The sequence below is a fragment of the Elephas maximus genome, chromosome 1, assembly GCF_024166365.1.
Source record: "Elephas maximus indicus isolate mEleMax1 chromosome 1, mEleMax1 primary haplotype, whole genome shotgun sequence".
NCBI lineage: Eukaryota > Metazoa > Chordata > Mammalia > Proboscidea > Elephantidae > Elephas > Elephas maximus.
In genome coordinates, this window is record NC_064819.1 from 120,971,906 (window position 1) to 121,260,263 (window position 288,358).

General features: G+C 37.8%; 1 protein-coding gene across 2 annotated transcripts; it reads right to left on the bottom strand.

Moving 5' to 3' along the window:
• Window positions 1-14,056: 14,056 nt before the first annotated feature.
• HMGCLL1 (3-hydroxymethyl-3-methylglutaryl-CoA lyase like 1) lies at window positions 14,057-231,318 on the bottom strand. Of its 2 annotated transcripts, XM_049894612.1 has the most exons (9): window positions 231,096-231,318; window positions 146,171-146,251; window positions 145,834-145,941; window positions 115,038-115,133; window positions 112,760-112,908; window positions 82,996-83,059; window positions 79,560-79,748; window positions 22,852-22,977; window positions 14,057-14,939 (listed from the first exon to the last, which is right to left on the bottom strand). In XM_049894612.1, exons 1-9 carry the CDS (start codon window positions 231,201-231,203, stop codon window positions 14,838-14,840), a joined length of 1,023 nt encoding a protein of 340 aa, XP_049750569.1. In that variant the 5' UTR covers window positions 231,204-231,318; the 3' UTR covers window positions 14,057-14,837. The 2 variants fall into 2 exon arrangements, with proteins under 2 accessions (XP_049750569.1, XP_049750577.1); XM_049894620.1 differs by lacking the exons at window positions 145,834-145,941; window positions 146,171-146,251; window positions 231,096-231,318 and adding an exon at window positions 145,602-145,797.
• Between the last annotated feature and the right edge of the window lie 57,040 nt (window positions 231,319-288,358).

Sequence of the window (288,358 nt, forward strand, 5' to 3'; positions counted from 1 at the left end):
TTCCTGTTGCTATAATGCTGGAAGCTATGCCACCGGTATTTTAAAGTTTAACAGCAGGGTCACCCACAGTGGACGGGTTTCAGCAGGGATTCCAGACTAAGACAGACTAGGAAGAAAGGCCTAGCAATCTACTTCTGGAAACTGTCAATTAAAATCCTATGGATCACAACAGAATATTGTCTGATACAGTGTTGGAAAATGAGCCCCCTAGGTTAGAAGGCAGTTAAAATACACAGTGGTCTCAACAATGGTCTCAAGTATACCAATGGTTGTGAAGATGGCACAGGACTGGGCAATATTTTGTTCTGTTATATACGGGTCACCATGAGTGGGACCCAACTCAAAGCAACTAACAACAATATCCTATTTGACCAATCGCTAATTCCAATACTTTTCCACTTCCAATCACTGTAGGGTTGTTGAATAGGCAGCTTTACAGTTTGCTGGGACCCACTTTTTTTTTTTTTTAATGCGAAAATGCTCCTTCTTTCCCACTGTTATCCTCCAGCATGATTTCTTATGGCATCATTGAGAGTGTAAGAGGGAAACATCATTAATTCAACAAATATTCAGACACTGTTACGTACCAGTTTTTATGCTGGACCTGGATGTGAGGTACAAAGGCCCTGCACTCATGGAGTTGAAAGTCAAGTAGGGATGACCTAAGTTAAATAAATACGTAAATAACTTTGCAAATTAATATTAACCATGGAAGTATTAAAGTTATTTTTCCAGTACATCCAATTTGCACTCTCTTTACTTGGTATCCTGAATTAGAAAAGCAGCATCCAAATTCAATCACTCAAACTCTAAAACTGTGATTAATTTACACTATATAAAGTAGGAACCCTGGTGGCGCAGTGGTTAAGAGCTCAGCTGCTAACCAAAAGATCAGCAGTTCAAATTCACCAGCTGCTCCTTGAAAACCCCATGGGGCAGTTCTGCTATCTGGTATGACCTACAGGGTCCCTACGAGTCGGAATCGATTCAATGGCAACGAGTTTGTTTTTTTTAATATAATACATATATTTGTTAGCCTTGATGATAACTATTCATGTAGAACAATTATACAGTAAGGATTGGGAAATAGTTTCATCAGAATTGAAAACTTATACCTTGAAATTTATAATTTTTCAGTGCTTAAAACAGTTTCTTTTTTTATAGTATCTTCATGAAATTTGAATAATATTCTATTTGATTCTTAATAAAGTATAAAATAAGATTCAAAAATAACTTCAAATATACTTTCAAGAGTAATATATTTTATATAGAGATCTATTTCTAAAATACATTTCTTTTATTTATTTTTATGAGACATAAGAATATGTTGCTAAAGACTTCTTTTGAAGTCTATCTATGAAAATAAATAAAAAGTACTGGACATTTACTTCAAAAAAAAGCCCTAAAGTTTCTGATTTCCAGAATATGACCATGTATTATGATGTCCTTGAACATCTTGAGGCACATAGCTTAGTATAAATGTAACAGGCCCTCAAACAGGTGGATAACATAATTTTCATTTTCCTAATGTATACCAGAATCTAAATTGCATTTTACCTTCGTTTGAAATCCAACCATTCAATTATGGTAAACGGAGTTGAAGGGAAGTTTATCTTAAGACTTATGTAATCTTCGCCCCTTGTGTATCACGATATTTGGGGAATATATTTTCTGGGAATAACATATGGTGGAACAATCTTTCAGGTTACCTGCTTTGACCCTGATTTTGCATCATGAGGGGAAAATGTGCTTCCAATTAAAATTGTCCTGGGGGATGCTATTCTTTATGAATTCTGGGTGAAAATAGCTAAGGAGTCTGGTTTGTGTCTGACAGCTGGTGCAAAGTACCTTGAATCAATAAAACTCTTATTAATTCTATCCTAAATACTTGCTATTCGTTCACACCAACAAGATTCTACAAAGAACTATAGATTTGGAAACCTCTAATACAGGTTATCATCCAGAATAGTAACCAATATTCCTGAAAGAGGCCTAAATGACATCAAATAAATAATTTTAAAAGATCACATCAAATAAATAAGTAAATAATTGCACATGAGCCATGTGTGGGCTGTTTTAGGTGCATTGAAGGTCATAAAAAAGTTTAAAGAGTCCTCTAAATGATATTTCTCGAAAATGAAATACAAACATGAGATAGCTTAATAAGAAGACTGTTAATTTAAGGCTAGGTATACCAGGGCTTACAGAAGTTCTTCTCAATTATATAAATTCACTTTCTTTGGAAAATGATTAACCATGCAAACTATCTCTGAATTAAGTCCTGCATAATGCTAAGCCTATTAAACATTTCTGTAGATTCAAGTAAAATTCATTGTTATTGTTGTTGTTAGGTGGCGTCGAGTGGGTTCAGATTCATAGTACCCTATGTACAACAGAGAGAAACACTGCCCAGTCCTGCACCATCCTCACAATTGTTGTTATGCTTAAGCCCATTGTTGTAGCCACCCGGTCAATCCATCTAGTTGAGGGTCTTTTTCATTTTCATTGACCCTCTACTTTACCAAGCATGATGCCTTTTTGCAGGGACTGATCCCTCCTGTTAACACGTCCAAAGTATGCGAGACATAGTCTCACCATCCTTGCTTCAAAGGAGCATTCTGGCTGTACTTTTTCCAATAGAGATTTGTTCATTCTTTGGCAGTCCGCGGAATATTCAGTATTCTCTTCAACACCACAATTCAAAGGCGTCAATTCTTCTTCAGTCTTCCTTATTCATCATCCAGCTTTTACATGCTTATAAGGGGACTGAAAACACCATGGTTTGGGTCAGACACACCTTCATCTTCAAGGTGACATCTTAGATTGTTAACACTTTAAAGAGGTCTTTTGCAGCAGATTGGCCCAATGCAATGTGTCTTTTGATTTCTTGACTGCTGCTTCCATGGCTGTTGATTGTGGATCCGAGTAAAATGAAATCCTTGACAACTTCAGTCTTTTCTCCGTTTATCATGATGTTGCTTATTGGTCCAGCTGTGAGGATTTTTTGTTTTCTTTATGTTGAGGAGTAATCCATACTAAAGGCTGTGGTCTTTGATCTGCATCAGTAAGTGCTTCAAGTCCTCTTCACTTTCAGCAAGCGAGGTTGTGTCATCTGCATAACGCGGGTTGTTAATGAGTCTTCCTCCAATCCTGATGCCTCCTTCTTCTTCATATAGTCTAGCTTCTAGAATTATTTGTTCAGCATACAGATTGAATAATTATGGTGAAAGGATACAACCCTGACTTACACCTTTCCTGGTTTTAAAACACACAGTATCCCCCTGTTCTATTCAAATGACTGCCTCTTGATCCATCTACAGGTTCATCATGAGTACAATTAAGTGTTCTGGAATTCCCATTCTTTGAAATCTTATCCATAATTTGTTATGATCCACATAGTCCAATGTCATTGCATAGTCAATAAAACATACGTAAACATCTTTCTGGTATTGTTTGCTTTTCAGCCAGGATCCATTCTGACATCAGCAATGATATCCCTGGTTCCAAGTCCCCCGCTAAATCTGGCCTGAATTTCTGGCAGTTCCTTGTCAATATACTGCTGCAGCCACTTTCGAATGATCTTCAGTAAAATTTTACTTGGCTATGATATTTATGACATAGTTCTATAATTTTCACATTGAGCTGAATCCCCTTTCTTGGGAATAGGCATAAATATGGATCTCTTCCAGTTGGTTGGCCAGTAAGCTGTCTTCCAAATTTCTTGGCATAACCAAGTGAGCACTTCTATCACAGCATTTGTTTGTTGAAACATCTCAATTGGTATTCCATCAATTCCTGGAGCCTTGTTTTTCACCAGTGTCTTCAATGCAGCTTGGAACGCTTTCTTCAGTACCATCGGTTCCCGATCATATGCTCCCTCCTGAAATGGTCGAATGTTGGTCAATTCTTTCTGGTATAGTAACTTTGTGTATTCCTTCTATCTTCTTTTGATGCTTCCTGTGACATTTAATACTTTCCCTGTAGAGTTCAGTGTTACAACTCAAGGCTTGAATTTTTTCTTCAGTTCTTTCAGCTTGAGAAATGCTGAGCGTGTTCTTCCCTTTTGGTTTTCTATTTCCAGCTCTTTGCACATGCCATTATAATACTTTACTTTGTCATCTCAATCCCCCCTTTGAAATCTTCTGTTCAGCTCTTTTACTTCATCATTCCTTCTGTTCACTTCAGCCACTGGATGCTCGAGAGCAAGTTTCAAAGTCTCTTCTGACATCCATTTTGGTCTTTTCTTTCCTGTCTTTCTTCATGTATGATGTCTTTGATGTCATTCCACACTCCTATTGTCTTTGGTCATTAGTGTTCAATGTGTCAAATCTATTCTTGAGATGGTTTCTAAGTTCAGGTGGGATATGCTCAAGGTTGTACTTCAGCTCTCATGGACTTGTTCTAATTTTCTTCAGCTTCAACTTGAACTTGCATATGAGCAATTGATGGTCTGTTCCACTGTCAGTCCCTGACCTTTTCTGACTGATGATATTAAGCTTTTCCATTTTGTCTTTTCACAGATGTAGTCAATTTGATTCCTATGTATTCCATCTGGCGAAGTCCACATGTTGTTGAAAAAGGTATTTCAAATTTTTTCATGCCATCTCCAGCATTGTTTCTATCACCAAGGCCATATTTTCCAACTGCCAATCCTTCTTCTTTGTTTCCAAATTTCACATTGCAATCATCAGTAATTATCAGTGCATCCTGATTGCATGTTTGATCAATTTCAGACTGAAGAAGTTGGTAAACATATTCAGTTTATGGTTGGTGCATAAATGTGAATAATAGTCATATTAACTAGTCTTCCTTGTAGGCTTTCGGATATTATCCTATCACTGACAGCTTTGTACTTCAAGATAGATCTAGAAATGCTCTTTTTGACCATGAATGCCATGCTATTCCTTTTCAAGTTGTCATTCAAGTTGGACAATCATATACTATATGATTATCCAATCAAAATGGCCAATACCAGTCCATTTCAGCTCACTAATGCATAGGATATCCATGCTTATGCATTTCATTTTATTTTTGATGATTTCCAATTTTCTCAGATTCGTACTTTGTACATTCCAGGTTCTGATTATTAATGGATATTTGCAGCTGTTTCTTCTCATTTTGAGTCGTGCCACATCAGCAAATGAAGTCCTGAAAGCTTGACTCTATCCACGTCATTAAGGTCGACTCTATCTTGAGGAGGCAGCTCTTTCCCACTCATCTTTTGAGTGCCTTCCAACCAGAGGAGCTCATCTTCTGGCACTACATAAAATTGATTAGAGAGTGATTTTTTTGTCTGGGTTTTTTTTTTTTTTTTTACTCTTTCCTCAATCATGCATAGTCTTTTCATAATCCTCCATATTTAATTTATCATCCAGCACCAAGAAGGATAGCACAAAGTCACGTTAATTATTCAGTACCTCATGTAGAATCTCCTTATACTTTTCCACTTAAGCACCATCAAATAATTGGTTATCAATAGCATGGGCTGACCTAGATCTAGGGCTCAGAATAGAAACTTGCCTGGAAGTCCCTGTCAAGAATATCACTTGCACTTTAGGCCTACTCAATCACATCTATTCCTGTCCCCTGTGCATCTATACCTGTCATCCCAAACAGTGAGCTCCTCATTTGCAATAAGGTAACTTCCTCAATATTAAAGTGTAATCTTGATAAAGGCAGGTACTACATCTATCTTGTTCATTATTGCAGTCCCACAGTTTAGTAAACTTTTTATTTCATATATGTGCTTAATAAACATTTGTTAAACAAATGAACAAATTAACTATTACAAAGCTAATAGAAAACTAAGACTCTGATTTTCATTTTCAATTCACTTACAGGAGAACCTATAATTTTATTCATAGCTTATTAACTTGTATGTGAGACAATCCTAGCAAAAGTGATTCAAACGTTAAATGCATCTTGGCTATTTACTACTACTCTGCTGGGCTTCTTCATTTGGGGGGACTCAAAATAGTAAGCAAAATGAAAAACACCAAGAGGCAATTTAAGATTAAGAGCTCCCCAAAATTAGAAAAATGAAGACACTGTTTCCCCAAACAAAACAGCCTCAGGTCACTGAGAGAAGGCTTATGTTTGACCTGTACAACTCAACAGCAACAAAGACTGTGACTCAATGGAGTTTATAATAATATCCTCAAGTTATCAAGATGGAAAAACTATGTCAATTCAATGATTCATTCAACAAATGTATATGAGATGTGACAACATGTCAGACAACGTGGAAGGTACTGGGGATACACAGGTAAATATAATGGAGCTCAATCTAGTGATATACACTGATGCATAGCAACTAATCATACAGCAAAGTGATCAGGTATGATCAAATTGACATGTAAATGTGCTGGATGGGTAGCAGCTACCCAGAGGGAGAGGAGAAGGACATCTGAGGCCATGAAACAGCATGAGGAAAGATGTCTGGGAGTGGTAATTAGTCCAGAGGGCATTTGAGCATAGGCTGTGAGGGAATAACAGGAAATGATGCTAATTCGCTTATTATTAGGTAAATACGATCTATTTGCTCCCTAGTTTACAAGCTCTCATAACACACAAGTCTACTGCTAATATCCTCTTCAGGATCCACATAACTGGAACTGGGTACCTGTGATGTTTTGGTCTACCTTGCCAATGACAGAGGTCTTAAAGAACCAGGTGAAGAAAGAAGAGTTCAGATGAAACAGTCACCAGAGGTTTAGGGCATTTTCTCTCCCTTATGGGTATAAAAAAAAAAAAAATTTGTATAAGCCCTTCCATAAGCCAAATAAGCTTGATACTATGATTCAGTTTGGTCAGAGGAGAGATAACTTCCATGAAGTCAAAAATAGTCCTCTTCAGAACCTGGAAGGCATTATGCTGAGTGAAATTAGTCAGTTGCAAAAGGACAAATATTGTATAAGACCACTATTATAAGAACTTGAGAAATAGTTTAAACTGAGAAGAACACACTCTTTTGTGGTTACGAGAGGGGGAGGGAGGGAGGGTGAGAGAGGGGCATTCACTAATTAGATAGTAGATAAGAACTACTTTAGGTGAAGGGAAAGACAGCACACAATACAGGGGAGGTCAGCACAATTGGACTAAACCAAAAGCAAAGACTTTTCCTGAATAAACTGAATGCTTCGAAGGCCAGCATAGCAGGGGCAGGGTTTTGGGGACCATGGTTTCAGGGGACATTTAAGTCAATTGGCATAATAAAACCTATTACGAAAACATTCTGCATCCCACTTTGAAGATGCATCAATTGGTCCTAACCCACCTGGATCAAAGGAGAATGAAGAACACCAAGGACACAAGGTGATTATGAGCCCGAGAGACAGACAGGGCCACATGAACTAGAGACTACATCATACTGAGACCAGAAGAACTAGATGGTCCCCGGCTACAACTGATGACTGCCCTGACAGGGAACACAACAGAGAACCCCTGAGGGAGCAGGAAAGCAGTGGGATACAGACCCCAAATTCTCATAAAAAGACCACACTTAATGGTCTGACTGAGACTAGAAGGACCCCTGTGGTCATAGCCCCCAGACTTTCTGTGGGCCCAGGACAGGAACCATTCCCGAAGCCAACTCTTTAGACATGGATTGGACTGGACAATGGGTTGGAGAGGGATGCTGGTGAGGAGTGAGCTTCTTAGATCAGGTGGACACTTGAGGCTATGTTGGCATCTCCTGCCTGGAGGGGAGATGGGAGGGTGGAGGGGGTTAGAAGCTGGCGAAATGGGCACGAAAAGAGAGAGTGGAGGGAGAGAGCGGGCTGTCTCATTAGGGGGAGAGTAATTGGGAGTACGTAGCAAGGTGTATATGGGTTTTTGTGTGAGAGACTGCCTTGATCTGTAAGCTTTCACTTAAAGCACAATAAAAATTATACAAAAAAAAAAAAAGATGTAAAAAATAGTCCTCTTCAACTAACCACACAATTTCATAATGAAATCATGTAGAACAAGAAGTACATGGAAGCCTGCCTAGTCAGATGGCCAGCCAAATAAGCACTGGCAACTCATGTGGCAGCAGATACTAAAATCCAACTGCTTGTTTGTTCAGCCGCCAAAGGAGTGGGGCAAATTCTCAATGCTCATGAAATTTCTGGCTTCAGGTGACGCAGGATATGGAGACATAGCCCCTTATGATGCTCCTTAGATAAGTTTACTCTGAAAAAGTACCATAAATTCCTACAGCAAACCATGCTAATATGAAATAGAGAAAATAATTAGCTCAGAATGCAGCCTAATAAGGAAAGCACTGAACTCGTAAGCCAAATTAAACAATGTGGTTAAACAACTCATAAGGGAGAAGTTCCACTCTAGGGCAGTGTTATAGAAAGAGATAATAAGATGATGATAGTTAGCACTTACTGACCACTTATTATGTGCCAGGGACTTTGCCAAATGCTTATAAGCATTGTTTCATGAAAACCTTACATCAGCTGTATAAATTGAGCTGTTATTATCTGAGTTTTACAGGTAAAGGAAGTGAGGTTTAAAGATATTAGGTAGGTTGACCGAGCTGGCACAGTTATTGAGTAATAAAGTCAAAACTGAAAACCAGGCTTCCCAACTCCAGAGTCTAAGATCATCAGATGGTGCCAAAGAAGACTGAGGAATATACATTCAGTCCATCCTTTGGGCAAAGCTGATGATAATTCCTCTTCCCTGGATGATGCATTATTTTAAATACCCCTTTATGGCTATCCCTGTGCTCCCTATTGGTCACTTTAATTTGGTTTTACCCTTATAATAAGCTTGAGAGATGACATATGTAGAAACTTGGTGAGATTTTGTCTCAGACCAATGCCTGCTGGAGAAATCTTGATGATGAACCTGTTCACATGTCCCTTGTATCTTAATGGAGCTGGAAACTGAGTCCAGAGGAGAATGTGGCAGAGGATATTGAGACTTATTTTCATTCTCTGCTTTTCCCTTGTAAATTCTATTCACGTGGAAATTTGTGAAATGATCTGCCAGTCCTGGGCCACGTGAGCGTTAGCTTGAAGTGATGCTTTGTCGTTGTGAGCAGTGGGCATGCACTGAACTGAGTCTTGTCCATTTTTCTCCTCAGCCAGTTACAAGCACAGTACACCATTGGTTTGGAAGGGAATTGGCCATAAAGCAGAGATTTGCAAACTTTAGCCTGCCCCAAGACCACCTGGGGGACCTTTAAAGACACAGATTGTTAGGTCTCAACCCACAGTTTCTGATTCAGTAGCTCTGGATTGGGGCCCGAAAATTTGCGTTTCTAATAAATTCCATTATCATAATAAATTCCAGGTGATGCTGATGCTGCTGGTACTGGGACCACACTTTCAGAATCAACCACTGCTCTTGAGGAAAGATTCTCAATTCTGGCTGCACATGAGAATTGGTTGGCACACGTTTTTTTAAATGCTAATGGTTGAGGCCTCATTCCAGAAACTCTGGGGGAATAAAGTTGAGTCATCAGCATTTTTAAGTCTCCCCTCTTGCTCTAAAATGCAGTCTGGATCGAGACCATAGAGAGTAGGTTTGTGTGTTACTGTTGTTATTGTCATCACGTGCCTAAAATTATATCTATTCTAAGATTTAATTCTGAAAACCTACAGATAAGAACTACTTTAAGGGATACGCAAATCGATGAGGCCTTTATATCTAATCATTATGAAGTTTCTTATATCTTTTAATTCTTTAGATGCCATCTGATATAACAGGCCTGCTTTCCTTGATGACATGTCACAGTGGATTGTTGAATAGGCAGTGTACTTCTGGTTCCTTGAATAGACAAGTTCCAGAAATTCTACATAAAAAAAACTGAGTTTTACTGGCCATAAATGTGTTTTAAAAAAAAAAAAAACACATACATACATAAATGTGTTATGTATGTATTTTGTGTGTGCGTGTGTGTGTGTGTATGTGTATGTGTGTATGTAAGAAAAATACAGAGAAATAGAAAAGAAGTCCGTGCATTGTTTAATGATCATAGCATAGCTGCTAAATTGTTCACTGTCGCTAGTGCCTTTCCTGGGCAGCTGGCAAGTTTTTGTTGTTGTCAGTATGGTTGACTTTGTACCAAGTCCAATGGTTTCACTTTGGTTTGATTCATTTTTAAGAGAGTATATGATTCTCTAACTATTTTTATTTTTTCTAACATTTCTTAACAAGCTCTGTGGTGCATGCATCCATCTGTTCCTTAATCATTCAACATGTATTTTAAAAACCTTTAACGAGCATTAACTCCGAAACTGTCATGAAACAAGTAAACCCTAAAGAATCATTCGGGGCTTATGAAATTAAATACATATATGAGAAAAAGCCGATGGAAGCAGTCAAGAAATCAAATGACATATTGCATTGGGCAAATCCGCTGCAAAAGACCCCTTTAAAGTGTTAAAAAGCAAATATGTCATTTTGAGGACTAAGGTGCACCTGACCTAAGCCATGGCATTTTCAGTTGGCTCATATGCATGCTGAAATAGGACAATAAATAAGGAAGACCAAAGAACTGACACCTTTGAATTATTGTGTTGGTGAAGAATATTGAATATACCATGGACAGCTAGAATGTCTTAGAAGTCCCGCCAGAATGCTTCTGAGAAGAGAGGATGGCAAGACTTCATCTCATGTATTTTGAACATGTTAGCAGGAGGAAGCAGTCCCTTCAGAAGGATATCATGCTTGGTAAGGTAGAGGGTCAGCAAAAAAGAGGAAGACCCTCGAGGAGATGGATTAACACAGCGGCTACAACGATGGGCTCAAGCATAACGATTGTAAGGATGGTGCAGGACTGGGCAGTTCTGTTGTACATAAGGTCACTATGAGAGGAACCAACTCAGGGACACCTAACAATGACAACAATGCGAAAAAAAAATTTTTTTCAGGTGGAATGTGTTACCATCCTTAAATTCTCAAATGTTTGGATAAAGCCTATTTCTATTTTTATCTTCCTCCCAAATAACATTTATCGGACAGCTACTGTGTCAGGCCTTAGCACTATGCTCTGGACATTGAGGAGGTAAAAGTGAAAAAGATAACATCATCACTTTCACCCGCTATTCTGGTGGGGAAAGAAAATATCAACTAAATAAACAAGAAAATGAGTAAAATTAAATGAGTTGATCTGAGATAGAGTAACTGAGAACCTACTTTAGACTAAGTTGTTTGGGAAGTCTCACTCAAGTGATATTTATGCTGAGAACTGAAAGACAAGGAGCCAGTTATGCCCAAGTTGAGGGAAAGAGCATTACAGCACAGAAAGTAACCAAGGCAAAGGCCCTAAGATGGGTCTGAGCCTGTCTTGTAGCAGGGAGAGAAAGAAGGCAAGTGGGCTAGAGTACAATGCATGGAGAAGTGGGATGCAAGGAATTTTGAATATGTGGAGCTTCAGAGGTAGTATCAAATAGTCAAGTGCTTAGCAAACTTCAATGTGCAGATTAATCATACGCGGAGAAGGAGGGATCTTGTTAAAAATATGGATTCCGATGCAATATAGATCTGGGGTGGAGTCCAAGGCTGTGCATTTCTCCAAAGCTCCCAGGTCATGCCGACTCTGCGGGTCCTGGACCACATTTTGAGCAGTGAGGATGTGGGTAATTTAACTTTTAGGCCAGCCTCACTCAAGCACAAAACCTGTATATTCTAGTCCATAAACACAATTTGCAAAGGACCCTTGGTATTCAAAGCAATTCTTTATTTGCCTTGCTATTATTTTAATCAGATCCCTGGCTGGTTCCCAGCACTTTGTTTTATCTCTCCTTTACAATTGTGGTAGGGATGCTATTTGTGGCTTATTTATTCAATGCAATTTCTTCATAGATAATCCTGTGACTCATATTTGGAGTTAATCACTTCAGAGATACAGGATATAAGATGTACATATATAGAAATGAATATGTAAGCCCAGCTAGTGGGAGAATTAATTGTTATAGGGATCATGAATAAATACCATATAAAGGGCATTCTGGATTTTCTCAGAAAGCTGTAGCCAGCAACCATTTATTTGCTTTGTGAACTTCATGAATGCAGAATTTAGAACATTTCTGGTTTTCGGAGAACTCTTAAAGTGTTTGGCTATAATAGGTTAGCAACACATACATATATATATACTGGAACACAGAAAGGATATTTTCCTTAACTTAAATGAGATGTTATAAAAGATTAGTTTGACTTTTATTTCAATAAAAATCATAATTGCTTTGCCATTCCTAAGTCCTCTTGCCAAGGCTAATCCTGGCATCTATATATGTGTGCATGGGTTGTTTGGGTGGGTCCTGCAAAGATTCCAAGGTTTCCCGGTTAGTTAAAATGTAGCTTTGGACGGATTCTGCCTATGGAATTCAGGCAGTTTTATGCGATTATGCGACTTTCTTTTCAAACCAGAAAAGCAGCTTTCTTTAACCTAGCAGAGGGGTTTAGGCTGTTCCAAGCAGAGGAAGGATATTAAATACCTAAAATGCAAACTGTCTTGTGGTAAGCGTGACTGGATGGTATGAGAGTATTTTTGCAAATGAATCGGTAGACTGGCCTGGATGCCATGTAAGCATGTACTAGACAGCACCTGGGGTTTCTGACTACTTGCTCTGCCTTCTGAAGAGTCCATGGTCTTTATTTGAAAACAGAAACTTTTTCCCCTTAACTTTTTCTCTAACCAGTTTATATCAACAGATGCTGTCTTAGTTATCCAGTGCTGCTGTAACAGAAATATCACAAGTGGATGGCTTGGAAGAAATTTATTTTCTCACTGTTTTAGAAGGCTGGAAGTCCAAATTCAGGGCACCGACTTAGGGGAGGCTGCTCACTCTTTCTCTCCCTGCTGTACGGCAAAATCCTCCTTGCAGCTTCTCTAGTCAGGTGGTTCCTTGTTTCCACAGTGATCTCCATGTGGTATCTATCTTTCCCTCTTTGGTGTTTGTGCCTAATCTGCTTTTCTTTATATCTCAGAAGTGGTTAGGTTTAAGACACACCCTACGCCGATATGGCCTCAGTAATATAACAAAGAAGCCCTATTCTTAAGTGGGATTACCCCACAGGACAGGGGTTAGGATACCAACACACACTTCTGGGGGACACGATTCAGTCCATAACAGATGCTTTTCCAAATATCTCAAAATTAAGAATTCCACAGCTCAGTAAGATATAGGAAGAGCCAGCCTCGTCAGAAGGATTGGTACATATCCTGCCATGTCTGCACACTTACAGCAAGTGTCCCGTTATTGTACCAGTGTGCAGGGGTGTGTAATTTGTGAAGAGAGATACACAAGGGAGAAGTGTCTGAGGCAGATCCACAATGGCTGTTCGGTTGTTTGCTCCCTGCACTGGCCCTGCCTACCCACACGAACTCTGAATACAAAGAACTACACTCAGTGCTCTGGAAGACATGCTTGCTATCACGGCTCCTGCCTCAACACTGCTTCAGGATCTGATGAGTTGGCCTTCTCCATGGGAATTTATTCAGTTTTTGTTAATTCTGTTATGATCCTCTTGTGAGTCTTCTCTTATTATTGTGTATCTTTAAAGTTAACTTTGTTGTAATCAGCGCTTTCCCTTATTTTCTTGAATTCCTTTTTACTTCAGCGGGATTAATGAATATTTAATAGAAAGTCCACAATGCTCACTTCCAAATTTCAAGTTATGTGCAAATTTATTCAAAGATAAAGTCACCCCGTATTGTTGGAGAAGTCTACATAAATAATAGAACTGACATGTCAGACCACATGTAATTACACTTGTCCCCACATGATTTGCATAGGTTACAGAAAACTTGCTCTTAACACAGTCCTCCTGCTACTCCTCTCAATCGCTGATATATCAATTTCTACTCTTTCTGGCAGCGCTTCCCAGTACAATAGATACAATTTCAGACACTTTGACTTTCAAAATAGATGGGAAAAAGTCAACCAAAAGAAAAAACGGAGTGATCAAATCAGAGTATTCTGAATCATTGGAAAATACCTTATTTCATTAATTAAAAATTATCTTAATATTCCTAGGATCACAATGATATTTCCTTAGGCAATTTGGAAATGATCTGAAAATTATACAAGTGGATTATGGCACATGTGTCCATTTATTCTCATTACTGCAATTTAGGTATCAGGATACAAATCATATATTTCTCCACAGTTGAGTAACACCATACTGGTTTTTTAACTGTAACTGATGAAAGGGAAAGTATGGTAAACTTGATGCATGTAACAAACATGGGAGGTCGCAATATGTTTTTCAGGATATGGCATATTGCCATTGACCACAGCCTCTTGGAACAAGATAAAGTCACTGAAATAGTTAACAGATGTTAGCCATACTCCAAATATAAAAAAGTTCTATTGCTAAAAATTATGTAGGGTCAGATGGAGATTTGGCTCTTGGTCCATAACTTCACTGCCTTGGTGAATGGAAAGTTGAAATCCAGAGGCATAACGCATAATATCGAGGCCACACACTGCACACTACGCGGGAGCCCATAAACTACTGACAATAGGTACACTGTGCTAAGCCAGCTTGATTATTAACACGGTATCTGATACTTAGGAAAATCTGAAGTCAATTTTCACGTCTACTAAATTAAAAAGTGATTTCTATAAAAGCAAAAAAGTAGACTTTTTTCCAAATTCAAAAGCATGTCTACAAATTTTATTATTTATCCTCAGCTTGCAGTGTACCTGAATACTGGTATTGCTTTCCTCTGACTTCACAATCTATCCAGCAATATGCATTTAAAAAGTATTTCTTTTTTCCACTCTTGTCTATTACTTCACATTTCAGAACCAGTTGACAGTAATGGCTTTCAGATGAATCTGTGTAGTTGAAATGGATCTTCCCAACCTTAAGTCACAAATTCGTTCAAGTCAAGCATTGAAGGAGGCTTGTGCTACTTTTGAGTTTGTGGTTTTATTCACTGCTTTGCAAATAAAGTCACCAGCTTCCATCACCTTGTAAAGATTCACTCCCTGGTGAGGGAAAGAAGGATACCAGGAGGAAAGGAAGATTAGGGAGAATAAAGACAAAACAGGTTCCTTTTAATTTTTTTAGCAGTTAGCCATTTTAAAACTACTAAACAAAATGTTTTCCATTATAGACTTTAGAGCAACATTTATCTTCATGAATCATGCAGCCAGCATTTTAGATTTTTCTGCATTATTAAAACGTATCTTGAACCTTACCTTTGTATTAAGCCATGGAATAGCCATGTCTGAAAAATTCAGTGTAATGCAGGCTGGTTCGAACCACCAACCTTTAGGTCAGCAGCTGATTGCAAACCATCTGCAGCACCCAGGCTCTTACCTAAACTCAAGGAAGGATGCTAAAGAACTAGAAACAGTATACAAAATATCAGTGAAGGACAATTAACATGCTAATGGTCTGCACGAATGTATAGATAAGAACTGGTTTAGGAAAAAAAAAATATTTACTGTGCAAAGAAATAAACTTGATAAAGTCATACAGAATGCTCAAAGGGAGAACACATATGTGTTTCTTATGTTCAGAAACACTATTGTGACGTAATATTGAAGGAGGTAGTTGTAGGTCAACTAAAATGAAGGGCTGAGTATTTAGTACACATCTGGAACATGTTTGCCTGAGTGGTTGTATCGCCTGAAAGCATAAATAGGATCAACAATGGCTTAGGTAAATCCATGGATGACAGATCTGAAGTTGGATATGAAGGCCAAGTTCAGAGCATACTCCTCATATCTTAGGCTTGGTGTAACTTGGTATAATGGAAGGTCACCATCGAGGTCCCCGTCCAGCACCTCTGCTGTCACTGGTAGAGGCAGAGTATTAGGTGGATTAAGCAGAGATTTGCCCCATGTAGCATTTCATAAACTCTTACATCCTGCCTCAGCATGGACCAGAATCACTGTGGGCTTACAGATGAACAGACTTAGTAGCCCTTGCTATCAAGAGATAGTTTTTAATGTTTATATAAATTTGCCTTTTTTTAAATAGACAAGTATACATATTCATAACAATGACCATAATTTTAGAAATTAAAGACATTTAAACACAACCAATTACTCTCTCTAGAAGCTTTTAGAGCACTGTCTTCTTTGGCATTTACTGCTCTCTCTTCATTTAAGAATGACCAAGGAAAATATTTTGTAAACTCACACCTGTAAATGATTTTCATTATTTCTTTTGATTATAAAATTGTTTTCAGGGTACTAGCAAATTCTTTGATTTGTGAAATTTGGTTTTGTCACTGAAATGGCCTCAGATGAAGTATTTATTAGGCATATTGAGTGTAGTATTCTTAATCCAATGATATTTAAATTTTATAAATAATTAGCTACATGTATCTTTCAAATAATTAAAACCCAGATTCAAATATGAATTAGCACCAAGCAAAATATCATATGAGGATTTCAGTCTTCAGTACTTTTCATTTTTCCAAGAATTCAATTTATAATAACTATGCAGTAGATTTTGCAAAAATCGTACAAAAGAAGAATTTAGCTTTGGCCTTTTTATAACATTTTATTCAAATAGTAGATACCATTCTGAAACCACACTGCATTTATGCTTCAGTCATTTATCAGGTGCTTAAATATGTCTCCTGATGTATGGTAGATTCTGGGATTTTTAGAACCTCAAGTAGAATATGGTTCCTTTTCTCAGGGATCTTATGGTCAAGCAGACAACATAGACCCATGAATAGAAAATCTTGAGCTGTAGTTAAATCCACTGGTAGAGATATGCCCAGGTGATCATGGAGGCAGATCTGCAAAACAGTCAATCCAGTGAGGAAACGAGAGTAGAGAGGAGTATGTCAGGGATGGTCATGAGTCTTATATAGAGAGTATGAGTCATTGAGATGAAAGCGGATGGGAAGGACATCGCAGGTAGAGAGAAGAGCAGTACAAGGCATGTGAGAAATACCATGGTACATATAGGAAATGATGGACAGAAGCAACCAAGAAAGGATAAATCGAACAGATTATGTGATTAGGCACAGCCTTCCTTTTCAGGAAATGAGAATCCACTGATGGGTGCTCAAGCAAAAGTGTAACATATTCATATTTGCATTACACATAAAATCTTCTGATGGTAGTGTGGAGGATGAATTTAAAGGCAATTCTGGAGTCTGACAGACCAGCGTGAAAGTTCGATGCCTAGGAAAGAGATAAGGGCTGTGTTAATGTAGTCATAGTAAGGACGGTGTTATGGATTGAATTATGTCTCCCCAAAATATGTGCAGCAAATCCTTACCTCTATGTCTGTGGTTATAATCCATTTAGGAATGGGTTGTCTTTGTTATGTTAATGAGGCAAGATTAGTGTAGGGTGTATCTTGAGTCAATCTCTTTTGAGATACAAAGGAGATTAAACAAGCAAGCAGAGGGAAAATGGGGTGAGATAGATGCCAAGACACATGGAGATCTCCAAGGAACTAGGACAGAAGCTGAAGAGACAAGGACCGTCCTCCAGAGCAGACAAAGAGAGAAAGGATCTCCCTAGAGCCAGTGCTCTGAATTAGGGCTTCTAGCCTCCTAAACTCAAAGTTCTGATTGTTAAAGCTACCCAATTTTGGTATTTCTGTTTGAAAGTCAAGTCAGTGGCTCTTAGTAATTGACTGAACAAGGGACTCAGACTGACATTGAATTCTACAGAGACTTGTTAGTTTGGGTAATTGGTTGAGTTGTAGTTAATACTCAATGTAACAATCCTCCCTGAATTGTGAAATTCTTAGGAAAGGGGACAAGGCTTATTTGTATTTGCACCACAAGTTATGGAACATGGCCTGGCAAAAATTAAGTACCAACTGTCAGTTGAGTTCAGTAATTTAAATCTTCAAGAGAGAATCTGTATCTCTTCAGTGTCTGTCATGGCCATGCACTTCTAAAATAATTAACCTACTTTGTAAATTAAATAATGCTTATTCTTCACCAGAGAAGATAGGCAATAGCTTTTGGCGTTTAAAAACCAAAAACCAAATATGTTGCCATAGAGTTGATTCAGACTCATAGCGACCCCATAGAGCAGAGTAGAAGAGGCCCATAAGGTTTCCAAGGATTAGCTGGTGGATTTGAACTGCAGACATTTTGGTTAGCAGCCTGAGCTCTTAACCACTATGCCAACAGGGTTCCTTTGGTGTTAGATGTTGTTGTCAGGTGCCATCGAGTCCCTTCTGACTCATAGCAACCCTATGCACAACAGAATGAAACACTGCCCTGTCCTGCACCATCCTCACAGTTGTTGCTATGCTTAAGCCCATTGTTGCAGCTACTGTGTCAATCCATCTTGCTGAAGGTTTTCCACCTTTTTGCTGACCCTCTACTTTACCAAGCATGATAATGTCCTTCTCCAGGGATGGATCCCTCCTGATAATATGTCCAAAGTATGTGAGACATAGTCTCCCTATCCTTGCTTCTAAGGAGCATTCCGGTTGTACTTTTTCCAAGACAGATTTGTTCATTCTTTTGACAATCCATGGTATATTTAATACTCTTCTCCAACACCACAATTCAAAGGCATCAATTCATCATTAGTCTTCCTTATTCATTGTCCAGCTTTCACATGCATGTAAGGTGATTGAAAACACCATGGCTTAGGTCAGGTACCTTAGTCCTCAAAGTGACATCTTTGCTTTTCAATGGTTTAAAGAAGTCTTTTGGAGAAGATTTGCCCAATACAATGCGTCTTTTCATTTCCTGACTGCTGCTTCCACAGGTGTTGATGGTGGATCCAGGTAAAAGGAAATCCTTCACAATCTCAATCTTTTCTCTGTTTATCATGATGTTGCTTATTGGTCCAGTTGTGAGGATTTTTGTTTTCTTTATGCTGAGGGGTAATCCTTACTGAAGGCTGTGGTCTTTGATCTTCATCAGTAAGCGCTTCCAGTCCTCTTCACTTACAGCAAGCAAGGTTGTGTCATCTGCATAACACAGGTTGTCAATGAGTCTTCCTCCAATCCTGCAGCCCTGTTCTTCTTTATGTAGTCAAGCTTCTTGGATTACTTGCTCAGCATACAGATTGAACAGGTATGGTGAAAGGACACAACACTGACGCACAACTTTCCTGGCCTTAAACCATCCAGTATCCACTTGTTCTGTTCAAACAACTGCCTCTTGATCCATGTACAGGTTCCTCATGACCACAATTAGCCCACTGCCACTGCACAATTAAGTGTTCTGGAATTCCCACTTTTGCAATGTTATCCATAATTTTTTTATGATCCACACAGTTGAATGCCTTTGCATAGTCAACTAAACACAGGTAAGCATCTTTCTGGTATTCTCTGCTTTCATCCAGGATCCATCTGAAATCAGCAATGATATCCCTGGTTCCATGTCTGTTCTAAATCTTGCATGAATTTCTGGCAGTTCCTTGTCAATATACTGTTGAAGCTGCTTTTGAATGATCTTCAGCAAAATTTTGCTTGCATGTGATATTAATAATATTGTTCAATTATTTCCACATTCAGTTGGATCACCTTTCATGGAAATAGGCATAAATATGGATCTCTTCCAGTCAGTTGGCTAGGTAGCTGTCTTACAAATTTCTTGGCATAGACAAGTAAGCACTTCCAGCACTGCATCCATTTGTTGAAACATCTCAATTGGTGTTCCTTCGATTCCCGGAGCCTTGTTTTTTGTCAATGTCTTCAGTGCAGCTTAGACTTCTTCTTTCAGTACCATCTGCTCCTGATCATATGCTACCTCCTGAAATGGCTGCACATCAACCAATTCTTTTTGGCAAAGTGACTCTGTGTATTCTTTTCATACTTCCTGCATCATTTAATATTTTCCCCATAGAATCCTTCAGTATTGCAACTCAAGGCTTGAATTTTTTCTTCAGTTCTCTCAGCTTGAGAAATGCCAAGCATGTGTTCTTCTCTTTTGGGTTTCTATCTCCAGGTCTTTGCATATGTCATCATAATACTTTGTCTTCTTGAGCTGCCCTTTGAAATCTTCTGTTCAGCTCTTTTACGTCACCATTTTTTCCTTTTGCTTTAGCTACTCGACATTCAAGAGCAAGTTTCAGAGTTTCTTCTGGCATTCATTTAGGTCTTTTCTTTCTCTCCTGTCTTTTTAACGACCTCTTGCTTTCTTCATGTGTGATGTCCTTGATGTCATTCCACAACTTGTCTGGTCTTCAGTCATTACTGTTCAACATGTCAAATCTATTCTTGAGATGGTGTCTAAATTCAGGTGGGATATACTCAAGGTTATACTTTGGCTCTTATGGGCTTGTTCTAATTTTCTTCAGTTTCAACTAAAACTTACAAATGAGTAATTCACAGTCTGATCCACAGTCAGCCCCGGCCTTGTTCTGACTGATGATATGGAGCTTTTCCATTGTCTCTTTCCACAGATGTAGTTGATTTGATTCCTGTGTATTCCATCCGGCAAGGTCCACGTGTATAGTCGCTGTTTATGTTGGTGAGAAATGGTATTCGCAATGAAGAAGTTGTTGATCTTGCAAAATTCGATCATGCATTCTCTAGCATTGTTTCTATCACCAAGATCATATTTTCCAAATACAGATCCTTCTTTGTTTCCAACTTTCATATTCCAATCGCCAGTAATTATCAATGCATCCCAATTGCCTGTTTGATCAATTTCAGACTGCAGAAGTTGGTAAAAATTCTCAATTTCTTTACCTTTGGCCTTAATGTTTGGTGTGTAAATTTGAATAATAGTCGTGTTAGATGGTCACCCTTGTAGGTTTACGGATATTATCCTATTGTTGATGGCATTGTACTTCAAGATAGATGTTGAAATGTTCTTTTTGACGAATGCAATGCCATTCTTCAAGTTGTCATTCCAGGCATAGTAGACCATATGATTGCCCAGTTCAAAATGACCAATACCAGTCACTTTCAGTTCAATAATGCCTAGGATATCGAAGTTTATGCATTCCATTTCATTTTTGAAGATTTCCAATTTTTCTAGATTCATACTTCATACTGTCCACATTGTAATTATTAATGGATATTTGCAGCTGTTTCTTCTCATTTTGAGTAGTGGCACATCAACAAATGGAAGTTCCAAAAGCTTGACTCCATCCACATCATTAACATCGACTCTACTTTGAGAAGGCAGCTCTTCCCCAGTCGTATTTTGGGTGCCTTCCAACCTGAGGGGCTCATCTTTGGGCAATATATCAGACGATGTTCCTCTGCTACTCATAAGATTTTTCAATGGCTAATTCTTTTTAGCAGTAGAGTGCCAGGTCCTTCTTCCTAGTCTGTCTTAGTCTGGAAGCTCAGCTGAAACCTGTCCACCATGTGTACCCTGGTGGTATTTGAATACCAGTGGCATAGCTTCCAGCATCATAGCAACAAGCAAGCCCCCATAGTATGACAAACTGACAGACATGTGTGGGCTTTGGTGTTTAATGAAAGTGAAATAATCCTTTTCAATAAACATTTATTGAGCATCTCTATTAAGTTCAAATCCATCAGCTGCTCCATGGGAGAAAAGACTGGTGATCTGCTTCTACAAAGATTTCAGCCTAGGAAACTCTATAGGGTAGTTCTACTCTGTCATATAGGGTCGTTATGAGTCAGAATCAGCTTGATGGCACACAACACACAACACACTCAACACACACACACAGATCAAAAAAGCACCAAATATGAGTAAGCTTTAATAGTTGCCTTCTGGCTGCAGGGGAAACTAGACACATAAACAAGATAATTATACAACCCCATGATAGGTTCAGTGGTAGAGATAGGTAAGAGAGCATGGGAACACTGAGGAGCAGCATCTAACTAACTGGAACTGGGAGATAGGGAGGGAGATGCTAGAAGATTTTTTGAGGATAGTGATATTTCACTTGCCAAGTGAAATCAAGCATGAGGAATAAGGTCATTCGATGTGATGGTGAAAGCGTGACCAAGGGGTGGAGGTGAGGAATACAATGCTACAGAAATGGGGACGACAGGCAAGTTTGGTGAAGCATGAGCACCAATGTAAGTAGAGTAAAACAGAAGGAGAGAGGGGAGAGGTCGAGAGTGAAATTTTATTTTGTAGTATAGATGATGCTTTTACCTTTCAGAAAATATTTTGAATGTCTAATAATTTGTGGAAGAAGCTCTGGTGGCCCAATAGCAAAGCTCTAGGTTGCTAACTGAAAGGCTGATGGTTTGAACCATAGGAGAAAGATCTGGCGATCTGTTCCTTAAAGATCATAGCCTAGAAAACCCTATGGGGTGGTTCTCCTTTGTCACACAGGGCTGCTACGAGTCAGAATCAACTCGAGGGCACCAAACAACAACGATCATCTATGGATAGTTTGTCTTTTATTTATTTTCTTCTTAAACAATAAGCTTCCCTACACAATAACAAGTTATGTCTACAAGCATGTTACAAAACAAGGTGCTGTTTTTTTTTTTTATTATAGACCACATGGCTTTTCAGGTACTACTTATAAAGAGACTAGTATTTATGCTGTCTAATGTCTCACATGGTAAAGTATGAGTAAGTGCAGCTCTTCCACTGACCATTTCAAAAGTGTCCTTGTATCACTTTCATAAGCCCTAGTTGTCATTTTGAGAAAATCAAGATCTCAGTCTTCTCCAAATCAAACGAAAAACAAAACTCCAAAAATCAACAATCACAACAGCAATGACCCAAGCTCTAGCATGTGAAGTTAGATACAATACGAAGAAGCACTTTGGAGGCCATGAAGCACTATAAAAATGTTAAATGGCAGCATTAATGATAATTGAGTTATAGTAACAAGTTAGTTTATAAAGCCTCCCAAGGATTTCTATTGTATTTTCCCACTGTGCATTTTAGCAAATGGCAAAATTTCAGTAAACCTTTGACCTAAAAATCACTTCCCAAACCTTTCGAAGCATTCCAATTTGAACTGCAAGGAACCATGAATATTAAAATTCAGTAAAGTAACTTACTGTATTGAGCCCCAGGCCATTAAGCATATATATCAAATCCTCAGTGGCAACATTCCCAGAAGCACCTTTTGCATAAGGGCAACCACCTAATCCAGATACAGCAGAGTCTACCACGTTAATCCCCATCTGGAAAACAAACCAAAACACTTTAGGCTAGTGTATTTATGGCATGTAAATTGTTGAATTTCTATTTAACCTGTGGTTAAGAGCAAAAAAGCAAAATCTAAACCCATTATTCAAACATATTTACTTACTCATCAACTGCCGGCTAGCATGGTCCTTGTCTTAGATTGCAAAGAGCTGTTGTCTCTTATGTTAAGAGAAACTTTGCTAACATAAAAAACAACAGATATTTGGAATTTAAGAATTAAATTGGAATTAGAATAACCTTAGATCAAAATAAAATGGGGTGATTCATTGATACTAGTAGGGTTTGTAGGTAGTGGAGTACAAGACAAACTCACTTGCAGGCTTTACATATTCTCCAACCAGTTCCCTAGGATTATCCTGAAAGTATTACATAAACAACATGAGGTGTCCTCAACACTGCAACTCAGGTTCAAGGTGCCTTGGAAGACTAGTGGGTGTGGGGGCTGGGGAGTCACTGTGTTTAAAATAGGGTTCTATGGGCACAATTCACTCATTCAATTCGTTTCCTCTTTATTGAGTCATTACTTTGCACACAAAACTCTGCTACTTTAGGAGAAGTGAAGAGACAGTGAAAAGGCAAGGCACCTACCACTAACAATAGCGCTAACTCACATTTACTGGGTTGGATACTATTAACGGTTTTAGAGTATTAATTTACAATTCTCACAAAAACCCATTATGTGGATACTCATACCATACCCAAATCACAAATGAGGAAACCTAAGTACAGAGGAGTCAAATGATTGCCCAAGGTTACTATTTGGTAGGTGGTGTCCCTCTGACTCTAGGGAATTCACGCTGTAGCCCTTGGAAACGGGCAAATTGGTTCATGATTATATGCTTGGGGATATCAGCGATGGGGGAGATGTGTGTGCTGAAGGAGTAGATTTTAGAGCAAATAGCTGAGAATCAGAATAAATAAATGCAAGACTCTGAATTTCTTAGTTAACATCATTTTCGAACTAATTGATCTCCCCAGGGTTCAAAACTGCATAGCTAATATGCAGACATACCTGAAAAAGGCAGACACAATCTGGGTAAGGCTAGCTGGAAAATGGTCTTTTCCTCTTTCCTAGTATCAAAGTAGCTCTAGACAGGGATTCTCTTTCAGTAACATCTGTTTACAAATATCTTGAACCAATGCTATGAAGAATATGTGGGTTTAATGTTTAAATAAGCATATCTAAGAACCAAACCAAACCCGCTGCTGTGGAGTCGATTCTGACTCATGGCAACCCCATGTGCGTCAGAGTGAAATTGTGCTCCAAAGGGTTTTCGATGGCTTATTTTTTGGAAGCAGATCACCAGGTCTTTCTTCCCAGGAGCCTCTGGGTGGACTCTAACCTCCAATCTTTCAGTTAGCAGCCAAGCACATTAACTGTTGGTACCACCCAGGCATTTCAAGTAAATTTAAAGAGAGTTTATTCAAGTACACATTACCTGTGAAGGAGAATATTAGGTATTAGTTCCTTTTAAAGTCCTTCATTTAGAAAAGAAAAAAAAGACAGTACTTCTTTAATATTTCTTTTTATACAAAACAGTTGCTATCCAAAAGGTTGACAGTTCAAATCCACCAACCACTCCTTGGAAACCCTATGGGGCAGTTCTACTCTGTCCTATAGGGTCGCTATGAGTCTGAATCAACTCGACAGCAATTTTTTTTTAATTAAATTGTAGTTATCTTCCCCAGAAATAAAGTTCTACTCAATGGATAGTGTTACGCATATACTATTAAAAAAAAAAACAAAACCCTATAGTAACCCTACAGGACAAAATATAACTGCCCCATAGGATTTCCTACGGGAACGGCTAGTGGATTCAAACTGCCAACCTTTTGGTTAGTGGCAGAGCCCTTAACCACTACACCGCCAGGGTGCCATGTACTAATTATATGTTCTTAATCCTAACACAAGCTGTTATGGAAGTTTCTAGTTGTTGTCTTGTAAGAAAATAAATTTTAATATATATGTTTCTTTTACATCTACTTCCTTATTCTATTAAAATGATGTAAACAAAGTCTTAACAACTCACTAAGATAACGCCTTCTCTTCGTTAGTTCTATAGGATACATAGGGTGAATTATTTGTACCCTACCACTGAAATCATTGTATTATAGCAAATGGCATTACATTTACTATAACCCGATCATATATTTGAAGAAAATTGTTGGGCTATTTAGCTTATCATATAAGAGATTTTCTGCATTAAAAGATTGCTCTTAGATACTTCCTATTCCCCCTCTCCGAACACAAGCCCTGCTTTCATGTTCCTGATGTGTGTGTAAGTACTGAAGTGCAAGCTTTCATTACACCGTGTTGCAAACACAAAGCATGTTTTTTGAAGAAAAGTACACCTTAATATGAGTAACCACAAGGTGGCAATGTAGTGCCAAAATCTGCCAAGTTAAAGCTTGCATTTACAATCCAACTGTGTGACAGCTGAAGAAAATGACAAACACAAATACATAGCTTTTTATTAGTGAAATAAATACGTTTCTTGCTTTTAAAATTAGGAAACTTTTATTAATGGTGTATAGGTTCTGGGTTAGCACAAGAAACTGTGGTTCAATGCAGTCAGTATATTTTTGTTTATTCTTCTTTTGACACTAACATGTTTATTTTTTTTTATGTGACAAGTCATAGTCCTGTGTACCTCTTGGAGTTTAGTTAGCATTAGAAATCAAAATTCCTCCATGTTTTGTTTTTCACTGAAAAGTAGCTTACTAAGATCAAAGAAGAAATTCTCTCTAGCGCTTAGAGAACAAATGCTTCCTTGAAGATAAAACAAACCCAGAGCTCAAATGATCAAGGTGTTCTTGGCTACTGCTTTTCTCAAAACTCAAGATTAATGCTATCAACCCAGTGGGCCAAGACATGATAAACCTGGTGAGGTTGGTACACCCACTTGAGCTTTTCAAATATATGTTTGGACTTACAGAGTTGAGGAAAATGGCCACTGGTGTTTTGTTTTTTTTCCATCAGTGGCCACTTTTTCTGGAAAATGGTAAATTGGCTGGCTGTAGCTATATCATGACTGTATTGTTTCTGTACTACCATCTTAAGTGAACCTCAAGGAGTATTGATTTTGTGTAGTGCTTCGATGCTCAGGTTATGCCAATATGCCAACTGAAGGAAAAGTATCATTTCAACTTTTTTGGCACTAGAAGTCCTTATCCTCCAAATGAACATGACATGTACAATAAGAAAAGGAGTGAAAAAAGATCATTTTGCAAAAATTACAATCTGCTATGTATTGACAATATCAAAATATCAAATGAAATTTAAGATTTCAAGTACTGTGGTTACTAAAGTCTTAAGTAACACACAGAATTTTTGCAAGGTTGTTTTTTTAAATGTCTACCTTTTTTTACCCTTTAAGATCAAATTTTGTTTTCAAATTTTTTAATAATATTTCATTAATTTAAAATTAAAAAAAAGTCAGATAGTATGGAATTACCCACTTTTGCATTTAATATTCGGGGTGGGGGGAGGAGGCAAAGGTAGAATAAAATATAGAAAATAAAATATGCTAATTTTCCCAAAATATTTCTTCTTAACTTGTTCCTTATAGCCAATATTTCCTCCAGCAAATGATGACAATTACCTGTATGTGGGGTTCTACTTCCTGTCCAGGGGAAGGCTAGACATCACTAATGGATAACAAAATTGCAATAAGCCTAGATCTTGCCTTGAGATGCTTCTCAATCAGCACTCTAAATAGCTACTATATATTGAGCTATGGTAGACCTGAGAATCATATTTGCCATTCTTCTGCATTATAGGCATAATGTCACACTATGTGAGGCACAGGTTATGAATATTTAGCATACATGAATAAAGCCCAGTATTTTAATAAATTGAAATATATACCAAATTGCTATGTAATTAATGACAGGCATAAGCTACTGTGATTATTAACGCTTTTATATAACACCTCCCATCTTTCAGGTTTCCCTACATGGTTTGTTCCTACTTGCCTTAGGACACTGAATGAGATAAATTATATTTTTACCTTTAGTTGGTGCATTTCAAATTGAGATAGCAATGGGAATGTCTACATAGAAAGGGGTAAGAAAATGGGTGAACAGATAAGGAAATTCTAAATTTCACTGAGAAAAAAAAAATCAATAGGTAACATATGTCAAATGCAAGTGCTTGACTACTAGCTGAAAGTTTGCTGGTTCAAGTCCACTCTGAGGCACCTCGGAAGACAGGCCTGGCAACTTGCTTTGGAAACATCGCAGGCTTGGACACCCTATGGAACGGTTCTACTCTGGACACATGGGGTTGTTGTGAGTCGGAATCAACTCAATGGCAACAAATAATAACTATTATGTCATATACTTTACATATGATTAAGCCTCAGAACATTGTGAAGCGGTAGTAATATATGCCCATTTTACTGATGGTGAGTGACTAGATTTCTCCTTGGAAACATCTCAGGTGTTAGAATATATCCAGCTCCAGTCACCACTGTGGCTCCTACCTGCCTGTTGCAGTGTTTCTTGTAATGAAATCATCTGAGTACCAGGATTGTCTGTCGTCACAGCTAAAAATGCAGACTTCTGTGCTCTACTCCAAAATCTGATTTTTTTTTTTCTTGTAGAGCCCAACTATATGCATTGTTTCAAACTCAAAGATGACTTTTATGGACAAAAAAGTTTGAAAGTCTCTTATTTTAACTACTCGTCTGTGGCAGATAGTGCTAGCGCTTCACCAAAAATGTTTCTTCTTCTTCCAGGACTCTCAGCTAGATCATATTACCAAGGTGTCCTTGTGGTTAGATTTGACCATGTGAATGTATGTTAGCCAGTGACTTTGAGCAAAGTGGTGTAGGCCATTTCTAGAACAAGTCTTTTCAGAAACTATGTGCCTCCTTCCTTTGAATGGAAACCCTGGAGGCGTAGTGGTTAAGTGCTACCAGCTGCTAACCAAAGGGTCAGCAGTTCAAAATGCCAGGCGCTCCTTGGAAACTCTACTCTGTCCTATAGCGTTGCTATGAGTCGGAATTGACTCCACGGCACTGGGTTTGGTTTTTTGTTTCCTTTGAATAGCCAAACGCAGATGACAATCAGGCCTTAGGGAATGATGAGTCACAATATGAGAGAATCCTGGGTCCCTAAATGACCACCTGGAGGAGACATGCCCACTGAGGAACATGTGCACTCGAATGCTAAGTGAGAAACAAACATTCGTGTGTTTGAGCCATTATTCATTGTAGGCTATTCACTGTCATAGCAGTGTAGACAATTGTAACTAATATACCATCTAATATGGTTGGATTAAAATCTACCACCTTACTAGCTCTTTTCTATTTGTTCCATCTGTTCTTTGTTTTGTTTTTCCTCTTCTGCTTTCTCTTTTGTTAACTGAACATTTTTAATGATTCCATTTTATTTGTATACCTCCTATTTAAATTAATTGTTGCCCTGAGGTTTATGATTATTGTTGTTGTTGTTGCTATGCATCTTTAATTAATATAATCTACTTTTTTTTTTTTTTTACTTTTAAATAATACTATACCATGTCTCATGAAGGTAAGGACCATACATGCATATATTCTCAATTCCTTCTATTCATCTTTGAGCTATTATTTCCCTACCTTTTACTCTTACATAGCATGAGCCCATGATACATGGCCTCTCCTTTTGCATCAGGTGGACAGTTATCATTTAAAGGAATAAAAATAAAGACAAAAAACTGGATTATACCTTAATTTCTTCCATTTCTGAGTTTTTGGAAGAAACTTGTCTAGAATAAGGAGAGCAGAGATTCAAATTCTAGCTTTTGGTGAACACCCACTTTTTGGAGGTAAGAGGAAGAAGATGAGTTCATGAAAGAGACAAGCAGTTCAGGAGGAAGGAAGTTCAATGTCACAAGCCACGGTGGAAAGAATTTCTCTACACACTTATACCACAGTGTTGAATGCTGCAGAGTGTTTTAAAAAAACGACAGTTGAGAAACTCCTTTGAGCTTATGCCATTGAAAAATTTCCAGAGTCATTTCAACAGAGTGGCAGGACAGGAGAGGGCTCTCAATAGATATAAACACAAATAGAGAGCATACAACCTAACACTTAAGGGGTCAGTTTCAGCAGACAGACTTCCGTTTGAACATGCTTTGCCATCTGTTAACTGTGTGATCCTGATGCTTCCTCTTTACCTCTCTGTTCCTTCAACTATAAAATAAGTATAAGAGTACCTATTTACAGGCTTGCTGAAGGTTCAAAGAGAGCATTCATGGAAAACACTTACCATGGGACTTGGCAGAGACAGCACTCACATAAGGCTGGCTTTAAAAAGAATGCGTTAAGGATATAGAACCAGATGGAGGAGATGTAGTGATGAAATGGAGAGTTGTAGCAGAAGTTGGAAAGGTATGCAAATAAAAAGGTATGGGAAACATGTGAGACATGTAAGTTGGAGGCCATAAAGGACAGGACTAATTGAATAGAAGTAAAGGATGATGCCAAACACAGAGGAGAAAATTAACAGAAAAATGAACTTACAGAGGTGGGAATGGGTTATGATTAGGGCAGAAACAGGGAGTGAGCCTGAAGATTAATAGAGAGAACTTTCCTTTGAGGTAGGGTGAAAGGAGGTGACAGTCAGAGGTGCAGAGATATTTTAAAGAACAAAGATACTGAATTTCTGCAGAAAATAACCTGCCGATCTTCTCAGAAACATAGTAATTGAGTGCATCTACGGAGGGTCCTGGGCCCTGGTGCTACAGTGGTTAAGCATTTGGCTGCTAACCAAAAGGTCAGCAATTCAAACCCACCAGCTACTCCTTAGAAACCCTATGGGACCATTCTACTGTGTCCTATAGGGTCATTATGAGTCAGAATGGACTCACTGGCAACAGGTTTGTTTTTGGGGGGGATGGAGGGCCCAGTAAATACCTGATCCTCTCTTTTCTGGCTCCCTAACTTGTGCTTCTCTGAGACCCAGATCTCACGTCACACTTCAGTGCGCATACAAGGAGAGATGGATGGAAATAATGTCAGTGAGGATGGGGGGGGTGGGGGTGGGCAAATCAATAACACTATGTAAAAAATATCTAAGAGTAGAGGTCACCATTTATTTTAATAGGAATATACCAATAACAGATTTTTAGCACTAGATAATTTAGTATAAATCACTTGTACAATTGATCAATTGATCTAGAAGTTCCAGAGCTCTTAGCACATTTGCCCAAAAGCACATAGATAGTTAGGTACAGAGATGGATTCAAAACTTAGGCCTTCTTGTTTCTGGAATTTCACTGATAGGAGGTAAATAATTCCCAGTTCCATATTGGGTGTTACTGGGAAGCCTATCTAATATTGTGAAAATAAAACTAAATGTTAAGCAAAAAAAGGAATCTGGAAAAAAAAGTTAAAAACACAATGGTATGGGCAAAGACTGAATAATGATATCAATAGTCACAAATCACAGAGGTCTTATAAAATGTGAAAATCAAATTACTGAATAAAATAAAACCAACAAACAACACACTTCAGTTTCATGAGGGCAAGAACCTCACTTTATCTCACTCTTAGTATATGGCACAGTGCTTAGAGCATAAAAAGTTATTATTCAAATATTTTTGAAAGAATAATTGAAAAAAACAGTGTTCATAGAACCATAATTTATACAATATCAAGACCTGGTTGCAGGTATGACTATGGAGTGTCAGAAATGAACCCGATACAACTACATTCAAGACATCACACTACATACTAAGGATACAAAATTAAATGAAACATTTTAGTGGATCATCACCTATTTTATCTTCTTAAATCTCCTTCTCTGGGAAGTGGCTTCTCATAGAGTTTTAGAAATTGTTTGTTTATTTGTTTGTATGCTGAGTAAAAAAAAAAAATGCTGAGTAACTCTGTATTAATCCTAACTGCAACTGACTATACTTGAATTGGGTCAATCACAATCCCCTCCCATAGAATTTGGACAGAGACAAAGACAGATCTATCCTTGTATGAGAAGAGATATATAGTGTATAAGCTACAATAGATTTTTTTTTTTTTGCCATGAGCGAGGCGAAGTAGAGAAATTTGATCCATAGTAAATTTTTTTTTTTTTAAAAGGGAAAATGAAGCACAGCTGAATCAAAGAAACACTACCCGAATTTTTGACAGCTTTTCAGTCCTTCCTGAGGTCCAACTTCATTCCTTTCCCCACTTGGTTTTTTAACTAACACCCCATTGTGCTTGTGGCTGCCATGAAGTCAGGCTAACCTGAAGGCAGCTAACAACAGCAACAAGTGGAGGATGATCCATTAACTGGATTGGATATAGAATCAACTTTAGTGAAAGGCTAAAAAAAAAGTTGCTTTCTTAAAAAATCATTATAGACATAGAAAACTTGATGTTTAACACATGATGTTTCTCCAAGCATCCCTGATTGTTCAAAACGAATTCATTTTTATGTTTCATTGTATACCCATTTCCACTTGCTCATCTGTGTCTGGGGTGATTTCATGGCTCTGGTAATGCTCAAATTCATGGTTAACATTCTTGTAACCTGAAGCACTGGTCTCCATTGAGCAGTAAAATAATTCAGAAAGATATGACAAGTGTTTGGTGTTTTCTGGGTCCCTGAGAATGGCCCAAGGCTCCCCTTCTTTGCGGAGCACCAGAGGTGAGACGGGAGAGATGGGTGATAGAGAGTCCAGATAAGTTTATGGGAACCCTGAAGCAGAGGCGACAAGTCCTGGCTTCAGAAGGTGTAGACTGGAAGGATTACAAGGCTCTTGTAAGATGTACATCCAGCTGGCTGGGATGCCAAGGCAGCAATGTCTAAGTGAAATCCCTTGGCAAGTGGGGCTTAAGGCAGTCTTACAAATAGGGTGCTCCAGCCTATCACAGAAAGCATCTATCAGTTTTCCACTTTCCCATGAAGGGCTGAGAGAGTGCTAGTAGGCATGAAGGGTCTAGGACCTTGACCAGAAAGGTGCAGAGAGTATGAGCCATCAACTACAGACTATGGCTAGGGTCCTATCTTAAAGGCAGAGACTGAACGAGTGGGAGAACTGCATCTCCAGGGAGTCAAGAGAGCGCTAAGGATGTCATCAGACCAGGTGACCCCCCCCACCAATGCCAGGATAATACTGAAGTCCCCCTCAATCTCAGCTCATTCACAAGAAGAGGAAGAGATGGGGGAGAAACTTCAGACCCTGTGCTTTGATTGAAAAGTGACTGGGATAATTCATACATGTATTCAGCCATTTATTATTAGTAGACACATGTTTGGAGGCATTTAAACTGCAAGATTCATTAGACTGCACATTGTCATATACTTACATGCATATAGCATACTATTATGTACAGTAAAAAGTACAAAATATTTGATAATATTACTCCATTGTATGAGTATACCAGTGATCATGAAAACGGCACAGGATCAGCCAATGTTTCATTCTGTTACACATAGGTGACTAGGAGTCAGAGGCAATTCGATGGCAACTAACAACAACAACACTCTTGTGGTTCAGTCCAGATAGCTCAAGTTCAACTATAAATGACATTTACCAAGGGCCCTGCTAACTCTGCAGCTGCCACCGATCAAAATATCAAACAAGAAGATATTTATGGTAAGAATGATATTAATGTTTCTAAACAGGGAGCACAATTCGAAAGAAGAGACAAGGCTAAGTACACATGAAGTCAGAATGGGTTTTTCTGCAACCAAAAACAGTCCACTTGAAGTCAATTATTCAAAGAAGTTAGGAAAGCAAAAGTAGGTATAATTGCAGTTAAACATATAGGAGATGAAGCAGTTTTGGAGCAAGCCAACATATCTGGAAAGCATGATAAAATCAATTGTTGAGGCAGTTGTGGGTCTCTATCTTATAAAAAAGTTGCAGATAGAAAATAGTTGTAGTGGCACTGGGGTGGGAACATAGTTAAAGATTATTTTGTCATCCAGAAAGTACACATATTCTGTATGATTCCAGAGGAAAATAGAGGGAGATTTTGGTTGATTATGAGGGATCATTCTCTAGCCATTTACTGCTGCCCAAACTTAAATGGGTTGGCACTCACAATAATGGCCTCCCTTCCACTGGATGTATTCAAAGGCAATCTAGCAGTTGTAGAAGGAATCCCTGCTCTTATTGAAGCCATGGAGCTTTGATGGCCTCCAGAGTTTCATTTACTTCTAAGCCTTTCTACAAATGCATATAGAATTTAGCTTGCTCAATCATGTGTACTTTTGTCATAATGTTCTAAACATAGCCAAAGTGAAAATAAAATGTTGAGGGTTTCTGCTATTGTAATTTGGGACAGCACCATTACTTGTGGCTGATACTGTCCTTGGCATCAGAATTGTTGAGAGGCAAATTCTAAGCCAGGACATAGAGGCTTCTTGGGAAATCCACACGCACATAAACCTCCAGGTGCAGACAACTAGGATGTTCAGTGCTAATAACTAAGAAAAAGGCACATAAAACATAATTTTAAAATAAATATACTTGTTGAAGATTAATATTATGGCAAGGCTGCCAAATACAACTAGGCTTGCCAAAGCTTCAATGCGATCTTCAACATACTGCAGTATTTTTTTTTAACCTTCATACTTTCAAGCACTTAAAATTCAATGCCATCCTTAGTTAAGAATCAAAATAAATAGCCAGAGAAGATATTTGTATCTGAGTCAAATTCGAGTGCTGTTTACCTCAATGGATAGATAATTTTCAGAGGAGAAAAAAGTCAACAATTGGAAGTACAGGAAAATACATCAAATATTAATCATGGACAGAATTAGATTGATATAGTCAAAATACCTGGGCAAGAATACAAGTTAGGCTTCTCAATTTTCACAATCAAATGTGACAGGTGTCACCTATTCCTCTGATTTCGAAGAACATATTCCTATGGTAGTCAAGTGTCTATTTTCTCAGAGAGCTCTTCCTTGTTGGTCTCTTCTCTGCATTTTATCATACCGGACTGATCACTGCAGATTGCATTCCCCAAGTTCCTATCATCTGGGTCCTGCTAGGTTCCACCAACAGAAGGTTCTGATGGTAGGGAGAAACAAGAATAGACTAGAGGAGCCCCAGAGGTCATGGTCCCCGGACCCTCTGTTAGCCCAAGACTGGAACCATTCTCGAAGCCGACTTTTCAAACAGGGATTGGGCTGGACTAAAAGACAGTAAATGATACTGGTGAGAAGCTGGCTGAATGGACACAGGGAATACAGGGTGGAGAGGAAGAGTGTGCTGTCTCATTAGGGGAGAGCAGCTAGGAGTGCATAGCAAGGTGTGTGTAAGTTTTTGTATGAGAGACCGACTTGATTTGTAAATTTTCACTTAAATCACAATACTAAAAAAAAATTGAGGTGCCCAGGGTGCAATTTTTCAAAAGACATTTACTCTAAAGGCTGTGGAAGTGTAGGGTCAGTGCCTGAGAATGAGTGTTCCTTAAATTTTATGCTATAAACACCTGGTTTGCCTAACCCTAATTCAGGCCCTGCTAATCTCCAGATTGCCTCTTTGTTGCCTGTTTTGTTTTAGAGTTCTCCCATCATCTGTATAACCAATTCCCTATATTCAATTCCTTCTATGTCTCCTGTTATAGTTGGACCTTGAAAATCCCAGTATCCTCTCCAAGAAGTTTAATTTTTAATTGTCTTCTATCTAGAACTTGTCAAAGTCACACTGAGAGAAGTGATATTTAAGGAAGCACTTCAAGGAAAATATACATCTTGTAAGTACTTGAATTCTATCCTTATATCAATTTAGTTCCTCGGAAAAGCCTATACCTGGATCTCATTAACCCAGACAGCTACAGAGATGGCTTTTCTCAATCCATTTTAAGGCTATTCTCTTAGCAGTTATTTACAGACATTAAAAAATAAAATAAATAAAAGTCTTTTTATTTTCTCCCCACATTTACCTTAAAAAAATGCTTACTGGAGTCATTATTCATTAATTTTACTATATTGTATCCTGTAGTAATCAGGATGATTAAGCTGAAATATTTTAGCCAAAAAAAAGGGGGATGGGTGGATTTATTGGTTCACTTAACTGAACTTTGGAAAGAGTTCAGTGGAGCTAATCTTGGTAAAAACTGGAACCAGGGACTACAATACTATCAGCTCTCTCTGTCTGTCTCTTACTCTCTCTTTCCTTTTTCTTTCTCTCATCATTTCTTTTCTCTGTGTGTTGGCTTTATTTTTTCATGCATGTTATGCCCCAAAGTCACAGGGTTTTATGTAAGAAGAGAATTCTTTTTCATAAACTCCAGCAAGAAACCTCCTGAGGAAGGAATCTCTATTGCCTTAACTTGAGTCACATGTCCACCCCTGAACTAGTTATTGAAACCAGGGTACTAGAGGACAAAGAGTGCCTGAGCTGAGGCCATGAGCCCACCTTCATAGCTAGGAGTTGGTATGTATGTGTGCGTGCATGCGTGCTTTCGAGGAATGGTACTGCAATTTCTAGGTCCTCACAAGAACAACATGGTTGGAGTGGTGGAGAAATAGTTTCCTAGAGGAAGGGAGATGTTCTTTTAAGCCATTTAAAGTTCGATACCAGACAAAAAATTATTTCTTTAAGTCTTTGTTTTTAGGAAACTTAAAAAATGTTTAATGCTCAGTGGTGGTAAGTGTTTATCCTATCATTGAATAGTTATTTATTGAGTTTCTACATTGTTCTGGGTGCTAGTCATACATCAGTTGAAAATAAAGCATATAAAATCTGTACTTTCATGGAACCAACTTTCTAATGGGAGGAGAAAAACTATACATAGATAGTTACATATATATACACAAACATATATATATATATCACTTATGAGAGTCAGGAAAAAAGATAATAATGCAGGAAAGCAACTGACAAACTAATAAGGTCAGGACAAGTGCCCTGAGAAGGGACGATGCTTGGTGTGTTTAAAGAGCAGTAAGGAGGCCAGTGTGACTGGAGCAGAGGGAGCCAGGGAGATAGTGTTGGAAAAGAAGATCAGATACATAGCAGGGCCAGATCTTGTGGGCTTGTATATTTTAATCAGGTCAGTATCATTAACGTATCAGTTTGCAGTCTTGATCACAATTTTTTCCAGTAATATAAATTAGAATAGAAAAATATCATTGTTCACTGCAATCTCTTTTACATCAAAAAATGCTTTGTTGTTTGATAGTTGACAACAATTTGAATAAATAAGCTAAAGCTTACTAGGGGGCATGTTACAAGCCAAAGTTCATATGAAACTCAACAAATTAATTAAGGTCAGGTTATGCTTTCCTGCCAATTAAAATATGTTTACTTAAACTATCCTCTAGTTGATTACATGAGATTTTTGTTTCATACTGGATGGTACAATATGAATTTCATAACTGTCTATTAGTAGAATAAGTTCTAATTTTACAGTATGACCTCTTCTGTAAAAATTACTATGGAATGATAGCTCTTAGAACACTCAGTTTTATGGAAAGAGTAAATCAAGCAATCATCCAATATTTACTAATTATTCACTATGTATAAGATTTAGCATGTCAATATATTTAAGACAAAGTCTTTGACTCTAAAGACTTATACTCTAGTAAGAAATATGTGATGTATATATGAGAACTTAAAAAAGGGAGATTGTGAGAAGTGCTACTTCAGATCTATTAATACATGGATTGTGAAGAGTTCAAGGGGGAAGCATATTATTTCAGGCTGGGTTAAATAAGGCAGGTGTCATGGAAGAAATGACATGTGAATTTGGCCTTACCGAGTAGAAGTATCCCACGGACAGCGGCTTTAAAAAGAACTAAAAATAACACCAATGACTAAACTTGTTAATAACAGTTTCCTGTTTACTGACTTTTGACATGAGCCCTGACATAATAATGCTGGATCCCTCCTCCTCCACAGCATAATTTGGGAACAGTATCCTAAAATATTTGTTCAATATTTATTAAAATATATTTAAGTGGCTTTTATGTACAAGTCACTGTAGGGAATATAAATACATGTTAAGATACAATATTATAAATAATTCTAGCAGCTAAAAAGAATGGATTTATATGTAGACACATATACACACATAGATACATAGAGTGACATGTATATCTATATCTAAGTATCTCTGTGTGTATCTTTTGGCTATATTACATAGAAACTTCTTAATTTAGAATTCTCACTGTCAGAGAGAGAATCTTCTTTACAACTAAGGTTTATAGAACATCTGTAAGCTCTAGTGAATTTCTTAATACAAGTATGTCTGTAATTGCTAAATATTTCAAGCTGGTACCTAATCTTGTATCGATTAGTCACATTATCTCACATGCCCAGGAGGAATTTATATCAAAGTTTGTGAGCCATCTAACAAACGCACACAGGCCTCTGTAATATACAGCCATACTGTAGACATTTTACAGAGGTGGAACTCTCCCAGGCAGCATTTCTCACTAAGTGTAACAGAAATCCAAAACTTTCCACAAAATGAAACAATATATTATAGATACATAAAAAGCAGTTATTTATTACAATTAACAGAAAATTGGTATTTTCAGGTTGGTATGCAGCTCTAAGCTCCACATTTTCACTTTGCTAGTGGCAAATGACAAACAATTGAAATACACAGAAAGCATTAAAGTTTAATTTTAACCATGGTTTTGACCCTTTTCAACTACCACTCTTGATAAGCACTACTTAAAAGCAGACAAAGCCTGATGGAACAGAGTAGTGGTGGATTTGTTTGGATTTTTGCTGTTCATTAATGGCATACTCAACTTTGAAAAAATCACTTTACTTCTTGGGGTTCCAGTTTCCTCATTTGGAAAGTAAGGAATTGAATTAGCTCCTTTGGAGTTCTAACTTTTAATGTCTATAAGAATATTCTTAAAAAAAAAAAAGGAAAGGAAGAATAGAGTTCATTGCTCTCCTAATTAGAAATGAAATGAGAGATATTTAAGAGCTCTCTATAAAATTTTTAAAAAATGGCCTTCAAGGTACCAATATTTTTACCCATCGAATATTTCATATCATACATTTATAGCACAGAGTCTTGCACATGGTAAACAAGCTGTTTATAAATGTTTGTTGATTAAGGGCACATAAAGAAACTAGCATGTTTACTGTTAGAATTTTCTCAGGACAAAAGAAAAAAAAAAGCCTCTTCTAAATCACAGTTTTAAATGTTTTCTAAGAACAGATTCCTCATAGGTCCTAAGGAAGTTATATATACTTTTGCTAGAAAAAAAATTCACATACATAGACACAAACTCAAATTTGTATGTATCAGTCTTATCCATGGACAACATTTTTCTAAAAGAAATATCCTGAATTCACTTAACTGCAGTCTTTATTCACAAGGGGAAGAATTCTATTCTTATTTATGAGCACTGTAACCCATGTAGAGTCCCTGGGTGGAGCAAACAGCTAGGATTTCAGCTACTAACCAAGAGAGTGGCAGTAAGAATCCACCCAGAGGTGCATCAGAATAAAGGCCTTGTGATTTGCTTCCAAAAGATCACAGCCATTGAAAGCCCTAAGAGGCAGCTCTACTCTGAAACACACGGGGTTATCAAGAGTTAGAATCAACTCAATGGCAGCTGATTTGTTTGCTGTTGTTGGTTTTGGTAGTCCATGTATCTCAACAATTTTGTATTAGTGATTATCTTCTAACCAAATTTCTGAAATTTAGTATGAACGTAAGTTTTGACATGATTTTTTTTTTACTTATTTTTACAGCACCAGCAACATTTAAACATTCATCTGCCCAAGTAAAGTAGGAAATCTCAATGAGACATAAAGTATAAGATGTAATACTGTCTCATAGGAAACAACTTTAATGTGTGTTATTAAAAGATTTTTGCCCTTACGGTACTGCTACAGGATTTTGAACCAGCATCACTTAAAAATCTATGCTCTGAAAATAAAAATACTGAAAAACAAACAACAAAAAAATACAACCCAATTTTGGGTCTACTCGGTGGTGTTTTGTTGACAACCAGTGTCATCTGGACATTCTTAGTTTTTTTTTGAGAGTAAATGGTTTTTTTTGAGGGTCAAAAGGAGAAACACGTGGAGTTCGTTCTTCAGCCTTCTGAAACCTTCAGCTGTGAGGGCCACATGTATGTAGAGTATTCTGGAAGTTAAAAACATCACATCGGAATTCTCTAAATAACATAATACTATAAGAATACTACTGCTATCAGAATGGCTTGGTTAGCGTTCCAATACCTGCTATTCGGTCTGGGGTGGAGAGGGTACACTCAAATATACAAAGATGTTGCTAATTTTGAAATACAGTAAGAGTTTGGTAGAACACTTGCCACATGGTAAGAACAAAAATGTAATTAATTTATTCTTTCATGTTGCTTTCACTAGTAAAGTCATTTACTAAAAACTGTCTTGGTATTTCATTTAAAATTAAAATGGCCCTTCAAACAAGAGAAAGTAACCAGTAACTTCATCAGAACTTTAAAAAACAGCACCAAACAAATCTACAAAGTAATAGTATATATTTTAAATGTGGGTACAACTGATTTGATTATTTGGACTGAAATACATGGAGGAAGTACTTGACATAATCAATCAAAATTTAGTCACTTTAGCTGCTCCAAATTACACAGCTGTGCACAACTACCAAGAAGCACATTACTAGTGGAAACATCACTTCTGATTTTAGGTGGGGGAAGTTAAATAGTGGCAAAAAGAAATAATATGATTTGCACCGACTCATTACTAATACGGTAGAAGGAACATATAATTCATTATTCTCATATGAATGACATCCCTGCCAAATACAGAAATTTAAGACCATGCGGTCTTTTGGTCCCATTAGATCTACCACATATACATGTGATTATGGGGCCTTCGAGGCATCCTAAAAAAGTAAAGAGAGAGAGAAAAAATATATATATGTGAAAAGGAAGACTGCATTGCTTCCTTATGCTTATTTTTTTAAAGCATGAGTTACTTTTTGTTTCAAATGCTGCAATCTGCTCTCTTGGGACCTTGCCTTCCTCAAAACACTCACCTTTATCTGTTGGAGCTATATACAAAATCATTTCCTCCCTTCCTACACTGACAATGTATGGTCACCTCTTCAATCTCTACGTTTGCTCTGTTTCTCAACTATACCACATTCTAGCTTTCACCCTCTTCAATCTGGAGGTCATTTTTTTTAATGACCTCCAGAGCTTCCCTCTTTCCTCACGTATCTGCCTTCAAATGCTGTATCTGTAATAACAATTGCATGATTTCAATTTCATGTAGAGATTCAAGTTTCATAATATAATCCATCTATATTGTGCCAACAGGACCTTCTAAAGTCTTCACAGTGATCTAAACTTGAGCATGCGAATCATCAGTGGGAATGCCATTTTTACTTGTGCTTGCAGAAGCTGCCATAAAACGGTCTAAGAATTATTTGGAACACCACCTATCATTCAACTGCTCATGCAGTCTTCCTATATTGTAGTCATGACTCAGACATCTGAGCTTTCTAGATCTTATATTGTTGCTATACATTTCGGCCAATAGGAGTACTTAGCTTAGGAGTACTTAACTGCAGAATATATAGACATAACACTGACTTCGTCGCAATTCAAAGCACTGTTTATGAAAAGGAAAATTGTGCATGGAAGATACAATATGTGTGGTCAAAATTCATATAGAAATAATGTTTGGTTTGGGGCATATAGAGTCCATAGAATCTTTTACTGGAGAAGAGAAAATGAATATGGGAAAAAGTGGCCCTTACAATGTGAAAGATTGTACAAATCTTTTAAGATAAATTAAAAAGGGAGGAGTAATAATTCATAATTATCTTGTTATATATATTTATGCCTTGGTTTCATTGCTTTAGAAGTCTTTATTAAAGAGAACATTACAGAAGAGTTACACTTCTAGAATACGCAAAGTTTCAAAGAGCTCCTGACAATAAAATATATTCTCACATTAGTGTTTTCAAAATGTAACCATGAAACAGAAATTTTGGTATGAGACATTAGCGCAACTGCAGACTTTCAAGTACCACAAACAAAATATCTACTTTTGGTTTTTTATAAATCTACTAACCCCTGGGCTCCTTTCCAGATGGAATCATCCCTGAGCTTTGTCTTTCGTTTGGTTCTGTTCTGATTGAGCTGTCTCTTCTTCTACTCCACATATCCCTGCTTTCCTGAGAGAACACTTGGGATAGACTTACAGGATAAGTTATTTCTAAGTTCTTTTGAAAGCTTTTAGCTTCACCTCCAGGGCAATACTCTGCATGTACAGAATCATAAAAAGGAAAGAATACGACCCAGGTGGAAATCTGGAACCACACATGGCTTTACACTGAAATATTTTATTTTCTTTTGATTTTAGCTTGTTCCAGTCTTCATCTTTTTGGGTAAAACTTAAATTTTAAATTGATTATGAGGCTCTGATACAATTATCTAGTGTCAAAATGTCTGCCAGGTACACATCTCTAGGGACAGTGACTGAACTATATGAACTATTAAATTACAAGAAAATTTAATTCTCTTATTTTGCTAATGTATAATATCAATTTAAAAAGTAATTAAATGTTTCTACAACATTAGATGTTCATGCATATGCTTGTTTAAAAAAAGTTCACAAGATTATTATAGATAAAAATTTATACTCCTAGTAGAGATCAAATAAAAAAGGACAGAAACAAAAGATATGAAAGCCCTATCCTACTGACATAATAATGACTGATGACATAATTTGTTTTAACTTAATTGATTTTAATTTTTTGAATATAGGAAAACATTTCTACTACAAGTTGTTATCCCTATGTGTAACAACTTAAAGGATATCTTTTAATAAATATAACCTACTACAATGGGCAATTGATAGTTTGGCACTCTGTCCTGAATGTTACTAAAATCCATACAGATTAACAACATAGGCAAGATAAAAAACTACAGAAAGTTTTCCCTGCATGGCTATTCTCAGGAACCCCCCAAATTAATTTTTTCTTCAAAGAGTTAACTAAGTCCATTTCATTTTAAATATGGTAAAAACATTTCTATAGAAAATTTCTTCATTTCCTAGTACTGCTGTAATAAAAATATCACAAGTGGGCATCTTTAAAGAATAAAAATTAATTTCCTCACAGTCCTGGAGGCTGAAAGTCCAAATCAGGGCCTCAAGTATGTTGATAGGTTCCTTCTTTGTAGGTAGTATCCAGCATTCCTTGGTTCCTTGGCTTGTAGACAACCCTCATATATCATCTATCTTGTGTGTATGCGTGTGTGTGTGTGTGTGTGTGTCTTCGTCTAATCTGCTCTTTTTATAACTCAGAAGTGATTAGATTTAGAACCCACGGTATACGGTTGCTATGAGTAGGAATCAACTCAAGTGCAGCGGGTTTGGTTTTGGTATTAGGTATGATCTAATTAACATAACAACAAAAACTATTTCCAAGCATGATTACCTCCACAGATATAGGGGTTGGGATTCCAGTACACATTTGTTGGGGTGGGGGAGCACAATTAAATCCATAACAAAGGGTATACTTTGAAAATTTATATAGCAGGAAAGCTAATGCTGATTTCTAAATCTCAGCCTATAGTAAAGTCAAAAGGCATTCTAACATGTTTGGGTCCTCACCCCCATTTGGGACTCCAGTAGGCTTTAAAAAAAAAAAAAAAAAAAAAAACAGGTTAAACCAAATTTCTTCCAGTATGAGGCTTCAACACTTAGGGCACAGGCCTTCCCCTACCTTCCCACCTTTTAAAATGAAATGTTGCTTGTCATTAACAAATGTTGCTGTAAGGTCGCCTAGGATTCAGGATAGAGCCAGTCCTGGAGGCTGCTTTATAATAAATAAGTCTTTCAACCTGATAAAACCAATCTGCCCATGTTGTTTTAAAACTTTTCTTGTTTACTTTTTGTCTTTTGCTCCTCTATTTAAATTACAGACTGGGTTATCAAGTTCGATGAACAAGTTCTCAGGATTTTGTTTGAGGTAATATTTTCATAAATCAATACTGGGACAATTGACATCTTGAAAGGATGAAGTCCATTTTAAGTGAAAAGTATATATCTAGCCATTTATTCTGTCTTTGGCTTTCCTTTAGTAATGTTTTGTAATTTTGATATAAATGTTTTACATCAAATGTTTTACCATGTATTTGGTTTCTACCAGTACTGCACTGGGCAAAACTGCTGCAAAAGATCTCTTTTAAACGTTAAAAAGAGATGTGCACCTGACCCAAGCCATGGTGTTTTTAATCGACTCATATGCATGTGAAAGGAGGACAATGAATAAGGAAGACTGAAGAAGAACTGACGCCTTTGAATTATGGCAAAGAATATTGAATATAGCAGGTACTGCCAGAAGAATGAACAAATCTGTCTTGAAAGAAGTGCAACCACAATGCTCATTGGAAGCAAAGATGGCAAGACTATATTTCACATATTTTGGACATGTTACAGGAAGAATCAGTCCCTGGAGAAGGACGTCATGCTTGGTAGAGAGTAAGCAAAAAGGGGAAGACCCTCAATGAAATGGATTGACACAGTGGCTGCAACAATGGTCTCAAGTGTAACAATGATTGAGAATGGCGCAGGACTGGGTAGTGTTTCATTATGTTGTACATAGGGTCACTATGAGTCAGAACCGACTTGACGGCAGCTAACAGCAATGTATGTACACACAGATAACAAATACTCATTTTTTTTTTATTTTTATTGTGCTTTAAGTGAAAGCTTACAAACCAAGTCAGTCTCTCATACAAAAACTTATATACACTTTGCTGTATACTCCTAGTTGTCCTCCTTCTAATGAGATAGTACACTCTTTCCCTCCACTCTCTATTTTCATGTCCATTCAGCCAGCTTCTGCCCCCTTCTGCCCTCTCATCTCTTCTCCAGACAGGAGCTTCTCAAAGTCTCATGTGTCTACTTGATCCAAGGAGCTCATTCTTCACCAGTATCATTTTCTATCCCATTGTCCAGTCCAATCCCTGTGTGAAGTGTTGGCTTTGGGAATGGTTCCTGTCTTGGGCTAACAGAAGGTCTGGGGGCCCTGACCACCGGGGTCTTCTAGTCTCAGTCAAACCATTAAGTCTGGCCTTTTTATGAGAATTTGAGGTCTGCATCCCACTGATCTCCTGATCCCTCAGGAGTTCTCTATTGTGTTCCCTGTCAGGTCAGTCATTGGTTGTAGCCAGGCACCATCTAGTTCTTCTGGTCTCAGGCTGATGCAGTCCCTCGTTTATGTGGCCCTTTCTGTCTCTTGGGCTCATAATTACCTTGTGTCTTTAGTGTTCTTCATTCTCCTTTGCTCCAGGTGGATTGAGACCAATTGATGCATCTTTAAGACCCTAGATGCCACTCTCCAAAGTGGGATGCAGAATGTTTTCTTAATAGATTTTATTATGCCAGTTGACTTAGGTGTCCCCTGAAGCCATGGTCCCCAAACCCCCACCCCTGCTATGCTGGCCTTCAAAGTGTTCAGTTTATTCAGGAAATTCTCTGTTTTTGGTTTAGTCCAGTTGTGCCAAACTCTCCTGTATTGTGTGTTGTCTTTCCTTTCACTTAAATAGTTGTTATCTACTATCTAATTAGTGAAAACCCCTCTCCTTCCCTCCCTCCCTGCTCTCATAATCATCAAAGAATATTTTCTTCTCTGTTTAAACTATTTCTTGAGGTCTTATAATAGTGGTCTCATACAATATTTGTCCTTTTGCAACTCGCTAATTTCACCCAGCATAATGCCTTCCAGATTCCTCCATGTTATGAAATGTTCCATGGATTCATCATTGTTCTTTATTGATGTGTAGTATTCCTTTGTGTGAATATACCATAATTTATCCATTCATCTGCTGATGGGCACCTTGGTTGCTTCCATGTTTTTGCTATTGCAAACAATGCTGCAATGAACATGGGTGTGCACATATCTGTTTGTGTAAAGGTTCTTATTTCTCTAGGATATATTCCAAGGAATGGGATTGCTGGATGGTATGGTAGTTCTATTTCTAGCTTTTTAAGGAAGCACCAAATTGATTTCCAAAGTGGGTGTACCATTTTACATTCCCACCAGCAGTGTATAAGTGTTCCTGTCTCTCCACAACCTCTCCAGCATTTATTATTTTGTGCTTTTTGGATTAATGCCAGCCTTGTTGCTGTAAGATGGAATCTCATTGTAGTTTTGATTTGCATTTCTCTAATGGCTAATGATCGTGAGCATTTCCTCGTGTATGTGTTAGTTAACTGAATGTCTTCTTTAATGAAGTGCCTGTTCATATCCTTTGCCCATTTTTTAATTGGGTTATTTGTCTTTTTGTACTTGAGTTTTTGCACTATCATGTAGATTTTAGAGATCAGACACTGATTGGAAATGTCATAGCTAAATTTTTTTTCCCAGTCTGTAGGTAATCTTTTTACTCTTTTGGTGAAGTCTTTGGATAAGCATAGGTGTTTGATTTTTAGGAGCTCCCAGTTATCTAGTTTCTCTTCTGCATTGTTAGTAATGTTTTGTATACTGTTTACGCCATGTATTAGGCCTCCTAGCATTGTCCCTATTTTTTCTTCCATGATCTTTATCATTTTAGATTTTATATTTAGGTCTTTGATCCATTTTGAGTTAGTTTTTGTGCATGGTGTGAAGTATGGGCCTTGTTTCATTTTTTTGCAGATGGATATCCAGTTATGCCAGGACCATTTGTTAAAGAGACTGTCTTTTCTCCATTTAATGGACTTTGAGCCTTTGTCAAATATCAGCTGCTCATATGTGGATGGATTTATGTCTGGATTTTGAATTCTGTTCCACTGGTCTATGTGTCTGTTTGTTGGATCAATACCAGGCTGTTTTGACTACTGTGGTGGTATAACAGGTTCTAAAATCAGGTAGAGTGAGGCCTCCAACTTTGTTCTTCTTTTTCAGTAATGCTTTACTTATCTGGGGTCCCCTTCCTTTCCATATTAAGTTAGTGATTTGTTTCTCCATCTCATTAAAAAATGTCGTTGGAATTTGGATCAGAATTGCATTGTATCTATAGATGATTTTTGATAGAACGGACATTTTTACAATGTTAAGTCTTCCTATCCATGAGCAAGGTATGTTTTTCCAATTATGTAGGTCTCTTTTGGTTTCTTGCAGGAGTGTCTTGTAGTTTTCTTTGTACTGGTCTTTTACGTCTCTGGTATGATTTATTCCTAAGTATTTTATCTTCTTGGGGGCTACTGGAAATGGTATTGATTTGGTGATTTCCTCTTCAATGGTCTTTTTGTCGGTGTAGAGGAATCCAACTAATTTTATAACAAACACTCTTATTACCATATGATATGATTATCTATATAAAATCCCAGGGAATAGGCAACAGTATCATATGAAAATATACAACTTTTTTATTCCTCATTATTATTTATCAATTCTGTCTCTTATTTTATTACAATGACTAAAACTTCCAGCGCAATATAGATGCGATGATAGACGTCTTTGTTTTATTCTCTTTTTAGTGGGACTGTTTCTAAAAATACATCAACAGGTATGATATTCATTGTAGGTTTTTCATACGTACACTTCATGAGATTGAGAAAGGTCCCATCTACTCTTAGTTTAAAAAGATTTTATCATATAAAAAAAAAAGATTTTATCATGCAAGAGTATTTGTCAGTTTTTTTTTTTTTTTTTAAGAAACTCACTGTGGCTGTCTCCTCTAATCTGTTAATGTTCTGTCAATCTGATGTTGAATTAATTTTGCATTCCCAAGGTAAACCTTACTTAAATCTCATTGCCATCGAGTCCATTCGGACTCAAAGCGACCCTATAGGACAGTGTAGAACTGCCCCAGAGGGTTTCCAAGAAGCAGCTGGTAGATTTGAACTGCCAATCTTTTGGTTAGCAACTGTAGCACTTAACCACTGCAAGCACCACCATGGCTCCAAAACCTTACTTGGTCATGCTTTATTTATTCTTATTTTCTAACAGTTTAAAATTTGTATTGTTAAAACTATCCTTTATTTAAGTTTTTTGTTTGTTAGGGTTGTTTTTCCATTTGCATGTTTGCCATCTAAATTTTAGGTCTGTCTGACACCAAAACCATTGCATTTAACCTCTATTCCATTCTGCCATTAGTAATGGAAGTGAATAATCTACTTAAAACATATCAAGCACAATCCAGAAATACCTTTCCAGGAAGTGCTTTGGTCATCTGCTACTGGTATAATAGAAATACCTCAAGTGTATGGCTTTATCAAAGAGAAATTTATTTTCTCACAGTCTAGTAGGTAACAAGTCCAAATTTAGGGTGTCGATTCCAGGGGAAGGCTTTCTCTCTCTGTAGGCTCCGGAAGAAGGTCCTTGTACTCAATCTTCCCTTGGTCAAGAAGCTTCTCAGGCACAGGGACCCCAGATCCAGAGGACATGCTCTGCTCCTGGTGCTGCTTTCTTGTTTGTATGAGGTTCCCAACTCTCTGCTTGCATCCCTTTCCTTTTTATCTCTTGAGAAATAAAAGGTGGTGCAGGCTACACCCCATGGAAAATCCTTTTACATTGGATCAGGGATGTGGCCTGAGCAAGGATGTTACATCCCACCCTAATCCTCTTTAACCACAGTCAGAGATTGTAATTTATAATACATAGGAAAATCACAAAATGGAGGACAGCCACACGTAGCCTAACCAAGTTGACACATATTTTTGGGGGACACAATTCAATCCATTACAGGAAGTATTTCTAACTTGTGACTTACCAGATGAACAGGGTTGTCCAGAAGCAGAGAGGATGCTATGGATTGAATTGTGTCCTCTTAAAATATGTGTGGGAATCCTAACCCCTATACCTCTGAATATAATCCTATTTAGGTATATGGTTTTCTCTTTATTAAGTCAATGAAGTGTACGGTGTATCCTAAACCTAATCTCTTCTGAATTATAAAAAAGAACTGATTAGGCAGAGAAAGAATCACAAATGGGGGTAGGGGAGAGGTAGATGCCATGTGAAGATGGCCAAAACCAAACCTGTTGCTGTAGAGTTGATTCCAACTCATAGCGACCCTATAGGACAGAGTAGAACTGCCCCATTGAGTTTCCTTGGAGTGCCTAGTGGATTGGAACTGCTGACCTCTTGGTTAGCAGCTGTAGCACTTAACCACTATGCAACCAGGGTCTCCAGGAACCCAGAAATTAGGCTACAGAAGCTGAGACAAAGATCTCCCCCTCAAGAGGTGACAAACAGCCTTCCTCTATACCGGTGCCCTGAATTCAGACTTCTAGACTCCTGAACTGTGAGAAAATAAATTTCTCTTCTTTAAAGTCACCTGCTTGTGGTATTTCTGTTACAGCAGCGCTAGGTAACTAAGACACATAAAACAGCAAGTGTGAAGGCCCCCAGTCTAGAGGCCATTGGGAGTAAGAAGCAGTGTGAGGAGAGATGAGACTGCAGTTGCAGGCTGAGGGCTGCCTAAGAAGGTTTGGAATCTCTTCTGAGAACTTGATATTAAGGATACAGAAGGGTCAGTAAAGGCTTTAAGCAGACTTTCAGTCTCTATGTCTAACAACATGCATTGTAAGATTACAATGGATTCAGGTTTAATGATCTTGGAATTGTTGGAATGGCCTGATAACATCTCACAGATACATGTGTACATACACAGAGAGATTATAAATTTACAGGACAACCAGTCAAGTCTAATGCTTAGCAAAGAATAAAGCCTTGTAGAAGGTGCTCCATAACTTGTAATTCCTGTGAGGAATACAGAAAAGTTCTCTCATAATGTGAGGCTACTGAACTGAATTAAAATGCCTATTTTTTAGACTCAGCATTTAGAGAAGAAGCCAACCTTCCAGTCCCAAAGCAGAACGATTGAGTGGTATTCCTGATTCTGGTATGAAGGCTAGACTGACTGACAGCTACAGAATAGAGCCAATAGGGAAGAGTGAGAAAAGTTAACACTTAACAGTGCCTAATATGTTCCTGGCATTCATTTTATCCTCACAATGGCAGACAAGTAGATACTACTGTATTTTTAAGCAAATAACACACACCTTTTACGTTTGTTTGCCAAAAGCTCCCTCCCCCCTCGACGTATTTTCAAAAGTGTGCCATGCTAAGTTTCTTTTCCAGAAACATGTAAAAAGAAAAAAAAAAAATGGCATAGCAGAGTTTACAAAAATACCTTGCAGGGGGAGGGAGCAGCTGGCAAACATATGTAGAAAGTATGTGCTATATGAGTAAAAATACAGTATTAAATATTCAAAATTTACAGGTGAGGAAACATGGGGTATATAAAAGTTTTGTAATTTGTTCAAGATCACAGAGTCAAAATGTGAACCTGGACATTTTGGCTTCAGAGGCCATGATTTTAACCACTATGCTAAATTCTTCCTTCCAGGATAGAATCAGAGAAAAACATCATGATATGGTGTTCAAGAAGCAACTGCTGTGCTCTTCTTCAACTTCTTTATTTATGTATTTATTTACCTATTTGCATACAAATTTTGACTAGAGACCACAAAGGGTGTTTGGGAACAGGGAAAGCAACTCTCTTGAGTAAAAAAAAGTAGCATGTATTTAATGGGAGATTATGTAGAACTATATTTATTTAGGAAACTCTGGTGGCATAGTGGTTAAGAGCTATGGCTGTTAACCAAAAGGTCAGTAGTTCAAATCCATCAGGCACTCCTTGGAAACCTTATGGGAAGTTCTACTCTGTCCTATAGGGTCTCTATGAGTCAGAATCGACTCGACAGGAATGGGTTTTTTTGTTTTTTGTTTTTTTTTTTGGGTTTGCAGTATTTCCTTTACTTGCTAATTCCTTTTCTGGGTTTCAATCTAGAGCTTCTGAGATCGTATTTTGAAATTGAGACAAATATATTTAAGTTGCAAATGGGAATTCAGTAGAAGTAAAAAAGTATAGACACTTGTTAAAAAGACAAATTAAAAAATAAAAACAAACAAAAAAACCCTCAAACAGCTGCTTGAAACACAGCAATGTGCTACATGAAGTAGGATGCATGAGGCAGACTGAACCAGCATGGAAGCTAAAGTGAAGAATACCAAGAAGCCCAAATCATGGATATCCTTTACAACAGTTATCCACATTGTGGATATGCAAGACAGAGACTCACCTTCTACAATTAGTTGATATGGAAACCAGTCAGTCCTCCCTCCCTTCCTTTCTCCTGTTCTCTCTTTCTTCCTTTGTGATAGGCCATAATATGGTAGGTACGATTTTTGTTTCATGTACAGATATGCAAATCCTAATATAATTATGCAGTAACCACAAAAGTCATTAATTGATCAAACTGTATCTATATCTATATACCAAAGGAATTGTTTATATTGTTATTGCTTTATTTCCTTTATTATTTGAAACATTTAATGCAATGGCAGAGAGTGAGGGAAAGAGAGAGAGGGATCCAGCTGGTTAGCAGAGACAGAGGGAGAGAAGGAGGAGGAAGAGCAGAGACGAAGAGGAAGAGAAGGAGAAGAAATTTCTTGCTACTGTTTGCTGATTTTCACTGGTCAAATTGAATCAATGTAAAGGTGGACAAAGTACAAAACCAAAGTGCACACAAAGAATCCAGTGGTTTCTCCTGTCATGGGGTTGATGCAGGTGCATATTCGTATTTTGGCACATTTGGGAAATAAAAATTCTGTTCTTTATTCAAATGTCATTAAGTTATTTACAACTAGATGTGGAGGTTTCATATTTATTATCATGAAGTATAAAGCCAAATGTCCCTTTTGCAGGAGCACCAAAGATTAACAGAATAGAATGCTTTCCACATGTCCATTTTTACTGTCAAGAGAATTTCAAAGAGGTTTTCCAGCCCCTGCAGCTGAGCCAGACGTCAGTGGATCCCACAGTGAAATGGAATTGGCAGAGTAGCCTTCCCATGACCTCGGGGTTCTTTTATCAGGGATCAGTTTAATGTCTAAGGGCCATTCCTTGTTGCAGACTGTAAAGTTTTTTGGGTCCAATCTCCCACAATTACACAAAACTGCTGACTTGGTTGAACCACTGAAGCCCAGCAGTATTTCTTATAATTTTTCTCACACAATGCTATAATTGTTGTTTGTATTGGCATAAGAAAAGCAAAGAGTCTCGTTTCCACTGTGTATTTCCGGTCTATGGTTTCAAAAACATCAATAGAGAATTATTTTACCAGTCACATTTTTTGTTGTGTGAACAAGTCCTGGTGATTTACCTTATTCATCTTGCCACTGTGCTCTCAAACGTCCATGGACTGAAAGATATCAGATGGACACTTCCCAAAATAGCTTCAGAGTTAACACAATGTTTTGTTTTGTTTTTAATTTTATTTTATTGATAGCTTTGCGTCAGTAAATCATGAACAAAAGTACAAATGTGGTTATAACGACATCTTTTTTATTTCTCTAACTTTCACTTTCTGTTGTTAAGGCATCAAGTATATTTAACGTAGACATAAAGTTTAAACGAAAATAATAAAACAGACATACTTGTACTCACAACACAGTTAAAGATATAGAATACTGCCAATATCTTTGAAGTCTCCTTTTAAGCTCTCCTTGATTGCATGCCCCCCTCTTGCTTTTCTTTACAGTGTTACAATAGAGTATAATTGGTAATTGGGTCTGTTTTCGAACTTTACATAAGTGGAGTATTACTTTATGTATTTTTCAATAACTTGATTTTCTCCAAGTATTATTAGGGTTTTGAGATAAATCTTTGTGATTGCACATAGCTCTTTGTTGTCTTGTTAGGTGCCATCGACTCAGTTCCGACTCACAGCGATCCTACGCACAATAGAACGAAACACTACCGGGTCCTGTGCCGTCCTTACAATGGTTGTTGTGCTGCACTCCATTGTTGCGGCCACTTTGTCAATCCACCTCATTGAGGGTCTTCCTCTTTTCCGCTGACCCTGTACTTTACCAAGCATGATGTCCTTCTCCAGGGACTGATCCCTCCTGATAACATGTACAAACTATGTAAGATATAGTCTCACCATCCTGGCTTCTGAGGAGCAATCTGGTTGTACTTCTTCCAAGACAGACTTGTTCATTCTTTTGGCAATCTATGGTATATTCAATATTCTTTGCTAACACCACAATTCAAAGGTGTCAGTTCTTCAGTCTTCCTTATTCATTGTCCAGCTTTCACATGCATATGATGTGATTGAAAATACCATGGCTTGGTTCAGGCGTACATTAGTCTTCAAGGTGACATCTTTGCTTTTCAACACTTTAAAGAGATTCTTTGCAGCAGAGTTGCCCAATGAAATGCGTCTTTTGATTTCTTGACTGCTGCTTCCACGGTGTTGATTGTGGATGCAAATAAAATGAAATCCTTGACAACTTAAATCTTTTCTTAGTTTATCATGACGTTGCTTATTGGTCCAGTTGTGAGGAATTTTGTTTTATGCTGAGGTGTAGTACATACTGAAGGCTATGGTCTTTGATCTTCATTAGTAAGTGCTTCAAGTTCTTTTCTCTTTCAGCAAGCAAGTTTGCGTCAGCTGCACAACGCAGGTTGTTAATGAGTCTTCCTTCAATCCTGATGCACCGTTCATTCTTCTTCATATAGGCCAGCTTCTCAGATTATTTGCTCAGCATACAAACTGAATAGGTATGGTGAAAGGATACAACCCTGACACACACCTTTCCTGACTTTGAACCATCCGGTATCCCCTTGTTCTGTCTGAACAATTGCCTCTTGATCTATGTGCATTTTCGTCATGAGCACAATTAAGTTTTCTGGAATTCCTATTTTTTGCAATGTTATCCATAATTTGTTATGATTCACACAGTTGGATGCCTTTGTATAGTCAATTAAAAATAGGTAAACATCCTTCTGGTATTCTCTGCTTTCAGCCAGGATCCATCTGACATCAGCAATGATATCCCTGGTTCTATGTCCTCTTCTGAATCCGGCCTGAATTTCTGGCAGTTCCTTGTTGATATACTGCTGTAGCTGCTTTCGAAAGATCTTCAGCAAAATTTTGCTTGGGTGTGATATTAATGACATTGTTCAATAATTTCCGCATTCAGTTGGATCGCCTTTCTTGGAAATACACATAAATATGGATCTCTGCCAGTCGGTTTCTTGGGAATACATATAAATATGGATCTCTTCCATTTTTCTTGGCATAGATGAGTAAGCATTTCCAGCACTGCATCCATTTGTTGAAACATCTCAATTGATATTCTATCAGTTCCTTGAAACTTGTTTTTTGCCAGTGCCCTCGGTACAGTTTGGACTTCTTCCTTCAGTACCATTGGTTCCTGATCATATGCTACTTCTTGAAATGGTTGAACACCAACTAATTCTTTTTGGTACAATGACTCTATGTATTCCTTCCCTCTTCTTTTCACGCTTCCTGCATTATTTAATATTTTCCCCATAGAATCCTTCACTATTGTAACTTGAGGCTTGAATTATTTCTTAAGTTCTTTCAGCTTGAGAAATGCCGAGCGTGTTCTTCCCTTTTGGTTTTCTATCTCTAGCTCTTTGCATATGTCATTATAATACTTACTTTGTCTTCTCAAGCAGCCCTTTGAAATATTCTGTTCAGTTCTTTTACTTCAGCATTTCTTCCTTTTGCTTTAGCTGATCGACATTCCAGAGCAAGTTTCAGAGTATCTTCTGACATTCATCTTGGTCTTTTCTTTCTTTCCTGTCTTTTCAGTGACCTCTGCTTTCTTCATGTATGATGTCCTTGATGTCATTCCACAACTGGTCTGGTCTTAGTTCATTAGTGTTCAACACATCAAATCTCTTCTTGAGATGGTCTCTAAATTCAGGTGGGATATACTCAAGGTAGTACTTTGGCTCTCACAGACTTGCTCTGATCTTTTTCAGTTTCACCTTGAACTTGCATATGAGGAATTGATGGTCTGTTCCACATTCAGCCTCTGGCCTTGTTCTGACTGACGATACTGAGCTTTTCCATAATCTCTTTCCACAGATATGGTCGATTGGATTCCTGTGTATCCCATCTGGCAAGGTCCATGTACAGAGTCGCCATTTATGCTGGTGAAAAAAGATATTTGCAATGAAGAAGACATTGGTCTTGCAAAATTCAATCATTTGATCTCTGGCATTGTGTCTATCACCAAGGCCGTATTTTCCAACTACTGATCCTTCTTTGTTTCCAACTTTTGCATTCCAATCACCAGTGATTATCAACGCATCTGATCAATTTCAGACTACAGAATCTGATAAAAATCTTCAATTCCTTCATCTTTGTCCTTAGTGGTTGGTGCATAAATTTGAATAATAATCTTATTAACTGGTCTTCCTTGTAGGTGTTTGGATATTATCCTATCACTGACAGCATTGTACTTCAGAATAGATCTTGAAATGTTCTTTTTGATGATGAATGCAGTACCATTCCTCTTCAAGTCGTCATTCCTGGCATAGCAGACTGTATGATTGTCCAATTCAAAATGGCCAATACCAGTCCATTTCAGCTCACTAATGCCTAGGATATCGATGTTTATGTGTTCCATTTCATTTTTGACAGTTTCCAATTTTCCTAGATTCACACTTTGTACGTTCCAAGTTCCGATTATTAATGGATGTTTGCAGCTGTTTCTTCTCATTATGAGTCATGCCACATCAGTAAATGAAGGTCCTGAAAGCTCAACTCCATCCACATCATTAGGGTCATCTCACCTTTTAGGAGGCAGCTCTTCCCCAGTCGTCTTTTGAGCGTCTTCCAACCTGGTGGCTCATCTTCCAGCATTATGTCAAACAATGTTCTGCTGCTACTCATAAGGTTTTCACTGGCTAATTCTTTTCAGAAGTAGACTTCTGGGTCCTTCTTCCTAGTCTATCCTAGTCTGGAAGCTCAGCTGATACCTGTTCTCCATGAATGACCCTGCCAGTATCTAAATACTGGTGGCATATTTACAGCACCACAGCAACACGCAAGCCCCCACAGTATGACAACCTGATAGCACATAGCTCTAGATCATTCTTTATCATGGCTGTATAGTATTTCATTGTGTCAATATGCCACACTTTATGTATTTTATTAATTTGAGATGAAAATTTGAATCCTTTCAGTTTTTTACTGTTATGAATTCTTCTACAAAGTGTTTTGTAATGTCTCTTGCTGCACATATACAAGGGTTTTTCTAGGTATATCCCTAGAAATGAATAGATGGATCATAGGGCATGCGCTTGCTCAAAATCATGACAGAGAGTCAAATTTTGTTAAAAAGTGGTTGTATCAATTTATGTTCTCATGACCAGTATGTCAGAGTTTCTGTGAATCCACATACTCGCCAATATTGGACACTGTCTGACTTTTAAATTTTTTCTAATATATCAAGAATAAAATGGTATCTCATATTTTAAATTCACAGCTTTTGCTGGTCAAACAGAACCAATGCAAAGGTTGACCAATTACAAAACCTAAGTGTACACAAAGAATCCAGGGGCTTCTTTTGTCATGGGATTAATGCAAGTGCATATTCATCTAACAAAGTTAACACACTTTATGTTTACATGCCATTTGTGTTTTCATTTCGGTGTAATACCTGATCAAGTCCTTTCCCTATTTTTTTTTTTATTATTGTACTTTAGATGAAGGTTTACACAACAAACTAGCTTCTCGTTAAACAATTAGTACACATTGTTTTATGACATTGGTTACCAACCTGTGACATGTCAACATTCTCCCTTTTTGACTCTGGGTTCCCTATTACCAGCTTTCCTGTCTGCTCCTGTCTTCTAGTCCTTGCCCCTGGGCTGGTGTGCCCCTTTAGTCTTGTTTTGTTTTATGGACCTGTCAAATCTTTGGCTGAAGGTAAACCTCAAGTGTGACTTCATTAGTGAGCTAAAAGGGTGTCCAGGGACCATAGTCTTGGTGTTTCACCAGTTTTTGTCAGACCAGTAAGTCTGGTCTTTGTGTGTGTGTGTGTGAGTTTAGAATTTTGTTCTACATTTTGCTTGATCATTTGTCTTTTTGTATTTCTTTCTATATTTTTAAAGTAAACTCTTTAAGTACAACATGCATACAGAGAAAGGTACAAGCCGTAAGGACACAGATCAATAAACATTTGCAAAGTGAAAGCACCACCTAGATGAGAAAATAGACATCAACAACACTGAGAAGCCTCTCTCATTGCCTCTTTCCCAATATCCCAACTCATCTTGACATTTTTCACCTTGAACTAGATTTGCATATTTTGAAGTTACATAAGTGAAATAATACAATGTACACTTTTTCATGTCTGCCTTTTTTGTTCAAGATATTGTTTTTCGAAACTCAATCATGTTGTTGCATGTAGCAGTAGTTTGCTTATTATCATAAATGAGTACCTTAATATATCACAATATAAATGTAAATTCTATTATTGATGGACATTTGGGTTGCTTACAGTTTAAGGCTATTAAATCCTGGCTACCATCATCTACTTTTCAATTCCCACATATATCCTGTGTTGTATAACATGTATCAGAATTGTTAACCTGTGTCTCCATGGGAAAAAAGTTTATCAACTACAGAACAGTCCTTAAGTACATTCTCTTTTACCTTTAGTCTTACAGACTACACTAATTTACAAAGTTGTCTAGGTCAGTAGCTTTCTCCCTTCCGTCTTGAGTAAGGTTGTTTCATGAATTCCAACACAGAAGTTTTTGTCACATTCTTCATTTCATCCTGGGATCCCATGAACTCCTAAATGATTACTTGAAAATCTGCATAATTTCATTCATCAGAGCTTTGTAGTTTTCCACACATAGATCTTGTACATATTTTGATAGATTTATATCTAGGTACTTCTCTTTTTTTTGGGGGGTGCGATTATTGGAACCCTGGTGGCATAGTGGTTAAGAACTCAGTAGCTAACCAAAAGGTTGGCAGTTGGAATCCAACAGCCACTCCTTTGAAACTTTACGAAGCAGTTCTACTATGTCCTATAAGGTTACTATGAGTTGAAATCAACTCGACAGCAATGGGTTTGGGTTTTTTTTGGCTTATTATAAATAGTATTTTTTTTTTAATGTTAAATTCTAATTATTCATTGCTGATATACAGGAAAACAAGCGACTTTAGTATATCAATCTTGTGTTCTGTGACCTTACTATATTTGCCTATTAGTTCCAAGAGTTTTTTTTTTTTTTTTTTTGTCTGCTTTATTTTGCTTTGTTTTATTTTTTGCCATTGATTTTTTAGGAGTTTGTAAATAGACAATTATGTCATCTGCAAATAAGGTCAGTTTTAATTTGTCTTTTACAATCTCTACATTGTCTACTTTCTTTTCTTATTTCTCTAGCTAGGGCTTCCAATATGATGGAGTAGAGTAGGAGTCATGAGACAGGGCATTCTTGCCTTGTTCCTGATCTTAGGCGGGAAACTCCTAGTTTCTCATCATTAAGTAAGATTTTAGATGTAGGGTTCTTGTAGATTTTTTTTCAAGTTGAGGAAGTTCTCCTTCATTTCTAACTTTCTGAGTTTTTTTTTTTTAATAAATGATTTGGTGTTAGATTTTATGAAATGCTTTTTCTGCATCAACTAGTATACTGCAATTGTATGTTTTTTTCTTCTTTAGCCTATTTATATGGTGGGTTAAACTGATTGATCTTTGAATGATGAACTAACGTTGCGTGCCTGGAATAAATCTCACTTGAGTTTGGTGTTTAATTCTTTTTATAGGTACTTAGTGGTGAAAGACTTGGTGCTTCTCCCCTAAGATCAGAAGCAGGATGTTAATTCTCAACACTTCTATTCAACACCATACTAGAGGTTCTAGCAAGGGCCATTAGACAAGAAAAAGAAAAAAATGTATCAATAGGAAAAAAAAAAAAAAAAACTATCTCTAGTCACAGGTGGCATAATCTTGTATACAGAAAACACAAAAAAAATCATGAAAAAATATTGAATTTAATAAGAAAGTTCAGCATGTCTGCAGGATATAAGATCAATAAACAAAAATCAATTGTATTTCTATACACTACACAATAAGCAATGAGAAATCCAAAAATAAAAATAAAACAATTCCATACACAATAACATCAAAATGAATACCTAGAATAAATTTAATAAAAGCTCAAGACTTGTACCCTGAAAACTACAAAACATCACTGAAATAAATTAAAGAATGCCTAAATAAATAGAATGATAACCATGTTTGTGAACCAGAAGACTCGATATTGTTAAGATACTCCCCAAATTGATCTACAGATTCAGGACAATCTTTATCAAAATTCTAAATGACTTTTTTTTTTTTTTTGCAGAAATGGACAAGCTAATCCTAAACTTCATGTGGAAATACAAGGGAACCAGAATAGTCAAACAATCTTGAAAATTAAGAGCATGGTTGGAGGACTCCCACTTCTCAATTTCAAAACTTAATACAAAGCTACAGTAATTTAAGACAGTGTGGTATTGGCATGAGACTATATAGACAAACCAATGAAACAGAATTGAGAGTCCATATATAAGCCCTTACTTTTAGTCAATGAGGAAAGAATAATCTTTTCAACAAATGGTGCTGGGACAACTGGATATGCAAATGTAAAAGAATGAAGTCATAACCTCATCTCACTCCATATACCGAACTTTACTCAAAATGAACCAAAGACCTAAATGTAAAAGCTAAAACTATAAAGCTCTTAAAAAACATAAAAGCAAATCTTTGCGGCTTTGAGTTAGACAAAGCCTTCTTTGAGATAACACTAAAAGCACAAGTAACAAAAGAAAAAAAAAAGATAAATTGGCACACAGCCCAAGATGGCAGCTTAGTCAGACACATCATGCCACCCCACTACATCAAAGACCTGAAAAACTCAGGGAAACAGATACAGATGACAATCTTAGAACCCTGAGCAGCAAATGGAATGATGAAGACAAATGGTTGAAGTCAATTCAATGGGGAAGATACAGTCTCTTGTTGTTTTTTTTTTTATAGTGCTGACAAAATTAGTTATCCATCTGCAGAAAAATAAAACAGGATCCATACCTCACACCATACACAAAAACAAACTCAAAATAGATCAAAGACCTAAATGTTAAAGCTAAACTATAAAGTTCCTGGAAGAGAACATAGGGACAAAACTAGAGGTCCTAATTTTCTGCATAAATGGACTTCCAAACACAACTAAAAACACAGGAACAGCAGAAGATAAATTTGTTGTTAGGTGCTATCTAGTTGGTTCCAACTCATAGCCACCCTATATATAACAGAACGAAACACTGCCAGGTCCTGTGCCATCCTTACAATCTCTGCTATGCTTTATCCCATTGTTCCAATCACTGTGTCAATCCATCACATTGAGGGTCTTCCTCTTTTTCGCTGACCCTTTACTTTACCAAGCATGGTGTCCTTTCCCAGAGACTGGCCCTTCCTGATAACATGTCCTAAGTAAATGAGACGAAGTGTATCCATCCTTGCTTTAATGAGCATTCTTACTTTTCTTCCAAGACAGATTTATTAGTTCTTCTGGCAGTCCATGGTATATTCCAACGTTCTTTGCCAACACCATAATTCAAAGGCACCAATTCTTCTCAGGTCTTCCTTATTCGTTGTCCAGCTTTCACATGCATATGAGGCATTGAAAACACCATGGCTTGGGTCAGGTGCACCTCAGTCCTTTGGTATTTAGCACTTTACAGGGGTCTTTTGCAGCAGATTTGGCCAATGCAATGTGTCCTTTGATTTCTTGATTGCTATTTCCATGGGCATTGATTGTGCATCCAAGTAAATGAAATCCTTTCCAACTTAAATATTTTCTCCATTTATCATGAAGTTGCTTATTGGTCCCGTGGTGAGGATTTTTTTTTCTTTATCTTGAGGTGTAATCCACACTGAAGGCTGTAGTCTCTGATCTTCAATAAATGCTTCAAGTCCTCTTCACTTTCAGCAAGCATGGTTGTATCATCTGCATATTGCAGGTTGTTAACGAATCTTCCTCTAATCCTGATCCCTCATTCTTCTTCATATAGGCTTCTCAGATTATCTGCTCAGCATACAGATTGAATAAGTATAGTGAAAGCATACAACCCTGACGTACACCTTTCCTGACTTTAAACCAACCAGTATCCCCTTGTTCTTTTCCAGCTACTGCTTCTTGGTCTTCGTATAGGCTCCTCATGAGCACAAACTAAGTGGTCTGGAATTCCCATTCTTCGTAAAGTTATCCATAATCTGTTATGATCCACACAGTCCAATGCCTTTGCATAGTCAATAAAACACAGGGAAACATTTTTCTGGTATTCTCTGCTTTCAGCCAGGACAAATCTGACATCAGCAATGACATCCCTCGTTCCAAATCCTCTTCTGAATTCTGCTTGAATTTCCTGCAGTTCCCTGTCGATGTACTGCTGCAGCTGCTTTTGAATGATCTTCAGCAAAATCTTACTTGTGTGTGATATTAATGATATTGTTAGATAATTTCTCCATTCTGTTGGCTCACCTTTCTTTAGAATGGATACAAATATGGATCTCTTCCAGCCGGTTGGCCAGGTAGCTGTCTTCCAAATTTCTTGGCATAGATTAGTGAGTGCTTCCAGTGCTGCACCCATTTGATGAAACATCTCAATTGGTATTTGGTCAACTCCTGGAGCCTTGTTTTTCTTCAATGCTCTCGGTGCACCTTGGAACTCTCCTTTCAGTACCATCGGTTCTTGATCATATGCTACCTCCTGAAATGGCTGAACATGGACCAATTGTGTTTGGTACAGTGACTCTGTGTGTTCCTTTCACCTTCTTTTTTTAAAAAAATTTTATTGTGCTTTAATTGAAACTTTACAAATCAAGTCAGTCTCTCATACAAAAACTTATATACACCTTGCTATATACTCCTAGTTACTCTCCCTCTAATGAGACAGCACACTCCTTCCCTCCACTCTCTATTTGCATGTCCATTCGGCTAGCTCCTGACCCCCTCTGCAGTCTCAACTCCCCTCCAGACAGGAGCTGCACACATAGTCCTGTGTGTCTGCTTGATCCAAGAAGCTCACTCTTCACCAGTATCATTTTCTATCCCATAGTCCAGTCCAATCTCTCTCGGAAGAGTTGGCTTTGGGAATGGTTCCTGTCTTGGGCTAACAGAAGGTCTGGGGACCATGACCACTGAGGTCCTTCTAGTCTCAGTCAGACCATTAAGTCTGGTCTTTTTATGAGAATTTGAGGTCTGTATACCACTGCTTTCCTGCTCCCTCAAAGGTTCTCTGTTGTGTTCCCTGTCAGGGCAGTCATTGGTTGTGGCCAGGCACCATCTAGTTCTTCTGGTCTCAGGCTGATGGAGTCTCTGGTTAATGTGGCCCTTTCTGTCTCTTGGGTTCACAATTACCTTATGTCTTTGGTGTTCCTCATTCTCCTTTGCTCCAGGTGGGTTGAGACCAATTGAAGAATCTTAGATGGCTGCTTGCTAGTGTTTTAGGCCCCAGATGCCACTCTCCAAAGTGGGATATAAAATGTTTTCTTAATAGATTTTATCATGCCAATTTACTTAGCTGTCCCCTGAAACCATGGTCCCGAAACCCCAGCCCCTGCTACGTTGGCCTTCAAAGTGTTCAGTTTATTCAGGAAACTTCTTTGCCTTTGGTTTAGTCCAGTTGTGCTGACCTCTCCTGTATTGTGTATTGTCTTTCCCTTCACCTAAAATAATTGTTATCTACTATTTAATTAGCGAGAACCCCTCTCCTTCCCTCCCTCCCCGTTCTCATAACCATCAAAGAATATTTTCTTCTCTGTTTAAACTATTTTTTCAGTTCTTATAATAGTGGTCTCGTACAATACTTGTCCTTTTGTAACTGACTAATTTCACTCAGCATAATGCCTTCCAGATTCCTCCATGTTATGAAATGTTCTATGGATTCATCATTGTTCTTTATCGATGTGTAGAATTCTGTTGCGTGAATATTCCATAATTTATTTATCCATTTGTCTGCTGATGGGGACCTTGGTTGCTTCCCTCTTTTTGCTATTTTAAACAGTGCTGCAATGAACATGGGTGTGCATATATCTGTTTGTGTAAAGGCTCTTATTTCTCTAGGATATATTCCTGTGTTGTTTAATATTTTCCTCATATAATCCTTCACTATTACAACTCGAGGCTTGATGTTTTTCTTCAGTTCTTTCAGCTTGAGGAATGCTGAACATGTTCTTTCCTTTCGGTTTTCTATCTCCAGGTCTTTGCACATTTCATTATAATACTTTATTTTGTCTTCTTGAGCCACTTTTTGAAACCTTCTGTTCAGATCTTAACTTCATCATTTCTTCCTTTCACTTTAGCTACTTTAAGATCATGAGCAAGTTTCAGAGTCTCTCCTGACCTCCATTTTGGTGTTTTCTTTCTTTCCTGTTTTTTTAATGAGCTCTTGCTTTCTTTACATATGATGTCCTTGTTGTCATTCCACAACTGGTCTGGTCTTCAGTCACTAGCATTAAATGCCTCAAATCTATTCGTGATAAAAAAAATATGGTCTCTAAATTCAGGTGGGATATACTGAAAGTCATGCTTTGGCTTTTGTGGACTTGTTCTAGTTTTCTTCCACTTCAACTTGAACTTGCATAGAAGCAATTGATGGTCTGTTCCACAGTTGGCCTCTGGCCTTGTTCTGGCTGATAATATGGAGCTTTTTCATCATCTCTTTCCACAGATGTAGTCGATTTGATTCCTGTGTATTCCATCTGGTGAGGGCCATGTGTACAGTCGCTGTTTATGTTGTTGAAAAAAGTAGTTGCAATCAAGTAGTCGCTGGTCTTGTAAAATTCTATCATGCCATCTCCAGCATTGTTGTATCACCAAGGCCATATTTTCCAACTACTACAGGGTCACTATGAGTCGGAATCGACTCGACGGCACTGGGTTTGGTTTTTTCTTTTTGGATGCTTCTTTGTTTCCAACTTTCACATTCCAATCACCAGTTATTATCAATTCATCTTGATTGCATTTTCTATCAATTTCAGGCTGAAGAAGTTGGTAAAAATCTTCAATTTCTTCATCTTTGTCCTTAGTGGCTAGGTGCATAAATTTGAATAATAGTTGTATTAATTGGTCTTCCTTGTAGGCATACAGATATTATCCTATCACTGACAGTCTTGTACTTCAGGATAGATCTTGATATGTTCTTTTTGATGATGAATACAACACCTTTCCTTTTCAATTTGTCATTCCTGGCATAACAGACCATATGATTGTCTGACTCAAAATGGCCAATACCAGTCCATTTCAGCTCACTAATGCGGAGGATATCGATGTTTATGAGCTCCGTTTCATTTTTGACGATTTCCAATTTTCCTGGATTCATACTTCGTACATTCCATGTTCTTATTATGAATGGTGAATGGATGTTTGCAGCTCTCTCTTCTCATTGTGAGTCGTGGAACATCTGCAAATGAAGGTTTGAAAGCTTGACTCCATCCATGTCATTAAGGTTGACTCTACTTTGAGGAGGCAGCTCTTCCCCAGTCGTTTTGAGTGTCTTCCAACCTGCGGGGCTTATCTTCTGTCCCTGTATCAGACAATGTTCTGCGGCTATTTATAAGGTTTTCACCGCCAGTTTTTTCAGAAGTAGACTGCCAGTTCCTTCTATAATGGGGTTTTAGTTAGAATAGAGTTTTATTAGCTTTTCTTTTAATATAAACATTCTTTTGTAGCATTCTTTTCAAATTAAAACTACAATCAATATTTTAGTTTCCATGCTCCAAACTCCATAAATAATATTTTTGAGGTGATAGATTGTAATATTTTATATTCCATTATTTATCACTTATGCTTCTGTCCTTTAAAAGTGATAGAACCTGCAGCACTCAATATAATGTTAAGTTTGCTATAACAAGAGAAAGTATTCCTGGCCCATAAATGTTTTGTATACAAATAAAATTCCTAGGATGTTCATTTGAAGAGATAGGAGAAAGGGACAGGAGAAAGAGATAGGAGAAAGAAATAGGAGAAAGGTGAGAACATTACATATTTTTTTTAATATTTCAAATTTAAGTGACATTGTTATCAATCTCCTAAAATTACTTACTCCTTGCCCTTTAAAGCCTGAAGTTAGGGTTCCTAGGGTTTGTATAAAGTTCCCTCTTTAAACAATAAGACATGAAGTGGGACACTACACGTAGGTTAACATGTAGGATAAAAAATTTTTTTCATATCATCTACCACGGTTAGGGTCCAATCTTTTATTACATGTGAATTATACTGCTCTTCGTAATCTTCCTTCACCAAATCTAGAGAAAAGAAACTTAGGTGTTCAAAGCAGATAAACACTGCACAAACCTGCTAAAAACTATTTAAAAAAGTAAAGAAGAGGGCACTTCTATGGAGATGCAAGGTGTCCCAAAAGTCTTAGCGCAATTTTAAGCTCTGATAACTGTAGAAGTATAAACACTACAAACTTACAAAATATCATTTGAAAGTTTAACTATTAAAGTTTCTTTTAAACTCATCCAGTTTTGTAAATTTTGAAAAGTATGCTTTTGATTTTAATTCTTTATTTCAGTTAATGTTTGCCATCTTCAAGAGGGGCTGAAACAAAAAATTAAAATTAAAAGTATATTTAAAATTCCAAAAATTAAGCAAGTGCAAAAGATACCTAAACTTTCAAATGAGTTTTTAAAAGTGTGATAGCATTTATACTTCTGCTGCAGTGCCCTGGGGCTTCTGCGTGCACTTTATTAAAAGCTTAAAATTGCACTAAGCTTTTCAGAACACCCTGTATTTCATTACCTGCTTGTTATCACTGGACCATCATGTTGGCTGGAGTTATCAAAATATCTTTTAATGCATTTATTTAACAAGAGGAAAATTATCAGAAAATTAGAAGCACCATTATAGTTCATTATAGTACAGGTCCTTGATAAATGAGACCTCCTAAAAATTAAATACTTAAGCCCATCAAAGGACTTTGCCAAAAGAGTGAAAAGAGAACTTACAGACAGGGCAAAAATCTTTGGCGGAGACATATCTGACAAGGGTCTAATCTCTAAAATATATAGAAAACTTCAATACCTCAGTGGCAAAAAGACAAATAATCCAGTTAAAAAACAGGTAAAGTACATGAACAGACGCTTCACCAAAGAGGATATTCAGGCAGCTAAAAAACATATACTGAGATACTCATGACCATCAGCCATTAAACAAAAACAACAAAAAAAAAACTCATTGCTGTCGAGTTGATTCTGACTCATAGTGGCTAAATAGGACAGAGTAGAATTGCCCCATAGGGTTTCCAAGTAGTGACTCGTGAATTCAAACTGCTAACCTTTTGGTTAGCAGCCAAGTGCTTAACCACTGCACAATGAGGGTTCCCCATTAACCATTAAAAACAAAACAAAACAAAACAAAACAAAAAAGCCTGTTGCCATCGAGTCAATTCCAACTCATAGCAACTCTATAGCCTTTAGAGAGTTGCAAATCAAAACTACAATTTCACCCCTACAAGAATGACACTGAAAAAAAAAAAAACAGAAAACAGCAAATGCTGGCGAGGTTGTGGGGAGACTGGAACTATTATATGCTGCTGGTGGGATTGTAATATGCCACAACCACTACAGAAATTGGTAGGGTGCTTCCTCAAAAAGCTAGAAATAGAAACACCTTATGATATAGCAATCCCGCTACTAGGTATGTATCCTAGAGATATAAGAGCACTGACACGAATAGACATATACACACCCATTTTCATTGCAGCATTATTCACAATAGCAAAAGATGGAAACAACCTAAGTGTCCATCAACAGATGAATGGATCAACAAATTATGATACGTATACAATGGAATACTATGCAACTATAAAGAATAATGATGAGTCCATGAAACATAACATGGACAAATCTAGAGGGCATTATACTGAATAAAATAAGTCAACCATGAAGGGAGAAATATTGTATGGTCTCACTTTTATAAAAAGTCAAGAATAGGGATACACACAGAAAATAACATTTTTGAATGGTTACCAGGGATGAGAACAAGAAGGGGAATCACTTGCTGGATATTAAAAAAAAAAAAAAGGTATCTGTTATTTCTGGTGATGGGAAAGGTAATACACAATATGGGAGAAATCATCACAACTTAAATGATGACACTGAAAGGTATGCAAGAATAAAGGGCAAATACAGTAAATGTTATAACATATACAACTTTGCAACAACAATAATAAAGACCAAAACTATGTGTGTGGTTACAGAGGTAGGTGTGTATTCTCTACGTGTATAGGGTGGTATATGTGAGTACATGCACGTGCATATATAGGGATATCTGTACGCATAAGTACACCATGTTCGGGTGTGCTACATATGTATTCATATACATAAAAAAACACACAGGGGGCACAGTTATGGAGACCTCTTAGACATATGCAAATACCTTATGGGATTGGTTTACTGGGTTAAAGGGCTTGGGGCCCTAGTCTCATGGGACAACTCAGTCAATTGGTATAACATAGTTCATAAAGATAATATTCTACATCCTAGTTTGGTGAGTAGTATCTGGGGTCTTAAAAGCTTGTTAGCAGCCATCTAAGACACCACTATTGATCTCTTCATGGAGCAAAAGAGAATGAAGGAAATCAAAGACTCAAAGAAGAAACAAGTCCACAGGACTAACAGCCCACATGAACTATGGCCTCTTCTACCCTGAGACCAGAAGAACTAAATGGTGCCCACCTACCAGTACCAACCATTCTGACCAAGGACACAATAGAAGGCCCTGGATAAGAGAAAAATGTAGAACAAAATTCAAAGTTCTAAAAACACACCAGACTTACTGGACTGATAAAGACTAGAAGAACCGCCGAGACTATCGTCCTAAGATACCCTTTTAACTTGGAACTGAAGCCACTCCCAGAAGTCTCGTTTCTGCCAAATAGTAGTTTGGCTTATAAAATAAACAATATCAGCCTTAAACAATCAGCTATACAAGACCAAATGGTTAACAGTTACGCAAAACCAAAGATGAGAAGGCAAGGAGGGGCAGGGAAGCTAGATAAATAGAAAAAGAACAAAAAGAATAGAAATAATGACAATGCTGACACGTTGCGAAAATTGTAACCAATGTCATGGAAAAATTTGTACAAAATTGTTAAATGGGAACCTTATTTGCTGTGTAAACTTTCACCTAAAACACAATAAAATATTCAAAAAGAAATATATTTTTTTTAATTAAAAAAAATAGATAAATTGGACTTCATTAGAATTGACAACTTTTGTGCTGTAAAGGACAATACCAATAAAAAGACAGCTCACAGAATGGAAGAAAATCTTTGCAAATCTTACATCTGATAAAGGACTTGTATCCAGAATATAGAATGAAGTCTTACCATTTAACATTAAAAGACAAATAACCCAAATAAAAAATGGGAAAATAATATGAATAGGCATTTCTCCATAGAAGATACAGAAATGATCAATAAGCACATGAACAGATACTCAACACCATTAATCATTACGGAAATGAAAATACCCTGAAAATGTACCACTTACTTTGCACCTCCCAGGATGTTTGTAATAAAATGGAAGGACAAACAAAACAGAACAAACGAAAAAACAAAATAAACAACAACAAAAAACTGGAACCTTTCTCTGTTGTTGATGAGAATATAAAATGGTGAAATGGTGCAGCCACTGTGGACAATAGTTTGGCAGTTCTTTGAAATGTTAAACATAGAGTTACCACACAACAAGCAAATCCACTGCTTGGGAACTTCAGTTCCCAAGAGAATTAAAAGCATATGTCCAAACGACAACTTGTACACAACATGAGCATTACTCGTAGTCGTGAAAAAGTGGAAATGACCCAAAGATCGATCAGTTGATGAATAAACCTGTTGTCATCGAGTCGATTTTGACTCATAGTGACCCTATATGGATTAACAAAATGTGATATACTCACAATGGAATATTATTCAGCCGTAGAAAGTAATGAGACACTGATACCTGAGACAACGAAGACGAATTGTGTAAACACTATGCAAAATGAAAGAAGTTAAAGAGAAAAGGACACATATTGGGTGATTCTATTTATATGAAATGGTCATAATAGGCAAATACATAAGGACAAAAAATAATTTAGTGGTTGTCATGGGCTGAAGGGAGGGAAGAATGGGGAATGACAGCTAGTGCATATGAAATTTCTTTTGGGGGTGATAAAAAAGTTGTGGAATTTGATAGCTGTTAATGGATGGAAAACTTTTAGAATATATTAAAACCACTGAAGTCTATTTTAAAGAGGTGAACTTTCTGGAGTGTGAATTATATCTATTATAAAAATGAATTGAAAAGTTTCCATCTTTTTTCTATTCTTCAGAAAATATGTTTGAGATTATTATTTCTATCTTAAATATTTTGAATAATTCATTGATGAAACAATCTGAGCTGAATTTCTACATAGATTTTAAATGGGAAGAAAGAAGTAAAAAAAAAAAGAAATTAAATAGCACATGGCTGCCATGGGTTGGGATTGACTTGAGGACAACAACAACATATATGAATGAACTTATGGGTTTGACCTGTCAGATATGATAAAAAGAAATCCTACACATACAATGGTGGCAGCTTATTTTTCTTGGGTGAATGGGCCATAAAAGAGCAAATAAAAGTTCTAAATACAATTTGAAATTTATTACAAAAACATTGCATCTAATTAAAAAAAAAATTGTTCCTGAATGATGAAAATGTTATTTGGAGGAAAGCCAAAATCAGACATAGGTCTGGGTTAGGAATCACACAGATGTCTGAACACTTTATTTGTTCATTGTTTTCAATGCTATAGAAAAATCTCAAAAGCAATAGTAAGAGACAATTGAAGATCAGTTTTTTTTTGTCTTATATGCTGAACAAGAGTCAATATTTGTGCTTTAAGTAGACATCTTGTTTAACTAATTATTATTAAACTAATTCTTATTTGGGTTATTCTCACCTGAGATTATTTATACTGACTGATTGTTCTACTTCAGTTAGTTTTGTCTTAAGAATAATAGATAAATTCATCATGTTCAGGGAAAAATCTTCCTCTTAAAATTTATTCTTCACTAGTATCTCTCCAACTAAATTCAAAGAAAGGAAAACCATGGCTCTGATGTGTCCTTGTGCCTCTTCATTTATCACTTTCATTACAGGGGGCTGACAATTCATTGAACTATGAAGCAGTGGAGATTCACAGGTAAAATTCTCTCTTTCCAGGCAGCAGACTGGCCAATGCACCTCATGTGCTGCCACCACCCTTCTGTCAGTGGAAGCCTGCATCTTGCTATAATGCTGAGCAGGTTTCAGCGGAGCTTCCAGACTAAGACAGGCTAGGAAGAAAGGCCTGGCAATCTACTTCTAAAAGTCAACCAGTGAAAACTCTATGGATCATAAAGATACAATCTGCAACAGATCATGGTGGTGGTGCAGAACCAGGCAGCACTAGGTTCCACTGTGCATGGGGCTGCCATGAGTTGAGAGCTGACTTGATGACAGTTAACAACAACTGCATAGCTTTAAGTGTCTTAGGTATTAAACCAAGTCTCAGCTTAAAGAGAATCAAATCACAGATCATCCAGTCAACTCTTTCATTTGACAGCTGAAGAGGCTGAATTGATGTATTCAGGGACCATCCACACTAGGCTTGGGCTTCATACATGGATCACTCATTATGCAACAGGAGAGCCCTTGACTGACCTTTCCATGTTCTTTATGGAAGCCTTTGCTATCAGTCAGTCTAGCCACTGCAATTCAATCTTTTTTTCTATACCACAACATGTAAAAACACTTCAAACACATATAAATGGCACACTTGTCTTATATTAAGCTTGTATCTGGGTGCTGCATATGAGTTTGCATTATACTATGTGTTGGAATAAGTCTGAAAGCATGGGGTGTGGTTGATTTGAAATATGGAGTCCTAATAAAATCTGGACAGATTTAATAAATTTCCTGAACCATTTTCAGGGAAGATGAAATTACTAAATCCCTGTCACTCTCATCATACCCCTTTCATTATTGTAACCACAAATGAGCCTCACGTAATCGTATCCTCTTTTTCTTTATTTTTATCTTTATTCCATATCTTTTTCATGCATACAGCAAGTCGGTACATTGCGGATATTTACTTGTAAACATTTAATGATTTCCTTTTTTAAAATGAAAAAAAAAAAGCAAAAAACTACTTCAGTGCATGGAGGCCTAATGGTTAAAATGATATACAAGAAGATATTTACAAATGTGAACCTGTGTAGCTACTATTTTTACTCACTTAAACTCATTATACTTCAGCAGGATTCATCGTAACTTCCACTTCCCAAATCACCCTGACTTCTACTACCAATCTAATCCAGAATTTCTCTACTTTCTGAAGATGGCCGTTCCTTTTTGTTTGGATACTGTATTACTAAGGAGCCCAGATTTCTGTTTGCCAATTTACAATTCCCCACTTCCACTACCACCATGTCCTCCTTAAAAAATTTAGACCAGGTTTCTAAAACTCAAATGCTTATAAAGGTGAGGCAAGTAAATGGATACAAGATGCAAGCTGGATGTAAAGCCAGTTGCCATCAAGTTAGTGCGACTCCTGGTGACCTCACGTGGTAAGAGTAGAACTGCGTTCCATTGAGTTTTCAGTGGCTGATTCTTCAGAAGTAGATCTTCAGGCCTTTCTTCCAAGGTACTTCTGTATAGACTCAAACCTTTCACTTAGCAGCCAAGTGTGTTAACCATTTGAACCACCTGGATACAGATCTTAGGGCAAGCCTGGTCTGTGTGAACTAAAGAAGGCATGTCCTGTATAAAGATGATACTTGCAACTTAGAAGCCTTGGTAGTGCAATGGTTAAGCACTCAGCTGCTTAACAGAAAGGTTGTATGTTCGAACAGTATCCCAGCTGTTCTATGGTGGAAAGACGTGGCAATTTGGTCCCGTAAAGATTATAGCCTAGGAAACCCTATGAGGCAGTTCTATTCTGTCACATAGGGTTACCACGCATTGGAATCAACTCTCAGGTGCACAAGAACACCTGATACTTATTTCCAGCCTATTTTTGCCATGCAAGAATGGAAACTCACTTTGATAGATGAGTTAACACTTCATTAAAATCCACAACAAACCAAGATTTTCATGTACACTCTCACAGTTTAGAACTGTAAGCCATCAGGTCATCGATTTGATGATTTATGTTATTTATTCATGTATATATTTATTTATGCACATATAGGTGTATCTATCTAACTTCCTGCAATGAAACTGAAAGGAAAAACAATACATATGCTTGTCTTAAGATATCTCCTCACTAATGTTCCCTTTTCAATCACACATTTAAAGTTTAATGCTCAAGACAGGCTCCTCTTCATCTTTCTCCCTTTCACTGTTTCTTCCATTTTTTTAGTCAACACACACACAAAATTTTTTTCAAGGAACAGTGGTTTCATCTATACTTCTTCACAACTTAGACATATCTTCACACTTATACCATAAATTAACAGCCCTGGTGGCACAGTGGTTATGACCTCGGCTGTTAACCAAAAGATTGGCAGCTGGAATCCACCAGCCACTCCTTGGAAACCCAATGGGGCAGTTCTACTCTGTCCTGTAGGGACTGGTTTGGTTTTTGGTATCTGTACTTTCAGCCAGGAACAAACTTTTCATTCCCTGATGTAACAGTAAGACACTACCATTTTAAATAAGCAAACAAACACCAACACCACACTGGCAAGCACGTTAGCATTCCTTAATCACAATTACTTTGAATTATTGCCATCTCATAACCATTTTTTCATCATACATCCTAGGAATCCTTGACCCTTGTGGAGTTCTTTGTCTTTTTTTTTTTTTTAAACCAAGTGAGGCAATGATGAAGCAGAGTAAAACTTAAAAAGTTTCCTTCAACCTTTTTGAAGTTATGTTTTAGCAACATGAAAGAATTTCCCTTCTTTTCAATATTTCATTTCTTCCTAGTGAATTCAGCTATGGATAATCTTTTTAAATAACTCTGTAGGCCTCCTTACAGCTAAAGTAGGTACTGATGCTTTTCACTGTAAGGTCTGTTATCTATAAAGTCTTGTGTATTTTCAAGAGGAAGGGATCCAAAATGTCTATGTAGAAAAATAAATAACATTTTCTTTCCTTACTGAGTGGAAACAGTATTCTTTTAATTTGGACATTCCACTGAAAACAGTGGGTTTTGGTTACTGAAACAAATGTTTCCTTTAAGAATGTTTACTGAATTGAAAACATTTTTACTAAGAAATGTGAGCTTTATTTAGTTATCTGTAGTTACTGTGAGATCAAAGTAAAGGGAACCTAATTCTCAAAGCATCCTCCTCAAACCTCAGCTTTTTTACCTTGGGAAACTGACGTCATAAAAACATTTTCCGTATCCTACAATGAGGCCTTTTTCTGAAGAAACTGCCCAAGGTATTCATACATTTAATACAAATAAATGTAAATGCTTTAAAAACAAATAAATATAAGACTGTCCTGAGAAATGTGAAGTATTCCTGTTTAACGAGGAAATAAACTTTGGGGAGACTCATAATTTGTGAATGAAGGGAGGAAGAGAGACTGATACAACAGAAGAAAGCAGCAGCTCAAAATTAGGAACAAAAACAGAAACATATATTACCGTGATTCTCAAACATGGAAGAAATCTAAATTTATAGTTCTTCTACGGAAAGAAAATCACCAAATTCATTTTTTATGCAAACAACCTGAAAAAATGGGAACCGACACCAATTTCTTGGATGGAGAGATATTATTATGAAGTCAATTCTTTCTAAATTAATCTATGTATTTAATGTAATGGATATTTGGGAGATGGGGTTTTGGGGAAACTTATTTAAAATTCAATTAGAAAAAATAAATATATAAATTTAATCAAGAATAATCTGATAAAAAGACTAATAAAAAATCTAAACCCATTGCCGTCCAGTCGATTCCAACTCATAGTAACCCTGTAGGGCAGAGTAGAACTGCCCCATGCGGTTTCTAACCAAGGCTGTAAGCTTTACGGAAACAGACTGCTACATCTTTCTCCCTGCCACATCCTTCTACCCTAGAGCAGCTGGTAGGCTTGATCTGCCGACATTTCAATTAGCAGCTGAGCACTCAACTGCTGTGCAACCAGGCCTCCTAATAAAGACTAGTAGCAGAGAGACTCTCACACAGAAGATAGCCAACAGATATTTTTGGTTAAGTGGTTATTTTAAAATAATTCATAATATAATTATAAATGGTCAGAACTGATAAAATTTCCATTCAATATTGTTATATATTTAAAAAAAAAAACAAATTTTATAGCTTCCTGATAGGAATTCCATGTGTTTGATATGCAATTACTAAACTCCTCACCTTCCATTGTCTTTCAAGCTGAATCTAACCTCGAATGATACTGGCGTTCTACATGGAGAAGTACTCTTATAAGAATGAACCAGTGTGACATATCAGTGTGTATTATTCGCACCTAGTTCAAACCCAGAACTAGGCGATATTTTGGCAAATATGAAAAAGTCATTCAACAATAACACCAACAGTCTTCACTTTTGGCTATCAAAGCTAGTAATGGTTCCAACTGTGGATATATATTGTGTGTGTATATATATGTTGGAAACCCTGGTGGTGTAGTCGTTAAGTGTTACAGCTGCTAACCAAGGGGTTGGCCGTTCGAATCCGCCAGGCACTCCTTGGAAACTCTATGAGGCAGTTCTACTCTGTTCTATAGGGTCGCTATGAGTCAGAATCGACTCTATGGCACTGGGTATATATGTATATATACACACACACACACCAGTGCTGGGCATATAACCATTAACTGGTTGCATTACGTTAAGCTAAAGCACTGTCATAAGAATAATATTTTATGTTCAACCCCAAACCAAGAATTTCAAACCTATATTCTAAAGGTAAAAGTCTTTGTTACATTACTTTCGGGGTCAAAAGTGTATTGCATAAAATTCCCTTGTAAATATAAACTTGCAAAAGAAAAAACTGAGAAAAAAAAGAAGCATGAAAATGAACAAGAAAATGAAAAGCTTATTGAATTTTTATATAAACAACAGGGCATAACAACAAGATTTCCAAATTAAAGCCACATGTGTAGAGAGAGATGTGACAAGTACCTGGTTGAAAACAAGATTAAAATAATAATATGAGACATTTATAGAATGGAAAGGAGAGGTGTTAGAAAATGTAATGAAATCTGAAATTTCCATCTCTTATGTCAAGGGAAAAACCATATCATATTCTGGCCCCAACCCTAACCAATAATATAAAAGCCAAAGGTAAGTCTTAAAGAGAAGAAAGACCAGACTGAGAAGAAAAATAATCGTTTGAATAGATCATATTATTATTTTTTTCCTAAAGGAATAATAGTGATAAAGATTAATTTTAAGTTAAGAAGTTTTTTTTAATGTAAAAATTAATCAAGACCTGTCTGTCCTCCTGATTCAAAACATGCATTATTATGAGCAAAGAAAACAAAGTGACAAAAGCAGCTCGGGATTTCTGTCTTACTTGATCCAATTAGTAGTAAAGACAAAGACACATCAATGAATCTAATTTTTGGAATTCATATGGTCACATATGAATTAAGTCAAAATTGCTAAGAAGAGCAATCATATTTCGATTAACTGTATCTGCTTTGAAATGAGGAAGAAAATTTCTTTAAAAACATATGAACATGTTACTCCAATTTAGCAGCCTTCTTTTCTCTATTAGCAAATGGGAACCTAGAAAAATACGAGGCTTTCCTAATATCATATTTTATAGCTACTAGAAAAGTCAATGTCTTAGCATGACATTGGCTGAAAGTTTTAAGTGAAAAATGCAACTACCCATTGGGAGGACAGTGGGGAATTACAAGAAAATAAAGCTAAAAGCACAACACTAGGCCTTCTGGGAGTGAAGTCTCCAGGCACCTACCGTCTCCATCTTCACTCTCTCAGTTGCGTGGTCCATTGACTCTGCTTCTCTGCTTACCTGCTCCCCGGGGATCCACCTCTGATCTACTCAGTTTCTGTGTCCCAAGAAAGTTATTCTAACTTTTCAATGTTTTGGGGATTCTCCTGGGTCCAAAAGCATGTATTTATAAAACAAATTTGTTAATGCAATACCTTATGTATCTGGACTCTACTCACAAGCTATCTGAATAAAAGTTATTAGTTATTATTATTATTATGAATAATTTTTTCAAATAAACATATCAATAACGATTACAATAATAGTATTAATCAAGTGCACTGTTACCAAGTCATTGTTCTAGAAACTTGACATCTCATTTCACGTCATTTTTGCAAAATCTGGGGAGGTAAGTATCATTACATCCATTCTACAGATAAGGAACTGAGAAACAGAGGCTCATCTGGCTATTGATGACAATTTTAAAAATTGTTTTTGAGACCCTCAGAACAAAATGCATGAAGAAAGATTGACTATTTTCAGCATTTAAACATGGTTTAGAGTCAATATAAAAAAAGAATGTTTTTGATGTAAAAATTAGGTAAATAATTTGGTCTTCCTAAAAAAGAATAATAAACATATGGAAAACATTATGAAGAAAAGCACATTATCAAAAAGGATACTTAAGTTTAAGAGGAAAAAAAAAGGCACATATTTCTTCAGAAGAAGGCTAGATATTGCCTGTTCTGTTTTGTCTCTATGATACCAATTAACATGTGACTGTTATTTGTGATACTGGATCTCATTTGTTTTATTTTGCTCTTACCCAATTATGGAGCCCTGGGGACACAGTGGCTAAGAACTTGGCTGCTAACCAAAAGGTCAGCAGTTCGAATCCAGCAGCTGCTCCTAAGAAGCCCTATGGGGCAGTTCTGCTCTGTCCTATAGGGTCGCTATGAGTGGGAATCCACTCAGCCACAACAGGCTTACAGGCTTACCCAAGCATAAAAACTCAAATCATTTCAGTGGACAAAAACAGAGAGCAATTATTGAGCATCACGTAGATTAAATAATTTGTTAACTGATGTTTTAGTTAAGAGCTTGGGAATATGCAGGAGAATGAAGCTCAATTTTCACATAAAAAATTAAGACAAGTATATTGAGCCATGAAAATTTGTTCCATTACTAATATCCTGTACACTTTTGTCACTTCATTTTCATTCTCTTTCGATTCTGAGTGGTTCTAAACACCCTACACTTAAATCTGTATTCTCAGATTAGTTTCTTTACTGTCAATAAACCAAAACCCATTGCTGTCAAGTTGATTCCGACTTATAGCAACCCTGTAGGACAGAGCAGAACTGCCCCATAGGGTTTCCAAGGAGTGCCAGGCGCATTTGAACTGCCAACCTTTTGGTTAGCAGCCGTAGCTCTTAACCACTATGCCACCAGGGTTTTCAATAATCACTGATAACTACTGTCAATAATAACTGATAACTATGAATTTTTGCCTCCCATACAATCATCTCTAGTCCTATCAGTCATATATTTAAGTAATAATAACAATAAAAAAATACAATAAAACCTGGGAGCCCAAGATCTTTCCACTACATGATTGGTATGTGCTTTTCAGACTGAGGGGGGAAGTTCCATTTATAACTCTCATTTGTTTCCTACCATTGTGGCCAAGTTTCCACTTATTACATGTCTCCTTGCCTTAATATTAACTTCCAGTTTGGAGCACTGTAAACTGTTTCCCCACCCCAAAATTAAAGGAAATGATATCCACTCCACATCCACCATCAATTTTTATTAGAAGGCACTTCAAAGGTTTCATTTTAAATAATGAAGTATGACCACGGCTTCCTGAAGCCAGGGTTAACCATGTTTATAATGAAGCTGTATTTTCTATGATTTCCTTTCTATTTAAACACAGTCAGCTTTTTTCCAAGACACTTTTTCTCCTCCTTTACAATTAAACCTGGTTGAGTTGTCGCTGGGAGGAGGTGAGGAGGATGAGAAGAGGGCTCTGGAGGGCTCACTCTTACTCAGGGCTTCAGTTCATGCACCTCACCAGTGAGTTCTTGCAAAGACATTCCACCTACCACACTCAGCTACCTTTATAAACATAAAAGTGCTACAACATTTAAAGATTTTCACAGCGGCGCACCATTTCAAGAGTGCAGTAGGGTATATTTCTTTCTTATGTTGACAATGTCTTACAGACTCTATGAAGTCCATGACAGTGCATGGCAGAGAAGATAAAAAGCTCTACGACTTAATATTTTTAGCTTCCTTAAGCAAATCCATGTTTTTTGACCATTTCTGCAATTGTTCATTTATATTAGCCTCTCTGGCTTTGCGTCCTGTTGTTTATTATACAAGCCTCTTGTCCACCTATTTACACTAAACCCATAAACCTGTTGCTGTCGAGTCAATTCTGACTCATAGCGACCCTACAGGACAGAGCAGAACTGCCCCATAGAGTTTCCAAGGAGTGCCTGGTGGATTCGAACTGCCAACTTTTTGGTTAGTAGCTGTAGCTCTTAACTACTACGCCACCAGGGTTTCCCTATTTACACTGTGGCTATAAATTTGGCTCTGGGGAAGTACAGCACAAAGCTGGAAAGTATACTACTGCAATCCCAGACTCCTTGCCTCCCTCTGTCCCTTGCCTCCATACACGCACAGAACTTGTGCACATAGAAAACAGGATTATAGTAGATGCTTATAGACAGATTTCCTACTACTTGCCATAGAAGCTGTGAAGAGTAGAATATCTATTCCTCCCCAACATGCACACATGCATGCATGCATGCATGTGTGCACATGCACACACACACACCAAATAGTTTTCAGTGGCTTGGGTTGAAGATGTGTTCCTTCAGAAAAGATTTGTATTCTTCCCCATCACCTAATGGTCGTATCATTTGGAAAAAAATATATCTGCATGGCCTTTCAAATTCTGAAGGCAATGTGAATTTGGGCCCTGAACCCACATAAGGATCAACAAAAGGTTATGAATACAGGACGCTGCCTTTCTTCTCGACCCATAGCCAAGACTGTGCCAAATGAATATGCTGGGCATCTCCATTTGTGGGGTGAATGTTTTGGTGGTTCACCCTCTCACTGAAGGTGTGGTCTTTTGGGGTCCTAGCTTTATCCAGGTTCTCATCCATACTCCGCACCTTACTTGGACCCAAAGTTGTTGCTTATTCCCATTTACAGTTGTGATGTGATGGGAAAATACCCTGATATCAGTCCTCATCTTTCTGAAGTAGAAACTGTACACTCCCTAATTCAGGACATTTTCTAAACTTTATTTTCTCCTCTCAATACATTATTCTTCCCTCAGTTCCTATGACATGATCCTCCCTTCTCCCAAAGCCTTTTGCCAAAATGCTGTTTCATCTGCTTGAAACATTTTCCACACACCCGCCTCACACGTACAGCAATTGTGGTTAGTTCCTTCTCATTCTTCACATCTGATTTTAAATACTGCCTCCTTAGACAGGCCTTCCTTAACCATTAAAATCACACTGGGGCATCAGCAATGTTTGCACATGGACATTTTCAAAAGGCAACAGAGACCTGAAGCAGAAGTTTGAGTGCCTACATTGTATACTATAGGTCATCTCACAGAGAACTAAATTAACGAGCATTCATTATATATATACACTATGCTAATAAAATATATTTCTCAAAGTGTCACCATATATAAAGTATATTCTCACAGGAAAGAGAGAGAGAACACACTAGCCATTTAGGAACTTGCTTGAGAAAACTTAATAAATTACAGTTGCAGCTGAACACAGGCTCCTGAAGTGCTGCCTAGTTCTCTTATTGTTTTAGAGACTAGGATACTTAGGGAAGGAAAACTGTAAAAATTCCCACGCCCAAAAGACCACGGGGTAACATTTTCTCTTCTTTCCAATTCAATACAACATTCCTTGCCTGCTTCCAGAGGATAAGTAAGGATTTGTGCACATATATTACAAAGTCAAAATAAGCCCCTGTGGGGCTTGATGTTCACATTGTTTTTTAACTTCTGCCAAGCAACTGTACACTTTAGGACTGTGACATTGAGCTTTACATATTGATTTTCAGTCTCACCAAAGAGCTTTCGTATAGTCTTATCTTTAGTTGTCAAAATCTTGGGTTCAAAGAACACATAATTAATATAGTTTTGGCTGAGTTTAAGAAACTGACATTAATTAAAAATAATACTCTTAAAATGCTACTGACCTCTATTCTTTTAAATAAATACATATAAAATAACTGAGTTGTCGTTAGGATTTAATAAATAATTATTGGCCTGCCAACTTTCTAAATCTCTTAATTCTGATCACCTAATGGAATATTCTTGATAAGAAACAGAGGTTATGTTACAAGTAAGCTTCCCAACATCAGGAAAACATCCTAAACAAAAGATTCTATATTTTAGCACTGTATCTTCTCATCACGGAGCACCAAATTACCAAAAGGGGCATTAGTTACATGATTACAACAGGAGTCTACACTATTTTGTGCTTTGCACTCCTCAAAATGCCATCATATTTCAGTCTATTTAGTTTTGTGGCTGAAAACATACGGAAGTTGAAACAAGTAAACATAGCTTTGATGGTATTAATACTTTAAAATGAACAAACTGACAGATTTTTCATATCAAATAAACAGTAATAAAAGACCTTGTTGCCCTAACGAACATGTGCATGTTACAAATATTTCCTGAGTGCCTGTCATATGGCAGGTACTGTTTAAGCATCATGTTTATAACACTTAATAAATATTATCTCCTTAAAGCTTTCAACAATGTTATATTAAAAATAAGGACACACACAAAGAATAGGAAATACCTGAAGGGCTGTAAGGATATTTGCTAAGGCTTGTCCGTATGTGTCATGACAGTGAACAGCAAGAGCACCTGGTGGGATTTCTTTCATGACATTTTCCAGCATTCTCTTCATGCTTCCTGGAGTTCCCACTCCAATTGTGTCTCCCAAAGAGATCTCATAACAGCCCATGCTATATAACCTCTTAGACACCTGTGGAGAGAGGTGGAGTGCTAGTAAAACAATGGGAATGAACGGGCACAAGCTCTGTCATTCCTGAACAAACATCACGTAGAGGTAAAAATGACAACTAAGATCAGTTACATAAAGCTTCAATACGTGGGAAATATGTATTTTAGTTTTTAATCCTTTTCTTTCCACATCATATCCTAAGGATTATATAAAACTTTCAACGACATTACTGTGGTTATCTTTTCTCAATATTTGAGAGCCATATATTCCTATAACTCTCTATATGCTCAATGATAAAATTCTAAACTACAATTTTAATTGCAGGAAGCTTACTTTTCTCAACATTTTAATCCAGTAGAAGCATAATAGATTTACTTGAGAAACAGTATTTTGTGGGGCATTAGCTTAGGGGTCAAGATATATCAATCAGTTTTCAATCCTGTCACTAGGTAGATTTGCAATTAATTGGTGGAGTCACTGAATATTCTTGGTCTAATTTTTCTGGCTCATAGATGGATGCAGTTGTGCCAGATAAATTTTAAGGTCCTTTAAAGTTGAGTGATTAATATTACTTTCAAAGAGTCATGTGAATTTGTGTGAAGGCAGCATGATATTCTGACAAAGACATGGTTCTGGAATCAGATAAATCCAGATTTTAATCTTATTTCCTGCCCATGCTAGTCATGTGATACTGGGCAGAAGATTAATCTCTTTAAGTCTCAGTCCCTAATATGTAAAATATGGCCAACACAACACTGTCTTTTAGCATATTTTCTAAGCCTTAATTTTCTCATCTAAAAAACTAGGGAAATAATTTTGATGTTAATAATGACATGTGTTTGTTGTGAAAATGAAATAGGAATGTATAAAACTCACTTTAAACAATGCTTGGTATAAGGTCACTCGGTTATTCATTCATTCAACATATATTTCTTCAGTCCCTATTTTATGCCAGGCACTGGGCTGGGTGAAGGGATATAATGGGGGAACAAACAGAGACATAGTTCATGTTGTCACCAAGCCTAGAGTTAAATGGGGACAGACCTTAGTCAACCCACTGAGGGTAAAAATACGAATTTTTAAAGAAAGGGATAAGATTCTAAGAGCATATAACAAAGGAAATCTATCTAGTTCTGTCATGCCGGAAAGGCCTAAGTGACACCTTAAGGTAAAGTAGGCATTAACCTGTTGAAGAAAGTGTAAAAGAAAGATATAAGAAAAGTATTCCAGGTGGAACGCCAAATGCAAAAAGTAGTGTGTTCCTGGAAGCTAAAATATAAAATGCAAAGAACGTCCATGAAGTAAAAAAGTCATCAAATGAAAAAAATAGTGTGATGAGAAAGCAAATAAATAAATAAAATAAATACAAGGGTGTCAGGAAAGAGGAAATGATCACCAGCCCCAAATTCTGCTGAGAGTTCAAATAAGATAAGGACTGAACACGATCTTGTATTCCTTGACACAAATGGTTAAGTTGTGACTTTATAAAAATGGATTTCAGAGGAGTGAATGGCCTCGAAGTCATCTTGGAGTGTGATGAGATGGTGGCACATGAGAAAATGGAAACTTACTGTAGACAGTTCTTTTACGAAGTTTAGGTGGAAGAAGATGGAGATAGATAACTGATCGAATGCTGAATTAAGGAATAAATGTTTTAGACTAAAGAGATATGAGCATGTCCAAGTGTCAAAAGCATGGATTCTGTTGAAAGGGAGTAGAAAATGAGAGGAAAGTATAGAGGCTTGAACAGAGTGAACAAAGTTTAAAATAGTCATTTCAGCAAGTAGGAATGTGAGTTGACCACAAAATGTAGTAGGATAGCACAGAAGGTCCATGATGATCATGAGCTTGTAATGCTTACAATTTCCCTGCCACATGACTCTCTTCAGCAACACCTCATACATCCTGGTGGAGGAATGGAGAGTCTGAGTATGTGTGTGGTTCATCTAAAGATGGCATGAGGCACAAGAAATGCAAGGGGTTTGTTGTGTAGGAAGAGGTGGGTCCAGGTTTTGTGCAGTCTGATGTTTCACAATTTTGGACATGTCTTATAAGAAAAGAATAAGTAATTGTGAATAGAAATGAATGACAGAAACTTGGACAGGCCCCGTGCAAGGGAAGGACTATAAAATTTAACCTTCATTATTTCATAGTATATCTGCCTCCATGGGTAAGAGTCTTGCTTAAATAATATGCCATGGGATAGCTCTCATTTAAAAATTCTGCAGTAAATTTCAAAAGAGGAATGGCTTCAGGAAAACTGAAGTTTATCTTGCTTGAATTTTTATTTTCTGATAATGCCATCTTACCTGCTTTAGTACCACCAGTGTCATGAAAATTAAACTATCTTCATGAAAATTAAAAACCTTTGCAACATGTGCATATTAATATACTTCAAATATTTCTGAGATACTCTAATCTCAAAGATACAGTATTTTGTATTCAGTAGCATCAATTACCACATTTTTATGCAAAAAACACACTTTCTACTTTTGTTTGCCAATTGCTCCCTCCCCCCCAAGATATTTTTGTAAGTGCACTATGCTAATTCTTTATACAGCAACGTGTAAAACAATTGGCATAGCAGTGCTTCTGAAAATACCTTGAGAGAAGAGGGAGCAGCTGGCAAACAAACGTAGAATTTGCGCATGATTTGTGTAAAAAATACGGTAATAAACAAGAACAGGAAGTAGAAAATAGAATTTCTATAAGCAGGATCTTGGCAACTATAATCCATTGCTATAAAATTTCTCCAGAAAAACAGAACCTTGAAGCACAGCAGTATCATACATAGGATCTCAAAGGAACAAAAACACTAAAGCGAGTATATTCTGGTATAAGCATGGAAGTACGCAAGAGAAAAACAGAGGTGTTTTACCTAGGCAGCCAAAGTAAAGTTTAACTGTGTGTACACAAGCTGTTCCAAAGTCTGATGGGTAGCGGAAAGGGCACTCACTATGTTCTATTCACATTAAAAAATAAATAAAGAAAGAAAAGCAAAACCGGATGTTTTCAATTTCTTCAATTTGGAGCACCCAAATAGTAAGACTCAGCTGTTATTTAACTTAGGCCTGCAATAACCTATGTAGAGCTCTTTAAAATGAAACTATTAAGTTCTCAAACACGTCTTCGGGGATAGTCTCCCATAGCATGGTTCACCTTAGTCTTTGTTGAGTTGACACAACAAATGGTAAGGAAACCAGCCCACTTTAAAAAAAAATACAAGTCATTTTACCATCAGCCAGAAAAGAACAGAGATGCATCTTACTTCTGTCACTTTTTGCGGTGTGATGTTTCCTTCATAGGGACAGCCCAGGGCACAAGACACATACCTAAATTTAAAATAATAGATCCATATAAATATGCATCTAGTGTATAAGTCATTTCTTAATTTCCATTTTTCTAAATGAAGAAATAGCCTAAAGAGCATCAAGAAAATTCACTTTGCACTATTTGTTCATTATTATTTCATCTTCAGACAAGCCAAAACAATTTTCAATTGAACTCATATTTTTCTCTCTCAAATAATTACAATTTGATATACAATTTGATGGAAGATAGGAATAAAATAACACGTGTTTATATTGAGGTTGTTTATATTATACCCATGGCTGTTGAGCTGATTCTGACCCACAGTGACCCTACAGGGCAGAGCAGAACTATCCTGTATGGTTTCCAAGGAGTGGCTGGTGGTTTCAGACTGCCGACCTTTTGGTTAACAGGCACTTAACCACTGTGCCACCAGGGCCCAGCATAGCAACATAGTAATATTTGAAATGGAGAATACCAGTAAAATATATAGTTTATTTAACTAACTACATGCATGCAACAGTTAAGTATCCAGGTCTTTAGAATCATATAGGCAGTATGTAGATAACTAACTGAATTTCTCTCTTTACTCCCATCTGGATGTTTTGGCCGCATTTAGACACCGTCATTAATCACCGCAAAAACTCCTAGAACTGGCCACAACCTCAGAGTTCACCTTGTGTCTCTCTCATGGGTATATCTAAATCATTCCAAACACAGAAGTGTCTAGTGTGTGTTTAAAGGGCTCCAAATAAAGATATTCTGTAAGCTTCTTCGGTAATTTGCTCTAATATAAAAAGTCAAACCTTTTCTGCAAGGACAATGATCCATTACCATCTTAAATTATTAAGCTTTAAGAAAAACCTGTTTTAGCTATTTTCAGCTCAACACCAATTCAATTTTAGTAAACTTTCCTCAGAGATTTTGCAATGCTTGCATTAAAATAATGCATCATGTCTCTGATGTTGTCAGGAATGAGGCAACCCACATGAGGGAGCAGGGAGTGGTGGGGAATAAGGCCAGAGGCTAGTTCTTTGGGCCAGAAAACAAAAGACTTTAGATATCAAGGCCCTTGAATGCCATGCCAAGGAGTTTGGACTCTGAGGCCACATTTAATTTTTTTTTTGTGGGGGGGGAGTGGGACTCAAAATTATTAGATAAGGTAGTGACAAGAACAGATTTGATTTCCAGAAATATAACTCTCTGGACTCTGGAAATGGTTGCCAGAGGAAAGATAAGGCAAAAAGAAGAGACAAGATAATACCATATTTCCTTGATTCTAAGATGCTATTGATTTGGAAATATACTACGAATTTCATAACAGATTTTAGGGTAAAATTTAAATACATACTCAATGATTCAATATATATTCATTGATTCTAAGCTGTAACCTAATTTCAGAGGTATTAAATGGGAATAAGAGTTATAATTTGGAATTAAAATAAATTAAGGAATTCTATAATTCAGGCAATCAGTTATGAGGGCAGGGATGCAGGGGAAGAGAAAGGAAAACAAATTCAAGAAATATTTGACAATTATGCTGCACAGAAAACCCATATCTACTTCTTTCTCAAATACTATAATTTAAATTTATTTTGTGGTTCATCTTACAATGGCATCTGTCTTTAGGATAATCTGTCCAAATTCAATCCAGAGATGTGAGAAAGAAATGTCCATGTGCTAATGTGACACATGAGAAAGGACAGAAAAGGGAAAGTATTTTCAATACAGATAAAATAGGGTATATGTGTCATGACCCCAAAGAATCTAGATGTGAATGAATAGAAAATTCCAGCCATCCATTCACATTTCCCCTCTAAACATGGAAAACAAAAACCAACAAAGCCAATCAAAACAAGCAAAGGAACCTCTTGTGCATTCTCAACGTCTTACTCGGTGAGAACTACCCCCTTTTTTATAAGGTTTACTCTCTATGCTTGCATTTTCATTTAATCAAATTTACCCTCTAGTGACCCGTAGCCTCCCTGATCTTTACACTGTTTTGAATTTATCTTCATATTTTCTTCTACAGGCTTGTCAGTGGCCACCTGTTTGGACTATTCACACAAGGAGTTACTTTCTCTAAGACTAATGTGATGTTTCTCGAATATGGTTTCCTAACTATATTTTAAGACTGTAAAGGGCAGGTTGGCAAACTAAGCCTCATAGGCCAAATCTGGCCCATCGTCTGCTTTTGTAAATAAAGTTTTATTGGAATACAGCCAAGCCCATTTGCTTACACATTATCTGTGGCTTCAGCACCATAACCAGAGGTAGATTAACCAGTAAGCAATGTGTACACATGCTTACAGTAAGCACATGGGTTTACTTGTGTTTACTTACTAATCTGCAGTGCATAATTTCACATGGGTTTCACTACATCTTTAAAATTGTGTACTGCAGATTAGTAAGCAAGCACAAGTAAGCTTGTCCATACCTGCATACCTTGTTTATTGGATAATCCATCCCTGACCACAACAGAGTTGAGTAGTGTGACAGAGATCATATGGCCTACAAAACCTACAATATCTACTATCTGACCCTTTACAGAAGTTTGCTGACCCCCGCTCTAAAGTGAAAATCCTTTTCCTAAGTGTGAAAAGGCACCCATGATCATCAGAAAGAGCTCCACCCTCTGCTTTGACAAGCGGCTAAGGTCGGTTTCTGAACTTCTGCTGTTCTCTAGCAATCTATCACAGTGGTTCTCAACCTTCGCTGCCCAGCATCACCCAGGGAGCTTAAAAAAAAAATCCAGATGCTGAGGACGCACCCCAGACCAATTAAATTAAGAAGTTATGGAGTTCAACTACCAATATTTTAAAATATTTTTTAAAGTTCCATCATGATGCCAAGGTTGCAAATGGTGCAACTCTTAGCAACACTGTCTTACTTGGATTGCTGTATTGACTCCCTGTGTAAAAGGTGACATTATACACACAGGCCTGATAATATTGAACCTCATGAGTCTACTAACTGCTATTCAACAACATTTTTATTCATCTTATATGGCCTGATTTTGGTTAAATTTTTCACAGACCGGTTCCAAGTTATCATTAATGTGCTTAATCCTCTAGCCCCAATCTCTCAATTTCTTCTTACATCCCACTCACACTTTACTTCTGGTTCAAAGTCCTTTTTACTAAACTACATCCTTTAGTAGTTCTTCCAGCAAGGGCCAATTTTGCAAACTATTTTGTTAGGAAATGGTTTTATTTCATGATCATTCTTGAATGATAGTTTGGCTAGGTATAGAATGTTAGGTTGTTATTTTTTCTCAGCATTTTGAACATATTTCACTGTCTTCTGACCCTAGTTGTTGCTGATGAAAATATTGCTGTCAGTCAAATTATGGTCTTTCTCTAGTTGTTTTCAGGAGCATCTGTTTGTATCTAAGACTCTGCATTTTACCATGAGGCATCTCAAGACTCAAGACTCATAGGTCAATCTTTAACATTCATGCATTTCTTCATTTCTTGAAAATTCTTGAGGTATCAGGTCTTCAAATGTATTTCTCACATCTACTTTCTCTGAGTTTTCCTTCTGGAAATCCCACTAGGAATTCTCTCTTAATCTTGCTTTCAAATATTCTATTACTCTCTCTCTGAGTTTCATTCTTGTAATTTCTCAAATCCAACTTTCTTCCTTCAACTGTATGTAATCTGCTGTTCAATACATTGTTTCATTAATTTTAATGAATATACTTTTATGTCTTTAAATATTTGTTTCTTTCTTCATTCATTCTTTTTTCATGAAGACCCATTGTTTTACTATGTTCTTTTGCCTCTATGAACATTTTAAGTGATTATTTTGCAATCTCTATTTAAGATTGTTCTATTGTCTTCTGCTAAAGTTGTATTTTGCTTTTTTTTTTTTTTTTTTGCTGTTTTTCTCTTGGGGTACTTTGTTTTCAAATGTAGTTTATAATTTATATTATGCATTCTTTTTCATGGTGGTTTTAGTTTCTGTAGGAGTTCTACAAGAGTCCTGAATTATTTAAATGCCTCTATAGAGGTGATTTGATTGCCTTTTGTCCTTGCCCTAGGGATTTTACCAGTGCTTTAACAAATTTCTACCTTAATTTCTCCTTTTGAGTTTGCACAATACCCATGTGTCATAAATCCACAACCCATAACTATGCTTGGCACAGGTCCAGTGACTCTGTATTGGCAGGAAGGCATTCCAGACTCCAGGAAATACTCTGTTCCAAACCCATGCCTTAGAAGATCATGTATGTTTTCCCACATGGACATTAAAATCCCATTTCCAAGCCTCCAGGGATTACATCTGAGTTAGAAAACCCCATGAGCCATTGTGGCATTACCTTGTATGTGTACCTCTTTTTCTTTTACAACACCTGAAGGTTTTCCTTTCTTTTGTGAGCTTAGCTGTATGTTTTTAAATTGTTATGTTTATGTGTTTGTAACAGGCAGCCAGGTCTCCCACAGTCCCTCTTCGTGCACATTACAAATTGATTGCTTGACACATTCACATGGTATTTTAAGCTCAGTATGTCCAAAAAGGCGCGCATCATTTTTCCTCTTGCACAAACTTGTTTCCCCCGTGTTTGCCGTTTTTTTATGATATAGTCATTCTCAGAGTCAGTCCAGATAAAACACCTGAAGGTCGAGAGCCAAGTCAGCAACCAAAGTTGGCTGATTCTTTAGTCTCTGTGGCACGCACCTTCTGCCAATGCCAGCCCAAGTGTATAGAGGAGACCCTGAATACTCTCTCCAGGACAGATGCCTTCTAACTGCTCTCTGCACCTCTAGTCTCACATGGGTCAATTTTACTCTAACATCTGATGTCAAAATAATCTTCCTAGAGCTTTGATTTGATTATACCCTTTTCCACTTTGAAAATCCTTCATGGCTTGCCATCGTCTGAGGAATGCACTTGGTTTTCAAGTACTGTAAATTGTGAAACTTCAGTCTAACTTTCTACCACTCTTCTACTGGCCAGTTACCATCAAGTCAGCACCAACTCATGGTGTCAGAGCAGATTTGTGCTCCATATGGTTTTCAGTGGCTGGTTTTTCAGAAGCATATCACCAGGCCTTTCTTGCAAGGTACCTCTGGGCAGCCTCAAACTGCTAACCTTTCTTAGCAGCCAAGCATTTTCACTACTTACATCACCCAGGGGCTTCTCTCTTCTACTGCACAGCCTCAAAGACCCTATATTCTAATCAAAGTGAACTTCTTTCTTTTACCCAAACATCTCTTGAGATTTCTCTTCACTGTGACTTTGCTCTTTGTAGATTCTCTGTCCTACCTAAAAAGGCAATTATTCCTGATTATGTTTCCACATAATGACTTCATTTTATTGATGCTTTCTCTATAAGATTTCTCCAAATCATCCCAGAAGAATTTAATATAGTACTATTTTAAACTTGAATAGTGTTTTTTTTTTTTAATGTTTATCTGTATCTCTTTTAATGTACTTACCCTTTTTGAAAACATAATAATTTCTGTGCCTATTTTATTTTCCTTGTCTGCTAGAAAGTCTTTGAAGTTATGGCTGCTTTTTCATTTTCACATACCACGTAGTATCACAAGGTATTGCATTATATAAAACAAGTAATTATTATTTCTTGAATGAATAAATTCATTATAATACGATTTTTACCTTCTGAACAATTTTCTATGAAATTCCTAATCTTTACAATAATGTACAGCTAGAGTCAAACTATTTATGTTCTAACTCCTGTAGCCAGAAATGATAGCATATATTTGGGAAATCAGAGCTTGGGATTCATTTTTTAAATATTATTTATAATGAAAAGGTAATGAAGGAATTACCAACAATATCATAGCTAATCTTGTTAAAATCAACAAAAAGGACCATGTTACAACAAATCCTATAGATAGATACCAGAAATGTTTTATTTTTATCTGTGCTTCTTGATTTATCAGTCTTGTGCAAAACAGGCTCAAAGACAAAACTGACACGTTCAAGTCATTAACAATCTTACTTAGTAGAAGAGAATCATAAAAAACACCTAACACACAAAAGCCTACCTTCCCACAATTATCCCATGTTTCTCAATCTCCCACAAAATAAAACAGAAAAGGCAAATACAAGCCATGCATGAATGTTACTAACCCTTGGAGCGGATAGTTAACTATTGCTTATTCTCAGAAGAGAAAAAGAATGCCAGGAATAATGAAATGATGTGTAATGTCTCAATTAAAGGTAATGACAAAATTTAAATATAGGAGCTTATTTGATGTACTCATGCAAGATATAAGCAATACAAGCACTCTTATTAATAAGCTAATCAAAAATAATTTTTGAGTTACCAAAATACATTTATCACTGTCGATGACATGAGAAATAAGCACTGTTTTTTGATCTCAAGGAGTAATTCTGCTCAGATTCTCCTTTTGATCTAGAATGCTTAGCTGCCTTTTTGCCTCATAAACCTAATATTAGATTACCAAGTACTAAAAATATCTCCTCTGTAAATTGTGAGCTATATACAAATATGTGCAAAGTTTAGAAAATAATTTTTGTGTAATAGAGATATACCTTGATTTACATACTAGCATTATTCCAAAGGCTATATGTACATGTGGAGTGGTAGAAAAATAAATTTAGTATGAAACATATTAAGAAAAACAGTCAGATAAAAAAAGTTTCAAATCCTTTTTACAAAGCAAAATAAAAAACTTCATCCCAGTTTATCCTTTATGTACATGAAATCTATGCTGTGTAGGTTTGTCTAAAGTATACCTTGTCACCAAGATGTCACCTAATCAATCTGCTTGCTTACTGATGAAATTAAATATTAAGCCTTGTATTCAGGTTAGAGTACATTAGAGCTTTGTTTGAAAGGAAATTTCATAACCTTCTTCAGCAGTCCAACTTTGGAGAAGGTGGTGCTTAAAAATGCTAGACATTTGCCTAAATTACTGTCATCTGTACAATGAGCACATTTTACAAATGACAAACCTGAGGTTTAGGTAAACTAAAAAGTTATACAACACAACTAAATTTCTGAACCAGGCTAAAAACTAAATCTGTCTTACAACTTCAAGACCGTGTACTTTCTACTATATCAGATTGGATCTTTACAATTAGATGAGTTGCTTTATGTACATCTCAGATTCTAACTGCAAACTCAGGTCCAAGAAAATAAGTCAAGCTAAATATAGAGACTGGTTACAGATTGGTTTTTAATTTATCTTTACCTACATCTAAGTTCTGTTCACCCCTTTTGAAACATGCTGTTATGGATTGAATTGAAATCCTGACCCCTGTATCTGTAAATATGATCCTATTTGGAAATAGTTTTTTGGTTATGTTAATTAGGCTATACCAATACAGGGTGGGCTCTAAATCTAATCACTTCTGAGTTTTAAAATGAGCAGAATGAACACAAAAACACACAACAGGGAAGACAGATGCCATGTGAGGATTGTCCATAAGCCAAGAAGCCCCAAGGAACCAAGGAACACCAGGGGCTACCACAAGGAAGGATTTAACAAGACTGGAATCTGATTTGGACTCAGCCTCCAGAGCTATGAGAAAATAAATTTCTGTTCTTATGGTATTTGGTTACAACAGCACTAAGTAACTAAGACACATGATACATTTTTCTTCTCTATTTGTATTTCCACTCTTTTTGATCAACTGTCTTATTTGTACCTTTATGCTTTTGCTTCTTAAAATGATGCATCCTTGAGCTAATTTTCAATTAACTGGACTTAGTCCCACCCATAGCAATCTAGGAAGGGAATTATTACCACCCGTATTTGGAAACTTTCCATAAAGGCAATCCAGATTGGGCCCAGCATAGAAGACCCCCCTATAGCACCAAGTAGACCCAACTCAATTTCTGAATCAGCTCCCAGAGCTCTGGCCCAGATACCTCAGATAATGTTTAAGGTTCAGCTTATGCTCAGTTATCATGTTTGGTCTTCAGAAGAGATTTGTGAAATGTTCTTTCTTTTTAAATAGCATAATTGTATAAAGAATATTTTTCTTTTATTCACCTAATTAAATCAATATAGCTCAAGAGACCTTTCTTCATGGTTGCATATTTCCTGGCTTTTGACCATCTCTCTAGATAAACCAAAACAAAACAAACAAAAAATCCATTGCCATCAAGTCGATTCTGACTTATAACGACACTACAGGACAGAGTAGAACTGCCCCATAGAGTTTCCAAGGAGTGGCTGGTGGATTCGAACTGCCGATCTTTTGGTTAGCAGCCAAATTCCTAACCACTGCACAACTGGGGTCCTTCTCTCTAAAAAGCCACACTCAAATTTTTAATGACCCCCTTAAATTTTAGAGACCTGAAACTTACATCACCGGGCAGTTTGCTCTCCTATGTTCATTGAGCAGATATCTCACTACTCCATGGTTCCCATACATTATATTTCATTGTATAAGTTTCATTAGCATACCTCTTTTTAAAAAATTAACACAAATCAAAGCATCAATATTAAATTCTTCTAATCTTGCCGTTTGTGATCTGGCTGTAACCATATTTTTTTGCTCAAGTATAAAAATGGCGTGGTGGCATTAGAAGTCTTCTAACTTCACAAGAGAGAAAGAGAATCACCATGAACTTCAGGCCAAGGCTGATTCCTATGGGGGAGAAATCAGACATACCTCCTCTCTCCAAACGTTTTACCAATTCTGACACCAGCCGTCCCTCCTGCAGCACTCTCTATTTTCTGCTGGGCTTGGTAATTTGTTGCAATGGCCACACAGAACTCACAGATCATATTCACATTTATGGGGTTTATTAGGGAAGTAACAGGCTAAATTCAGGATCAGGAATGACTCAGGATACAATTCTTTGATCAGAACAGCCTCTTCTCAGCCATTCCTACAGGCAAGCCTCCTTCTGGCCCTCAGCCTCTCGGCCCCTCCGCCTGGCCTCTGCCCTGCTCAGGCAAGTGTTACAAAGCTTTTAGCTCCACCAAGAAGTGCCCATGGGCATCCCACTCTGACAGTAAGCCTCTTGCTGAAGGCACTCAGCTCTCTTGCTCTGTGGGTTGGCATGCCCACTGTAGCCAACTTGCTCTGTGGGCCAGGAAGCCCACTGCTCTGTTTCACACCAGTCTCCTGGTTTTGTTTCTGCTGTTTATCTGCTGCTGCTGCTCACTATCTTGTGCTGTCTCTCTCTCTCTCTATATATATATCTTGAGTATAGGAGGTTCTCAGCACAGAAACCTCGGGTCTTAAGGACACATTCCACTCCCATCTCTTCTTTTTGGTGGTAGGGAGGTCCCCTCTATGCTCTGGGGTTGGCCCTTTTTTAAACCTAGAGGGGTGGCAAAACTAACCAATCCCCTCATTAGGATTCCTTATACCTTATTTGCATGATCCCACCCCCACAAGGGTGCTGTGCACATTATTTGCATTAGTAGGAAGCTGGCCACTCCCCTTGGTGGGCCATAAGCACCTTATTTGTATAGTCCCACCAAGTTAAAAGGCCATGATAAGAAAGGTCATATAAAAATTATGTATCACACCAAACCAACCCACTCAAAATGTCCAGCTTCCAGTTAACTCATCTGTAGGGTGGATGGTTGCCTCCGAAGTGAGAAACTCAGGTCACTAAGCACATGAGATAATTGGTGAATAGAGGATTCTAGAGATCAGTGAATTTGGGAAACCCAGCATAATATGGCCCTTCTCTAGCCCTAGTTCAAAGAAGTCCTACATTTAGAGGATCTACTTAAACCCCCAAAAATCTATAGGATGTCTGAAAACATTTTGAATGTGAACTCTCCCATCTCAACACTATTTTTTTTTATTTTAATGTAATACCACTGAACATATTGAGTAACACTTTGGGAAAATCGGGTAGATATTTTTTAAGGCAAAACTCAGAGCTCGTCTCATCTCAATCCCTAAGTTTTTTCTTGAATGCATTTTTGATTCAGTGTTGAAGTAATTTATGAATGTCCAACACTAAGTATTCTATTAAGTCATCATGAAAAAAATTAAATAAGATTAAGCATAAGTTTATACACTGCTTCAGTATTTCTGAACTTTATTCAGAGTGCTTTCCCTGTATATTCCTTATGCTCTGATTTCATTGTTGTTGTTGTTGTTAGGTGCCATCGAGTCAGTTCTGACTCATAGTGACCCTATGCACAACAGAATGAAACACTGCCCGGTCCTGCGCCATCCTTACAATCGTTGTTATGCTTGAGCTCATTGTTGTAGCCACTGTGTCAATCCACCTCGTTGAGGGTCTTCCTCTTTTCTGCTGACCTTGTACTCTGCCAAGCATGATGTTCTTCTCCAGGGACTCATCCCTCCTGACAACATGTCCAAAGTATGTAAGATGCAGTCTCGCCATCCTTGCCTCTGAGGAGCATTCTGGCCGCACTTCTTCCAAGACAGATTTGTTCGTTCTTTTGGCAGTCCATGTATATTCAATATTCTTCGCCAACACCACAATTCAAAGGCATCAACTCTTCTTCGGTCTTCCTTATTCATTGTCCAGCTTTCACATGCATATGATGTGATTGAAAATACCATGGGTTGGGTCAGGCGCACCTTAGTCTTCAGGGTGACATCTTTGTTCTGCAACACTTTGAAGAGGTCCTTTGCAGCAGATTTCCCCAATGCAATTCGTCTTTTGATTTCTTGACTGCTGCTTCCGTGGCTGTTGATTGTGGATCCAAGTAAAATGAAATCCTTGACAACTTCAATCTTTTCTCCGTTTATCATGATGTTGCTCATTGGTCCAGTTGCTCATTGGTCTGATTTCATATGAGTAGTGTATTTAAATAAAATGAATTCATAAGTACTTTTTGTAAATTCATGGTTATTTATATTTTCAGTTGAAAATTACAGAAAGCGTTTTACTTCATCGATCAAAAACTTCTAATATCCATTCCATTTCTTAGTATGCACAGATCTTTTTTCATACTTACTTCTTGAATTCATCTTTTGTTACATACTTGTTTTACTCTAGCATTGTTTAAAATATGAATTATAAGTATGTTAAAAAATTTTTTAATTGTTTTAAGTGTCTATATGTACTAAGAACATGTACCTTTCAACCAAAAGCTGTGTTGAACTCATTTCCTACCTTAGGAACACCATTAAACTTATTGCAATTACTTATATAAATTAAAGTAACACTTCTTGCCCAGATATGGCAGGATATAGCTGGAAAAAAAAAAATTCATCCTAAAACAGCCTTGTTACTAATTTCACGTGAAACAACAAAACATATTCTTTCCACGAAAGTTCCAAGTGAAGGCTATTTAGATGACTGCAGAAACACAGCTTACACATATTAACTGTTGCTGGATATGTGTTATTCTGGCACGTGGTGTTGCTGAAATAATATGTAAGGCTTAAAAAAAGTATGAACCCTCAAATATACCATATGTATGGAAAGAAAATAACTTTAACACATGTCCCATTTTTAGAGTATTATGTACCATATTTTGGTAAATGATGGCTTGAATTGCTTTTCCAAGCCAATACACATGCCTTAGTTTAACAATACAAGTTGGAAAGGAACTTAAGTACGAAGCTGCCCACTTATAAGAAGATGGTGCCATATATGCAAATAGGTTCTGTTGGGGCAGATCATCGGTAGAAATTATTTGATACACCCATCATGAGAAACACTGCCTGCCAGTCACTGTGTATTAAAAATTGAAGCTCTAAATAAAAACCAAAAAACCAAACCCACTGCTGTTGAGTCGATTCCGACTCATAACGGCCCTATAGGACAGAGTAGAACTGCCCCACAGAGTTTCCAAGGAGAACCTGGTAGATTCGAACTGCCGACCTTTTGGTTAGCAGCCATAGCACTTAACCTCTATGCCACCAGGGTTTCCGTTCTAAATAAGGAAGTTCATTATCTCACTTAATAAGACTGGTACTCCCATCAGGGTTAGGACCAGAACCCATAATGACATTTTACATTAGAGAAGGAAGGATAGGAGACACAAAGTCAGTGCAACATGACCTAGACAGGCTGGCTAATTCAGCAAGCAGGTTGGAAGTTTTTGAATAAATACATTGAGTTATAAATCATGTCTCCATGTGAAAATCACCTCTCAAGTGAAAGATGACCATTTGAGAGGAAGAAGGTCCCCTTACTTCATGGTATTTACAATGATTGCCATGTTAAAGGCTGCAAATGATATAGTTAGAAAACCAGTCAAACAAAAATAATTAAGCACAGGAAGAAATTTTCTAGCATTGAGGGCTTTAACCAAAGAAATCATTCACTATCATGTGATACAATCTCTTTTGGAAGCCTTAAAACCAGATTGGATTTTCATTGGTTTTGGATAAGAAGAAAGTAGGTGATGAGGGTGATAGTAAATGAACAAACAGGCACTCTAATTTTTTTTGGCTCTATGATTCTGACTTCTAGTGTTTCCTAAATATAAAGAAATATTAATCAAACTTTACAAAGAAGTTACAACAAAACTAAAACAGAATGATATCCTACAATAGTCTTTCTGTTCCTAAAGTCACCTATGATTGACTTAGTTTAATTACTAATTTGTCTTTTACTCTTTGTTCTAGTTATTTTGCATCTTTACTTTTTTTTTCTGGCAATTTTAGAAGAAATTAAGGGGCTTTGGCTCACAATTAGATATTTTTGCATTTCATACTTTTTCTTGTAAAAAATGGATGAGTAATTTTGTTTGACTCCTTGGAAAAATATTAAAATCACACTACTTTCAACTTTCAGTGTACTCAGACTATCAGGAGGTTAATTCTGAGCCAAAGTATCGTAGGCCTAAAGGCATAAACCCTAAGACATAATTATGCAAAAGAACATTTCATGGTTTATTCATGGTTCATACCTGCTGACCCTGCAAATTTATAATATCTATTTCTAAGTCCCTCACATGTCTGCCAGTTTGTCGTACTGTGGGGGCTTGCATGTTGCTGTGATGTTGGAAGCTATGCCACTGGTATCCAGATACCAGCAGGGTCAGCCACGGAGGACAGGTTTTAGCTGAGCTTCCAGATTAAGACAGACTAGGAAGAAGAACCTGGCAGTCTACTTGTGAAAAGAATTAGCCAGTGAAAACCTTATGAGTAGCAGCAGAACATTGTCTGATATGGTGCTGGAAGATGAGCATCTCAGGTTGGAAGGCACTGAAAAGACAATTGGGGAAGAGCTGCCTCCTCAAAGTAGAGATGGCCTTAACGACGTGGATGGAGTCAAGCTTTTGGAACCTTCGTTGGCTGATGTGGCACAACCCAAAATGGGAAGAAACAGCTGCGAACTTCCATTAATAATCAGAACCTGGAATTTAGGAAGTATGAATCTAGGAAAAATTGGAAATCATCAAAAATGAAATGAAACTTATAAACATCTATATCCTAGGCATTAGAGAGCTGAAATGGACTGGTATTAGCCACTTTGAATCAGACAATCATACGGTCTACTATGCCAGGAATGACAACTTGAAGAGGAATGGCATTGCATTCATCATCAAAAAGGACATTTCAAGATCTATCCAAGATTATAACACTGTCAGTGATAGGATAATACCCATACGTCTACAAAGAAGACCAGTTGATATGACTATTATTCACATTTTCGCACCAACCGCTAAGGCCAAAGATGAAGAAATTGAAGATTTTTACCAACTTCTGCAGTCTGAAATTGATATAACATGCAATCAGGATGCATTGATAATTACTGGTGATTGGAATGCAAAAGTTGGAAACAAAGAAAGACTGGTAGTTGGTAAATACAAACTTGGTGATAGAAATGATACTGGAGATTGCATGATAGAATTTTGCAAGACCAGTGATTTCTTCACTGCAAATACCTTTTTTCAACAACATAAATGGCAACTATACACATAGGCCTTGCCAGGTGGAATACACAGGAATCAAATCAGCTACATTTGTGGAAAGAGACAATGAAAAGGCTCAATAACATCAGTCAAAACAAGGCCAGGGACCAACTGGGGAACAGACCATCAATTACTCATATGCAAGTTCAAGACAAAACTAAAGAAAATTAGAACAAGTCCATAAGAGCCAAAGTATGACTTTGAGTACATCCAACCTGAATTTAGAGATAATCTCAAGAACAGATTTGATGCGTTGAACGCTAATGACCAAAGACCAGACGAATTGTGCAATGACATCAAGGATATCATACATGAAGAAAGCAAAAGGTCATTAAAAAGACAGGAAAGAAAAGATTAAAATGGATGTCAACAGAGACTCTGAAACTTGCTCTTGAATGTCAAGTAGTTAAAGCAAAAGGAAGAAATGATGAAGTAAAAGAACTGAAGATTTCAAAGTGCATCTCGAGAAGACAAAATATTATAATGACATGTTGCAAAGACCTGGAGATAGAAAACCAAAAGGGAAGAACATGCTCAGCATTTCTCAAATGGAAAAAACTGAAGAAAAAATTCAAGCCACAAGTTGCAATAGTGAAGGATTCTGTGGCGGAACTATTAAAAGATACAGGAAGCATCAAAAGAAGATGGAAGGAATACACAGTCATTACACCAAAAAGAATTGGCCGACATTCAACCATTTCAAGAGGTAGTGTATGATCAGGGTCCAATAGTACTGAAGGAGGATGTCCAAGCTGCACTGAAGGCATTGGTGCAAAACAAGGTTCCAGGAATTGACGGAATGTCAACTGAGGTGTTTCAACAAACAGATGCAGCACTAGAAGCTCTCACTCCTCTATGCCAAGAAATTTGGAAGACAGCTACCTGGCAAAACTACTGGAAGAGATCCATATTTATGCCTATGCCCAAGAAAGGTGATCCAACCAAATGTGGAAATTATTGAAAAATATCGGAGGCGGGGCCAAGATGGCTGACTAGGTAGACACTACCTCGGATCCCTCTTGCAACAAAGACTTGGAAAAACAAGTGAATCGATCACATACATGACAATCTACGAACCATGACCAAAAAACACAGATTTAAAGAGTTGACCTGAGTGACAGAGACTGAGAACGAACAATCACAGGGAAGCAGCGACAGTTTTCAGAGCCTGGAGCCAGGGTCCCAGTCAGGAAACCTTGGCACCGGGCTTTGAACTGGGCGCAGGGGAGATGAGCACGGCATCCTGAGACCGCGCAATCACGGGGTGCAGCCCTAACCCCCGAACTGACCTCGGGAGAAGCCCAGCCAGCGCACGCAGGCAGCGCAGCGACACGGCTGACAGGAGGAGAAGTCACGGGGAGGCAGCGACTGGTTTTGGAGCTGGGAGTGCAGCGTCCCAGCAAGGGAACCTTGGAGCTGGGCCTTGGACTGGGAGCAGAGGAACTAACCTCGGCTTCTGAGACAGCGCAAGCACGGGACGCGGGCCTGACCCTCGGGGGCAAACTCTACCCAGCCAGTGCGCACAGTTGACGACGCGCGCCTCAGGAATCTCAGATAAAACAGTCATCACAACCAAGATATGTAACTTTGTCTATATTCCGGGGTGCTACTCTCTCCTATTTATCTGAACCCTTCCCTCCCCTTCCCAGGCGGCTTCATTAACATTGGAATTTCCTGAGCCAGAAAGTAAACTGCTCTGCGTTTTTTCTTTCTTTCGTTTTGTTTTTGTCTTTTCCTAACCCATTCTCCTGGCCTGAGAGAAGCAACTACAAAAAACCCAGGGACCAAAAATCCTTGCCTAATTGGACTAAAACACTAAAAACACAGAACCAGCTCCAGCCAAGCATATGTGATCCACAGTCTTGGGCTTTCATCCCTACAGGGAACAAGGTGGCTATTATAATGCAAAGGCATTTCTGATAGGGATCTGACTGCAATTGTTTTAGCAGATTTACTGGAAAGACAAGTTTCCCAGGTGTGATATCTCTGCATATTCAACAGAGCCCTCACTGACCCACAACAGGGAACTGAGGGCTGAAGCTCCCCCCAGACCACCTAGCCTCCTGCCTTAGGGGTCTAAGGAGGGTGACACCTACCAATCTGTAGAGGTACTTGCATTGGGGGCCTAAGGTACAGCTGCAGAGCCCACCCACCAAAGTGCTTTAGGAATAGAGACACACCTACCTTACTGACACTTGGGGGAAGCCTGTCAGCATCCTGCCCCCGCTGGAGTGTGAACCCCTGCTGCTACTAGAATCTTGTGCACACAACTATCACCACTACTTCTCGAGGTGGATAGGTGACAGTCTGCATCACACACTTGATGACCCAAAATCAGATTCTACTCAAGAATAGTGAATGGACTCAGGCTTATATATCTGGTAACAGCCCAAACCAGCTGGTAATAGGACATAAGTGAGTCAAGGGCTACAACACTCAAGACAGCGCAATCTAGTAGCCCACCTATGTATATTGAAAGAAAACAAAACAAGATAAGTCTCAGTGAGAAAATACAGAATAAATCATTGCAATATCTTAGTGATGGCTCGGAGACAGCAGTCGATATCAAACCACATAAAGAAGCAGACCATGACTGCTGCTACAACTCCCCAAACTAAAGAATCAAAATCTTTCCCAAGTGAAGATACGATCCTGGAATTGCCAGATACAGAATATAAAAAACTGATTTACAGAATGCTTCAAGACATCAGGGATGACCTCAGAAATGAAATAAGGCAATCTACAGAAAAAGCCAAGGAACACACTGATAAAGCAGTTGAAGAACTCAAAAAGATTATTCAAGAACATAGTAGAAAAATTAATAAGCTGCAAGAATCCATAGAGAGACAGCATTCAGAAATCCAAAAGATTAACAATAAAATTACAGAATTAGACAATGCAATAGGAAGTCAGAGGAGCAGACTCAAGCAACTAGAATGCAGACTGGGAGATCTGGAGGACCAGGGAATTAACACCAATATAGCTGAAAAAAAATCAGATAAAAGAATTAAAAAAAATGAAGAAACCCTAAGAATCATGTGGGACTCTATCAAGAAGAATAACTTGCATGTGATTGGAGTCCCAGAACAGGGAGGGACAGCAGAAAACACAGAGAGAATAGTTGAAGATCTGTTGGCAGAAAACTTCCCTGACATCATGAAAGATGAAAGGATAGCTATCCAAGATGCTCATCGAACCCCATTTAAGACTGATCCAAAAAGAAAATCACCAAGACATATTGTCATCAAACTTGCCAAAGCCAAAGATAAAGAGAAAATTTTAAAAGCAGCCAGGGATAAAAGAAAGGTCTCCTACAAAGGAGAATCAATACGAATAAGTTCAGACTACTGAGCAGAAACCATGCAAGCAAGAAGGCAATGGGATGACATATACAGAGCACTGAAGGAGAAAAACTGCCAGCCAAGGATCATATATCCAGCAAAACTCTCTCTCAAATATGAAGGTGAAATTAAGACATTTACAGATAAACACAAGCTTAGAGAATTTGCAAAAACCAAACCAAAGCTACAAGAAATACTAAAGGAAATTGTTTGGTCAGAAAACCAATAATATCAGATACCAGCACAACACAAGGTCACAGAACAGAGCACCCTGATATCAATTCAAATAGAGAAATCACAAAAACAAATTAAGATAAATTTAAAAAAAATTAAAAAAAAACACTCAAAACAGGGAATCATTGAAGTCAATATGTAAAAGATCACAATAATCAAAAAGAGGGACTAAATACAGGTGGCATAGAACTGCCATATGGAGAGGGATACAAGGCGATATAGGACAATACAAGTTAGGTTTTTACTTAGAAAAATAGGGGTAAATATTAAGGTAACCACAAAGATGTATAACAACTCCATAACTCAAAATAAAACCAAGAAAAACGTAACGACTCAGCAAACATAAAGTCAAATACTACGAAAATGAGGAACACACAAGTTACAAAGAAAAACGTCTCAGCACAAAAAAGTAAGTGGAAAAATGAAATTGTCAACAACACACATAAAAAGGCATCAAAATGACAGCACTAAACACATACTTATCTATAATTACGCTGAATGTAAATGGACTAAATGCACCAATAAAGAGACAGAGAGTATCAGACTGGATAAAGAAACACGGTCCGTCTATATGCTGCCTACAAGAGACACACATTAGACTTAGAGACACAAACAAACTAAAACTCAAAGGATGGAAAAAATATATCAAGCAAACAATAAGCAAAAAAGAGCAGAAGTAGCAATATTAATTTCTGACAAAATAGACTTTAAAGTGAAATCCATCACAAAGGATAAAGAAGGACACTACATAATGATAAAAGGGACAATTGACCAGGAAGATATAACCATATTAAATATTTATGCACGCAATGACAGGGCTGCAAGATACATAAAACAAATTTTAACAGAACTGAAAAGTGAGATAGACACCTCCACAATTATAGTAGGAGAATTCAACACACCACTTTCGGAGAAGGACAGGACACCCAGTAAGAAGCTCCATAGAGACACATAAGACCTAATTACTACAATCAACCAACTTGACCTCATTGACTTATACAGAACTCTCCACCCAACTGCTGCAAAGTATACTTTTTTTTTTTCTAGCGCACATGGAACATTCTCTAGAATAGACCACATATTAGGTCATAAAACAAACCTTTGCAGAACCCAAAACATCAAAATATTACAAAGCATCTTCTCAGACCACAAGGCCATAAAAGTAGAAATCAATAACAGAAAAATTAGGGAAAAGAAATCAAACACTTGGAAAATGAACAATACCCTGCTGAAAAAAGACTGGGTTATAGAAGACATTAAGGAGGGAATAAAGAAATTCATAGAATGCATCAAGAATGAAAACACTTCCTATCAAAACCTTTGGGACACAGCAAAAGCAGTGCTCAGAGGGCAATTTATATCGATAAATGCACACATACAAAAAGAAGAAAGAGCCAAAATCAGAGAACCGTCCCTACAACCTGAACAAATAGAAAGTGAGCAACAAAAGAATCCATCAGGCACCAGAAGAAAACAAATAATAAAAATTAGAGCTGAACTAAATGAATTAGAGAACAGAAAAACAATTGAAAGAATTAACAAAGCCAAAAGCTGGTTCTTTGAAAAAATTAACAAAATTGATAAACCATTGGCCAGACTGATTAAAGAAATACAGGAAAGGAAACAAATAACCCGAATAAGAAACAAGATGGGCCACATCACAACAGACCCAACTGAAATTAAGAGAATCATATCAGATTATTACGAAAAATTGTACTCTAACAAATTTGCAAACCTAGAAGAAATGGATGAATTCCTAGAAAAACACTACCTACCTAAACTAACACAATCAGAAGTAGAACAAATAAATAGACCCATAACAAAAAAAGAGATTGAAACGGTAATCAAAAAACTCCCAACAAAAAAAGCCCTGGCCCGGATGGCTTTACTGCAGAGTTCTACCAAACTTTCAGAGAAGAGTTAACACCACTACTACTTAAGGTATTTCAAAGCATAGAAAATGACGGAACACTACCTTACTCATTCTATGAAGCCACCATATCCCTGATACCAAAACCAGGTAAAGACATCACAAAAAAAGAAAATTACAGACCTATATCCCTCATGAACATAGATGCAAAAATTCTCAACAAAATTCTAGCCAATAGAATTCAACAACATATCAAAAAAATAATTCACCACGACCAAGTGGGATTTATACCAGGTATGCAAGGCTGGTTTAATGTTAGAAAAACCATTAATGTAATCCACCATGTAAATAAAACAAAAGACAAAAACCACATGATCTTATCAATTGATGCAGACAAGGCATTTGACAAAGTCCAACACCCATTTATGATAAAAACTTTCACCAAAATAGGAATTGAAGGAAAATTCCTCAGCATAATAAAGGGCATCTATACAAAGCCAACAGCCAACATCACTCTAAATGGAGAGAGCCTGAAAGCTTTTCCCTTGAGAATGTGAACCAGACAAGGATGCCCTTTATCACTGCTCTTATTCAACATTGTGCTAGAGGTCCTAGCCAGAGCAATTAGGCTAGACAAAGAAATAAAGGGCATCCAGATTGGCAAGGAGGAAGTAAAATTATCTCTATTTGCAGATGACATGATCTTATACACAGAAAACCCTAAGGAATCCTCCAGAAAACTACTGAAACTAATAGAAGAGTTTGGCAGAGTCTCAGGTTATAAGATAAACATACAAAAATCACTTGGATTCCTCTACATCAATAAAAAGAACATCGAAAAGGAAATAACCAAATCAATACCATTCACAGTAGCCTCCAAGAAGATAAAATACTTAGGAATAATTCTTACCAAAGATGTAAAAGACCTATACAAAGAAAACTACAATGTACTACTACAAGAAACTAAAAAAGACCTACTTAAGTAGAAAAACATACCTTGTTCATGGATAGGAAGACTTAACATAGTAAAAATGTCTACTCTACCAAAAGCCATCTATACATACAATGCACTTCCGATCCAAATTCCAACGACATTCTTTAAGGAGATGGAGAAACAAATCACCAACTTCATATGGAAGGGAAAGAAGCCTCGGATAAGTAAAGCATTACTGAAAAAGAAGAAGAAAGTGGGAGGCCTCACTCTACCTGATTTTAGAACCTATTATACAGCCACAGTAGTCAAAACAGCCTGGTACTGGTACAACAACAGGCACATAGACTAATGGAACAGAATTGAGAACCCAGATATAAATCCATCCATATATGAGCAGCTGATATTTGACAAAGGCCCAGTGTCAGTTAATTGGGGAAAAGATAGTCTTTTTAACAAATGGTGCTGGCATAACTGGATATCCATTTGCAAAAAAATGAAACAGGACCCATATCTCACACCATGCACAAAAACTAACTCCAAGTGGATCAAAGACCTAAACATAAAGATTAAAATGATAAAGATCATGGAAGAAAAAATAGGGACAACCTTAGGAGCCCTAATACAAGGCATAAACAGAATACAAAACATTACCAAAAATGATGAAGAGAAACCAGATAACTGGGAGCTCCTAAAAATTAAACACCTATGCTCATCTAAAGACTTCACCAAAAGAGTAAAAAGATCACCTACAGACTGGGAAAGAATTTTCAGCTATGACATCTCCGACCAGCGTGTGATCTCTAAAATCTATATGATTCTGTCAAAACTCAACCACAAAAAGACAAACAACCCAATCAAGAAGTGGGCAAAGGATATGAACACACACTTCACTAAAGAAGATATTCAGGCAGCTAACAGATACATGAGAAAATGCTCTCGATCATTAGCCATTAGGGAAATGCAAATTAAAACTATGATGAGATTCCATCTCACTCCAACAAAAAAAAAAAAAAAAAATTTTTTTTAAAGGCTGGCATTAATCCAAAAAACACAAAATAATAAATGTTGGAGAGGCTGCAGAGAGATTGGAACTCTCATACACTGCTGGTGGGAATGTAAAATGGTACATCACTTTAGAAATCTATCTGGCGTTTTCCTAAAAAGTTAGAAATAGAACTACCATACAACCCAGAAATCCCACTCCTTGGAATATACCCTAGAGAAATAAGAGCCTTCACACGAACAGATATATGCACACCCATGTTTATTGCAGCTTTGTTTACAATAGCAAAAAGCTGGAAGCAACCAAGGTGTCCATCAAACGATGAATGGTTAAATAAATTGTGGTATATTCACACAATGGAATACTATGCATCGATAAAGAACAGTGACGAATCTGTGAAACATTTCATAACATGGAAGAACCTGGAAGGCATTATGCTGAGCGAAATTAGTCAGAGGCAAAAGGACAAATATTGTATAAGACCACTATTATAAGATCTTGAGAAATAGTATAAACTGAGAAGAACACATACTTTTGTGGTTACGAGGGGGGGAAGGAGGGAGGGTGGGAGAGGGTTATTTACTGATTAGTTAGTAGATAAGAACTACTTTAGGTGAAGGGAAGGACAATACTCAATACACGGAAGGTCAGCTCAACTGGACTGGACCAAAAGCAAAGAAGTTTCTGGGATAAACTGAATGCTTCAAAAGTCAGCGGAGCAAGGGCGGGGGTTTGGGGACTATGGCTTAAGGGGACTTCTAAGTCGATTGGCAAAATAATTCTATTATGAAAACATTCTGCATCCCACTTTGAAGTGTGGCATCTGGGGTCTTAAATGCTAACACGTGGCCATCTAAGATGCATCAATTGGTCTCAACCCACCTGGATCAAAAGAGAATGAAGAACACCAAGGTTACACAATAACTATGAGCCCAAGAGACAGAAAGGGCCACATGAACCAGAGACTTACACCATCCTGAGACCAGAAGAACTAGATGGTGCCCGCCCAAACCGATGACTGCCCTGACAGGGAGCACAACAGAGAACCCCTGAGGGAGCAGGAGATCAGTGGGATGATCTTCTCATAAAAAGACCAGACTTAATGGTCTGACTGAGACTAGAGGAATCACAGCGGTCATGGTCCCCAAACCTGTTGGCCCAGGACAGGAACCATACCCAAAGACAACTCATCAGACATGGAAGGAACTGGACAATGGTTTGAAGAGAGATGCTGATGAAGAGTGAGCTACTTGTATCAGGTGGACACTTGAGACTGTGTTGGCATCTCCTGTCTGGAGGGGAGATGGGAGGGTAGAGAGGGTTAGAAACTGGCAAAACAGTCACAAAAGGACAGACTGGAAGGAGGGAGTAGGCTGACTCGTTAGGGGGAGAGTAAATGGGAGTATGGAGTAAGGTGTATATAAGCTTATATGTGACAGACTGACTTGATTTGTAAACTTTCACTGAAAGCTCAATAAAAATTATTAAAAAAAATATCATTAATATCACATGCAAGCAAAATTTCGCTGAAGATCATTCAAAAGCAGCTGCAGCAGTATATCGACAGGGAACTGCCAGAAATTCATGCTGGATTCAGAAGTGCACGTGGAACCAGGGATATCATTGCTGATGTCAGATGGATCTTGGCTGAAAGCAGAGAATACCAGAAGGATGTTTACCTGTGTTTTATTGACTATGCAAAGGCATTTGACTGTGTGGATCATAACAAATTATGGATAACATTGCAAAGAATGGGAATTCCAGAACACTTAATTGTGTTCATGAGGAACCTTTACATAGATGAAGAGGCGGTAGTTCAGAGAGAACAAGGGCGTACCGATTGGTTTAAAGTCAGGAAAGGTGTGCGTCAGGGTTGTATCTTTCACTTTACCTATTCACTGTATGCTGAGCAAATAATCATAGAAGCTAGACTATATGAAGAAGAATGGGGCATCAGGATTGCTGGAAGACTCATTAACAACCTATATTATGCAGATGACACAACCTTGCTTGCTGAATGAAGAGGACTGATGAAGATCAGAGACTACAGCCTTCAGTATGGATTATAGCTCAACATAAAGAAAACAAAAATCCTCACAATTCGACCAATAAACTACATCATGATAAATGCAGAAAAGATTGAAGTTGTCAAGGATTTCATTTTACTTGGATCCACAATCAACATCCATGGAAGTAGGAGTCAAGAAATCAAAAGACCCATTGCACTGGGTGAATCTGCTACAAAAGACCTCTTTAAAGTGTTGAAAAGCAGAGGTGTCACCTTGAAGACTAAGGTGGGCCTGACCCAAGCCATGGTATTTTCAATCTCATCAGAGGCATGCGAAAGCTGGACAGTGAATAAGGAACAGCGAAGAAGAATTAATGCCTTTGAGTTGTGGTGTTGGCGAAGAATATTGACTATACCATGGACTGCCAAAAACAGATCTGTCTTGAAAGAAGTACAGCCAGAATGCTCCTTAGAAGCCAGGACGGTGAGACTATGTCTTACATACTTTGGACACGTTGTCAGGAGTGATCAGTCCCTGGAGGAGGACATCATGCTTGGTAAAGTACAGGGTCAAAGAAAAAGAGGAAGATCCTCAAGGAGATGAATTGACACAGTGGCTGCAACAATGGGTTCAAGCATAACAATGATTGTCAGCATGGTGCAGGACCTGGCACTGTTTCATTCCATTGTATACAGGGTTGCTATGAGTCAGAACCAACTTGACAGCATCTAACAACAACAACAACATTTATAAGTATTTTAACAACAAAATTAATAATGTCACATTAGTGACACTTTCCTTTTAAAATGAATAATGTAACAGAGTATGTGACTATTGTGACTTCATTAAAGAGAAGCTGATGTTCATCTCGACAAAAAGCTATACTTCCTGAATATCTTTTTTGACATAGTAGAGCACTACCCTATATTTTGAGGCATTTAATTTTTAAAATGTTCTTGAAAAATCAATAGAAATTTCTTTCAATAAATGTCCCTGATAAGAGGGTCGAAAATCATTATATTGATAAATATAATGATTCATTCTTCATTCTTCTTTACCTTCTTAACTTTTCTAATATAGAGAGATGCTAAAAAAAAAAAAAAACACTAGTTTTTTTCCCCATTAAAAAAAAAAAAACTATAAGTCACGTGAATTACACTTTAAAGAATTAAGTCCAAAATGTAGACATTACCTTGCTCATTCACATACAGTGTATATACAGCAGTAGTTAGCTGTCTCTGCAGTTCATGTCATTGATTTGGCATGGTCTCTTTTCAGAATGTGTCCCAGATGTTATGTTATGAAAAATGTGTACATGTGCATTTGTGTGTGTGTGTGTGTGTGTGCATGGGTGTGTGTGCTGGGGAGGGGGGCTGGGAGAATCAAACAATAGCTTTCATAACTGTAATAAAAGCTACTATTTAGACGCTATGAATGTTGACTATTTTTTTTAAGATTTAAATGGTTTTAGTGAGCATTTATAAAATGTATACTCCCTTATGGTCTTTAAATCTGACAGCCGATGACATAAATTTTTCTGAATGATGATCAAGTATATGTTGATGCAGCTGCTGCCATAGTAAGCCATGCTGAGGCATCTGCTGCAATAGCTGAGCATCGATTTTTCTTTATGTGAGTACCAAAGGCCTTTGACTTATAATAGTGAGTACCTAACATCAAAATTGGAAACCCTGGTGGCATAGTGGTTAAGTGCTACGGCTGCTAACCAAAGTGTCAGCAGTTCAAATCCGCCAGGTGCTCCTTGGACACTCTATGGTGCAGTTCTACTCTGTCCTATAGGGTCACTATGAGTTGGAATCGACTCGACGGCACTGGGTTTGGTTTTTGTTTTTGTAACGTCTAAATTGCCAGAAAAAATAAATATCTAGTTAAAACTCTGTAAAATTTGGTGGAAGAATAGGATAATTTTCAAATGTACAAATAAATAGTGAACTCATATACTGAAAGATATAGTTCTAAAATGAATAGTGCTTTAGAAAATTAGAGAATTGTGCTCCAAATGAACAAAATTTACATTGGAAAAAATACATGTGTACACAGTATAAATCAGCAATAAAGCCACCGTTGTACTTTGAAGGTTTGGTTTTTCTGTGGGTCACTTCTAGTTCATTTTGTACCCCTACATTACCGTTTTCTGATCAAAGCCTGGAGAACTTTTTAAGTCATAGCATGGTTAGAAATTGTTTCTTTATTGATGGAGCCATATTAATGGTTCAACAAAAATGTTAAAGTGGATTCAGAATTTCTATTAGCTCTATTAGGAGCCCTGGTGTTGTAGTGGTTAAGAGCTCGGCTGCTAGCCAAAAGATCAGCAGTTCAAATCCACCAGCCACCCCTTGGAAACCCTGTGGGGCTGTTCTACTCTGTCCTATAGGGTTACATGAGTTGGAACTGCCTCCACGGCACCTAACAATGACAACATTAGCCCTACTGGGAGTTTCTGGGTGGGGTGGTGCAAACTGTTAATGCACTCAACTGCTAACCTAAGAGTTGGAGGTTTGAGTCCACCCAGCGGCACTTCAGAAGAAAGTACTGGAGATTTACTTCCAAAAAATCAGTCACTTGAAAACCCAAGGAGCACAGTCCTACTTTTTCTTGGGGGGGTGGGGAGGGTGTTAGCAACTTTTTTATTTTTGCAAATTGGGATAGGTGAACAATGGTACTTCCTTGAGTTGTCATGGATGTTTCTCATCTTCTAAGTCAAGCTGAAGCATTCTTCTGTATAATTCAACACCATTGATATTTCCTATTCTGTTAACTGTCCATGTCTTTCTCTTACTTTTCTGTTGCGTTGTTGGTCTTTTCTTCTTCTTAGCAAATTAGTTTCTCATTAAACAATTAATACACATATTGTTTTGTGACATTGGATGCAAATCCCACGATATGTCAACATTCCCCTTCTCGACTTAGGGTTCCCCATTTCCATTCGTCAAGCTCTCCTGTCCCCTCCTGCCTTCTCGTCCTTGCTGCGGGGCTGGTGTGCCCATTTAGTCTTGTATACTTGGTTGAACTATGTGTGTTATTGCTTGTTTTATAGGCATGGCTAATCTTTGGCTGGAGAGTGAGCCTCAGGAGTGACTTCAGTACTGAGATAAAAGGATGTCCAGGGGCCATACTCTCAGGGTTTCTCCATTCTCTGTCAGGCCGGTAAGTCTGGTCTTTTTTTGTGTGACTTTAATTTTCCAACATTTTTTTCCAGCTCTTTCCAGGACACTCTATTGTGATCCTTGTAGGGCAGTTGCTGGTGGTAGGTGGGCACCATCTAGTTGTGCTGGACTGTCTGGTGGAGGCTGTGGTAGTTGTAGTCCTTTAGTCCTGTGGACTAATCTTTCCCTTGTGTCTTTGGTTTTCTTCATTCCCCTTGCTCCTCATGGGGTGGGACCAGCAGACATATTTTAGATGGCTGCTCACAAGCTTTTAAGACCCCAGACACTACTCACCGAAGTATAATGTAAAACATTTTCTTTATAAACTGCGTTATGCCAGTTGAGCTAGATGTCACCCAAGACCATGGTCCCCAGCCCTCAGCCCAGTAACTCAGTCCCTCCAGGGATTTAGATGTGTCTGTGAAGCACCTATGACTTTGCCTTTGTCACACTGTGCTGTCTTCTTCCTATTCTTGACACACATGTGTTCGCCATGAGTTAGAGCTGACTCAACGAAAACTGGTTTGGACGATTAGATCTGTTAAATTAACTTTTTTCTTTTATAGAGAGGGCTAACCCATTGACCCATTGCTGTTGAGTGATTCCAACCCATAGAGAGGGCTAAGATGATAAAAAAGTGAGCCCTGATGGTGCTTGGCTAAGGAAAGGTTGGCAGTTTGCACCCGCCCAGCTGCTGCGAAGGAGAAAGACCTGGAGATCTGCTCGCATAAAGATTATACCCTAGTGAATGGGGTAAATCCTATGGGGCAGTTCTACTCTGCCACATAGGGTCACTCAGCCCAAATTGACTCAAAGGCACCTAACAAGATGATAAAAGCTGACTTCCTGCAATTTATGTTTACATCTGTCTTTCAAGGGAAAAACAAAACCAAAAGCAAAACATCTTCCTATTTGAAGGGTGAGATGCACGTGCACTTTACCTCTTACAGTTATGTTTCTTCAACTTGCCAATGAGCATTACTTTAAAACCTACACTCCATGTTATAAACACATATTAAAATAAGATCTTCATTCTCCCTTTCTTTTAAAGGGCAGGCATGTTTAAAAAAAAAATTGCTTAAATTTAGAGACTTACAGTACATCTTTCCTCTATGACTGTGGTTTTATGAATGTTGCCCCCAAAATGAACATCCTTTATGTTCCGTCTATAGAAACACATTATTTTTAAAAAATTTTTCCCACAAGTCTTTTATATGATATGTACCTATTGTGACTGCACAATTAAGTCTGTGTCTTTAAAAACTCATGAAGACTAACTATAGGGAAAGGAAGAATGGGTTTATAAAAAGGAAAGTAAATGAACAATAGTTCACTATGCTATAGTCTAATTCTAAACACCCTCCAAACAACTTTGACCCAGTTCCAATCCTTTCCTAATATTCTTGCTTGAAATTGGATCTGCTTGTCTTTCTCATTAACCACTGAATTTTTCCTGCCCATATGAACTTTGTTTACCTCGACCAAAGGAATTACAAACTGCTTCTAGATCCATTTCCAGCACTCAGCCTTCTCTTATAAACACTATACATTTTAATTTATTAAAAAGACCCAGTATATTTCTATCTTCATATTCACATAATTAATAGGAAATTAACAAATCTCTTAAACTAAACTATTTCTTAAGAATTCTCAAGAAACATAAAGACCTGGAGATATAGCCCGGTCTCAGTAGATGCTGCAACTGAGCGTCATAAAGAGGCAGGCAAAAAACAAAGCAGGTTTTCTCGCGCCTTCTTCACTAAATATCTTTCAAGGCTGCTAAGAGCCTCCTGCGGTCTTCCATTCCCGGCTTACCACTACTCTGTCTTTTCATGATTTCCATGTGGCTGCATCCTAGGATGGCCGTCCGTCAGTTTGTCACACTGCGGTGGCTTGCATATTGTTATGATGCTAGAAGCTATGACACCGCACAGGTTCGCCCACTGTGGATAAGCTTCAGTGGAGCTTCCAGACTAAGACAAACTAGGAAGAAGGGCCTGATGATTGACTCCGAAAAATAACCAGTGAAAACCCCATCAACCACAACAGAATATCGTCCAACATAGTGCTAGAAGATGAGCCTCCTACATTAAACTAAAAAATCAAATCAAACCCGTTGCCATCAAGTTTATTCTGACTCATAGTGACGCTATAGGACAGAGTGGGACTGCCCCATAGGGTTTCCAAAGAGCAGCTGGTGGATTCAAACTGCTGATCTTTTGGTTAATAGCCATAGCTCTTAACCACTATGCCACCTGAGCTCCCCTAGGTTAGAAGGCACTCATATACACAGTGGCTCCGACGGTGGACTTGAGCATTAACAATTGTGAAGATGGCCCAGGGCCAGGCAGCTTTTCATTTAGTTGTACACAGGGTCACCATGAGTTGACACCATCTTGACAAATAACAACAGCCATCATAAGTACCCCAAAACAATGAATTGAACAGGAAAATCACATGATCTTTCAACTCAGGTACTCATGTTTGGTATCCCATTTCTAAACTGGTGAGAGAGAAAACTGGGTGTGTGGATCTTAGGTCAGTTTGCTTTCCCCAGTGGCCTGTAATCAGGGCATCCTGCTATGAACAAGTGATGGTTCAGACCACGAGCAGTGCAGTTTCTACAAGAAAGAGGCAGGACAAGGAGAAAATCATAGGCATCACTAATGTACTTACAGAAGTAATATGATACATAATAGAAAAGAGTGAAGAACTGCATCTACTTTTATCTGTATTCTGAGTGCATTTTGTCAGGGATTTCTAAACAATGTCCTGCAAGGTGTTACGGGGTACTTCAGGGCCCCACACAGAAGGTAGGGCAGTTGAGTGTTGAGGGAGAGGTCTAATGGGTGAATTGATGGGTCCAATTTCCCCATACAGATCAAGAGCTTAATTTTATGTTTTACATACATACATACTCTGTTGAAATTCTACATGAAATATTCTTGGAATAAAATGTTACGTTTAAAAAAGAAAAAAAAAACTATTAAAGGAAACATTAAATGATTCCTTTCCAAAAGCTACTGTGGGTTTATACCAATTTATCAGCTCACACTAGGCCGAAATCCAAAGAAGGCTGCATTTGGATCACTGAGTATTAATAATATGGTTAATGTCAAATTGGCATGCTAACTCCTCTTATCTCAATTGCATGATGTACTTCACAAGTTTGATACACTAGAATAATCATTAACTGATGCTAATAAGATATGCGACCATGTAAGACGGTCCTGATCACATAAGGTACGCTGTGTATACTGTAACTGGTTAAAGAATGTCTAAATAATTCTTCATGAGCTTCAACAGTACATGCAAACTAAAGAGAAACAACGTGCAGGACTTCTTAAGTACCCTCGTGCTGGAATACCCATGTGCCTTGCAGACTTAACGACCTCCTCAAACTTCTCCATGCTTTCTTTGATGGAACAATTAATATTCTTCTTGCTAAAGGATTCGGATGCGGCACCAAACACTGATATCTCAGTGGCTCCGGCAGCCACCTGAAAAATAGAAAGACAAAAACTAATGATTTCAAAAATGTAAATGATATTTGTTTTAACATTTGCCTTATGATTTAAAAATTAGATTCCTCTCATCCTCCCACAGGCACTCTTTGGAAATGTAAAATGTTTTATAATAACAGAATGATTCCACAAACTGCAACACTCATAAATCTATGAGGCATGGAAAACACACTGATGCTTTTCCAATTTAATTTTGCCTTTCCTAAATTACATGTTAACTTCAGAAATGCTTTAGCCCTAATTATGGAAAATACTAGGCACCCCAATAAAACCTCTTAAAATCCATGGAAAACATTATTTTCAAGTCAATTATTAAAGCAGGGGATAGTAAATTCTTTCCGCTTTTTTTTCTTCCCACAATCAAGCAATTTTTTCCCCCAATTTATCATTCAGATTTTGTCCGATATTTTCTTCCTCTATCTTAACCTAGCCTATGTTGTTTCATACCTTGACTGCTATAGCCATATTCTGATGTGTCTCCCTCCTTAATCCCCTTGTCTGTCTCTAAATCCGAAGTATGAGCCGAACCGACTTTCTCTTTTGTCCCTTTCACCATCCTTACTCTTTCCCCAAGCTTCTCCAGTGGCTTTTTCCACCCCCCCAAATGTCAAGCTTCTCAGTTTTCCAGCTGGAGTTTTAAGACCCTCTGTTAATTTGTCCCTAACACTCTGCCTAGGTTCCCCCCTCTCCCTGATGTCCTATTAATAAACTAAAGGGAAAACGTTGTTGTATCATCCTTCCTCAAACATTTAAAAAATATTGGCTTTTACTCCTCTATTCAAAATAAATTTTCATCTGTAAAATAAAAATTTTAATTATTCAACATATACTATGTGCCAGTACTACTGTTATTACTTTGCATGTTTTGTTTCTAGTCCATAAATAACCTTGTAAACCAAGTATTATTATGCCCATTTCAGTGATAAGAAAACTGTGTCTCAAAGAGGCTAAATAGGTAGTACCACGTCACAAGCTAGTAAAAGTTCTGGTGCTGTGTTTTGAGCACAGCCATGCCTGACTCCCAAGCCAATATTTGTTCCACTCCACTGCTTGCCCTTCTAAGCTCTCCTGAAAAGTGTCTTCTCAGCTAGTATCTTTCTCAAGGTAGAAACAGTCCCTGATATGTAGGGATTAGGAAACCCTGGTGGTGTAGTGGTTAAGAGTTCAGCTGCTAACCAAAAGGTTGGCAGTTCGAATCCACCAGATGCTCCTTGGAAACCCTATGGGGCAGTTCTACTCTGTCCTATAGGGGCGCTATGAGTCGGACTTGACAGCAATGGGTTTTTATGTTGGGGTTGGATGACAGCAAGATTTACAACTTTGAAAAAATACCTCTTTCTCTCTTTAATACATAAAAAATTATATCAAATTGAACGAAAGAAAAATAAATGGTTCTAACAAGATATATGAATAAGTGATATACAAACTAGCACCCCACAGCTTCAACTATATTCAACACAGTTTAAAATCCAGAAGTGAAAAAACTCTATTAAACACCAGAAATAGTTGTTGCAAAACATTTGCAGTAAAACTGTGTAAGCATAATACCTCAAGCCTTTTCTCAAAATTGCATTGATTCTTCTCGTATGTGTAACCATTAAAGCTTAAATCCCTAAGTCACAGAACATTGGAAGAAACAAGCTAGAAGAGGAACCAAAAATATCAGAGGTAGATACAATGCCAATGATTAGCTTCACATAGGGGGAGAAAACAACAACAAAAAGGCTGGCAGAAAAAAATATGACAAAGAATTCTCCAGTCCAGTGATATTAATAATTATTACATGGCATTGAGAAATGTTTAAGATATAACCTGTACTCCCTATTTAGCAGGGAAACACACTTTCCAAACAATTTCATCAAAAGGGATAACTGTGTTCTTACGTTTTGAACCTTGGAGGATTAAACTGGGAGAGACATTTACGTGGAGCACTGTAGTCCCCAACAGTGCCACGAAGTTACTTATCTCCATGTCTCTGCTAGCACATTGGAAGAGCATCTGTGTAGGATAATAAGCGAGTTACATATGACACCACTTTAACTTTGTAAAGATCTTTCAAACAATAAGAGGCTTCTGGATTTTAGAAAAATCAGCAGCACACTTACAGCACGGTGAAAGCCCTGAAGATTAGGAGTAAGGACAGGATAGCGAACTCCCGGATATTGACGAATGCCTTTCATCACTTCAGTGTGATCAGCCATCTTAAATGCATAATAGTTATACATGAATATGTAACACCAAATATTCTATCAAGCATTCTTTTAGCTTTCTAGTTATGTTAAAATCACACATGTATTCTATAAATAAATATTTGAAATAAAACTATGCCAACAGAGCTGAAGAAAAAGTAATTCTCATTGTCATAGAAACATCATAACTTGATCTGAGTTTAATTTATTCACATAACAGGATCTGGTTAAATGCGGAATTACTGACAGTCAGAAATTCAGAACAATATTGTTTTTACTTAATGAATTTTCTTTCTCTTAGTTTCATTTCATGTCCCAAAGCCTTGAATATTCCTGAGACTGGAGAGAGTTTGAAAGGCAATGTGCTATGTGCTTATTTTCCATACAAAAATGTTATGTCTAAATTGGATTACTAATAATTTTCAGTGTATGAAATTTTACAATTCTTAGGAAAATATTAATTATGTGTCTCTGTTAGAATACTCTAGCAAGGCTGAGATCCTACCATGTTATTTGGTTGGTACAATTTTTTAGTTAGTAGTGCTCATAATGCTTTGTGAAGAGCTGTCTTAGGACTGCCGTCTGTTCTCATAATGCAAATAAATGAACAGAGTGAAATATACAACAGAAAAATTTAACCCACATGCCAAGACTTTATTTCATGAATCTATATAAAAAAAAAACTTTGAATTAAAATATCAAATTTACTGGATTCTCACAAAGTCTAGAAATCAGCCTCTTAAAGCAAAAATTCGTGATCAAATCACATAGAAAAATTTTAATGGGAATAACCATGAGCTTTGCATATTTATGAATGATAAATTATGCCATGAATGATAAATGTACAGAATAATAATGAAAAGTATACAAATTGAGCATGGGGAAAACTATGAAAGGATACGCCAAATCAAACTTGTTATCCTCTGTATGGGAATGAAAGAAGAAAGATACTGATTTTTTTCTCTATATGCTCCAGCTTGAAATGTTACAGTAAGCATGTATTATTTTTTAATTTAAAGGAAATTAATCAAAATGTACCATAGAGAAGGGTTGATATGGTCTAGAATAGCCGATTGTTGTTATGTGCCATCCAGTCAATTCTGATTCATAGCCACCCTATAGGACAGAGTAGAACTGCCTCACAGGGTTTCCTAGGCTGTAATGTGGCACAGTCATTAAAAGCTACGGCTGCTAACCAAAAGGTCAGCAGTTTGAATCCACTAGCCACTCCTTGGAAACCCTATGGGGCAATTCTCTGCCCTATAGGGTCACTATGAGTCAGAACTGACTCGACAGCAATGGGTTAGGTTTTTGATTAATGTTTATGAATGCAGATCACCAGGTCTTTTCTCCCGAGGAGTGGCTGGTGAGTTTGAATTGTCAACCTTTCTGTTAGCAACTGACTGCTCCACCATTGTGCTACCAGGGCTCCTTTCAAATGATTTTAGCCCCCAGTATATGAGTCATCTAGCTGAGGACCCAGATACTGTGGACCAGAGACAACCTGTTCTCTTGTGCCCTGTTCAAATTCCTGATCAAAGAATATATGAGCATAATAAGTGGTTATTTATGCCACTAAGTTCTGAGGCAATTCACTACATAGTCATAAAAACTGAACACTGGAAAATGGATAGGAGTTGAAAAGATGGAGTGACAGGTGCAAAAGTGGGAGCACATTTTCTGGATAGAGAAGATTATTAGTGAATTATGAAGGATTAGGTATTAAGTGAAGCCAGGGGCCACACACTGTACCTTTGAGTTAGATCCCAGTTGATCTAAATTATGAAGGCAATGGAAAACTATGGGGAGCGGGTGTTGAATGAGCAGAAGACTGGGTTAAATGTAACATTTCAGAAAGATTAATCTACGGAGGTGTAAAATGCAGTCTAAGGAGAAGAGAAGCAATTCTCAGGCAATTGTGGGAATCCAATTTGTGACAAGATCTGTACAGAAATGGACCTGGGAATAGAACTCCCAAAGAAAGATTAATAGGATGCAGTGACTAGTCGTACAAGGGTGATGGGAGATGGCTTTATGTAAAAACGTACTCCTCATTTTTTCACAGACTTCTTATGAAAATATTTAACATCTGTACATACTTCAACACAAGTTGAGTTGACTGCATACCCATGATCTTAGCCTTTGTGCCTGATGCTAACTAAAGTGTGAGTTCCTTGAACTATTGTCTTCTGTTGTGTCGACCTATATATATTTTCTGGCATGTTGAAATCTCTCTCTCCTATACACACACATACACACATGCAAAAGCACATGAACACACAAATTATAATAAGAAAGTCAGAGAACTCAATCCTAATTTCAAGCAGTAAAATATCCAAAGTAACCACTGATAGTTTTAGAACATTGTAATGAAATCCAAAACAACACTCTCTTACGAGAGAATGATGTTAATCAATATTAACCCATATTATTAATGTTTAGGTCTAACTAAACATAGTATGTTTAAACAATTATTGGAGACATTTATTTAACAAAATAACAGAAAAAAAGCAGTGCTACTCTAACCAATATACAGATTTGGATAGAAGATGGCAGTGCATCATAGAACAGCATAAAAGGGCACAAAGGCAATTTTAACCTACAACAAACATAGATCACTTTGACCTGCAAGGAGTTATTTTATTCTACATATAATTTAATAAAATTTTGAATCAATATGAATAAATGTGTATGATACAACAAATGGCTTCTTTTAATGGATATTTCAATTAGTACAACTAGAAAATGAACAGAGGTAATAGTGACCAAATTTCATGAAGGCTGACTGCCGATAATCACAGAAGGAAATTATGATAAATATATTAACTAGAATCCAAAAAATCAGTATTTTTTTTTCTTTTTAAAGATAGCCACACTACAATGAGGCCATTTAGAAAATAACAATATTCTGTCTTAATTTGGCCAGTAAGGATATGTGAAGAACTTCAGAAAATCTTGATAGAATTTTATTACAATGAATAAAATAGATGAGGTTTCAATTAAAGACATAAAATCCTTGCTTTAATTTGCTTTTTGCTCTTGGGGGGGGGTGGTTTATGTTATATTTCAATACTGATGTTATTTTAATGCCTTAAGTCATTGTTTTATTCAAACAATATCAGAACTATTCCTTTATAGTTCTTTGTTTTGACATTTTAACAACAGCTTTCTACATCTGGTTCGATTTAGCATATTTTTAAGATTTTGCTGTGACTTTTCATTTAAGATCATAAAAAATGCCCATAATTTGGTTGAAAACATGTTTTTCCATCATCTTGACACAGTCTTGGAATAGTGATACCTGTGTCTATCTAGCCAGTGGAACAGGCCATGCCATGGTTAATCAACTTCTTAGGCATTCACATTTTCATATGGGTTCAAATAATCACAATATTTGTGCAACATTATGAAAGATTTTTTAATATATGTGACAGGGTATAAGAATTTGAATGTAATAAGCATATAGTTTAGAGACTTCATTGTCTACTAACCATATCATGGTGACTTTAAATTCGGGTGTTCACATATTTTGAGCTGGCAGAGTATTTTCTCAGGTAATATTTTGTTACTTTCTGAATATTATGATTTTTGCTACTATACACACATACATACTTATATATATTTATACAGGCTTTGAATATGTTCTCCAGACAAGCGCTGTGGCTGAAATATAACTTGAGGTTGTTAGTGTCCTTGTTTCCACCCATCTTCCCTGAGATAACTGGAATTCTAAGGTAAATGCTTATGGGAATACAGTAACGAATAATATACAATGGAGTAACAATCAAAATGGTTTCCCATAAGCTCAGTAATAAACAATGACAATGAACAATAAACAATGAAGGAAAAAAAAAGTTTTTTTTAAACTCAAAAAAGGAACAATACTCAAAGTTTTTATTTATCTCTTTCTTGGTAAAGAGGCTATTTACTGTTGAGGATGTGGAATTTATCAAAATTTTAAAATATGAGAACTGATTTTTTTAGAATTCATTCCATTATTTGAATATTGATCTATTTCAAGATTGTAGGCACTTGTTCCACAGTTAATTTTAGGGAATAAAAGAATGAAACACACATAGTTTCTATCCTAAAATATTGCATAGTCTAATGGGAAAGATATATGTGTGTATGTATATTTTGTAAATATACCAAAATACGAACAACACGATGTATGAGTACAGATAAGGAAGCATTTTTGTTTACAACCCAAACTAGAATAACAACAAATACTTAGGCTATACCTTGTCTAGCCAATGTAAATAGCCCAGGGGTCTTCCTGTTTTTTAACGGGACAAAATTATTCATAGAGTCCTGCATGTATATCTCCTATGATAAAGTGAACTTTTTAATGTATAGTAAAAAGGAAGGATTTAAGAACTTGCGGCTTCAAACACACTTGTTTAATAACATACTTCAAATAATTATAGTGTGAAATGCTTTACAGACATCAGTTTTAAACTTTTTTAAGTATACAATTCTGTCAAGTCCAATGACATTAAAAGTAAAAATATCTACCATTCTTTCTCTCTCTCCAAAATAAGAGTTGATAGAGAAAACAGAGTATTCACTGAGTAAAAGTTTGTTCAGTTCCAACTGAATACATGTGGGGCTGAGTGTTCAGTTAGGTGAAATAAATATTTATGATTTATTTTAGATGAAAGTGAATAAGAAACTGGGAGGTTCTATTTTTATTTTTGAAAAGAACATACTACTATTCATTTAGAATGTAATCACTGATGAATTTTTTTTCTTTTTCCTGAACAAATGGAATTACAAAGATACCACTTTGATAGGTCTCTAAGTTCAAGAACTGCATTTGTTATTACGAAAAAAAATTATGAATGTCTCATATACATTTACGACACATACAACTTATATGTTTAATATTATAACGTAATAAGAGATTAAGCCCTAAAACCAAACCCGTTGCTGTCAGGTGGATTCCAACTCATAGCAACCATACAGGACAGAGTAAAACTGCCCCATAGGGTTTCCAAGGCTGCAATCTTTACAGAAGCAGACTGCCATAGCTTTCTCCCATGGAACCCCTAGTGGGTTCGAACCCCCAATCTTTCACTTAACAGCTGAGCACTTAACCACTGCACCACCGGAGATTAAAACCTATTGCCTGTCAAGTTGATTCCGACTCAGCGACCCTGTAAGGTTTTCAGGGAACAGCTGGTGGATTCAAAGTGACAACCTTTTGGGTAGCAGTTGGGCTCTTAACCCCTGTACCACCAAGACTTCACTAGGGATTAAAAACCAAAAACACAAATCCATTGCCATCGAGTCAATTCTGACTCATAGTGACCCTACAGGACAGAGGAGAACTCCCCCCATGGAGTGTCCAAGCAGCGCCTGGCGGATTCGAACTGCCAACCTTTTGGTTAGCAGCCATAGTAACCAATAATACTGCAAACTATGTGACAGGAGAATGTTTGGGGTTGTTTTTGTATCACTACAGAAATTATTCAATGTGTTTTTGCGGCTCTGTTGAAGATGAAGTTGTGTGGAGTGGAAATATTAAGAGTTTAAATTAGCACTGCTGTTCTTAAATGGCAAAAGTGTCCAGAGTACAATCTAAAATTTATGTGACTCCATTCTAAGGGAATCCATCTTTATAGTAATCTCGCCTACCGTGCCCTTCATTTATTCTAACATCCCAGGAAATTTACAATATTACATCTTATAACCCAAATATAGACTCTTCCTTCCTCCCTGGCCAAGCATCATCAGCAGGTGATTGAATACTCACTGTCCCTTTACTCCAAAGAACTGCTAAAGAGCTCCAATTGTTTTCCCTACCCTGCCCTCTCAGAAAAGCTCTGCACCTGATGTTTTGTGATGGTAGATTAGGTAGAGGGAGGTCGGACCCGAGAAATGAAAGGAAAAAGGGGAAGAAATAGAAAATCTGAACGATGTATATGGTAATGGATTGGGGAGAGACAGTGTGGGGTTTGAGACATACGTTTTGGTGGCAAGATGCTTTTACTGTTCCAGAGCAGTTGAGATTCCAGAAGACAGATAAAAGATAGAAAAAAACGATAAAAAGGGGAATTATAAAAAGTGTTTTTGTTTAATATATAGAGCAGTTCTTTTGTAATGTTCTTCATGTGACACACGTAAAGACTGGAATACCATTTTAATTGGTTTATATGTTTCTTTGCATGTGAATCAAAGCACAGACTTAGCCACTTGCGAGAGCTCATAATTTCTGTATTTTCAAGAACAATGGATATAAAATATAGCTCTGTACCTCATATTACAATCATCACTCAAGTGTTGGGCCAAGGATGCGCATTCACCATATTCTACAATATCAGGTACCAGAAGTATGTAAATAGTTTAGGAGAAACACATTTTAAAATGTATGAAACCAGAAGGTAGTCTGGGGAAAAAACTGCCAAAGACTATGTACATAAAACTGTAGGTGAATAAATCACTTTTCATTGATGTAAAATCAAAATGGAAGTCCTTTCATAGTAAGAATATATGGTATATACAATGACTAACACACCATACAAATTTTTATGTTCTTAGCAAAAATCACAGAAAATAGAATTTATCAAAATTCTTCTGTGTGAAGGGCACAACACTGTAGTAGCTCTTCTAAAACAAAGACTATATCTGTGTATAAGTAACCCATCACAAAATCTTAGATTGCATTTGCCAATAATGAGGAAATAAACTGAAAGATACTTTTCTAAACTATTGAGAATTTAAAAATCATTTTTTATCAGCAGTGCTAGATAAAACACTGAATCACCTAATTTCTTTACAGAAAATATAAAGTATTGTCTTATAGAAGAGACAAGCAAGGAATAGGCAGCCAAAAAAATATACAAAAAAAGTATTATGAGGTTAAACTCAATTAAATTGTTAAAAGCACTTTTTAATCTCAATTTTGTGGTATTTTTGGCATTTGTTGACTTTTAATGATTTGTAATCTCATATTTTACTCATTCAAAATTAATATTATTTTTCTATCTGGCATTATGTATTCTTTTTCTTAAAGAAAACCACAACCAAACCCATTGCTGTTGAGTTGATTCTGACTCATAATGACCCTATTCACAGGACAAAGTAGAACTGCCCCATAGGGTTTCCAAGGAGCAGCTGCCATTCAGACCTTGAGATTCTCTACTAACGGTTTGGCCATGTGTTCCCTGATGATTCACAAATCTCAGCCAGAGAGAGACAGCCCTGAACTGTCCAAAACGTACCAGTTAGAGCTCAGCAGTTGCTTCATTTGGAGTGATGAGTCAAAGACAGTAGCCAACTATGCTCAAGACTGAACAATGTCTGAGACTAGACCATACTTTGCACTTACCAGAGACGTGGCCCTTGAAGATGGAGACAGAACCATATCTAATTCTTGCTCCTTGGAAAATTTCATATTCCCTACTTTCAAGGTTTGGGGTGAGCAACCTTGACACAGGCAACAAGGCCAATCTTGACAGCACTTCCAGGGGCATAAAATAAGAAGTGGCCAACAAAAGGAGAGAAAGTGGGATAGGCTGTAAGAGGGTGGAGGTTTGAGTGGTACAATTAGCACTGGTATCTTTAATAAAGTACTAAAAAGATCAACGAGAATAAGAGTTTGGGCACAGTATTTGAGGGCTCTCCAGGACACCACCACCTTCTATGAAGCCACTATCATTCAAAGAAAGCTCTGTTATTGTCAGCATAGATTCTTCACTTTTTCACTGCTAATCCATACCAGGCACCCACTGTGACTAGATAGAGATATGCAGGACCTAAGAAACATGAAGGAGGAACATTTAGCGAATGAGAGACTCTAAAACAGATGTGAAGTATAAGGCATTTGGAGAGGTAAGAAAAATAAATTTTCACAGTACTGGAGTAGGGTATGTATTGGATCCCTTTTGATATTTTATTTGAAGCACAAGTGAAGACTGGAATGCTGTTTAATTGTTTTGAGATTCGTAGGTACCTCCAAATATCCAAATTGTTGCCAAGTCTAGATCCTACAGGGTGCCAAATTTACTGTGATTACATCTAACTGAATATATTCAGGACCTTCATCTTTTTAGCTAAGCTCTGTGTACAGCCTATGTTACTGAGAATCAAGCCTGGCAAATCTTAAAAAGCCTGTTCCCACCAACAGGTATGGCAGAATCTATAACACCTACTGAGAGTCCAGTGTGCTTAGAGAAGTGCTTCCCAAAAATCTATATGGTCTGAGCACTGCCTCAGTCAGAATTATCTAGGATGCTTTGTAAAATGCATTATTTCTCTACTTCACACCAGCCTCAATTAGTCAAAATCTCTGATAGTGGAAAAGGAAATCTGCATATTCAATAAGCTCCGTGGGCAATTTTTATGCATAGTCTGTCTAGGATTTAGGAGTATACAACAAAAGTTTTGCAGTAGGTTCAATCCACAGAGGCCCTTGGGAATAAGGTTTTTTTTTTAATGCTTTTATTATGAGCATCACCACTGTCCAGAATGCTGTGATAAAGTTACACCACCCGCAACTTATCAAACACCAGGAAATTAGTGCCAGCTTGGATCAGACATCCGTGAACATTATACAGCTGAGGAAAGCCTTATATCAGGATTACCCATTCTCCATCTGTTTGCAGCTAAGCCCTTGAAAAAAAAAAAAAAAAAAAAAATTTTTTTTTTTTTAGAAGGTCTTGAGAATTCCAGCTTCCTACTTCTCCTAAACAGCTCACCTGCTTCCTGAAGTGTTCCCAACTTACCTCCAGCCATAACAAAACATTTGCAATACTGCAACAGCTACTTTACATCTCTGTTCTTTTGCATAAATCATTTCATCTGCCTGAAAACAATTCCTCCCTTTTCATCTAGCTAATTGATTCCATTCTTCAATATTCAACTCAAAACTCAGCTCCTCTTATAACACGTCCTCAACCACCAGCCTGATTTAGGTGTCTCTGTGCTTCCATATCTCACTGTATGTATATCTATCATTGCTCTTATCAAGCTGGGTGTACCTTATGTTGATTTACATGTCTCTCTCCCCAACTAAATCATTTGCTCCTGAAGATTCTGCATACCAGGGCGTTTAGTAAATATATGTCGAATTGAATTGAATTTTTCCTCCTTTTTAGCCCTTAATTCTAGTTTGAATTTATATAAAATTCAATTCACTTTGAATAATAATTTTTTCTCCAATAATTTGTCTAATGTTTTATTGTTAGCCATGATGATGATAATGATGAAAGCAAACATTGACTTTGTGCTAGGCTCTATGTTAAGCCTATGTGTACTGAATTCTTTACTTGAATTAGTTCTTTAATCATTTTAACAAACCAAAGAGAGGGACAGTTTCCATAAGTAAGGAACTAGACTGAGAGATATTAAGGATGAAGAAGATCACCCAGCTGGTAAGTGGGGAGGCTGAGAGGGACACAAGTCTATCTGACTGTAAAGCACATTCTCTAGTACCTCCTTAATATAGACACCTTCTATGTCTTCTATACCTTCCCATTAGTCATTGCTAACGGGTTTGTGTATCACAGTGTCAAGGGCACAGCCCCTACAAAGAACACTAGAACCCATCCTCAGCTTGAACACTTTTGGGGGCATATTTTATCACCCAACTTAGTGTTTCCCAAACTGGACTCTTCATCAGAGCTATTTGGGGATTCTAGTTCTGTCCCACCACAAGATTCAGAAATCTGTAGTTGTCAGTTTCCCAGGAGATGCTACAAATCAACAAGGCTGGGAATCATAGTGAATTTCAGTCCTCGAGGCTGCCACCCGGGATTGAGGGAAGTCAAAACAGTGCATTCTAGGCCCCCCACACCTGCTTCAATCAAGGGAGTCTCATTTTATTTTTATTTAGAGGGGATTCCAGGTTTTGTTGGCCTGAAATGATGATAATTTTGGAGAAATGCTCTTTAAGAAAAAAATACAAAAAAGTATAACCTTTCTAAAGTTTAGTAAACACACAGCCATGTGAATACAATGATAGGGCCCCTCTGAGAGCACTGGGAGAAACAAACGTCTCATGTTAATTTTCCTGTTTATAACATATATTGAGGTTCTACATAATGCTTCCTCCAGGGGGAAAAAGCTGCACTGATAAAAGAATAAAAATTTGGAAAATAACAGCCTTGCTGATACTTTCTATCTTTCTCAGAGAGGTATCACCAAGAAGTCAAGAGTCTTCCTGAAATACAGATTCACGTTGTCTGCAGAAATCCTTTTCCTTAACACTCTCGAAATACGAACAAAAAAACAAGTGAGATTAGTTTGGTGTGTCTTGTTTTTGGTATACTCATAGTATTTCTGAGTTTATCCATGTTAATAAATTCTCAGCTTAATATTACCACCATCACCTCCAGTTGCCAGTGAGTTGATTCAGACTCATAGCGACATCACGTGTGCAGAGAACTGCACATAGAGTTTCCAATGGCTGTGACCTTTCGAAAGTAGATTGCCTGGCCTTTTTTCCAAGTCACCTTTGGGTAAATTTGAATGGTCAACCTTTTAGTTAGTAGCTGAGCACTTAATCACTTGCACCACCCAGGAATCTCTCTGTTTAGCAAACCATCCTAAATTTTGCCAGCAAACAGACTTAAACTCATGGACCTATAACTCCCATTTTTTTCCTGCTCATTAATATAGCTTGCTGAATAATTTTTTAAATATATTTGAAAAGCTCTTTGTTTTCTCCACAACCACCACCCCCCTCCCGGGGGGAAAAATTTGTATCGCTTCAAAATAGGTAGACAGCGTCAGAAGTTATTTGCCTACAATCTCCACTGGTTATATTAGACTAATGGCATTACTTTTTATTCACAAGAGTGCAGCGTGAAAGACGGATACAGAGCGTGCAATTTCTTCAACACATGCCATCAATTACTATAAAAATGTAAATACATGGTTTCAGACCCTATAACTCAAAACTCAATTTGAGCAGTAACTCCTCTTAAAGGTAATGTGTTTGAAAATTCAATAATGAGGAAAAAAATGAGAATAGAGCTCTTCCTGACATCCCTGGGTGAAAATGTTTTGCCCAGCTATGAATAACACTATAGCCTGGGTACTATAACTGTGTCTCATTCACAGACTCTTTGCAGAAACCCCATATATCTTAGCCTCAGTAGCACAGAGGAAATCTTGGTCTGCTTGAAGAAGTAAGACAGTTTTAATAAATCACAGTCTTACAATAATAAACACAGGAAATCTCTGGAAAATTGAACATCCAGTTTTTTTTCTACAATACCCTGTCTTGGCTGCCACCGCTAAAATGGTCTAACACCAAACTCACAAAACTTCTGAAAAGTCCAGAAGCCTTGAAGTTAATTTAGTTTGGTATATAATTTCCTGTACTTCCTTATTCAACATTACTTTTATGTTCTCAGGACCTTTGTAATGCCCTCTACCGGATGGAATGTCCGTGCTTATCAAGAGTGGCCAAAGTATGCAGCATAAGGTCTACACTCTTTTATTGTGAAGGCAGGCAAAATGTGTGCAAAGCATTTTAGTCATAAACCACTAATGTCTACAAACATTCATTTTCAAATCACAGAATAAACCTAACCTATCCAAATAGACTTGTGAATTATAAACTGGGAGACCAACATTCCAGACAGAGAAACCAATGTCATTTTATTCAATAACATTTCTTGGTTTCCTAACATAAACATAACAAATATGCTTTAGTTATTCTTTGTTCAGGTCATTGCCTTCTGTGACCACCCGCCTGGTCTTCCTGTGTCAAAACAATCCTGTTCTCAACATCACTCCAAAGTAGGGGCAAGAAGTCTCAAAGCTCCCAGTATAATTTTCTTTCCACTCAACTGTGCTGCTTCTCATATATCATGTCTTTGTGTTTGATAATAACACTGTCAATGTTGTTATTTCCCAAGCATGGAAGTGATTTTTAAAATACTGTATCTAGTTGTACTCATTATATACTATATGGAAATAGAGTTTCCCTCCTATACTTACACTGCCTGGTGTAAGCCAGCTTTGCCCACAGTGGAGAGCTGAACTGATGAGAAGAGAGAATATACCTGAGGAGCCCCGGGGAGCACTCACTCAGAACATTGGCAGTAAGATAAAGATGTGGCAGAAAGAGTTGTCTTACTATAGGAAGCAATGACATCACTGGATTAGCTTGTGTGGTCTGACTACAACGATTTGGCCATCATATGTATCTAGAGACTCTATTTTGGTGAAGACTACAGAAGGGAGAATTTTAAAAGGTTGGTCCAAATGCTTAGTAACAAACTGGTTCACATATTCTGGCTACTGAATTTCATTTTATTATACTTCATTTACAGATATTCCCTTGATTTTAAAATTACTCTGAATTTTAATTTTTTTTTTAGTGATTTAAATCCAATATCCATTTTCACTGTACAATTACTTTATTAGGTAGATAGTGTGATTATTGTTAGCAACTACGTGTTATTCAATTTTAACTCCAATAAAGAACTCAATATAGTTTTTAATAGTGCCACAATAAAAACAATGAATGTATGAATGAATAAGTGGAATGGATCCAAGGCATAGTGAGATGTAAATACTTTCCCAAATCACACCGTAAGTAAGAGTCAAGTCTCAGTTTCTAGAGCTTCATCAGAAAAGGCAAGTTAAACAATGGATACAAAAAAGTCACCAAAACACCAGAAAATCTGAAACCTGGTGGAACACAGTGGGGGTGGGGATGGGAATGACTATTTTGGGGCTAAGAGGAAATACATTTCTTACTACAAACTGTAAGTAGACTTCAGTACAAGATACACTTATCTTGACTAATAGTGTTAGAATTTATCGATGTGTACAAGAATACTCTGGAGAAGGATTAACCCTCTAAAATTATTAGCATGAATTTCCTTCAACATGTTGCTATTTCAAAGGGTGCTTTCTTAATTGCATAATTTAAAGGACAAATTGAGTACCTAAAACAATTATAGTAACTATAGATATAATCTATAAACTATTGCAATTGCAAATTTTAAATTTGTCTTAAACATTTATAAAATGAACAGCATTCTTTAAAAGAATGCCCTATGTATTAATAATTACAAATGTTGTAAAAACATAACCCACCCACCCACTGCTGTCAATTCCGACTGATAGCGACCCTAGAGGACAGAGTAGAACTGCCCCATAGAGTTTCCAAGGAGTGCCTGGCGGATTTGAACTGTAAAGACATAGATGCTAAAAAACATTTTATTATTCTAAAAAATATATAATCCCAATCACCCTCTGATTCTATAAACTGTACATTGCTGTTGTTGTTAGGTGCCCTCAACTTGGTTCCAACTCATAGCAACCCTACGTACAAAATGAAACAATGCCTTGTTCTGTGCCATTCTCATGATCCTTGTTATGCTTGAGCCACTGTGGCAGTCCATCTCCTTGAGGACCCTCCTCTTTTTTGCTGACCCTCTAATTTACCAAGGATGATGTCCTTCTCCAGGGACTCCTCACCCATGATAACACATTCAAAGTACTTGAGACTAAGCTTTGCCATCCTTGCTTCTAATGAGCATTCTGGCTGTACTTCTTCCAAGAAAGATTTATTTGTTCTTCTGGCAGTACATGGTATATTCAATATTCTTCTCCAACACTATAATTCAAAGGCATCAATTCTGCTTCACTCTTCATTATGCATTGTCCAGCTTTCATAGGCATATGAGATGATTGAAAACACGATGGCTTGGGTCAGGAATCTTAGCGCTTAAAGTGCTTTGATTTTTAACACTTTAAAGAGGTCTTTTACAGCAGATTTCCCCAATGCAATGCATTGTTTGATTTCTTGACTACTGCTTCCATGGGCATTGATTGTGGATCCAGGTAAAATGAAATCTTTGACAACTTCAATCTTTTCTCTGTTTATCATGACATTGCTTACTAGTCCAGTTGTGAGAATTTTTGTTTTTTTTATGTGGAGGTGTAATCAATACTGAAGGCTGTAGTCTTTGACCTTCATCAGTAAGTGCTTCAAGTCCTCTTCACTTTCAGCAAGCAAGGTTGTGTAATCTGCATATTGCAGGCTCCAGTCCTGTTGCCACATTCTTCTTCATATAGTCCAGCTTCTCAGATTATTTGCTCAGCATACAGACTGAATAAGTGTGGTGAAAGGATACAACCTGAACCCACACCTTTCTTGACTTTAAACCATGCAGTATCCCCTTGTTCTGTTCAAACGACTACCTCTTGGTCTAAACACAGGTTCCTCATGAGCACAACTAACTGTTCTGGAATTCCCACTTTTCACAATCTTATCCATAATTTGTTATGATCCACACAGTTGAATGACTTTGCACGGTCAATAAAACACAAGTAAACATCTCTCTGGTGTTCTCTGGTTTCAGCCATGATCCATTCAACATCAGCAATATCTGTGTTCTCTTCTGAATTCGTCATGAAGTTCTGGCAGTTCCCTGTTGATGCTGATGTAATTCTGCAATAGCTTTTGAATTATCAGCAAAATATTACCTGTGTATGATATGAATGATATTGTTCAGTAATTTCTGCATTCGGTTGGATCACCTTTCTTTGGAATGGATACAAATATGGGTCTCCTCCAGTCGGTTGGCCAGATAGCTGTCTTCCAAATTTCTTGGCATAGAGGAGTGAGCCTTTCTAGCACTGCATCTGTTTGTTCAAGCAGCTCAGCTGGCACTCTGTCAATTCCTGAGGCCTTGTTTTTTGCCAATGCCTTCAGTGCAGCTTGGACCTCTTCCTTCAGTACCATCAGTTCTTGATCATATGCTACCCCTCGAAATGGTTAAATGTTAACCAATGCTTTTTGATAGTGACTCTGTGTATTCCTTCCATCTTCTTTTGTTGCTTCCTGCATCGTTTATTATTTTCCCCATAGAATCCTTCAATATTGCAACTCAAGGCTTGATTTTTTTCTTCAGTTCTTTCAGCTTGAGAAATGACGAGCATGTTCTTACCTTTTGGTTCTCTATCTCCAGCTCTTTGCACGTGTCATTATAATACTTTGTCTTCTCAAGCCCACCTTTGAAATCTTCTGTTCAGCTTTTTTACTTCATCATTTCTTCCTTTCCCTTTAGCTACTTTATATTCAAGAGCAAGTTTCAGATTCTCTTCTGACATCCATTTTGATCTTTTCTTTCTTTCCTGTCTTTTTAATGACCTTTTGCTTTCTTTATGTATGTTGTCCTTGATGTATTCCACAACTCATCTGGTCTTCAGTCATTACTGCTCAATGCGTCAAATCTATTCTTGAGATGATCTCTAAATTCAGGTGGGATATACTCAAGGTCATATTTTAGCTCTCGTAGACTTGCTCTAATGCTCTTCAACTTCAACTTGAATTTGCAGATGAGCAATTGATGGTCTGTTCCACATCTTGAAATATTCTTTTTGACAATGAGTGCAACGCCATTCCTCTTCAATTTGTCATCCCTGGCATAGTAGACAATAATTGTCTGATTCAAAATGATCAATATCAATCCATTTCAGCTCACTAATGTCTAGGATATTGGTGTTTATGCATTCCATTTCATTTTTGATGAGTGTTTCATACTGTCGTACATAGGCTCACTATGAGTTGGAACCGACTCAAAGGCATCTAACAACAATTTTCCTAGATTCATATTTTGTACATTCCACTTTCTGATTATTAATGGATGCTTGCAGCTGTTTCTCCTCATCTTGAGTCATGCCATATCAGGCAATGAAGGTCCCGAAAGCTTGATTCCATCCATGTCATTAATGTCAACTCTACTTTCAGGAGGTACCTCTTCCCTAGCTGTAGTTTCAGTGCTTTCCAACCTGAGGGGCTCATCTTCTTGCACTATATCAGACACCATTCTGCTGCTATTCATAAGGTTTCCACTGGCCAATTTTTTCAGAAGTAGACTGCCAAGTTCTTCTTTCTAGTCTGTTTTAGTCTGGAAGCTCAACTGAAATCTGTCCACCAAGAGTGACCGTGCTGGTATTTGCAGTATCAGTGGCAAAGCTTCCAGTATCACAGCAATATGCAAGCCACCACAGTATAACAAACTAAGAGACACATGGGGGATATTCAAGATAAATCAGTTCAGATCAAATTCAAAAAGTGCAATAAAATTGTTTTATAAAATATTCTTTCTATTTATAGGTATACTATAAAAATATATTTATATTCTTTTTATTTTATCAAGTGTAAAGCAAATGAAAAGTTAGTATAGAAATATAAAACTTACACATAGTCTAATGTGCTTTTTGGATTATAATGTTAGCATTCAGATTTATCTTTTTAATTTTCTACATATTACTTCCAGAGAACTTCCCAGTAATTCATCCAGGTAATTTTAGATCAATATGTGTGTGCCTAAAAATTAAGAAAGCTACTCTCTTCTTTATTTTTAATAAATACCAGAAAGCATAATTCTTGACTAACATATCAATAAAAATGTCTTTTAAAATCACACTCTATTTCAAAAATAACTAGAATGCTATGTTTAATTTCCAGTGCTCAGTGTACAAGAGTCATGAAGTCTTGAAAACAAGTGCTGGCTGTTTCATCATAACTAAAACTGGTGTGCAAACCACTCCACATTTAACATCTCAATGCTTAAAATGCTCAGCTTGGTTTTGAGTAACAGCTGTGATTCTACTACATGAGCAAGTCCTATCACTGTGGCACACTGGGAGTATATTAGTTTCCTGTAGACCTGCTGGTGCAATGGTTAAGCACGCAGTTGCTAACCAAAAGGTTTCAGAGTCTCTTCTGACATGCATTTTGAGCCCACTCAGCAGTGCTGCAGAAAAAGACCTGTGATCTGCTCCTGTAAAAATTACAGCCCAGGGAACCCTATGTGGCAGCCTTACTCTGTCACACGGGGTCGCTATGAATCAAAAATTGACTCAAGGGCACCTAACAACAACAACAACCCCACAGAACGTACTTTGTGCTTCTTGAAAAATGGCTTAAGTGGTTTCGTCAGGAGTCATATCAACGGAATGAGTTTACACAAAAATAAGACTCACAATGTTTATAACACAAACTAATCAGAATAATGTATAAGAGACCATTATAAAGTCAAAATCAAATCTTCTTTCTGAGACAAACTGGACCTCTTTTGGCTTTTACACAATTATGTACAAACCTTTCAACTGTCAATGCATATAGATAGTTCTACAAAACCAAATTTTAAGAAAATTTTAATCAAATGCAAAAGAGGAATTTTAATGTGACCAAAATAGCTTTAAAGGTTTCTTTCTTCCATGAGAAAACTTATAGAAAATTCTATAAATATGAAAAAGTCAATAAAATTGAATAAAAGATTAGGTAAAGTGCCTCATCTAACATTTTGTTTTGGTAACTTTCTAAATCCAAGAATAATGAAAACCCAATTTATTAATCAAAATGTAACCAATCAACTTAAGTAATTACCATCCTATTGATGATCTTATTAACATCCTATTATGCTGAGCATGAAAAATCTTTGAGAACAATTATAGTTTTTGGTCTAATGGAGAAAAAAAAAAAAGGAAAAGAAAAACCACATCAAATTATGCTTTGGCTTGAAAAAAATGAAGAAATCTAACCAGTAGAATTGCTTATAGCTCTTAAATACAAACTTTGCTTTTTCATTGGACACAGTAGTCAAATTTCATCTTAGCTACAAGTTGCCATTAAATGCTTACTAATATGTACAATGTTAGAAACTTATTTTTTTCCAATTTTATTACAGAGTATAACCTTAAAATAAGTTCAACAGAAAAAAATAGTGCTCACCATCCTAACCAAAAAAAAAAAAAAAAATCATTTTCATATTTCGTTGTTCTTTTCTGAGTGAGACAAAGGGCATTTTAAAATTTTGTGAATATGCTTTAGGCAATTTGCTTTTCCTATGCGATACCAGTAGTAATGATGTAATTATATAATAATTTTACAGTAGATGAGACCACTACTGTAAAAACTCATGAAAAGGTTTACACACAAAAAGAAACAATCTTTGATGGCTATGAGGGAGGGGAGGGGTGGGGATGGAAAAACACTAAATAGACAATAGAAGAGTGGTAGTTTTGGTGAAGGGTAAGACAGTACACAATACCAGGGAAGCCAGCACAACTTGTACAAGGCAAGGTCACGGAAGCTCAATAGACACATCCAAACTCCCTGAGGGACTGAATTGCTGGGCTGAAGGCTGTAGGGACCATGGTCTTGGGCAACATGTAGCTCAATTGGCATAGCACAGTTTATAAAGAAAATGTTCTACATTCTACTTTGGCGAGTAGCCTCTGGGGTCTTAAAAGCCTGTGGGTGGTCATCTAAGATACTCCACTGGTCTCAACCTTCTGGAGCAAGGGAGAATGAAGAAAACTAAAGATACAAGGGAAAGAGTAGCCCAAAGGACTAATGGGCCACATCTACCACGGCCTCCATCATACTGAGTCCAGTACAACTAGATGGTGCCTGGCTACCACCACTGACTGCTCTGACAGGGATCACAATAGAGGGTCCTGGACAGAGCTGGAGAAAAATGCAGAAAAATTCTAATTCACAAAAAAAGACCAGACTTACTGGCCTGACAGAGATGAGAGAAACCTCTAGGGTACAGCCCCTGGACAACCTTTTAGCTCCGTAATGAAGTTACTCCTAAGGTTCACCCATCAGCCAAAGATTAGACAGGCCTATAAAACAAAAACGAGACTAAAGGGGCACACCAGCCCAGGGGCAAGGAATAGAAGGCAGGAGCGGACATGAAAGCTGATAATAATGAACCCAAGGTCGAGAAGGGCAACTGTTGACATGTCATGGGTTTGTTAACCAATGTTATAAAACAATACATATACTAACTGTTTAATGAGAGACTAGTTTGTTCTGTAAACCTTCATCTGAAGTACAATTAAAAACAAACAAAAAAAAACCCTAAAAAACAATAATAATAATTAAACAGTAGAACAACTTTAAAATATTGCATTTGGGGTTAATTACTGCTTAAAAACATGAAAAATGATAAAGCATTCCTCACTCCAATTTGTCACAGGAATGCAGGACTTTAAATCATCATTATCTGAAGATATATTTTTTTTTTGTAGTAGGTAATACCCACTACTATATAAGCAACACTTATATAAAATATAAATTGACTTCGCTGCCTAGTATTCAGAATACATGTGATTATTTTCACTCAAAAGGAGAGAATTTTAACTGCAAGTTTAGAGAAACATTTTAGTATACTACGTTAAAATAGTGCTAACAAAAATGTGAAGAAAAACCTAATTGCTACTTTTCATTCTGGAGTACACTGACATACACTCTACAAAGAGCAGAGTTATTTGTTCTTTCAAAAGAAAACAGACATTAACTAAATAGTATAGTGAACTGGATCACATGCCTATGCCAGACATGCCGAATAGAGTACAATGCACTGTCTGAAAAGGTGCCAGTCCAGAAGTTGGAAGTTTGCTGAACAAGTCCTGACATGAAAGGTACAGCTTCAGGAATTCCTGGAAATAAGCTATTCTACAGAAAATGTAGTGATTTCGAAAGCTTTGCGTCCTCATCATTCTCAGATTGATTGGACAGGAATTTAGGGGGCATGGAATGGAATTGCAAGATTTAACTTTTCTCCTTTACTTTTTGGCTGTTTCTTATTCTTTTCAACAACACTTCAGGCAGGAGGGTGACACACCACCACCACCACTACCCCTCCCATCCTGTGGCCTCATCTCTAATTTGGTCTACATGTTTGGAAATAAGCATACAGAGAAACCCCCATGTATCTCTCAGTTTATCACACTGTGGGGGCTTGCATGTTGCTGTGATGCTAGACGCTATGTCACCAATATTCAGACACCAGGCAGGGTCACCCATGGCAGACAGATTTCAGCTGAGCTTACAGCCTAAGACAGACTAGGAAGAAGGACCCTGCAGTCTACTTCTGAAAAGAATTAGCCAGTGAAACCTTTATAAGTAGCAGCAGAACATTGCTGATATAGTGCTGGAAGATGATGCCCCCCAGGCTGGAAGGCACTCAAAAGACAACTGGGGAAGAGCTGCCTCCTCAAAGAAGAGTCAATGACGTGGATGGAGTCAAGCTTTCGGGACCTTCATTTGCTGATGTCACAGGGCTCAAAACGAGAAGAAACAGCTGCAAATACCCATCAATGATCAGAACGTGGGATGTACAAAGTATGAATCTAGGAAAACTGGAAATCTTCAAAAACAAAATGAATCAAGTCGATTCTGACTCATAGTGATCCTATGGGACAGAGTAGAACTGCCCTGTAGAGTTTCCAAGGAGTGCCTGGTGGATTCAAACTGCCGACCCTTGGGTTAGCAGCTGTAGCACTCAACCACTACACCATCAGGGTTTCCTAAATGGAATGCATAAACATCAATATTGTAGATACTAGTGAGCTGAAATGGACTAGTATTGACCATTTTGAATCAGACAATCATATGGTCTACTATGCCAGGAATGACAACTTGAAGAGGGATGGCATTGCATTCATTGTCAAAACTAACATTTCAAGACCTATCCTGAAGTACAACGCTGTAAATGATGGGATAATATCCATACGCCTACAAGGAAGACCAGTTAATAAGACTATTATGCACCAACCAGTAAGGCCAAAGATGAAGAAATTGAAGATTTTTACCAGCTTCTATAGTCTCAAAATGATCAAACATGCAATCAGGATACATTGGTAGTTATTGGTGACTGGAATGTGAATGTTGGAAACAAAGAAGAAGGATCGGTAGCTGGAAAATATGGCCTTGGTGATAGAAACTGTGCCAGAGATCAGATGATAGAATTGTGCAAGACCAACGACTTCTTCATTGCAAATACCTTTTTTTACCAACGTAAATGGCAACTATACACATGTATCTCGCCAGATGGAATACACAGGAATCAAACTGACTACATCTGTGGAAAGAAATGATGGAAAAGCTCAATATTATCAGTTAGAACACAGCCAGGGGCCAACTGTGGAACGGGACATCAATTGGTCATATGCAAATTTAAGTGGAAACTGAATAAAATTAGAACAAGTCTAAGAGAGCCAAAGTATGACCTTGAGTATGCCCCACCTGAATTTAGAGACCATCTCAAGAATAGATTTGATGTGTTGAACATTAATGACAGGCAAGTTGTGGAACAACATCAAGGACATTACACATTTAGAAAACAAGAAGTCATTAAAAAGACAGGAAAAAGGATCAAAATGTATGTCAGAAGAGGCTCTGAAACTTGCTCTTGAAGGCTGAGCAGGTAAAGCAAAAGGAAGAAATGATGAAGTAAAAGAACTGAAGATTTCAAAGGGGCTCTAGAAGACACAGTGAAGTGTTAAAATGACATGTGCAATGACATGAAATGAAAACGAAAAGGGAAGAACATGCTTGGCATTTCTCAAGCTGAAAGAACTGAAGAAAAAACTCAAGCCTCGAGTTGCAATATTGAAGGACTCTATGGGGACACAGGAAGCATCAAAAGAAGACAGAAGGAATACATAGCGTCATTATACCAAGAACAACTGGTCGACATTCAACCATTTCCAGAGGTAGCATATGTTCAGGAACCGATGGTACTGAAGGAAGAAGTCTAAGCTGCACTGAAGGCATTGCCCAATGCAATACGTTGTCTGATTTCTTGACTGCTCCTTCCATAGGCATTGATTGTGAATCCAAATAAAATAAAATCCTTAACAACTTCTTTCTCTGTTTATCATGATGTTGCTTATTGGTCCAGTAGTGAGGATTTCTGTTTTCTTTATGTTGAGGTATAATCCATACTAAACGCTGTAGTCTCTGATCTTCATCAGTAAATGTTTTAAGTCCTTTTCACTTTCAGCAAGCAAGGCTGTGTCATCTGCATATGGCAGGTTGTTAATGAGTCTTCCTCCAACCCTGACACTACTTTTGTCTTCATACAGTCTAGCTTCTCAGATTATTTGCTCAGGATACAGATTGAGTAAATGTTGTGAAAGGATACAACCCTGACGCACACCCTTCCTGATTTTAAACTACGCAGTATTCCCTTGTTCTGTTCTAACAACTGCCTCTTGGTCTGTGTACAAGTTCTTCAAGAGCACAATTAAGTGTTCTGGTATTCCCATTCTTCGCAATGTTATCCATAATTTGTTATGATCCACAAAGTTGAATGCCTTTGCATATTCAAGAAAACACAAGCAAACATCTTTCTGGTATTCTCTACTTTCAGTCAAGATCCATCCGACATCAGCAATGATACCTTTCATTTGGGGGTTCAAAATACACATAACTTCCTTCTCTATCAACTGCATTTATTCTTTAAATATCAGTAACATAAAGCACATAACAAGGTTACTTAGCAGATTGGTTTTAAAAACACACATGACAAATTATAAAAACAGCCCCAATAATATTTCACTTCCCACTTGCTCTTCCAGAATGCCACACCCCTCCCCTTGAAACTGGGTGGGCCTTTGTAACTACCTTAACTTATATAGGATGGCAAAGTAATGCTATAAAATTTGCAAGCTTTGGTCATAAAAGTTATATCAACTTTGCCTGGTTCTCTCTTAGAACACTCTCTGTGTTAGATGTCTATATGCTGTGAGGAAGCCCAAGTAGTCCACTTAGGGAGACCACATGAAGGGATCACATTCAGGGAGAGAGGTGCCCTTCCAGCCCCCAGCTACAGTAGCCACCATTCTCTGCTGTTCCACTCTGGCCATCGTTGACTGCTACTTCCTCACAGAATTCGAGCCAGATGTGGCCAATTGAGATATTACTGAATTCTTGATTCCCAGAAACCACAAGAGAAAACAAATGTTGCTGCTGCTTTAAGCCACTAAATTTTGGAATTATTTGTTTCATAGATAATCAGAAGAACCAGCATCAATTTCACTAGCTTTTAGGGATATGGGGCAGTTGCCCACATGTGAATACATACACGCACACAAATTCACACAGACACACGAAAAATGTGATAAAATATTTGGCACAAGGTAGATAGTCAATGAAAAACATTGGATCCATTGATGCAATCTGAAGAGTGTATAGTTCATGTCATCAAATGCTGAAGGGTGTATGGTTCATGTCATTAAATGAGGGAGAAAATTTTGTATGTTTATCTTCTACTTTCTTGCAGAGATAATATATTTTATCAATATGATACAACTCTTATAAATTTAGCCCACTTAACTTTCAATAGTCATCTCAGGGCATTTACTGAAGAACTTAGTGTCTTTATTTCTTCTCCGAGACCAAATATTGAACAAACAGCAATTATTATTTGACATTTAAGAAATTAAACACTTTCTAATAAGTTGAAAAATAAAACAAGTCTAGTGCATTTAAAAAGCTGCTGCTAAAGTAAATATACCCTTAAACTTTTTTTTAATATAAGTCTTTTCACAAGAAAGTAGGACTAGAGTTGCTCCTATACCACCAGTTCAGAACCCAAACAACCAAACCCATTGCTGTCAAGTCGATTCCAATTCACAGCCACCGTACAGGACAGAGTAGAACTGCCTCATAGGGTTTCCAAGGAGCAAGATTGGTGGATTCAAACTGCCGGTCTTTTGGTTAGCAGCTGAGCTCTTTACCACTGGGCCACCAATGCACCAATTAATATTCTGGGTGATATGAAATGGCTAGTTCCTAAGGTTGAGACTGTTAAACAGAATTTACCTCTAACACAGGAATAAGTATGTAGAAGGCCTAAGTGTACCAAGTGGGACAGTGATTAGGGGAGACAACCCCTGAGTCAGGTAACAATGTGGCTATGACCCCCATGCCAGTATCCTAGATCGTAGTAGAAAATTGAGTACTAAGCATAGACTTGAGCATCCCAAGTCAGTTGCAAATATTTGGAAATAATTTGTGTTAAATCTTGCTTCCTTTTCCACTTACCCTGTATAAAGGAATTCTTGTAACACCATGAAATGGGAATTGCAGTCTTGATAAATTACACCAGGGTTCTCTTTGGAGAAATGGCAGATGCCAACCCACCTCGGAAATAATGGATGGATGAGCCTCAATCTAAAATACCCTCGAGAGTTTTAGGTTTCCCTGCCAGGTAACTCTGGCTCTTAAACAAAACAATTTGGGGTTTTCTCTCTTGATCTCTCACATATACACACGCTTCCAACATCTCCACTAAATCATTCCATTCCCTAACTCTTCCCCACTCACCCATCCCCCTCACAAAGAGCAGAGATAGGAAGACAAGCAGAAGGTACAGTCTCCTGTATCTTACCAACATAAATTTTAAACTTCAATCCAGTAAATGTGTTTTCATTTCAATTAAAAACTAATTGCATCTCATTTGCATCTCATATTAAACAAATGGTAGGGGAAAGTTCACACATCCCAACTTGCTAACACTGGGCTTAGGCTATATTTTTAAGTGTTAGTTTGACTTGTAAATAATTGTTGCAGTCTCTTACGTACATTATTTCTACTTTTATATGTCAAGACTTGTGACTCACCCATTCCAACTGTTAAAAATTAATTAAACAGAGAGTAAATATGTATAATGGGAACTTTACATATGACATATATAAGCATATGGTATTATGCTATAGGGCCGCTGCAGTAGGAATCGACTGGACAGCAATGAGTTTGTTTGTTCGTTTGTTTTTTATGCATGCTTAATGAATTCTTATTTTTAAATAAATAACATTCATTTTAATCACTCAGGTTAATGAAAGTGTTTAAAACCAAATGGCTAAGTTAAAGATGAATATAAAATGCTTTCTAGTTCATTAAAAAAATACCTTGTTAGCATATTTATAGTAATTTAAGTAGCTTAGCACTAACAGCCACATTCTGAAGTCGCAATAAGCTTACCTACTTTTACAAACATGCTTTCTTTCTGCTGTTATTGTTGTTCCTTTCATCTAAGTGAAGGACCACCTGGACTCATTCCAAATGTTCTTGCATTACATGTCACTGTAAGGAAGCCTTTTTCCAGAGAAGTTGTAAAGAACATGGATTTTTTTTTTTTATGGCAAATATTTTATCATTTCTGGCCATTTAGATTATAGGTGTAGGATCCTGTTTTATATGGCACCCTGCTACTGTGGAACTTTTCTTGTAGTTGTTTTAGTTAGAAAGCTTCTGCCAAACAAAACAGTAGGAGGGAAACTGTAAAAAAGCTTTAAAATGCTAAAAAAAGACATAAGTGAACAAGCAGCAACCTAAACATAAATCAGAGGATGATTCCCATGACCTATATTCCAGAAAAAAAAATATAAATATAATAAGATGCTGAGAATTAAGAGAATACCAATTTACAGCCACACACTTTGTCTTAAGGGGAAGTAGAAATTACTTCAGAGAACACACATAACCATTATAAGGAAATTATTCCATGACAAAACTCAGATATGACTTTAAATTAGACAAGCTTGACGTCATAACATTTCCTCCTAAAATGAGACAGAATGATATATTATTTCCAAAGAGAAATTAACATTATGAATGTTCTGCTCACCGAAAGCCTTTTTTGATAGCATAAAAACAATAAAATCATTAGGGTTACATAATGAGATAACTTCCAACTACAATAAAAAAAAAAAAAAAAGCTCTACTCAGGCAAGCTGGATGAAGTCTAAAACACCAATTCAATTATGAAAAACTAAAATGCAAAACCAGGATACTCTCAATATCGCCCTTTGAAAAACACCTGATGTATTATGTAGTAAGTGACTGGTATAACGTCAGAAAATGAGTCTCATATTCTCTTTGACTCAGGTATACTGTTCTTTTACAGATATTTAATTTACTTAAATTATTATTATTATTATTTTTGGAATACATGTACAGAGATTAGTATTAAAGCTGTAACAAATGCCTTAGTATTTAAAGGGCAAAGTATCTTTACTTATTCAGATTGGGCCTGATCCAACATTTAAACTAAATACATATTTTAATCTTTAGAAAAAAGATTATCAAAGAGAAGAAAGTTAAGTTGTATGGAGTCCAGGATCAGTAGGTCAGTCTATCTGTCAGTCAAGCATTCATTTCAATAACACTATTGAACACTGGTCAAGAGCCAGGTGCTCCAACTCTGGGCATGATACACAGAGACCCATTCACATGCCTTCTTACCCCCAACCCTCCCATTCTGCAGGCATCACTGCTGGGATTTCCAGGGTTCAAAGAGGTTGAGTCACTTGCTCAAGCCTCAGGGGGAATGTGGACAAGAACAGTTCTAGGGGCACTTCTACCTCACCATAGCCTTCCTCCAGAGGTATGTGGGTAAATTCAATCATTTATTTGGTAATGTTTTGAGTCTAAGGAGAGTTCATTAAATCTCAATAGGTTAAGTCCAGGACCAAGCCCAAAATAAATCATATAATTTTATAGTCCTACCACATGTAATCCTCTTAACTTGAAGCCAGGAGGCATTTTCCTTTTATTGCTCACAGACTGACTGCCTTCCCTTTTGTTTTGTTCATCTTTTCTCTTAGCTAGCTGTGTAAGAAGCAGCTTGGCCCTCTAGAAAGGATTTCAGTCTCATCCTTTAAATGTCACCAGGTGCATCCTAGATTACTGATCTTAGATCAAATTGCTCCTAGATCAGTCTGATGAGTCAATCAATCAATTTCCCATCTCCCACAGGGATAACTTCATGAGACTTAACGGGGTCTAACACTCCCTTAAAATTAATGGCAGCTAGTCAAACAGTAATAGCTGTCATTTTATAAAATGTCAATCTCAAACAAATATGTCTAATCTCATCAAGTTATGCATGTCTTCCTAAGGAAAGTGTCTGTGACCTTCATTAAAACCCATTGCCACTGAGTAGATTTCGACTCATTGTGACCTCATATGGTTTCCAAAGCTGTGATCTCTCTGAAGGAGACTGCAACATCTTTCTCCAGGCTGGTGGGTTTGAACCGCTGACCTTTTGTTTAGCAGCTAAGCGTTTAACCACTGTGTCACCAGGGCCTTCATTACACAGGACTAAGTACAAGAACAAAAGTTAAGAGTCTCTTGTCCACATCAGTGAATTGAAAGTAGTATGTATTGTATGTTCTGTCAGGCTGATTGATTTATTATTCATTTCACAAGTATTTATTGAGTACTTACTATGCACAAAGCACTGGGGATACAGCAATGAACAAGAAAACACAGTCTCTACCTTTATAACACCTATAACATAGGAAGCACTGGGAGCTCCTAAAAATCAAACACCTATGCTTATCCAAAGACTTCTCTAAAAGAGTAAAAAGATTACCCAGAGGCTAGGAAAAAGTTTTCGGCTATGACATTTCCGATCAGTGTCTGATCTCTAAAATCTACATGATACCGCAAAAGCTCAACCACAAAAAGACAAAAAACCCAATTAAAAAATGGGCAAAGGATATGAACAGGCACTTCACCAAAGAAGACATTCAGGCAGCTAACAGATACATGCGGAAATGCTCACGGTCATTAGCCATTAAAAAACCAAAAACCAAACCCACTGCCGTTGAGTCAATTCCGACTCATTAGCAATTAGAGGAATGCACATCAAAACTATAATGAGATTCTGTCTCACCCCAACAAGCCTGACATTAATCAAAAAACACAAAATAATAAATGTTGGAGAGGTTGTGGAGAGACTGGAACACTTATACACTGCTGGTGGGAATGTAAAATGGTACAACCCCTTTGGAAATTGATTTGATGCATCCTTAAAAAGCTAGAAATAGAACTACCATACGATCCAGCAATTCCACTCCTTGGAATATTTCCTAGAGAAACAAGAGCCTTTACACAAACAGATATATGCACAGCCATGTTCACTGCAGCACTGTTTACAATAGCAAAAAGATGGAAGCAACCAAGGTGCCCATCAACAGAAGAATGGATAAATAAATTATGGTATATTCACACAATGGAATACTATGCAATGGTTAAGTACAATGATGAATCTGTGAAACATTTCATAATGTGGAGGAATCTGGAAGGCATTATGCTGAGTGAAATTAGTCAGTTGTAAAAGGACAAATATTGTATGAGACCACTATTATAAGAACTCCTGATAAAGTTTAATGACAGAAAAAAATATTCTTTGATGGTTATGAGGGGGAGGGGGAGGGAGAGGGACATTCACTAACTAGATAGACAAAAATTATTTTAGGTGAAGGGAAGAGCAACACACAACACAGAGGAAGTCAACACAACTGGACTAAACTAAAAGCAAAGATGTGTCCTGAATATAACCAAGTGCTTTGAAGGCCAGAGTAGCAGGGATGGGGATCTGGGGGCCATCTAGGTCAACTGGCATAACTAAATGTATTAAGAAAACATTCTGCATCCCACTTTGGGGAGAGGCGTCTGGGGTCTTAAATGCTAGCAAGCAGCCATGTAAGATATATCAATTGGCCTCAACCTACCTGGTGCAAAGGAGACATATGGTAAGATGACCTCAAGAGATAGAAAAAGCCACATAAACCAGAGAGACTCCATCAGCCTGAGACCAGAAGAACTAAATGGTACCCGGCTACCACTGATCACTGCCCTGACATGGTACACAACAGGGAACCCCTGATGGAGCAAGAGAACAGCAGGATGAAGATCTCAAACTCTCATAAAAAGACCAGACTTAATGGTCTGACAGGCTGGAGGGACGCTGATGGTCATGGTCCCTGGACCCTTTGTTAGCCCAAGACTGGAACCATTCCCAAAGCCAACTCTCTAGACATGGATTGGACTGCACTATAAGATAGACAATGACACTGGTGAGGAGTGAGCTTCTTGGCTCAAGTAGACACATGAGACTATGTTGGCAACTCCTGTCTGTAGGGGAGATGAGAAGGAGGAGGGGGACTGGAGCTGGTTGAATGGATGTGGGGAATACAGGTTGGAGAGGAAGAATGTACTGTCTCTTTAGGAGGGGAGCAGCTAGGTGTACATAGCAAGGTGTGTGTAACTTTTTGTATGAGAGACTGACTTGATTTGTAAACTTTCACCTAAAGTACAATAAATAAATAGATAAATAAATATACGAATATCACTTAAGGTACTGCAACAATTAGGCAATGAAGGTTATTTTAATTGCCTCCTAGTCACCCCGTTGGTAAGGAAGGAATTCCCTCTCTAGGGTTATAGACATGAACAAACACATGACACCTGACATTGGACAGATGAGATCAACAGCGGTTTATTAGTCACAGATACTCACAGCCTTGGGAGGAAGACACTTCATCCCATGCAAGGTCACACTGGGGCTGCACTCAGGAACAGAGTGAAAAACCAGGGGCTGTGGAGACAGGCTTGCAGCACACTTTGTAGTGTCAAGAGAGTGAAGGGCCATCAGTTCCCGCAAGATGATGTGATTGGTGTTGGATAATTCTGTGGGCTGGCAGGGACCTGAAACCTACTACTCAAGAATAAGCAGGAACTGTGCCTGGTCCCCTTGACAAGGAGGGTTTCTCATGTAGGAGACCTTGTCCATCAGAACAGAGTGGGGAGGGAAACTTGACCACTGAAGTCCCTCCTGGTTTCACCAGATGAAGCACACACTATTGAGCCTTGATTTTAGGCTTTACACCACAAGGGTCTAGATTATTAATGCATCAGTGGGAATTAAAAAGAAAAGACAAGTATAAACTGCATCAAGAAAGAAGATTTTTTATTAGCCAGTGAATGACTAAATACATAAGACAACCCTTTGAGCAGTCAAAGTCCAAAATTTCAATGGAAACAGTTGAGCTACTAGCATAAAGTACTATGGAAAATAACAGATTTTATTTCGTATCCACTGAGTTTCAGTTGCTGATGGCACATCCAGCTGAAGCTTACAGAGATGGAAGACCTAGATATAAAGATCTGTCATCCTCATGGAGGTGACCACTGATGCTGGAAAGACTACCAAAGAAAATAGTATAGGCAGAGAAAAGTACTGAAGGCAGAACTTTGTAGGAACCTAAATTTAGTGTTAGCAGAAAGATAGAAATATCAGAGATGACAGGAAAAAAGCAGTTGGTGAAGTAACAAAACCAGGAGAGTAGAGAATAATGGAAACCAAGGGACGAGAGTGGGAGAGCAATCAATGGAGTTAAGTGATGGGGAGAGACTGAGGGACCTGAGGGCTGAGAACAAGCATTGGATTGAGAAGGGAGAGAATTTTATTGGCAGCTAAGTATTAATCACGTTTCAAAGATCAGAGTCAAGTCTCAAGAGTGATGAGTGCTGCCACCTGCCTGCCAACTCTGGATAAACCTGGGAGTCTATCATCTTCCAGTGAAAAGTTCTAAAATGACCCTTTTTGCCTTGTCTTTAATGAATATATATATATATATATATATTCCACCTATATGACCCTATTGCAAATGTAAGCGCTAAAAGGTGCAAAATGAAGAAAGTGTATATCCACATTTCTCACTCTCTAACATGGGATTCCATGGGGCAGTTATCAGGCCTTCAATCGCTTCCATCTAATAGACAAAAAGTCTAAAGCACCTGGAGACATTCAGATCATTCATAAAGTCAGTAAAATGGTAAATGATGACCATGTTCCTAAATTACTGTTTAAGAGGCTGATCTTGCACTCGTACACTGGACCACATACTCACATGTGTTTAGTATGGAGTTCCAAATAACTTCTTAGGACTTGATTTAAAATATTCCATCAAAGGAATTTTCTTTAATCCAGATCTCAGTGCATGGGCTAATATTTTGTAAGAAAATAAGCATGGCAAATAAGAAATTATATCAATTTAATGTCATAATAGATATTATATTGTTTACTAAATAATTCTCAGAGTTGAATTGAGGATATAATTCAGGAGTTATACATTTACATACCTGTGGTACCCATCTGGAGGACACAAAGCTGGTCACTTCTATTACAGACAAGCCAGTTTGGGAAAGTTTATTGATAAATTCAATTTTTATATCCGTAGGAACTATAACCTATGAAAACATAAAAAGTGATTCGGTGAGTAAATTCCATGGGGTCTACTGAAGCACAAAAAAAAATTACTTCCTAACTAAAAGCAAATCCTATTTGATGATTTCTAAGTTTAAGCTGCAACCGAGAGCACATGTAACAATGGAGCGTATGAAATCCACATAAGTTTAAGAAATATTAATATTTAGACTTATAATTTGAAATAAAAATGTAAAATTATTATCAAATTACCTTTTCATTCTGTAATCCATCCCTTGGTCCAACTTCTACTATTTTAACATACTCAGGGAGTCCAGATAACTGGGATGATTCCTGAAATACGAAATACAAGAGCAAGAAAAACAGATCATTTTTAGGTGACAATACTTGCTTATTTGAAGAAGTTAAACAACTACACTTTGTTTCATTAAGTTCTCACCCCTGAAAGTTAAAACAGTAAGAAATCAATACAATGATATAATCTTCATACCAAGTTGACGTTATTGGCAACATAAAGCCATTCTTTCCTTGCAATTGAGTGATATTCAGTCTATCTAGATGGGATTAGAATTCAAAAGGTTAATTTTTAAAATATAACTGTGGAATAGATGATTTACCCAGGATCTACAGAGCAAATCTATAGGCTAATTCTGTATATAATGATAAACTTGGCACTGCTCGAATTTATTAAATAAGTAGATCATCATATTAATAGACTTCTAGCAAGTACAGTCATACAAGATGCTACCCTCTATATTCTGAACTTGAGGAGTGTAGATTTAGTTATCTGGCTTGTACCCAGGAAGTTGAGACTAGAGAAGAATGTGTGATGTTTGTTTCTTCTCTGTGTCAATAGCACAACTGCCACCTAGATGCTACTTCCTTAGGGACAGACCCCACAGTAGACTTTAATCCTTAACACCCTATTAGGAACAGCCTAGTCCAAACCCAGTGTAATACCCTACCCTACCTTTAACCCAAATCTGATGTAAAAGAGGGTCTGTATCCTGGAACTTCTGTTCCCAAACTGGTTATTATGGACACACCATGTTTTTGAAGACACCAGTTTAAAACCTGGGAAATAAGAACAGCTTTTATAAACTTCATCTTGCAGTTAAAATCAGAGGTAGAGTAATCTTTCAAGACTTGGACCAATGTAACCTCCTGGTACATTCTGAGCTGGTTAAGTGTAGGTGATCCATTCATCAAGTTCTTCAAATAGATAGTTGATGACATCAATCCAAATCGTCAGGACCTGTCTTCAAAGGATTTTTGTTTCATTCTTCTTCAGGGATGATGACTTTTGACCCACTGATTCATACTGTCTCACTCTGTCCTTCTAATAGACATTGGTAAATACTGATGAAGTGGTTGTTTTGGATGCAGAACCCAGTTTGTGTCTACGGCACAGAAAAAAAATGTTCACTGGCTCTGTTAGGGTCCAAAGCAGTCTTCTGACTTTATTAGCACTCTGTGCTAAGATAACAGAACCCAGATGGTCTCTATCACAGTCTTTACTGACCACCTCCCACAATCATCATGAAGTTGGGCAATAAGCAAAAATTAACCAATAAAGAAAATAATTCTCATTTATGTGTCTTCTGAACAGGTGGTGATGTTAACTTGAGGAGTTCCTGGGGGAGATGTGGGGTACCTTAGCTTCAGGCTCAGTTTTGGATGACAGTCACAGAATAATGCTTCATTTATAGTGTGGCCGTAAGTTCAACAAGGCAGTAAAGGACTGGGGTGGCATTTGAAAAATGTGGAGTAGATGAGAGGTTACTCCTCTTTCTAATTTTATCCAGTCAAGAATGCAGAAAAGGAAACACACACATACACACACACACACACACATCTAGGGAATCTTAGACCATGTCATCTTATTGTCACTGATTGTTTCCTGAAGTTGCATTTTCAACTGCAATTACCTTGGAGCTTAATGGGTGAAGAGCACTTCTTTATTAAACAGCAATGTTCACCAAAAAAAAAAAAAGAACATAGTGTTTTTAAGGTGATAACAACAGGTTGAATATAATCAAAGAGCTCATGCTCTTCCTTTGCATCAATTTGTTGAAGCTGGCATAATTAACAAGCAATCCGAAGAAATTACAGAATGCCAGTAATTATCGCCATTTCAGTCAAACCAGAATGTGTTCACATGGTATCTCTTTAGATTTGTTCCTGAATCTAATGCTACTGTTTTGTCTTTCTAGACATAGGCAAATACCTGAGAAATCAGCAGAAAGTTAGAATGTATTCAGTAAGTTCAAAGAACAGCAAGATCCTTAAAAACAGAAGTGCTGAAGTAAACGAAGAAGCAAACAACAATATAAATAAAACCAATTAATACATACAAGTTGAATATGTGTGATGTGAGAGGCTTCTCTTGGTGAGCTTTAGTCTCTTCTTGGGCATTACTGTCTCCGTATCGACTTAACTATAGATCTTTAGATTTACATAAACAATGCCTAGTCATACAATGTCACATGAGCACATAAAATCTATCACTAAAGTTTCCTAAGTACTCTCCTTAATATCCTTCAATCTAACAGCATATCTAACAGTCAGAGAGAACTCTCAGCCTAAGGAAAAAGATGCTCAGGACGAATCTCTCCTTTCCTATCATCACTCTCCTTCATGCAGCCTATGGTTTACAAAAAAAAAAAAAAAAAAACCCAAACCCATTGCCGTGGAGGCGGTTCTGACTTCACAGCACCCTATAGGGCAGAGTAGAACTGCCTTGTAGGCAAATCCAAGGAGTGGCTCGTGGACTTGAACTGCCAACATTTTGGTTGGCAGTTGAACGCTTAACCACTGCACTACCAAGGCTCCAACCTATGCTTTAAAAAAAAAAAAAAAAAAGCTGAGCTAAAATCATGTCTTCCTCACTTGCACGTCTGTACACATGAAGTTTCTGTTGCTTGGAAATACTTTTTCATCTGTAGGGAAGGCAATTCGCCAGCTGTGTTTCGCTTTTCATGGACATAGAAATGGACCCCATTTTTCCTTTGTCTAGGAGTTATATTTGAACAAGTTCCAGCTAATGGAACATGAATGGGAAAAATATGCACCACTTTTAGACTTGGTCCATGAAAATATACCATGCACACCCCTTCATGTTCTTTCCCCTTCAGCCACCTTGACGCAGATAAGTATGGCACACTAAAAGCTAAAAGATAAAGCTTCAAAGATAAAGATGATAGAGACAAAAACTGGAAGATTCCTACATCCCTGAATCATTGCTTGAATAGGAATTTACTGTCAATAAGAAGCAATCAGTTCGTATTACAGAAGTAAATATATTTCAATGTTTTAGACTTTATTAAGATTAAAAAAACAAACCAAACCCATTCCCATCGAATAGATTCCAACTCATAGTGACCCACAGCTACCCTACAGGACAGAGTAGAACTGCCCCATAGCATTTCCAAGGAGCATCTTGCAGATTCCAACTGCTGACGTTTTTTGGTTAGCAGACAAGCTCTTACCACCAGGGATTATAAGTTTATATTTTAAAGGTACTAGTTGTCAAGAACGGTGAAGTGTATGAAATTTTACTCTACTTAGAAGTTAACAGGTAAGGTTTGTCATGGATGCTAGAGGGAGGCACAAGACTCCTGGTTCAGAGATAAAGAAAATTTATCACCCATAGCAAGAGCAGTAGCCTGAGTATAAGAATTTGTGTTGATTCCCCAAGCCATCCAGCAAAGCAAAAAGGGCCATGTGTCTTCTTCTTATGCAGTGGGTTGCATTACAGGGGAGAAACTCTACACTTAGAGAATCTGAATTTTTTATAATGGACAGTAAGTGTATCTCTCCTTTGCTCTGGAGGTAGAAATTATGTGTATTATACATGACAGTGAGCAAGCCTTTCCTTTTCTTCGAAAGGAGACTTTATTTCTACCTTCTAAGGCTGTAAGCAAATTTACCCTTTGCTCCAGAAGGAGATACTATTTCTATCATTCAAATCTACTCCCTATACAAAAATCCTTGAAAGGATATTCTGCAACAAAGACAATTAGTGCCTTGTTCCCAAAACATACAGAAATTCAAGAAATCCAGGAAGAATTATTTCCCACTAATATCCATCTTTCATTTTTATACCATCTTGGCTGCTGGAAATTTTCCTATGACTAATCCACTCTCTTTTTTTTTTTTTTTTTAATCCACTCTACTGGCTCCTCTGATTAATCTGACAAATAGAGGCTGGGACAAAACCTGCTCAATTTCTTTCATAAACAACATTTAACTAGGTTATTCTCAAAGCTCCCAGCAACAGAATTACCGTATTTTTATGCAAATAACACACGTCTCCCTTCCCGAGGTATTTTTGTAAGTGCCATTACGCCATTTTTTTTTTTTTTTTGGCATATTGGTGTAAAAAAATCAGCATGGCATGCTTTTGAAAATACCTTATGGGGGGAGGGCATGGGTGGCAAATAAACGTAGAAGGCATGCATTATTTGCGTAAAAATACAATAGGCTAACCTGCAATACCAACCTTAGCAATTGCCCACCCCCAAGAATCCTGGATCCAACCAGCTGAACAAACCTCATGCCATGAGTGCTGGCCCTTGCATCAGAAGCAGAGTCGTTTACTTTGTGCCTAGTCTATGACAGTGGATGTGTTGCCATGTTCAGTATAACGATGGATCCAGGCAGCAACAGTGGCAATTTGGATGATGGAAGCTTGGTCAGTAGCTTAATTCTAGTGGACCTAATCTGAGTATGGGCCCCAGATGGTTCAATCAGCAGGACCCATAACAAAAAACATCGAGGCTTTTACTATTATCTCCAATTGGATCTAAGATTGGCCTGATAGACTGCAGAGGGACTAAGCTTTAACAAGGCCCAAGTGTGTTATTTTTCCTTAGTAAGTATTACACATCTGACCCCCAAATGAGCCAATCAAAGTTCTTATGATTCACCTGGTTTCTTCCACAATGTTGGCCAATTTATTTTTCCTTCCATACTCTAATTATTGAAGGAAAGAGGGTGGAGCCTTCTGCCTACAAAGGATTCATTTCATAAATAGTTGTTGCAGCAGGGTGGACCTGCCACTCACCACCATACTGCCAAGGAATTTCCCCTGCCCTGAGGGGAATCAGTACAACCAGGGCACCACTCATACTGCTGTTGCCTATTTCCCGGTACTCAATCTACAACCACATTCCCAATTGCTCATCATTAACAGGCTGCAAAGTAGAGGACTATTTATTGCCTAGTTGACCATAAAATCCGCTCAACATGTTTGTTACCAATTCTCATGGACTTCTTTCAATTCCTATTAAACCACCCATGCATGAAGCCCTCATTTTTCAGAAAGCCATGTCTCTGCCAACATCCATCTTCATCAACAAAACTGTTAAAAACTGTGAAGGGTTCAGATTTTACCCCACCTGCTAGCTAATAAGTTAACCCTTCCACAGTTCCATGGATTCTGACAGAAAACATGAGACTCCTGGTCAGTGACAAAAAGCTTTTTTACTCACATTAATAACCGTAGTCAGAGTATCAACATTCTTGTACAGTAGTCCCCTGAGCTACAACTCCCACAGGGCAATATGAGGAGGACCAGGCAATACCTACATGTGCAGTTGTTTACATTACAGAAGCTGCACTTAGGGAACCTGAACATTTCATAATCGGCGGTAAGCATGCCTGCCTTTGTTCTAGAGGGAGTCACTAGCTCCTGTCTTCCAAGGCTATTTGCTAGACAAACATCTTGAAAAGATTCTAGAAGAAGAACGACAGTTAGTGCTTTACTATTAAGACATGAAGAAATGCAAGAGACCCATGGAAAATTGTTTTGTAACACAATGATTACCTCAACTAATACTCAATTACTGCTTTGACCAAAATTCTTACTCATTCTCCAAGACTCGATCTGTCATTTACTCAAGAAATGCTTTCTTGATCTGTTCAGTTAAAACTAAATAATTTCATTTTTATGATTCCATAGCCCTTTGCATAGTACTATTTTAAAATATATCTGTAATCACTTCTTTGCCTCACTGTTTCCCATTTTCTGATTAAGAACTTCAGAGGTACCAGAATGGACACCTTATAAACACTTGATTAATGTTTATTAAATGAGTGAATATATTAATTCATATCTAAAATTTAGAAAAGTGAAAAAGCTGACCTTTCATTTAGTAAACATGTTAACCAACATTATTATATTTACTAGGTATGAAGTGAATCAACCCAGTAAAACTTCCTGCCTATAACAACCCTGGAGCCCTGGTGGCACAGTGATTAAGAATTTGGCTGCTAACCAAGAAGTTGGCAGTTTGAATCTACCAGCCACTCCCTGGAAACCCTATGGGGCAGTTCTACTCTGTCCTATAGGATTGCTACAGGTCAGAATCGACTCAATGGCAATGGGTTTACAACAAGCTTACAATTTAGTAGTATAGGGATCTGCCACCTTTGTGGGGAAGGGAATACTACTATTCTTAGATATCGAATATTTAAGAGTTGATGAATGACTTGTGAGTTCCAAGAAATTGAGTTGGAAAAAAAAATAGTCTGCAGAAGTTATCAACATAGTTCTTAAAGAAGTCTATAGTCTAAATTTATTTTAACTGCATTAAAAGGCTTATGTTACTGAGCCCTATTTAACATGCAGTAGTACATGGTACTAGTGAAAAACAAAAGATGTATTATCCAGAGTGACGGTTTTAAAAAACTATGTAGTATGGCTGAGTGTATAACCACAATTGGCATCAGATTTCTAATGGTTCACTTTCATAGAGCAACAACAAAAGCAGTACTATCTTGCATTTGTATGTTGTTTCATTATTCCAAAGCACTTTTCTATCTACTTTTCACTTGCGAAGCTACACTATAAGGTCGGCAGAACTGAAGGAGAGATTAAACAGCTTTCTAAGTTTACCCGGTTAAGCTCCTGAATTTTATTCCAGTATTCTTTTTTTTTTTTTTTAGGATGAGGCTAAATACATCACAAACTATGGAGTTTTGATTGGAAAAAAAAAATAATGAAACTTTCTTTTACACAGAATGTAAATTGTCTGCTTTACTCATATTTTTCAATCTTATATAGAATTAAATGGAGGCATATTTTGAAGGGTATTTCTCCAACTTATTTCTCCGACATCTCTAGGATATGTGTGTGTGTGTGTGTGTACACACTCACCCCAGCAGTAAAAATGGGTGGCTTCTATATATAAAATCAGTCCTCCTGAGAGTGACAGATATGATCCTTTATACCCTTCCCACACTACTCGTCCTACAACTCATTGTATTGCTTTTTCCCCAGGAAACTGACACCATCCACAGTAGAAATTTCTAGATATATTTTTGCATGTTCTTGATTTCTTAAAGAGTAATTTTATGTGTAAATAAAGTCTTTATGGAGATTGGAATATCCTGTTCTGTTGCCAGTATTCCCAAAGAAAACTGCTGCTACAGCCAAATCAAATGCTCCCACTGCACAAATGAAAAGTCTTAATCAGGAAATTGTGTGATTTTTCTTTTGAAAGTGTACTGGACTTTGTAGGGGGACATTAGATATTAAATTTTCCAAAAAGAACCCATTTTTATCATCTTATCTGAAATATTTACATGCTGCATTTCATGGTAAACTCTCCATATTCCGCTATTTATTTCTTAGACATTAATTTCTCTTCTAACTCATTCTAGTCAGAAACACATAAAACCTTCTCACTGATATAGCAGATACCCAGAGGAGACCTGGACCTCTAAAACCTCTAGAGCAGGCTAATGAAGTTTCTCTCACCAGGTGCCTATCTAGAATGAAAGCCTAAATCAACAAAGCTGATACCTGAAACCCTCCTTTCAGACTGTCCATGTTCCAAGGTGCAGTCAAAGGAAATCTCCGGCAGTTTAATAATATATTTGTAACAAAGTAAAAATAAGGTTCCTGATGTCACGTAAGTCATCTAAAACTCCAAGAACAATGTCTTACACTTCACTAAAACAAAAGATAAAGGAAGCTATCCTTTTACCTTTCAGCAACTTGAGGGCACCCAGAAGGAAAACTGGAGTGTGTGTAGTAAGTACATCCTTCTCAGCTCCATTCAGTAAGAGTTTTGACAGACATTAAAACCAGCTTTAAAATGGGAACATTCCTCAATATGTATGTATACTAGTACTCGTTCTTGGCATTCAGTGGAAAATCAGTGCTGAGTGTCAATATAAACACCACATAATTAAACATGAATTCCTCCTGGAAATACATAAATTTTTTTTAATAATTTTTATTGTGCTTTAAGTGAAAGTTTACAAATCAAGTCAGTCTGTCACACATAAGCTTATATACACCTTTCTCCATACTCCCACTTACTCTCCCCCTAATGAGTCAGCCTGCTCCCTCCTTCCAGTCTCTCCTTTCGTGACTGTTTTGCCAGTTTCTAACCCTCTCTACCCTCCCATCTCCCCTCCAGACAGAGATGCCAACACAGTCTCAAGTGTCCACCTGATACAAGTAGCTCACTCTTCATCAGCATCTCTCTCCAACCCATTGTCCAGTCCCTTCCATGTCTGATGAGTTGTCTTCGGGTATGGTTCCTGTCCTGGGCCAACAGAAGGTTTGGGGACCAAGACTGCTGGGATTCTTCTAGTCTCAGTCAGACCATTAAGTCTGGTCTTTTTATGAGAATTTGGGGTCTGCATCCCACTGCTCTCCTACATCCTCAGGGGTTCTTTGCTCTGCTCCCTGTCAGGGCAGTCATCGGTTGTGGCCAGGCACCATCTAGTTCTTCTGGTCTCAGGATGATGTAAGTCTCTGGTTCATGTGGCCCTTTCTGTCTCTTGGGCTCATAGTTATTGTGTGACCTTGGTGTTCTTCATTCTCCTTTCATCCAAGTGGGTTGAGACCAATTGATGCATCTTAGATGGCCTCTTGTTAGCATTTAAGACCCCAGACACCACGCTTCAAAGTGGGATGCAGAATGTTTTCATAATAGAATTATTTTGCCAATTGACTTATAAATCCCCTTAAGCCATAGTCCCCAAACCCCCGCCCTTGCTCTGCTGACCTTCGAAGCATTCAGTTTATCCCAGAAACTTCTTTGCATTTGGTCCAGTCCAGTTGAGCTTACCTTCCGTGTATTGAGTATTGTCCTTCCCTTCACCTAAAGTAGTTCTTATCTACTAACTAATCAGTAAATAACCCTCTCCCACCCTCCCTCCCTCCCCCCCTCATAACCACAAAAGAATGTGTTCTTCTCAGTTTATACTATTTCTCAAGATCTTATAAAAGTGGTCTTATAGAATATTTGTCCTTTTGCATCTGACTAATTTCGCTCAGCATAATGCCTTCCAGGTTCTTCCATGTTATGAAATGTTTCACAGATTCGTAACTGTTCTTTATCAATGCATAGTATTCCATTGTGTGAATATACCATAATTTATTTAACCATTCATCCATTGATGGACACCTTGGTTGATTCCAGCTTTTTGCTGTTGTAAACAGTGCTGCAATAAACATGGGTGTGCATATATCTGTTCGTGTAAATGCTCTTATTTCTCTAGGGTATATTCCGAGGAGTGGGATTTCTGTGTTGTATGTTTGTTCTATTTCTAACTCTTTAAGAAAACGCCAGATAGATTTCCAAAGTGGTTGCACCATTTTACATTCTTATCAGCAGTGTGTAAGAGTTCCAATCTCTCCGCAGCCTCTCCAACATTTATTATTTTGTGTTTTTTGGATTAATGCCAGCCTTGTTGGAGATGGAATCACATCGTAGTTTTAATTTGCATTTCTCTAATGGCTAATGATCGAGAGCATTTTCTCATGTATCTGTTAGCTGCCTGAATATCTTCTTTAGTGAAGTGCGTGTTCATATCCTTTGCCCACTTCCTGATTGGGTTGTTTGTCTTTTTGTGGTTGAGTTTTAACAGAATCATATAGATTTCAGAGATCAGGAGCTGGTTGGAAATGTCATAGCTGAAAAATTTTTCCCAATCTGTAGGTGGTCTTTCTACTCTTTTGGTGAAGTCTTTAGATGATTTTGATTTTTAGGAGCATAGGTGTTTGATTTTTAGGAGCTCCCAGTTATCTGATTTCTCTTTGTCATTTTTGGTAATGTTTTGTATTCTGTTTATGCCTTGAATTAGGGCTCCTAATGTCTCTATTTTTTCTTCCATGAACTTTATCGTTTTAGTCTTTATGTTTAGGTCTTTGATCCACTTGGAGTTAGTTTTTGTGCATGGTGTGAGGTATGGGTCCTGATTCATTTTTTTGCAAATGGATATCCAGTTATGCCAGCACCATTTGTTAAAAAGACTATCTTTTCCCCAATTAACTGACACTGGGCCTTTGTCAAATATCAGCTGCTCCTATGTGGATGGATTTATATCTGGGTTCTCAATTCTGTTCCATTGCTTTATGTGCCTGTTGTTGTTGTACCAGTACCAGGCTGTTTTGACTAATGTGGCTGTATAATATGTTCTAAAATCAGGTACAGCGAGGCCTCCCACTTTTCTTCTTCTTTTTCAGTAATGCTTTACTTATCCAGGGCTTCTTTCCCTTCCATATGAAGTTGGTGATTTGTTTCTCCATCACATTAAAAAAATGTCATTGGAATTTGGATCGGAAGTGCATTGTATGTATAGATGGCTTTTGGTAGAATAGACATTTTTACTATGTTAAGTCTTCCTATCCATGAGCAAGGTATGTTTTTCCACTTATGTAGGTCCTTTTTAGTTTCTTGCACTAGTACTTTGTAGTTTTCTTTGTATAGGTCTTTTACATCTTTCGTAAGATTTATTCCTAAGTATTTTATCTTCTTGGGGGCTACTGTGAATGGCATTCATTTCGTTATTTCCTCTTCGATGTCCTTTTTGTTGATGTAGAGGAATCCAAGTGATTTTTGTATGTTTATCTTATAACCTGAGACTCTGCCAAACTCTTCTATTAGTTTCAGTAGTTTTCTGGAGGATTCCTTAGGGTTTTCTGTGTATAAGATCATGTCATCTGCAAATAGAGATAATTTTATTTCCTCCTTGCCAATCCGGATGCCCTTTATTTCTTTGTCTAGCCTAATTGCTCTGGCTAGGACCTCTAGCACAATGTTGAATAAGAGCAGTGATAAAGGACATCCTCGTCTGGTTCCCGTTCTCAAGGGAAATGCTTTCAGGCTCTCTCCATTTAGACTGATGTTGGCTGTTGGCTTTGTATAGTTGCCCTTTATTATGTTGAGGAATTTTCCTTCAAATCCTATTTTGCTGAGAGTTTTTATCATAAATAGGTGTTGGACTTTGTCAAATGCCTTTTCTGCATCAATTGATAAGATCATGTGGTTTTTGTTTTTGTTTTATTTATATGGTGGATTACATTAATGGTTTTTCTAATATTAAACCAGCCTTGCATACCTGGTATAAATACCACTTGGTCGTGATTGATTATTTTTTTGATATGCTATTGAATTCTATTGGCTAGAATTTTGTTGAGGATTTTTGCATCTGTATTCATGAGGGATATAGGTCTGTAATTTTCTTTTTTTGTGGTGTCTTTACCTGGTTTTGGTATCAGGGGTATGGTGGCTTCACAGAATGAGTTAAATAGTATTCCATCATTTTCTATGCTTTGAAATATCTTTAGTAGTGGTGTTCACTCTTCTCTGAAAGCTTGGTAGAACTCTGCAGTGAAGCCATCCGGGCCAGGGCTTTTTTTGCTAGGAGTGTTTTGATTACCTTTTCAATCTCTTTTTTTGTTATGGGTCTATTTAGTTTTTTCTACTTCTGATTGTGTTAGTTTAGGTAGGTAGTGTTTTTCTAGGAATTCATCCATTTCTTCTAGGTTTGCAAATTTGTTAGAGTACAATTTTTCATAATAATCTGATATGATTCTTTTAATTTCACTTGGGTCTGTTATGATATGGCCCATTTCATCTATTATTCAGGTAATTTGTTTCCTTTCCTGTATTTCTTTAGTCAGTCTGGCCAATGGTTTATCAATTTTGTTAATTTTTTCAAAGAACCAGCTTTTGGCTTTGTTAATTCTTTCAATTGTTTTTCTGTTCTCTAATTCATTTAGTTCAGCTCTAATTTTTATTATTTGTTTTCTTCTGGTGCCTGATGGATTCTTTTGTTGCTTGCTTTCTATTTGTTCAAGTTGTAGGGACAGTTCTCTGATTTTGGCTCTTCCTTCTTTATGTATGTGTGCATTTATTGATATAAATTGACCTCTGAGCACTGCTTTTGCTGTGTCCCAGAGGTTTTGATAGGAAGTGTTTTCATTCTCATTGCATTCTATGAATTTCTTTATTCCCTCCTTAATGTCTCCGATAACCCAGTCTTTTTTCAGCAGGGTTTAGCTCAGTTTCCAAGTATTTGATTTCTTTTCTCTAATTTTTCTGTTATTGATTTCCACTTTTATGGCCCTGTGGTCTGAGAAGATGCTTTGTAATATTTTGATGTTTTGAATTCTGCAAAGGTTTGTTTTATGACCTAATATGTGGTCTATTCTAGAGAATGTTCCATGTGCGCTAGAAAAAAAAAGTATACTTTGCTGCTGTTGGTTGGAATGTTCTGTATACATCTATGAGGTCAAGTTGGTTGATTGTAGCAATTAGGTCTTCTGTGTCTCTACTGAGCTTCTTACTGGAAGTCCTGTCCTTCTCCGAAAATGGTGTGTTGAATTCTCCTACTATAATTGTGGAGGTGTCTAGCTCACTTTTCAGTTCTGTTAAAGTTTGTTTTATGTATCTTGCAGCCCTGTCATTGCGTGCATAAATATTTAATATGGTTATATCTGCCTGGTCTATTGTCCCTTTAATCATTATGTAGTGTCTTTCTTTATCCTTTGTGGTGGATTTAACTTTAAAATCTATTTCGTCAGAAATTAATATTGCTACTCCTGCTCTTTTTTGCTTGTTGTTTGCTGGATATATTTTTTCCATCCTTTGAGTTTTAGTTTGTTTGTGTCTCTAAGTCTAAGGTATGTCTCTTGTAGGCAGCATATAGACGGATCATGTTTCTTTATCCAGTCTGAGACTGTGTGTCTCTTTATTGGTGCATTTAGTCCATTTATATTTAGCGGAATTATAGATAAGTGTGTGTTTCGTGTTGTCATTTTGATGCCTTTTTGTGTGTGTTGTTCACAATTTCATTTTTCCACTTTTTTGTGCTGAGACTTTTTCTTTGTAAATTGTGTTCCTCATTTTCATAGTAGTTGACTTTATGTTTGCTGAGTCACTATGTTTTTCTTTGTTTTTATTTTGAGTTATGGAATTGTTAGACCTCTTTGTGGTTACCTTAATATTTACCCCTATTTTTCTAAGTAAAAACCTAACTTGTATTGTCCTATATCGCCTTGTATCACTCTCCATATGGCAGTTCTATGCCTCTTGATTTAGTCCCTCTTTTTGATTATTGTGATCTTCTACATATTGACTTCAATGATTCCCTGTTTTGAGCATTTTTTTTTCCTTTTGAAATTCATCTTAATTTGTTTTTGTGATTTCTCTGTTTGAGTTGATATCAGGATGTTCTGTTCTGTGACCTTGTGTTGTGTTGGTATCTGATATTATTGTTTTTCCGACCAAACAATTTCCTTTAGTATTTCTTGTAGCTTTGGTTTGGTTTTTGCAAATTCTCTAAGCTTGTGTTTATCTGTAAATGTCTTAATTTCACCTTCATATTTCAGAGAGAGTTTTGCTGGATATATGATCCTTGGCTGGCAGTTTTTCTCCTTCAGTGCTCTGTATATGTCATCCCATTGCCTTCTTGACTGTGTGGTTTCTGCTGAGTTGTCTGAACTTAGTCTTACTGATTCTCCTTTGTAGGAGACCTTTCTTTTATCCCTGGCTGCTTTTAAAATTTTCTCTTTATCTTTGGTTTTGGCAAGTTTGATGACAATATGTCTTGGTGATTTTCTTTTTGGATCAATCTTATATGGGGTTCGATGAGCATCTTGGATAGCTATCCTTTCGTCTTTCATGATGTCAGGGAAGTTTTCTGCCAACAGATCTTCAACTATTCTCTCTGTATATTCTGTTATCCCTCTCTGCTCTGGAATTCCAATCACACGGAAGTTATTCTTCTTCATAGAGTCCCACATGATTCTTAGGATTTCTTTTTTTTTTTAATCTTTTCTCTGATTTTTCTTCAACTATATTGGTGTCAATTTTCTTATCCTCCATCTCCCCCACTCTGCATTCCAATTCCTCGATTCTGCTCCTCTGACTTCCTATTGATTTGTCTAATTCTATAACTTTATTGTTAATCTTTTGGATTTCTGAATGCTGTCTCTCTATGGATTCTTGCAGCTTATTAATTTTTCCACTATGTTCTTGAATAATCTTTTTGATTTCTTCCACTGCTTTATCAGTGTATTCCTTGCCTTTTTCTGTAGATTGCCTTATTTCATTTCTGAGGTCATCCCTGATGTCTTGAAGCATTCTGTAAATTAGTTTTTTATATTCTGCATCGGGCAATTCCAGGATTGTATCTTCATTTGGGAAAGATTTTGATTCTTTAATTTGGGGAGTTGCAGAAGCAATCATGGTCTGCTCCTTTATGTGGTTTGATATCGACTGCTGTCTCTGAGCCATCTATAAGATATTGTAATGATTTATTTTATATTTGCTCACTGAGTCTTATCTTGTTTTGTTTTCTTTCAATACACGTAGATGGGCTACTAGATTGTGCTATCTTGAGTTTTGTAGCCTTTGAATCACTTATGTCCTATTACCAGCTGGTTTGGGCTGTTACCAGATATATAAGCCTAAGAGTCCATTCACTATTCTTGAGTAGAATCTGATTTTGGGTCATCAAGTGTTTGGCGCAGACTGTCACCTATCCACCTAGAGGAGTAGTGGTGATAGTTGTGTGCACCAGATTCTAGTAGCAGCTGGGGGGTCACACTCCAGGGGGAGCAGGATGCTGACAGGCTTCCCCCAAGTGCCAGTGAGGTAGGTGTTTCTCTATTCCTAAAGCACTTTTGTGGGTGGGCTCTGCAGCTGTGCCTTAGTTACCCAATGCATGTACCTCTACAGATTGGTAGGTGTCACCATCCTCAGACCCCTATGGCAGGAGGCTAGGTAGTCTGGGGGGAGCTTCAGCCCTCAGTTCCCCATTGTGGGTCAGTGAGGGCTCTGTTTAATAGGTAGAGATTTCAGACCTGGGAAACTTGTCTTTCCAGTAATCGGCCAAAACAATTACAGTCAGATCCCTATCAGAATTGTCTTTGCATTGTAATAGTCACCTTGTTCCCTGTAGGGATGAAAGCCCAAGACTGTGGATCTCATAGGCTTGGCTGGAACTGGTTCTGTATTTTTAATCCAATTTCAGGAAGTCAGGGAAGGATTTTTGGTCCCTGGGTTTTTTGTAGCTGCTTCTCTCAGGCCAGGAGAATGGGTTAGAAAAAGACAAACAAACAAACAAACAAAAACCGCAGAGCACTTTCCTCTCTGGCTCAGGAAATTCCAAGGTTAATGAAGCCACCTGGGAAGGGGAGGGGAGGGATCAGATAGATAGGAGGGAGTAGCACCCCAAATATAGACAAAGTTACTTATCTTGCATGGTGATGACTGTTTTGTCTGAGATTCCCAAGGGATGTGTAGCCTGTGTACATTGGCTGGGTCGAGACTGCCCCCAAGGGTCAGGCCTGCGTCCTGTGCTTGTGCTGTCTCAGAAGCCATGGTCAGTTCCTCCGCTTCCAGTCCAAAGCCCAGTGCCAAGGTTCCCCGGCTGGCACGCTGCACTCCAAGCTCCAAAACCAGTTGCTGCCTCCAGGTGGCTTCTCCTCCTGTCTGCCGTGTCGCTGTGCTGCCTGCGTGCACTGGCTGGGCTTCCCCCGAGGTCACTTCTGGGGGCTAGGGCTGCATCCCGTGTTTGCAGCATCTCAGGATGCCATGCTCAGCTCCCCTGCACCCAGTCCAAAGCCCGGCGCCAAGGTTTTCTGACTGGGATGTTGGCTCCAGGCTCCGAAAACAGTCGCTGCTTCCCCGTAGTTGCTCGTTCTCAGTCTCTGTCACTCAGGTCAACTCTTTAGATCTGTGTTTGATGGTCAGGGTTCATAGATTGTCATGTATGTGATCAATTTATTTGTTTTTCCAAGTCTTTGTTGCAGAAGGGATCTGAGGTAGCTTTTACCTAGTCAGCCATCTTGGCCCCACCTCGAAATACATAAATTTGATGAACGTTTGAATAAATCAAGAGTAGGTACAAAAAAGCCTCATATTATTATAAGGGGCATTTGCACATATGGCAGATTGCAATGTAGTAGAATAATGGACAATACAAAATCATCTAAAATTATTTATTAAAATTAAAAAAAAAAAGGTAGGCTCTTAACATCGCACCACATAAGTTCACTTCCCAGTAAATTAACTGAACTTTTCAAAAAGTGGCTTGAGGAATCAGTGCATATGTATGTGCTTAACGGTCCTCAGTTAATATTTTTTAATGCAAAAGCACAACTAGGGTATGAATAAAATGAGATACGAGGGCTGAAAATAGAATTAAAATAGATTGTGTGAACAGTTTATGGAACATGAATGGCATTAAAATCATAGGGGAAAAAAACGAGACAGCAAGAAAAAGAGTGCTCACCAACTGAAGAAACAAACAGAACAGATCAAGAGGAATGGTCATTTTTAATGCAGGGATTCAAAAAACTACCCAGTAAAAGCTTTAAAATTAACATAAAGGAATTAAAAAAAAAAAAAACTGTGTTGTTGGAGCATGTGACCTGACACAGCCATGCTTTCAATGGTTATTTACCTTATATAGTTTCAAGAAATCAAATAATTTATTCTTGCATTCGTGGCAATTCAAAAATAAAATAAGATGAAAAATTAATAAATAAAAATATGAAATAAAATGAATTAACAAATATGAAAAATTAGCCAACATAATCTATTTTTTTACTACTACAATAAAACCTTCAAAAGCCAGAACCTGTGTAAGGCAGAAACCTGTCTGAGAAGGAAAATTCAACTATTTTCCACTAAACAGAGTAAGAGAAAGGCGGTGACTACACCCTATCAAAGGGAGAGAACTGTGAGATCCAGAAAAATAAGACAGACCTGTCAAGTTCCTGCTCTCACAGGTTTCACTGTAGCACTTTTAGTATTGCTGTATTAAATGTTAAAATAGTAATAAAAGTGTTAATTAGAAAATCTAAAGGAAATGCTGATTTAAAATATTTTAAATATCGAAAGTTTCCGTCTCCTCAGTCTTTGCCTGTACATTTTTTTTTTGGTCTTCTAAGATTGCTCTTCCTTCTGCAAACACAAATACATATAAAAGTTGAATCCCCCATGCTAAACTAAAGTGATCTCAAATATCAATGAGATGATATTATATATCATGGAAATACTTTCTGGGATGATAAATTTTTGCAAACACTGGTTTATAATAGAAAACACAAGTATTTATGTGAAGCTAGAAATTTTTTTTTTTTTTTTAGCAGCATGACCTCATATTCATGAAGCTTAAGAAAACTATTGAGATGTGTAATTTTGTTAGAGTTGTAGAGTTAATATTCCCAAGCTGTTAGAGTAGGGTTTTGGCTGAGGAAGCATGGCTTATTATTTGACTTAGAAGTCACAACTCGTTGTTCTAAATAGTTACTTAAATTTTTATTGTTCTTGTTTTATTATTATTAAATTATTATTATGGACAAAAAGTAATTATATCGATGATTATTTGGTTATGCCATGTGGGTCGTATAATATTAGCAGGTTGGAAAATCACATCAGAGATGTGCTATGAGTTTTCAGCTTTTTTAATACTCTAAGCACAATAAGACTATTCAGCCATCCACAGAGCCCATTCAAACTACCATGTGCTAGAGAAGTTATACATTTGAAAATTTTGATTTCTGTTATTAATGGGCTACACCACTATAGTGGATGTTGTGATGTGCTACTCAGACCTCCCTTTCAAGGCTAGACATTCCCAGAAGCTGAGGTTTTGGTAGCTGATGGCATTTCATTGAGCTCTTTTCAGGAATTGTCCTTAGCTGAAGTAAGCCACCTTGCCCAAGGTCATGTCCCCTCCCAATGAACGGACCTGTGAGCATCCAATGAATGACTAATGTGGAGACATAAAGGTTCAGCCCCTTTGTGTCAAGGTAGTACAACTCTGAAAGGCCATTCCAGCTCCAGAAATCACATATGGCTGGCCAAGGTCTTTGTTATGACCATACCATAGGCCAACTTCTCCTTCCACCTAGTCCTACTTCCTTCATTTCCCCACAGGTATTGAGCCAAGGGCAGCAACTTTCTGCACATAAATATTACTCTGAGAATTTGCTTCCTGGGGAACCAAACATAAGAAAATTGGTGCCAGAAATGAGATAGAGGAAATGGTGTCTAGACTGGAATTTAGGAGCGAGATCACTTGCTGTCTAACTGGAAGTTCCCATCCTTGGATGTAGAAAGTAAACCTGTAGTCCCTTTTAACCTGTGCCAGTGCAATTGTTAAACATTTAGTGGAAGGGAATGCATTGGTGTGTGCAATGCCTCAGGCTTTTAGTAAGTTTAAATGAAGTTTTAATTATAAGAATAGTGGAATCAGATGGGCGTTGCTTGGTTCAGTAATGCATTTGAGAAAGACAGAAAATCTAGGGTAATTAGTCAACCATATAAGCCATAGTGTGAAAACTACAGGGTCTACTTGGCAGCATATAAAGAGGCTTTCGTATCCTTCAACCAGACAGCAGAAAAAGCTAAGGGTCAGACCCAGAATTATGTCTGAGTAGCAAGCTACAGAGAAGGTTGAATTCTCCACCCAGGAAAGCCTGATATACCAAGGTCAGAGCCATGATTGGGAAGGAGTAGAACCCTGCTGATTTAGAATGGAAATAGCTGGGTCAATGAATTAGAAAATCTTCAATTCCCAGATTCTCCCGATCCCACTAGAGGTAGAAGTTATCACACTCCTCTCTGTTTAAGGCTCGTGCTTCTGCTACCCCTGCCGTGGTTAAAAACAACACAGTCTTCCACCTTTCAAGACAATATACGTTTCCCTTTGTATTTTACCTTCCTCTCTTTCTGTCCATCTGATCAGTTCACAACATAAACAAGCCAGGGATGTACTGGCCCTGAATATGAAGAAAAAGGACTATATGCAGAAAGAACATCTGGACCTATCCCACATGTACTGGTGGGATCTAGGATCCAGTTGAATTTTTTAACTTTTGTAGGTGCTGGATCAAGGATAAGAAATTTACCAAAGCAGTAAGGAATGCACTGATGAGAGGGGCATTCCTCTCCCTCTCTTTCTTTCTCTCTCTTTAATTTAAATCTTGTAAACCCAAAGACTACTCTTTGAACTTGCAAGAAAACCCCCTGGGTTCAGAGAAGAAATTAAAATTTAGCTTTGAAGAGGATATAGGGCTTATTTGATACCCTTGCCTCTAAGCCTATGATGCCAATCAGAATTATTAGTGTAGTTCATTTGCCTTTTAAATGAGCAATTTTTCCATTAAAAAAAAAATTCCGAGTAAATAGCTGTGACTCGTGTTCATTTGCAGCATTATTCAGCCAGATTTTGAATATAGGCTCTCATTTATCCTCATGTTGAAGTGAGTGCCCCTCTGTTGCCTCTCAAAGGTTCAAATCAAGGTTGACATTGCCAAGTAGAACAGGATGGGTGGAGTTGACAGTGTCAGCACTGGAGGTGGATAAAATTGTTGGCAGGCTCCAGAATGGGAAAATGTCTCCAAAGTGTTTTGAGCTCCTTGCTGAAAGACCTTGAACAATTTCCATGTATTATTTTGACTGTGGCAAGATCTGTATAACGTAATCTGCTGCCATCAACAATGATGTTTTTCATTGCAAATTTCAAACAGGTATGTATATTTTAAAATGATATATGGTAAATGTTTAAAATATTTTAAAATGACAAAATGTTAGACAAGACTTTTCACATCTTCCAGTTCACTTTAATAAAAAAAAAAAAAAAGGGGGGGAAATAATTAACACTGGTTAAGTCTTTACCAAGCACTGTGCTAAATGCTTTATACCCACTTTCTTATTTAATCTTCATAAACATATGGGGCAAGTTCCATTATTATTTTCACTTTAAACAGAGGAGGGTGAGGAAAAGTAATTAAACGATTTCCTCAAGTGTGCATATAAGTTCATGGTAGAGCCAGGTTGTTAGTCTCCAGTTTTTCAACACCAAACTGGAAGACTTACTGCATCATCATTTTTTTGATAAATTTTTTTAATGGTACTGGAAACAGCAACTGCTAGAATAAAGCTTTATTTCTGGAAGGTTTTAACTAGAGTAACTTTTAAAGGAAGAAAGGCCTGGCGATATTCTTCCAAAAATTAGCCCATGGGGGAAAAAAAAAAAAAAAGCCCTATGTATCAAAATAGTCCTATCCACACTGATCATGGGGATGGTATAGGACCGACTGGGAAGCCTTTAGTTTCCTTGTGCATGGGATTGCCACGAGTCAGATGTTGACTCAACAGCAACAATAATTCCTGTAAAATTAATCTTTTTATCCAATGGGCTTTCTTTGATCAGGCCTAGCTTAGGGTTTTGACTGTGTCCAATCAGTATTTAGTCAGTGAATCAATGAACGACAAAAACACAATTACCTGTGCCTATCATTTGTCTAATGACTATTATATGTATGACACCTTACTTGGCTTTGTCATAACTATTCATAGGACTCGTGATACCTATTTTATAGACAAGTAAATGAGGTACATGGTGGTAGGAACACTTCCCCACTATATCGTGAGTGGCAAATAGATTTTATGCAAAATTCAACCATGAATGGTAGATCTCTGGATACCTGTACCAAGAAGGCCTACAAGACAATGCCTGGAACTCACTGTGAAGGAGTGCTGTGTTTGATAACCTTTTGTCTACCCTGAGCCTGAAACGGAGGAGTGGTAGCATTCATACTTGGCATTTTCCATCTCTGCACTAGGCCAATACACCCAACACAGATAGGTTTCCTACAGTATTTTTCAGACTATTTGACCCTTTGAACTCCATTGAGTATTCGGTAGTCATTTCTATTGTTTGTTAGTTTTTGGATGTATGAATTAAAATAAGTAGAAGTTCTCTGGATTTATAATTTCTTAGAGCATTTTTATTCAGTATCCTTTTATACTGTTAGAACTTTCTGATTAACTTTTCATTGATACAGTGGATTGATGTGATGTTCTGCAGAATGCACAGATATTTCATGTCCCTTTAAAGCATATATATATGATGGCCAAGAAGTTAATATAGTCCTGGAAGAATTCCATAAACATCTACTGTTGTCCTTCCCAAGTAAATGGGAATTGTTTATGATCTCCTTTCCATCAGGTCTAAAAAAGAATGCATTCTCCAGATCACTGGCTGCATAACACATACCTGAGGCAGTGTTCATGTGCCATACAAAATTACCACAATTGGCACAGAAGAACATAAACTAAAATTGGGGGTAAATTTATGTCCTCCCCCAAGGTGTTTCTGGTTTTGATAGAGACCATATTGGTGATTTAAATGGGTTTATGATGGGCCTATTACCCCTACATACTTTAGATACTTCAGGATAACAATAATCGGTAATTTCTCCCAGGATTCTTTTTTTTTTAATATCTTAGCTGAAGGACAGTCAGTGAACAGTTTCAGAAGCTTTCACTTGCTAGTCCCCACTATGATAGTTCTTACCTTACAGGCCAATGAGCCAGTGTAGGGAAGGGGTTTCTGTCAACTACCAAATATGTTTATTCCAATTGTACACTCGAGTGATGGAAAATGGCTACTGGAGGAATAGGGATCTAGGACTCCATTTATTATGTGGTCATCCTGTTCCCCCATTCTAAAACAAGGGGCCGTAATGACACTTTGGCTCTCCAGATATCAATGTCAACTTTGATGTTGTGTTCAAGGGTCTTTAAAATGTTTGGCATTTCCTTTTCCCCAGTGTACCTTTACTTAAGTAAATTGCTGTAGATCCCTCTGGTCACAGATTAGATCAATTACTGTATGCAGCTGGCATGTTATTGCAGGATCCTTCCTCATGGAAATCTGGCTTCTCCTTCAAACAGCTCATTTTTAGTCTGAAAACTGGATCAAGTCTGTAAACGAGGGATGGAATCATGACCTATATTAAGGCAGAAAACCTCAGCTAAATGATCAGCTATATCCTTGATTTACTTCATTGTATGTATCAGGGTGTCTCAACCTCCACACTGCTGACATTTTGGGAGGAATAATTCTTTATTGTGGAGGGCTGTCCTGTGCACTGGAAGATGTTTAGCAGTAGGGTTTGCCTCCACTCACTAGATGTCAATAGAGCTCAGCAATTATGACAAACAAAAAAGTCTTTAGACATTGCCAAATGTCCCCTGAGGGGCAAAATCACCCTTGATATAGCAATTTTCTTGTTGGCTGCTTATTTCTCTTGTCCCTAAGGTGCCCTAGGTACACCATAGCTCTCTGTGGATCATGCTTCCTGACTATCCTTCTGACCATTATACCCATTAGTTGTACCTACTGTGCTTGTGATGGTTAAGCAGTACTGTTTGGCTTCTGGTTTTCTGGGATGACCCAACCATCCTGATTACTATCAGCGAGCCCAATATGTCCTACCATCAACCCTGGCCTACAAAGAACAGCCAATGCTGAACTTTCCAATGATGCTCATGCCCCTCTCATCAGTGCATTTCTTACTGTGTTGGTATCAGGAGTCTTGACCCTGAGAGTCCAAATACCTACCATTGTGCAGATCTTCTAGAAGTTCTGTAAATTGTAAGGTGAAGGGCTGTGATTATTGTTAGCAACCCAGCATCAACTTACCAAGGACACCATGCAATTCTGTGACTACTGAAAAACTGGGTTTCCCTTTCATCCATTCATTCTATGAGTCATTGCTTCCTGGGATACACCAATGAAAAAAACAAACAAAAGTCTCTGTCATCATGGAGATTACCAACAGCAAGCAAAAAATTAATAAAATAGAAATAAGTAAAAAATATAAGTATCATAAAGAAAAAGAAATCAAGGAAGGGGTATGGAAGATGTTGCAATTTTACCTAAAAAGAAAAGAACTGAAGGAGTTGGACAGAGGAAAGGGGAGCTAGGCTAGACAGATATGCTGGGGGAGAGCCTTCTAGGCAGACAGAATAGCCAGGGCAATGGTCTCTGAGCAGACGGAGTGGAATGTGCCCAGTTAACTGCTCCAGTGTTAAATGAAGAAGAGTGAGCAAAAGGTAAAGTACTAGAAAATAGGATCTGAGCTATAGAGAGGGCCCAGGTAAAGACAGGTGGGAAGACCTTGGAGGGCTTCAAAGCAGAGGAATAACATCATCTTAGATATATTTTACCATATTCACTCTGCTCTATTGATAATAGAATGAAGGGGGTCAGGGTGGAAACAAGGACATGAAATGTTAGGAAGTTATGGAAATAAGCCAGATCAGAGATGATGGTGGTATAGATTAGGATGGTTTGGGTATAGGGGGCAAGATGTAACTCTGATTCCGTGATAAAGGCAGAAAGACTAGATTTGCTGAAGAAATGTGATGGTGTATGAGAGAAAGAGACAAGACTCTGAGGATACAATAACTTTTCACCCTGACAAAATAGGGCTCCTGAATGTCAAGCTGGTCAGGGCAGATGAGCATCTTCTACCCTGATTTCCTCTAGAAGTCTGATAATATGAAATGCATAGAAAGCAAAAATACTTAGCAAAATAGTCCCAAATATAAGAAAAGGTAAGTAAATGGTTAAATTTATTCAGAATCCCTTTTTCCACTAAACTCTTACCTAAGTTCCCTTGGAATACTACAAAATATTTTCCTACAAGCTTTCTTATAATTTAGGCAGTTAAATTCAATCACCCCAATTATACCATCCATTTATGGAGTCACTATGAGTCAGAATCGACTTGATGGCAGGTTTGGTTTTGGTTTGTTTGTGTGGTGCAAAGGGTTAACTTGTTCACCTGCCAACAGAAAGGCTGGGAGTTTGAGTCCACCAGAGATACCTAGGAAGAAAAACAATCAAACAATTCTGAAAAATCAGTTATTTAAAACCCTACGTACGGAGCACAGTCCTGTTCTGACACACACGGAATCACCATTAGTCGGAATGGACTCAACAGCAACTGGCTGCAGGTTAATGATACCAATATTTTTTTCTCTACATTTTACCCTTAAGCCCCTCAAAACTGAGAACTCAGAGATTCTAGCTTATTATAAACAGGTTTATACAAAGATTTATTATTTTTTCCAATCACTAAGCTTTAACATATATAGTTTTTCCAAACCTGTTTCCCACTTTCTGTGACGAGCTCCCGAGCCTGAACGTGCACTTCCTTCTTACTGCAGCATCAAGCCAGCCCAGAGTAAAATTACTACCCGTAGGTTGCCTGGCAGCACCTCCACGATGCCTGATAGGACTTGCCATCAGCAAGCTCAACCCCTCACCGAGTTATTTCTAGGGTAACTCCTCACCTGACTCTTTTCTAATATATGGCCTTTCCTGATCCACATCCCCCCGCCCCTCGTTCTAATTAAAACTTGTGTTTTGTTTCCTTAGGATGTGATGTTGCTGCTGGATTTATTATACTTCCCTTTCCAGGTGGTAGATTTCATTTTAGAGACTCCATCTCCCAAATCCTGGAGATACCTCTAACGTTGGGAATGGGAGCAGGCTGGTGAAGGGTGGTTTGAGGCGCTGAGTTTCTGATCCTTTTTAAATCACATCACATGAGCATTTGTTCATTCCATGTAAGTCTAAATCTAACCCTGCTTAAAAATTCTCCATACACAGGGTTGGGGGATACTCAATAAATTATGTTTCCTGAATCCAGAACAGCTGGTACCCATACTGTACTTAAAAGTGCTTCATATGCTTTAAGACTGTGCCTTATTCATTCCACAACCCTCTATCCTAAATCTGAACAAGTAAGCAACAAAGTAGTTAGATAAAAGTTTGGCCTATGGGGGCCAGTCTAAAATACTCTCATCTTTCTCTGGATTTCGTTGGAACCTAACCAGAGAACCTAGTCCTTTTCAGGCTTCAATTTAAGGGACAAAGAAAATTTAGAAAACATTTTCAAAGTGATTAAAGAAGAAGCTTATAGAAGAGTGAGAGAGGGTAAGAAGCGTTGGAGATATTTAGCCTTGAGCACAGAAGACTAAAGGGCATTTTTTAATGTATATATGTGAACAGTTACCCTACAGAGAATTAAACAAACTTGTTGTTTTGGAGTCCTGGTGGCACAGTGGTTAACAGCTCAGCTGTTAACCAAAAGGTAAACAGTTCGAATCCACCAGCCGCTTCCTGGAAACCCTTTGGGGCAGTGCTACTCTGTCCCATAGGGTCGCTATGAGTCGAAATTGACTCAGTGGCAATGTGTTTTTTGGTTTACGGGTTGTTGTTGTTGTTGTTAGGTGCCATTAAGTTGGTTCCAACTCATAGCGACCCCATGTACAACAGAACGAAACACTGACCAGTCCTGCACCACCCTCATAATCGTTACACTTGAGCCCATTGTTGCAGCCACTTTATCAATCCATCTCATCAGACAAAATTTTCTGAAAGTGAGGACTGTTAAATACTTTGAGATGAATGCAGTATCACTGTCATTACAGTAAAGCAATCACACATCCCCTTATGTTTGAGGTATTTCTGGTTTACACCTATTGTCCTAGAGTAATTATCAATACTGCCTCCTTTTATTCTCAGTGTCCTGGCTTGGACTATGAATTACATGATCATCCTACTTAAATGGTCTATATTAACACAGACTGAACTATATTATGTATGCCTTCCAGTCCTATCATTTTATGCCTTTACCATATTACATACACTTTCACAGTGACAGAATTAGGTCACTGTCTCTGTCCCTGCTTACAGTTCTCACAGTTCCACCATATGAATATGATGACCAAGAACAATCACAAATAAGCAAAGCCATCCTTCTAAGAACCCCTTCAACCTAATACATGGGCAGCCCTAGAGACTGAGACTTTTCCACGACACTGAAAATGTTATACAGGGATAAGCTCTAGGCAAATCTGTGAAGAAGAAGCCTTATTTTCAACCTGTTTCCTCCAGAGCTGCTCTTTGAGTCTTTTTTTTCATTTTTAATATTTTTCCTGTCCTTCAATGAGTCTGCTATTCCAAACAGTTGCTTCCTCCCAAATCTCATTAAAATTTACCTGAGCTGGTTTAGGATTATGATCTTGGCTATATAAATGCTATCTTCACCCAGAGGTAGCACAGAAGAACTTTTGGGCAAGTAGGCATTTCCACACTGTTCATGTCTTGATGGAACTAAGCCTTAGACACATATTGATCAGTGTGGAATCCCATTAGGTTTTGGCCTCTCTGAACACTTGATGAAATGATCATCCTAAGGGAATACCACCAGTCTAAATGGTCTAGGCAGATATGTACCAAAGTTGAAGAGAAGCAGAGGCCAAAGCGTTATTTAAATAGAATTAAATGGGACTTGTGCCCCAAAGTTTTATTGTAGAAGAAATACTACTTTCGTAGCTCCCTGTTTACTTTTCTCTTTTGTGTGTGTGTGTCACTTAATGTGCCCAATTAAATTTACATTTTCTTATTATTAAGAAAAACACCTGTACAGTACTTGTAGGGAGTTAAATCTATATGGCAGGGACTACAATACACACAGCTAGACTATACTCTCCTGCTACCCTCACATCTGTACATGGCCATTCAAGCAAGTTCTGGCCAATTGAGCATCAGCAAAAGTGTGTCACTTCCTGAGCTAAGTGGTAGGAGATGGATGTGGTTTCTCCATGATTTCTTTGCCAATTCCCAGCTAAGTAGAAAGGACTCCTTGGATCTATAGGAGACCAGGATCACAAGAAGAAGCCTGGGTCTCTGAATGGCCACATGTAGGACTGCCCAGCCTGTTTATCCACACTGGATTTGTGCAAGAAATCATCTGTGAGCATATTAAGCCCCTGAGAATGTGTGAGAATGTAGCTAGAAACAGAGATGATAGACAGATGGATAGATAGATGGTAGACAGATGACAAACGGACAGGCAGGCAGGTAGACAGACCGACCGACCGACCGACAGACAGAGAGAGACAGACAGACAGACAGACAGACAGACAGACAGATAGATAGATAGATAGACAGATAGATAGATGAGAGATAGATGATAGATACTGGCCATGGAGTCAATTGCTACTCATGGTGACTTTATGTACAACACAATGAAATATTGCCCAGTCTTGCACTACCCTCACTATTTTTTTTATAATTTTTATTGTGCTTTAAGTGAAAGTTTATAAATCAACTCAGTCTCTCACACAAAAACTTACACACACCTTGCTACCCAATTACTCTCCCCCTAATGAGACAGCCCGCACCCTCCCTCCACTCTCTCTTTTCATGTCTATTTCATCAGCTTCTAACCCTCTCTACCTTCTCATCTCCCCTCCAGGAAGGAGATGCCAACATAGTCTCAAGTGTCCACCTGATCTAAGAATCTTACTCCTCACCAGCATCCCTCTCCGACCCACTGTCCTGTCCAATCAATGTCTGAAGAGTTGGCTTTGGGAATGGTTCCTGTCCTGGGACAACAGAAGGTCTGGGGGCCATGACCACTGGGGTCCTTCTAGTCTCAGTCAGACCATTAAGTCTGGTCTTTTTATGAGAATTTGGGGTCTGCATCACATTGCTCTACTGCTCCCTCAGGGGTTCTCTGTTGTGTTCCCTGTCAGGGCAGTCATTGATTGTAGCCGGGCACCATCTAGTTCTTCTGGTCTCAGGATGATGTAGTCTCTAGTTCATGTGGACCTTTCTGTCTCTTGGGCTCATAATCACCTTGTATCCTTGGTGTTCTTCATTCTCCTTTGATCCAGGTGGGTTGAGACCAATTGATGCATCTTAAAGACAGCTGCTTGCAGAGTTTAGGACCCCAGACACCACTCTTCAAAGTGGGATGGAGAATGTTTTAATAGATTTTATTATGCCGATGGACTTAGATGTCCCTGAAACCATGGTTCCCAGACCCCTTCCCCTGCTACACTGGCCTTCGAAGCATTTGGTTTATTCAGGAAACTTCTTTGCTTCTGGTTTAGTCCAGTTGTGCTGACCTCCCCTCTATTGTGTGCTGTCTTTCTCTTCACCTACAGCAGTTCTTATCTACTATCTAATTAGTGAATACCCCTCTCCCACCATCCCTTCCTCCCCCTTCTCATAACCACACCAGAATATTTTCTTCTCAGTTTAAACTATTTCTCCAGTTTTTATAATAGTGGTCTTATACAATATTTTTCCTTTTGCAACTGACTAATTTCACTCAGTGTAATGCCTTCCAGGTTCCTCCATGATATGAAATGTTTCATGGATTCATCACGGTTCTTTATCAATGTGTAGTATTCCATTGTGTGAATATACCACAATTTATTTATACATTCATCTGTTGATGGGCACCTTGGTTGCTTCCAGCTTGTTGCTATTGTAAACTGTGCTGCAATAAACATGGGTGTGCATATATCTGTTCGTGTAAAGGCTCTTATTTCTCTAGGATATATTCCGAGGACTGGGATTGCTGGATCCTATGGTAGTTCTATGGTAGTTCTATTTCTAGTTTTTTAAGGAAGTGCCAAATCAATTTCCAAAGTGGGTGTACCATTTTACATTCCCACCAGCAGAGTATCAGTGTTCCAATCCCTGCACAGCCTCTCCAACATTTATTATTTTGTGTTTTTTGGATTAATGCCAGCCTTGTTGGAGTGAGATGGAATCTCATTGTAGTTTTGACCTGAATTTCTCTAATGGCTAATGATCGTGAACATTTCCTCATGTATCTGTTAGCGACCTGAATGTTTTCTTCAGTGAAGTGTCTGTTCATATATTTTGCCCATTTTTTAATTGGGTTACTTGTGTTTTTGTAGTTGAGTTTTTGCAGTATCAGGTAGATTTTAGAGATCAGGCGCTGATGAGAAATGTCATAGCTAAAAACATTTTCCCAGTCTGTAGGTAGTCTTCTTACTCTTTTGGTGAAGTCTTTCAATGAGCATAGGTGCTTGATTTTTAGGAGCTCCCACTTATCTAGTTTTTCTACTGCCTTCTTAATAATGTTTTGTATACTACTTAGAGTTTATGCCATGTATTAGGGCTCCTAACATTGTCCCTATTTTTTCTTCCATGATCTTTAGCATTTTAGGTTTTATATTTAGGTCTTTGATCCATTTTGAGCTTGTTTTTGTGCATGGGGCAAGGTATGGGTCCTGTTTCATTTTTTTGCAGATGGATATCCAGTTATGCCAGCACCATGTGTTAAAAAGACTGTTTTGGGGCCTTTGTCAAATATCAACTACTCATATGTGGATGGATTTATGTCTGAATTCCCAACTATGTACCACTGGTCTATGTATCTGTTGTACCAATACCAGGCTGTTTTGACTACTATGGTGGTATAATAGGTTCTAAAATCAGGTAGAGTAAGGCCTCCCACTTTGTTCTTTTTCAGCAATGCTTTACTTATCTGGGGCCTCTTTCCCTTCCATATGAAGTTAGTGATTTGTTTCTCCATCTCATTAAAGAATGTCGTTGGAATTTACATCAGAATTGCATTAAATCTATAGATCGCTTTTGGTAGAATAGACATTTTTATAATGTTAAGTCTTCCTATCCATGAGCAAGGTATGTTTTTCCACTTATGTAGGTCTCTTTTGGTTTCTTACAGAAGTGTATTGTAGTTTTTTTTGTATAAGTCTTTTACATCTCTGGTAAGATTTATTCCTAGTATTTTATCTTCTTGGGGGCTACCGTAAATGGTATTGATTAGGTGATTTCCTCTTTGATGTTCTTTTTGTTGGTATAGAGGAATCTAACTGATTGTTGTATGTTTATCTTGTATCCTGATACTCTGCTGAACTCTTCTATTAGTTTCAGTAGTTCTCTTGAGGATTCTTTAGGGTTTTTTGTGTATAAGATCATGTCATCTGCAAATAGAGATACTTTTACTTCTTCCTTGCCAATTTGGATGGCCTTTATTTCTCTCTAGTCTAATTGCTCTGAATAGGACCTCCAGCACAATGTTGAATAAGAGCGGTGATAAAGGGCATCCTTGTCTCGTTCCTGTTCTCAAGGGAAATGCTTTCAGGCTCTCTCCATTTAGGATGATGTTGGCTGTTGGCTTTGTATAAATGCCCTTTATTATGTTGAGGAATTTTCCTTCTATTCCTATTTTGCTGAGAGTTTTTATCATGAATGGGTGTTGAACTTTGGCAAATGCCTTTTCTGCATCAATTGATAAAATCATGTAATTCTTGTCTTTTCTTTTATTTCTGTGATGGATTACATTAATTGTTTTTCTAATGTTGAAGCATCCCTGCATACCTTGTATGAATCCCACTTGGTCACGGTGAATTATTTTTTTGATATGTTGTTGAATTCTATTGGCTAGAATTTTGTTGAGGATTTTTGCATCTAGGTTCATGAGGGATACAGGTCTGTAATTTTCTTTTTTTGTGGTGTCTCTACCTGGTTTTGGTGTTAGGGATACGCTGGGTTCATCGAATGAGTTTGGGAGTATTCTGTCCTTTTCTATGCTCTGAAATACCTTTAGTAGTAGTGGTGTTAACTCTTCTCTGAAAGTTTGGTAGAACTCTGCAGTGAAGCCTTCTGGGCCAGGGCTTTTTTTTTGTTGGGAGTTTTTTGATTACCTTTTTAATCTCTTCTTTTGTTATGGGTCTATTTAACTGTTCTGTCTCTGTGTTAGTTTAGGAAGGTAGTGTGCTTCTAGGAAATCAACCATTTCTTCTAGGTTTTCTAATTTGTTAGAGTACAGTTTTTCATAGTAATCTGATATGATTCTTTTAATTTCAGTTGAGTATGTTGTAATATCACCCATCTCATTTTTTACTCAGGTTATTTGCCTCCTCTCCTGTTTTTCTCTTGTCTGCTTGGCCAATGGTTTATCAATTTTGTTCATTTTTTCAAAGAGCCAGCTTTTGGTCTTGTTAATTCTTTCAATTGTTTTTCTGTTTTCTATTTCATTTAGTTTTGCTCTAATTTTTATTATTTGTTTCTTCGGATGCTTGAGGGTTTCTTTTGTTGCTCTCTTTCTATTTGTTCAAGTTGTAGGGATAATTCTTTGATTTTGGCCCTTTCTTCTTCTTAGACATGTGCATTTATTGATATAAATTGACCTCTGAGCACTGTTTTTGCTGTGTCCCAAAGGTTCTGAGAGGAATTGTTTTCATTCTCATTTGATTCTATGAATTTTTTTATCCCATCTTTAATGTCTTCTATAATCCAGTCCTTTTTGAGCTGGGTATTGTTCAGTTTCCAAGTGTTTGATTTCTTTTCCCTGCTTTTTTCTGTTATTGATTTCCACTTTTATGGCCTTATGGTCAGAGAAGATGCTTTGTTATATTTCAATGTTTTGGATTCTGCTAAGGCTTGCTTTATGACCTAATATGTGGTCTATTCTAGAAAATGTTCCATGTGCACTAGAAAAGAAAGTATACTTGGTTGCTGTTGGGTGGAGTGTTCTGCATATGTCTATGAGGTCAAGTTGGTTGATTGTGGCATTCAGATCTTCTGTGTCTTTATTGAGCTTCCTTCTGGATGTCTATCCTTCACCAAAAGCGGTGTGCTGAATTTACCTACTATTATTGTGGAGCTGTCTATCTCACTTTTCAATGCTGACAGAGTTTGTTTAATGTATCTTGCAGCCTTGTCATTGGGTGCGTGAATATTTAACGTGGTTATATCTTCTCGGTGTATTGTTCCCTAATCATTATATAATGCCCTTCCTTATCCTTTATGATGGATTTAACTTTAAAGTCTATTTTTTCAGAAATTAATACTGCTACTCCTGCTCTTTTTTGATTGCTGTTTGCTTGATATATTTTTTTACATCCTTTGAGTTTTAGTTTATTTGTGTCTCTACTAAGGTGTGTCACTTGTAGGCAGCATATAGACGGATCTTGTTTTTTAATCCATTCTGCCACTCTCTGTCTCTTTATTGGTGCATTTAGTCCATTTACATTCAGTGTAATTATGGATAGGTATGAATTTAGTGCTATCATTTTGATGTCTTTTTTTGTGTGTTGTTGGCAGTTTCTTTTTCCCACTTGATTTTATGTGCTGAGTAGATAATATGTTGTCCTTTCCTCATATTCATTGTTGTTGATTTTGTTTCCGCTGAGTCTCTATTTTTTTCTTGTATTTTATTTTGATGAGTAGGATGGTTTGTCTCCTTTATGGTTACCTTATTATTTACCCCTATTTTTCTAAATTTAAACCTAAGTTTTATTTCTTTGCATTGCCATATCTTCCTCTCTATATGAAAGATCTATGAATACATTTCTTAGTCCCTCTTTATAGTTTTCATGTTGTTTTCTTGTATATAATTAACATTGCTGTTACCCTGTTTTGAGCTTTTTTTTTTATACTCTTGCTTTGTTTTTTTGATTTCCCTGTCTGGGTTGACTTCTGATTGCTCTGCCCAGCGTTCTAGTCTTGGGTTGATACCTGATATTATTGATTTTCTAACCAAAGAACTCCCTTTAGTATTCCTTGTAGTTTTGTTTTGGTTTTTACAAATTCCCTGAACTTCTTTTTATCTGGAAGTGTCCTAATTTCACCTTCATATTTAAGAGGCAGTTTTGCTGGATATATGATTCTTGGCAGGCAATTTTTTTCCTTCAATTTTTTAAATATGTCATCCCATTGCCTTCTTGCCTACATGGTTTCTGCCTACTAGTCCAAGCTTATTCTTATTGATTCTCCTTTATAGGTGACTTTTTGTTTATCCCTGGCTGCTCTTAAAATTCTCTCTTTATCTTTGGTTTTGGCAAATTTCATTATAATATGTCTTGCTGACTTTCTTTTAACATCTACCTTATGTGGAGTTTGATGAGCAACTTGGATAGATATTTTCTCATCTTTCACGATATCAGGGAAGTTTTCTGCCAACAAATCCTCAACAATTCTCTCTGTACTTTCTGTTATCCCTCCCTGTTCTGGTACTCCAGTCACTCGTAGGTTATTTCTTTTGATAGAGTCCCACTTGATTCTTAAGGTTTCTATATTTTTTTAATTGTTTTATCTGATTTTTCTTCAAATATGTTAGTGCCAAGTGATTTATCTTCAAGTTCAGAAATTCTGGTTTCTACTTGCTCAATTCTGTTCCTCTGACTTTCTATTGAGTTGTCTAATTCTGTAATTGTATTGTTAATCTTCTGAATTTTTGATTGCTGTCTGTCTGGATTTTTCCATCTTATTAAACTTTTCATTATGTTCCTGAATAATCTTTCTAATTTCTTCAATTGCTTTATCTGTGTGTTCCTTGGCTCGTTCTGAATATTGCCTCATTTGCTTCCTGATGTCTTGAAGGGTTCTGTATATTAAACTTTTGTATTCTGGCTCTGGTAGTTCCAGGAATACACTTTCATCTAGAAGATCCCTGGAATCTTTGTTTTGAGAGCTTATTGAGGTAATCATGGTCTGTTTCTTTATGTGACTTGATATTGACTGTTGTCTCCAAGCCATCTATAAGTTATTGTATTAGTTTATGCTTGTTTACTGTGTCGTAGCTTCTTGCTTTGTTTTGTTTTGGTATACCAAGATGGGTTGCATGAGTGAGCTAGCTTGATTATTTTCACCTTTGGAGCTCAGATGTCCGGTCCCCAGGTGGCTAGAGCTATTATCGGGTATATCAGTCTAGGAGTCCATTCACTTTTCTTGTATGAATTCAGCTCAGGTGTCCAGATAGCTGATCATCAAGCATGTGGTACGGGCTCTGTCCTACAGTCTTAGAGGAGCAGGGGTGATTGGTGTAGGTACCGGTATCTGCAGCAGCAGGTCACGCTCTGAACAAGGCAGGGGGCTGAGAACTGACCCCCAAGTGTCTCTGAGGAAAGCATGTCCCTGTTCCCTAGAGCATGCAGGTGGGTGGGTTCTGCAGATGGACAACAGACACCCAAAGTTTTCGGTTGTAAGGACTGTGAGGTACCAGTTATCTTTGGACCCCTGTTGGGGTGGCTGGGTGACCTGAGTGGAGCTACCAGTCCTTAGGTCCCTGATGTGGGTAGGTGGGGACCTTGTTTAATAGGCAAAGCAATGTCAAACATCAAACACCCACCTCTCCACCACACAACTGAAATGGTTGGAGTCTGCCAACAAGGGCCTATTCTCCTGAAATAGGTCCACACAACTCCTTGCAGAAGGGAAAAGTGGTCAAAGTCTACAGACCATTTATGCCTGGACAGGAACTGCTTCTGTCCTGAGCTCCCCCGGTTAGTGCAGCTGGCAAATTATCTTTTCCCCCAAATGCAAATTTTTTTCCTTCTCCAAGGCTGGGAGGATGGCTCTAGGTGTTCAACAGAGCCTATTTCAGGCCCAGGGAGTTCAGCTGCTGAAGCTGGCTTGGGGGTGCAAGGGCACAGTAAAATATACTCAAGTATTTAGCTTTTGCCGAGAGCGCCGTTCTTCTCGGTTCAAAGGTGTGAGCAGGCTGTGTGGCTGGCTGCTTCTCCCTGAGGAAACTGCAGCCGAACGCTAGTACCAGTCTGCCACTGCCGCCACTCCGGGAATGGTGCCTGAGGGCTCCCTGCAATTCAGGTCTGGTAACTCCTCTTTACTTCTGAACCATCTCTTCCTTCCTCTGCCCCTCAGTTCGTTTTCTAAGCTTGCTGTTAAAGCTCCGGGCTCCGAGCTTATCACAAATATACTCGTTTCACTTGTCTTTTTGGTTCTTTGTTGTAAAGAGGGCTCGCCCAAAGCATCTGTCTATTCTGCCAGCTTGGCTCCACCTCCTACCCTACTATTAATGACATGTTTGAGTCCATTGTTTCAGGTATTGTCCCAATTCATCTCACAGAGGGTCTCCCTTACTCTCACTGGCGCTCTACTTCACCAAACATGATATCCTCCTCCAGTGATTGATCCCTTCTGATGATGGTTCTAAGCGAATGAGTCAGACAATGTTCTGTTGTGATCCATAGATTTTTCAAAAGTAGATCTCAGGCCCTTCTTATTTTATGTTAGTCTGGAAGCTCATCTAAAACTGGTCACCATGGGTGGCGCTCCTTGGTATTTGAAATACTGGTGGCATAGTTTCCAGGATTACAGCAACACTCAAGGCACCATGCTACAACAAACTGACAGACTGTGGTGGTATTTAGCTATAATAGCTAATTAATTAATGTACAAAGTATAAATCTAGGAAAATTGGAAATCATCAAAAATGAAATGGAATGTGAAGGTTGGAAACAAAGACGGATCAGTAGCTGGAAAATATGGTCTTGGTGATAGAAATGATGCTGGAGATTGCATGACAGAATTCTGCAAGACCAGCAACTTCTTCATTGCAAATACCTTTTTTCAACAACATAAACGGTGACTATAGGAACAGACCTTGCCAAATGGAGTACACAGGAATCAAATTGACTACATCTGTGGAAACAGAAAATGGAAAAGCTCAGTATCATCAGTCAGAACAAGGCTAGGGGCCAGCTGTGGAACAGACCATCAATTCCTCATACCCAAGTTCAAGCTGAAACTGAAGAAAATTAGAACAAGTTGAGGACAGCCAAGTTATTACCTTGAGTATATCCCATCTGAATTTAGAGACCATCTCAAGAGTAGATTTGACATTTTGAACACTAATGACCGAAGACCAGTGAGCTGTGAAATGAAATCAAGGACATCATACATGAAGAAAGCAAGTGTCATTAAAAAGATAGGAAAGAAAGAAAAGACTTAAATGGATGTCAGAAGAGACTCTGAACTTGCTCTTGAATGTCAAGCAACTAAAGCAAAAGGAAGAAATGATGAAGTAAAAGAACTGAACAGAACATTTCGAAGGGCAGCTCAAGAAGACAAAATAAAGTATTACAATGACATGTGCAAAGACCTGGAGATAGAAAACCAAAAGGGAAGAACATGCTTGGAATTTCTCAACCTGAAAGAACGATGAAAAAACTCAAGACTTGAGTTGCAAGGATTCTATGGGGAAAATAATAAACAACATGGGAAGCACTGAAAGAAGATGGAAGGATACACAGAGTCATTATACCAAAAAGAATTGGTCGACATTCAACCATTTCAAGAGGTAGCATGTGATCAGGAACCAACGGTACTGAAGGAAGAGCTCCAAGCTGCACTGATGGCATTGACAAAAACAAGGCTCCAGGAATTGACAGGATATCACTTGAGACGTTCAACAAACAGATGCAGTGCTAGAAGTGCTCTCTATGCCAAGAAATTTGGAAGTCAGCTACCTGGTCAACTGACTGGAGGCGTTCCATATTTATGGCTATTCACAAGAAAGGTGATCTAACCAAATGCAGAAACTATCAAACAATATCATTAATATCACATGCAAGCACAATTTTGCTGAAGATTATTCAAAAGCAGCTGCAGCAATATATCAAAAGGGAACTGCCAGGAATTCAGGCCAGATTCAGAAGAGGACATGTAACCAAGGATATCATTGCTGATGTCAGATGGATCCTGACTGAAAGCAGAGAATACCAGAAGAATGTTTACCTTGTTTTATCGACTATACAAAGGCATTCAACTGTGTGGTTCATAACAAATTACGGATAATGTTGCACAGAACAAGAATTCCAGAGCACTTAATTGTGCTCATGAGGAACCTATACAAAGATCAAGAGGCAGTTGTTTGGACAGAACAAGGGGATACTGCATGGTTTAAAGTCAAGAAAGTGTGTGTCAGGGTTGTATCCTTTCACCGAACCTATACAATCTGTATGCTGAGCAAATAATCCGAGAAGCCAGACTATATGAAGCAGAGCATGACATCAGGATTGGAGGAAGACTGATTAACTATATGCGTTATGCAGATGACACAACCTTGCTTGCTGAATGAGAGACTTAAAGCACTTCCTGATGAAGATCAAAGACAACAGCCTGCAGTATGGATTACACCTCAACATAAAGAAAACAAAAATCCTCACAACTGGACAAATAAACCACATTGTGACAAATGGAGAAAAGACTGAAGTTGCCAAGGATTTCATTTTACTTGGATCCACAATCAACATCCATTGAAGCAGCAGTCAAGAAATCAAAAGATGCATTGTACTGGGCAAATCTGCTGCAAAGGACCTCTTTAAAGTGTTGAAAAGCAAAGATGTCACCTTGAAGACTAAGGTGTACCCAACCCAAGCCATCATATTTTCAATCACCTCATATGTATGTTAAAGCTGGACAGTAAAGGAAAGCAGGACTGAGCAATGTTTCGTTTTTTGGTATAGAGGGTCGCTATGAGTCGGAATCAACTCAATGGCACCTAACAACAACATGGGATATTTTATATTCTTCGCCAACACCACAGTTCAAGGGGGTCAGTTCTTCTTTGGTCTTCCTTATTCATTGTCCAGCCTTCACAGGCATATGAAGTGACTGAAATATCATGGCTGGGTCAGGAGTACCTAAGTGTTCAAGATAACATCTTTGCTTTTCAACATTTTAAAGAGATCCTTTGCAGCAGATTTGCCCAATGCTATGTGACTTTTGATTTGTTGAATGCTGCCTCCACGGGTGCTGATTGTGGATCCAAGTAAAATGAAATCCTTAACAAATTCAAAACTTCTCCATTTATCGTGATGTGGCTTATTGGTCCAGTAATGAGGATTTTTTTTTTTTTTTATGTTGAGGTGTAATCCATACTGAAGGCTGTGGTCTTTGATCTTTGTCAGTAAGTGCTTCAAGTCATCTTCACTTTCAGCAAGCAGAGCTGTGTCATCTGCATAACACAGGTTGTTAATGAGCCCTCCTCCAATCCTGATGCCCCGTTCTTCTTCATATAGTCCGGCTTCTCGGATTATTAGCTCAGCATACAGATTGAATAGGTATGGTGAAATGATACAACCCTGGAATATACCATGGACTGCCAAAAGAAGGAACAAATCTGTCTTGGAAGAAGTACAACCAGAACACTCCTTAGAAGCAAAGATCGTGAGACTGTGTCTTACATACTTTGGACATGTTGTCAGGAGGGATCAGTCCCTGGAGAAAGACATCATGCTTGGTAAAGTACAGGGTCAGTGGAAAAGAAGACGACCCTCAAGGAGATGGACTGACACAATGACTGCAACAATGGGCTCAAGCATAACAATTGTGAGCATTGCGCAAGACAGGGCAGTGTTTTGTTCTGTTGTACATAGGGTCGCTATGAGTTGGAACTGACTCAACGGCACCTAACAACAAATCTAATTAAATACAGTTCTTAGATGCAGAGAGACTGAGCCTTGTGTTTGCAGAATCTCCACGCATTAAGATTAAAGGACTTTTAAGTTAATACTGAGAAAGATAAATGAGACTAAAAAAAGGCAACAGCTTCTGTAATGCTGCCTTACCTTTCTCTGTAATTTCCAAATTTTTCAAATGCTCAGATGCCTGGCATCAAGAGAAAAAACATGTATTCATAAGTTAATCTGATTTTGTTGTTAAGCATACACATAAGTCTTTGGGGGGAAAATAAACTATTTCTCACCCCATATTACACAAGCAAAGCATCAGCTTTTATCTATTTATTTATTTACTTATTTAATTCATTCACAAAGTGCAAATGGAGAATTGTCAGCAGGCAAGAGAAACGGACAGAAAGACATGACTGTTCACAGAAAGAGTAAGAACAAATTTGTGTTAAAAGTACTTTTTCAAGCAGCACTGTTTCTGCATTATGAACAATGAGTTAGTATCAAACTGCTAAAGCAGAACCACTCACCTGATCAAAGCCTTGGATTTCCATTTCCAAAGCCCAGAGCTTTCTTAGGACTTTAAAGCATGGCCAATATAATCAGAGTTAGACTATAAAGGTGTAATAGTAGGATGTCTTTCCAATTCTAAGAAATGATTTCCAGTGGCTCTGAATAACTAGAAATCATCACTGTCCTGCAGTGTTCCAAAAAATACTTCCAGCAGATTCTGTATTATGTGGCTCTCATGTTCTGTTTCATGTGATATGCATAGCTGTTCTATCCAAATTCCAATTCCAGCTTTTTAAAAGTTCAGCTGTGATCTACAGTTCATTCTGTTAAGTCTTTTCCATAATCCCTCCATTCCATATTATATATACACCTTCAGGGCTTCCTTCCCTCCCTCACATCCTAACACCTTCATTTAATCTCCTCTTAATCATTTGCCTGAAAAGTAAACCCTCCAGTCACTTATTGTTTCCTTCCAGATGCTGCCGTTGAATGACTCCCCGTGGACATCACCTAACATTCCACCCATGTTCATTTGGCTGTTGCAGACTGCGATTCCAGCAATCCAAAGCTTTTAAGCTCTTTCCTTCCAAGAAACCTCATAGCTAACACCATTATTTCCTCACAGAAACAGCTAACATCTGCAGACTGAAACTTCAAACAAAGAAAAAAATTTGCACAACTCTACTGAAGTTGGATACAACCTTTATCAGCCATTTTAGGCAATAAATCAATGTTCTTTGCTTCAATTTCTATTAAAAAATAAACTATAGTGGTTGATTTTCAATTTCCCCTCAGAGGAATAGTTAACAAACAAGTTAGATGCAATGACTAATTAGTCTTTATGCCTGCTAGCTAAGTGAACTAAGCCTCTACTTGAAAAGTAAATCTCTAACAAAATCCACCAGGCTGCTCAATAAAGTTTAATTTCATTCCTCATATATGTAATTAAATAGAACAGCATTATGGAATTTAGTCAATACACTAATATCCAACAAATGCTTATTCTAAAGTAACAGTGTGTAATGTTTATCAAAGTGATTTATTCCCAGAAGTTTCTCATATAAATAACAATGTTGAATATAATTAAACTATATTATCTTATAAAAATCATTTGAAAAAATTGCTGTTATTTATCCCACAATCTCAGTTACTGTAGGTTTCTATTTATAAATTTGAAAATAAGGTCCCTATAATATAAAATCGAGATAAATGCCAAGTCTAATTTCAGGCTGTTTCCCATGTAGACCATAATAACCTTTAGTCATGGACTATTCCTCTAGATAAGTGATTCTCAAACTTTAATGTACAATATAATCTCCTCTTGTTTTTCTTAAAACAAAGTTTCCTGGGACAATCTCCAGAGATTATGACACAGTAGGTGAGGATAGTCCATATATTTGCATTTGCAACCAGCCAACCTTAAAGAAAAAAAAAAGTGTATGATCATCCTTAAGTAACAGCTCATTACCACCAATTACAACCATGATAAAATCACTCTATCAATAAATTATTAAATATATAAAAAAATTCAACTTTTATATTAATGTATACTTTAATTCTGTAGATTGAAATAGCACTTTCTAACTTTTTCCCTTCAAACACTATTTTGTTTCTAAGTAGAAAAGATTTATCTTCCCCCACTTGGACCATTCTAAGTAGGTCTTCTGAGCACCCACTAGCCTATGTAACAGATAAAATTTTAAATCATAACACCGGATTCTCAAACAATTTTAATTTTAGTCTTTCTTATTTTGCTTTACGTGAAAGTTTACAGCTCAAGTTAGTTTCTCATATAAAAATGTATACACATTGTTATAGGACCCTAGTTGCTATCCCTATAATGTGACAGCACACTCCCCCTTTCCACCCCAGATTTCCCATGTCCATTCAACCAGCTCCTATCCCTTTCTGCCTTCTCATCTTGCCTCTGCACAGGAGCTGCCCATTTAGTCTCATGTAACTACTTGAACTAAGAAGCACACTCTTCACAAGTATCATTTTATGTCTTATAGTCCAGCCTAATCTTTGTCTGAAGAGTTGGCTTCAGGAATGGTTTTAGTTCCGGGTTAACAGACAGTCCAGAGGCCATGTCTTCTGGGGTTCCTCTAGTCTCTGTCATACCATTAGGTCTGGTCTTTTTACTAGAATTTGAGTTCTGCACTCCACTTTTCCCTGCTTCATCAGGGACTTTCTGTTGTGTTCCCTGTCAGGGCAGTCATTGGTGGTAGGTAGTCAAGCACCATCTATTTCTTCTGGTCTCAGGCTGATGGAGTCTCTGGTTTATGTGCCCCTTCTGTCTCTTGGGATAATATTTTTCTTGAGTCTTTTGTGTTATTCATTTTCCTTTGCTCAAGGTGGGTTAGGACCAATAGATGCATCTTAGATGGCCACTCATTAGATTTTAAGACCCCAGACGCCACTCATCAAAATGGAATGCAGAACATTTTCTTAATAAACTTTGTTAGGCCAGTTGACCTACATGCTCCCCAAACCATGATTCCCAGACCCTGCCCCTGCTACTCTGCCCCTTGAAGTGTTTACTTATGGTCAGGAAACTTTATTAGCTTTTGGTTTAGTTCAGTTGTGCTGATTTCCCCTGTATTGTGTGTTGTCCTTCCCTTCACCTAATTTTTGTCTACGATTTAGTTAGTGAATTCCCCTCTCTCCCTCCCCACCCTTGTAACCATCAAAGAATGTTTTCTTCTGTGTTTAAACCTTTTCTTGAGTTCTTATAATAGCGGTCTCATACCATATTTGTCCTTCTGCAAATGACTAATTTCACTCAGCATAATGCCTTCCAGATTTATCCATGTTATGAGATGTCTCATGGATCCATCATTGTTCTTTGTCGTATTCCATTGTGTGAATATACCATAATTTGTTATCCATTCATCCGTTGATGGGCACCTAGGTTGTTTCCATCTTTTTCCTATAGTGAACAGTGCTGCAATGAACATGGGTGTGCATATATCTATTTGTGCTACTGTTCTTATTTCTCTAGGATATATTCCAAGGAGTAGGATTGCTGGATTGTATGGTAGTTCTATTTCTAGCTTTTTAAGGAAGCACCAAATCGATTTCCAAAGTCATTGTACATCTTACATTCCCACCAGCAGTGTGTAAGTTTTCCCATCTCCCCATAACCTCTCCAACATTATTGTTTCACGATTTTTGAATTAATGCTAGCCTTGTTCTGGTAACTCACTGTAGTTTTAATTTGCATTTCCTTAATGGCTAATGATCCTGAGCATTTCCTCATGTATTTGTTAGCTGCCTGAATGTCTTCTTTGGTGAAGTCTTTTGATGAGCATAAGTGTTTGACTTTTAGGAGCTCCCAGTTATCTAGTTTCTCTTCTCGTGTTTGTGCTAAGACTCGTGTTTGTGCACTGTTAATAATGGTTTGTATTCTGTTTATGCCATGTATCAGGGCTCCTAGCATTGTTCCTATTTTTTTTCCCATGATCTTTTTGTTTTAGATTTTATATTGAGGTCTTTGATCCATTTTGAGTTAGTTCTTGTGCATGGTGTGAGGTATGGGTCTTGTTTCATTTTTTTGCAGATGGATATCCAGTTATGCCAGCACCATTTGTTAAAAAGACTGTCTTTTCCCCCATTTAACGGACTTGTGGCCACTGACAAATATCAGCTGCTCACAGGTGGATGAATTTACTTCTGGATTCTCAATTCTGTTCGATTGGTCTATTATCTGTTGTTGTACCAGTACCAGGCTCTTTTGACTATCATGGTGGTATAATAAGTTCTAAAATCAGGTAGTGTGAGGCCACCCACTTTATTCTTCTTCAGTAATGCTTTACTTATCTGGGGCCTCTTCCCTTTCCATATGAAGTTGATTTGTTTCTCCAACTCATTAAAAAATATCGTTGGAATTTGTATCGGGATTGCATTGTATTTATAGATTGCTTGGGTAGAATTGACGTTTTCACAATGTTAAGTCTTTCTATCCATGAGCAAGGTATGTTTTTCCACTTATGTAGGTCTCTTTTGGTTTCTTCCAGTAGCGTCTTTTACTCTCTGGTAAGATTTACTCCTAAGTATTTTATCTTCTTGGGGGCTACTGTAAATGGTATTGATTTGGTAATTTTCTCTTTTTAAAGTTCTCTTTGTTGGTGTAGAGGAATCCAACTGATTTTTATATGTTTATCTTCTATCCTGATACTTTGCTGAAATCTTCTATTAGTTCCAGTAGTTTTATTGTGGATTCTGTGGGTTTTCTGTGTATAAGATCACATAATCTGCAAGTAGGGATACTTTTACTTCTTCCTTACCAACTTGCAAGCCCTTTCTTTTTCTTGCCTAATTGCTCTAGTTAGGAACTCCAGCACAATGTTGAATAAGAGTGGTGATAAAGGGCATCCTTGCCTGGTTCCTGTTCTCAAGGAGAATGCTTTCAGACTGTCCATTTCGGATGGTGTTGGCTGTTGGCTTTGTATAAATGCCCTTTTTTTGTTGAGAATTTTCCCTTCTATTCCTATTTTGCTGAGAGTTTTTATCATGAATGGGTGTTGGACTTTGTCAAATGCCTTTTCTGCATCAACTGATGAGATCACGTGGTTCTTGTCTTTTGTTTTATTTATGTGATAGATTACACTTTTTCTAATGTTGAACCACCCCTGCATACCTGGTATGAATCTCACTTGGCCATGGTGAATTATTTTTTTGATATGTTGTTGAATTTTACTGGCTAGAATTTTGTTGAGGATTTTTGCATCGATGTTCCTGAGGGATAAAATAAAAAAAACATTGCCATGGAGTCGATTCCAACTCGTAAGCACCCTATAGGACAAAGCAGAACAGCGCCATAGGGTTTCCAAGGAGTGCCTGGTGGTTTCAAACTGCCCGCCTTTTGGTTAGCAACCATACCGCCTAACCACTATGACACCAGAGTTTTCTCATGAGGGATACTGGTCTGCAGTTGGTGGCACAGAGGTTAAGACTTTGGCTGCTAACCAAAAAGCTGGCAGTTCGAGTCCACCAGCCACTTCTTGGAAACTCTATGGTGCATTTCTACTCTGTCCTATAGTTTCGCTATAAGTCCGAATCAACTAGAAGGCAATGGGTTTCATGATGGACATTAGTCTATAATTTTCTTTTTTTTGTGGTGCCTTTTCTTTCTTTCTTTTTTTTTTTTACCTGGTTTTGGTATCGGGGCTCTGCTGGCTTCATAAAATGAGTCTGGGTGTATTCCATCCTTTTCTATGCTCTGAAATACCTTTAGTAGTAGTGGTGTTAACTCTTTGAAAGTTTGGTAGAATTCTCCAGTGAACCTGTCAGGGCCAGGGCTTTTTTCTATTAGGAATTTTTTAATTATCTTTTCAATCTCTTCTTTTGTTATAGGTTTATTTAGTTGTTCTACCTCTGTTTGTGTTAGTTTAAGTAGGCAGTATGTTTCTAGAAATCTGTCCATTTCCTCTAGGTTTTCAATTTGTTTCAGTACAATTTTTCATAGAATTCTGCTATGATTCTTTTAATCTCAGTTGTGTCTGTTTGGTATCGCCCATCTCATTTCTTATTTGGGTTATTTGCTTCCTCTCCTGTTTTTGTTTTGTCAGTTTTGCCAGAACCAGCTTTTGGTTTTGTTAACTCCTTCAACTGTGTTTCTGTTCTCTATTTCATTTAATTCTGCTCTAACTTTTAGTATTTGCTTTCTTCTGGTGCCCAAGGGCTTCTTTTGCTGCTCTCTTTCTATTTGTTGGAGTTGTAGGGCTCATGTTTTGATTTTTGGCCCTTTCTTCTTTTTGGATGTATGCTTTTATTGCTACAAATTGGCCTCTGAGCACTGTTTTTGCTCTGTCCCAGAGGTTTTGATAGGATGTGTTTTCATTCTCACTTGATTCTGTGAATTTCTTTATTCTGTCCTTAATTTCTTCTGTAACCCAGTAGTTTTGGAGCAAAGTGTTGTTCAGTTTCCATGTATTTGATTTTTTTTCTTGCTTTTTCTGTTATTGCTTATTATTGTTATGGCTTTATGGTCAGAAAAGGTGCTCTGTAATATCTCGATGTTTTGGATTCTGTTAAGGCTTGCTTTGTGGTCCTACATGGGGTCTATTCTGGAGAACGTTCCATGCGCACTGGAAAAGAAAGTATGCTTGGTTGTTGTTGGGTGGAGTGTTCTCTGTATGTCTGTGAGATCAAGTTGTTTGACTGTGGCATTTAGACATTCCACATCTTTATTGATCTTCTTTCTGGATGTTCTGTCCTTCACCAAAAGTGGTGTACTGAAGTCTCCTACTATTATTGTGGAGCCATTTCTCTTTTCAATGCTGTTAGAGTTTGTTTTATGTATTTTGGAGCCCTGTCATTAGGTGCGTAAATATTTATTATGGATACGTCCTCCTGGTGTAATGACCCTTTAATCATTATGTAGCATCCTTCCTTGTCCTTTGTGGTAGAATTTGCTTTAAAGTCTATTTTGTCAGAGATTAATACTGCCACTCCTGTTCTTTTTTTTTTTTTTTTTTAATAATTTTTATTGTGCTTTAAGGGAAAGTTTACAAATCAAGTCAGTCTCTCACACAAAAACCCACATACACCTTGCTACACACTGCCAATTACTCTTCCCCTAATGAGACAGCCCGCTCTCTCCCTCCACTCTCTCTTTTCGTGTCCATTTCACCAGTTTCTAACCCCCTCCACCCTCTCATCTCCCCTCCAGGCAGGAGATGCCAACATAGTCTCAAGTGTCCACCTGATCTAAGAAGCTCACTCCTCACCAGCATTCCTCTCTAATCCATTGTCCAGTCCAATCCATGTCTGAAGAGTTGCCCTCGGGAATGGTTCCTGTCTTGGGCCAACAGAAGGTCTGGGGGCTATGACCACTGAGGTCCTTCTAGTCTCAGTCAGACCATTAAGTCTGGTCTTATGCGAATTTGGGGTCTGCATCCCACTGCTCTCCTGCTCCCTCAGGGATTCTCTGTTGTGTTCCCTGTCAGGGCAGTCATCTGTTGTAGCCAGGCACCATTTAGTTCTTCTGGTCTCAGGATGATGTAGTCGCTGGTTCATGTGGCCCTTTCTGTCTCTTGGGCTCGTAATCGCCTTGTGTCCTTGGTGTTCTTCATTCTCCTTTGATCCAGGTGGGTTGAGACCAATTGATGCATCTTAGATGGCTGCTTGCTAGCGTTTAAGACCCCAGACGCCACTCTTCAAAGTGGGATGCAGAATGTTTTCTTAATAGATTTTATTATGCCAATTGACATAGATGTCCCCTGAAACCGTGGTCCCCAGACCCCTGCCCCTGCTACACTGGCCTTCAAAACATTTAGTTTATTCAGGAAATTTCTTTGCTTCTGGTTTAGTCCAATTGTGCTGACCTCCCCTGTATTGTGTGCTGTCTTTCCCTTCACCTAAAGTAGTTCTTATCTACTATCTAATTAGTGAATGCCCCTCTCCCACCCTGCCCCCTCTCATAATCACAAAAGAATGTTTTTCTTCTCAGTTTAAACTATTTCTCATGTTCTTATAATAGTGGTCTCATACCATATTTTTCCTTTTGCAACTGACTAATTTCACTCAGCGTAATGCCTTCCAGGTTCCTCCATGTTATGAAATGTTTCACAGATTCCTCACTGTTCTTTACGGATGCATAGTATTCCACTGTGTGAATATACCATAATTTATTTATCCATTCATCCATTGATGGGCACCTTGGTTGCTTCCATCTTTTTGCTATTGTAAACAGTGCTGCAATAAACATGGGTGTGCATATATCTGTTCGTGTAAAGGCTCTTATTTCTCTAGGATATATTCGGAGGAGTGGGATTGCTGGATCGTATGGTAGTTCTATTTCTAGCTTTTTAAGGAAGTGCCAAATCGATTTCCAAAGTGGCTGTACCATTTTACATTCCCAACAGCATCCTGGTCTTTTTTGATTGCGGGGTTTGCTTGATATATTTTTTTTTCCATCCTTTCAGTTTTAGTTTGTTTGTGTTTTTGAGTCTAAGATGTGTCTCTTGTAGGCAGCATAGAGATGGATTCTGTTTTTTATTCATTCTGTCACACTGTCTCTTTATTAGTGAACTTAGTCTATTTATGTTCACCATAATTATTGATAGGTATGACTTTAATGCTGTCATTTTGATGTATTTTTTGGTGTGTTGTTGACACTTCCCTCGTTGTACTTAATTTTCTGTTCTGAGTCATTTTTCGTTATGTATTTTCTTTTCATGTTTTTCACTGTTGTTGATTTTGTATTTGCTGAGTCTTGTTTTTCTTGTTTATTTTGATGTGTAGGATTGTTAGTCTCCTTTGTGCTTACCTTAAAATTTAGCTCTATTTTCGAAGTTTAAACCAATCTTTCATTTATTGATATTGCCTTAACTTCCTCTCCATAGGAAAGTTCTGTGACTACACTATTTAGTCCCTCTTTTTTGTTTTAATGTTGTCATCTTTTACATATTTACATCTCTGTTTTCCTATATTCAGTGTTTTACCTTTGATTTATTTTTGTGACTTCCCTATGTGGGTTGATATCTGGTTGTTCTGCCCTGTGTTTTAGTTTTGGGTTGTTATCTGATGTTATTAATTTTCTAACTGGAGAACTGCCTTTAGTATTTCTTGTAATTTTGGTTTAGTTTTTACAAATTCCCTGAACTTCTCTTTATCTGGAAATGCCCTAATTTCACCATCATATTTGTCAGAGAGTTTTGCTGGACATATAATCCTTGGCTGGCATTTTTTTTTTTCCTTCAAGGCTTTATGTATCATCCCATTGCCTTTTTGCCTGCATGGTTTCTCCTGAATTGCCACAGCTTATTCTTATTGACTCTCCTTTGTAGACGACTTTTCACTTACCCCTAGCTGCTCCTAAAATTCTGTCTTTATCTTTGGTTTTAGCAAGTTTAATTATAATATGTCTTCATGATTTTCTTTTGGGATCTACCCTGTGTGGGTTTCAAGAAGCTTCTTAGATGTCTTCTCATCTTTCACGATATCAAGAAAGTTTTCTGCCAACGAATCTTCAACAATTCTCTGTATTTTCTGTTATCCTCCCCTTTTCTGGTACTCCAATCACTAGTAGGTTATTCTTCTTGATAGAAAAAAAAAAATTTAGAGTCCCACATAATTCTTAGGGTTTCTTTTTTTTTCTTTTTTTAATTCTTTTATCTGATTTTTCCTCGAATAAGTTGGTGTCAAGTGCTTCATCTTCAATCTCAGTAATTCTGACTTCCACTGCTTCAATTTTGCTCCTATGACTTTCTATTGAGTTGTCTAATTCTGAAACTTTATTGGTACATCTTTTGGATTTCTGTTTGTTGTCTCTCTATGGATTCTTGCAGCCTGTTAAATTTGTCATTATGCTCTTGCATAACCTTCTTAAGTTCCTCTGTTGCTTTGTTTGTGTGTTTCTTGGTTTGGTCTGGGTTTTGTCTGATCTCCTTCCTGATCTCTTGAAGAGCACTGTCTATTAACGTTTCAAATTCTACCTCTAGTAATTCCAAGAAATTATCTTTCTCTGGGAGGTTTCTTGGTTCTTTGTTTTGGCCACTTGCTGAAGTCATCATGGTCTGCCTCTTTATGTGATTTGATATTGACTGTTTTCTCCAACCCATCAATAAGTTATTTTATATATTTATTTTGCTTGCCTACTATGTCCTAGTCTTTTGTTTTGATATGCTCAAACAGGCTAGTTGTGTGAGCTACTTTATCGGTGTCTTTGAAGCTCTCACATTCTGTCACCAGGTGGTTAGAGCTGTTACTAGGTGTATGAGCCCAGGAGTCCATTTACTTTTCTTGTGTGGATTCAGCTTAGGTGTCCCGGCTGTTGGTCACTTAGTGCATGCTGTAGGCTCTCACCTACAGTGCTAGATGGGCAGGGTTGACTGGACTAGGAATAAGTATCTGGCTGCAGTGGGGGGGTCATGTGTTGAGCAAGGCAGTGGGCTGATGGCTACCCCTGAGTGTCTGTTCCCTAGGCTGTATAGGTGGGTGGGTTCTGCAGGCGGACTTTGGGAATCCAGTGCTGTTGGTTGTAAAGACTGGGAGGCATCATTTATTATTGGACTCCTGTCGTGGGTGGCTAGGTGAGTGGGTGGAGCCACCAGTCCTCAGGCCACTGATGTGGGTAGGCGAGGACTGTGCTTAATGGGCAAGGCAGTGTCAAATGCCACAGGTCCTACTGCTGGCCTAGGAGGCATAGCAATCTCTGAAGCTGGACCTGGACCTAGAGCAAAGCAGGGAAGAGGAAGGTAAATGGGAGACAGATATTTCCCAAAGGGGGGAAGGGTTTTTTTTGATCCACACATTTGGTTAGATGCTTGTACTTATGGAAAACGTGTACCAAGCACTACTGCTTGCCTGAGCCCATGCACACCAGCTGATCCAGCCTGCGTAGTGCTCACCAGGTCAGGTCTGGCAAATCCTCGCTGCTTCTAAACTGTCTCTCCCTCCCCTTGCTTCTCAGTCTGACTCCTCAGCTTTGTCTTTGATATTCAGGGCTCCTAGATTGTCATGTACAATTGACTTACTTGTTTTTTCAAATCTTTGTTGTAAGAGGGACCACAGGAAGCATCTGATTACTCTGTCATCTTGGCCCCGCCTGGATTCTCAATCTTATAAAATCTCTTTACCAAGTTCACAATTCATTTCAACATTTTTCTATGTATTTTAGAAATACCAATACTAGGAATGTCTACATATATTAAAGTGTACTGAAAGAAATACACACTATTTCAATATTGAATAGTTTGAGGGAATGGATGATGGGTATATGGTTGTTCAGGAAAGGCCTCAGGATCTGCTGACCCCCTTCCATACTCCCTGCACTGCAGGGCTCCCCTTTCATCTTCTGGAAGGAGGGGGTTGGAACCTCAATGGCCAAGTTATGCAGGGGTTGTCTAATATAGTTAGAGCAGGTCCTGCTATTCATATTCATAGGATAACAAATCTAATAACTTAAAACATTCATTTGAAACTCTGAGATAATATATTGGGATCACAAGGACACTCAATATCTACACAGAATAGACTAAGCAATCAACTACAAGGCAGGCAGGACAGACACAGCAGGCGTAGTGAAAGGTGTTTCTGGAGAGCTGAACAGGCACCAGTGCTTTCCCCTACATACCCACTTTTCAGTGGTCCTCTCAGTTCTGATTATAGCAATCTCATACCCAAAGATCCTCAATCGCTTCAGGTCCTAATCTCTTCTTTGCATTTTGGGCAACTCATCATCTCCTCCTGAGTGCTCTAGCTTCAAAAAACTGCCTTGATATGCCACCATTTGTTGCTAGTTACCATCTAATCTATTATGACTCATGAGTACCTCATGTGTGCAGATTAGAACTGCTCCATAGAGTTTTCAAGGCTGTGACCTTTTGGAAGCACACTGCCAGGCCTGTCTCCCAAGGCACTTCTGTGTGGGTTCAGTCAACCTTTCACTAGTAGTCAAGTGCCTAACAGTTTGCACCACCGAGGGACTCCTATACCACCATTTACACAACAGTACTTAATATGAACTTACATACATTCATATACACAAATCTACACGCATAAAGACATATTCAGACATTCACAGACATATCTGAATAAAGATGGTGCCATTTTCAGTGGGTATGTGCATATGCATACACATGCTTGATAAATAAATAAAAATTTACAGGAACAAGTTCATGAACAAATGTTTGTCTTCATAAAAATTATATCAACTAAAATTTATAAATACTTAGAAAGTATTCAAATATTTTGTCATTGTTCATTTGCATGCTTGTTTAGTTGATGATAAATGATGAATCATAAATTAATGCTCAAGAAAATATTGATATGTGATGGGAAAAGTGGGTGTTAAAGCCAAAATATGAAAGCTAACACAACCCTGCTAACAACACACAATTATGCTCAGCCACAACAGCAAAAGAGCAGCAGCACTGTATAATAACATGCCAACTTTTTCTGATGTTCAATTCCTGTAATTTCCATGGCATATGAGAATATTTCACTAATGATGAGGCAAGGAGCCCTGGTGGAACAATGGTTAAATGCTCCTTGCTAACCAAAAGGCTAATGGTTCAAACCCACCTAGGTGCTCCACTGGTGAAAGACCTGGAGATCTGCTTCTGCAAAGATTACAGTCAAGAAAACCGTATAGGGCAGTTCTATTCTGTCCCATGGTGTCACTATGAGCTGGAATGGACTTGACAGCACCCAACGATTAGGCACAAATCTAATTTTTCACACCTGTTTCTCCTTCCTGAGGATTAATGAGATATCATTTTTTGCAGTATGTTTCAGCCCATTTTGAACATTTTAAATTTTCTAATTTCAGCACTCACTTTCTCCTGTTAGTTAATAGAAGATATCTCCAACTACATTAATCTGAAAAAAACTAAAAATATTAATCTGAAGACAGAAAAAAAGGTATTATATGTAGGTTGAGTTATTAAATTACACGATACCCATTATTACATGTAAATACATCAACACTAGCTGTATAAGGGTGATAAAAAGTTACTAACAAGGATAGCATTATTATTCTCCTTTCCCAACAGTTTGAGAAAAAGTTGCTGAGCTTCTCTTGCCTTAACTAAAAAAGGGCAAAGTGACATAAAATATTTTGGGGCCTATGGCTTTCTAAGATGAGGAAGGCTCGCATTGCAGCCTGGTGCTCCTGAGAAATACAGCCACTCCTTTGCGGCTTTCCAGTGGAAGTTGGGAAGAAGAAATGACGTGCTACTGAAGCAGGTCACAGGGAAACTCGTGGCCATCTCAACATCCAGTACTTTCAGCACAGTTTTTGAAAATGCTAAGAATACATGGAAGGATAACAAAGCCTCATGAAAACGAATGCTGTGATCATGTAAATTCAAATGCTTGCTCGTACTGTGACTGATTTGGTTCTTGCAGCTCTACATTCCTCAAATGGAAATATTCTGGCATCACATCTCGGGGCCAGGGTGTGTATATTAGAACAACTGCCTTATCATTCATTTTTCTTGCTTATACCTTATCTTTTTTTATTTTATGGTCAGTTGTGTATAATTTATTCTACTGTCTACAGTTTTGTGCTTTTTATGACAGTCAAAAACAACAGAAAACAACCGTTTTCTATACTTCAAACAACCCACATCTTATTAATAAAGATTTCTATTAACTGCCCAATAGCACCTTGGCACATTTTTGGTGACTGAGTTACATAATTCCATTTATTGGATTATAGTAAAGTTTTAGTCTGATTTTAGGTGGCCTCTTAGGAAAAAGAATAAGATTCAATGGTTGACGTAAAGCAAATGGATTTTTTCCAACAAAAGTTGGGAATTTTCAATATCTCTATGAAGTCTAAATAGTCAATATTAAGTATATGTGCAACAATACGTTTTATATAAATTTACCCTTTCTGATAAGACTCTGAGTCAACTGTACTTGCCCTGAATTTGAGATACTTACTGAAGAACTAAGGAAAGACATATGTCTCAGAAATATCCTATAAAACTAATTACTAAGTTGAGATGTGATGGATCAGTTATATTTCCTTTCTTGCTGCAGTCTAGTAACTCCCACTGAAGTGATGGGACTATGCAAATAAGGTAATTGTGGCCCACCAAGAGGACTGGTCTTTTTGCTGTTCCACTAGACTTAAAATGAGCCCTCCCAGAGGTGAAAGAGAAGATCTCACCACCACCAATAAAGAAGCTTCAGGAGTGGAACATGTCCTTGGATCCAGAATCCCTGCACTTTAGAATTTCCTAGAACCAAGGTTTGAAGAAAGAGAGAGCTGTAACACTAAAGACGGTGAGAAGCAACAGCAGAGAAATGGTGGCAGCAGAGCCAGGAGACCATCAAGAGATCAGCAGGAGACAGCACAGTGGCTTTCTGGCCCATGGAGCAAGGCAGCTTAGTGCCTTCAGGCAGGAGGCTTGCTGGCGCAGTAGGGTGGAGCTTGGTTTGCTGACCTTCAGAGCCTGAGCTGAGCGCCTTCAGGCTGACGCTTACTGGTAAAGTGAGGTGGCTCTACTTAATTATCCGTCATGCTAAAAGAGCTTTGTAACACTTACCCCAGCAGGGCAGAGACTGACCTGAGAGGCTGAGGGTCGGAGAGAAACCTGCCTGCAGGCACGGCTGGGAAGAGGCTGTCCTGATAGAAGAACTGTATCCTGAGTGTTCCTGAACCTGAACTGTACCCTGTTTCTTCCCTAATAAATCCAATAATCATGAGTATTGTCTGTGAGTTCTGCGTGGCCACTGAATGAATTATCGAACTCAACAGAGAAGTAGAGAGTGCCATGGGAGGGACATGTAGTGTAAGAATTGGTAAAAAGGTTGAAATGTGGAGGCATGTCTGACCTCAGCCTTATAGGAATCAGCCTTGGGTTGTTGAACTCGATTCTCCTTCCTCTTTGTAAAGCTGGAGGAGGTCAGACGTCCCTACCACGCCATTTTCACACCAAGGATGGGGAGAGAAAGGAGGACTGGTTGTATATACAGAGTGAAAGAAGAAGGTCATTAAAAATTACAAAGAACTATGGAATGATTTAAAGATTCTGAAGGACCTGTTTCAGAGATGAGACTGCTTCACTCAGGTTCTTCTACCTCAGCTTGTAAATGCTGGACCTCAAATGAACTAATAATGGTGGAATGTGAGATACATCATCCTAAGCATTTGTAACCAATAGCAGTTTATTTTGTTATATTGGTATATTAATATAGAACTTGACTAATACATTGAAAGAAAAATGTAACCTTAAAATGAGTACACAATATGTTTCTTCTTTTAACTGAAATTTCTACTGGTCAATACACTGACATGATGTAGTAGAAGAAATATTGGCTTTAGAACCTGAGATGTAATTTCACACCTAATACCTCAGTCTACTAGATCTGTGGCCTGGAGTGAGTTTTATTAACTCTATGAACCTCCTTTTCCTCATATCTAAAGTGAGACTAACGGGATCTACTTTAGAGAATTTTAAGTGTTCAGAAATGATATAAAGCCTTTAGCAAAGTCACTGGATAAAGGGTAGTTGTCTGATAAAGGGTAGTTGATGTTATTACAATAATTATTATATCCTTTCCCAAATGCCTATTAGTAAAACTATGTTAACACTTGTGTAGTATTTTGTATCTTATATGTTCTTTCATTTATCCCATGCAATAAACCAGTTGCAAATCTAGAGCAGGTATGGTAAAATAATACTGTTGTTGTTATTGTTAGGTGCTGCTGCGTCAGTTCCAACTCATAACAACCCTATATAGCACAGAACAAAACACTGCCCAGTTCTGTGCCATGTTAACAATCACTGTTATGCTTAAGTCCATTGTTGCCACCATTGTGTAATTCATCTCCTTGAGGGTCTTCCTCTATTCCACTGACCCTCTACTTTACCAAGCACGATGTCCTTCTCCAGAGACTGATCCCTTCTAACAACATGTCCAAAGTATGTAAGACTCAGTCTCGCCATTCTTGCTTCTCAGGAGCATTTTAGTTATACTTCTTCCAAGACAGATTTGTTCGTTCCTTTGACAGTCCGTGCTATATTCAATATTCTTCATCAACACCGCAATTCAAAGGTGTCAATTCTTCTGTCTTCCCTATTCATTGTCCAGCTGTCCCATGTATATGATGTGATTGAAAATACCATGGCTTAGGTCAGAGGCTTTTTTTTTTTTAGGTCAGAGGCACCTTAGTCTTCAAGGTGACACCTTTGCTTTTCCACACTTTATAGAGGTCCTTTGCAGCAGATGTGCCCAGTGCAATGTGTCTTTTGATTTCTTGACTGCTGCTTCCACGAGTGTTGATTGTGGATCCAAATAAGATGAAATCTTTGACAACTTCCATCTTTTCTCTGTTTATCATGATGTTGCTTATTGGTCTAGTTGTGGAGATTTTTGTTTTATGCTGAGGTGAAAATAATACTACCATCACTAAATAATACTTCTGTGATTAAACAAATGACATTTTATTAATAAGCTATAATTATATCTTTCCCATCAAAGAGTCAACATCTGCATACATTCTACGAAGAACAAGTAGATTTAACAGATCTAGCTCTTTAAGCACATTTCATTATAAAGCTTTACTCTGTCTTCTTGAGCTGTCCAAGAAATGTGCAAAGACCTGGAGTTAGAAAACCAAAGAGAAAGAACATGATTGGCATTTTTAAAGCTGAAAGAACTGAAGAAAAAAATTCAAGCCTTAAGTTGCAATACTGAAGGATTCCATGGAGAAAATACTGAATGATGCAGAAAGCATCAAAAGAAAATGGAAGGAATACACAGAGTCACTGTACCAAAAAGAATTTGTTGATATTCAACCATTTCAGGAGGTAGCATATGATCAAAAATCAATGTTACTAAAGAAAGAAGTCCAAGCTGCACTGAAGGCATTGGTGAAAAACAAGGCTTGAGGAATTGACAGAATATCAATTGAAATGTTTCAGCAAATGCATGATGCAACACTGGAAGTGCTCACTGTATATGTCAAGAAATCTGGAAGACAGCTACCTGGCCAGATGACTAGAAGAGATCCATATTTATGCCCATTCCAAAGAAAATTGATTCAACAGAATGCAAAAATTATTGAAAAATATCATTAATATAACACAGAAGTAAAATTTTGCTGAAGATCATTCAAAAATGGTTGCAGCAATACATTAACAGGAAGCTGCCAGAAGTTCAAGCCAGATTCAGAAGAGGACATGGTACAAGGGTTATTAGCACTGATGTCAGATGGATTTTGGCTAAAATCAGAGAATACCAGAAAGATGTTTACCTGTATTTTATTGACTATGCAAAGGAATTCATAAAAAATTATGGGTAATATTGCAAAGAATGGGAATTCCTGAACACTTAATTGTGCTCATGGAGCCTGTGCATAGACCAACAGGCAGCCATTGAACAGAACAAGGTGATACTGTGTGGTTTAAAATCAGAAAAGGTGTGTGTCAGGCTTGTATCCTTTCACTAAATTATTCAATCTGTATGCTGAGCAAATAATCCTAGAAGCTAGACTATATGAAGATGAACATGGTATCAGGATTGGAGGAACACTTATTAACAACCTGTGATATGCAGATGACACAATCTTGCTTGATGATGAAGATCAAAGGCTACAGCCTTCAGTATGGATTACACCTCAGCATAAAGAAAACAAAAATCCTTACAACTAGATCAATAAGCAACATCTTGATAAATGGAGAGAAGATAGACATTGTCAAGGATTTCATTTTACTTGGATCCACAATCTGCCCATGGAAGCAGCAGTCAAGAAATCAAGACTGCATTGGGCAAATGTGCTGCAAAAGACCTCTTTAATAAAGTATTAAAAAGCAAAGATGTCATTTTGATTACTAAGGTGCACCTGACCCAAGCCATGGTATTTTCAATCACCTCATATGCATGTGAAATACGGGCAATGAATACGGAAGACTGAAGAAGAATTGATGCCTTTGAATTATGGTGTTGGTGAAGAACATTGAATATACCATGGACTGCCACAAGAATTGATTCTGCTGACCCTTTGGTTAGCAGCCGTAACTGTATGGGGCAGTTCTACTCTGACCTATAGGGTCACTATGAGTCGGAATCGACTCGACGGCACTGGGTGGGTTGGGGGCCAGAAGAATGAACAAATCTGGAAGTACAGCCAGAATGCTCATTATAAGCAAGGATAGAAAGACTTCGTCTCAGGTACATTGGACATGTAAACAGGAGGGACCAGTCCCTGGAGAAGGACATAATGCTCAGTAAAGTAGAGAATTGGTGAAAAAGATGAAGATCCTCAATGAGATGAACTGACACTGTGGCTGCAACAATGGGCAGAAACATAGCAATGATTCTGAGGATGGCGCAGGACCAGTGTTTCCTTCTGTTAATAGGGTCGCTATGAGTTGGAACCGACTCGATGGCACCTAACAGCACTAAATAGCTATGCAATCTTATTTTCCATCCCCTCTAGCATGTTTTTCTTTCAATATTTTCTAGAGCCTATGGTTAGCAGAATTATATTAAACATTAAAATCTTCTCATAAGGGAATAGGGACTAAGTGATAGCAGACATTCATGAGTGAAACCCTGAATAACTACATCTGTTTCTCCACAGGTCTTGCAAATGTCTTCTAAACACAGCCCTAAAAACTAGGCAAAGGGAGTTGCAAATTATCATCACTTTTTACATTTGTCCAGGTTCACAGCTTTCTGTAAAATGCAAAGCTTGAACAGTCCTATAACATTTAAAAGATCAGGAAATTCTTGGCCCTTAAAACAAAATCCTCAAAAAGTAGAAATTGTGTCTAACTAAAGTAAGATTCCTATTTTGACTCCAATATTAGCCTATGATCAGCTTCTATTTCATAGTGAAATAAATACAGATGGAATAAAGAATTTAAAAAGTGAATGCCAGACTCTGTACACCCACTGCATTACAGATGTTTGAAAGTGGTGGCAGAAAGCCACTCTACTTCCTTCAAGATCCAAAAATATTTGGAGGGAAAACCTAGAAGGAAAGACGTTTGACAGACCTGCTCTCTTTGGGGTTTCCTGCCTCCCTGTTTGCCAAGCTTCCCAGACCCCACTGCTTATTAATAAAGTTCACCAAAAAGACTGTATGAAATGCTGATTTCATAGTGTGAAATGTATAGTAAAGACATTTTTATGTAGTTGAAGTTTCCTACATCTGCATTTTCCTATTTCACAAATCCAAGGAAGCGTGACTTGGAAAGTTAAAAGCACAAGTTGCCATTTGATGCACTTATTATCAGTGGGATATTGAGCTCAAATGCTGAATCCAAAACCCCAGACCACAGTTTAGACTCTGCAATGGAGAAGCTGCATAACCCTGTGGGTACTGTTATACCCCTCAATGTTTCTACTCTTTCTCCTATAAAATAGAGTCATGTGAAGATGCATATCATAAAATGTGCAAACTTAATAGAAGCACAGATACAGAAAATGTATGAAAAGATAGATTCTACTTTCTTTGATTTTTACAAGAATAGCCAAGGAAGAAAAAAAACCAAAAACAGGTTTTCAAACATCCTGAAAATAACACCAGCGTTCCAAAATAGACAGTGTAGTCAATTAGGAAAAAATAATCAGAGCTAAAATTGTCAATTTTAAATTCTGTAACTTATAAACTAATTTTTTGACATAATTAAACACATATTTTTTTTTTTTTTTGGCAGTGGGAAAAGCAATTAATTAATGTACAACTGCCTGAGTTTATACTGTGGAGGTCTACTATATTTAACATACACAAATATTTAGTTCTATGAACATTTATTGAGGATCAAAGTACTTAGGTCCTCTGGATAACAGAAAGGTAAATAAAGTATAGCTGTACCCACTGAGAAGCCCTCCATCTCACAGTGCATGTATTACATTTCAATCTATTCAGCCATACTTGGTAGGGACCTCTGTTTCAATGCAGAAAACCACGATGGGTCCACTAAGCACTATTCAAGAATTAGGGTAGGGTGGGTAAGAGGCAAAGGGTATAAGAGAAACACAGTTTTGAAATTTGTAAAAAGCCAACATCCATTCTCAAATCAAATTTTAAAAAAATAATAATGCCATCATTAAGATTATAGGACCTTTAAATCAATGTGTTTTGTTTCCTGGAAGATAAATAGATGATAGACATACAGACAGACAAGAGATATAATATGTATACACTCTCACATATATTCATATTATAACTAAATTAATAACTATCATTTCACCATATTAATTCTGTCCATAAATTTTCATCCATATTGTTATTCTGACCAGGAATGCCTTCAGTCTATCCAAATTCCACCTGACCCTCAAATCTACCTCCACCACAAAGACTACTATTGTCATCATTATCTCCCTCCCCATGCACTGAATTAAAACACATGTGCAGAGCTGTGTTTTAACTGAATTACATACATTAGGATTTTCTCCCCAACCATTTGAAGCCCTGGAGGCACAGTGGTTAAGAGATTGGCTGCTAACCAAAAGATCAGCAGTTTGAATCCACCATCTACTCCCTGGAAATCCTATGGAGCAGTACTACTCTGTCCTACGGGGTCGCTATGAGTTCGACTCAACAGCGACAGGTTTGTTTTGTTTTTTGGTTATATTGTTCTTATACTTCTGTCTTCAACTTCTGTGTATACCACCACATCAGCATGATTCTGATCACAGTGTAGATGCAGAGTATAGAGCCAGATAAGAGTGCTAAAGAGGCTAGTGGACTGAAGTTAGTCAGCATTTAAAGGCACTGTCCTGTGCCCCTAGATCAATAGCTTCTTGGCGATGACTGTTAATGGGATGGCTAATGGTTTAGAAATATTTTAATCACAGAGTGGAATCTACTAATAATTCCTTACTCACATTTACAGTTTCTGGCTCCTAAACATTCACAGTTGTGAAAAACAAATGACATGAAGACCAAAAAGAACAAAGTACTTCATCAAGATCAGATGGAGAGTGATTGAAATGAACAACACAATGGAGAAACCAGCTTTCAGAGGAACACAACAGTGAAGAAGGAAAATGTGGTCTTGCATCATGCCCTTAGGGCAGAACTTCTAGGTGTTCTATTTCCCATAAGACTTACTCCTTCCACCCCCAGCATAGTCTTCATCACCTGCAAGGATCAGCCTGGAACACCAGAGCACAGTTCTTCCTCAGAACAACTCAGGGGAGGAAATCATCAGCTCTCTCTATCCAAAGCATATTTGCAACTCACAGCTCTGGTCCATTCACCATTGCCTAGAAAGAACAGCTCTTGTTTATATGTTAGATATATACATAAAACCAAACCCAGTGCCGCTGCATCCATTCCGACTCATAACGACCCTATAGGACAGAGTAGAACTGCCCCATAGAGTTTCCAAGGAGCACCTGGCAGATTCAAACTGCTGACCCTTTGGTTGGCAGCCGTAGCACTTAACCACTACATCACCAGGGTTTTCTGGATATGTACATGTATATATATATATATATATATTTGTATTGTGCTTTAAGTGAAAGTTTACAAACCAAGTCAGTCTCTCATACAAAAACTTATATACACCTTGCAGTATACTCCTAGTTGCTCTCCCTCTAATGAGACAGCACACTCCTTCCTCCACTCTCTATTTTCATATCCATTAAGGCAGCTTCTGCCCCCCTCTGCCCTCTCACCTCTTTTCCAGACAGGAGCTGCCCACATATTCTCATGTGTCTACTTGGCCCAAGCAGCTCACCCTTCATCAGTGTCATCTTCTATCCCATAGTACAGGCCAATCCCGGTCTGAAGAGTTGGCTTTGGGAATGGTTCCTGTCTTGGGCTAAGAGGTCTGCGGACCATGACCTCTGGGGTCTTTCAAGTCTCAGTCGGACCATTAAGTCTGGTCTTTTTACAAGAATTTGGGGTGTGCATCCCACTGCTCTCCTGCTCCCTCAGGGGTTCTCTGTTGTGTTCCCTGTCGGGGCAGTTATCAGTTGTAGCTGGGCACCATCTAGTATTTCTGGTCCCAGGCTGACAAGTCTATGATATATGTGGCCCTTTCTGTCTCTTGGGCTCATAATTACCTTGTGTGTTTGGTGTTCTTCATTCTCCTTTGCTCCAGGTGGGTTGAGACCAATTGAAGAATCTTAGATGGCTGCTTGCTAGTGTTTAAGATTCCAGACGCCACCCTCCAAAGTGGGATGCAGAATGTTTTCTTAATAGATTTTATTATGCCAATTGACTTAGATGTCCCCTGAAACCATGGTCCCCAAACTCCCCACCCTTGCTATGCTGCCCTTCGAAGCATTCAATTTATTCAGGAAACTTCTTTGCTTTTGGTTTAGTCCAGTTGTGCTAAACTCTCCTGTATTGTATGTTGTCTTTCCCTTCACCTAAAATAGTTCTTATCTGCTACCTAAAGTGAAAACCCCTATCCCTCCCTCCCTCCCAACTCTCGTAACCATCAAATAATATTTTCTTCTCTGTTTAAACTATTTTTCGAGTTCTTATAATAGTGGTCTCATACAATATTTGTCCTTTTGCAGCTGACTAATTTTACGCAACACACTGCCTTCCAGATTTCTCCATGTTATGAAATGTTTCACAGATTCATCATTGTTCTTTATAGATGTATAGTATTCCACTGTGTGAATACAGCATAATTTATTTATCCATTCGTCTGCTGATGGGCACCTTGGTTGCATCTGCCTTTTTGCTATTGTAATCAATGCTGCAGTGAACATGCGTGTGCATATGTCTGTTCATGTAAAGGCTCTTATTTCTCTAGGATATATGCCAAGGGGTGGGATTGCTGGATCCTATGGTAGTTCTATTTCTAGCTTTTTAAGGAAGCACCAAATCAATTTCCAAAGTGGCTGTACCACTTTACATTCCCACCAGCAGCGTGTAAGTGTTCCAGTCTCTCCACAACCTCTCCAACATTTATTATTTTGTGTTTTTTGTAGGGCAGAGATGGAATCTCATTGTAGTTTTGATCTACATTTCTCTAATGGCTAATGATCGTGAGCATTTCCTCATATATCTGTTAGCTACCTGAAGGTCTTCTTTACTGAAGTGCCAGTTCATATACTTTGCCCATTTTTTAATTGGGTTGTCTCTTTGCAGTTGAGTTTTTGCAGTATAATACAGATTTTAGAGATAAAGTACTGATCAGAAATGTCATAGCTAAAAACTTTTTCCCAGTCTGTAGGTTAACTCTTTACTCTTTTGAATGAGCGTAGGCATTTGATTTTTAGGAGCTCCCAGTTATCTAACTACTCTTCTGCATTCTTAGTAATGTATTCTATGCTGCTTACATCATTTATTAAGGCTCCTAGCATTGTCCCTCTTTTTTCTTCCACGATCTTTATCGTTTTAGATTTTATATTTACATCTTTTATCCATTTTGAGTTCATTTTTGTGCACGGTGTGAGTTATGGGTCTTGTTTCATTTTTTTTTTTTTCCAGCTGGATATGCAGTTACACCAGCACCATTTGTTAAAGAGACTGTCTTTTCCCCATTTAACTGACATTGGGGCCTTTGTCAAATATCAGCTGCTCATATGTGAATGGATTTATGTGTGGATTCTCAATTCTGTTCCATCGGTCTATGTATCTGTTGTTGTACCAGCACCAGGCTGTTTTGACTACTGTGGTGCTATAATAGGTTCTAAATTCAGGTAGATTAAGGCCTCCCACTTTGTTTTTCTTTTTCAGTAATGCTTTACTTATCCGGGGCCTCATTCCCTTCCATATGAAGTTGGTGATTTGTTTCTCCAACTCATTAAAACATGTCATTAGAATTTGGATCAGAATTGCATTGTATCTATAGATGGCTTTTGATAGAACAGACATTTTTACAATGTTAAGTCTTCCTACCCATGAGCAAGGTGTTTTTCCACTTATGTAGGTCTTTTGGTTTCTTGCTGTAGTGTCTTGTAGTTTTCTTTGTATAGGTCTTTTACGTCTCTGGTTAGATTTATTCCTAAGTATTTTATCTTCTTGGGGGCTACTGTGAAAGGTACTGATTTGGCGATTTCCCCTTCAATGTTCTTTTTGTTGGGGTAGAGGAATCCAACTGATTTTTGTATGTTTATCTTGTACTCTGATACTCTGCTGACCTCTTCTATTAGTTTCAGTAGTTTTCTTGAGGATTCTTTAGAGTTTTCTGTGTATAAGAATATGTCATCTGCAAACAGAGACACTTTTACTTCTTCCTTACCAATCTGGATGCCCTTTATTTCTTTATCTATCCTAATTGCTCTGGCTAGGACCTCCAGCACAATGTTGAATAAGAGTGGTGATAAAGGGCATCCTTGTCTGGTTCCCAATCTCAAGAGGAATGCTTTTAGACTCCATTTAGGACGATGTTGGCTATTGGCTTTGTATAAATGCCCTTTATTATTCTGAGGAATACTCCATCTATTCCTATTTTTCTGAGAGTTTTTATCATGAATGGGTGTTGAACTTTGTCAAATGCCTTTTCTGCATCAATTGATAAAATCATGTGATTCTTGTCTTTTGTTTTATTTATGTGGTGGATTACATTAATTGTTTTTCTAATGTTGAACCATCCCTGCATACCTGGTATGAATCCCACTTGGTCACGGTGAATTATTTTTTTGATATGTTGTTGAATTCTATTGGCTAGAATTTTCTTGAGGATTTTTGCATCTAAGTTCATGAGGAATATAGGTCCATAATTGTCTTTTTTTGTGGTGTCTTTACCTGGTTTTGGTGTCAGGGATATGCTGGCTTCATAGAATGAGTTTGGGAGTATTCCGTCCTTTCCTATGCTCTGAAATACCTTTAGTAGTAGTGGTGTTAACTCTTCTCTGAAAGTTTGGTAGAACTCTGCAGTGAAACTGTCTGGGCCAGGGCTTTTTTTGTTCGGAGTTTTTAAATTACCTTTTCAATCTCTTCCTTGTTACAGGTTTATTTAGTTGTTCTACTTCTGTTTGTGTTAGTTTAGATATAGGCAGTGTGTTTCTAGGAATTTATCCATTTCTTCTAGGTTTTCAAATTTGTTAGAGTACAATTTTTCATAGTAATCTGATATGATTCTTTTAATTTCAGTTGGGTCTGTTGTAATATCGCCCACCTCATTTGTTACTTGGGTTATTTGCTTCCTCTCCTGTTTTTCTCTTGTCTGCTTGGCCAATAGTTTATCAATTTTGTTCATTCTTTCAAAGAACCAGCTTTTGGTCTTGTTAACTCTTTCAATTGTTTTTCTGTTCCCTATTTCATTTAATTCTGCTGTAATTTTTATTATTTGTTTTCTTCTGGTGCCTGATGGATTCTTTTGTTGTTCTCTTTCTATTTGTTCAAATTGTAGGGATAATTATTTGATTTTGGCCCTTTCTTCTTTTTGGATGTGCGCATTTAATATAAAATGACCTCTGAGCACTACTTTCGCTGTGTCCCAAAGGTTCTGATAGGAAATGTTTTCATTCTCCTTGGATTCTATGAATTACTTTATTCCATCCTTGAAGTCTTCCTTAACCTAGTTGTTTTTGAGCAGGGTGTTCATCAGTTTCCAAGTGTTTGATTTCTTTTCCCTGCTTTTGCTATTATTGATTTCTACTTTTATGGCATTATGGTCAGAGAAGATGCTTTGTTATATTTCAATGTTTTGGATTCTGCTAAGGCTTGCTTTATGACCTAATATGTGGTCTATTCTAGAGAATGTTCCATGCTTACTGAAAAAGAAAGTATACTTGGCTGCTGTTGGGTGGAGTGTTCTGTATATGTCTATGAGTTCAAGTTGGTTGATTGTGGCATTCAGATCTTCTGTGTCTTTATTGAGCTTCCTTCTGGATGTCTATTCTTCACCAAAAGTGGTGTGTTGAAGTCTCCTACTATTATTGTGGAGCTGTCTATCTCATTTTTCAAGGCTGACAGAGTTTGTTTTATGTATCTTGCAGCTCTGTCATTGGTATTCAGATCTTCTGTGTCTTTACTGAGCTTCTTTCTGGATGCCTGTCCTTCACTGAAAGTGGTGTATTGAAGTCTCATAGTATAATTGCAGTGCTGTTTATCTCACTTTTCAATGCTCTTAGAGTTTGTTTCATGTATCTTGCAGCCCTGTCATTGGGTGCATGAGTATTTAATACGGCTATATCCTCCTGGTATATTGTCCCTCTAATCACTATATAGTGTCCTTCCCTATCCTTTGTGGTGGTTTTAAAGTCTATTTTGTCAGAAATTAATATCGCCACTCCTGCCCTCTTTCGATTGTTGTTTGCTTGACATATATATACATTATATATATATATATATATATATTTCCATCCTTTGAGTTTTAGTTTGTTTTTGTCTCTACATCTAAGGTGTGTCTCTTGTAGGCAGCATATAGATGGATCATGCTTTTTTATCCATTCTGCCACTCTCTGACTCTTTATCGGTGCATTTAGTCCATTTACATTCCTCATAATTATGGATAGGTATAGTGCTGTCCTTTTGATGTCTTTTTTTGTGTGTTGTTGACAGTTTTTTTTTTCCATTTAATTTTTTGAGTTTATCCTTATATATTGTCTTTTCCTCTTATTCATTGTAGTGTTTCTGCTGAGTCTCTATTTTTTCTTTTTCTTTTTTTTTTTTTTTGAGTAGGATTGTTAGTCTCTCTTTTGGTTACCTTAATATTTAATCCTATTTTTCTAAGTTTAAACCTAACTTTTATTTCTTTGTATCACCTTGACTTCCTCCTCATATAAAAGATCTATGACTACATTTCTTAGTCTCTCTTTATTGTTTTAATGTTGTCTTCTTTCACATAATGACATCACTGTTTCCCTGTTTTGAGTGTTTTATTTATCTTGATGTATTTTTGTGATTTCCCTATCTGGGTTGATAACTAATTGCTCTGTCCAGTGTTCCAGTCTTGGGTTGATATATTATTGATTTTCTAACCGGAGAACTCCCTTTAGTATTCTTGTAGTTTTGGTTTGGCTTTTATGAATTCCCTAAACTTCTCTTTATCTGGAAATGTCCTAATTTCACTTTCATATTTGAGATACAGTTTTGTTGGACATATGATTCTTGGCTGGCAATTTTTTTTCCTTCAATGCTTTATGTAAGTCATCCCACTGCCTTCTTGCCTGCATGGTTTCTGCCGAGTAATCGGAGTTTATTCTTATTGACTCTCTTTGTAAGTGACTTTTTGTTTATCCTTAGCTGCTCTTAAAATTCTGTCTTTATTTTTGGTTTTGGCAAGTGTGATTGTGTCTTGGTAACTTTCTTTTAAGATCTTATGCAGAGCTCAAGGAGCATCTTGGATATTTTCTCATCTTTCATGATATCAGGGAAGTGTTCTGCCAACAATTCTCTCCGTATTTTCTGTTATGGTACTGGTACTCCAATCACTTGTAGGTTATTTCTCTTGATAGAGTCCCACACGATTCTTAGGGTTTCTTCATTTTTTAAATCTTTTTATCTGATTTTTCTTCAAGTATATTGGTGGGAAGTGCTTTATCTTCAATCTCACAAATTCTGCCTTCCACTTCCTTAATTCTGTTCCCCTGAGGTTCTATTGAGTTGTCTAATTCTGTAATTTTATTGTTAATCTGCCAAATTTCTGATTGCTGTCTGTCTATGGACTCTTGCAGCTTATTTAATTTTTCATTATGTTCTTGAATAATCTTTCTAATTTCTTCAGCTGCTTTATATGTGTGTTCCTTGGCTCATTCTGCGTATTGCCTGATCTCATTCCTGATGTCCTGAAGAGTTCTGTATATTAATCTTTTGTATTCTGCTTCCAGTAATTCCAGGAAGGCACCTTCATCAAGAAGATCCCTCGATTCCCTGTTTTGAGAGCTTGTTGAAGTGATCATGGTCTGGTTTTTTATGTGATTTCATATTGACTATTGCCTCCATCTATGAGTTATTGTACTAGTTTATTTTGTTTGCTTACTGTATCCTAGCTTCTTGCTTTGTTTTGTTTTGATATGGCCAAATAGGTTGCTTGAGTGTGTTAGGTAGCTTGATTATTTTCACCTTTGAAGCTCTAATGACCTGTCACCAGATGGCTAGAGCTGTTACCTGGTATATAAGCCTAGGAGTCCATTCACTTTTCTTGTATGGATTCAGCTCAGGTGCCCAGGTAGTTGGTCATCAAGTGTGGTATATGTCGTCTCCTACAGTCTTGGGGGGGCAGGGGTTATTGGCGTAGGTACCAGTATCTGGTTGTAGCAGGGGATGATGTTCTGAACAAGGCAGGAGGCTGACAACCTTTTCCTGAGTGTCTGTGAGGAAAGCGCACCCCTGTTCCCTAGAGCACACATGTAGGTGGATTTTTCAGAAGGACCTTGGGCAGCCAATGCTTTTGGTTGTAAGGACTGGGAAGCGCCAGTTATCCTTGGACCCCAGTCACAGGTGGTTGGGTGATCTGAGTGGAGCCACCAGTCCTTAGGCCCCTGATGTGGGTAGGTGAGGACCCTGTGTAACAGGCAAAGTGGTGTCAAAAATCAAACACCCACCTCTCCACTGCACAGCTAAAACAGTTGCAGTCTGCCAACAAGGGCCTATTCTCCTGAAATAGGCCTGCACAGGTCCATGCAGGGGGAAAAGGTATTCAAAGTCCACGGACCATTTATTCCTGGACAGGAGCCACTTCTGTCCTGAGCTCCCCAGGTTAGTAAGGCTGGCAGATTATCTTTTCCCCAATTGTGAATTTATTCCTTTCCCAAGGCCAGGAGAATGACTCAGGTCATGCAACAGAACCTATCTTAGGTCCAGGGAAATCAACAGCCACTGAAGCTGGCTTTGGGGCTGGGGGCACAGTAAAATATATGCAAGTACTGAGCTTCTGCTGAGAGCACTGTTATTCTCTGGTTCCAGAGGTATGAGTAGGCTGTGCGGCTGGATGTTTCTCCCTGAGGCAACTGCGGCCGAAACTTACCACCAGTCTGCTGCAGCCGCTCCCAGGGAATAGTGCCTGAGGGTTCCTGGCAATTCAGGTCCGGCAATTCCTCTCCGCTTCTGAACCGTCTCTCCCTTCCCCTGCTGCTCAGTCTGTTTTCTAACTTTGCCTTTGATGTTCAGGGCTTCTAGCTTGTCATAAATGTAATCTTTTCACTTGTTTTTCGAGTCTTTGTTGTAAGAGGGTTACCGGAAGTCTCTGATTACTCCATCGTCTTGGCTCCCCTGGTCTATGTATTTTTCGGACAGCTTTCCCATTCGTGTTATTATTTGCCTGTCATATAAACTCTATGAAAAACAGATTGAAAATATAACCTTTATAAACCTGAATAATTTTTAAAATTGTTTATCTTCTGGTAAAATCCTCTTTACATAAAGTCTGATTCCAAAAGAATGTTTTAGGAACCTGATCTGCTAATCGTTATTATTTCTATAAGAAATAAAATGAAAATCAGCAAATAAATATTGTTAGATTCAGGAAAGTAATTAAAAAAATGTTTCAGTGCTCACTGAGGAATAAATTCTGATTGCTCAGATAAATAAGTTTAACAGGCTTGAAAGGGAAGATGGCGAATTTTCAGTAATTGTAAAAATACTTGCTGCTTCCTTAATGATTATGATTAGGCTTTACACCATAAAAATAATAATAATGGCAATGTTCAGAAAGGTGCTGGATGGTCTCAAAAAAGTACTCCCATATAACTACCTACAAAATCAAATATCCATAGGCACAGAAAGATTACCTCCATACTAAAGGCAGCCAAGTGTATAAGAAATAGAGAGCAAGTCCTGCTTAAAAGCATTCATATGTACACATTTCATAAGCATAATCTTGACCAAACAAAATATTTCCAGAAGTTAATTTAACTCAGCTGCACAGCCAATTTGCATCTCTGACTTAAACCAAAAATAGATCAGTGGGAGAAACTGGGACCCTGAAGATCCCTTTTACTCTTAGAGCTTCAAGCAGACTGGACAATCACTTTCAAATCAGAATTTTTGTTAAAATAATATTCTCCACATACATCATTTTGCTTTATTTCTTTTAAAGACCATCTGTTATATGAAGGTGACCTAAAAAGTTTCTGGAATGCATACTCTAGTGCCTTTGTTGATTAGGGGAAACAAGAAACAAAAATGAAAGCTAAGCTTTGGGGTTGGGGGTGGACACACAGAGAAGAAAGGGTCAGGGAAAGTTACAGCACAAACCAAATAAGCAAAAAGGAAGCCAGAAGACTTGGAGGGACTCAGAGCTGATGAAAAAAACAAGAATACTGCACTGGGGGAGGGAAGGATGTGATAGCCAGCTGGAATCAGAGAAAGCAAGAAAAACAGGAGCCAACAGAAATCCAAGGACAGAAAGTATTAGGGATTGAAGAGAACAGGAAATTTATTGGAAACCAAGTTGTTTTCCCTTTTGTATCCAATGCAATTCTATTCCAGGCAGAACTCTAGTCTCAACCACAAAGAAGATAGAAGAAAACTTGAAACTCATAGGCATCTTTCATGGGCTAGGGCCAGCCAGGAGCTCTGGGAAGGCAGAGGAAACCTGATATGACAGCAGATCCTCTGACAGCAGATACACGGATGGAAAGGTGGCAGCGTCACCAGCACGATGTTTTCCAAAATTAACTGAAGTAAAAATAAAAATATTTGGGCTCCTATTTGCAGCTCCTGAATCAGAATTTCCAGCATATTTAATAAATACCTTCGGTGATTTTTATCACTAGAAAAGTTTGAGAAACACTGGGAGAGTGGTAAAATTACAGGCTCTGGAACTAGAGTTGCCTGAGTTCAAATCCTAGCTCTGCTATTCACTAGCTCTTGACTATGAGCAAGTTATTTAACCTTTTGGTATCCTAGTTACTTATTCTGTAAAATGAATTGCTGTGAGAATTAAATGAGTTCTTCCATGTAAATCTGTTAGCCAGTACCCAGTACATGCCGTGAACTCAGTAATGGTAGACCATACAGCCATAAAAGTCCTTTGAATAAGGAACACATACAAGATAACATATTTTTAGTTGTTTAAAAAATAAAAGATAAAGAGGATATAAAATGACTACATCTCTTAAAAATCACCAGGGAGCATACTTCCCACCAGAACACAGAGCAGGTCACAGTCCCCAGGGATTCTGCCCTTGGCCTCAGCATGCACAAGCCAGGCATTTCACTCCCTGGAAATCAAAATGTGAACAGACTAGACATAAAGCTTTTTTTTGAAAGTACATACAATGAATCCAAATTAATGGTGACCCAAGCTCCAGAGTCCTTATGCTTGAGAAATGAAGACTGTCCTGAGATGCAATTAATTCAAGACTTGGCTCATCCTGAGATACCCAAAGAGACCGTACCACAAAACTGTTGAGACTCATGATTGGTAACTCACCTTATTTCACAATCCTGTTCTCTTTAATCATTTCCCCTGATATTATTCCCAACAATTATCTACCCCTCTGTGCCAGCATCCCATATAGTTCTCTAAAAAAAAGGAGGGGAGGGAGGGGCGTCGGGGGCGGCGGGAGGCGGGGAGGGTGGGGGAGCTGTCGCGCCGTGGGAGGGGCGGCCCGGCCCCCCCGACACCGGCGCGCCCCGCGCGGGGGTGAACCCCCTGGCGGAGGGCCCCCGCGGGGGTGGGCGCCGGGAGTGGGGAGAGCGCGGCGACGGTCGTTCTCCCTCGGCCCCGGGATTCGGCGAGCGCTGCGGCCGGGGGGCTGTAACACCCGGGGGGGAAGGGTCCCCCGCCCGCCCGCCCCGCGTGCTAAGCCTCAAGTCTTTCTATTTTTCCATCTGGAAACTCAGTTCTATAGTCAACAAGCTCCACCACATTCTCAATCTTTTTACTGAACATTCCCATTATCTCTTTGCCTCTGTTGAGCCAAGTATGGATCATCCTTAAGAAGGACAACTTATACATGATAAAAACTCTCGGCAAAGTAGGAATAAAAGAAAAATTCCTCAACATAATAAAGGGCATTTATACAAAGCCAACAGCCAGTATCAACCTAAATGGAGAGAGTATGAAAGCATTCCCCTTGAGAATGGGAACCAGACAAGGATGCCCTTTATCACCACTCTTATTCAACATTGTGCTGGAGGTCCTAGCCAGAGCAATTAGGATAGATAAAGAAATAAAGGGCATCCAGATTGGTAAAGAAGAAGTAAAAGTGTCTCTGTTTGCAGATGACATGATCTTATACACAGAAAACTCTAAAGAATCCTCAAGAAAACTACTGAAACTAATAGAAGAGGTCAGCAGAGTATCAGCACACAAGATAAACATATAAAAATCAGTTGGATTCCTCTACACCAACAAAAAGAACATCAAAGAGGAAATCACCAAATCAATACCATTTACAGTAGCCTCCAAGAAGATAAAATACTTAAGAATAAATCTAACCAGAGACGTAAAAGACCTATACAAAGAAAACTACAAGACACTACAGCAAGAAACCAAAAGACACCTACGTAAGTGGAAAAACACCTGGTTCATGGATGGGAAGACTCAACATTGTAAAAATGTCTATTCTACCAAATGTGATCTATAGCTACTATGCAATTCCAATCCAAATTCCAATGACATTTTTTAATGAGATCAAGAAACAAATCACCTACTTCATATGGAAAGGAGAGAGGCCCCGGATACATAAAGAATTACTAAAAAAGAAGAACAAAATGGGAAGCCTCACTCTACCCAATGTTAGAACCTATTATACCACCACCAAAACCAAAAACCAAACCAAACCCACTGCCGTCGAGTTGAATCTGACTCATAGCGACCCTATAGGACAGAGTAGAACTGCCCTGTAGAGTTTCCAAGGAGTGCCTGGCAGATTTGAACTGCCTACCCTTGGGTTAGCAGCTGGAGCACCTAACCACTATGCCACGAGGGTTTCCTATTATACCACCACAATAGTCAAAAAAGCCTGGTACTGGTACAACAACGGATACATAGACCAAAGGAACAGAGTTGAGAATCCAGACGTAAATTCATCTACCTATGAGCAGCTGATATTTGACAAATGCCCAATATCAGTTAAATGGAGAAAAGACAGTCTCTTTCACAAATGGTGCTGGCATAACTGGATATCCAGCTGTAAAAAAAAAATGAAACAAGACCCATACCTCACATCATACACAAAAACAAATTCAAAATGGATCAAAGATGTAAATATAAAATCTAAAACGAAAAAGATCATGGAAGAAAAAATACAGACAATGCTTGGAGCCCCAATACATATCATAAACAGTATTCAAAACATTACTAACAATGCACAAACACCAGAAGAGAAACTAGATAACTGGGAGCTCCTAAAAATCAAAAACCTATGCTCCTCCAAACACTTCACCAAAAGATTAAAAAGATTACGTACAGATTGGGAAAAAGTTTTCAGCTATGACATTTCCAATCAGCATCTGTTCTCTAAAATCTACATGATACTGCAAAAACTCAACTATGAAAAGACAAATAACCCAATTAAAAAACGGGCAAAGGATATGAGCAGGCACTTCACCAAAGAAGACATTCAGGCAACTAACAGATACATGGGGAAATGCTCACGATCATTACTCCTTAGAGAAATGCAAATCAAAACTACACTGAGAGTCCATCTCACTCCAAGGAGGCTGGCATTAATCCAAAAAACACAAAATAATAAATGTTGGAGAGGTTGTGGAGAGACTGGAACACTTACACACTGCTGGTGGGAATGTAAAATGGTACAGCCACTTTGGAAATTGATTTGGCGCTTCCTTAAAAAGCTAGAAATGGAACTACCATAGGATCCAGCAATCCCACTCCTTGGAATATTTCCTAGAGAAATAAGAGCCTTTACATGAACAGATATATGCACACCCATGTTCACTGCAGCACTGTTTACAATAGCAAAAAGACGGAAGCAACCAAGATGCCCATCAGCAGATGAATGGATAAATTATGGTATATTCACACAGTGGAATGCTACGTATTGATAAAGAACAATGATGAATCCGTGAAACATTTCATAACATGGAGAAATCTGGTAGGCATTATGCGAAGTGAAATTAATCAACTGCAAAAGGACAAATATTGTATGAGACCACTATTACGAGAACTCAAGAAACAGTTTAAACAGAGAAGAAAATATTCTTTATGATGGTTACGAGTGGTATTAACTAATTAGATAGTAAACAAGAACTATTTTAGGTCAAGGGAAAGACAACACACAACACAGGAGAGGTAAGCACAACTGGACTAAACCAAAAGCAAAGAAGCTTCCTGAATAAACCGAACGCTTCAAAGGCCAGAGTAGCAGGGGCGGGGGCTTTGGGGACCATGGTTTCAGGGGATGTCTAAGTCAATTGGCATAATAAAATCTATTAAGAAAACATTCTGCATTCCACTTTGGAGAGTGGCATCTGGGGTCTTAAACACTAGCAAGCAGCCATGTAAGATTCTTCAATGGGTCTCAACCCACATGGAGCAAAGGAGAATGAAGAACACCAAACACACAAGGTAATTATGAGCCAAAGAGACAGAAAGGGCCACATATATCATAGACTTGTCAGCCTGGGACCAGAAATACTAGATGGTGCCCAGCTACAACTGATAACTGCCCCGACAGGGAACACAACAGAGAATCCCTGATGGAGCAAGAAAACAGTGGGATACAGACCTCAAGTTCTCCTAAAAAGAACAGACTTAATGACCTGACTGAGACTAGAAGGACCCCGGAGCTCACAGTCCCCAGACCTTCTGTTAGCCCAAGAGAGGAACCATTCCCAAAGCCAACTCTTCAGACAGGGATTAGACTGGAATATAAGATAGAAAATGATACTGGTGAGGAGTGAGCTTCTTGGCTGAAGTAGATACATGAGACTTTGTGGACAGCTCTTATCTGGAGGGGAGATGAGAGGGCCGAGGGGGACAGAAGCTGGCTGAATAGACATGGGGAATACAAGTTGGAGAGGAGTGTGCTGTCTCATTAGGGGGAGAGCAACCAGGAACATATAGCAAGGTGTATATAAATTTTTGTATGAGAGACTGACTTGATTCGTAAACTTTCACTTAAAGCACAATAAAAAGTAACAAAAAAGTAAAAAAAAAAAAAAGGAATGGTAACTTACCTTTAACTCTCTTATATAGATTTCTCGGTCTCCTACACCTTCTTTAGCAACTGGAGGTGTGTACGGTATCTTTAGTTTCCAATACTTATTGAAGACTGTTACCTCTTTTTACTTGTATAAAAACCTCTGCTTCTCTGAGATCCCTGTCATTTGATCATATTGCCCTTTATCCCGGCTTGACAACTTATATACCTCTTATACCAATGCCATGACCATTATTCCCTTCACCCCAAATCCTGATACCATTCAGCAGTAAGTTCAACATCCTGGTGGACCTTCCACCTAGTATCTTTACCTCCCTATTCACTGACTTGGTTTTCAGTGAAATCCACTGGAATTTGAATCCATTCCAGCCATTAATTCACATGGTTATACATAGGGCTTGTCGTTGTAGCTGACTCTAAACCCAAATATCCATACTTTCAACTTCCTAAGTTAGTGGTGTCCATAATTAAATCTTTGGCTTTATCAATACTGCGAATCTTTGAAACTCTCTATATTTACCTCATCTTTTAGATATCTCATGGCAACAACAAAAGGTCTTGAGAATGGCAATTTTTCATGCTATTTGATTAACCATGGTGTAATAGACTCTTTCAAGGTGAATGAGTTCATTCTTTGACATACATCTTTTGCTCCAAACGACAGCATAAACAGATTTAAATATGAAATAAGAATATCAAAAGGATATAATCAGCCCTAAAGGTAAGACATATAATGTTGTGACTGAGACTGGTATTGCAGAAAATGGTACAAATATATCAACAGTCACAAGAAACATAATTGAAATTAAATTCATATAATAAGGATGGAGACTAATCAGATGAATAGCTTATAAGACAAACACTTAAAGTAAAACAACAGAGAAATGGATATGTATAGTCTTAAAAACATTTATTTTTTTAAAAAAAGGATGAAAAACAAATGAGTTAATATTCAGCTCAAGAAAATCAAAATAGTAATCCAAAGAAAGCAGAGAAATAGGATTTTTTTATTCAAAAGTAGAAATCAGTTGGTAGCAAATTACACATACACACACACAGATTCAAACACACACACACACAGATAAGGGACAAAAAAAACTACAAAAACAATTTTTATAAACTGATAAAACATATAAGACTTCTAGAAAGGCTTACTGAGATCGAGAGATAGGAAAACAGAGAAAGCCAGAAATGAGAGGAAAAGCAAAAGATCAGAAAGAAAAAAATACTTTTACCAACTTTATACCCACAAAGTGGAAAGAACTGAAATAAATTTATGTCAACAGAGATAAAATATCATAAATAATTAATCATTTAATCATTCACTGATTCATTCATTAATCTGGCAAGTTTTATTGAACACCTACTAAGTCATACATAAAGAGTGTACTCTAAAGCCAGATACTGAAATTGGGCAAATATTACTTTTCATATTGTTTAAAAATATCTTAATTATCATATTTTATGCAAATAACACACACCTGCTACCTCTGCTTGCCAACCATGCCCTCCCCCAGTATTTTCATAAGTGCACTATGCTCATTTTTTTACATTGCTGTAAGCCATCAGAATAGTCTGATTTTGCATAAAATAATACTATTTTTAATGAAACAGCCAAATATTTTTATTCCTTCTTTGAGCTTAAATTATTCTCCTAAACATTTTGCATATTTCTTGGGATATAACTACATCAAAAAAATTTGTAATATGGTCAGTGAGCATATGTTTGAAATTGAAATTAAATTACAAAATTGGTATTTTTATATTCCAAATTCCCTATTGAATTGTTTATTTTCCATCAGTGGCAGACAAACTTGCACAGAACACACTCACTGAAAACAGGTAAAGAAGCTGGATATAATATTAAGAAAAAACACTTGGTCGATAGCCTTAGAGATCTGAAAAGGTAGTGAGGACTTCAGGGGCCAATACTGATGAATGACACAAAGTGGTGGGTCCAACAAACAGCATCAATTTTCTTCTTGATACCTTTGCCAATTCCATACCAGCATCTGAGAAGCTGAGAAGACTGTGAGAGCTTCTAATAGGCCTACAAGCCTGGGCAGGAAAAATTTTTTAGGTTCTTTGCATGAAGGAAGGACCTTGATAAACACCTCTGCCTTTAGTTAGGACCTCTGAAGGGTTATAAACTAAAAGTAAAGATGAAGAGAAAAAGATAAGCTCTCACAACTAAAGTAGGCCCAGCTTAAAAATAGCTAAGCCCCTGACTGGCTTAAAGTAAACCATCCCTATACTTAATGCCTGCCAGAAGCAAAAATAAACCCTTTCTGGAGAAAATTATTATCATTCAGAGCCTCAAATTATAGCTACAGTTTTTCTCATACCAGATGTCTAGCATACAATCAAAAATTATTAGGCATACCAGATGAGAAGATACTTGACCCAGTGGAGATCTGCATATTGGAGTTACCAGACAAAAAATTTAAAGTAACTTTGGTAAACATAATGAAACTCTAACAAATATTCAAGAAATGTACAACAAGATGGAGAACTTTGGCAAAGAACAAAAAACTATAAAAAATCACAAGGAAATTTTTATCCCCAAAATAAACCAAAACACTAAACCCATTGCTGTCGAGTTGATTCCAACTCCTAGTAACACTATAGGACAGAGTAGAACTGCCTCATAGGGTTTCCAAGGAACACCTGGTGGATTCAAACCATGGACCTTTTGGTTAGCATGCGAGCTATTAACCATTGTGCCACCAGGACCCCAAAATGTAGTCATTAAAATTAAGAAATTAAATAAGAATAACTTAAAATTAGAAAAAGCTGAAGGAAGAATTAGTAAAATGGGAGCAGGTGAAAAAAAAATGTTCAGACTGACTATGGAGAGAAAAGAAAAATAGAAAATAGAGGAAAGAGTATGAGAAATAAGTGAGACACAGGAAAAGGTCTAAGATTCTTCAAACTGCACATCCAAACGGATAGGATAGGGACCAGAGGAATACTTGAAGTAAAAATGGTTGAATGTATTCCAAAACCAATAAAAGCCAACAAGCATCAAGCCAGAAATGCTAGAAGTGCTATGAACTATAGCAAAAAAATGCAAAGAATGCTACACCTACACACATCACAGAATCAAAGACAAAAGCAAATCTTTAAAGAGGTCAAAGAATAAAAGATACATTATCATCAAAGAACCAAAAATAAGACTAATGCCTCGTTTCACTGTTTCCTGGCTTCCATTGTATCTGTTGAGAAATCTGCCATTTTGTACTTTCATCATATCCTTTAATTCTACAAACAGAATACATATGTTCAGTCAATATTCCCATCTCTCTGTCTGTTTGTTGTACCGTGGGGGCTTTCAGGTTGCAGTGATGCTGGAAGCTATGACTCCGGTTACCTGCAGGGTAACCCATAGTGGACAGGTTTCAGCAGAGGTTCCAGTTTAAGACAGACTAGGAAGAAGGATCTGGAGATCTATTTCTAACATCAACAAAAACCGACCAAAAAAAAAAAAAAAAAAAACTGGACGGTGAAAAACTTATTAACAGAAGCAGAATAACGTCTGATATAGTGCCGGAAGATGAGCCCCTCAGGTTGGAAGGTATTCAAAATATGACTGAGGAAGAGCTGCCTCCTCAAAGTAGAGTCAACCTTAATGACATGGATGGAGTAAATCTTTTGGGACCTTCATTTGCTGATGTGGCACTATTAAAAATGAGAAGAAACATCTGCAAACATCTGTTAATAATCAGAACATGGAAAGTACAAATTATGAATCTAGGAAAAATGAAGTTGTCAAAAATGAAATGGGACACATAAAGATCGATATCCTAGGCATTAGTGAACAGAAATGGGCTGATACGGGCCATTATGACTGGACAATCACATGGTCTACTATGCTGAGAATGAAAAATTGAAGCAGAATGGCTTTGCATTCATTCACAAAAAGGACATTCATATATCTATCCTGAAGTACCACCTGTCAGTAATAGGATAATGTACACATACCTACAAGGAAGACCAGTTAATACAACTATTATTCAAATTTACCCACAAACCACTAATGCCAAAGATGAAGTAATTGAAGCATTTTACTAACTTCTACAGGCTGAAACTGATCATACATGTAATCAAGATACACTGATAATTACTGGTGATTAGAAAGTGAAAGTTAGAAACAAAGAAGAAACATCTGTAGTTGAAAAATACAAACTTGGTGATAGAAACAAATCCAGAGATTGCATGAAAGAATTTTACAAGACCAACAACTTATTCATTGCAAATACCTTTTTTCAACAACAAAAATGGTGACTATACACACGGACTTTGCCTGAAGGAATACATAGGAATCAAATAGACTACATCCGAGGAAAGAGGCGATGGAAAAGTTCAATATTATCAGTCAGAACAAACTTAGGGGCTGACTGTGGAACAGACTGTCAAAAGCTCATATGCTGGTTCAAGTGGAAATTGAAGAAAATTAAAACAAGTCCATGAGAGCCAAAGTAAAACACTGAATATATCCCACCTGAATTTAGAGTACATCTCATGAACAGATTTCATGCATTGAACATTAATGACCGTAGATCAGACCAGTTGTGGAAAGACATCAAGTACATCATACATGAAGAAAGCAAAAGGTCATTAAAAAGACAGGCAAGAAAAAAAAGGTCAAAATGGATATCAAAAGATGTTCTGAAACTTGCTCTTGAATGTACAGTAGCTAAAGCAAAGGGAAGAAATGATGAAGTAAAAGAGCTGAACAGAAGATTCCAAAGAGTGGCTTGAGAAAAGTATTACAATGAAATGTGCAAAGACCTAGAGTTACAAAACCAAAAGGGAAAAAACATGTTTGGCATTTCTCAAGCTGAAAGACCTAAAGAAAAAATTCAAACCCCAAGTTGCAATATTGAAGGATTGTATGGGCAAAATATTGACCAATGCAGGAAGCATCAAAAGAAGATGGAAGGTATACACAGAGTCACTGTACCAAAAAAAAATTGGTGGACATTCCACGATTTCATAAGGTAGCATAGGATCAAGAACTGATGGTACTAAAGGAAGAAGTCCAGCCTACACTGAAGACATTAGAGAAAAACAAGGCTTCAAGAACTGACAGAATACCAACTGAGATGTTTCAACAAACAGATGCAGTGCTGGAAGCACTCACTCATCCATGCCAAGAAATTTGGAAGACAGCTACCTGGCCAACCAACTGGAAGAGGTCCATATTTGAGCCCATTCCAAAGAAATGTGATCCAACAGAATGAGTAAACTATTGAACAACATCATTAATATCACACACAAGCAAAATTTTGCTGAAGATCATTCAAAACATGGTTGCAGCAGTACATTGACAGAAAACTGACAGAAATTCAAGCCAGACTCAGAAGAAGATGTGGAATGAGGGATATCATTGTTGATGTCAGATGGATCTTGGCTGAAAGCAGAGAATACCAGAAAGATGTTTACCTATGTTTTATTGACTACGCAAAAGCATTCAACTGGATGGATCATAACAAACCATAGATAACATTGCAAAGAATGGGAATTCCACAACACTGAAGTGTGCTCATGTGGAACCTGTACATAGATCAGGAGGCAGTCATTCGAACGCAACTAGGGGATACTCAGTGTTTTAAAATCAGAAAAGGTGTGCATCAGGGTTTTTCCTTTCACCATGCTGATTCAATCTGTACGCTAAGCAAGTAAGCCAAGGTGCTGGACTGTATGATGAAGAATGCAGCATCAGGATTGGAGGAAGACTCGTTAACAACCTGGGATATTCAGATGGCTCAACCTTGCTTGCTGAAAGCAAGAAGGACTTGAAGCACTTACTGATGAAGATCAAAGACCACAACCTTCAGTATGGATTACACCTCAACATAAAGACAAAAAAAAAAAAACTCAAAACTGGACCAAAAAGCAATACCATGATAAATGGAGAAAATACTAAAGTTGTCAAGGATTTCATTTTACTTGGGTCCATAATCAAAGCCCAGAAAAGCAGCAGTTAAGAAATCAAACAACATATTGCATTGGGCAAATCTGCAAGGATGTCACTTTGAGGACTAACGTGTCTGAACCAAGCCATGGTGTTTTCAATCACCTCATATCATGCAAAAGCTAGACAATGAATAAGAAAGATCAAAGAAGAATTGAAGTCTTTGAATTTTGGTGCTGGGCAAAAATATTGAATATACCATGTACTGCCGGAAGTACGGATAAATCTTTCTTGGAAGAAGTACAGCCAGAATGTCCTTTAGAAGTGAGGTTGACCAGCCTTTGTCTCAATACTTTGGAGCTATTTATTAGGAGGGATCAGTCCCTGGACAAGGACACCATGCTTAGTAGAGGGTCAGTGAAAAAGAGGAAGACCTTCAACGAAATGGACAGACACAGTGGTAGCAACAATGGGATCAAACACGGTAACAATTGTGGGTACGGTGCAGGACTGGGCAGTATTTAGTTCTGTTGTACACAGGATCACTATGAGTTGGAACTGACTCTACAGTACCTAACATTAACAACAGTAAATATTCATTTATATTATTACATATGATATATGTATATTTAAAAAGTAAAGAAAAACTAAATGTAATTTCAAAGAAAAACTGAAAAAAATCATCACTAGATTTGTACTAAAACCCACTGAACCAAACCCACTGCTGTCGAGTCGATTCCGACTCACAGCGACCCTATAAGGCAGAGTAGAACTGCCCCATAGAGTTTCCAAGGAGTGCCTGGCAGATTTGAACTGCCGATCTCTTGGTTAGAAGCCGTAGCACTTAACCACTACACCACCAGGGTTTCCAGATTTGTACTAAAGAAAATATTACAACATATTCTTCTAGCTGAAGGAAGATGTTCCCAGGTAATCGAATGGAGATGAAGAGATGTGAAGAATGACGAAGTGGAAAATACATGCTTAAATATAAACGAATATTGACTGTATTAATATATATATTATAAATATTCAGTGTGACCCACTGCCATCCAGTCCATTCCGACTCGTAGCGGCCCTATAGGACTGAGTAGAACTGCCCCATAGGGTTTCAAAGGAGCAGCTGGTAGATTCAAACTGCCAAGCTTTTGGTTAGCAGCCTGAGCTCTTAACCACTGCACCAACAGGGCTCCAAAAATATCCAATATAGAGAATTAAAATACATGCCAACAATATTTAAGATAATTTTAGTAGTGTTAAACTATATTATATTTTGGAGCTCTGGTGGCACAATTGTTAAGAGCTCGGCTGCTAACCAAAGACTTGGCAGTTTGAATCTACCAGCTGCTCCTTGGAAACCCTATGGAGCAGTTCTACTCTGTCCTGTAGGGTCGCTTTGAGTCAGAATCGACCCGATGGCAATGGGCTTGTTTTTTGGTTTTATATGATATCTTAATTAGTTAATAATGCATGTTAAAATCTTCAAGATAATACTAAAAAAAAAAAGAGCACAATAAAACAGTGTATATCTACTAAACTAATGTAGGGGAAAATTAATAATAAATCCACTGCATTATTGCAAAAGGAGGCAAAAAAAAAAAAAAAAAGAGCAAGGAAAGGAACAGAGAACACGTGAGACAAAGAGAACACAAATAGTGGGGTGTTAGCTTGGTTCCTTTTTGAAAACTCCTCCCCAGCCAGTAATGTGTTGTCATCTACATTGTCGAAAACTAAAAAAAGTATACATGCACATTATTCTCTAAGTTTAAATATAAATATAATGCATTTATGTTAACTTCCAGAGACCACCTTAACAACAAACGCTTTACTTTGAATCACAATTTTTGCTGACAGCAAACGTAATTTAAAGGATCAGGACTTAATGTAAAAGAAATATGAATTAATCTCACATAACCTATGATTTTGATTTCAGAAATCTAATATCTTTAAATTTTGTTTGTGTTAGAATTTAGAACCTTGGAAATTTTATTATTGGGACAAGGTATTAATGCATGAAGAGATTTAGCCACTACTTAAGCAGGACTTGGAAATCAGAGAGGGATTGGCTTTACTAGGAACTCTAGAATTAAATCAAAACTTTAAAATATACCAATTATTCCAGCTTCACCATAACCATTTTTACAGAGTCGGATACAGAAAACAAAACTGACCATAAGAGATATCTTGAACCACAGAATGATCAGCTTTAATCTTCTGGTCAGTTAAGGAATTTGTTTTTGCAAAACCAATGCCATTAAGAAAAATGTAGAGGCCCAAAGAATTTAATTAGTGGAACTGTGTTAGAGTAGGCCTTTCATTCACATTGGCCCACCTGACACTGAGTAAAAAACTGCAAAACTTCAAATGCATATTTTTGCACACACCTACACACACACACACACACAATTTAATTTCATCCTGATAATTTATCAGGAAAATATCATTATCTCTAATGTACAAACTGAAAATTTGAGGTCTACTGAGGTTATCACCTGCACAATATAACAGAATAAGTTGCCAGCAGGACAAGGCATAGGTTTCCGATTTTCTATTGCCCAGCACAGGACTCTCCCAAAACATAGCACATTGCGTCTGTCCCAACTTCAACCAAATTATTTCAAATCACAGGAGTCCAGCTCATGATGCTGCCTGCCAGATTCAACAGTGCAGAATTGGTTAAGCTGTGTGCTGTCTCTTCACACCTCCAGAATTCCTCTTCAACTCTTCTCCCATCAAAGCATGGCTAGATTTTATGAGATGAAAAAAAAGTCACAAATAGTAATAATACCTGTCCAGCTATCAGTGCTAAAATCAAACTACTGCCACCATGTCCTCATTCTTAGCACTTTACCATTCATTTAACAAACATTTATCATGGTCGTACAATGTGCCAATCATTCTTTTGGGCCCTGAAGAATTCTAAAAATGACATCATGGTCCCCAGTCATGAAATGCTTATGGCCTGGAAAGATAAGCATTCATTCATTCACTTAACAAGTATATACGACCACCCAAAACTATCCAGGCATTCTGTTAGAGTCTGAGAATTCTATGGTGAATGGCTTTCTTGCTCCTACGGGGCTTACAGTCTGGTAGGGGATTAGAGATCAAATAATCACAAAAACGAATATATAATCCACATTATATATAATGAACAGCACATTGTGCAACTGAAAGCATAACAAGGGCTAGTAGCCTAAAGAATCTAAGGAAACTTTTATCAGAGAGCAATATCTGATTTAAAGGATGCATAAAAAACCAAAACCAAACGCACTGCCATTGAGTCAATTCCAACGCATAGTGACCCTATAGCTACCCTACAGGACAGAGTAGAACTGTCCCATAGGGTTTCCAAGGAGCGGCTGGTGGATATGAACTGTCGACCTTCTGGTTAGCAGCCAAGCTCTTAAAACTATTTGAAAAAAACTATCTTAGCAGAAGGGAAAACAAGCAAAGGCTATCTTTCCATAGGGAACATGATTTACTGGAGTTCAAAGAAGGCCACTGCGGCTGAAGTGGCAAGAAGAGTTGCAAAGAGAGAATAATTGGAGATGATGTTGCAGAGGTGTAATGAGCAGACCACATGAGGCTTCAGAGAACATACTACAGTGTTTGTGTTCATTGCCAAGGGATTCATGGAAGGCTGTGAAACAGAGGACAGTATGCTTCTACTTGAAGTAGAAAACATCTCCTGACTAGTTATGTAGACAGTGGATTGAAGAGGGATGGGAACACATACGTGCATGGAGACCTGTAAAGAGACTAGCATAACAGTCCAAACAGGAGTTCTTATGGCAGATAATGCCATTTTGAAACTGGTGGTAGCAAGGACATAGGACAAATAGATGAATTTGAGGAAATTCAAGAGGTAAAATTGTGGGACTGAGGAAACATGCAGGGCATGAGGAAAATAAAAGGAAGGAGTTCTTGGTTTGTGGCTTGCAGAACTGAATGAATGGTAATAGTGTTCCCTGTTGTAGGAAATACTGGGGGAGTTTCAAGGTTTTAGGATGGAGACTATGGATTCAATTTTGCAAATGTTGAGTTTGAACTGCTTTTGAGACATCCAATAACAACGTCACATAAACGGCTGGATGTCAGGACTGGAGCTCAGGAGAGAGATGGGTTTATAAATCTGGAAGACAATGATATACAAATGGTAACCGAAAACAGTGAGTGTGGATAAGAAGCTCTACGAGGAGTATCAACCGCCATGAGAAACCTGATTTACCAGCCAGATAGAGGCCATTATGCCTGCTGAGGAGACTGAGGAACCGGAGAGGTAGGGGTTAAGGCAGTAAAGATTTGTTAAAAGTCAAAAAAGGAGATACTTTCAAATAGTCAAGTGTCAGGTATTAATGCTCCTATGAGTTCCAACAGGATGACACATTAGACATTACAGTTCATTAGAAAAAAAAAAAAAAACATCGATTAGAACCGGGGTTAAAACAGAATTATGCATAAACATCATGCGAGCGCAGAGGAGTGGGCATTGACCCTGGAGGGAGAAAAAGGCTGGACAAAAGAAGTGGTTTTAAGAAGGGTCTGAGGGATGAATGGGAGTTTCCCAGGCAAAGCAGTTGGCAATAAAAAAAGGGAATATTTAGAAAAGGTGTATCTTTTTCTCCAGGAGGGAACAAAAGGTCTTCTTCGTGAGGCTAATGGATATCCCAAAATTCTATACCTCACATTCCTTAATCAGTAATTCTAGTCATTTTAGTTTACCCGTCTCCTCACCTCAACAGGGCAAAGTACACATCCTCTCCAGCAGCCTACCCTCTATTATTGTCCCAAAGCCCACAAAATGAGTAGATCAGAACATAGGGGTAGAGGGAAAAATGTAGTATTTACCCAGCAACAAAAGTCTCAGCCTAGGGAAGAAAGGTTAAGGATTCCTGATGATGTAACACAGACTGCATACGAAAGTTCAGAAACATTAACAGAAAAGCTGCAACAGAAAGATGAAAAGTGAACGCAGGAAAATTAAACAAAGCCATGTGAACGTGTGAAAAGATAAAAGATAACTTTCCCTTCTACCCTTGTCATCAACACATTCTGCTGACCTTTGAGTAAAGGTGACCACGGCCATCGTCTAAGTAATGAGGAGCAAAGTATCTTTTTAAAAATCTACAAATGCTGAATTCCAATTTGTAAAGGTAAGGTTACAATTTCATATACTGATATACCAAACTGAGAATACACTAAATGTAAAACTACAGGAAAATAAGTAGCTAATATTGGAACAGCTGATTAAAAGCCACAGCTATGGTAAAATTATGGCTACCCACTGAAATACTATAATAATTAACACTAGTTAGTGTTTTATGCACAGAATTAACCCAGAAGTAAACACTGTTACATCCACTACCAGTAAGTATTAAAAAAAAAAGTCAAGCTCTTATAGTCTCCCTCCATTTTTTCATGTTCTAAAAAAAAAAAAAAAAACCTTTATGTAACAATTATCACTGTTATTTATTTTGTGTGTGTGTTTTTTAAGCTTTTTAAAGGGAAAAATTAATTTGTTTATATACATTCTTTCCTCATTTACCCATTCCTTTTAGTTGAGAGTGTATTAAATCTTAAGGATGCTGATACCACGAAGTTGCCTGTCTTAACACGAAATTTCAGGTATCATGTGGTATTAAATTTTAGTCTGAAATTTTAAACTGCTCAGTTATTTACAATCTCTTCAAACAGTTTGCTGAAGCATAAATACGTTAGGGATGAATCAATGGTCCACTGGATAACTTCATCTTACTATGTTTTCCTAACTGTACATGCTGGTGGCTTCATCCGTTTTTCTGCATCACGATAAATCTGTTGTCTTTGTTACACAGCACTAGGAAGAACCTAAGAATAAGGGCATTCTCCTTGGAGGAAACCCTATGGATACAAATATAATGCGTCATTTCTAAGGAAAAAATAAGGCGGAATAATTTTCTATAGGTGATCTGCAAATGGCCACAGGTAGGGATTTTGTTGGGTCTGATCTAGAAAGGCCGGCTAGACGCTCCCAGAAGAGAGCTGATGGGAAAGCGAATTTAAAAAGCTGAGACCTAAAAACCCAGCTGCTGCAGGAACGACCCTGGGGTGCGGATGGGGGGTAGATGCATGGGAAGGGCGGCAACCAGGAGGTTGAGAGGGGAGAAGCTGGCTGGCAGCTGTGTTCAGGAGGGTGTGGACACCCTGGACCGTAAGGCTGTACCTGCGCAGGGTCGAGTGCCCCTGCCCCCGAGTCCCCGATCCAGAGATGCTCTCGGAGAAGCTGTTGGTAGCTGAGGCAGTGCTTCACCGCGGAGGGCATATTCCCCATGGCAGGGCCAGGGCCTGTAACCGACGACGGGTGGGAGCGAGGAGGAGAGAGCTGAGGGGCGGACACCGCGCTGAGAAACGGCGCCAGCAACGGAACGCGCCCCTCCCGGGGAGGGCGGGGGGCGAGCACCAGCCCTGCTCAGTGCACTGCGGCGGCGCCGAGGGGCGGGGAGGCTGGGAGGTGGCTGCGCCCGCGGGCCCGGGGTGCACCCGGCGCCTGCACCTGACGCCGGGAACCTGGTGAGGAGAGGAGCGAAGCGGGCGGAGGGCTTTTATCGCCCCCGCTGAGCCCGCAGGGGTGACTGTATCTGTACCTGCCTATTCAGCGACTTCTCTGGTGCAGATCCTATCTAGAAGGAAAAGGGTCTAATCAAGAGGAGGGGGCATGTGCTTATGTATGGGTGAGCTTGCTCGTTCCCAGCTACACCCTTTTGTGCTAAGTGTAGATTTGTCTCGCTATGAGCTGACTTGGATATATGCTTATGACAATAAATTCTATTTTTTAATTAAGGCAGTTTAAAAAGATTAAAATACATATAAAATTGGACGATTAAGAAAAAAAGGAGGGACTGTATTAGGGAAGATGTCACAGGTACCTGAAGTAAATTGGCACTGCAGTAAAGCACCGAAATGGAATTGGGTGGCTTAAAAAACACATCAATCAAAATTATGGAAGCCCTAAATGTTGCATCCGTTCAAACTGCAAAATCTAATCAAGTCCTTCAGACATTAGAATAGGGGGCGTGCATTAGGAAAATAATCCTCAGGCAGACCACCTGCCCAGCCTTGGCTCCTTTCACTGGCACACTTACATCATCCGCTGTAAAACTCAGACTGAGTTCGGTAGCCTGCAACTGAGTAGACATATTCACCAAGGATAATCTTCTTCAGGGATCTTGGAGTCTCCTAGAGACCTAGCCAGGTGTCCGTGACCAGTCGACCCGTCTAGTTGCTGCAGCAAATATAAATCCGGAGTGGGTTGGTAGCAACAGGGTTGCACGACCAGATAAAAGAATCCAAAGATAACCTTGTAAAACACAGCCTAAAGACACTTGGAAGGAATTTAACAACCAGAAGAGACAAACAAACCATCCTTACCGCTTGGGTGGGTGAGAACTCCACTGGTAAGGGACATAAAGATTATTTAAAGGCAGAGGAAGGCTAAAAGTTGGGGAGGTCTCATATGGATCCTTTCGATTGAACAACAGTAGGATGAGACCTTAGAACTCTCACACGTTTAACTAAGGATAATTAACTTGGAGAGCCTGCTCTGAATTGCCAAAGTCAAATCCTGTAATTATCAGACACCTTTAAAACTTAAAAAAACACCCCAAAATCTAGTGATTATTGACCTGAACATAAATTTAGGTTAATAGAACTAAATCTGTCTTATATATTGTTTTCAGCAGGGGTAGCTGCTAATTATTTTTCCATCACGGGTAAAATGCAACGTACAGATTGGTGAAACTATAACAGAGTACATGGTATCTGAAAGATTTAAAAAGGACCCACCAGGAAAAACAATAAATTTGCAAGGTAACCTTAATAATTGAGACAATCATTGAAAATGTCAATAATTTTGGCAATTAATATTGAAATCAAGCCTTAAATTTTGGAAAGTATAATCTCTATCACAAGCCAAATAGCGTATAATTTTCTGATACTAAGAAAAGTAACATTTAAAAAAAATAATCTTTACTGTTCAGTGGTTTTCTAAATGGGAAGAGTCTTCAGAATATTTTATGTACAAATTTGTTGCCCATATTAATATACTTTTTTATAGAGTATAAATATTAAAATATCTGTTGATGTAATTTTAATGCATTTTATATAGAATATATTATAATATCAAAATTAAAATTCCTATAAATACCAAAACTGTTAGCGATATTAAAGGCTGAAGATCTTAAGAGTAACAAAATGTACGCTTTATTTGCTGGAAAGTTAAGTTGATGTTCAATCAAATTGTGAATGCTTGAAATTTATGAATCTGAACAGTTTATGTTCTTGTGTTAGCATTACTGTACATCGTCCTGTTGTTATGATTAAAATAAATATTCTCAATATGTACCCCTGCCACTTGAATATTTAAAATCCTTTAGGTGAAATGAGCATAGATACAGCAAACCTTTTTGACAGGTATCGAAGCTCTCTCTTCCCCACGTAACAGGTTAGGAAAGTGGGCTCCCTCAGAACAGTAATCACTTGTTGAAAGTCACAAAGCTGGTTAGTGTCACATCTTGAATCTGCCCTCTCTACTATTCTCATTGAATCATAACACTAAACTATTTCTATTCCATTGCTACTCGAGCGTTCAAATATAAAAGATAAAAAATTCATTGCAAGTTAAAATATTCTGTTTCTCTAGTGGTTTTATTGCCAATTTTAAGTTACATGCAAAAAATTTTCCATTTTACCTTTCTCTCCTGAATATTTTTTTACTCCTTTTTCTCTTTACCCCAGCCCTATATCCAGTCTGTCAACTAAAGGGAATCAGTTGAACATCTTCCACCCAACCCTTCTCTATCTCTCACTCTCTTTTTCTCTTCTGCTATTGATTTCTCTCTGCCCCACTTCGCTTCTGTTTGGAAGACATCATAGGGTAGTAAGGAAGAGCCCTATGTGCTGATTTTAGATTACCTGGGATGGAAGCCTGGCTCCACCAGATTCTATGTGAACTTAAGCAAGTTCTGTAGCCTCTGCTTCTTCACTATAAAAGAATGTTGATAAAAGTGCCTACCTGGCAGAGCAATTGTAAAGGTTGAATGAGCTAGAATATATAAGGTGCTTAACTCATGGTTTGTGGCACAGAGTAAGGAATAAATGGTAGCTATTATATATTTTTTTTTATTATTTTCTTTATTATTACTGTTATTACAGGGATCCTGTGCGCGTGTGTGTGTGTGTAAACCCTGGTGGTGTAGTGGTTAAGTGCTACAGCTGCTAACCAAAGGGTCGGCAGTTTGAATCCACCAGGTGCTCCTTGGAAACTCTATGGGGCAATTCTACTCTATCCTATAGCGTTGCTATGTGTTGGAATTGACTCGATGGCAATGGGTTTGGGGATATATTTTTTTATATACATATATGTGTGTCTGTATATGTATCCATATATACAGTCAGTTTCCAACTTAGGACAGTCCTGACATAAGTAAAATACCTCATTTTTTAATTTTTTCTTTTTTTAATAAGTGTTAAATGAATGCCATTATTGTTAAAATAGGAAAATTATTACAACTATAGACTTTTTAATCTTTTTATACTGGAATAATTATAGACTTATGGAGAGGTTGCAAGAGAATTTCTGTATACCTTCTCCTAGCTTCCCCTGTGTAACTAGAAGGAAGCAATCAACATTGATGCAATACGATTAACTACTTTGCAAGCTTTAGTCAAATTTTACTTGTTTCTCTCACTACTGTCCTTTTTTTTTTTGGGTCCAGGACCCAATCCTGGAATCCACATAGCACTTAGTTTTCAAGTCTCCTTAATCTCCTTCAACCTGCGACAATTTCTCAGTCTATCTTTGTTTTCCTGACCTTAACACTTCTGAGGAATACTGGTCAGGCATTTTGTAGATATTTTCTCTTTTTTTTTTAATAGTAATTTAGATGAAGATTTACAGAACAAACTAGTTTCTCATTAAGCAGTTAGTACACACATTGTTCTATGACATTGGTTAACAACCCCAAGACATGTCAACGCTCTCCCTTCTCAACCCAGGGTTCCCTACTACCAGCTTTCCTTTTCCCTCCTGCCTTCCAGTCCCTGCCCCAGGGCTGGTGCACCCCTTTAGTCTTATTTTGTTCCATGGGCCTGTTCAATCTTTAGCTAAAAGGTGAACCTCAGGAGTGACCTTATTACTGAGCTGAAAGGGTGTCTGGGGCCATACTCTCAGGGTTTCTCCAGTCTCTGTCAGGCCAGCAAGTCTGGTCTTTCTTTTTGAGTTAGAATTTTGTTCTATATTTTTCTCCAGCTTTGTCCAGGACCTTCTATCATGATCCCTATCAGAGCAGCCAGTGGTGGTAGCTGGGCACCATCTTGTTTTACTGTACTCAGTCTGGTGGAGGACGTGGCAGATATGGTCCATTAGTCCTTTGGACTAATCTTTCCCTTGTATCTTTAGTTTTCTTCATTCTTCCTTGCTCCTGAAGGGGTGAGACCAGTGGAGTATCCTACATGGCTGCTCAAAGGCTTTTAAGACCCCAGATGCTACTCACCAAAGTAGAATGTAGAACATATTTTTTATAAACTATGCTTTGCCGTTGAGCTAGATGTTCCCCGAGACCATGGGCCCACAGCCCCCAGCCCAGCAATTCCGTCCCTCAGGAAGTTTGGATGTGTCTATGGAGCTACCATGACCTTGCCTTGTACAGGTTGTGCTGGCTTCCCCAGTGTTGTGTACTATCTTACCCTTCACCAAAGTTTCTACTTATCTATTGTATATTAAGTGTTTTTCCATTTCCACCCCACCCCTCCCTCATAACCATCAAAGATTGTTTCTTTTTGTATATAAACCTTTTCATGAGTTTTTATAGTAGTGGTCTCATATTTTGTTTGTCCTTTTGTGATTGACTTATTTCACCCAGCATAATGCCCTCCAGATTCATCACATTAGGAGATGCTTCACAGATTCATTGTTGTTCTTTGTTGTTGTGTAGTACTCCGTTGTGTGTTTGTACCACAGTTTGTTTATCCATTCACCTGTTGATGGGCATCTAGGTTGTTTCTTTTTGCTATTGTAACAATGCTGCAGTTAACATAGGTGTGCATATGTCTATTTGTGTGACAACTCTTATTTCTCTAGAATATATTCCTAGAAGTAGGATTGCTGGATTATATGGTATTTCTATTTCTAGCTTTCTAAGGAAGCATCATATTGTTTTCCAAAATGGTGGTATCGTTTTGCATTCCCACCAGCAGTGCATACCAGTTCTGATCTCCCCACAGCCTCTCCAACATTTGTTATTTCCTGCTTTATTGATTCGTGCCAGTAATGGCAGAGTGAGATGGTATCTTTCTATGGTTTTGATTTGCATTTCTGTCATGGCTAGAGATTGTGAGCATTTCCTCATATGTCTGTTGGCCACGTGAATATCTTCTTTTGTTAAGTGTCTGTTCATTTCCCTTGTCCATTTTTTAATTGGATTATTTGTCTTTTTGTTGTAGAGTTGTTGGATTTTCTTGCAGATTTTGGAGATTAGACCTTTGTTGGATCTGTAATAGCTAAAAATTTTTTCCCAGTCTGTAGGTCCTCTTTTTACTCTCTCTGTGAAGTCTTTTGATGAGCACAAGTGTTTAATTTTTAGAAGATCCCAGTTATTTAGCTTATCCTCTGAAGCTAGTGTGTTGTTGGTTGTGGTTTGTATCCTCTTAATGCCATGTATTAGGGCCTGTAGCGTTGATTCTATTTTTTCCTCTATGAACTTCATAATTTTTGACCCATTTTGAGTTAGTTTTTTTTATATGGTGTGAGGTATGGGTCCTGTTTCATTTTTTTGCAGATGGACATCAAGTTTTGCCAGTGCCATTTGTTACAAAGACTGTATTTTCCTCATTTGATGGACTTTGGGCCTTTGTGAAAGATCAGGTGACCGTAGGTGGATTGATTTACATTTAGGTTCTCAATTCTGTCCCATTGGTCAATGTATCTGTCATTGTACCAGTACCAGGGTCTTTTGACTACTGTAGCTCTATAGTAGGTTCTGAGGTCAGGTAGTGTGAGTCCGCCTACTTTATTCTTCTTCTTCAATAGTGCTTTAGTTATCTGGGACATCTTCCCTTTCCATATAAAGTTAATGATAATCTTTCCATCTCTTTAAAGAATGTTGTTGGTATTTGGGTTGGTATTGCATTGTATATGTAAATCACTCAGGGTAGAATTGTCATTTTCACAATGTTGAGTCTACCTATCCATGAGCATGGTATGTTTTCCCATTTATATAGATATCTTTTGGTTTCTTGCAGTAGTGTCTTGTGGTTTTCTTTGTATAGGCCTTTTACATCCCTGGTTAGATTTATTCCCAAGTATTTTATTTTTTTAGGTTTTTTTTATTGTAAATGGTATTGTTTTCCTGATTTCCTTTTCATCGTTCTCTTTATTGGTGTACAGGAATCCTACTGATTTTTGTATGTTTATCTTGTATCCTGCTAATCTGCTGAATCTTTCTATTAGTTCCAGTAGTTTTCTCATGGAGTCTTTTGGATTTTCTAAGTATAGTATAATATTCACAAATAGGGACAGTTTAACTTCTTCATTACAAATTTGGATGCCATTTATTTCTTTTCTTGCCTTATTGCTCTAGCTAGGACTTCCAACACAATGTTAAATAGGAGTGGTGATAAAGGGCATCCTTGTCTTGTTCTTGTTCTCTAGGGGAATGTTTTCAGCCTCTCTCCATTAAGAATGATGTTGGTCATTGGTTTTGCATATATGTTTTTTAGTATGTTGAGACATTTCCCTCTATACTATTTTATTGAGAGTTTTTTTCAGGAATGGGCCTTGGGCTTTGTTGAATGCCTTTTCTGCATCATCGAGATGACCATGTGATTCTTTTTTTTCCTTTTATTTATGTGGTGGATTGCATTGATTGATTTTCTAATGTTGAACCATCCTTGCATTAAAAAAAATGAATCCTACTTGGTCACAGTGTATTATTTTTTTTTATATGTTGCTGATTTTATTGACTAGAATTTTTCAATCCAAGTTCATGAGAGATATTGGTCTGTAATTTTCTTTTTTTGTGATGTCTTTGCCTGGTTTTAGTATCAGAGTTATGCCGGCTTCATAGAATGAACTCGGAAGCATCTCTTCCTTTTCTATGTTTTGAAATAGTTTGAGTAATACTGGTGTACGCTTTTCTCTGAATGTTTGGTAGAATTCTCCAGTAAAGCCATTTGGGCCAGGGCATTTTTTTTTGTGGGGAGTTTTTTTTTTTTTTTTTAATTATGTTTTCAATCTCTTGTTATGGGTCTGTTCAGATTTTCAACATCATTTCATATTAGTTTGGGTAGGGAGTGTATTCCTAGAAATTTGCCCATTTCCTCTAGGTTGTCAAATTTGTTGGAGTAAAGTTTTTCGTAATACTCTGTTATGATCCTTTTTATTTCACTTGGGTCTGTTGTAATGTTGCCCATTCTATTTCTTATTTGGGTTATTTGTGTCCTCTCCTGTTTTTCTTTTGTCTTTGGCCAGTGGTTTGTCGATTTTGTTAATCCTTTCAAAGAACCAACTTTTGGTTTTGTTGATTCTTTCTACTGTTTTTCTATTCTCTATTTCAATTATTTCTGCTCTGATCTTTATTATTTCTTTTCTTGTGACTGTGGGCTTCTTTTGCTGTTCTCTATTTGTTCAAGTTGTACACCTAATGTTTTGATTTTGTTCCTTCTTTTTTGATGTGTGCATCTATTGATTAAATTGACCTTTGAGCACTGCCTTTTTTGTCCCAAAAGTTTTGGCATAAAGTGTTTTCATTCTTATTTGAGTCTAGGAATTTTTTTATTCCATCTCTGATTTCTTCTATTACCCAGTGGGTTTTAAGCAGGGTGTTATTCAGTTTCCATGTAATTGATTTTTTTCCTTATTTTTCCTGTTAATTTCTACTCTGAGGGCATTGTGGTCAGAGAAGTTACTTTTTATTATCTCAATATTTTGGATTTTGTTGAGGGTTGCTCTGTGCTCTAAGACGGTCTATTCTGGAGAACGTTCCATGTGCACTGGAAAAGAATATGTACCTTGTCGCTGTTGGGTGGAGTGTTCTATGTATGTTTATAAAGTCAAGTTGGCTGATTGTGCTCTTTAGCTCTTCTGTATCTTTGTTGAGTTTCTTTCTAGATGTTCTGCCCTTTCTCCAGAGTGGTGTGTAGAAGTCTCCATTATTGTAGAGCTGTCAATTTCTCTTTTCAGTGCTGTTAGAGATTTATATATATATGAGCCCTGTCACTGGGTGCATAGATATTTATTATGGTTAAGTCTTCATGATGGATCATCCAGTTAATCATTATATAATGCCCTTCTTTGTCTTTTATGGTGGATTTTGTTTTAAAGTCTGTTTTATCTGAGATTAGTATTGCTACTCCTGCTCCTTTTTGGTAGTTATTTGCTTGATATATTTTTTTTCCATCCTTTGATTTTTAAGAAAACCCTGGTGGCATACTGGTTAAGTACTACAGCTGCTAACCAAATCCACCAGGTGCTCCTTGGAAACTCTGTGGAGCAGTTCTACTCTGTCCTATAGGGTCGCTATGAGTCAGAATCAACTCGACGGCAGTGGGTTTGGTTATTTTTTTTGGTTTTATGTCTTTGTTTCTAAGGTGTGTCTCTTGTAGACAGCATATTGATGGAGCCTGTTTTTTAATCCATTCTGTCATTCTGTGTCTCTTTTTGGGTGCATATATAAAAAAAATATATAGGACATTTATATTCAGTGTAATTATTGATAGGTGTGAGCTTATTGCTGTCATTTTGTCCTGCTTTTGCGGGGGGGGGGGTGCTAACATTTTCTTTGTTCCTCTTACCCTCCTGTTCTGAGTTCCTTTTGTTTGTGGATTTCTTTTACACTTCTTTTGTTTTTGTAGATTTTATTTTTATTAAGACTTTTTGTTTTTTCTTCATTTTAATGAGTAGGTTTGTTAACTTTCTTTGTGGTTACCCTGAAATTTACCCTTATCTTTCTAGGTTTGAACCAGTCTATTATGACTTGGTATTGCCTCGCGTTCCTCTCCATTAGAAAGTTCTACACCTTTTACCGTTTATTCCCTCTTTTATTGTTCTGACGTTGTTGTCATTTACAGATTAGCCTCTCTGGTACCCTGTTGCAATTCCTTTGGTTTTGGATAGTCCTTGAGAGTTCATTTCCCAGGTTGGTATCTGGCTGGTACAATCTTTTGTCCTGGATTCTGGCTGTGGTCTGATGTTTTTTGCTCTCAGACCAAAGGACTCCCTTTAATAATTCTTGTAAGTTTGGTTTGGTTTTTACATATTCCCTTAACTTCTGTTTATCTGGAAATGTCCTAATTTCACCATCATATTTGAATGAATGTTTTGCAGTTGGAAGTTTTTTTTTTTTTTTTCTTTCGAGGTTTTATATATGTCATCCCATTGCCTTCTTGCCTGAGTGGTTTCTTCTGAATAATCAGAGCTTAGTCTTATTGTTTCTTCTCTGTATGTGACTTTTGTTTTTCTCTAGCTGCTAACAGGATTTTTTTCTTTGTCTTTGGTTTTAGCGTTTGTGATTATGATATACCTCGGTGTTTTTGTTTTGGGGCCTATTCTATATGGGATTCGTTGAGCTTCTTGGATGGTCAGCTTTTCACCATTCATGATATTAGAGAAGTTTTCTGTTAGCAATTCTTCAATGAATTGCTCTCCCTGTTCTGGAACTTGCAAATTTTTGCTTTTGATTGCATCCCCCATAATTCTCAGGGTTTCCTCATTTTTTTTCATTCTTTTTTCTGATTTGTCTGCAAACAGAATGTATCAAAGTGTTTGTCTTCAATTTCGCTGATCCTGTCTTTCATCATTTCAAAACTGCTCCTCAGCCCTTTTATGACACTGTCCACTTCTGAAATCTTGTTCTTTATCTTTTGGATTTCTAATTGTTGTGTTCGTATGATTTCTAGTTGTGAATTTATTTTGGCATTTTATTCTTGTATTATTTTCCTGAATTCTTCCTTTTTTTTTTGGTCTGTATTTTCCATGAATTTGTCTGCCTTTTTCATGAATTATCTATTTTTTCCTCACTTTTGTCTGGTTTTTGCATCAACTCTTGGATAGTTCTGAATATTAGAGATTTGAATTCCCTGTCAGGTAGTTCTAGTGCCTTTTCTTGTACTGGAAAGTCATCTGTTTTTTTTTGTTTTTTTTTTTATGGATGCTTACTGGACCCATCCTGTCCTGTTTTTTTTATTTTTTATATGTTTTGATATTGTCTGCAGTCTTTGAACCATTCAGTAGTTATTTTCTTTGTTTATTGGTTGTAGATTGTTTGCTTCGTCCTGCTTTTTTTATTTTATTTGGTTATGTCTGAGCAGATGGGCTGTGTGTTCTTTGTTGTTTGATCATCTATAGTTGTGATACTTTTTCACCTCCTTGTCCCTAGGCGAGGCCAGTCACTCAGCTATGGTGCAGTAGGGCAGGTCCAGCTGAAGGGGAGGGGCTAGGATGGGTTGTTTGTGGCACATAGTAGGGCCGACAGGGCAGGCCAGGAATCAATGCTGGGTAGGTTCTGGTAGGCTGTGCCTATGCTGCTCAGGGATGTGATATTCAGCACACGGTGCAGATAGGCAGGAAAGAGGGGGGAGGTTGTGATGTGTGGAGCTAATATGGGTATGGGAAAAAGGAGCGAGGAAACAGGAGCCAAATCAAACAACAAAGAAAAAAAAAAGAGTGCTAAGGGAGATTTCCATTTGGAGTGGAGAGATGAGAAACTGAGATATAGAGAAAAGAAAAAAAGGAAAAAATGGAAAAAGAAAAAACTAGATAAAAATTTGGAAACTAAAAAGAAAGCCCCCAGGGGTCCCACAATGTGGCCATGAAAACTGGGGAAGTGACTCGCAGGCCACACAGGACAGCCTGGCTGTAGGGAGTATAGATATCACACAGATCCAGGTATTCGGAAGACAGAAAAAGAAGGTAAGTATAGACAGATGAGAACTGAGAAATGAAGAAAGACAGAAAGGGGAAAAGAGAGGAAAAAAAAAGTAAGAAAAAAAAAAGAAATGCCCCCAGGGGTCCCACCTGCAAGGCTACACAGATTGGGGAAGTGGCTCCTAAGCCGTGCAGGGCAGCCCAGCTAAAAGGGGTTCCTAAGTGCTAAAAGAGAAAAAAACAAACAAAACAGAACAGAACAAAACAAGCAAAAAAAAAAAAAAAGCCCCAGGGATCCCGCCAGTGTGGTGTTGCAGGCCGCAGGAGTGGTTCTCCAGTCGAGCGGGGCTTCACAGCCTTTCAAGAAGAAGCAAAAATGGCACACAGAGCCAGATGTTCGAGAGAAAGGAGGGAGAGGTGGTGGGAGGCACAGAAGAAACCAAAAGAAAGAGAAAGAAGCTACACCAGCTCAGGAACCCACCCAGTGTGTCAGGGTGAGTCCAAGCGGCCTGGGGTGGAAGCAGTTGCATCTAGGCCAAGAGACTGTGGCTGGTAGGAAGCAGAGGAGGCTGAAGTGGGGGTTAGGAAAGCATATATCGCTGGTTACCAAGTGCTGTGTCTCCTGCTGGGAACTTCATGGATCTGCTTTCCCATACTCCCTGTCCACTGATGTGCATTGTGGGTGGGGCAACTGCAAGCTGCATGGACACTGCACTTTCGGGCTGGTCAAGCACTGCAGCCAGCCAGTAAGCGCGAACGTACAGCAGCAGGGAGAGGATAGGGAATGTGAAAGCGTGTATCGCTGGTTATCAGGTGCTCTGTCTCCTGCTGGGAGCTCCGTGAAGCTGCTTCCCCATGCTCCCTGTCTTCTGATCCCCAACCGGAGTTCAAGATGGTGAATTCGTGCTGCATTAGGTAATAAGGAACCTCCACACATACCTCTCCTCACCCTTTGTCTTCTGTCAGTTTCTTACTCCATTCAGTGTTTGCCTGGGTGTCTTATCTCTTCATTTGATGCTCTGGGTTCCAGGAATGACGTTTGTCTCTGTTTTACTTAGTTTTTCAGGTCTTTGCCATGGGGGGACGGTGTGGTGCTTCTGTCTATGGTGCCACGTTGGCTAGAAGTCCAATTTCTTTATTATTATTCCCTTTTATTATTAGTGGAGTCCTGGTGGCACAGTAGTTAAGCACTTGTCTGCTAACCAAAAGGCCAGCAGTTCCAATCCACCAGCCGCTCCTTGGAAACTCTACAAAACTGCTCTACTCTGTCTTATAGGGTTGCTATGAGATGGAATCAACTTAATGGCAATGTGTTTGGGTTTTTTTTTTTTTTTTGGTTTATTATCAGAATCTTTATAAACATGGTAGTGTTTTGAACTGTAAATCATAAAAGTGAACATCTGCGAGTGAACATCTGAGAATGATAACAGCACATTACATGCTGCAACATTGTACGTAGTACATATTAATAATGGTAAGGACAGTCTTAAGTGGAGTTTGTGGCAACTAGAATATGCCATAAGTTGGTACTACTTGTATATATAATCAACATCATTTTTTTCAGAACAGCCCTCTGAAGTATAGCCCTTCATTTAATTAATTTATTTTTGAGAAGGAGATGGGCAACTAGAGTATGATTTTGTGAATGTTTATATAATTATATATAGAATAGTCTTACAAAGATAGCACGGCAGAGGAAAATGTCCACTATAGTTGTGCTTTTGTCAATTACTATTTAGATTTCTAAACAATTTTTGCTTCATATATACAGTATTTTCTTGTGCAGTTGGTATTTGCTTATATAAGCTTATCTTTGGTGAAGATTGTTTTCTATGGAAATGTCTTAGTTTATTGGAACACCTTTAAAGAATGGTTTCATTTTTGCTTGACCAGAGTTTCTGATGAATTTGATTTGACTGTGCTACTGTTTCTTGTTACTCTCTTAGCTTTAGGTCTCTGTACAAAGAGATTAATAATCCAGAACATAAAACCATACATGATACCACTTGGCTTCAGTTCTCTTGAAGGGCTTAGTTTCTCACCCACAGCCCCTGGTGAAGTTTTTCCATCTTCCATATATGGAAAAGCATTCTGAGACCCAATGGTTCAAGCCCGTGGTTCAGTTAGCTCCCTGTCCACACAGAGCCATTGGTTTAGATCTCTTCCCATTTGGTAATTAAGCCCTAGCCCCTGGCTATCCAGGCCTATACTTTCTTGTGAGCCTCTTAGCAGTGTTTTGCCCCTGGGTGTGTTCTTGGGATAGGTAGAAAGGGGGAGAAGAGGAATCACTCAGAATAGCTTAGTCTCCATATTTACCAGAATTCTGACATGAAATTGTTCCTTTGACTATTGTGTTTGTTCTGTATTTATCAATGCATTCTGGAGTTCCAGTATCTTCTAACAAAGTAATGGTAGGTACCAAGAGGCATTGAACTGAACTAAGAACACCGAATTTAACTCAGAGAGCCAAGAATCATATAATATAGCCCTGTTATCTTAACTAATCCACCAGAGAGAAAACTAGATGGAAGCCACATATCCTCTAAATCCATTCCCACCCCTCTGCCTATCTCTTGTCAGTATAAAATGACCATGATAAGTTATGGATGCGCATTGCCTCTATCCTAAACAAAGGCTCTCAAAAACAGAATGAGGAGGGATTTTTGTTCCAGAAACAAGTCAGCTCAAAACTAGGTAGACTGATTATATCAATTCTCCCAAGTGGCCAGGCCTTTGGTGGGAGGGGTCCAGTTAAAACAGATTGATACATTGTGAGGCTGTTTGGTCCCAAAGATGGATATTTAAGGGTCTGTGTGATGGCAACATGGATAGAATCAGAAGCAAGTGAATAATTCATAATTCTTATGGTAAGTGCCACGCTGGTATGCAGTCAAGGTACCTACTGGGCAGGGATCAAAGACACATATGGTGAGCCTCAAACAATAATGCCATAGAACTTTGGCAAGTATCACAAGAGTAATGTGCTCCAGCCTTGAACAATAAAATAAGAAGGAAAGGTAACAACCTGGCTACCAATGCTGGATGATACCTAAGGGGAAGCCATGCTTTCATCATCTCAGTTTTATTGCTGATAAATTTAGATAACTTCTCACATATGTTATGCCTGGCTGATCTAAACTGATGGGAAGGATAGCAGAGTTTTTAAAAACATTCTTGGCATTTGGTCACTAAAATCAAAGTTCCGTTAACAATAACATTGTTCTCAAATACAGCATTCTTTTGAGAATAAGTAATGAGATCAATTTTACCAAAATAACACCCCACCCCAGGTGATGGATACCTGGCACGAGATGCAGAAAATCAGAACAAAGCTCCAAACCACATTTCTCCAGATGTAGGAGTCTATTTATTCTTTCACTAATTCAGAAAGATCCAAAAGCATTAGCCAACTCTATTGCAAAATAAAATATACAGACATGGACTGTTTGTTAACTATTATAAGCTCGTTAGATGACTGCAGTGCACACAGCTTTTGCCAATATATGTATAAGAATCTTTTCATTCCATTATCTACAAACTCAAACTCTATTTGGAAAATACTTTTACCAATCAGTTAATATATTTTGGTAGGTTATAGAAAAAGGTTACCTTTATCAGTAAACCATATTAATTCTTACCCATGGGTTATGTCATTCTTTGAATCTCTATGGAAGACTATTAAATGAGAAAACATCAGAATTTATAACAAGCAGAAAGCATCTAGCATTCATTTTGCCTAGTATATAGTATATGCTCAATACATTTTAGCTTTCTATCTTCTTTTATTGAATCAAAGCAGCCCCTTGTTAAAAATGTGTTTGTGACGTTGTTCAATTTAGAGTGAATATTTTTTAAATTTCAGATACTCCGTATCTAATGGAGAAATAAATACAAATAAGACATGCCTTCTCACCTTAAAAACCTCATATTCTAGTGGTGATATCTAAAGAAAAACAACTAAAAGTGTTAAAAACAGATCTATATCAGATACAGAGTATACATTTTAATCAAAGGATTGTTAGCTATTAAATTTCAGAGTTGTAGGATCTGGGTATACAACAGAATTGATTTATAGCAAAGTTTAAGAACAATTGTTGTATGATTTTTTTCTAATTAGAGTATAGACAACATGTAATTTGCATGCTCATCAGATATTTATGGAGCTTCAGTCTGTACTACCATGTGGGAAATGAAGATGAACACGGCAACTTTTTACACAGTCATGCATCACTTAACATCTATGATACGTTCTGTGATATAGGACATTATGTGACTATGATACATTCTGTGATACAGGACATTATGTGACTTGGATGTTGTGTGAACATGTCTAAATCGCGAGCAATGGCATTCACTGATTTTTCACCTTTGTGTTGTTTAATAACCTTTTGCTTCATTTCAAAATCGATACTTCTTCTTTGCCTCTTGCTAGTGCTATGGATCACTAGCACTGGTATTGCTGCATTTAGGAGCCATAATGCACTTCACAGTAAAGTTTTCGAGAGAAAATTAAACAGAGAGATAATGCTACAACACCCAAGAGATGCACGATACACCAATTGGATGCTGCCGCCTTCGAGTAGAAGCATCCAGTGTTATACAGTAAACTTTTTAATTGTAAGTAGAGAAAGTTCACGTTAAAATAACAATAGAAAGTACAGACTATATATACATAAGCTAGTAACATAGGCATTTATGTGACCATTAGGACATTTTTTTTTTTTATTAACTTTTATTAAGCTTCAAGTGAACGTTTACAAATCCAATCAGTCTGTCACATATAAGTTTACATACATCTCACTCCCTACTCCCACTTGCTCTCCCCTTCTTGAGTCAGCCCTTTCAGTCTCTCCTTTCGTGACAATTTTGCCGGCTTCTCTCTCTCTCTATCCTCCCATCCCCCCTCCAGACAAGAGTTGCCAACACAATCTCAAGTGTCCACCTGATATAATTAGCTCACTCTTCATCAGCGTCTCTCTCCCACCCGCTGACCAGTCCCTTTCATGTCTGATGAGTTGTCTTCGGGGATGGTTCCTGTCCTGTGCCAACAGAAGGTCTGGGGAGCATGGCCGCCGGGATTCCTCTAGTCTCAGTCAGACCATTAAGTTTGGTCTTTTTATGAGAATTTGGGGTCTGTATCCCACTGATCTCCTGCTCCCTCAGGGGTCCTCTGCTGTGCTCCCTGTCAGGGCAGTTCAATTGTGGCCGGGCACCAACTAGTTCTTCTGGTCTCAAGATGATGTAGATCTCTGGTTCATGTGGCCCTTTCTGTCTCTTGGATTCTTAGTTGTCGTGTGGCCTTGGTGTTCTTCATTTTCCTTTGCTCCAGGTGGGTTGAGACCAATTGATGCATCTTAGATGGCCGCTTGTTAGCATTTAAGGTCCCAGACGCCACATTTCAAAGTGGGATGCAGAATGATTTCATAATAGAATTATTTTGCCAATTGACTTAGAAGTCCCCGCAAACCATGTTCCCCAGACCCCCGCCCTTGCTCCGCTGACCTTTGAAGCATTCATTTTATCCTGGAAACTTCTTTGCTTTTGGTCCAGTCCAATTGAGCTGACCTTCCATGTATTGAGTGTTGTCTTTCCCTTCACCTAAAGCAGTTCTTATCTACTGATTAATCAATAAAAAACCCTCTCCCACCCTCCCTCCCTCCCCCCCTCGTAACCACAAAAGTATGTGTTCTTCTCAGGTTTACTATTACTCAAGATCTTATAATAGTGGTCTTATACAATATTTGTCCTTTTGCCTCTGACTAATTTCGCTCAGCATAATGCCTTCCAGGTTCCTCCATGTTATGAAATGTTTCAGAGATTCGTCACTGTTCTTTATCGATGCGTAGTATTCCATTGTGTGAATATACCACAATTTATTTACCCATTCATCTGTTGATGGACACCTTGGTTGCTTCCAGCTTTTTGCTATTGTAAACAGAGCTGCAATAAACATGGGTGTGCATATATCTGTTTGTATGAAGGCTCTTGTATCTCTAGGGTATATTCCCAGGAGTGGGATTTCTGGGTTGTATGGTAGTTCTATTTCTAACTGTTTAAGATAACGCCAGATAGATTTCCAAAGTGGTTGTACCATTTTACATTCCCACCAGCAGTGTATAAGAGTTCCAATCTGTCCGCAGCCTCTCCAACATTTATTATTTTGTGTTTTTTGGATTAATGCCAGCCTTGCTGGTGTGAGATGGAATCTCATCGTAGTTTTAATTTGCATTTCTCTAATGGCTAATGATCAAGAGCATTTTCTCATGTATCTGTTGGCTGCCTGAATATCTTCTTTAGTGAAATGTGTGTTCATATCCTTTGCCCACTTTTTGATTGGGTTGTTTGTCTTTTTGTGGTTGAGTTTTGACAGAATTATGTAGATTTTAGAGATCAGGCGCTGGTCGGAGATGTCATAGCTGAAAATTCTTTCCCAATCTGTAGGTGGTCTTTTTACTCTTTTGGTGAAGTCTTTAGATGAGCATAGGTGTTTGATTTTTAGGAGCTCCCAGTTATCGGGTTTCTCTTCATCATTTTTGGTAATGTTTTGTATTCTGTTTATGCCTTGTATTAGGGTTCCTAGGGTTGTCCCAATTTTTTCTTCCATGATCTTTATCGTTTTAGTCTTTATGTTTAGGTCTTTGATCCACTTGGAGTTAGTTTTTGTGCATGGTGTAAGGTATGGGTCCTGTTTCATTTTTTTGCAAATGAATATCCAGTTATGCCAGCACCATTTGTTAAAAAGGCTTTCTTTTCCCCAATTAATTGACACTGGTCCTTTGTCAAATACCAGCTGCTCATACGTGGATGGATCTATGTCTGGGTTCTCAATTCTGTTCCATTGGTCTATGTGCCTGTTGTTGTACCAGTACCAGGCTGTTTTGACTACTGTGGCTGTATAATAGGTTCTGAAATCAGGTAAAGTGAGGCCTCCCACTTTCTTCTTCTTTTTCAGTAGTGCTTTGCTTATCCGGGGCTTCTTTCCCTTCCATATGAAATTGGTGATTTGTTTCTCTATCCCCTTAAAATATGACATTGGAATTTGGATCGGAAGTGCTTTAAATGTATAGATGGCTTTTGGTAGAATAGACATTTTTACTATGTTAAGTCTTCCTATCCATGAGCAAGGTATGTTTTTCCACTTAAGTATGTCCTTTTGAATTTCTTGTAGTAGAGCTTTGTAGTTTTCTTTGTATAGGTCTTTTACATCCTTGGTAAGATTTATTCCTAAGTATCTTATCTTCTTGGGGGCTACTGTGAATGGTATTGATTTGGTTATTTCCTCTTCGGTGTTCTTTTTGTTGATGTAGAGGAATCCAAGTGATTTTTGTATGTTTATTTTATAACCTGAGACTCTGACAAACTCTTCTATTAGTTTCAGTAGTTTTCTGGAGGATTCCTTAGGGTTTTCTGTGTATATAATCATGTCATCTGCAAATAGTGATAACTTTACTTCTTCCTTGCCAATCCGGATACCTTTTATTTCTTTGTCTAGCCTAATTGCCCTGGCTAGGACTTCCAGCACGATGTTGAATAAGAGCGGTGATAAAGGGCATCCTTGTCTGGTTCCCGTTCTCAAGGGAAATGCTTTCAGGTTCTCTCCATTTAGAGTGATATTGGCTGTTGGCTTTGCATAACTAAAAAAAATTTTTTTTTTTTTTTTTTTTTTTTTGCATAGATGCCCTTTATTATGTTGAGGAATTTTCCTTCAATTTCTATTTTGGTAAGAGTTTTTATCATAAATGGGTGTTGGACTTTGTCAAATGCCTTTTCTGCATCAATTGATAAGATCATGTGGTTTTTGTCTTTTGTTTTATTTATGTGATGGATTACATTAATGGTTTTTCTGATATTAAACCAGCCTTGCATACCTGGTATAAATCCCACTTGATCAGGGTGAATTATTTTTTTGATGTGTTGTTGGATTCTATTGGCTAGAATTTTGTTGAGGATTTTTGCATCTATGTTCATGAGGGATATAGGTCTATAATTTTCTTTTTTTGTAATGTCTTTACCTGGTTTTGGTATCAGGGAGATGGTGACTTCATAGAATGAGTTGGGTAGTATTCCGTCATTTTCTGTGCTTTGGAATACCTTCAGAAGTAGTAGTGTTAACTCTTCTCTGAAAGTTTGGTAGAACTCTGCAGTGAAGCCGTCCGGGCCAGGGCTTTTTTTTGTTGGGAGTTTTTTGATTACCGTTTCAATCTCTTTTTTTGTTATGGGTCTATTTAGTTGTTCTACTTCTGAATGTGTTAGTTTAGGTAGGTAGTGTTTTTCCAGGAATTCATCCATTTCTTCTAGGTTTTCAAATTTGTTAGAGTCCAATTTTTCATAATAATCTGAAATGATTCTTTTAATTTCATTTGGTTCTGCTGTGATGTGGTACTTCTCGTTTCTTATTCGGGTTATTTGTTTCGTTTCCTGTATTTCTTTAGTCAGTCTAGACAATGGTTTATCCATTTTGTTAATTTTTTCAAAGAACCAGCTTTTGGCTTTGTTAATTCTTTCAATTGTTTTTCTGTTCTCTAATTCATTTAGTTGAGCTCTAATTTTTATTATTTGTTTTCTTCTGGTGCCTGATGGATTCTTTTGTTGCTCAGTTTCTATTTGTTCAAGTTGTAGGGACAGTTCTCTGATTTTGGCTCTTTCTTCTTTTTGTATGTGTGCATTTATCGATATAAGTTGACCTCTGAGCACTGCTTTTGCTGTGTCCCAGAGGTTTTGATAGGAAGTATTTTCATTCTCGTTGCTTTCTAAGAATTTCCTTATTCCCTCCTTGATGTCTTCTATAACCCAGTCTTTTTTCAAGAGGGTATTGTTCATTTTCCAAGTATTTGATTTCTTTTCCCTAGTTTTTCTGTTATTGATCTCTAGTTTTATTGCCTTGTGGTCTGAGAAGATGCTTTGTAATATTTCGATGTTTTGGACTCTGCAAAGATTTGTTTTATGACCTAATATGTGGTCTATTCTAGAGAATGTTCCATGTGCGCTAGAAAAAAAAGTATATTTTGCAGCAGTTGGGTGGAGAGTTCTGTATAAGTCAATGAGGTCAAGTTGGTTGATTGTTGTAATTAGATCTTCCGTGTCTCTATTGAGCTCCTTACTGGATGTCCTGTCCTTCTCCGAAAGTGGTGTGTTGAAGTCTCCTACTATAATTGTGGAGGTATCTATCTCACTTTTCAATTCTGTTAAAATTTGATTTATGTATCTTGCAGCCCTGTCATTGGGTGCATAAATATTTAATATGGTTATGTCTTCCTGATCAATTGTCCCTTTTATCATTATATAGTGTCCTTCTTTATCCTTTGTGGTGGATTTAAGTCTAAAGTCTATTTTGTCAGAAATTAATATTGCTACTCCTCTTCTTTTTTGCTTATTGTTTGCTTGATATACTTTTTTCCATCCTTTGAGTTTTAGTTTGTTTGTGTCTCTAAGTCTAAGGTGTGTCTCTTGTAGGCAGCATATAGATGGATCCTGTTTCTTTATCCAGTCTGTGACTCTCTGTCTCTTTATTGGTGCATTTAGTCCATTTGCATTCAGGGTAATTATAGATAAATAAGTTTTTAGTGCTGTCATTTTGATGCCTTTTTATGTGTGCTGTTGACAATTTCATTTTTCCACGTACTTTTTTGTGCTGAGGCGTTTTTCTTAGTAAATTGTGAGATCCTCATTTTCATAGTGTTTGACTTTATGTTAGTTGAGTCGTTATGTTTTTCTTGGCTTTTATCTTGAGTTATAGAGTTGTTATACCTTTTTGTGGTTACCTTATTATTTACCCCTATTTTTCTAAGTAAAAACCTAACTTGTATTGTTCTATATCGCCTTGTATCACTCTCCATATGGCAGTTCAATGCCTCCTGTATTTAGTCCCTCTTTTTGATTATTGTGATCTTTTACCTATTGACTTCCATGATTCCCTGTTATGTGTATTTTTTTTTAATTAATCTTAATTTGTTTGTTTTTGTGATTTCCCTATTTGAGTCGATATCAGGACGTTCTGTTTTGTGACCTTGTGTTGTGCTGATATCTGATATTATTGGTTCTCTGACCAAACAATATCCTTTAGTATTTCATGTAGCTTTGGTTTGGTTTTTGCAAATTCTCTAAACTTGTGTTTATCTGTAAATATCTTAATTTTGCCTTCATATTTCAGAGAGAGTTTTGCTAGATATATGATCCTTGGCTGGCAGTTTTTCTCCTTCAGTGTTCTCTATATGTCGTCCCATTCCCTTCTTGCCTGCATGGTTTCTGCTGAGTAGTCTGAACTTATTCTTATTGATTCCCCCTTGAAGGAAACCTTTCTTTTCTCCCTGGCTGCTTTTAAAATTTTCTCTTTATCTTTGGTTTTGGCGAGTTTGATGATAATATGTCTTGGTGTTTTTCTTTTTGGATCAATCTTAAATGGGGTTCAATGAGCATCTTGGATAGATATCCTTTCGTCTTTCATGATGTCAGGGAAGTTTTGTGTCAGGAGTTCTTCAACTATTTTCTCTGTGTTTTCTGTCCCCCCTCCCTGTTCTGGGACTCCAATCACCCACAGGTTATCCTTCTTGATAGAGTCCCACATGATTCTTAGGGTTTCTTCATTTTTTTTAATTCTTTTATCTGATTTTTTTTCAGCTATGTTGGTGTTGATTCCCTGGTCCTCCAGATGTCCCACTCTGCATTCTAATTGCTCGAGTCTGCTCCTCTGACTTCCTATTGCATTGTCTAATTCTGTAATTTTATTATTAATCTTTTGGATTTCTACATGCTGTCTCTCTATGGATTCTTGCAACTTATTAATTTTTCCACTATGTTCTTGAATAATCTTTTTGAGTTCTTCAACAGTTTTATCAGTGTGTTCCTTGGCTTTTTCTGCAGTTTGCCTTATTTCATTTGTGATGTCTTGAAGCATTCTGTAAATTAGTTTTTTATATTCTGTATCTGATAATTCCAGGATTGTATCTTCATTTGGGAAAGATTTTGATTCTTTTGTTTGGGGGCTTGGAGAAGCTGCTTCTTTAAGTGGTTTGATATGGATTGTTGTCTCTGAGCCATCACTGGGAAACTAGTTTTTCCAGAAAATCCGCTAAAAAAAAAATGCAGTCAGATCCCTATCAGAGTTCTCCCTCTGGCTCAGGCTATTCGGATGTTAATGAAGCCGCCTGGGGAGGGTGGGGGAGGGAACAGAGAGATAGGAGAGTAGCACCTCAGAATATAGCCAGAGTTGCTTGTCTTGCTTGGAATGACTATTATATCTGAGATTCCCGCGGGGCGCGTCGCCTATGTGTGCTGGCTGTGTGGAGATTGCCCCGCTGGAGTCAAGGTCTGGCCCGCTGGAGTCAAGGTCAGATCCTCCGCTTCCAGCCCCACGCCCAGCGTCAAGGCTCCCCTACTGGGACGGTGCACTCTCGACTCCAAAATCAGTCGCTGCCTCCCAGGGACTTCTCGTCCCTCCAGCCGCGTGGCCATGCCGCCCCCACGAACCAGTTGGGCCACCTCCCGGGGTTAGTTCAGTTGGGTGGAGCAGCTCCCCGTGCTTGTGCCATGACCGAGTGTCCCGGCTGGGACGCTGTTCTCCCCGCTCCAATACCAGTCACTGCCTCCCGGGCACTTCTACCAGCTGCGTCCCACGCCGCCCGCAGAACCGGCTGGTCCCCCTCCCGTGGTTAGTTCAGGGGGCTGGAGCAGCTCTCTGTGCTTGTGCCGTACCTGACTGGTACGCTGGCTCCAGGCTCTGAAAACAATCGCTGCTTCCCCATATTAGTTCATTCTCCGTCTCTAAATCTGTGTTTGTTGTTCAGGGTTCGTAGATTGTTATGTATGTGATCGATTCACTTGTTTTTCCGTGTCTTTGTTGTAAGAGGGATCCAACGTAGCGTCTGCCTAGTCTGCCATCTTGGCTCCGCCCCCCAGGACATATGTTTTATAGGTTATATGTGTACTGTACCATTATACCCCTGGCAGTGCAACTGCGTTGCTTTGTATACAAGAAACAAGAGATATTCATGTTTCATGTGGAAAGCTGTTCCATTCGCTACGTCCATTACGTCCTCTGCATCCCATTCTCTGATCAGGGTTTCTGAACTCTATTATAGCTTTGTGAGACCACAGACATATATGTGGTCAGATGTTGCCTGAACAGACGTTATGCTGTGCATGACTGTACTAAGAATTAGAAACTTCTAATTTAGTAGTGAAATATAGATGCATTCTTAAATACTATAACAGAGCAGTATGTTAGTAAGTTCCAAATGATAATATAAGTTCAGAACTATAGAAGAAAAGGGAGTAAGCTACATGGTCCGCTATGATAATAAGAGATCAATTAAGAGGCCACATTTGAGAGGATTAGATGGACAGAACCTATTATGATGAGAGGAAGTGACAAGAAAGGGGAGAGAAGGATCATCTGATAAAAGGCTGCATTAACACCAAGAACCATCAAGACGTGGGAATAAATGTTCGTATAAAAATCTTCATAAAAGTATCTTATTTAATGAGATTTTTATCTCCATGGTTATTTCACTGTGGATATTTTAAGTAAAATGACTGTTACGAATTTTGCCACAGATGAATATAAGTACATACATCCACTCCAGTAACCGTACATCCACTAGAGATGCTAAACAGACTAATTATAAAGTATCTATTTCGCAATTCAGACTGTCGTATACAGCTTTAACCACTAGTTGCCGTCCAGTCTGTTTTGACTTATGATGACCCCCTGTGTTGTGCAGTAGAACTTCATTCCACAGGATTTTTAAGGCTTAGACCTTTCAGAAGCAGATCGCCAAGCCATTCTTTTGAGGCACTTTTGGGTAGGTTTGAACCACCAAACATTCTATTAGTAGCTGAGCGCTTAATCATCCGCACCACCCTGGGAATCCGTGTATAGCTTTAGATCTTTTTAAAGTGTGTCATATCTGTTCTCCGTTCATTGGGCATGGATAACATTTATTAAGTAACTAGGATCTACTGGATACCACATATTTTACATATGTGTTGGAATTTTCATCTTCATTTAACATATGAAGAAACTTAGGCTCAGAAACATTGAACAACTTCTCCCAAACAAACAGGAAGTGTAAGAACTGGATTTAAGTTTGTATATGTCAAAGCTTTTGTTCTTTCAATTTCATCTCATGTCTTTCCAGAATAAATAATAGCAAGACATACTTCACATATAGTCATTTGCTCTTCATAACAAGCCTGTGAAGTGGATGTATTATTCCATCTTTTAAAAAAAAGAAACTCATGCTCAGAGGGGTTAAATGTGTTTCTAAGGGAGGTTCCATAGAGCAAGGAGGGGAACTTGGTCTTTGAACTCTGTATGCCATGCTTTTTCTACAGTATCTGGAGGAACTAATCTTGCCCAAAACAAGAAACCTAGGAATCTATTCAAGTCTGACTACAATAAAAGTACTGTTCATGATAACAGCAAAAGATTTAACTCTCTTAGTAACTGTCATGGATTGAATCGTGTTCCCCAAAAATACACGTCAACTTGGCTAGGCCTTGATTCCCAGTATTATGTTGTTGTCTTCCATTTTGTGATCTGATGTAACTACCCTCCATTTTGTGATATGTTGTAAATCCTAACTTCTATATGTTAATGAGGCAAAACTAGTGTGGGGTGTATCTTGAGGCATCACCTTACAAGAGTGTATGACTCAAGTCACAGCCTTACTCAAGTCACACCCTTACTTAAGTCACACCCTTGCTCAAGTCACACCCTTGCTGGAGCAACACCTTTTATCTTACAAGAGATAAAATGAGAGAGAAGCAAGCAGAGAGGAGAAGGACCTCAGTACCACTGAGAAAGAAGAGCCAGAAGCAGAACACATCCCTTGGATCCAGGGTCCCTGCAGTGAGAACCCCCTAGATGCAGAGGAAGATTGATGCCAAGATGTGGAGATCTCCAAGGAATGCTGGGCCCACAGATGTTGAAAGGAGACAAGGACCTTCCCCCAGAGATGACAGAGAGAGAAAGTCTTCCCGTAGAGCTGAATTCAGACTTCTAGCTTCCTAAACTGTGATAGAATAAATTTTTGTTTGTTAAAGCCATCCATTTGTGGTATATATGTTATAGCAGCACTAGATAACTAAGATGGTACCCTCAGATATGTTGTGTTCTGTCTTATTCATGGTTTTAAGTCTCAGTTTTCCAAAGAAAATTTGCAGCAGACATCTTATCTTGATAGTCATATGTGGTGGTGGTGGTGGGAGTTTTCTTTTCAAAAACCATTCCAATTATGGGTTTGTTGTTGTTGTTAGGTGCCGTTGCGTCAGCTCTGACTTGTAGTGACCCTATGCACTGCCAGGTACTGTTCCATCCTCACAATTGTTGCTGTGCTTTAACCCATTGTTGCAGCCATTGTGTCAATTCATCTCATTGAGGGTCTTCCTCTTTTTCACTGACCCTCTACTTTACCAAGCATGATGTCCTTCTCCAGGGACCGATCCCACCTGATAACATGTCCAAAGTATGTGAGACATAGTCTCACCATCCTTGCTTCTAAGGAGGGTTCTGGTTGTACTTCTTCCAAGACAGATTTGTTTGTTCTTTTGGCAGTCCATGGTATATTCAATATTCTTCGCCAACTCAGCAGTTCAAAGGCATCATTTTTTCTTCAGTCTTCCTTATTCATTGTCCGGCTTCTGTATGCATATGAGGTGATTGAAAACACCATGGCTTGGGCCAGGCACACTTTAGTCCTCAAGGTAACATCTTGGCTTTTCAACACTTTTAAGAAATCTTTTGCAGCAGATTTCTCCAATGCAATGCATCTTTTAATTTCTTGACTGCTAGTTTCACAGACATTGATTGTGGATCCAAGTAAAATGAAACCCTTCACAACTTCAGCCCTTTCTCCATTTATCATGATGTTGCTTACTGGCCTAGCTGTGCAGATTTTTGTTTTTGTTATGTTGTGGTATAATCCACACTGAAGGCTGTGGTCTTTGATCTTCATCGGTAAGTGCTTCAAGTCCTGTTCACTGTCAGCCAGCAAGGTTGTGTCATCTGCATAATGCAGGTTGTTAACGAGTCTTCCTCCAATCCTGATGCCGCAGTCTTCTTCACATATGTTATGTCTGAATAGGTGTGGTGAAAGGATACAACCCTGATGTATACCTTTCCTGACTTTAAACTATGCAGTAACCCCTTGTTTTGTTCGAATGACTGCCTCTTGATCCATGTACAGATTCCCTGTGAACACAATTAAGTGCTCAGGAGTTCCCATTCTATGCAATGTTATCCAAAATTTGTTAAAGTCCACAGTCAAATGCCTTAGCACAGTCAGTAAAACATAGGTAAACATCCTTCTGGTATTCTCTGCTTTCAGCCAGGATCCATCTGGCATCAGCAATGATATCCCTGGTTCCACGTCCTCTTCTAAATCCGGGCTTGAATTTCTGGCAGATCCGTGTCGTTATATTGCTACAGCTGCTTTTGAATGATCTTCAGCAAAATTTTGCTTGCATGTGATATTGATGATATTGTCCGATAATTTCCACATTCTATTGGATCACCTTTCTTGGGAATAGGCAAAAATATGGATCTTTTCCTGTCAGTTGGCCAGGTAGCTGTCTTCCAAATTTCTTGGCATAGACGAGTGAGCACTTCCAGCACTGCATCCATTTGTTGAAACATCTCAATTGGTATTCCATCAATTCCCGGAGCCTTGTTTTTTGCCAATGCCTTCAGTACCATCAGTTCCTGATCATATGTTACCTCCTGAAATGGTTGAACATTCACCAGTGCTTTTTGGTATAGTGACTCTGTGTTATTTCTTCCGTCTTCTTTTGCTGCTTCCTGCATCATATACTATCTTCCCCATGGAATCCTTCACTGTTGCAACTCCAGATTTGAATTTTTTCTTCAGTTCTTTCAGATTGAGAAATGTTAAGCATGTTCTTCCCTTTTGGTTTTCTATCTTCAGGTCTTTGGTCATGTCATTATAATATTTTATCTTCTCGAGCTGCCCTTTGAAATCTTCTGTTCAGCTCTTTTAGTTCATCATTTCTTCCTTTGCATTAGCTACTTCACGTTCAAAAGCAAGTTTCAGAGTCTCTTCTGGGACCCATTTAGGTCTTTTCCTTCTGCCCTGTCTTTTTAATGACCTCTTGCTTTCTTCATGTATGATGTCCTTAACGTCATTTCACAACTGGTCTGGTCTTCGGTCATTAGTGTTCAATGCAACAAATCTATTCTTGAGATGGTTTCTAAATTCAGTGGGATATACTCAAGGTCATACTTTGGCTCTCATGGATTTGTTCTAATTTTCTTCAGTTTCAACTTGACCTTGCATATGAGTAATTGATTGTCTGATCAGCAGTCTGCCTCTGGCCTTCTTCTGACTGATGATACTGAGCTTTTCCATCTTCTCTTTCCACAGATGTAGGCAATTTGATTCCTGTGTATTCCATCTGGCAAGATCCATGAATAGCCACTGTTTATTTTGGGTTATGTTGGTGGAAAAAGGTATTTGCAATGAAAAAGTCATTGGTCTTGCAAAATTCAATCGTGTGATCTCCAGGATCATTTCTATCACCAAGGCCATATTTTCTAACTACTGATCCTTATTCCTTGTTTCCAACTTTTGCATTCCAATCACTAGTAATTACCACTGCATCCTGATTGCATGTTCAATCAATTTCAGACTGCAGAAGTTGGTAAAAATCTTCAATTTCTTCATCTTTGGCCTTAGTGGTTGGTGCATAAATTTGAATAATATTTGTATTAACTGGTCTTCCTTGTAGGCCTATGGATATTATCCTATCACTGATAGCATTGTACTTCAGGATAGATCTTGAAATGTTCTTCTTTTTTATAATGAATGCAAAGCCATTCCTTTTCAAGTTGTCAGTTCTGGCAGAGGAGACCATATGATTGTCGGGTTCAAAATGACCAATACCAGTCCACTTCAGCTCATTAATGTCTAGGATATCGATTTTTATGCATTCCATTTCATGTTTGACAATTTCCAATTTTCCTAGATTCATACTTTGTACATTCCACATTCTGATTATTAATGGATGGTTGCAGCCGTTTCTTCTCCTTCTGAGTTGTACCATATCAGCAAATGAAGGTCCCAGAAGCTTGACTCCATTCATGTCATTAAGGTCGACTCTACTTTGAGAAGGCAGCTCTTCCCCGGTCGTATTTTGAGTACCTTCCAGCCTAAGGAGCGCATCTCCTGGCACTATATCAATGTTCTGATGCTGTTCATAGGGTTTTCACTGCCTAATTCATTTCAGAAGTAGACCACGAGGTCCTTCTTCCTAGTCTGTCTTAGTCAGGAACCTCAGCTGAAAACTGTCTGCCATGGGTGACCCTGCTGGTATTTGAATACCAGCAGCACTGGTGGCTTAGCTTCCAGCACCACAGCCACACACAAGCCCCCACAGTAGGACAAACTGACAGAAGCGTGGGGGAACTATGGACTTTGTTAATGTCCACAGTTAATGAATTTTACTCTAACTTTTATGGTAGCTTTTCCATTAAGGAAAAAGTAGTTTTCTTGCCAACAGTTTCCTATAGTTCCCTTAGAAGTACAATTCTAAACCTCAGGAATGCAGATTCCTTTAGTCTTGCTCATTGAGCTGTTGAAATATTATCAAAAATCTGATTCCCTAGGCAAAGAGATTTAAAGCTCAGATCAAGGAGCTGGATTCTTGGGACCCCATCTTGCCAAAACTGTTCTCATGATTATGAGACATATGAATATAATAAGGCTGTTTAAATGTTTTATTAGTTCAGAATTATCATTAGAATATTAAAATGATCTTTTATTTTTATTGAGTACCATTATTTCAGAATAAAGCTTTCAGAAATAATTCATTAGAATGTATCCTATATCCCTTACACATTTGTATGTCATTGGTTTCTATTGTCTTACAAACAATTGCCAGCAAAAATTAATTAAATTTTTTTTTTACCTCTTCGTCTTAGCTGTGTGTGGTACAGGAAATATTTTAACACAAAATAAAAAATATCATACAGCATAATTTAGAAAGGTTTCTCCCATTTAGAAGTATGTTGTCTTCAGGAGATGTGATTTCTCCCTTGCTCTAAAACCCTGTTTCAGATAGACTACAAATTGTTAAAACAAATATGATCTAATAAATTGCTTTTTTTTTTTTTTTCTAGTCAAACACAGGTGATACTTGTAATTTGAAATACATGGTATATATTATTTTCTGTCAACCTTCTTGGAAGTTGATTGAAATAATAATAATAACCTATACTTAATTTGCATTTACTGATTGCTATGACAGGCATTATCCTAATGGTTCTTCATATATTAATTCATTTAATCCTCATAACAACCCCCTTAGGCAGATATCGTCAATGTCCTCATTTTGTACATGAGGAATAAGAATGATAGAGAGGTTAAATAATTTAAATAAAGTCACATAGCTAGTAAATGATATAGCTCTCTTATAAAGCCAAGCAATTGGATGCCATAGGTTATATTCTTATCACCTTGTATACTGTCCCTTATAATATGGGTAAATCATCACCACATATCACAGTATCTATCATTTTAGTAGGTAGAGGCATTAAATTAGAATATATATCTTGTACTGACACAGGAGAGAAAATATGCTTGGTCTCTTTTAAAAATTGTGCCACCTATAAAAATTGTTGAAAATAGAGAGTAAGAATTTTATCTTACAAAGAAAAGAATTAATAATTATGAAAATGGTTTTGAATCAAATAACTCAAAATATCACCTAGAAATTGTCATTTAGAAAATTAATTTATTTTCTCTTCTCCCCTTTCCAATGGCCCAAATGTTTGGTCGCCCCCTATGCCTTTTCACATCACCTATGTTGTTGGTACCACATATCTTGATTTGCCTGGTTCAGGTCTTATTTACATTTGGCCTACTGTCTCATACCTGCTAGCATTTCCTGAATTTCTTAATTTTTTTTTAAAGTACTTTGTTTAGTAGTTGCATTAAAATAAGCCAGAATGGGTTAGGTTGACCTCCACATTGTACCACCAGATTCCACCACAGTCTCCTCTTGAGCAGTGTGTGAAACATGTGTTCTGAGGATGGAGTTCTCAGTTTAACATGTGGTTAAATCTGCAAGACTAGCAGCAACAAGCCTCTCTCTCTACTTGATCTTTTCCAGATGCAGCATAACTACTATCTCCCTTTCAAACACAGCACACAGGGTGCCAGCTGATAAAATGAAAGGCGCTTTGAGAGCAGCAGCTATGGATAGCTAACTTCCTCTGGTCTTGTGTGGTGATGATGGAAGAAGGAGTCTTCACTGATGCCCCTACTGCCCCTGTGACCTACAAGCTATTTGTTCTATGGCTCCTGCCTAGTCCTGTGAGATGCCAGAAGCCGTCAGGAAGCCATTCCTCTAGGTCAGAAGGAAATATTAAAAGTTATAGACCACCCAAAAACCAAACCCACTGCTGTTGAGTCGATTCCAACTCATAGCGACCCTATAGGACGGAGTAGAACTGCCCCATAGGTTTTCCAAGGAGGGCCTGGCAGATTTGAACTGCCGACCTCTTGGTTAGCAGCTGTAGCACTTAACCACTACATCACCAGGATTTCCAGGGAATATGAAATATAGGGAGTGGAGGCTGAGTAGTTCTGCTACAGAGTGTGCTCCAGAGAACAATTGCGTTTTATTTTTTATTTACCGTGCAGTGTGAGTCTAAAATTACTTATTTACTTTTACTGTTATTAATACATTTTATTTTGCAGTAAAATCTTTCAGTAGCATTTGGATGAAAAAATAGAAGTCTGTTGCCATTTAAAGAAAAATTAAGTTCTGAATTTCCATTTTCTCGAGAAAATTAATGATGTAATATGAAAAAAATACTTTTCAGTATTTATTATCTACCATGAGGGTTGTACTGACAACATGGAAATCAGAAGACACAAACCTATGAAGGAAGCATCAGCATTTTAAGAAGACCATAATAAAAGACAGTATTTAAATGCAGAGCTCAAATATATATCAGTCTATAAAGCATGGATTTCATTTAGATAAATGACTTTTCTAAATTAATCCTGTCCATTTAAATTCTAAGGTTTTTTTTTTTTTTTTTCCACATATGAACAGTGAAGAAAGGACTGTTAATGTGTTTATTCCAGGATAAAGAGAACTCTGCACAGTGAGGCCTATTTATTACATTATCCTCAGAAGATTCCAATAGAAAAGCAGCTTAGCCAAGTCTAATAAATATATGATTTTTTTTCATCCAATTCATAGATTCAAAGTAAAGCTGTTGAAATTTTATTCTACCAAAGTAAAAGATCTGATGGTGTTGTAAATTCAGCTAAAAGTTTAGATTTTTAACTGCAATACATATCTCTACTCTTTCAAGACAAAACTGAACAAACTAAATAATGAAATTAATATATACAATTTAAGTTTCAAATTGTATAACTTGGTTTCGGAATATCGTAAATTTTGGGAAGGATCTTTTGTTAAAACTTATACTTTCTTGTAAAATTCATTTTCTGTACTGGAATAAAATTAAATGGGAAGACTTATACTTCCACAATTTTTAAACTTTTAATTTGAAAGGTATTCAACAGAAGTAACATAATTAGAGAAAATTTTCTTGATGTAAAAAAGAAAGTTGTAAAATTTTTGAAAAAAATAAAAATGTGATAAAAAGACAATGTTTTAAACTATTTTGGTTGAAATATTTTAAAATATAAAAAAACTAAATAGAATTTATTATCATTTAGCAGATTTTTTTCTAAGCTTATCAGGAACCTCAGTATCTGTTAAAAATATTTTTTCAATTAAAATATTATGATCCACAGAGAAAGGCCAAATAAAGTGCTAAAAATTTAAATTTTATGAAACAGATTATATAACTTTGGAAAAAGTATAGAAAATGTTATGAAAAATGTTAGCAATAAGACCGTACTGAAAAAGTGCACACGTGCACACGCACACACACACAGAGGCATACTTTGTAGACACTATCAACGTCTATGGAAGCAGTCAAGAAATCGAATGATGCATTGCGTTGGGCAAATCTGCTGCAAAAGACCTCTTTAATGTCTTGAAAAGCAAAGAGGTCACTTTGAAGACTAAGATGCACCTGACCCAAGCCATGATATTTTCAGTCGCTTCATATGAATGCAAAAGCTGGACAATGAATAAGGAAGACCAAAGAAGAACTGATGCCTTTGAATTATGGTGTTGTTGAAGAATATTGAATATACGATGGACTGCCAGAAGAACAAACAAGTCTGTCCCGGAAGAAGTACAGCCAGAGTGTTCCTTGGAAGTGAAGATGGCGAGACTTCATTTCACGTGCTTTGGACATTTTATCAGAAGGAATCAGTCCTGGAGAAGGACATCATGCTTGGTAGAGTGTTAGCAAAAAAGAGGAAGACCCTCAGTGAGATGGACTGACACAGTGGGTGCAACAATGGGCTCAAGCATTGCAAACATTGTGAGAATGGCAAATGTTGTGAGGACCGGGCAGTGTTTTGTTTTGTTGTGCATAGGATTGCTACGTCAGAACTGACTCGAAGGCATCTAACAACAACATCAGTGATATACTATTAGAGAAAGATAAGACTAAGAAATGGATTGAGTTCATTAATAAATATAAAAATCAAAAAAACCAAACTCATTGCCATCAAGTCAATTCCTACTCATAGTGACCCTGTGTGACAGAATAGAACTGCCCCATAGGGTTTCCAAGGAGCAGCTGGTGGACTCAAACTGCTGACCTTTTGGTTAACAGCCATAGCTCTTAACCACTGCACCACCAGGGCTCACTGCATAGATTAGTGTCTTAAAATCTTTTGAAGGACATTATCCCATGCATTTAAGTTACAAACACAGGTAGTCCACCACTTAAGACAGGGTCCAGTTTTGATGACTGTTGTGAATCAGTTCTGACAGAAGTCAAATACCTCATTTATTTTTTTAGTTTTCATTATTATTGCCGTTTATTTTCAATATCTTTATAAATTGAATATTTTTCTTTGGGGGTTGGAAACATTACATGTAAGCATACAGATATATTTTAATACATCCACCCAGCATGCATAAAAAATACACAAATCTTTCTGTGGACTTTTCTTTCCATTACCGTAGGCCTTAACGATCTTTATATCCATGTCTACAGCATTCCTCATCTTCTTTTTTGGATTAGAATTTTCAGTGGCATGACTTCTTTTGCTAAACATGGTGTTGGGGATATAAGTAGTACAGGTGTTGCAGTTAAAGAAACTTGAACAACTCAGCTTCAAGTTCAAATTAACAAGTGATGGTTTTTATAGTATGAAATGCTGGATAAGATCACACTACAGGGCTGGTCTACAATGAAGCTGGCATCAGTGTCATAACAACGAAGTCAGAGTCATAACGGCTGTCAGGTGTGTATACAGTTCAATTGTCATTTGTCCTTAGAGTTGAATATTGCCCAACTTTCTACCCTTATGAATCCTGACATTGGTACAGACTTCACTGTAGACCAGGCTGCAGCCTGCTATATGACAGTGTTTTGAACAGTAAATCATAAAATTGAATATATTTGAGTAAACATCTGAGAATGATAACATCAGTAAATTACATGCTGCAACATTGTATGTAGTACACATTACTAATGATACTGATAAAAAGAAAAAAGACGTATAAAAAAAAGGATGGTCGTAAGTGTGGATCCTCATAACTTGAATATGTTTTAGGCTGGAGATTACCTGTATACTCTAAAAAAAAAAAAAAATTGTTTTTATCTATTATTATCAGCAGTTAGTTCATGAAACTTATGTTCCCTAGAAGCTCAATTTTGCATTAAACTATTGTTTGACAAGTGTGATGGTTAAGATTGTGTGTCAACTTGGCTGGGCCATGATTCTTAGAGTTTATATATGATCACTCCCATGATGGGATCTGCTGTGAGTAGCCAATCAGTTGAAAGGGAGTTTCCTTGGGGGTGTGGGCTGCATCTGAATATAAGCAGATGTTCTGGCTTTTTGCTGGGTATGGATCCTGCAGCTGCCTCCTGTTCATCTGACCTCCTGTTTTTGAGCTATCAGCTTATCTGCCAGTCCTGGGATTCATCGACCTTCACAGCCTGTGAGCAGAGCCCTGCTCTCTGACCTGCTGATCTTGGGTTCACCAGCCCCTGCGACTATGTGAATGTGAATTGGGAGAACCCTCTATCTTAATCCATGAACTTGGGATGTTCCAGCCTCTACAATTGCATGAGCTGTTTCTTTGATATAAATCTCTCTCTATATATATTTGTACACTTTACTAGTTTTGCTTGTCTAGAGAAACCAGCCTAAGACAACAAGTTAATCATTTTATGTTTAAAACAACTCTGGCAACCCTTCTGTTTATTATTTAGACATTGAAAATCAGTGAGGAATACTAAAATACACATAGCCCATAACAAAACCCAGTTGTTAATTTATTGACATGGAAATGTTAATAAATTAAGTACCATTACCTAAATAAAAATATATTAAAATAGTAAGTCATGTATAAAAAATAAAATGTTATGTGTGAAATGAAATGATTCTTGTGATCAGCAACCAAATGTGGGTCTCATTTACTTTTCCACATTTCTTTTGAGTTTTATTTGCAGAACGAGCTGAAATATTTAGATGTTATGAATAGTGTAAGCTCTTGCTTGGAATCTAACATAAAGATAGAAAAATATTGTGAACTTTGGCTTCCATTACAAATACCATGTCAATAAACTCAATAATATTCTAATAGGAAAATTCTTATTTTAAAAAAAGCCTGTTGGAATAATATTTACTTTTATTTTATTAAGGCCAAAATAGGATAGCTCTATGAGACTTGCCTTTTCATAACAAGAGCACTAATGTCAGATTTAAAAAAAAAAAAGGCTAATATGACTTACAGCTGCTTTCTATCTTTAACTCAGAATAGCTTCTTCCATAATAAAACTTCTTATATAAGAATTAATCCCAGATTTTCAATGCTATAATTGAAAAGGTTACCAAAGTTGATAAGAGAGAACTGAAATACAAGGTGTATTAAGAAGCTGTAAAATGCAGAGATTGTAAAATCTCAGGGCTCACAGCCCGGAAAATTACATGTCTGGATTCTATAAAAATCTAAAATACAAACCACTGCACTTATCCCATTATCTTTAAGGAATGAGAGAAAGAAACTACCAGTGACAATGGTAAAAAGAAGTAATTCTTTTCAAAACTAAGGGCTTAAGACGTTAATTCCAGCCAAGAAGCTAGATGAAATTATAAAGGGGACAGTTTGTAAGAACAAAAATAGAACATTAATCCTTATGATCAGGCCTTAAAAACCAAACCCGTTCATGTTTAGTCAATTCCAACTCGTAATCACCCTATAGGACAGAGTTGAACTGCCCCATAGGGTTCCAAGGAGCGCCTGGTGGATTCAAACTGCCAACTCTTAACCACTATGCTACCAGAGCTCTTATGACCAACACAGCTTCACAAAATTAAGTCATCTCAGACTAAACTCATTTTCTTTTTTAACAGGCTTATTGGCTTGATAAAACAAGGAAATTGAGTTGAATATCTGGATATTTTGCCTTAATAAGACAAAACTCAGAAAGAAACATATTAACTAAAATCAAATGTTTGACGAAGTCCATTGTGGAAGAGGGATTTGACTGGTTCTGTGTGACCACAAAGATTAGAATTTGGATTGGGGGCAAAAGTACAGCTTTAGGTTATATAGGGTCGTCATGACTGGATGTGTTCAGATATAGACCAAAAAAATCCCAATGTTCCTGCTGTAGAAGGGTGAATCACTTATCTCGTGCCACTGCAGTTGCCAGGTGTCCTGTATGTACAGGACATTACTGTATTTAATGAGTTTAACTTCTGTACTGACTTTGACAGGATGTCCTAAATGTCCTGTATTCCACTTTTGTCAGAAAATTTGACATTTAGAGATATTTTTCTGCCAAAAAAAAAAAAAAATTGGTGCTTAAATCACTTAAATAACAACACTAGCTGAAAACCATACCTCTAAAAATAAATATATTGGCAGTTCTTTATGGTCTCTCCTGCAGTTTTGGCTGAGAGAAGATGCAGTTGGTGAGATGTAGCTGAAAATTAAAATTCCTTATTTCTCATATTCAAGAAAGGAAAGGAAGAAAAAAAAAACTTTATTTTTGGCAAAAGTCCCATGCCATGAACAAATAAAAAAAAAGTTAGAGATAACTTTGATTAAGTGGAGCCCTGGTGGTGTAGTGGTTAAGAGCTATGGCTGCTAACCAAAAGGTGGGCAGTTCAAATCCACCAGCCACTCTTTGGAAACCCTATAGGGCAGTTCTACTCTGTCCTATAAGGTTTCTGTGGATCAGAATTGACTCACCCAATGGCAATGGGTTTGGTTTAATGGGTTCAAAGAAATAGCAAAACCAAAAACCAAACCAGTTGCCATCCAGTCATTACAATTCATGGTGACCCCATGTGTTTCAGAGCAGAACTGCAGATAGCCAGGCTTTTCTTCTGAAGCACATCTGGATGCATTCCAACTGCCAACCTTTTGGTTAGTAGCTGATATTTTAAACATTTGTGCCACCCAAAACCCCTAAAATAAGTAAGTACATAGGCTCTGAAATCATCCAGTCAACAACAACCTCACTTCGGTAACTATGCTTCTGAAAGTTAGCAAGTCAATGACAGCCCCACGCCAATTAGTGACAGTCCCACAATTCTGAACAACAGCCAATCAGCAAGTGCCTCATTCCAGTACCAAGCTTTTGAAAGTCCACTAGTCAACAGCCCCCTGACTCCCATGATGATGCTAAAATAAATGAAAATCCATCAATCCTTAAACACTCTAACTTCTGAAAGTCCACCTCCCAAATGCCCATCTTTCCAAACCCTTATGTGAGAGCAGCTCTGACTTTGCTGGGGAGACAGTGCCTTACAAACACAGGTCTACCTTACAGGCAAACAGGGAGTTCCCCTTTATTTGCATCAGATATTGAGTTCATTTATTATTATTTTGCAAGTTTGCAACCTGATTACATTTAGTTACCAGTTTTTGTATTTCTGAGTAACAGATGGAATAATGCATCTGTGAGATTATCAAATTGAATCTCATCAATTCTCACAGTAGTTGCTATTATCTGCTTTTTTATTTGTGTATATTTGTATCCCAAAATGGCAAAATCCAAATGCAGATTTTGTGATATTCTGAATCATGGACATTTATTGAAAAAGGAAAAAGTCCTCTTGAAGCCCTTGAACAGCAAACAATTATCATTTAGACATTGAAAATGTTGGAAAGTCAGATAAAAACCAGCATATTCCAGCTAAGATATCCAACTAGTAACAAAGATAGTGATAAAATAACAAAACTTTTTATTAAAAGAAATTAAGATTAAATAATCATATTAAGAGCAGTAAGGATCTTCCATACTGTATGTTATCATCAGTGTTTCAGTTCAAATAGCAATTTGAATGTACTGCTGCTAGAAGTATATTTTGATTCCAAAATTGCAAGCAGGATGAAATCTACTGCAATAATAATAATGATAAAATAATAGTCACATCTACTATTACAGAAATTACTTTTTATTGCATAGCCATGGATGCAATCTCAATGCAGAAAAAAAATTCTCTTTGCTCATACAATATTTTTCTTGTAAAAAAAAACCTTATTTATAAGATGAAACTTGAGAAATAATAGAAAATTTTTGCAGAGGCTCTCTTCTTGAGTTAGTAGTTAGTGAGAAAATATACTGCTTTTGGTGGAAGTAATACAAATACAAATTTGGTGAATGTTTATGTAAGGGTGAAGACAATGTTTATTCAAAGGTGAAACAGAGCATCGATGATTCTATGGAAGGTATTGGCTGTCCTTTTCATATTCTGGTATTGCTCCTAAAACATCATTTGATGTCCTTCATATCGACATTGAAGTAATTGTTATGAAATTATTCTCTTACTTAGCATTTATACTGTTCAAACGAAATGATTGAAGGATCTTGGTGATTATGTTGTGTTATGGATTGAATTGCGTTTCCCAAAAATATATGTTGAAATCCTTACCCCTGGATCTGTAAATAAGATCCTGTTTAGAAATTGAGACTTTTGTTATCAAGGTCTTATCTACAGAAAATAGCAGCTGTGGCAATTAGTTTTAAATTCTTGAATGATCTCTCACAGCTGGTGATGGAAACTGATAGCCCATAGAAACTGCTCACTAGCGCCCCTCCTCAAGTGGCACCCAGGGCACGCACCCTACCTGCCATACCTTAGTTACTCCTCTGTTTGTTATGTTGATGATGCCATACCAGTGTAGGGTGGATCCTAAACCTAATCACTTTTGAGTTATAAAAAGATCAGAACAAGACACAGAGACATGCACTGGGGGAAGAAGAAAAAAGAAGACAGAGACAGATGGCATCTACAAGCTCAGGAACCCAAGGACTGCTGGCAGTTACTTGTCTGTTTTAGCTTCTAGTAACTGCTAAGGGCATGGATATAGGAATGGGTGGAGAATTATAGCCATTTTTCCAATCTACCTGCCACATGAGAATTTAAGCAATTTAGCACAAAAAAATTTTTTTCCTTGTTAAGTCAGTTCACTTTCTAATTGTAAAATTTTATTTCTTGAAGTTGGATATGAACTAGTGCTTAAGAAAATCAACTTGATTATTAATCACTGAATTCAACCAAAATTCTTAGTGTTATATAATTTTAATTTCACATACTAAATAAAATCTATACAATGTAAATATTTAGTAGTTTTTTCTCATTTTTTAAACAATTATTTTCCTGCACACTTTTTTTCAATCTAGACTAACTTAGTCTATTCAGCTCTACCTTTTTCCCTTATAGGCCTTTCCCTACAGCTTCCATGAATGCATGTTTCTCCATTTTAAAATAGGATGAAAATGAGAAATCTTCTTATTGAAAAAATATCTACATTATCTCTCTAAAGAAATTCTTTTGGTTCTGGATTCCCTGGCTTGCTAAATAAAATATACAAAGATAGTGATAAAAGAATAGTCTCCATCGAATAGTGTAATCAGCAGAAAAGAAGTATTCAGAGCAAGGATCAGTTTAGAGCTGGCGTTCTACATTTGACTCTCTGTTACTACAATAAATTTCATAGATAATTTGTTTAGTATGAGAGTGATTGATTGCATGTTGTCCACACAAAACAAAACCTGATATCTAAAACTATAGGAAGAACTAGGGTTTTTCTGCATATGTTATGCATGTTTCCACTCCAAGAGAGCCAAAAAACTATTATACAGCCTGCAATTATATTTTTCTTTGAGTCACAGTCTTTGCCATGTTTTTAGCATTTCATGAATTCTCTTGAATTGTTTGTAATTTCTTCCACAATTAAACACAAAATCAATACGATTAAGTCCCATAAGCATCCAAGTTAGACTAAAAAATTCTAATTTCTGGTACAGTTTCTATTTTCTTGTATTTCACTTACATAATTTTTTTTCAGCATTGTGTTTAAGTAGTCTCAGCACTTTGGTATTTTTCTGTTTTGTACCATTTCTATAACAAAGCATGCGAAATGTAATAAAAGTAATCACATTTAACAATTGAAGAAGGAAATATTTTCATACAGCTGAAGAGGTGATCCAGAGGAAGTTGAAGTCTTGGCATCACCATGTTATGAAACCAAATGGAAATGAGTCAGTTAATGTCTAAAGTGCATGTTATTTGAAACTCAAAGTAATGAATGTTGAAATCTGCATATAATTTAATAGAATGGCTTTTCTCCTTATAAAGCATGTGATTTTCTCAAAGACACTAGGTCTCAACCTTCAGCACGTATCAGACACACCTGCAAGGTCTCTTAAAACAGGGGTTGATGGACCTCATCCCAGAGTTTTTAATTTAGTAGGTGTGGGATTCATAAGTTTCTTATGGGCCAATTTTTTCAGAAGTAGGCTGCCAGGTCCTTCTCCCAGTCTGTTTTAGTCTAGCAGCTCAGCTGAAACCTGTCCACCAAGGGATACCCTATTGGTATTTGAAATACTGGTGGCAAAGTTTCCAGTATCCCAGCAAGACGAAAGCCACAACAGTATAACAAACTGACCAGACACATGTCAGTTATAAGATAATATCCATAGACCTACAAGGAAGACCGGTTAATACAACTATTATTCAAATATACACACCAACTGCTAAGACCAAAGATGAAGAAATAGAAGATTTTTACTAACTTCCGCAGTCTGAAATTGATCAAACATGCAAAGAAGATGAATTGATACTTACTGGTGATTAGAATGTGAAAGTTGGAAACAAAGAAGAAGGATTGATAGTTGGAAAATAAGGCCTTGGTGATAGAAATGATACCAGAGATCGCATGACAGAATTTTCCAAGACCTATGATTTCTTCATCAGAAATACCATTTTTCAACAACATAAATGGTGACTATACATGTGGACCAGATGGGACACACAGGAATCAAATCAACTACATCTGTGAAAAAGAGACAATGGAAAAGCTCAATATCATCAGTCAGAAAGGCCAGGGGCCGAATCTGAACAAGCAATCAATTTCTCATATGCAAGTTTAAGTTGAATTTGAAGAAAAATAGAACAAGTCCATAAGAGCCAAAAGTATGACCTTGAAAATATCCCACCTGAATTTAGAGACCCTCTTGAGAATAGATTTGACACATTGAACACTAATGACTGAAAACCAGACAAGCTGTGGAATGGCACTAAGGACATCGGACATGAAGAAAGCAAGAGGTCATTTAGACGACAGGAAAGAAAAAAAAAGACCAAAATGGATAACAGAAGAGACTTTGAAAGTTGCTCTTGAATGTAGAGCAGCTAAAGGGAAAGAAAGAAATGATGAAGTAAAAGAGCTGAACAGAAGATTTCAAAGGGCAGCTGGAGAAAACAAAGCAAAATATTATCATGAAATGTGCAAAGACCTAGAGATAGAAAACTAAAAGAAAAAAACAGACTCGCCATTTCTCAAACTGAAGGAACTAAAGAAAAAATTCAAGCCTCAAGTTGGATTATTGAAGGATTCTATGAGGAAAATATGGAATGACTCAGGAAGCATCAAAAGAACATGGAAGGAATACACAGTTACTGTACCAAAAAGAACTGGTTGACATTCAGCCATTTCAGAAGATAGCATATGATCAAGAACTGATGGTACTAAAGGAAGAGGTCCAAGCTGCACTGAAGGCACTGGAGAAAAACAAAGCACCAGGAATTGACTGAAAAGCAACTAAGATGTTTCAACAAATGGATACAGTGCTGGAAGCCCTCAGTCATCTATGCCAAGAAGTTTGGAAGTCAGCTACCTGGTCAACCAGCTGAAAGAGATACATATTTATATCCATTTCAAAGAAAGGTGATCCAACAGAGTGCAGAAATTACTGAACAATATCAGTAATATCACACACAAGTAAAATTTTGCTGAAGATCATTGTAAAGTGGTTGCAGCAGTACATCGACAGGGAACTGCCAGAAATTAAAGCTGGATTCAGAAGATGACGTGGAACAAGGGATATCATTGCTGATGTCAGGTGGATCAGGACTGAAAGCAGAGAACACCAGAAAAATGTTTACCTGTGTTTTATTGATTACGCAAAGGCATTCGACTGTGTGGATCATAACAAATTATGCATAATGTTGTGAAGAATGGGAATTCCAGAATATTTAATTGTGCTCATGCAGGACTTGTACTTAGACCAAGAAGCATTTGTTCGAACAGAACGAACGAGGGGATACAACATGGTTTAACCTCAGGAATGGTGTGCGTCAAGATTGTATTCCATCACCATACTTATTCAATCTGTATGCTGAGTAAATAATCCATGAAGCTGGACTATATGAAGAAGAACGAGGCATCAGGAATGAAGGAAGACTCATTAACAACTTTCAATATGCAGATAACACAACCTTGCTGGCTGAAAGTGAAGAGGACTCGAAGCACTTACCGATGAAGATCAAAGACCACAGCCTTCAGTGTGAATTACACTTTAACATAAAGAAGACAAAAATCCTCAAAACTGGACCAATAAGCAATGTCATGATAAATGGAGAAAATACTGAGTTGTCAAGGATTTCATTTTACTTGAACCCACAGTCAACAACCATGAAAGCAGCAGTCAAGAAATCAAAGGACGCATTGCATTCGGCAAATTTGCTGCAAAAGATCACTTTAAAGTGTTAAAAACCAAAAATATCACTTTAAGGATGAAGGTGTGCCTGGTTCAAGCCATGGTGTTTTCGATCACCTCACATTCATGTAACAGCTGGACAGTGAATAAGGAAGACCTAAGAAGAATTTGACCCCCACATGTCTGTTAGTTTGTCGTACTGTGGGGGCTTGTGTGTTGCTGTGATGCTGGAAGCTATGCTACTGGTATTCAGATACCAGTAGGGTCACCCATGGAGGACAGGTTTCAGCTGAACTTCCAGACTAAGACAGACTAGGAAGAAGGACCCGGCAGTGTACTCTGAAAAGCATTAGCCAGTGAAAAGTTTATGAATAGCAGTGGAACATTGTCCGATATAGTGCTGGAAGATGAGCCCCCCAGGTTGGAAGGTACTCAAAAGATGACTGGGGAAGAGCTGCCTCCTCAAAGTAGAGTCGACCTTAATGATGTGGATGGAGAAAAGCTTTCGGGACCTTCATCTGCTGATGTGGCATGACTCAAAATAAGAAGAAACAGCTGCAAACATCCATTAATAATCAGAACCTGGAATGTACGAAGTATGACTCTAGGAAAATTAGAAATTGTCAAAAATGAAATGGAATGCATAAACATCGATATCCTAGACATTAGTGAGCTGAAATGGACTGGTATTGGCCATTTTGAATTGGACAATCATATAGTCTACTATGCTGGGAATGACAACTCAAAGAGGAATAGTCTTGCATTCATTGTCAAAAAGAACATTTCAAGATCTATCCTGAAGTACAACGCTGGCAGTGATAGGATAATATCCATACGCCTACAAGGAAGACCAGTTAATATGACTATTATTCAAATTTACACACCAACCACTAGGGCCAAAGATGAAGAAATAAAAGATTTTTATCAGCTGCTGCAATCTGAAATTGATTGAACATGCAATCAAGATGCATTGATAATTACTGGCGATTGGAATGTGAAAGTTGGAAACAAAGAAGAAGGATCAATAGTTGGAAAATATGGCCTTGGTGATAGAAACAATGTCGGAGATCAAATGATACAATTTTGCAAGACCAACGATTTCTTCACTGCAAATACCTTCTTTCACCAACATAAACAGTGACTATACACATGGACCTGAAATCAAACTGACTACATCTGTGGAAAGAGATGATGGAAAACTCAATATCATTAGTCAGAACAAGGCCAGGGGCCGACTGTGGAACAGACCATCAATTGCTCATATGCAAGTTCAAGCTGAAACTGAAGATAATCAGAGCAAGCCCACGAGAGCCAAAATATGACCTTGAGTATATCCCACCTGAATTTAGAGACCATCTCAAGAATAGATTTGATGCATTGAACACTAGTGACAGAAGACCAGACGAGTTGTGGAATGACATTGAGGACATTATACATGAAGAAAGCGAGAGGTCACCAAAAAGACAGGAAAGAAAAAAAGACCAAGATGGATGTCAGACGAGACTCTGAAACTTGCTCTTGAGCGTTGAGCAGCTAAAGCAAAAGGAAGAATTGATGAAGTAAAAGAACTGAACAGAAGATTTTAAAGGGCCTCTTGCACAGACAAAGTAAAATATTATAATGACATGTGTAAAGACCTAGAGATGGAAAACCAAAAGAGTAGAACACGCTTGGCATTTCTCAAGCTGAAAGAACTGAAGAAAAAATTCAAACCTCAAGCTGCAATAGTGAAGGATTCCATGGGAAAAATATTAAATGACACAGGAAGCAACAAAAGAAGGTGGAAGGAATACACAGAGTTATTATACCAAAAAGAATTGCTGGATAATCAAACATTTCAAGAGGTGCCATATGATCAGGAACCAATGGTACTGAAGGAAGAAGTCCAAGCTGCTCCGAAGGCATTGGTGAAAAGCAAGGCTCCAGGAATTGATGGAATATCAATTGAGATGTTTCAACAAACAGATGCAGCGCTGGACGTGCATCTATGCCAAGAAATATGGAAGACAGCTTCCTGGCCAACTGACTGGAAGAGATCCATATTTATGCCTATTCCCAAGAAAGGTGATCCAACCGAATGTGGAAATTATAGAACAATATCATTAATATCACACGCGAGCAAAATTTTGCTGAAGATCATTCAAAAATGGCTGCAGCAGTATATCGACAGGGAACTGCCAGAAATTCAGGCCAGTTTCCGAAGAGGACGTGGAACCAGGGATATCATTGCTGATGTCAGATGGATCCTGGCTGAAAGCAGAGAATACCAGAAGGATGTTTACCTGTGTTTTATCGATTATGCAAAGGCGTTCGACTGTGTGGATCATAACAAACTATGGATAACACCGTGAAGAATGGGAATTCTAGAACACTTAATTGTGCTCATGAGGAACCTTTACATAGATCAAGAGGCAGTTGTTCGGACAGAACAAGGGGATACTGATTGGTTTAAAGTCAGGAAAGGCGTGCGTCAGGGTTGTATTCTTTCACCATACCTATTTAATCTGTATGCTGAACAAATAATATGAGAAGCTGGACTATCTGAAGAAGAACGGGGCATCAGGATTGGAGGAAGACTCATTAACAACCTGCGTTATGCAGATGACACAACCTTGCCTGCTGAAAGTGAAGAGGACTTGAAGCACTTACTAATGAAGATCGAAGACCACAGCCTTCAGCATGGGTTACACCTCAACATAAAGAAAACAAAAATCGTCACAACTGGACCAATGAGCAACATCATGATAAACGGAGAAAAGACTGAAGTTGTGAAGGATTTCATTTTACTCGGATCCACACTCAACAGCCATGGAAGCAGCAGTCAAGAAATCAAAAGACGCATTGCATTGGGCAAATCTGCTGCAAAGGACCGCTTCAAAGTGTTGAAGAGCAAAGATGTCACCCTGAAGACTAAGGTGTGCCTGACCCAAGCCATGGTATTTTCAATCACATCATATGCATGTGAAAGCTAGAAAATGAATTAGGAAGACCGAAGAAGAGTTGACGCCTTCGAATTGTGGTGTTGGTGAAGAATATTGAATATACCACGGACTGCCAAAAGAACGAACAAATCTGTCTTGAAAGAAGTACAACCAGAATGCTCCTTAGAGGCAAGGATGGCGAGACTGCATCTTACATACTTTGGACATGTTGTCAGGAGGGATCAGTCTCTGGAGAAGGACATCATCCTTGGCAGAGTACAGGGTCAGTGGAAAAGAGGAAGACCCTCAACGAGGTGGATTGACACAGTGGCTGCAACAATGAGCTCAAGCATAACAATGATTGTAAGGATGGCACAGGACCGGGCAGCATTTCATTCTGTTGTGCATAGGGTCGCTATGAGTCGGAACCAACTCGACAGCACCTAACGACAGCAACAACAAGAATTGATGCTTTTGAATTATGGTGTTGGAGAAGAGTATTGAATATACCATGGACTGCCAAAGAAGGGGCACATCTGTCCTGGAAGTATAGCCAGAATGCTCCTTAGAAGCAAGGATGGCAAGACTTTTTCTCATGCTTTGGACATGTTATCAGGAGGGACCAGTACCTTGAGAAGGACATCATGCTTTGTAAAGTAGAGGGTCAGCAAAAACGAGGAAGACCCTCAATAAGATGAATTGGCTGCAACAATAGGCTCAGGTATAACAATGATTGTAGGGATGGCACAGGACTGGGCAGTGTTCCGTTCTGTTTTACTTAGGGCCCCCATGAATCCAAACCAACTGGATGGCCCCTAACAACAACAACAACAGGTTTGGATAGGGCCTAAGAATTTGCATTTCTAATATGTTTCCAGGCAATGATGCTGCTGCTGGTCCAGGGACCACACTTTGTGAACCACTGGTCTGTGAGGCCAGTATAGACAGACTAAGGAAAAAGTATAAAAATTATATCACTTATTATCCTTGAGTCTCCAGTCTTCAACTTCTTTGGATAAAAATTCTATTTTCTAGGTAACTAATCAAAACTTGTTATCCATCTACACTAATCTGAAAGCAAATACTGCTATTAAACATTACATGTTGTTGTTGTTGTTAGGTGCCGTTGAGTCGGTTCCAATTCATAGCGACCCTATGCACAACAGAATGAAACACTGCCCGGTCCTGTGCCATCCTTACAATCATTGTTATACTTGAGCTCATTGTTGCAGCCACTATGTCAGTCCACCTCGTTGAGGGTCTTCCTCTTTTCCACTGACCCTGTACTCTGCCAAGCACGATGTCCTTCTCCAGAGACTGATCCCTCCTGACAACATGTCCAAAATATGTAAGATGCAGTCTCGCCATCCTTGCCTCTAAGGAGCATTCTGGTTGTACTTCTTCCAGGACAGATTTGTTCGTTCTTTTGGCAGTCCGTGGTATATTCAATATTCTTTGCCAAAATCACAATTCAAAGGCGTCAACTCTTCTTCAGTCTTTCTTATTCTTGTGAACAGTGCTGAAATGAACGTGGGTGTGCAATTCATGTGATGGCTCTTATTTCTCTAGGATATACTTCAAGCAGTGGGATTGCTGGATTGTATGATACTTATATTTCTAGTTTTTAAGGAAGCATTTTACATTTCCAAAGTGGTTGTACCATTTTACATTCCCACTAGCAGTGTATAAGTGTTCCAGTCCCTGCACAACCTTTCCAACATTTATTATTTTGTGTTTTTTGGATTAGTGGTAGCCTTGTTGGGGTGAGATGGTATCTCATGGTATGAAAACTGAACTTTTCTCAGTGGTTCTGGTATTTCATTCATCCGTTTTGTGATTTTGGGAACAGAAAATGTCCATGCCACTAATTTACTCAGTTTTGTGTTATCACAAATGGTTTTCTTGTGGAATGATTGGTGGCATATTTCCTATGGCTCACTATTAACTTTCGTCTTTTATTGAATCTCACCAATCCAATAGTTATTAGAACCATGATCTTGCTTAACTATGAAAGACCAAAAAATAATATAGTATGCTTATGCTCCTCTAAACTTTATCTGAAAAATCAACAATTTCCCTTGTAATATATGATTTCTCCACCAAGAAAGTTTTACTTATTCTTAATATTAGAAAACTAAAGAGCAGAAGTAATTGTCTCCTGGCCTCATCATCTTTCAACATCAAATTATTATCAAATTATTTTTTCAGTGAAAACATTCAATTAAAAATATATATATATAATTTATAAAAATTTAATAAGTACATACAAAAGTAGCTTGTTGGCTGTTTGGAGAGTTTGGAGGGGAGAAAGGTCATTTGTAAAATTGTTGAATCCAACATTTTCCTCCCCACTCCCTTTTTTTCTTTTAAAGGAAGCATTTAGAGCAAAGGGAGTCATAGCAAGGGAGCTGGCCCAGTTGCTGCAAGCTCCAAGACCAGTGAATATTTTATCTACAGAGCTCTTGCCAAGTTTCCTACTGACAAAGAAGCCCTGAAATATGAACCTTTAAGTCAATTCATCAGAAAACAAATATTACATATAAATTAGTTTGAGGAAAAGAAAATCATACACGTTCTTTAACTTTCATAGTTATTTTGAAACAAAACAAAACCCCTCCTACATCTGCCAAAATATGTGGCAAACACACACAATAAGCTACATTTTAGGTCTTAATACTGAATGTATTTACAGATGACTTCGAATTAATTTTTGTGTTTCTCAAATTTTCTAGGTCTATTTTATAATTTTAAAATTATATCATTAAAGACTGTGCCTTTAATTTTTGAAAGATTTGATTAAGACAAAATGTTTAAAAATATTCATGCAGAAATGAAATAATACTTGTAGTAAAGAAGAGATATTAAATGAAATTAAATGTAAAAAAAACAATGGAATTTTCCAGGGCTACTCATATGTAAAGCTTGCAATTTCAAGATCTTTTAAGTTAGTAATAAATGAATTTTTTTTCTTTAAACTATTGCAAATTGGTAGAAAAATTTAATTCTACAAAAGGATTATCATTAGTATGATAAAAAGCTATGAAGACATTACCCCCTCTGAATGCAGGGAGTTATATTTGTATTTTATAATCACTGACATTTATTTAGTGGACATTACATTACAGTGATTATTCTAAGCATTTTTTCGGGTATTATCAACATTCCTGTGAAGTAACCATTTTAAAAAAAGACGAAACTAAGATATACAGAGTCCCTACACGGCACAAATGATTAAGTGTTTAACTACTAACCAAAAGGTTGTTTGTTCAAACCCACACAGAAGCACCTTGGAAAAAAGTCCTGGTGATCTGATTCCGAAAGATCACAGCCTTGAAAACTCTGTGCGGTGCAGTTCTACTCTACATATATGGGGTCACCATAAATCCCACTCGATGGCAACTGGTTTTCGGTTTTTATCTTGATCCCTGGCCTAATTTTCTCCCATTAAGTCCATCAGTATTTCATGGACTGTTTGCCCGCAGTCCTTCATTTTGCCTTCTATGCAGTATAAGCTAATAGTTACACATCTTTTTCTAAGCATTTTTTTTCAGCTATCCCAAAAAGGGATGATTTATATTTCTACATCAATGATATCACCACACAAGCAACTCTTCCTAAAATCAGTTATACTCTATGTGGTATACAGAATAATAGCCACCTAAAGATGTCCTAATCCATGGAATCTTTGAATATATTACCTAACATGACAAAAAGAGACTTTTCTTACGTGATTAAATTAAAGATATTTGGATAGGAGATTATCCTGGATTATCTGGGTTGATGCAGTGTAATCACAAGGGTCTTATAAGAGGGAGTCAGAAGGTCATAGTCACAAGATCTATGACAATGAAAACAGAAGTCAGATAATGAAAAGATTTCACGATGCTACCCTGCTACCTTTCAGATGAGGAAGCTTCGAGCCAAGGAATGCAAGAAATCTCTAGAAGCTGGAAAAGGCAAGGAAATGGAGTCTTCCCTAGAGCCTCCACAAGTACTGCAGTCTTACAAACACCTTAGTTTTAACCTATTGAGACCCATTTCAAACTTTTGACCTCCAGAACTGTAAGATAATGAATTTCTGTTGTTTAAGCCACCAAATTAATGGTTACTAGTTTTTTTTTTTTTTTACTGATCTACCATTCAGGTGTACAAAAAAATCAGAGCTAGAGCTCATTTTTGTTGCTATGCTATAAGTGGAAGATAAATATTTTTCACACCTCCACAAAATTTGGGGCTAATGTATTGTGTTAATGAAATAGTGTGTGACAGTAAATTTTGTAACTTAACAAGTTACCAAAAGTTATCCTGAAATTGTTCAGGATAATAAGTGGTTTTCAACTACTTTCACTTACCACACAAGTACGAGCTAGCCCAGAGAGATAACTAGTACAGACCCTACCTGAACCACAGAATTTGAGCTAAATAAAAGCCTATTGCTTTAAGGAACATGTTTTGAAGTTGATTTTTTAAACAGCAAAAACAAAATGATATGCCAGTTGACCATTCTATTTTAAGACCCACTCACAAATAAGACCCATTCTTGAACATAGAATTTCCAAATGGCCTTATAAGACTTAATTTTGAAATAGAAAAACAGAGTCAGGTATGGTCTTAAATCACTTATGAGAAAAGTACCTAATTTGAAAGACAGATCAAAACAAATAAAAATTACAAAAAGTGCATTAGAAGCTGGAAGAACAGTAAAGAAAGAAAACTAAAACATCGTGAAACTTAATGTCCTCAAAGAGATGAGAGATGATATTTCATTATGTAAAAAGAAGAGAATATTATAAGAATGGAACATTCAAAGAACAAAAAAAAGGTGCTCTTGGAAATTAAAAAAATATATATGCTTGTAGAAACAGAAACCTCAATAGAAACATTGGAGGATCCAAATGAGAAAATTGCCAGAATAGTAATGATGAAACAAAGAGAAATAAAACAGGAGAAAAAAAAGAGTAAGAAAATGTGAGAATCAGTCTAAGCACCCAGATATGAATAATAGACAACTCAGAAAGCTCAGAGAAAATGGAGGAAAAGAAATGATCAAATAAATGATTCAAAATCTTTTTTTTTTTTTTTTAAGAAGTGGATAACATAAATTTCTAGATTTCTGCACAATAGTTTAAAAAAAGACCTAAACCAGGGCATATGATTTTGAAATCTTACAACTCTAGGAATAAAAAAAAAGGTCCTTAGACCTTCCAGACAGAAGACAAAAAGGGAGGAGGGAAAGGTCATATGCGAAGTATTTGGAATGTTATCAGACTGCTTAAATAACGTTGGAAACTAAAATGCTAAAGAACATTAAAAATTAAAAAGCACTGAAAAATTAACACTTTAAAAATTCTAAAAGGAAATAACTCTCAACTAGAATTATACACCCAAGCATGAGAAGGTATCAGTGACATTCTCAGACATGCCAAGTTTTAACGTTTTCACTGTCCATGCAACTTTTCTCAGGAAGTTATTTTGTTGTTGTTAGTTGCCATCCAGGCGATTCTGACTCATGGCCATCCTATGTGTGCAGAGTTTTTAAGGCTGTGACCTTTCAGAAGCAGATGTCAATCACCAGTCCTAACTTCTGAGGCACCTCTGGATGGGTTCGAACTGCCAACGTTTTGGCTAGCAGTCCAGCACTTAACCATTTGTGCTGCCTAGGAACATCTCAGAAAGTTAATAGAGGAGGTGTTTTCTACGAATAGAAGATATAAAAAAGAAGGAGGGGAAACATGGATTCCAGGAAATAATGGATACAGCACAGGATGATGGAGACTGTCAACAGGCCTCCAGATCCAGCAGCCAAGATTAGAGTGGGAGGAGAGAGCGCACAAGGAGGAATATCTCAAAGAAGATGAAATAGAACACTTGATGCATTTGGAACACGTTAAGGGGGATAAAAGAGAACTTCGATGTTTGGTTTCATGCATTCATGTAAGTCATGAATGAATTACTTGTAGTTAAAATGTTTTTGCATAGAATAATTGTACAGTAAATGCATTAATACACATTTCCTGTAAAATTTTATCTAAAAAAATGTGACTTTGCTTTTAACGTAAACTGTAAATTTTATTTCTACACAGAAAAAAAGGATACTGATTATTATACCTTTCTACATAATTTAAACAAAAATTGAGAGTAAGGCTACCTATATTTAAAATAAGTCAATTGCATGCATTTGATTGCTCAACAATTCAAGGAGTTAATAGTTTATAATGAATTATCCATACCACTACAACCTAGAGCATTTTCCCCAGGAAAATGTAATGCTAGAAAGACACTAAGATCATGGTTGTTCTGCCAAAAGTCAGGGTGCAAGGACTACCTTTCAGAAGCAGTGCTATAGCAGGGGTAGCTAGCACCCTGCTTGGATGTCCATGACACTCAGCAGCCCAGTGCATTTCCCATTATGTTCCCTGATAGTAAACTAGAACTGAAGGAGGCCATCTCTAGAATGGTTGTCTTATAAATTTAATAATGTAGTAATGTATTCATTTCCTCTGTACCAGTACTAGGCATTACCCTCACAATATCCTCTGGGACTGATTCATGTGTTCTTAGCACAACACAGTAAATAAATTAATATCTTTTAAAATAGATAGAAAATAGATTTTGACTCATGGCAACTGCATGTGTTTCAGAGTAGAACTACATTCGATAGGTTTCAATGACTGTGATCTTTAGGAATTAGATCCCCTGGCTTTTCTTCTGAAGCACCATTGTGTAGATTCAAACAACTCACCTTTCCATTAGTAGCCAAGCACTTAACTATTTGCACCATCTAGAGACTCCTATGTAGATTTAAGTTTGGTATAATAAATTTTATACTCTCCTATGTTGCAGTTGGCAGTTCAAATCCACCAGGTGCTCCTTGGAAACCCTATGGGGCAGTTCTACTCTGTCCTATAGGGTCACTATGAGTCGGAATCCACTTGGTGGCAACGGTTCTTTTTTTTTTTTTGGTATGTTGACTCTGTGGTTTTGTGGTCTGTAGTTCAAACTTCAAAGACAGGCTTGGCAATCTGCTTCGGAAAAGTCAAAGCTTTGAAAACCACATAGAGCAGTTCTACTCTGAATACACAGGGTCGCCATGAGTGGAAATCAACTCTAGAACAACTAACAACAATGATGTTGGGTCTGATGCTGACAACAAAGTTTGGAAGCCATGTAAGGTAGCAAGGAAAAGGGCAGAACACTCTGAGGTAAGTGTTCTACCAGCCTTACCTATTTTCTCATACTCCTGGGCTGTGCTCTGAAATTAGTCTCCTTGAACTCCTGTGCTTCCCAAGTATTGAAGTTTGGTTTGTTTGTTTTAAAACTCTGAAGTGAAGCCATGACTGAAAAAATCAGTTAACAACTCAAGAAGATTCCCAGATAAAGAGGCAGTGAATGACCAACAATGTTTGAGCCAAGATGAAGTTTATAAGATGCACTAAAAAACATAAGGCTAGAGGACCATTTTTTTTTTATATATTTTACCCACCACATATTTCACCTTAGTAAAAACATGCAATGATATTGACAGTTAAAAGAAGATTAAGGAAAATGCTACTCAGTCATATCTAAGAATCTTTATAATGAGAGAAAATGGAAATAATATAGCTGATTATAATAATCTTGGCATGGTCACGGCATCTTTATTAACTGAATGAATATATTTTTTATCACAATTTATTCTTTTTTTAATAATTTTTATTGTGCTTTAAGTGAAAGTTTGCAAATCAAGTCGGTCTCTCACACAAAAACTTACATACACTTTGCTACATACTCCCAATTACTCTCCCACAATTTTTTATTCATATATATATATATACATATATATATAGCCTGATATGTTGCTTCAACCTACTGGAGCACATCTCTATTCTTTTTTAGATTTTTATAATAAAACTCATGTCAATTTAAGTTTTTTATGGAAATACTTTTCTAAGGGACCTACTCACATAAATGAGAAACAACTGAACTTTGGATGAATTTTTCTTATAGGGCATATCATGTCATCATGGATGGTGAGCTCCTGAGAGTGAGTAAAATATTCCAAATAATGGACACAGTACTTAGTAAGTAATCAATGTACTTTGTTTAGCAAAGATGTAATTGTATTCTTCCTTGTACTCCACTAGAAGCTTTTTTGGGATACAGAATTCACTGCATAGTTCATTCTCCTGTGGTTTTTATTGACTGACCAGGAGGATCAGACAGCTACACATGAAACCATTTGAAAACCACATAAGGCTGCACATAGGCTCTTGACATCTTAAAGAATCATCTAAAGTCCTGTTTGAACATCCAAACTGGCAACGATTTGTATTTGGGGTGATTGTTATTTTTCCTATGAAATAAAATTTTTATTACCTTACAAAAGACTGTCAATGTGAATGTAAGCAGAGAACTAAAGTGTTGGCTAGGTCACTAACTAGTAAGTGGCTCACTAGGCCACACCAGCCTCAAGCATGTGTGATTCAAAGTTATGTCTCACCAAATTACATGGAAAAGTTGCATGGACTTTTGTCTTCTTACAAAAAGGTCAAACTGTTAAAGTAAATATGACAATGCCTATGCTTTAGTATATGGTCAAGTGGGCTCTAGAGTTACAGAAATCTAAGTTTGAGTATGTTAATACAGGTTGGCTTGGTCATTAATTAGTTCATGGAAGATGTGAGTCCGGTAGCCTCAGAAGGGTGTGTTTGAATAGGTAGAGAAAAAATTTTAAGTAGGTAAATAAGCATAATACAGGAATAAAGATTGAAAAGGGAATGATATGCTAATGGAAGAATGAGGGACCCAATCTAATGCAAGTGGAAAGTAAATGTACGATAAATGGAAAATAAACTCAGAAAACATTAAACCAAATCGGATGCCATTGAGTTGATTCTGACTCATGGAGACCCCTTGTGTGTCAGACTAGAATTGTACTCCACAGAGTTTTTAATAACTGAGTTTTTGGAGGTAGATTGCCAGTCTGAGGCACCTCTGGGGAGACTTGAACCTCTAAACTTCGGGAGCAAGTTAACCCTGGGCACCACGCAGGGACCCCCAGAAAAAAATAGTGGGACTATATAATGCAAATCATTGATGTTAATCTGAGAAGTTCAACCTTGATTTAAAAAAAAAAAACAAAAAACATGCCATCAAGTCAATTCCGACTCACAGTGACCCTACAGGACAGAGTAGAACTGCTCCATAGGGTTTCCAGGCAGCAGCTGGTGGATTCAAACTGCCAACATTTTGGTTAGCAGCAGTAGCTCATCGTAGCTCTTAACCACTGTACCACCATGGCTCCCTTAACCTTGATATAGCAGGGAACAACTGTTGGTTTTAGCAGGGCAATATGATGCAAGCAAATGGTGTTTTAATAAGCCAACATTGGAAAACAGAATAGACCAAAGAGATGAAAAATTTAAGGCAGGAATAATCATTAGAAAGCTCTGACATTAATCATTTTGTGAAGTGATTAATTAAACTGTGGGCAATAATGGGATGTGAAAATGAATCTACAAATCTAAAAGTAAGTGAAATATCATTGCCAAAGTTTGGTGACTGGCTTTAGAATAGGAGAGAAAAAGTAGCCAAAAACTGGTTTTGTTTTAAGCCAAATTCCTCATGTGTAGGAAATATTCTTGTGAATAAATTTGCAAATATCACGACATTTCACTTTGAAAATTGCTTCAGACTTTCTTTGAGCAGTTTACACTTACACCAACGATGTATTCTCACATCTTGTTAGTTTCAACCTTTTCATGTTTAAGAATTACATTTTTACATTAATTTTTTTTTTCTTATCTCTATCTTTAACCATCTTTTCTTTTTAGCCAAAGAAGGTGAAATTTCTGTTGGTGAAAAAAAAATCTAAACCCTATCATCAAAGACAAAATAAAAAGAGCAATGTTCATGTGTAATGAACAGAAGTGATTCAGTGTAATGTCTTTGATTCAAAATGTCAACCAGCAATTGAGAGCAGAGAGGCGACTAGCCAGATGACAAATATTAATCAAATTGATAGATTTAGAAGTTTTCTAGGCGTGTATGGGGGAAGCAATGTTTGCAAAAACACCTGCTTAGCCACAAGTGTACATTCAACAAGAGTGACACAAGAAATGAACAGGAAATGGCGATCAAAGAGAAACTCTACGTCTGAAACCTCAGAATCCCCGAGTAAGCCATTGCTACTTAAGCACACTTTTTTCATGATTATTACTGTGAACCCAGCAGGGATATAAGAGAAAGAGGAACTAGAGATATGACTGGTAATACAGGCAGCCCCTGGGTTAGGAACGAGATCCGTTCCTTGGTGTGTCTTTCCGGATTTGTAGGTAAATCGGAACAGGTGCATATGGTTCTTATTTAGCCTTACGTTAGTGCAAGAAAAGCCTTGAAGGCTTTTCAATGATTTAAAAGCTGCGTGTGTAGCAAGTGAAGGTGATTGTGACGAAGAATTTGTTGCGAGTAGAGGTTGGTTCAATCATTTCAAAGTGAGGGTAAATTTACATAACGTTAAAGGGCAAGTAAGATTAGTCTGTAAGCTGGACGTTCATAACCAGGATTGCCCGTATCTCAATTCATGTAACAAAACCAGATAAATGACATTTATACAACAACTGAAATTCTTATCAACATCCCTGCAATTGGATATCCATAATAACGGATATGAATACATCAAATTTCTTCCTCAAATAGATCAATCTATTGATACCTTTTTCAAATTCTAAAACCTCACTTGGTTGAAATAATAAGAACTGAGTATGTTACTCATCGTGTGTGGTATGTTACTAATACCCTGGAAAAGGAAGTTTCTCACTGGAGAATTTTAGTCCCTAGAATGTGTTTTACTTCCCTTGCTCACCATCTAATTGGGCCTTTTGTGAATAAAATCTAACACTGCTTAATGTGAGAGTGGAAAATTGCATTTTATAAAGGTAATTCAAAGATGAGGATTTCTAAATATTCTAAAAAATAATTGAGACCGTTATTATCTATTGGGGCACACATATCTTTAGTCTCCAAGTAAACAAACCTCTGAATATAAAAACTCAGCATCTCCCTGAGGGAGGGTTGGATGTGCCCACAAATTGGAAACAAAGCGAACTAGACAAAACACTTAAAATGTTATTGTCTGGATAGACAAAATGATCTAATAGATTTTTTTTTTTTTGTCTCATTCTCAAGGCCTGTGAGTAATAGAAAAAAAAATTATATGTCCATGACAACAGAAACAGAAAAATGAAAGTATATATGGAATCTCTTCAGGTAAAATACATCTCTTGGTTCATGTCTGATAAATAAGATGCAGCTTTGAATTATACATAATGACATAGCTAAGGAAGAAGTCCTGGGGTACAGTGGTTAAGTGTTTGTCCGCTAACTAAAAGGTCGGCGGTTTGTAACCACCAGTTGTTCCACGGCAGAAAGATGTGGCAGTCTGCTTCCATAAAGATTACAGCCTTGGAAACCCTATGGAGCAGTTCTACTCTGTCCTATAGCACTGCTATGAGTCGCAACGGACTAAATGGCAAGAGGTTTTGTGCGGTTTGAACACAGCTAAGGGAAACCCTTTCTAGATCAGGCTGCAACCCATAACTTAGTCTTAAACAATGCAGAACTAAGGACTGTAAAAGTTAGATGTGACGTAGTCCTGATTGTTATGAGGTGCTAGCCAAGAGTCTTGGGTAAGAAAAACTTCCTTCAGTTTAGTGGAACCTACCAGCTAAAAGCAAGGAACAAAATTGTATATGTGTTGTTGTTGTTGGGTGCCATCTAGTCGATTCTGTCTCAAAGCAACCCAAAGTTTGTAACAGGCTAGAACTGCTCCGCAGGATTTTCTTGGCTGTGATCACTGTGGTATAGTGGTTAAGAGCTATGGCTGCTAACCCAAAGGTCAGCAGTTCAAATCCATGAGGCGCTCCTTGGAAACTCTATGGGGTGGTTCTACTCTGTCCTGTAGGGTCTCTGTGAGTTGGAATCGACTTGATGGCAACAGTTTTCTTTGTTTTTGTTTTGTTTAATCTTTGTGGAAGAAGATTGCCAGGTCTTTCTCCCTCATAGCCTCTAGGTGGGTTCAAACCACCAACCTTTCGGTTAGCTTAACTGTTGTGCCACCAATTTGTTGCTTTGTTGTCACTTCCAATTCATAGCTTTCCTCTAGGACAGAGTAGAACTGCCCCATAGGGTTTCCAAGGCTATACTCTTTATGGAAGCAGGCTGTCACATCTTTCTCTCAAGGAGTGGCTGGTAGGTTTGAACTGCCAACCTTTTGGTTAGCAGCCCAGAGCTTAACCACTGTGCCACCAGGGATTCCTTAAATATTTTATTTATGTATATATATATATATATATATATAGTATTTAATTGTGGTTGAACTGATTATCATATTACGTTACTAAGGCTATGTTTACTCTTTCCAAAATGCATACTAGTTGTAAAATAGATGCCATTCTTATAGAAGGTCAATTTTTACTTAAGTGTGTGGAGAAAGTGCATCATTTTGAATCATTTCCCAGGCATTATTCACACGATTTCTCCTTTAGAAAGTTCTTTGTCTCTCAGTTCTATTGCCTCTC

Coding starts and splice junctions, on each gene's coding strand:
- HMGCLL1 (XM_049894612.1), bottom strand. CDS start 231,203: ATGGGGAATATGCCCTCCGCGGTGAAGCACTGCCTCAGCTACCAACAG. Junction 79,749..82,995: donor CACCGCAAAAAGTGACAGAA/GTAAGATGCATC, acceptor CTCTCTCCACAG/GTGTCTAAGAGGTTATATAG. Junction 22,978..79,559: donor ATATCCTTACAGCCCTTCAG/GTATTTCCTATT, acceptor TTTGTTTTCCAG/ATGGGGATTAACGTGGTAGA.